This window comes from Peromyscus leucopus, chromosome 23 (assembly GCF_004664715.2).
Source record: "Peromyscus leucopus breed LL Stock chromosome 23, UCI_PerLeu_2.1, whole genome shotgun sequence".
Taxonomy (NCBI): domain Eukaryota; kingdom Metazoa; phylum Chordata; class Mammalia; order Rodentia; family Cricetidae; genus Peromyscus; species Peromyscus leucopus.
In genome coordinates, this window is record NC_051082.1 from 14956046 (window position 1) to 15217807 (window position 261762).

The 261762-nt window shown below is 45.0% G+C and overlaps 6 protein-coding genes and 1 non-coding gene across 15 annotated transcripts; 2 read left to right on the forward strand and 5 right to left on the reverse strand.

Annotated features, from left to right (window-relative positions):
- Window positions 1-26375: 26375 nt before the first annotated feature.
- On the reverse strand, window positions 26376-50676 carry Zcchc8 (zinc finger CCHC-type containing 8). 2 transcript variants are annotated; one of them, XM_028885839.2, is made up of 14 exons: window positions 50334-50676; window positions 49094-49136; window positions 45994-46068; window positions 44037-44142; window positions 42223-42300; window positions 37725-37828; window positions 37539-37604; window positions 36897-36957; window positions 36304-36446; window positions 35430-35572; window positions 34972-35090; window positions 33718-33804; window positions 33268-33385; window positions 26376-28231 (listed from the first exon to the last, which is right to left on the reverse strand). In XM_028885839.2, the coding sequence occupies exons 1-14, from the start codon at window positions 50539-50541 to the stop codon at window positions 27450-27452; spliced, it is 2133 nt and encodes a 710-aa protein (XP_028741672.1). In that variant the 5' UTR covers window positions 50542-50676; the 3' UTR covers window positions 26376-27449. The 2 variants fall into 2 exon arrangements, with proteins under 2 accessions (XP_028741672.1, XP_028741675.1); XM_028885842.2 differs by lacking the exons at window positions 37539-37604; window positions 37725-37828; window positions 49094-49136; window positions 50334-50676.
- A 4853-nt stretch (window positions 50677-55529) lies between these two features.
- Rsrc2 (arginine and serine rich coiled-coil 2) lies at window positions 55530-78986 on the reverse strand. 8 transcript variants are annotated; one of them, XR_003736280.2, is made up of 11 exons: window positions 78867-78983; window positions 74375-74531; window positions 72571-72614; window positions 71703-71780; window positions 69760-69950; window positions 66672-66875; window positions 64043-64165; window positions 60956-61035; window positions 58868-59100; window positions 58163-58252; window positions 55530-56467 (listed from the first exon to the last, which is right to left on the reverse strand). XR_003736280.2 is itself a non-coding variant. In XM_028885838.2 (11 exons), the coding sequence occupies exons 4-11, from the start codon at window positions 71708-71710 to the stop codon at window positions 56288-56290; spliced, it is 1128 nt and encodes a 375-aa protein (XP_028741671.1). In that variant the 5' UTR covers window positions 71711-71780; window positions 72571-72614; window positions 74375-74531; window positions 78867-78980; the 3' UTR covers window positions 55530-56287. The 8 variants fall into 8 exon arrangements, 7 of the variants coding, with proteins under 7 accessions (XP_028741671.1, XP_028741669.1, XP_037054626.1 ...); XM_028885838.2 differs by having other exon boundaries at window positions 58868-59097; window positions 69760-69972; window positions 78867-78980; XM_037198730.1 differs by lacking the exon at window positions 71703-71780 and adding an exon at window positions 74928-75020 and having other exon boundaries at window positions 55817-56467; window positions 69760-69972; window positions 78867-78981.
- A 93-nt stretch (window positions 78987-79079) lies between these two features.
- On the forward strand, window positions 79080-157369 carry Kntc1 (kinetochore associated 1). Its single transcript, XM_037198728.1, is given in 65 exon segments — window positions 79080-79378; window positions 80781-80949; window positions 84152-84272; window positions 85807-85922; window positions 86440-86518; window positions 87410-87487; window positions 88888-88922; window positions 89156-89266; window positions 91539-91632; window positions 92976-93028; window positions 93321-93436; window positions 93743-93797; window positions 94679-94777; window positions 96943-96986; window positions 97093-97158; window positions 97256-97331; window positions 100588-100713; window positions 100802-100891; window positions 102054-102107; window positions 103070-103131; window positions 105346-105457; window positions 106934-107077; window positions 107873-107929; window positions 108021-108122; window positions 109575-109694; window positions 109790-109933; window positions 110528-110626; window positions 111823-111926; window positions 112057-112156; window positions 112557-112691; window positions 113904-113961; window positions 113964-114022; window positions 115236-115308; window positions 116550-116617; window positions 116980-117260; window positions 117858-118030; window positions 118514-118611; window positions 119284-119422; window positions 120575-120631; window positions 121312-121475; window positions 122333-122437; window positions 125762-125890; window positions 128742-128858; window positions 130304-130413; window positions 132580-132784; window positions 135322-135411; window positions 136820-136991; window positions 137079-137137; window positions 137242-137458; window positions 137958-138031; window positions 138238-138448; window positions 138564-138673; window positions 142089-142135; window positions 144091-144169; window positions 145760-145878; window positions 146442-146577; window positions 147136-147231; window positions 147798-147854; window positions 150540-150594; window positions 150850-150913; window positions 152133-152262; window positions 153151-153240; window positions 153713-153858; window positions 155161-155251; window positions 157154-157369. Coding segments are annotated over 64 exon segments (6621 nt in total). The 5' UTR covers window positions 79080-79378; window positions 80781-80820; the 3' UTR covers window positions 157175-157369.
- Window positions 90306-90411, reverse strand: LOC114704576. Its single transcript, XR_003736292.1, has one exon. It is a non-coding gene; the product is annotated as a U6 spliceosomal RNA (small nuclear RNA).
- A 42297-nt stretch (window positions 157370-199666) lies between the features above and the next one.
- On the reverse strand, window positions 199667-201711 carry LOC114704501 (hydroxycarboxylic acid receptor 2). Its single transcript, XM_028885765.2, is given in 2 exon segments — window positions 199667-200700; window positions 200703-201711. Coding segments are annotated over 2 exon segments (1080 nt in total). The 5' UTR covers window positions 201589-201711; the 3' UTR covers window positions 199667-200506.
- A 14418-nt stretch (window positions 201712-216129) lies between these two features.
- Hcar1 (hydroxycarboxylic acid receptor 1) lies at window positions 216130-217702 on the reverse strand. The gene has a single exon (XM_028885767.2). It carries the CDS (start codon window positions 217270-217272, stop codon window positions 216229-216231), a length of 1044 nt encoding a protein of 347 aa, XP_028741600.1. The 5' UTR covers window positions 217273-217702; the 3' UTR covers window positions 216130-216228.
- Window positions 217703-240788: 23086 nt separating this feature from the next.
- On the forward strand, window positions 240789-259726 carry Denr (density regulated re-initiation and release factor). Its single transcript, XM_028885833.2, has 8 exons — window positions 240789-240916; window positions 241717-241831; window positions 246456-246475; window positions 248010-248094; window positions 253167-253250; window positions 256605-256721; window positions 259143-259282; window positions 259395-259726. Exons 1-8 carry the CDS (start codon window positions 240854-240856, stop codon window positions 259437-259439), a joined length of 669 nt encoding a protein of 222 aa, XP_028741666.1. The 5' UTR covers window positions 240789-240853; the 3' UTR covers window positions 259440-259726.
- The last annotated feature ends 2036 nt before the right edge of the window (window positions 259727-261762 follow it).

Below are 261762 nucleotides of genomic sequence, written 5' to 3' on the forward strand. Positions count from 1 at the left end.
GATTCATTTCTTTTCGCCTCCCCTGGCCGCCCCCGAGCAGGCTGAGAAATCCTTGTTGCCTCTAGTTGGAAGGGATGATGCCCCATGTGCCAGGCTAAGCTTGGGACGGACCGTGTCTCTCTCTGCTCTCCAGGAAAACACTGAGGGGTTAAAAAAAAAAAATAATCCTTTGAGCCCAGCCCAGGCTGGCTGCAGCCCGTTCGTTTTAAGAAAAGCCTCTTTTATTCGCCCTAGTCGTTTGGACGGAAGCCCAGGTTCATGTCCCGTCCCGGCTCCTCCCCAAGGAGGGATCCCCTTGAAAAGCTTTTGAAAGGGACTGGAGAGGACCCTGCAACAGCCCGCTCAGGGCTGCGGTACCAGAGGGCGGCCAGCATGTCGCTCCCATGGACCATGGCAACCCCGCAAGTTTCGCAGCTCCCCGGCAGAAATCTGCAGCTGTTGGGAGCCAGGGGTGGTGTTGCAGTGTTGGAAGGGGCCACCGGCTTCCTCTTCCTTCCCGGTAGGAGAAAACATTCCGGAGGGTGACCTCCCTTGTTGACCTCAATTCAAAACATCCTTGTGTCTGGATGAGCCGGCAAGCCACAGAGCTCAGGAAGGGAACTCCACTGGAAAGGCACGAAGTTCCGAACAAAAGTGAATTTACCTGCAGACCCTCCTGTCTATTTAAGCCTTAAATCACCATAAATAAAATGAATGAATGAATGAATGAATAATGAATGAATAAATAAATAATCCGTTACCTGATTCCACCTGGGCCTGATACACAAGCTCCAAGGTCAAGAGGTGATAGTACCCTTGGGATCCGGGATTCATTCCTACTCAGAAAAGCAGTCCTGACCCCCTCATCTGAATACCATAGATTGGGGCAAAAGCCCTGTTAATGGTGGAGTCAATATACACTTCCGGGTTTTGCTTTATGTTTTGTGTTGAGCCATCTTTTTAAAAATTATATATTTCCTTTTTTTGTTGTTGTTTTGTTTTTTTGAGACAGGGTTTTTCTGTGTAGTTTTGGTGCCTGTCCTGGATCTCCCTCTGTAGACCAGGCTGGCCTCGAACTCACAGAGATCTGCCTGACTCTGCCTCCCGAGATCTGCCTGACTCTGCCTCCCGAGTGCTGGGATTAAAGGCCTGCGCCACTGCGGCCCACCTTATTTACTTTTGATTCTGTCTTTCTATATAGTCCTGACTGTCCTGGAACTCACTAGAGTGACAATATTAAAGGTATGTCCTTCTGCACCTGACAAACCTATGATTTTGTTACTGTTGAGGTTTACTTTGTTTATTGAGACAGGGCCTCACTATGTAGCCCTGGCTGATCTGGAACTCATTATGTAGACCAGGATGGCCTCCAATTCAGAGATCTGCCTGCTTCTACCTGGTGAGTGCTTGCTTGGGTTAAAGGCATGTGCCACCATCCTTGGATGCTAAAGGTTTTTTGTTTTGTTTTGTTGTTTTGTTTTTTTTTTAATATTTACTATTATTGTGTGTGGTGTGGGTAGAGGAGAGACATGCAAGGCTTGTTCCACCTTTACCCAGACTGCAGGACTTGAACTCAGTTCTCCAGGCTTGCTAGGCAACACCTGGGAGCCATCTTGCTGGCCCCTGTAGAGCCTATCTTTATTTAAAATATATTAATTTGCATTTTTTGTTTTTTATTCTCTTTTTTGAAGAACTCATTAAACTGACCGCAGTGGTATATGTCTATTAATCCCAATATTTGGGAGGTGGAGGCAAGATCAGAAGTCCACTGTCATCCTCTGCGGCCAGCCAGAGCTACTGATACCCTCTCTAGAAAAGCAAAAAATCCAGTTTGGTGATACAAGCCTTTCTTCCCAACACTTGGGAGGCAGAGGCAGACAGATCTCTGAGTTTGAAGCCATTATAGTCTAGACCAGTACAATAAAGGTGCCTACCACCAAGCCAGGAAATGTAAGTTCAATCCCTGGGACCCGCATGGTGGAAAATGAGTACCAGCTTCCGTTAGCCGCCCTCCTCTGACTTCTACACAAACCCTATGCTACATGCCTTCCCCTCCCATACACCTCAACACACAAAATAAAATATCACTAAAAAATTATTTTCCAAGAAGTTACTTGTTAAGTCCCCCAAAATAAGCACTCATCAAGCCACTGTGCTTTATTCCTTTGTCTTCAGATGGGGTCTTTTACAGCTGAAGATAACTTTAAATTCCTGGTCCTGGTCCTCCTGCATCTCCTTCCCAAGTCCTAGGATTACCAGCATGTGTTATCACACCTGCTATATGATGCTGCAGATCCAACACAGCAGTCACTTGGGTGCTAGGCAATCACTCTACCGACTCTGGTACATCCCTGGGATTTGGTTTTTGGTTGTTGTTGTTTATTGTGTTTTGTTTTACAGGCTCTTTCTATGTAGACTCATCGGCATCAAACTCACAGAAATCCACCTGCCTCTGCCTCTGGAGTGCTGGGATTAAAGGCTTGTGCCAGCTGGCATGCCTGGGCAGTCCCTTGTTTGTTTTTGGAGACACAATCTCAAGTAGCCCAGGCTAGCCTCCAAATTTCTATGTAGCTAAGGATGATCTTAAATTCCTGGGCCTCCTGGCTAACCTACCAGGCCCTGGTATGACAGTCCTGTGCCACCAAGCCCAGATTTCAGTGTGTCTTTTAAAATGTGTGTCACCTGTAAAGGTATAAGAATAGGAGCTAGGGATGTAGTTCAGTTCATACAGTATTTGCCTTCCATGCATATAGCCCTGGGTTTAAGTCCCCAGCACCACAGAAAACTAGGCCTGGTGACCCTTATGTGTAATCTCAGGAAGTAGAGGAAAGAAGATCAGAAGTTTAAAATTATCTTTACCTACATAATGAGTTCAAAGCAAGTTTGGGCCATATGAGAACCCATGTTAAAAAATATATATACAGCCAGGCGGTGGTGGCGCACGCCTTTAATCCCAGCACTCGGGAGGCAGAGGCAGGCGGATCTCTGTGAGTCAGGCACCTGGCTACCAAGTGAGTTCCAGGAAAGGTGCAAAGCTACACAGAGAAACCCTGTATCGGAAAAAAAAAAAAAATTTATATATATACAGGGCTGGAGAGATGGCTTAGAGGTTAAGAACACTGGCTGTTCTTCCAGAGGTCATGAGTTCAATTCCCAGCAACCACATGGTGGCTCACAACCATCCATAATGAGATCTGGTGACCTCTTCTGACATGCAGGTGTATATGCAGACAGAACACTGTATACATAATAAATAAATAAATCTTTAAAATATATATATACATATATATATATAATATAAGCCTCGTGGTGGTGAATAACTTTAATCTCAGCACTGGGGAGGCAGAGGCAGGTGGAGTTTGAGGCCAGCCTGGGCTACAGAGCGAGTTCTAGGACAGCCAGGGCTACACAGAGAAACCCTGTATCTTAGTTAGGGTTTCTATCACTATGGAGAGACACCAGGACTATAGCAACCCTTAAAACGGAAAAACACTTAATTAAAAGGAGGGCCTACATTTTCCCATCACAGTCCATCATGGTGGAAGTCAGGACAGGAACTCAAGCAGGGCTGGAACCTGGAGGCAGGAGCTGACACAGAGGCCATGGAGGAGAGCTGCTTACTGGCTGCTTACAGTTCAGAGGTTCAGTCCATTATCATTATTGTAGGATATGGTAGTGAGTGTGCAGGCAGACATGGTGCTGGAGAGGTAGCTGAGAATTCTTACATCTTGACTCACAGGCAATAGGAAGTGGTCTGAGACACTGGGTATGGCTTGAGCATAGATGAGACCTCAAAGCCCGCCTCCACAGTGACACACTTCCTCCAACGAGGCCATATCTACTCCAACAAAGTCACACCTCCTGATAGTACCTAATAGTACCACTTTCTTTGGAGCCATTTTCTTACAAACCACCATACCCTATCTCAAAAAAAAAAAAAAAAAAAAAAAAAGAGAAGAGAAAGAAAAGAAAGCTGAGGATGAGACCCTAGATTCCATCAAGATTTATTTTCATTATTTCAGACCCTAGATTCCATCAAGATTTATTTTCATTATTTCAGTCTTTGCTTTCTTCCTAAGTATTTATTCATTTGATTTTGAATTTTTAGGACAACTTGAGGGATTATGTTATCGCCTTCTACCATGTGGGTTCTAGGGTTGAGGGAATCGGCTTTGGTAGAAAAGCACCTTTACCTACTGAGACATCCCACCCACTCTCATTTGATTTTTTTTCTTTTTCTCTTTTTTTTTTTAATATTTATTTATTATGTATACAGTGTTCTGTCTGCATGTGTGGCTGCAGGCCAGAAGAGGGCACCAGATCTCATTACAGATGGTTGTGAGCCACCATGTGGTTGCTGGGAATTGAACTCAGGACCTTTGGAAGAACAGTCTGTACTCTTAACCACTGAGCCATCTCTCCAGCCCCCCCTTTTTCTTTTTCTTTAGACAGGATTTTGCTTTGTAACTTTTAAGCTGTCCTGGAACATACTATGTAGCCCAGGCTGGCCTTCAAACTCGCAGAGATCCGCCTGCCTCTGTGTTGGGGGACTTTCTGTAGAGCTGCATCTGGTTTGATTCTGGAGTGTTGGCACCTAGCTTTGATCTGCCTTTTGTGACTGCTACCTTCTGTCTCTGGTACCTTCTGTTTGAAGTCTTATCTGAGAGTTTTCTAGGGGGTTCAAAGCTTAGGTAAACTGAGTTGAAGGACAACCCAGAAAACTGGTATTCCTTAACTGAGAATTTGCATTTGACATTGTCCCTTTGGGGGACTCAGAGAAGAGGTTTTGGTATACTGAGTTGACTTGCTAAAGGTGTGAATTGTTTAACAAGAAAAGGGCCCTTTGCAAAGCTACAGTGAGTCAGTCGGAGAGAGACTGGCCCCCAGGCAGCTGGAAAGGTTAATTTCATCTTGAGGTGCCTCTGTGTCTTGATTCCTCAGGCCTGCGTGAACCCACACCCGACATACAACAACTCAGCGTCCTCAGTGGTGTGATTAAAACGATGCACCCCGTGTCCAAGTCACGGGACTGTTTTGACTCAGGTTTTGACCCTATAACCAGACTGGAACCTGTGACCCGCCTGCCTCTGCCTCCTAAGATTAGAGTTCACATGTGTTCACTACTGTGCTGGACAGAGACAGTCCTCTGCTACAGAAAAAGGGAACACAAAGATGAGGTGAGAATGCTCTCTCTCTCTCTCTCTCTCTCTCTCTCTCTCTCTCTCTCTCTCTCTCTCTCTCTCTCTCTCTCGCTGTCCTGGAATTCACTCTGAAGATGCTCAAACTCAGAGATCCACCTGCTTCGGCCTCCCCAGTGTCGGGACTAAAGGCGTGCGCCACCACTACACATTGCAAATGCTATTTCTTTTCTTTTCTTTTTTGGTTTTTTTCGAGACAGGGTTTCTCTGTGTAGCTTTGCACCTTTCCTGGAACTCACTTTGTAGCCCAGGCTGGCCTTGAACTCACAGAGATCCGCCTGGCTCTGCCTCCCGAGTGCTGGGATTAAAGGCTGCGCTGCCACCGCCCGGCTAGAATGCTGTTTCTATAAGCCATGCTGACACTTCTGGTTTAATAGAACTTTTTTTCTTTAAAAGCGAAAATGGTGGAAGAATGACAGATGGGCTGGAGAGATGGCTCAGTGGTTAAGAGCACTGGCTGCTCTTCCAGAGGACCCAGGTTCAATTCCCAGCATTCACATAGCAGCTCACACTGTCTGTAACTCCAGTTCTAGAGAATCTGACACCCTCACACCAATGCACATAAAATGAAGTTAAATAAATTATTTAAAAAGAAGAAGAAGCCGGGTGGTGGTGGCGCACGCCTTTAATCCCAGCACTCGGGAGGCAGAGGCAGGCGGATCTCTGTGAGTTCGAGCCAGCCTGGCTACAAGTGAGTTCAGAAAAGGCGCAAAGCTACACAGAGAAACCCTGTCTCGAAAAAAACCAAAAAAAAAAAAAAAAAAAAAAAAGAAGAAGAAGAAGAAGAATGACAAACTGCTCTGTTTAGATTCCGAGGATCAGCTCTCAAAAGAAAACTGTCTCCTGACTACAGAAGCATGATTGTACACATTCAATTAACCAAGAGCAGCAGCAGGCACATCATCATGTAAACTGTACGTCAGGCCTTCTAAATAGACTAGGGCTTTCAGTACATGCTGCTCTATACTGCAGGGGTGGAACAAAATCACTTCTAAAGTTACCACCACATTTCTAAGATTCTGTGACTTCTTTGTTTTGTTTTTCGAGACAGTGTTTCTGTGTATAACAGTCCTGGCTGTCCTGGAACTCGCTTTGTAGACCAGAGGCTGGCCTCGAACTCACTGAGATCCACCTGCCTTTGCCTCCCAAATGTGGTAATGTAAAGGTATGTGCTGCCAGGATTAGAGCTGAAATTTCTTTTTTTTTTTTTTAACACGTTGTGACCATTTATCATTTACTTCCTATTGGGATGACACCAAGTTCTGTCCCTCTTTTAAACTGTAGCCAAAGTGAGTTTTTGTTTGTTTGTTTTTGGAAACAGGGTTTCTCTGTGTAGCCCTGGCTTTCCTGGAACTTGCTCTGTAGGCTAGGCTGGCCTCATACTCAGATCTGCCTGCCTCTGCTGCCTGAGTGCTGCTGGGGTTAAAGGTGTGTGTGTGTGTGTGTGTGTGTGTGTGTGTGTGTGTGTGTGTGTGTGTGTTTTAAGTCATTTGGACCTTTATATTATTTGCTGATGGTAAAAATCTCAACCAGGTCATACAATAGGCCTGACTGAGGTCCAAGATCAAAAAAAAGGGAGCCACTCAGCCTCTTAGGCTCTATATCAGGAAAAGGCTCAGAACCTTGTCGATGATTCCCCAGGTTGGGACCTTTTTTTGGATTCTAGGTGGCAAGAAGTGATAAGCAGCCAATTGCTGGTTTGTTTGTTAGTTTAAGATAGAGTGTCATTTATACCAGGCTGGCCTGGTACTCATCATGTAGCCAAAATGGACCTCGAATCTCTGAATCTCCTGCCTCTTCCTCTCAAATGCTAGGATTACAGGTGTGTACCATCAAGCCTAGCTTATTTTTCTACTTTTACTTTCTTAAAATTGTTTGTGTCAGTGTGTATGTGTGTGTGCATGGGTATGAGTGCATGTTAGCAGTGTGTGTTCTTACACATATGTGTAGTTCAAAAGGCAACCTCCAAGGTCCTGTCTTAGGAGCTACCTCGCCAATGGAGACTTCATGGGGTGCTGGGGTGTGACGGAAGTGTTCATGCTCACATGGGAAGCTTTTTGCCACCTCTCCAGCCTCTGGATCTCTACTTCGTAATTATCTGTGGGCAGTGGTGGTGGCGCACACTTTGAATCCCAGCGCTCAGGAGGCAGAGGCAGGTGGATCTCTGTGAGTTCATGGCCAGCCTGGTCTACAAAAGGAGTTCCAGGACAGCCAGGGTTACACAGAGAAACCCTGTCTTGAAAGAAAAAAAAAAAAGTATCACCCCTCTATCAACAAGTATAAATGAGTATTCTAAGCCATTACGTCATGTCCCTTGCTCTCTTGGTCTCCAGGCCCTGAGCCCCTTGTGTTCCCTTGGCATCTCAGATGAGCTCCCCCACAGGGCACCACACACTTTCTCACTCGGCAGCTACAGGAAAAGTGTAAAAGCACCAGCTGGCACCTTCGGTGAGGAAGTTAATTTTAGTTTAAGAAGCTCTTTTTGTTATTGTAAAATGTGGTTTCAGGCTGCTGAAGTTAACACTCCTTTTCTGATTTTTTTTTTTTTAAAGATTTATTTATTTATTATGTATACAGAAGAGAGCACCAGATCTCATCACAGATGGTTGTGAGCCGCCATGTGGTTGTTGGGAATTGAACTCAGGACCTCTGGAAGAGCAGGCCGGTGCTCTTAACCTCTGAGCCATCTCTCCAGCCCTCTCTGATTGTTTTAAGGAGTTTAGATCCAAAACAAAATTAGTTTGTATTTTCTTTCTTTCTTTTATTTTGTATTCTGTTATTTTATTTTTGGAAGTGTTGGATGTTGGATATTGGCCTTACATATGCTAAGGCTGCATAGTGAAACCCCGACTGAAAACTGGCAGAAAAGTGGACCCAGATGAATTTGTGTGTGTTAAAACAAAAACAAAACAAAACCAGGGTTTCATTATTTAGCCCTGGCTAGCCTGAACTAGCTATGAGGACCAGGCTGTCCTCAAACTCAAACAGAGGTCCACCTGTCTCTGCCTTCCACACCCCACTGAATTTGTTGATTTTTTGTTTTTGTTTGTTTTTGAGACAGGGTTCTTTCTCTGTGTCACAGTTATGGATGTTCTGCAACTTGGTTTGCTGACCAGGCTGGCCTCGAACTCACAGAGATCCTCCTGCCTCCTCCCGAGTGCTGGGATCAAAGGCGCACACCATTGTGCCCAGCTGGAATTTGTTACTTTTGCAGGGAATTTTGTGTGCTTGTCTTGCACACAGGAAGCCCTAGGTTTGATGCCCCGCCCCACACAACTGAGGGTGGTAGTGCATGCCTACAATTCCTGCAGGGACCTGTATTCTACCTCTTTCACACCACAAGCCTTCATCATGCCTTTTTTCTTTTTTTTTTTTTTTTTTTTTTTTTTTTAATCTGCATTGGTGTTTTGCCTACATATACGTCTGTTTAAGGGTGTCAGATCTTGGAGTTCCAGACAGTTGTGAGCTGCCATGTGCGTGCTGGGAATTGAACCCAGGTCCTTTGGAACAGCAGCCAGTGCTCTTAACTGCGCGAGTCATCTCTCCAGTCCCCATCATACTGGTTGTAGAGTGCTTTTGATTGAAATTAAAATAACAATTGAAGACTGGGTGGGGTAGCGCATGCCTTTAATCCTAGCACTAGGGAGGCAGAGGCAGTCGGATCTCTATGAACTCAACAAGAAGGCCAAGGTTGTGGCTTAACCAGTATATGTCAAGTTGACAAAGGGTCAGTTGTGTGGGCCAGTTTTATGTCAACTTAACACAAGCTAAAGTCATCTGAGAGGAGGGAATTTCAATTGAGAAAATGACTCTGTAAGATCAGGCTGTAGCAAAGCCTGTAGGGCATTTTCTTAATTAGTGATTGTTTCCATCCTTAAGCTGAGTTGTTTTTGCTCTTTTTTGGGGCCCCCACCACCCAGCTCCCAAATAAATCATACACAGAGGCTTATTCTTACTTATAAATGACTGGCCTTAGCTTGGCTTGTTTCTAGCCAAGCTTTTCTTATCTTAAATTATCTCATCTACCTTTTGTTTGCTTGGCTTTTCCCATTCTCTTACTTCCGTAAATCTTCCTCTTACTCCATAACTGGCTGTGTAGCTGGGTGGCTGGCCCCTGGAGTCGTCCTTCCTTGGCTCCTTCCTTCTCCTCCCAGATTTCTCCTTCTATTTATTCTCTCTACCTGCCAACCCTGCTTACCTCTCTCCCATGCCTTGTCATGCCTTGCTATTGCCATTCAGTTCTTTCTTTCTCTCTCTCTCTTTTTTTTTTTTTTTTTTTTTTTTTTTTTTTTGGTTTTTCGAGACAGGGTTTCTCTGTGTAGCTTTGTACCTTTCCTGGAACTCGTTTTTTGGAGACCAGGCTGGCCTCGAACCCACAGAGATCCGCCTGGCTCTGCCTCCTGAGTGCTGGGATTAAAGGCATGCGCCACTGCGGCCCGGCCAGTTGTTCAGTTCTTCATTACACCATCAGGTTATTTAGACAGGCAAAGTAACACAGCTTCACAGAGTTAAACAAATGCAACACACCTTAAAATAATATTCTACATTAAATAATAAAATAATATTCTACACTGGGTTCTATAGGAAAGCAGGCTGAGTAAGTCATGAAGAGCAAGCCAGTAAGCAGCACCCCTCCATGGCCTCTGTTTCAGCTCCTGCCTCTAGGTGCCTGCCCTTTTGAGGACCTGTCCTGACTTCCTTCAGTGATGAACTAAGATGTAGAAGTGTAAGCCAAATTAAACCCTTTTCCTCTCCAATTTGCTTTTGGTCATGGTGTTTCACCATAGCAATAGTAACCCTGACTAAGACAGAGATGAGGCTGCTTGATTGACATAGGGAGTTCCACACCAGTCAGGGTTACTTAGTGAGACTTAGTGTAAAAAAACAACAGACAACACACACATACACATTATATATATATAATGTGTGTATATATTTACATATGCAATATGTAATTTTACATATTGCATATTTACATATGCACACACACATATATAAACGTATAAATACATATGTTCTAAATCTATATGTACATCTGCAGATGTAGCTTAGTGGTAGACCACTTGCCTCACAAGTACAGTTCATGAATTCAACATTTAAAAAAACAAACAAAACAAAAACGGAGAAAATGGTTGAAAGGAAAACCAGTCATTTTCCATGTACTCAAGCCAAAAACACGTCCAGAACAATAAGCCACGGGGCACAGCTTCAGATCTCTGCTTCTGAATGTCAGGGACTAATTGTTACAAGTCATAACCCTGTGTCTTCGGGAGAAGAAGCAGAGGTAAAGTGTTGCTATCCCACGTCACAGATGAAAGAAGCAAGAGCAGGTAAATTAGCCACTCACAGCTCCAGAAATGAGCATCACACATAACCGTAGCTCATAGGCCTTTCCCCCGATGGACAGGTGTGCATCTCTGTATGCAATGTCTTGGTAAGTACTAAGTTAAGCCGTATAAAATTGCTGGTTTAAGCCGGGCACTGGTGGTGTACGCCTTTAATCCCAACACTCGGGAGGCAGAGGCAGGCTGATCTCTGTGAGTTCGAGGCCAGCCTGGGCTACAGAGTGAGTTCCAGGAAAGGCGCAAAGCCACACAGAAAAACATTGTCTGGGGGCAGGGGGGAATTGATGGTTTATATGGTTTATCTTTTTTTTTTTGGGGGGGGGTTATGACAGGGTTTCTCTGTGTAGCTTTGCGCCTTTCCTGGAACTGGCTTTGGAGACCAGGCTGGCCTCGAACTCACAGAGATCCGCCTGCCTCTGCCTCCCCAGTGCTGGGATTAAAGGCGTGCGCCACCACCGCCCGGCATGGTTTATCTTTTATGAACTTATTTATCTATTCTTTTCTACATTTATTTATTTATATATTATTTTCTATGGTTAAGGACTGGTTGATTGAGAGCGTGCTTGCGCATGCGTGACCCAGCAGCGCTTACGCAGAGGTCAGAGGACAACTTGTAGCGGAGTTGGCTCTTTCCATCCATCAGGTGGGTTCTACGGATCCACAGGCCCGGCTGCAAGAGCCTCTACCTACTGAGCTATTTCACTGGCCGGTATGGGTTTTTAGATATCTATTTAGTTTAGAAACAGGTGCCTCCTGGAGCCCAAGCCGTCCTCCAACTCACTCCCTAGCTGAGCGCTGACTGCTGGGATGACTTCTTCTCCTCACTCTTCGGCCACTGCTGGGTTGACGAACGTGGGCCACTGGCTCCAGTTTATGGGGTGCAGGGGATCCATCGCAGCCCTTCCTGTGTGCTTGGCAAACGCTCTACCCACGGAGCCACGCCGCCGGCACTTACTGTTTTTCTGTACAAATAACGCATTCGTCTGGGCATGGCGGCACATACCCGAGGCGGGTGGATCTCTGTGAGCTCCAGGCCCAATTAGTGTACATAGGGAGTTCTATGCAGGGTTACAAAGCGAGACCCTATCTGAAAAAACAAGAAACAAACGGGGGGAGCGCCAGAGGGGCGCTAGAGAAATGTCTCACCACCAGTTTAGAGCACTTGTTGCTTTTGCAAAGACCCTAGGTTCGATTTCTTTTGGTTGTTATTTTAAGTAGGGTTTCTCTGTGTATCCCTGGCTCTTCTGGAACTCGCTCTGTAGACCAGGCTGGCCTGGAACTCAGAGAGACACACCTGCCTCTGCCTCCCGAGTGCTGGGATTAAAGGTGCATGCACCACCACGCCCGGCTCTCATTCTCCAATCCTTATCTAGCAGGCAGGAGCCTGTTCGTTTAGATCCAGAGGCTGATAGTAAATGGCTACTGATAACCCCAAGATAACTTTTTGCTCTTGATCTACAACATACCTTCCCTCCGCATTCAAGGGAGGTCAAGCAAGCATCCAGGCAGGATCTTGGACTATCACCACACCAGCATCCTGACAGAGAGCTCTACTGTAGTTCAACGCAAAGCTACACAAGACCTTCTCAAAAAAAAAAAAAAAAAAAAAAAAAAAAATCATCACACACCCAAACCAAGACATTTTCAGAGCATTGCAAACTTCAGACATCCTAGCATATCAGTTATCACCACACCCAGTGCATACATATAAACTTGCTGTCTGGGTGAAAATGTAAAAAAAAAAAACTAATGGGCACTAGTGTTAGGATTCTGACCTGCCCTTTGGGGACCCACCCAGCATCCCGAGGCCATCCAACATTCCCTTTAAGAAAAAGCTCAGCTCAGCTCCTCTTGTCTGTCTCTCTGTCTCTCTTTCCCTTTTATGATAAAAATTGCCATGCAGATGTCACGTCTGCCATGTGAGTAACTTTCCACTACGTCACGCTGTCATCTGCATAGTTTGCAGTTTTTACCCCGTCCCCCAGACTTGTGCCAGGGACAGTCCACAGGGGGTCCTCCAGACACACTAGCCCCTGCACCAACTCCCAGGATGCCAACCAGGTGGATACTGACAGGTTAGCTTCGCCCACATGCCCATCATAAAAAAAAACTCCTAATTCATTGACACTTTTTAACCGGATGGATGGAGGCATTTCCACCTCCAGAGAAACAGCAGATGCGATGGCTCCTGTACCCCTGATTTGGCGTACCGTTCCCCCAAGTTCCTGGAACATCACTGCTTGCAACCTGCCTCCTCGGCTCCCTCAAGGAACAGACGCCCGAGATCTCCACACTGGAGAGCTCCACAATGACAGCTAACTGAATGCATCTTCTTCACTCACACCTCCCACCATGAGTGACCCCCAACTCCCCCCTCCCCACCTTCTCTTGAGAATTCAGCACCCTCATCCCCCCCACTTACTATCAATAACTCACCTTTTCATAATAAAGTGGAAGAATGTTAATATTCTGACCCACCCCTTGGGGATCCACCCAGCATCCTGATATCATCTTACATTCCCTTTTAAAAAAAATCTTCTTGAGGCTGGGAAAATGGCTCAGTGGTTAGGAGCACTGACTGCTCTTCCAGAGGACCCGGGTTCAATTCCCTGTACCCACATGGCAGCTCACAGCTATCTGACACCCTCATACCAATGCACATAAAATAAAAGTTCAATAAATTATTTTTAAAAAAACTCCTCTCTCTCTCTCTCTCTCTCTCTCTCTCTCTCTCTCTCTCTCACACACACACACACACACACACACACACACACACACACATTAGATAGATAGATAGATAGATAGATAGATAGATAGATACGAAATAAAAATTAACAACAGCAATCCCCCAAACTACTGACTTAACTAATCACATTCTCAAGACAGGGTGTCTTAGTTAGGGTTTCTATTGCTGTGAAGAGACACCATGACCACAACAACTCTTACAAGGGAAACATTTAATTGGGGTGGCTCTCTTATAGTTCAGTGGTTCAGTCCATTATCATCATGGTAGGGAGCATGGAGCTGGCAGCGTGCAGGCAGACATGGTGCTGGAGAAATAGCTGAGAGCCCTACATCATGCCAGTGACAGAAAGTTGACTGTCACACTGGATGGTATCTTGAGCATAGTGGAGAACTCAAAGCCTGCCCCCACAGGAACACACTTCCTCCAACAGGGCCACACCTACTTCAAAGCCACACCTCATAGCGCCACTCCCTTTGGGGGCCATTTTCTTTCAAACCACCACATTCCACTCCCTGGCTCCCAAAGGGTTGTAGCCATATCATAGTGCAAAAGTGAAATCCGCCCATCTTCAAAAATCCCCTTAGTCTATCACAGTCTCAAACTTGTTTCAAAGTCCAAAGTCTCCTCTGAGATTCATGGCAATCCCTTAACTGTAATCCCCTGTAAAATTAAAATCAAAAAGCAGATCACATACTTCTGACACCTACTGGCACAGGATATACATCACCAATCCAAAATGCATGGAAGAGAGCATAATGAGGAAATATTGGTGTGGGGGCCCCAAAACAGTTTAACCACATACCCAGACACAGTTGCCATGATAGACTTACTGGCAGGTACCACCTGGTCCCCAGAAAAAGCCATAAGCTGACTCTACCCAGGGAGGGGTCATACCTGACATTCCAAGCATTCCCAGCACACATCTATACCCCCAGACAAATGTCAGCCAACCAGGGTCCTGAACCCTGGAAATCCCCTCACCCCTAACCTTTACTATGATTAAAAAAAAAAACAAAAAAACAAAAAAACATCCTGCCCCACATGGACTCAGCACTCTGATCATACCACCTGCATGGGACACACAGATGGTCCTTGCTCGAGCTTGAAATAAAGGCTCTTTGCTTTTACATAAGGGATTTGATTTTTGTAGTGGTTTTTTTGGGGTCCCCACAATCTGGACATAACAATTGGACCAAAGCAAGACCAAAAACCAGCTGGGCAAACTCCAAACTCTGATCTCTATGTCTGAAGTCAAAATGCTCTTCAGATCTCCAACTCTGTTCAGCTCTGTTGACTGTAACACACTTCTCTCTCTTTTGCTGTTTACACTCCCTGTTAGTAGCTCTCCTTGGCAGGTATCCATGACTCTGGCATCTCTAACATTTTGGGTTCTTCAAGGCAATCCAGGCTTCAACTTCACAGCTTCATGCAATGGCCTCTCTAGGCCTCCATTCAGGGACACCCCTGATACATGCCTGGCCTCAGTAGGTCTCCTTCATTCCAGGGACAAATTCCACAATCCCTTTCTTCTATGCTTTTTTTTTTTTTTAATGTATACAGTGTTCTGTCCACATGTATACATGCAGGCCAGAAGAGGACACCACATCTCATTACAGATGGTTGTGAGCCACCATGTGGGTGCTGGGACCTGAACTCAGGACCTCTGGAAGAACAGCCGGTGCTCTTAACCTCTGAGCCACCTCTCCAGCCTCTCTTCTATCCTTAACTCTAAAGTCAGACCCATGTGGCTGAAGCTACCACGTTCTGCTGCTTGCTGGGGCTGGGACATGACCCCCTTGTTCAATTATATTTTCTCCACCTCTCTGCTTTCAATGGTTTCCTTTGCTGCCTAAGCTTGGCTGTTCTGGAACTTGCTCTGAAGATCAGGCTGGTCTCAAACTCAGAGATCTGCCAGTGCTGGGATTAAAGGCACGTACCACCACACCCTGCTCCAAACTTTTCTTCAGTTCCTTTTTTACAAGTTGGAAATTTAACCAGGTGGGATCTGGCCCTGAGGTCACCGCTCCCTTTATTCCATTTCTTAGTCCGTTTATCTCCTTGAATACAGGAGTTAGCTTCCTCCCACTTTCTGGTGCTCCTTTTCTCCTCAAATATTTTTCCTTGCTCAGCTTGCTCCTTTTCATTATAAATCTTCACCAGAGTCAACACTAATAACCACACAACACAGTCTGTACTAGGCTGTTTTGAGATTTCTTCTGCCAGTGGAATTAATCCAAAACTCTTCACTTTAGCCTCAGAGAGACTCTTTGGATAAGAGCAAAAAGCAGCCACATTCTTCACCAAAATATCACAAGACCAGTCTCTAGGCCACGTACTAAAATCCTTCTCCTCTGAAGCCTCTTGATCCCTACAGTTCAGATCATTCTCAGCTCCACTGGCTTCTGTGCTCCTACTAGCATGGCCCATTAAGCAACACGTAAAGCATTCCACTGCTTTCCTAACCCAAACTCCCAATTCCATATTACTCCAAACAAAAACACGGTCAGGCCTATCACACAACAATACCCCACTCCTGGTACCAACTTCGGTCTTAGAGTTTCTATTACCGTGAAGAGAGACCATGACCATGGGAACTCTTATGAGAAAAACCGCTTAAAGGCGTGGATTGCCTACAATTCAGAGGTTCAGTCCATTATCATCATGGAGGGGAGCATGGTGGCAGCATGTAGGCAGACATGGTGCTGGAGAAGCAGCTGAGATGCCTACATCTTGCAAGCAACAGGAAGTCGATTGTCACACTGGGTGGTATCCTGAGCACAGAAGAACTCAAAGCCTACCTCCATAATGACACACTTCCTCCATCAGGGTCATACCGACTCTGACAAAGCCACACCTCCTAATAGTGCCACTCCCTTGGAGGTCCATTTTCCTTTAAGCCCTGGCTGTCCTGGAACTGGCTCTGTAGACCAGGCTGGCCTCGAACTCAGAGATTTCCTTGCCTCTGTCTCCTGAGTGCTGGGATTAAAGGGTCCACCACCACTACCTGGCTAATAGCATTCTTTAAATACTAAAGAAAGGGCTGAGACTGTAGTTCATCATGTAGCCTAGGCTGGTCTTGAACATTTTTGTGTGTGTGTTTTGAGATAGGAGTCCCTCTATTTACTGGAATTTGCTGTGTAGAGTACACACTGGCCTCTTGCTGGGATAGAAGGTGTGTGCCACCACGCCCGGCATTGAAATAACCCTTTTAAAAAGTTTCTTCTTCATTTTTGTGGGTTACTTAAGATTTGTTTTGATGTTTAAGAGTGTTTAGTGTTCAGTGCCTGCAGAGGTCAGAAGAGGGTGCTGGATCCGATACTACTAGAGTTACAGGCAGTCGTGAACCACCAGGTGGGTGCTGGGAACCAATCCTGGAGCCTCTGGAAGAGCAGCCAGTGCTCTTACTTACTTTACTTATTAATCTCTCCAGCCAGCTCTTTTTTGTGATATTTAAAAGTAGGGTCTTGGGGCTGGAGAGATGGCTCAGAGGTTAAGAACACTGAGTGTGTTCCCAGCACCCACATGGTGGCTCACAACCATCTGTAATGAAGTCTAGTGCCCTCTTCTGGCCTGCAGGGGTTCATGCAGGCAGAACACTGTATACATAATAAATAAATAAATCTTAAAAAAAAAAAAAAAAAAAGTAGGGTCTTTATAGCCCTGACAGTTACTATTCAGACCAGGCTAGTCTTGAACTTGCTGTGAGCCTCCTGACTCTGCCTCCAACATACTGACATTACCAAGAATGAGAAACTGGGCCTGACTTCAGGAGTTTCTTCCCTTTATCAGCCCACAGTGAAAGGTCTCTTGTTAGGTGGCTGCATTCTCTCAGCCTGCCTGAGAGGTCTGTGTGGTGACGTGTTTGTTATGGTCTGCCTAGGTTGGGAGGTTTTATTCCTTTCTATATAAAGTGGATTAAACCTGTCAACTCTCGCTGACCAGTCATGTGACACAAACACGTACAGTCTGAATTTAAACATGATATTTCAGGCCAGTCATAAGACAAACACAATCTGAAAAGAACATTCTATTTTTGGAGGCCATGTGGCTAAGACTGGGGTGTTTGGAAATTCGGTGCACTCAAATGAGGGAGGATTGTTAACATTACTTTGACAGCCTTATCCCAGAAGCTGGCCAACATGAGCTAAGTAGGGTTTTTTTTTTTTTTTTTTTTTTTTGCTGCTGTTTGTTTGATTTTGTCTTAAAACAGGGTCTCACTATGCAGCTTTGGTTGGCCTGGAACTGTCTATATAGACCAGGCTGGCCTTTAATGAACAGAGCTCCTCCAGGGATTAAAGGCATGAGTCACCATGCCCAGCCTGAGCACACGTCTGTCATAGTGATGCTCTGCCCCACCGTGGGTCTAAAATCAAGGCAGCCGAGGACTGTGAAGCGATGTGCCTAAATAAAGCCTATCCCAATCAAGTTGTCTGTGATTAGGATTTTATTTTATTTATTTATTTTTGGTTTTTCGAGACAGGGTTTCTCTGTGTAGCTTTGGAGCCTGTCCTGGAACTCGCTCTGTAGACCAGGCTGGCCTCGAACTCACAGAGATCTGCCTGCCTCTGCCTCCCGAGTGCTGGGATTAAAGGTGTGTGCCACCACCGCCCAGCGAGGATTTTACTAAAGTAATGAAAAGCCTGTGTGGATAAGATGGCTCTATCTGTAAAGGTGCTGGGTGCCAAGTTTGAGGACCTGAGTTCAATCCCCAAGACTCACTCACATGATAGGAGAGAACCTACTCCCACAAGTGGTTCAGGACACACACACACACACACACACACACACACACACACACACACACGGACACACACACGGACACACACACACTACAATTAAAGAACGTTAAAAAAGAGAAAAGAAGAGGAAAAAGAGAAGTCAAACTGATACAGTAATCAGGGTCCTGCTACGTAGCCCTGGCTCACTTAGACATCACAATCCTTCTTAGAGCTGGGATTGCAGGTGTGCGCCTCCAAGCCAGCTAGGTAACACATTCTTCTGCTACCCGCCTGCTAAACCTGTCCTGATTTCTTACTACCACGAGACCATTTTCAACCATCCTAGTATATCAGGGCTCGTTAGTGCTCGGTGCACAGGAGTAGAAGCTGAGCTGGGGCGGTGAGCAGAACTGGGGTTGTTTGAAAGGCCCCGGCCAGGCCAGGCCCAGTCAGCGTGGGGAAGAGAAGGGAACTCCTTAGTCCGTCCGTGAGAAGTTTGCCTTGGGTCGGCTCCCACAGCCTGTCTGGATCCAGTTTCATTTGTCATTCTGTTATGACTAATGCCCAAGCCGCTGCCGCGACTGAAATTGAGAGCTCATTGTGTGATGAGGTCACCCTGCAGAGGAGTGGTGTCAGCTGAGAGCCCTGATAGAGCAGGATAAAGGCTGCAGCCTTATCGTTGCCGTCCCTCCTTGGGTTACAAAATTCCAAATATAACCAGGTCATTGGCAGTTTTGTCTTAACAAACGCCTTTCCCATTGCTTCAGATCTATAACAGGATTGGAATTACACATATATACATATATGTTAATATATTGGTCTTTTGAAAGACAGTCTCACTATGGCTATCCTGGAACTCGCTCTGTAGACCAGGCTGGCCCTGAACTCCCAGAGATCCACCTGCCTCTCCAGTGCTGGGATTGAAGGCGTGCGCCACCATGCTCAGCAGGTCCTCTTGTACTGTGTGGGTCCCGAGGATAGAACCCAGGTTGTCAGGCTTGGTGGTAAGCAAGTAAGTAACTACTGCGTCATCTCCCTGCCCCTCCCCCTTTCTTACATTGATTAATGAATTTATTTTTCAGACAGTCTCATGTACTCTGGGCTGGCTGTAAAGTTGCTACGTAGCTGAGGATGACTTTGATCTTCTAATTCACTGACTCCGCACCTTGAGTGCTGGGATTACAGGCATACATCACCATGCTGATTTATAACGTGCTGGGGTTGGAACCCAGGGCCTTGGTGCGTGCTGGGCTAGCATTCTACCACTAGCATTCCCAGACCTGAAAGGATTTTTACAGAATTACAAAACGTCATTCAGTTACCCAATAGAAAAAGTAAAAAAAAGAAAAAAGAAAAAAGAAAATAAAGTCTACAGAAAAAAACAAAAACATGCAATAACATGTTAGTTGATCCAGGACCATATCCTAAGCATGCATTTCTTTTTTTTTTTTATTATTTTTTTAATGTGCATTGGTATTTTGTCTACATTCATGTCTGTGTGAGGGTGTTCGGTCCCCTGGAATTGGGGTTACAGACAGTTGTAAGCTGCCATGTGGGTAGTGGGAATTGAATCCGGGTCCTCTGGAAGAGCGGCCAGTGCTCTTAACCACTGAGCCATCCCTCCAGCCCCACGTGTTTAAATCCCAAGGTGGGATTACAGGTGTGAACCACCAGTAAGCACTTTCCTTTACCCAAATCACTTCTTCCTAAACAGTCTGAAGTGATCTGCACTATGATAACAAAGGAACCTCAGAGACTGAGGGAAAAGGGATTCTCCTGAATCATGAAAACACAGGCTGTCGAAGGCATTGTAATCTCAGAGAACTGAGTCAGACCTTGGAAGCTACTTGGGCACTAAAAATTGTTACAACATTCTTGTTGGTTTTGTCTGCTCATGGCACTCTTTAAATTGCAAGACAGAAAAAAAAAAATTAAATGAGGGCCGGTGAAATGGTTCAGTGGGTAAAGCTGTTTGCTGCCAAAAATCACCGGGGTTCTATCCCCAGGACCCACATGGTTGGAGAGAACTGTCTCCCACAAGGTGTCTTCTGACTTTTATATGTGCACTGTGATAAATGCATGCACACGCACACACACACACACACACACATCTAAGATAAAAATGTAAAGTGAAAAGGCTGGAGAGATGGCTCAGAGGTTAAGAGCACTGACTGCTCTTCCAGAGGTCCTGAGTTCAATTCCCAGCAACCACATGGTGGCTCACAACCATCTGTAACGAGATCTGGTGCCCTCTTTTGGCCTGCAGTCATACATGCTGTATACATGATAAATAAATAAATAAATCTTTAAAAAAAAATGTAAAGTTTAAAAAAAAAAATAGGGAAAAACCCAGAACATTCTAGGAAAGAACTTGAAAATGCAGTCGCCCGGGAGGGCATCTGCGGTTATGGGAATGCAGAGGGCGCCGAGACTCAAGCCTTCTGATCGGCAGCTCTTTGGGTTTCAGTCAGGGTGGTGCCTTCTTTCCCCTTGCTCAAGAAAATGAGAGCCTTGTTGTAGCAACCTGTGGGACTTCACTTGACAAACAGATCCCCACCCCTGCCGAACGTCTGTCTTGAAGGTGTTTGCTTATTACCTCACTGGCCCACACCTGGAGACCTGTCACAGCACCGACAAGTCCAAACAACCCGTCCTCTCTCTGTTCCACATTCTCATCCTGACACCCAAACACACAGAGCACATTTGAAAAGAGGGCTGGTACCTCCAGGGAGCAACGTCATCCTATTCTTACACCCTCCTCTGTATGGATTTCTGTCTTTAAAAATAAGCTCCATGCTGGAGCTGGAGAGATAGCTGAGTGGTTAAGGCCCCGGTTCCATTCTCAGCACCCACATGGCAGCTCACAACTGTGCAATTCCAGTTCCAGGTGATCCGACACCCTCACACAGAGATACATTCGGGCAAAACACCAATGCACATAATACTACTAATGAAAACAAATAAATATTACAAACAAATAAATCGAAGTAAATTCCATTCATTCCGAATTCTGCTTCAAAATTAATCTTCCTAGCCGGGTGTGGTGGCACACACCTTTAATCCCAGCACTTGGGAGGCAGAGGCAGGTGGATCTCTCTCTGAGTTCGAGGCCAGCCTGGTCTACAGAGCAAGTTTCAGGACAGCCAGGGCCACAGAGAAACCCTGTCTTGAAAAACAAAACAACAACAAAAATTACTCTACTCTAAAGAATGGCTTAGGGGCTGGAGAGATGACTCAGTGGCTAAGAGCACATACTTCTCTTCCAGAGGACCTGAGTTAGATTCCAGGACTCATGTGAGGTGGCTCACAACAACCGGCCTGCAACTCTAGCCTCTAGCTCCAGGGGGACCTAGACCTCTACCCTCATCGGGCACGTGCCTAGACACACATACGTACAAATAATTAAAAATGAAAAAATGAAAAAAAAAAAAGAATGGTAGTGGGGGGGGGTGCGTGGGAGGGTGGCATACACCTTTAATCCCAGCACTAGCTAGGCCAAGGCAGGCAGATCTCTGTGAGTTCAAGGTCAGCCTGGTCTACCAAGCAAGTTCCAAGAGGGGAAAAAAAAAAAGAATGGCTTGAGGGGCCATTGGATGGATCAGCAAAGGCACCTGCTGACTTGAGTTCTGTCATCGAGTTCCACAAGGGGGGGGGGAGATGCTTAGATTAAGGCACTGCTGTTCTTCAGGTCCTGAGTTCATTCCAGCACCACATGGCTCACACCATCTATCATAGATCTGCCCCTCCTGCAGGTATATATGCAAAAACACTTAACATAATAAATAAATAAAAAAAAAAAAGTTCCACAAGGGGAGGGAGAGAACTGACTCCCACAGGTTGTCCTCTGATCTCCACCTGTACACTGTGACATGCACCTCCCTCGACCCCCATCACCATTCATGAAAAATAAATGTTTTTGTTGTTGTTTGAGACAGGGTTTCTGTGTAGCTTTCAAGCCTGTGCTAGAACTCGCTCTGCAGACCAGGCTGGCCTCGAACTCACAGAGATCTGCCTGCCTCTGACTCCCGAGTGCTGGGATTAAAGTCGTGCTCCGCCGCCGCCGCGCCGCCGCCGCCCCGCCGCCGCCGCCGCCGCCGCCGCCGCCGCCGCGGGCTGTATATGTGATTTTAAATATTGCCTAGAAGCAGGCTTGGTGATGAACATCTATAATCCCAGCACATGGGATGCTCAGACAGGAGGAATACAGTGGTTTTGAGGCCAGCCAGGGCTATACAGCAATGCCAGAGTAGCTTGGGCTATAGGAATTGATCTGATCTCAAGAAGGAAAATGAAGAACATTACTTAGATGAAGTCACGCCCCACTGAAGAATCTTACAGGTCCTTTCACTTCAAACACTGAAACACACAGCAAAGTAGTGAAGGGGTCTCAGCACTCATCGTTTTCAAGGTCTTTAAAAACACCATCCTTCACTGGGCAGTGGTGGCATAAGCCTTTAATCTCAACACTCAGGAGGCAGAGGTGGACGGTTCTCTGAGTTCAAGGCCAGCCTGGTCTACAGAGTGAGTTTTAGGACAGTCAGGACTACACAGAGAAACCAACACAACAACAACAAATAGTATCCTTCCCTGTAACTCCCTATATAGACCAGGCTGGTCTCAAATTCAGAGATCTGCCTGTTTCTGCCTCCTGCTTTTGGAAAAAAAAAAAAAAATTGGAGACAGGGTCTCATCAGCTCAAGCTGTCCCAAACTTGCTAGGTTGACAAGGCAGGTATGTGCCACCACATCTGGATCTATACTACATTAATTAATTAATTTTGTTTGTTTTGTTTTGTTTTTGAAGACAGGGTTTCTCTGTGTAGCTTTGGCTGTCCTGGATCTTGCTCTGTAAATGAGTCTGGCTTCAAACTCAAGAGATCCACCTGCCTCTGCGTGTGCCACTACACCTGGCTTTTCTTTTTCTTTTTCTTTTTTTTCTTATATTTCTCTCTTCTCATATGATATATCCTGACCATAGTTTCCACCCCCTCTCTTCCAGATCCACTTCTCCTCCCTTGCCCTTCAGAAAATAGTAGCCCTCGCAGGGATATCCACTGAACATGGCATAACAAGATGCAATAAGACTAGACACAAACCTTGCTATCAAGTCTGGGCAAGGCAATCCCGGAGGAAAAGGGTCCCACGAGCAGGCAGAAGAGTCAGACATCCCCACTCCCACTGTTAGGAGTTCCACAAAACCACCACCATGCTAACAACCATAACATATACACAGAGGACCTAGCTCTGTGGTTGGCGCTTCAGTCTGTGAGCCCCTATGAGCCCTGCTTTGTTGATTCTGTGGGCCGTGTTCTCCCAGTGTCCTCTCTGACTCATTTCACGTTTACTATTTCCTGAATATTTCTCTAATTGTGTGTGTGTGTGTGTGTGTGTGTGTGTGTGTGTGTGTGTGGTGTAGGCACCATGATGTACCTGTGGAGGTCAGAGACCAACTTGGTTCTCTCTTCCCATCGCGTGGACCCTGGGGATTGAACTCAGGTTTTCAACATTGGTGGCAACACCTTTTTCCACGGAGCCATCTTGCCGGCCCTTCTTGTATCTCCCAGTGTGCATTCGGCCTGTAACATGCTCCTGCCTACGCTTGAAGGACTGTTTCAGTTTTCTCTTGCTAGTTGAAGCCAATGGTCTCCTCTAGCCTTCTGTGCTCTCCCTCAACCGTATATTGCTTTATGCTGAGACCCATGAATCACAGAAGCTCCTTCAAAAGCAAGGGTGACCTCTAGCATTCCTTTTTTCTTACTGTGTAGCTCAGGATTGTGGGTGGATTCTTCTGTCCTGCCAGGTATCTCCCAAATAACCACACAGAGACTTGTTAATTATGAAAGCTCAGTCCATAGCTTACGCTTGTTTCTAACTAGCTCTTATAATTTAAATTAACCCATTTCTTTTCATTTATTGTTCTTTTTTATCATGACATGTCTACCTTTACTTTGTATTGCCCATGTGTCTGGCTGGCTGGTGACTCTGTATCTCTGCTCTTCTTCCCAGCATCCTCCATGCCCCAAAAATTCTGCCTGGCTATTGACCATTCAGGTTTTTATTTTTTATTTTATTTTTATTTATTTATTTACTTATTTTTTAAAAGATACTCTTTTTTTTTTTTAAAGATTTATTTATTTATTATGTATACAGAAGAGGGCGCCAAATCTCATTACAGATGGTTGTGAGCCACCATGTTTGCTGGAATTGACTCGGACTCTGAGAGTAGTCTGTTTAACTCTGACATCTCTCCAGCCTATTTATTTATTTTTTAAAATACATCTTTTTTTTTTTAAAGGTTTTTATTTATTATGTATACAGTGTTCTGCCTGCATGTATGCCTGCAAGCTGGAAGAGGGCGCCAGATCTCATTACGGATGGCTGTGAGCCACGATGTGGTTGCTGGGAATTGAACTCAGGACCTCTGGAAGAGCAGCCGATGCTCTTAACCACTGAGCCATCTCTCCAGCCCCATTTTTTATTAAACCAATCCAAGTAACAAATCTTCACAGTGTATAAAGAGATTATTCCACAACACAGGATAGCCCACGACTTACCTTCCTCCAGCCTCAATCTCCTGGTGCTGGGATTACAAACAGGAAACTTCCTTCCTAGCTCAGTACTTCCTTCTGTTTACTGCAAGTATGCCCCAGTGGGCAGCTGTCAATTCTTTTCTTCCTGGTACTGGGGAATCAAACCTAAGGCCTCATTCATGTCAGGGAAGCTCTCTATTACTCAGCTAAAATTCCAGCCCTAGTTGAAAAAAAGAAAGAAGAGCTAAGTTTTTGAGAAGCCAATACTTTTGTAGAGTTTCTCACAGGGAAGCAAGGCAGTGGGTAAAAGCCCAGATTCGGGGCTGGAGAGATGGCTGAGCTGTTAAATTCACTGCTCTTGGAAAGGACCCAGGTTTGGTTCCCAACACCCACATCTGCCCGTTAGCCCACAACCACCTGCATCCAACTCCCACTCCACAGGATCCATTGCCCTCTTCTGGGCTCCAAGGGCACCTGAACTCACACACGCACACATGTACACATAATTTAAAAAAAATAAAAATTAAAACAAGAACTTGGATACAGAGGTGAGAGATCTGAATTTATTTACAATTAGGTTGCTTACCATCTATGTCTTAGACATTTACTAAAAAAAAAAAAAATACCTACTCAATGAAGTGAAAATGGTATAATCTATACCTTAACAGGGTATTTATGTGCTGGAAATATTTGTTAAGCTATCTCAATATTCAGAGGATACCAGTAATACAACAGTTAAAGAAACACAACTTTTTTTTTGAGGCAGGATTTCATGTAGCTCAAGCTAACTGAACTTGCAATGTAACCAAGGCTGGTCCTGATCCTCCAGCCTTCTTCCCAAGTGCTAAGTATTCTAGGCACAAGCCAGTGCACCGGGCCAAACAGTTACTTCTGATTTAGAAACCAGCTAAGTCTTCCTTCCTTTAATCAGGAATTCGGAAGTGGGGGCAGGAAGATCAGAAAGTACAATGTCAGTCTCAGGCTGGCGAGCTGGCTCATCAGGTAAAGGTGCTTGTTGGCTAGATTGATGAAGATAGACAGTGGTGGGAAGAGAACATGGGCCCCACACATCGTCTTCTAACCTCCATATGCATGGCAAGGAATGTCCACCACCCACCACAATAAGTAAGTGTGTGTGTGTGTGTGTGTGTGTGTGTAAAGAATCATGTCCTCTTGCCTGTAAGTGTGTGTGTGTGTGTGTGTAAAGAATCATGTCCTCTTGCCTGTAAGTGTGTGTGTGTGTGTGTGTGTGTAAAGAATCATGTCCTCTTGCCTGTAAGAGTGGGTGTGTGTGTGTGTGTGATGTTCGTGCTGCTGTTGTGTGTGTGTGTGTGTGTGTGTGTGTGTAAAGAATCATGTCCTCTTGCCTGTAATCCCAGCAGTAAGGTAGTTAGTAGCAGGGAGATTGTGAATAAGGCCAGCCTGGGCTATACAGCAAGATGCTACAGAGAGAGAGAGAGAGAGAGAGAGAGAGAGAGAGAGAGAGAGAGAGAGAGAGAGAGAGAGAGAGAGAGAGAGAGAGAGAGAAGAGAGAGAGAGAAGAGAGAGAAGAAGAGAAGAGAGAAGAGAGAAGAGAGAAGAGAGAAGAGAGAAGAAAGAAGAGAGGGGAGAGAGGGGAGAGAGGGAGAGAGGGGAGGAGGGGAGAGAGGAGAGAGGGGAGAGAGAGGGGAGAGAGAGGAAGAGAGAGGAAGAGAGAAGAGAGAGGAGAGAGAGGAGAGAGAGACCCCTTATCTTCTCTATGCCTTCTTGACCTCCTTCCTCGAGGTAGGGCTGCTAGAGAGGCTAAGGTTCTCACACGTCACGTCACGTAAACCCTGTGAAGAGTTCATGTGAAACTCGGATGACAAAACCAGCTCCAAGTACGATGTAACATTTTATTTCAGCATGGCCTCCTTCGCCCTTTCTTGTGATCATCCTTCCCTTTACTGTATACAAACCAGTCAAGTGGACTATTCAAGTTCTCAGAAATGCAGACTAATCCAGAATGATTCCCTTTCTCGCCCTCTGTTGGCCTGGAAGCAGGGTAACACTACATGAGTAATTCAAGGTCTCCAAGTGTTCCTGAGCTTGACCAAGCAGAGACTAGCAGAGAATCAGCTTGCACAGTGAACAGTCACACTCGGTTTGTGTCTAACTATTACCTTACAGCTTGAATGCACAATATTATCTTGTACAAAGGCTAATTGACCTCCATTTTTTCCCAAAATATTAAACAATTTTATTATATGTGAGGCTGGGATCCAAACATGCAGTTTCTTTGCAACCACATCATTTTCACCCCAGTTTCAAAGAACAATTTAACTGTGAGTCACATCTACCCAGTCTTGGTTCACATGTAAGAAAACTAATTTATTAAACCTCTGTACACAAAGGTAAGCACACCTTTATTGGATTTGAATAATTAAATTACAAAAAGTAAGAGTGATATTAAAATTCATGCATGAAAATCTTACAAAAATACCCCAAGCAGGATAAAGCTGCTCATCCCTGATTTTTCTCATTTGGTTGTTGGAATTGAAATGTGAATTTAAAATTGTTAGAATTTCTTTTAAAAAGTGATATATTAAGCTTATATATACAGAATAGCAAAATGTAGAAAGGGAAAACAATTTACAAAAGACATTTAAAAACAACAAAAAAACAAAAAACCTTCACTCTTGACACATACTCACGATCCAAAAATAGTATAACCCGAACCAACCACGTCTGAACTGGCTCATGTACACACCTCCTTGGCTGTTGTCGTCAGTGAGAAAAAGAACAAATTCACATGCCCAGTCTTTCATTTTGTGAAACAGGCTGGAGCTGAGATCACAGACCGGGGGCAGACTCTGAAAGGTGGGGAGGACAAGGGGAAGCGGTTTCACCGCCGTCTAAGTCTGCTAGAACGACGCAGAGCTACAGGTCACCGTGCAGCCGGCGCTGCTCAGGCCTTCACTCAGAGGCCTTTTTGTTCTTCTGCAGATTTCGGGGTGAATTCTTTAACAGGTTTCTTATCCTGAGGTACATCCCAGTGGACTCGGCCATGTTCTCAAATTCGAAGGGTGTTATTCCAGTGGCAAACTTGCTCATGTCAGGTACCAGGCTATGGACTTTGGAGGCTGTTGAGGGCCGGGTGTCCTGATGGAGGAGCTTCTGGCTGCCTCCATTCCTCAGGTCACAGTTCGACACACTGCCATTGTCAAGAAGAGCCTCCTGGGTGTCCCCGTCTGCAGCTCCTTCCTCTTCTTTCTGAGAGAGCACTGCTGTCCCTGCTGCTGGGCTGGAGGGAGGCTCAGGCCCCGGCGGCGTCTCTGCGGAAGTGGTTGGGTCCTGGGGCTCAGCCAGCACTGGCTTTTCCAGGGCCTTTCCTTCTGGGACAGAGAGGTCAAACTCATTTGGACAAGGGGAGGAGGCTACTGAATTCCCAGTTAAAGGTGTGTCCACAGGCACATCAGAGTCGCTGTTGCCTCCCTCGGCCTGCTGGAGAGCTGCCCAGATTTGCCTCTGCTGTTCTTCCAGCTCCTCCAGTGTCAGGGCATCCTCGTCCATGGCTGCAGCCGTGGGTCGGGGCTGGGGTGAGTCACTGGGAGTCAGTGGTGGGGTGCCCTTCGGGAGTGGAGGAGTGAAGAGAGGTGGAGGTGTCCCCTGTGGCAGCGGAGGAGGTGTGCCAGGAGGCAAGGGTGGTTGAAACTGAAAGGCCTTGCTGCTCTGAGAGCCAGGTGGAACCTCCACATCTGAAATGGGAAGATGCATTTCATACAAATGTATTATTTGAACTTGGGGTACCTAGAGATAGAATGGCCCCAGATAACTGTCTTTGAGAAGGCAGAGAAGGATTAGACACGGTAGCACTTGCTGTCAATGCCAGCACTCAAACAGCCAGCCTGGCTACAGTCTCGAAAACCAGGAAAAGGGAAAACCAGTGACTTTCAGATGCCACTGACCATGCCTGGATGTCTGAAGTCCTGACCAAGTCCTGAGGAAGGCACATCAGGGCGAGTGAGTGCTCTGGATTTTGGTGCTAAGGAATGTGACTCAGACCTTGGAAGAGCGACCCCTGTGTACACGTGTACACACACACACACACACACACACACACACACACAGAGGTTCAGACAGACAGAGGACACACGAGACATGGAGAGAGGAGGAGTTCCCAGGAGGGTGCTGTCCCTGAGTGGGGACGGCTGCAGAAGCGAAGAGGAAGTCTCCCGGAGGGAAGGAAGTCTGCTGCTAACTGCAGTCTTCGCCTCTGCCCTAACCTCAGACACCAGGCTCCCTCAAGTCCACCCTTTCCTCTACCGCATCGCTCACCCCCTTATTCCAGATCCACTGACACTTGTCAGAAAGAGTCAACCACCCTCACCTCTGGATTCATCTTCCTTAGTCTATCCTCCAAGTCAGCTGGACACCCATTTCTAAAACACCCCTCCATCTTAGGAACATTCCACGTCAATGAAAGCCTTGAGTGCCATCCTTCCCTACAGAATGAAGCCCAGCACTGCTCCAGGCCTAGAAGTCTTTTCATGACCAGGAACTTCTCACAGCCTGGCCTGATGATGGTGCAGGCCTCTAATCCAGCTGAGGAGGCTGAGGCAGAAGGACTGCCATGTTCAAGTCCAGCCTAGACAGCTTACTGTGGTCGTTTCAGAACAGAAAGCAGAAGGAGCCCAGGATACAGCTCCGAGGCAGAGCGCTTGCTCGGCGTGTGCGACAGAGCTTGTTTGCTTCTCCTTAGTGACAGCTATTGTCCAGCTGCCTCTCTGCTGCTGCTGGACCAGTCCTACAGTCCACGCGCGCGTGCATCTCCTACCTCCTCAAATGCCTGGCCTGCCTTGCTAGGTTTCCTGCTCAGTCCTTGACTTCATTCCTCAATACAATTCTAAGCTGCTATCACTATGGTCTGTAATCAGCTCTGTGGCAGCGATATCACACTGCTGTTCTTTACCTACCATTCATTATATATCATATGTTTTCAAATACAGTGACAGTCTGCAATCCCTAAGTGATAGAGTAGTAACTAGGGTAATAGTGGAACTAAAAATATAGTATTATTATCTTTTGATTTTTCCTTTTTGAGACAGGGTCTCACTATATAGTCTGGGCTGGACTGGAACTTGCTATAGATCAAGCTAGCCTTGAACACATTAGAGATCCTCCTGCTTCTGCCTCCCAGTACTGGGATAAAAGCTATGTTACCATGCCTGACTAAAAATTTAGTACTTTTTGATAGAATATTTTTATAACTAGACTGGCCTGGAACTTGAGATTCTTTTGCCTCCACATCTGGAATGCAGGAGTTAAGGTATGTACTACCACACTTGGTTTTATGTGGTTCTAAGGAATGAAACCCAATGCTTCATGTATCCTAGGCAAGCACTCTACTCTATGAGCTACATATCCAGTCCTTCATTTGCTTTTAAGGATAAATTATATTAAAAACTAAAAAGATTTGCCAGGCATAGTGGTGCATGCCTTTAGTCCCAGCACTTGGGAGGCAGAGGCAGGTGGATCTATGTGAGTTTTAGGCCAGCCTGGTCTACACAGTGAGTTCCAGGATGGCCAGGACTACATAGAGAAAACCTGTTTTGAAATACCCCCTCCCTGAAAAGATTTATGTCCATTTGGGTATGGTGGCACATGCCTGTAATACCAGTACTTGACAGGTGAGGCAGGCAGGATTACCAGAGTTTGAAGCCAATTTGGGCTACACAGGGAGACCATGCACCCTATCTGTCTCTCACAGAAACACACACACACACACACACACACACACACACACACACACACACACACACACAGAGTCTCCAAACAAGAGTCAAGCATGGTGGTGCAGGCCTACAACCCTGGCATTTGTAAAGAGGAAGGAGACTAAGGCCAATCTGGGCTACATGGGACCCTGTTTCAAAACAAAAACCAAAAAACCCAACCACAGGCCAGTAAGATGATAAAGATGAGTGCCACCGAGCGGTGGTGGTGGTGCACGCCCTTAATCCCAGTGCTTGGGAGGCAGAGGCAGTTGGATCGATGTGAGTTCAAGGCCAGCCTGGTCTACAGAGTGAGCTCTAGGACAGGTACCAAAACTACACAGAGAAACCGTCTCAAAAAAAAAAAAAACAACAAAAAACAAAAAATCAAAAAGATGAGTGCCAAGCCTGATGACCTGATCACAATCCCTAGATCACACCTGGTAAAAAGACTAAAGAAAGCTGTCCTCCACGTAAGGGTGGTGATGGCACATGTGCAGACATGCACATATAAGTATACATAATAAAATAAACAAATGCTAGAGAATTAAGGGCACAGGAGACAACATCCATAAGAAGTTTCATTTGAATAAACTATCACACTAACACACACTAATATAACTGTCCACAGGTTTGGGACACAGCCTTACTTATTACATGCTCTACAACTGGCCTGGCTCAGTGAGTTACCTGTTCCTTCTCAAGGAAGAAGCTGGGAATGATGGGGTGCCTCAGTGGCTCATGAGTGTGTACCTGCCCCAAATGTGGGGCTACTGGCCTAGGCATTTAAGCCAGCCACGCTGAGTCACCACCAGGCTTATCATTTTATTACATTTATTTACTTACTGGGTGGGGGAATGACAGCACTTCATGTCTTGGTTGTGCATGGAGGTCAGAGGACAACTTGTGTGAGCCAATTCTCCCCTTCTACCACATTTCTGAGGATTTACCTCAAGTCACCAGGCTTGGTGGCAAGGTCCTTTACCCTACTGAGTCATTTCTGCTGTCCCCAAACTAAAGTCTTTCACCTAATCATAGGGGGTAATCAGTCACTGAATGCTCGTCATTGTTATTCAGAGTCTGGGGGCAGGTAACTTAGTACCAAGTGAGAGGACTGGGAGGTGACAAGAGATTCACAGGACTCCAGAAGATACCCAGAGAGGCTTGGTCTGGTCAGGATGTGGCTTCAGGGTCTGCAGCCATTTTCCTGTTCTGTGGTTGGGCAGGAGGGTTCCTGCCACATGACCTTTTGTACATGCTAAGATGATCTTTAAAAATTCATGGGGCTGGAGAGATGGCTCAGTAACAGTTAAGAACACTGGATGCTCTCCCAGAGGAGCCAGCATAATTCCCAGCACCCACACGGTGGCTCCCAACCGCCTGTAACTCCAGTTCCTGGGGAACAAACTCAAGTCATCAGGCTTGGCAGCCAGAGCCTGTACCCACTGAACCACCTTACCAGCCTTTGTTTTTAAACACTGCCTTTCCACTGGGGGGGGGGGGGGGAGGGAGAGGAGCAGTTGTGGTGCACATCTTTAATCCTAGAATTGGGGAGGAAGAGGCAGGTGGATCTCTGAGAGTTCATGGCCAGCCTGGTCTACAGAGCAATTTCCAGAACAACCGGCTACACAGAGAAACCCTGTCTTGAAAAACAAAACAAAACAAAACAAAAAGCTGGCCTAGAACTTGCTATGTAGACCAGGCCCTGAACTTGTGAGGCCCTCTTGCCTATGTCTCTTAAGTGCTAGGGTTACAGGAATCTACCATCATATCCAGCTTGTTTCAAATTTTCATGAGTCTCTTGCAAAGGCTAGAGAGCCAGGTGTAGTGGATCATTCCTGGCATCCCAGGACTTGGAAGGCTAACACAGGAGGATGGTGGGAACTTTAAGATCAGCTTGGGCTAGCTACATAGTAAGTTTGAAGCTAGTCTGAGCTACTGGAGCTCCCATCTCAAAAACAAGCAACCCAAAGATTAAGGCTTGGGGAGGGCAGTCAGACTGGACACTGAAGAAAGGCTGCAAAAGCTGGAGGCCAGGATCTGAAACCTCCTGGCAGGGTGCTCAGGAACTGTGCTGAGATGATGACACCACATGAAATGATCTGGCAGCTTAATTGGTTATCTTTTGGGGACAGGATCTTCCAATGTACACCAGGCTAGACTTGAACCCACAATCCTCCTGCCTGTTTCCCAAGGACTACAGGACACCAAGCCTAACAGATTATGAATTTCTGTAAAGTAATTAATTTTGGACTTCAATTCTTTTGAACTTCAAGGGAATTTAGTCCATGTTTAAATTTTCCCTGGGAATTTGAAAATGGAGAGTGTTCATTCACATTCAAGTTTGGAATAAAGTACACTATTTGTACCTCATTCAAAGTTTTTTTCCTTCAGTGCTGGTGTTCAAACCCAGGGCCTCACATAAGCTAAGTATGCACACCACCAGTTCTACCAATTACCACAGTATTTTTTATGCATCTTCTCGCCATGTTGCCATTTTACCCCATTTCAGAACACCTGTCTTGCTATATAGGACAAAACTAGCCAGGCCTACTTTGGTTAAGCACAGGTTCCATGGGAAGGATGGAGGAAGGAAGGCACAAGACCGAGCAAGAGATCGTGTCAGAGGCAAGGATTTGCCCTGTTTTGAGTTTTTAGGAGCACACGGTCCCTGGGAGACAACTAACTTATAGGACCAATATACCTACAAAGGCAACTGCCCAGTGGCTCAACTCTTCGGAAGCTGGAGCTGCCGGAGGTGTGCATGCCCTTTTGCTTTTTCCAGAGTGAAGCCCCATCTGAGGGGCCAGACTAGCTGTGGCACTGTGGGTGCCTGACCCTGACAATTTCAGGGACTTGGCTAGATATGGTCCCTCTGCCTCTCACATGTGGCTTCCAGTTCAGGTTACCAGCACCAATGTCAATGATCTGACATAAGGGGGTGGAGCTTTGCCCTCCTTACAGACCCAGGAGCATACAGACTGACCTTGCCTTCCCAAGACATCAAACCTAGAAAACTGTACCTGAGTCAAGCTCCATGTCAGCAGGGGAGGCTGCTGAGCTGCCTTCCTTTCTCTGCTTCTTTGGACTGCTAGGGCTGGACTGAGATGAAGACCGCTTGCTGCCAGACTTCATGCTCGGCTAACGGAGTAACCAAGAGGAACACAAGTCACACAAGGCAGACAGAGAACCTCTAACCCATACCTAAACCAGTCTCGACCCAAGCAACTGCTGAAAGGGCTCCTATTCAGCAGCTTCTTTATAAATCAGATACCAGTGTTTACAATATAAACCAAAAAGTAAGATACTAATGAGCCATAAAATCTCATGGTCACAAACGTTTACCAACTACACCCTTCAAATCTATATCCTGAGGCTAGGAATGTAGTTCAGTGGTAGAGTGCTTGCCTAGCACATCTGAGGTCCTAGGTTTAATTCCCAGTATCATACACACGCACACACAATCTGTTTACCGACTGGATGTTAGAAGTAAGGTAACTGGCGAACACATCCTTCTGTTGACATGCCTGCATTGGTATGGAACCAAACATTCTCCACTCCTAATATGGAAAAAACAGGATGAATGGATTTGGAAAACATCACCTTTTAGAGATTTTGCTCCTAGCACTCAAGAGGATGAGGCTAAGGGTCACTGCAAATCCCGTGCCAGATTGGGCCACACAGCAACTTCAAAGTTTTTCAGAGTTACTGTGAGATTCCATCTCAACAACCCCCCCCCAAAAAAAAGCTCTAAAACAGAAATATCAAATAAAATCCATTACTTTGCATGCAAACTAGAAAATAATAATAAAACTATAAAACTAGACTAAAGGGCACACTCTTGGATCCCAGGACATGGAAGAGGCAGAAGGAACATCACTACATCATTCAACACCTCAAACAAGACAGGTGGCACATGCCTTTAATCCTAGTAATCAGCAGGCAGAGGCAGGCGGTTATTTGTGAGTTCAAGGCCAGCCTGGTCTACAGAGTGAGCTCCAAGACAGCCAGGACTACACAAAAAAGCCCTGTCTCACAGATCCACCTTCCTCTACCTGTCAACGTGCTAGGATTAAAGGCATGTCATCATACAACACCACACTGCAGAAATGCTCTTCTGATGTGCAGACTCCAGCTGAGCTTGTTGTCGAGTTAGGATTATAGAGCTAACAACCGACTTTTGCTCCTCTGCTTAGATACAGTGAGAGAAAACCCCACAGCTTTCACATCTACAGTTTTACACTCAGTGTTCTAACTAGTAAGAGGATCCAAGGTTGGCATTAGCTCAGTGACAGTGTGGCACTGGCACATAAGAGGTTCTGAGTTCAATCTCCAGTACTGACAAATGTAAGTTAGAAAGCTCCGCACAGGATCTGGGAGAGTTAGCACATAAGGAGTTGCAGCACAGCCTGATAACCTGAGTCTGATTCCCAGACTGTCCATCAGAGCCAGATGCATGCACATCTGTAATCCTAGCTCATCTGGGAGTGGAGGAAGGACGATCAGGCCAGCCTGTAACACGAGACCTGTCTAACAAATTCAAGCACGTCAGTAAACTTCACTTTCCCTCCACTTCTCAAGTGCTATGATTACACATGTGCGCCATCAGGTCCAGCTACGAATTCACTCACTTCTAAAGTAACAAACTGCTACACACATTGGTATTTTGGAAAATTTTTAATATAACTATCATATTTCAGAAGAAAAATTTTAAAATGTATACTTACATCTGGAATACCTCTGGGAGTAGATATATTAAAACCTGGATAGTTTACCAATTTTGAGACATCATAAGTGACATTTTTACTTTGTATTTCGCCAGTTTCTGTTTCCCCATCAGCATCATCTATTAGAGACCAGAGAAAATGTTAATAAGGCTAGACACTAAACATGTCCTGCCTCCGTGCCCCCCAACATCAAACCACACAAGGAAAGTGCTGAGATACTGTATCAGAATTGTTCTTCCAGAAATCCTGAGTTCAATTACCAGCAACCACATGGTGGCTCACAACCATCTACAATGGGATCAGACACCTTCTTATCTCTGAGGCTCTCTTCTCTCATGCAGGTACTACACCCAAGTAGAGCACTCATATACATAAATGAATAAATCTTAAAAAAGAAAAAAAAAGGTGGGGTGAGTGGGGGACCTGTAAACTGACTTCTCTTTCCTAACATACCGTACCATTTCCATCATAGAGTGCGAGCCCTGAGTTCTCCAGTTCAGCCTCCTTGAGCCAGCCTGGAGGGTAGCCCAGCTGGCGCATCCGGTAGATGAAGGGGGGAAGACTCTTGTCCGTCACACCCAGTGCATCCTGAAGTTCCTCACTAAGCAAAACAGAGGAGGAAAGATGATGAATTCAGATTTGCACAAAACCACTATTTTGGCATCTTTCTTTTTTTTCAAGAATTATTATCATTTTTTTTCATGTGTGTGTTTGTGCCTATATGTGTGCCTGTGCACCATGTATCCGCCTGGTGCCCATGGAGGGCAGAAGAGAATGTCAGATCCCCAGGAATTGGAATTACAGATAGGGTTCTGAGCCATCCTATGAGTGCTAGGAATCAAACCTGGGTCCTCAGGAAGAACAGTCAGTGCTCTGAACCTCCAAGCCATCTCTCAAAACCTGTATTATTCTTAAGGGCTCTTACTCTGTAGCCAGGCTCACATAGAACTTAAGGGGATCGTCCTTCTTCAGCCACCCAAGTTCTGGGATCACAGGCATGAGCCACCATGCCTGGCTCAAACATTTCTGCCCTGTACTTCATAGTATGAAGTATGATACATACCAAGCACACAGTAAACCTTTGATAAGTGGGTTTGAATGAATGGATGCATTCTGTACAGACTTGTTATAGCTTGCTTACATTCTTTTCTATTTGTTTTTCGTTATTCGAGACAGGGTTTCTCTGTGTAGACCAGACCGGCCTCGAACTCACAGATCTGCACACCACCACCTGGTCACTCTTACATGCTTGTAATCCCCACAAGAAACACAGAAGGTTCTAAATACTAAGAAAATGAAAAGTGACACCACACGGTAAAACAACAGTGGTACCTGATAACTCCTGGCTTGAATCGTCCAAATCTCTCTTCTACTTCTTCTGCATGATATCGCTGCTGAAAACTCTGACTGTTTGCCTCACCACAGGCATCCATATACTCTTTCCTCTTTTCACTTATTCGAGCAGCATTCCGAGGCTAAATCATAATAATGTTCGAAAAGAATGGTATCGAGTAATTTAGAAATATCTGAGAAATTTACTGAGAATACTCATCACTTTTTAAAAGGTAAAGCATAGATTGCTCTAGTTTTAATGTAGATTAGATGCATAAAAGTGGGCAGACATTTTTGAAAATCAAGCAGACACTTTTGAAAATCAAACAAGAACAGTCACTTTAACTACTTATTATTTTAGTGTTATCAGAACCCAGAACTAACTTTTTAAAATAAACTGTCTAAAATTAACTCATACTTCATTCACCTCAACTAGAGTATTCTGTCACTGTCTTAAACATAAACAGGAGTTTGAAAAGACTGAAGTACAAATGAGTGCAGCACAGGAAGTTCATGCACATTACCCAGAGCCACCCACGCACAAAACCTCACCAGCTCCTGTTCAAAGACACTCTGCTTAGAGAGAGATTTACCATTGGGCACTCCTTCATCTGATGCTCTTCAGAACCACAATTGAAACAGTGAGGCTTTGGTCTATTGGGTCAGAACACAAAACAACAGAAATCCACGGGTTTTCATAATGTCAATGGAAATGGAGAAGCAAATCAATACATTCTAGATGCCAGCAGAGTGCCAGAGACAGCAGCAGGCGAGGCCTCGCACTGTATCTGCAATTGTTGAGCACAGCAATGTGTCTGTACTCAGTTACATAAACAGCACTGTGTATACAGTCTTTTAACCAAGAACCAGCCTGTTCCAGATTGGTATGTTACCTCTCAACTTTTTTCAGTGGCTACTAACAGAAGAACCAAAGCAAACAGAGCATCAGGTTTCCTTCAGGTAACACGGGAAGAAGGCGGATGGTTCTAAGACCGTAACTACACTGACAATAATAACGACTTGTTTCCACCCTCCCAGGCACTGGGCCTGAATTCCAAGAAATGGATGATCAATTTAAACAGTTAACACATATCTCCTGATATCAGGACTCTAGCTCAATGTGTAATTTGTATCAAGCCAGCGATAAAGAATATTAACTTTTAAGAGGTGACAAAGAGTTTATGGTTCTGGTATTGGAAAACAAAGAGTAAAACAAGACAAGGCCCCACACAAACCTTTTTGCCTTTACTTGCATTTCTTGCCCTTCTAGAGAAACAATGTGGCTGAAGACTTGCTGGTACCTTTAGTGAATTTTATTAAGGAATAGTTATCATGGTCTGCAAAATTTGGTAAGCTTTTTTTTTTAAAGGTGAACTTAGTGGCAAGATGCATAAAAGATCTTCATTCACTATGTAGGATACTTGGGTATTTCCCATCCTTCCGTAAGCTGAGGGTTTTCATTTAGTAGCGGTTGCCCCAATTTATCAAGGCAAAAATTAGTAAAATACAGGACACTTCCTACAACCTGCAGAAAACAAGTCAAAAAATATCGCTATTTAAGCAGAAAAAAAGACATTAAGTAATGTAAGTCTATGATAATGTAAGTCTATGATTACCCATTAACAGTTTGACTCTGGATGAAGCTATGAGAAATAAAGTCCTAAATGGGAGCTGGACCCTGGTGTGCAAATAAAGCGGCACCTGAGCTTTCTCTGCTATCATTAGTACTATAGACCGTTGGTTCTGTCTCGACCAGGTCCTGACTCTCACAGGTCCCTCCAGTACCTCATGTATTTGCGGCAAGACTCTCACAGGCTGCATTTACTGTTTCTAGTTCCTTGGTTAGCATTTACTTGGTCTCCTACTGAGTTCTTGCAGCCATTTCTTATAGACAGGTTGAAAACACAGTACAATGAATATTCATGCACCCTGTACCTAGACTGAATAAATAATGACTGAAATGTTTCTGTGCAAGACTCTCTTCAGGTATATACATACACACATACTCTTTACCTGACCATTTAAGTCAGTTGCAGACAGAGTAACACTTACCTTAAATGCTTCAGTATGAACTAAGAATATTTTCCTGCAAATCAACAGTAACTCTCCAGTATCACCTATATCAACTCAACATTCAAGTTTCTCTATCTCCGAAATGCGTTTTATAGTTTTTCTGCCCCAAGCCAGGACTGATGAAGGTTCCTATGTTGTATTGGGTTTTCTCTGGAGCATGCCCCTGCCAGTGTCTCTAGAACCCTCCCAGGAACGCTGCACCCCATCACACCGGCTGGAGGAGGGAGCTACGGACTGCTCTGCAGCCTCAGTCCTTTGGGCAACGGTCAAACTTCATCGCTCAACCTGTCAGCAAGGAGGAATCACAGCTGATTCCTCCTTCCTTCCAGAAACATCTTCCATCCTTGGAAGGCTTTTAGGATGCCACTCTCAGTTCTGCCCCCAGGTCTCTCTCATCTCCCCATGCTGCCGATCCTTAGACATCTCCTCCACTCTCACTTCTGAGGTGACTGACTCAGATGTAGGGTATGAGAAATAATTTCTGTGCTGATGACCCCCGCCAAGTACGTTCTGATCCCTTAGCTCCAGTTTTGGATATTCAAATGCCAACATGACACCTCTTTCTGGGCATGTAAGGTATCTCAAACTCACCTATTTAAAATGGCACTGGCAGCCGGGTAAGATGACACCTGCCTCCAATCCCAGCATTGGGAGGCTGAGACAGGAGGACCACAGTTCGAGGCCAGCCTGGGATACACAGTGAGACTGTCTTAAAAACAACAACAAAACCCAAATAAATAAGTTAAAAAAAAAAAAAAAAAGCAACCAATTCCCAGCCCCTCCAAACCTGCTCCTTTCCCATGCTTCCCACTTCCCGTGGCCAAGGCCTGAGGTCTTCTGACTGTTCTCTCAGGAGCTCTCTTATTCTACACCTACTCGTGAACACATTTGATTGGTTTCACGGCCAAGTATATCCAGATTTCAGCCAGGTATCATCATAACTACCACACTGGCCTCAGTTATGCTTTCTCTTGCTTGAGGTTAACACAACAGCTTTCTAACTGGCTGCAGACCCTAAGCAGACCAGGGGCCAACTACTTTCCACAAAGAACCTGATTCCTTCCATTAAGATGTAGCATGTCACTTTTTTACTTATGATCCTTAAATAGTTTCTTAGACTATAATCTGAAGTTTCCATTATGGCCTATAAAGGAATATAAGGATGCAGATCACTTGGCTCTGTCACCTGACTACTGGTGAGTCTCTTAGCTTTCCATGTGTTTCCTTTTTAATCAAATGGCAAGAATATTACCTCCACCAGTATCACCCTTAACTGGCTCCCAAGAGATATACCAGTACTGGCTGCTGGCATCTCCTTCCCTTTCCTATTTATTGAGCCCTCTTCATTCAGAATACAGCCTCAAATTCTCTGTCAACTCATCCAGATCTTGGCCCACACAGGCAGTCCCCAACAACTCACTATACAAACCACCCACTTCCAGGACTTGCATTACTCCGCTCCCTGCTATCCCACAACTGAATTCAGGGCCTTCCACATGCAAGGCAAGTAAGCGCCCCAAACTGCAGCCCCAGCCCCAGGCATTTCTTCACCTATTTTAAGGTAGAATTTCACTAAGCTACCTAGGCTGCCCATCAATCAATCTCAATCTCTCTCTCTCTCTCTCTCTCTCTCTCTCTCTCTCTCTCTTCTCTCTCTCTCTCTCTCTCACACACACACACACACACACACACACACACACACACACCCCTATATACTACTGGGGAATTGAACCCAGGGCCTCACAAGCTAGGCAAGTATATAACTACTGGCCTACGCCTCAATCTTACTTTTCTTAGGAATTTAACCTTCTCCCATTCACCTGCTCATTAAACCAGAGCTGGCCTAGACCCTTTCTTTTTATTGCTGTTTCTGAAACCTCTGTGCTCCTGGCACAGAGCAGCATTCAGTCATCACCAGTACTGTCTAAAGAAGTAAAGCAATAACTATAAAACTGCCATTCTAGACAAACATTACTTTAATTCCATAGCCTTTCAGTGTAAAGGAAAATGAAAGTTACCTAGCTGAGTTCAGAAATCCTTCTTGAAGCTAAATGTGGCTAACACCTGTAAATTCAGCACTTCAAAGGCTGAGGCAGGAGAACTGCTGTGAGTCTGAGGATAGCCTGGACTACAGAAAGAGTTCTTGTCTCATGAACAGTCTGTGCAGGTGAGATGGCTCCAACGCCAAGCCTGACAACTGGAGGTCCATATTCAGGACCCACAGGCGGATGGAGAAGAACCAACTCCAGAAAACAGTCCTCTGACTTCCACACATGCATGTTTGCATGCATACATACAAACACATAAATTTCATTTAAAAATTAAAAATAAAAACCAAACCATAAACAAAGAACAAGAAATAAAAAACTTGGAAATATTCTTGATAGGGCCAGGTGATGGTGGTGCATGCATTTAATCCTAGCACTCGGGAGGCAGAGGCAGGCGGATCTCTGAGTTCAGGGACAACCTGGTCTACAGATCAAGTTCCAGGACAGTCAGGGCTACAAAAGCCTGTCTCAAAATATAAATAAAATATTCTTGATAGCATCCCTTATTGTTATTTTACTCAAATAACCTAGATTTTCCCCTCTCTCTGATGCAAATTTCTGACTTTCCCCCATGTGGAAAGGGTTCATTATAATGAGAGAGAGAGAGAAGGGAGAGAGAGAGAGAAGAGAGGAGGGGAAGCGGAAGTGTGCACACCTGATGCGGGGAAGGGAGGAAGGGGAAGGGAGCAAGTTTCTTATTTTTTAAAGATTTACTTTATTTTTAATTATGTGTGTGCATGTGTTTGAGGGTTTGTGGCACAAATGCCAGTCCCTGGGTAGGCCAGAGGTGTTGGATCCCTGCAGCTGGAGTGAGTTAGCTGTGGTTGTGAGGCACCCAGGTTAAGTGCTGGGAATCAAACTCAGTTCTTCTACAAGAGTGGTACACGTCCTTATCTGCTCAGCTATCTCTCCAGGCTAAGAATAACAACAGCAATGATACCACCACCCAGCGACTCACACATCCTAAGTAAGTACTCTACCACTAAGCTACGTGCCCAGGCTAGCCTTTTTCCTTTTCCTTTCTGCCTTTGTCCTGGGTGCTGGGATTACAAGGATGAGCCGCCAAGTCCACACCTGTGTGAGTTCTCTAAAACTGAGCTGAAATGTACCTCTTGTTCTCAATTCCATCACTAACCCCATTCTATCAGGGATGCTATGAAGCGTGATATGTAACAACTACTATTGAATTTGCAGAGACACAATATTCCTTTCAAGTTTTTTCATGAGACTTGCGGCTCTTCATCATCTCAGCAGCCCCATGTCTTTAAAATTGGGGTATTATTGGGGGCATATCCCATAGCATGAAAACTAGTCATCCTTTGTGAGTATGCTACAAAATGGTTTGATACCAATGAATTCTGCAAAAGAACTAGAAGGCCTAAATACAGGTTCTCCCTGTTAAGCTTTTGCTTTTACAAACTAATTAAACCTACAGACATTTCAAATTTTAAAGATGCCATGTTACATCAGCGACTTCTTTCAGCTTCATCTGTGTGTAAGCCTTACAAGTCTGCTTTCTACTTCTTTGGTCAAAATTTTCAAGATAACATGAAGAGGCTGGTCAGGACCAATAAAAAAATCTTGTGAATAAAGTGTCCTCACAACAGCACGCAACAATCACTAAAGAACAAATGATATTTAGAGGATGACAATTACAATACTGTTTATTACAAGAAAACGCTGTGATCATATGTTTATGTGTATATGATAATGACTACACCATCTTATCATTAAGCCACCCAACTGATAAACAGGAATCACACATCTGCAGAATTAAAAATGAAGAGTCCAAACTTACACTGAAAGCTTCCTTGTTGTTTTTAATGGCACACGATTCTTCCACTTTATGGTCCTCTTCCAACATAACACTGGATGGCTGAGACCAAACAACAGGCATTACAAAGAGTCACAAGAGGAATACCTTTTGTGTTCCATTATTTATTGGTGCTCTGCTTGCACGTATGGTTGTATGAGAGTGTCGGATCCCCTGGAACTGGAGTTATAGACAGCAGTGAGCTGCCATGTGGGTGCTGAGAACTGAACCTAGATCCTCTGGAAAAGCAGCCAGTGCTCTTAATCACTGAGCCATCTCTCCAGCTGGAGGAATACTTTTTGACTTTCAAACTTTAGGAAGCTCAACACCCTTCTTTCACTTAATAATATACATAAATACAACATCATGTCACAATAGAATGGATTTAGAAGCTAAGGCAGGATTATTTATAAACTATACAATGTTTATATAGTAAGGCAGACTTGAGAAACCCTGTCTGGAAAAAACAAAACAAAAAAAACCGACTCCAAAACAAGCAAAAAACCATTAACAGTCAATATTGATAACCTCATAGACCTCAAACAATTACAAAATTCTGAAATGTTTACTGAATCAAAAGTAACATTTTTGGAGCGTGTGTGGTGGCAAACACCTTTAAACCCAGTACTTGGGAGGCAGAGGCAGGCGGATTTCTGAATTTGAGGCCAGCCTGGTCTACAAAGCGAGTTTCAGGATAGCCAAGGCTACACAGAGAAACCCTGCCTCAAACAAACAAACAAAAAAATCCAAACAAAAAAAAAATTTTCAGCTGAGTGTGGTGGTTCAAGAGGCAGAGGCAGGTGAATCTGAGTCTGAAGCCAGCCAGGGTTACACAGTTAAGATCCTGTCTCAAAACAACAAAATTTTCAAATAACAAAATACTTCCTTCTCCAATTCCTGAGGACAAAAAGTATCATTGCTTAATTGAAAGATTTTTTCCCCCCTTTTCCTGAGACAGGGCTTCTCTGTGTATGCCTGGCTGAGAGAGTCTACTTACCTTAATGTATATTAGAAAAAAAGGAAACAAACCACACTTTTGAATACACACACACACACACACACTGTAATTCCTCATATTTCTTTTTCTTTGAGACAGGGTCTCTCTACATAGTCCTAGTTATCCTGGAACTCACTACGTAGACCACAATGCTTGCCTCTGCCTCCTGAATGCTGGGATTAAAGTGTCCGAAGTGTATGTACTTGAGTTGCTGGGTGTGCCTGTCTGTGCACACACATGCAGAAGCCATAGCAGGACACAGTACAGACCAGTCCTCTCTACCCTTTACCTTATCTTCTTGGCGTAGGATCTCTCACTTACCTGGAAACTTGTCACTTGGCCACGCTTGTTGGCCAGTGAGCTCTTGGGATCTGTCTGTCTCTGCCCTTAAAATCCTGGCCACACATAAGGAGTGGGTATTGCTGATTCCAACTCAGGCTCTCACACTTGCACAGCAAGCCCTCTCACCACCCAATGAGCCACCTCCCTGGTCCCAAGAAGTCATCTTTTATAAACCTCAGATAAATAAACCCCTCCTTCAGCTAATTTTCTGCCCACGTTGGGAAATAGAGCACCGTAAATTTTAGGCATAGTCACTCACGCAACTATTCTGAGCAAAGGAGGCACATTCAGAGGAAAGCCATAGCAGCACTGGTCACTTTGCAGAAGGAACCCAGTGACAGGATACAAAGTAGCACACAATCTTCCTCATTTTGGTTTTGATTCAAGGGGATTTCTAGTGTAACAGCAGTTGGCAGCAAAAAGCATAACCACTTAGCATCGAGCCTCAAGGTTAAAATACCTGGGGTAAAAGGCTGAAAGAAGTCTTTTCCACATCAATTTTTTGCTGTTCCTCAAATTGTCTTACTAAATTTGATATAAACTCTTCTATTTCTTGGTGGTATTGCCTGTAGGAGGGAAAGACGGACAGATGGTTAGCACCTGGACAGAGTGACACATTAGCAGAGTGAAGTCCTTTGCAGTAGCTGAAGAAGTCCCATTTATTTGTTTTTCATGTTTGCCACATTAGGGGCTTTGTAACTCAGAATGCTACTCCTTAGAGACTCTATGTATGTATTGTTGCAGCATTGACAGCTTGATTCTGATCATCTATGGGTGTCTGGCACAGAACCTCAGTCAAACAGGTGGGAGAGTAAGTAGATTTTATTTATAAATTTCATATACTTAATCTTTAAGACGATACATGCAAATGGCTCAAAACCCGAGAGACAAGCCTGGCATGGTGCTGCGTGCCTGTACTGCCAGCCTTTCGCAGGCATGGTGCTGCATGCCTGTACTGCCAGCCTTTCACAGGCATGGTGCTGCGTGCCTGTACTGCCAGCCTTTCGCAGGCAGGCAGAGGCAGTAGGACAGCTGCAAATCTCAGGCCAGCCAGGGCCACAGAGAGAAGCCACTGGCCCCAAAACCAAACACAAACAAAATCCACCAAGGGAGTTACATAATGAAAAGCTTCCTTCCTCCTTTCTCCTATTTCTGCACATAGGGACATCCAACTTATTAATACTTTCCATATCCTCCTCAGACTTTCAATGCACATATAAGAAAATGTCCATTTCACATGAAAACTAAAAAAGACACAACCAAAATACACTAGCAAAAAAAAAAAAAAAAAAAAAAAAAAAAAAAGAAAGAAAGAAAGAAAGATGTCTAGGTGTCCAGGTCAAGAACCACACTGATCAAATATTCTGGAGTGATCCCTTCAGGTATCAAAGAAGTCCAGGTTTTGTTATGCTGGAACAAGGCAGCCAGGGACCTCAGGCAGACCTGACCTTTCATGTTTTTTCTAGCTCCAGCATCTAAGATTCTGAATGCAGAATACAGATGGATGGTACTGAAGTCAGACCTTCCTAATCTAGGCTCCACAGTAACCAAGCCCAGGTGTGCCGAGCACACATGCTGCTCACACACTCACCATCCAAGCTACTCCTAGCTCCCAATGTCTTGGGTTCCACTCGTGGACTACACGAGCAGGTGATGGGCCTGGACCTTACTCCTTTATCTTCTTGTCCATAGTCAGTGCATAAGACGATAATAGTGACTCAGGAAGGGCAGGCCACTGCAGGAGTGCACTGAGCCTTGCATTCAGGCATGCCAGAAGGCTTGCAGTAATCAAGTTCTGCTACTGACCAAAAATAACCATGTAGGATGTGGGTAGGCTTCGCAGACAGCCAATATGGAAAACTGTTATCCACATGAGAGTGGAGCAGCTAACCTTGTTATTATAGGGGTGGTGGCATTTTTATGAGATGGTACTTCCTGAGCTCTCATAGATTCCATTTAAGGACCCGAGGGGCATTTAGCATCAGCACACACTGTTTTCCAGTGAGAAAATTAACAGGTATTGAGAGCTGCACCAGTTCACGGATGTAGGAGTCCAGACTCAAATTCAGGTCCCATGACTCTCATACTCTCACTCAAAACAATGATCTCTTATACTTTAACCCTGAAACAATTTAAATAATAAAGACGAGGGCCCTCGAGATGGCTTAGCAGGTAAAGGTGCTTGCAGCCAAGCTTGACAACCTGAGTTCAAGCCCCTGGACCCACATGGCAGAGGAAGAACTGACTCCTACAAGTTGTCCTTTGACTACCACATTCCTGCACCATGGCACACACATAAAAACACACAATAAATAAAATGCAATTAAAAAAGAATAAAGATACAAATACAAACAGTTATTTACAGGATCCAGTTTCATATACACATAAACTTAGATGTAAGAAAAAAAACTACTTACTTTGAAATAGCATTGTTCATAAATAGAATTTGTAATAAGGGTCCGTCTATCTTAGTATTGCTCACCAGTATGCCACTAAAACAGAAGTTAAACATGGTCTTAGAAGACAGTAAAGTACATACATAGCACTTAGAATGAGTTTTGTGATTACAATTATTCTTCGCTGAGACAAGGCCTCCTCAGTTGCCCTACTCACCTCATGCTTGGGATCCTTCTACTTCAGCCTGCCCAGTCCTGGGATCACAGGTGTACACTACCACAGCCCGCTAACTTCTGTAACCTTAAGGACTAAAGATCATGTAATGTTCTGCAAACAAGACCAAGAGGGCTGGGGATGCAGCCTGTGCTGGACAGCTTGCTCAGCACACGAAAGGGCCTTGGCTTCCAAGTCCAGCCAAACAAGTAAGGTGAAGACAATAAGCATAAGAGCTCCAGCTTTCTTATGCAAAATCTATGTTTTCCCGTAGTCTACTATCTCTAGTGGTTTGAACAAAACATATCTCTTTTTTTATAATTTATTTTTATTTAATGTGTAAATTTATTTATTTTCATTTGCCTAAATGTCTGTCTGTGTGAGGGTGTCAGAAGCCCTGAAACTGGAGTTATAGACAGGTGTGAGCTGCCATGAGGGTGCTGAGAACTGAACCTGGGTCCCCTGGATGAGCAGCCAGGACTCTTAACCACTGAGCCATCTCTCCAGCCCTGAAACCTATCTCTTTATTGTGTTGTACTCAGTGTATGCACAATACAGTGTGTGGGTGCATGTCGTATGTGCACAGGGAGGGAGGCCAGAAGGGAAAGTCCAAGTGTCTGTCTGTTTTCTGAGATAGGGTGCTTAGATTCTAATTATACAGCAAACACCTTTTTTTTTTTTTTTTTTTTTTCGAGACAGGGTTTCTCTGTGTAGCTTTGGTGCCTGACCTGGATCTCACTCTAAACCAGGCTGGCCTCAAACTCACAGAGTTTGTGTCTGCCTGTGTGTCTCCCGAGGGCTGGGACTAAAGGTGTGCGCCACCAGTGCCCAGCTCCTCACAGGGATCATACTGACTCTGCTTCCCAAGAGGTCATTAACAGCCTGCACCTCCATGCCCAGCCTAGAAATTATCTCAACATTTAAAAAAAAAAAGTTCACACACTCCCCAAAGAACCATAGGTCAATCTTTTTAGTTTTTTAGTTTTTTGTTTTTCAAGACAGGGTTTCTCTGTGTAGTTTTGGTGCCTGTCCTGGATCTCACTCTGTAGACCAGGCTGGCCTCGAACTCACTGAGATCTGCCTGCCTCTGCCTCCTGAGTGCTGGGATTAAAGGTATATGCCACCACTGCCTGGTTTTAGTTTTTAACAAAGTTTTTTTTAACAAGAGGTTAGTTTCCTTACAAATCAGGGCAGCAAGGAAGAGGACAAGCAGGCAGGTTACAAGAATATACTTCCAAACATTTCCACATGAATTTGGAAGTATAAAGGAAAACGAAACACTTCATAAATAAATGAATTTTTATTTTATTATAGGCTCCTGGAGGCCCAAGCACATTGCTTTAACTACAATTCAAGACTCACACAACTTGGGAATCATAGGCAGCACCGCTCCCAGTTTAAGGCCGGTATGGGCCAGAGTGAAGTGGAGGTAGCCTGACCTGTACTGTATGAGGACCTAGTACCACGAGAGACCTCAGTTGACAAAGTGGCTCAGCTGATAGCTTGCCTACAATGCACACCTGTAATACCAAGACTCGGAAGGTCGAGACAGAGGATCAAAAGTTCAAGATCATCACAGCTACACAATGAGTCCTAGGACAGCTCGGGCTACGTGAGACCCTACCTGAAAATGTAGTCACAATCTAGCCAGTACACGAAGAAACAGTAACAAGTACAGGGTAACCTCCTCGTTCCAAAGCCTGAAACTATTTCAAATGGACAGACTCCTATCTGCAATGCCAGCACTTGGGAAGTTACGGCAGGAGGCATGCCGTGAGTTTGAGGGCAGCCTGGGCTATACAGACCCTGTTGAAAGAAAGAAAAAAAAAGAGAAGGAAGGGATAGGGAAGCAAAGGCAAAAAAGAGGAAGAACCAACCATTCCACATAAATTTGTATTTTAGGCAGAGTGGTACCACGTGTTTTTAATCCCAGCACCAGGAAAGAAGAGGCGGCTGGGTTAGAAACCAGCCTGGTATATATAAAGTGAACTCCAAGCCAGCCAAGACTACAAAGTGAGACCCTGACTCAAAAATAAAATGAAATAAAAATGAATTTAGTGACTTGTTAAATTCATATTGCAATGCCAGCATTTAGTATGTGTGCTATGACCATATATGTCTGAATACACGCCTACACGCTGTACTTCCTCAAAAGCACTTTGCCTTTTCTCCGTCCCTTCTGAAGTGCTATGCTTTGCCAGACCTGGTGCCACCCCAGCACTCAGGGGAGGCAGAGGGTCAGCAGTTCAAGGGCCCCCTCAGCTTCACTGTGAGCTGAGGCCAGTGTAGGCAACAACAGTGAGACTGTCTCAACAAGACACAGAACTGCTACACCATGCACTATCTGCATTAATCAAATATTTTACTTGTATAAATAATGCTAGTGTGGCGGCTTACATCTGTAATTCCAGCACTTTCAAGGCTGAGGAACAAGGACCAATCAATTTAAGGCCAGTCTAAGCAATACAGTGAATTCCAGGCTAGTTTGAGTTACAAGGTGAAACCCTGTCTCAGTAAGCCGACTCCAGCTCAAAATACAAAAACAACCAATAATAATAATCTGTGAAGAAATCATCAGCTAAAGTAACTGTAAACTTATTTCTTTTTTGTAAACTTAGTTATCTTCCTGGAAATGTGTGTTGAATATGAATAGCTGGGTTTGACTTGCTTTTCTGAACAACCAGGCAAAATTTTTTAGATTCAGAAAAGTGACCCATTAAGTCCCTTTAAATGTTTAACCCACTTACCAGAATTCCTGTATACCCATAAGTCAACAATAAAGAAGTTACTGAATTCTTCATCGTATTCTGAATAAATGGTAATACCAAAATCCCACCACCTCTTACTCCGTGATTAACGCGATGAACAGCAAGAGGCATCTCAGGTGTTAATATCAAGATCTCATACCTGGGTCTTGTCAGAATGTTCAACTTTCTTTTAAGTTCTTGATGTTATTACTGGTTAAGGAATATCAGTCATCGAAAAACACAATTATGCAGGTCATAAGATTCAACCACGATAACTCCCACTTTTGTTATCCAAATGTTAGAAATGTAACGGAAAGACCTGCAAGTATATCGAGGGAGACACACTGCGCTCCAGTTTTGGACCTAAACATTAAGTACAATTTTCGGCCCTCTGAACGTATATTCTAAGACATGATACTGAAGTTCAGAAACAGTCTAGGAGATTAACCCAAAATGTCAGTTAAGACAACGGTGTTCCTGGAACGAGCCAAAGCAGCCAATTAGGAAAATTTCCCATGTCAAAGCATCATGATAGATGACAAAGTAAAGGCAATAGAGCACAATGTTAACAAGAACGCGGGACTGTATCTATGGATATGAAATGCACAAATCTCTCAACTCGCTAGTGTTTTATAAATATTCATAATAAAGTGTCGGACTTGAACTTCAAAAGCTGACATTATCAACCGCTCTCGGGACTCATCATCAGTTTTAAAAGGGGAGTTGCCTGCACCAATACTACCTGTACATGGCAGATTTAAGTAACTTATGAATGAAAGTGAACGTACTAGCAAATCCAGAAACCCTGTAATCATGTCAATGAAGTCAAAGGGAAACTTGGCGCGTTTTTCCCCAGGGCCCTGTCAATGCAAGCTAACTCAGAGCGGAAGACCTCTAAAAAGCAAAACCATCGCGCGCCCATTAACCATTTCTCTTTGCAAGCTCATTCTTCAAGCCCCCCGCCCGCCCCCCGACACTGCATCCCCGTGGCCCCTGGAGCTCGGGCCCCACCCTAAGTATCCCATGCCCGGGTGGGGGGTTCCGATCCCCGCGTCTCCAAGCATCCATCACGACCGTGTCCACTGGAGCCCAGGAAAGAACCTAGCGTGGCCCCAAAGGGAGGGAGAGGAGGGTCGGGAGCCGTTTACAACGTGACTGCGAAGGTGCTGAAGTTAGGGGAGGGAGCAGCCCTGGGTGGGGGGCCCGGGGGGTCCACACTGAAGGGGTCCCCGCCCGCGGGAGGGGGAGCGCGCAGGCCGCAGCCCGAGACCGCCCGCCCGCACGCCGAGCCGCAGGAGCAGGGACTCCGAATGCTGACCCTCTTGGAATCTCCCCCGCGCCCGCCCCCGCCGCCCCCGGGACCCCAAGTCGCGGGTGACAGGGCCCAGCCGGAAGGATATTCTCGGCGCGGAGTTGCTGGATGGTTTCCTCACAGTGCCGGAGCTGCTCCTGGAGCTCCGCGTCCCCCGCCCCATTTGCCTCGTCGTCGTCCTCCTCCTCGTCGTCGTCGTCCTTGAAGCGGGTGTGAACGGGCTTCGGGGTCGACTCCTCTGGAGGGTCAAACGCCTCGAATAACTCTAGGTCGCCGAAATCCACACCGGCGGCCATTTTGGGTTGTGGGAAAGAGGCGAGGGCAGGGGGCGAAGGTTGTAGGGCAGCGCCGCTCTCCCCGGAGGCTTTTCTCCACACGCAGGCCTCCAAAGCCGCTCTAGAGGCGGGACTTGCGCGGAGACTACAACTCCCAGAATGCCACGGCCTCCCGCCTGCCTCCGGCCGACTGGGACCCGGAGCGTGGCATCCTGGGATGTGTGGTTTCTAAGCGACCGGGCTGATTGTTTGCATTGCACACTGGGATTGATCTTTTTTTTCAAACGATTCCGAATGAGTTAAAACAATATGGATCGTCGGCGTTAGGCGTCCGAAAGCTGAAGAATCAGAGCCAGATACATGGTTTATGACAAATTGTGGTACGTTTGCCCCACGTCAGAAAGAGAAAACAGGTACTCTAGCTTTGCTGCAGACAACATTTGTGCTCGTAGACACGAGCCACTTTATTGTGCTTGTTTTATTTTTTAAATGAATGTAAGCAAAATTAGGTCATTACATTGTTTTCGATTTCTCTCAGGAGGCTTTTTGTGGGTTCAGCATTCATTCATTCAATATATATTCACTGCCTGTAATGTGTCAGACACTTCTCTAGGACCAGAGTACTATGTCTGCTCTCCTGACCGCTTATCAGGGACCAAAAACCCCCCCCCAAAACAAAACCAGAAAACCCCGTAATTACGAATGTTTCTGCTTTCTTGTCGCGCGGGTTTTGAATGGCAATGCGTCACCACATGTTAAAAATACAGGAAATTATAGTGTGTAACAAAGAAACAATATAGTCAGGTCATGTGTGGCATAGTTACAATCGGGAATTCAAGGGCATCCTCAGAGAACGTTGAGGTGAGCCTGGGCTACATGAGATGGCCTGTCTATCCTCCCTTCTTAGAAAGAAAAAGAAGGAAGAAAAGAAAAAAAATACCCTGTTGGTTTCTGTCAGTGAAGGGAAGAACTCGAACCCAAATGGGAAAGATTAGGTGGGTAAATTGGTGGCCAGGGTAGAGAAAGAAAATGAAGATGAAAGCAAAATGGAGCACAATGAAATCTGGAACATTAGCCAAGTTCTCTTAGACTGCCTACCAACTAAATCCTAAAACATTTTAAACAGATGGTACATTCGTAATAGCAAACTTATCTTCTGATAAAATAGTCTTGATTAAAAGATAGAGCACAAACGAAATAAAACACTTCATTGAGGCTAGCAAACAGACGGATAGATTTTCATAGTAAAGTAGGAAACTGTAGCTTGTGGGGACTGGTTGATGGTGGGGTCCTAGAGATTGTATGATGCTGAGGGTTTGCACACCAGCACAGAAAAGGGGGTGGGGGAAGCAAGCTTGGATTATAGCAGCAATAGTGGTGGGGAAAATAGGTATGTAGAAATAGAAAATATTTAAAAGATAAGAGCTGGAGAGATGGCTCAGTGGTTAAGAGCACTGGCTGCTCTTCCAGAGGACCCAGATTCAATTCCCAGCACCCACATGGCAGCTCACAACTAACTCCTGTTCTAGGGGATCTGATCCCCTCAAACAGACATACATGCATATAAAACATCAATGTACATAAAATACAAATAAATTATATATATAAAAAAAGAGCAGAATGTGTGTTGGTTAAAGGTATTGAGAGAAAGGGAGTAGTATGTAGTTGCCAGTGTTGGGACTTAAACTGGTCAAATAAGTGGTCATTTGAAACAAATGGGATACTGAAACATTTTGGGGATGGAGATGGTTTTATTTTGATGTGATACCTTGAAGCGGCAATTCATCCTACAGACAATAGAGAAGAAACTAGACCGTGGAAGATCTATTTTTTCAAAGTCTTTTTTTAGTGGTGTTGGGTATTAAACTCAGGACCTCATATACACTAGTCAAAAGTTGACTTGGGCAGTTGTGGTGACGCCTTTAGTCCCAGCACTCGAGAGGTAGAGGCAGGTGGATCTCTATGAATTCTGGTCTACAGAGTGAGTTCCAGGACAGCAAGAGCTACTCAGGGAAACCCTCATAAAACCAACTAAATAAATAAATAAAAATAAAGTAAAATGGGGGGGATTACTTATTGGAACATGGATAAATTAAAAGTAAATAGGGGGCATTACTTATTGGAATATGGGTGACTTGCAGATAGCTCCAACACCAAAGTTTCACTTCTCAATGATTTTTTCCCTAAAGGTCTTGTTAGCGTACAAACAGATGACATGGTGGATCCATAGTATGGTTAAGTAGAAGGTCTTTATTGGGATAGGAAGGAGAGAAGTCAGTGGCATTAGAGAGAGTCCAGAGCAGAGAGAGTATAGTGAACAGAAAATGGCTAACAAGCCAGGTGGTGATGGCGCCTGCTTTTAATCCCAGCCCTCGGATAGGTAGAGACAGGCGGATCTCTGCGAGTTCGAGGCCAGCCTGTCTACAGAGCGAGTTCCAGAACAGCTAGGGCTGTTACATAGAGAAATCCTGTCTCAAAAAACCAACCAACCGACCAATAAAAAAAAAAAAAAAAGATGATAATGGCTAACAAACTTGACATCGCCAGGGCTGTCTGCAAAGAGAGGGAGAACAGCAGGAGCGGACACAGCAATAAGAGGGTTATAAGAATAAGGAGCTGGCAGGAGGGCAGAGCCCGTGAGCTGGAGGGAGTTTAAGGCAGGGGAGATGGAAGGGGCTGGGGTGGACTTTGAAATGTGTTGACAGGTACAGGCACTTGTGATTCCAGCATGTGCTTTGATGCTGATCGGTACCACGGATAGCCATATTGTCCCTTCTGTCAGAAGTAAGGAAAATGAGTTTCACAAATTCCCGAGGAATGCTGGCTTTTATCTAACTGCCAGAAATCCCACTTCTGGCTCTTTGGACTGCCTTTTGGGGTGTGGGGAACTGTTTGCTTTGGACCTGACAGATGGAGATTGATGAAGGTAACATGAAATTAAGAGGCCGATCTCTACAGAGGCATACTGTCTAATCAAAATGAACGAAGCAGTCTCTCCAGAGTAGAGATGTGCACTGGGGGCTTGGAGTTTTATGTGCCAGAGAAGGGAATTTGGGTGTAGGAATCAGTCTGCAGACCTATTTCTGTTTTCCCAAAGACAATTTTGATGGAGGTCCTCCTCATGTTGGCATCCTTCAGTTCTGATAGGGTCTACGGACTATTGATCCTCTAAGGAGCCTCCCTGCTATTGTTATCCTCTCAACTCTTCCTGCTGCAAGTTCTTCAGGCCACCTGAAGCTCCTAGGCTATTAATCCTTTAAGGTCTTAAAAGTTTATTTTTTACATACAGACTTGCATGATCTCTTCCCCTGGGTAGATGGGTCACGAATAATCCACTCTAACATCAAACATCACTTAGTCCAATTTAACAAAGTCTGCTCTTCCAGTGATGGAAACACCTTTAGCACATGCTCAGGATGTATTTCCAGATCAGTCTGTGGCTGTTGGAGCCAACTTGGTAAAAATAAGAACTCAAAGAATTTTAATGGGTGACGACCAATAGAGCTGGTGGTGACCCATCTTGCCATCAGTGGGCCAATCAATGAGTGGGGGAAAAAAAGCCAAGTGATTTAAAAAAAAAAAAAAATGTGCTGGGCAAGTGGATCTGAGTTTGAGGCCAGCCCCGAAATTCCAGGACAGCCAGGACGATATAGAGAAACCTTGTCATAATAGAGCTGGGGAATGGCTCTATTTGCAATGATGGTCTTAGGAGACTTTTGCGATCTCACATATCCCAGTTCATTTGGTGCTGGGGATCAAATCCATGGCTAGGCCAATGGAGCAACTGCACTATATTCCCCAGGCCCTTCTGAGTTGCCTAGGCAGGCCTGGGGCAATCTTCCTGTCTTAGCCTCCCTAGGGATAGGATCTAAACCTTTCTTCCCTTTCTCCGAGAGGCATAATTTATAGAAAGAAAACAAATGTTAGACTTTTGAGGAACTATGGGGGTTGGATTCATGATTAAAAACTACAGAAATGAGCGCTATTGGGATGAGCAGGAGAGTGAAAGGATTCCCATTTAAACTAAGCATGTTACCCTTTATCCTTTATATAAAAGAATTTTTCTGGTCCTGTTTTTTGCCTGGATCTATGTGTACCATACATGTGCACTGATCATGGAGGTTAGGTGTCAGAGCCCAGGTAACATGAATAAGAATTTGTGGGCTGTCATGTACTGGAAACTGAATCCAAGTTTTCCGGCCTTATTTATGAAAACATTTTTTTTGACTCTTGCTAGGTCAGCACATCTAGTTCAAAATTAATTCTCCTGCCAAGTATGCATAAAATAATTCTTGCCAAGTGGTGGTGGTGCACGCCTTTAGTCCCAGCACCCGGGAGGCAGAGCAAGGTGAGTTCAAGGCCAGCCTGGTCTACAAAGCAAGTTCTAAGACAGACTCTAAAGGTACACAGAGAAACACTGTCTCAAAAAATCAAACAAAAAATTTTAATTCGGCTGGAGAGATGGCTCAGAGGTTAAGAGCACTGGCTGTTCTTCCAGAGGTCCTGAGTTCAATTCCCAGCACCCACATGGTGGCTCACAACCATCTATAATGAGATCTGATAGCTTCTTCTGGCCTGTAGACATACATGCAGGCAGACCACTGTATACATATCGAATAAAAAAAATTTTAATTCTTGCCTGCAGCTCCTTCCTTTGATCTATATAAGTCATTCACCATCATTTTAGCTGGATGTTCCTTACATAAACACCCATCACACAAAACAAGATTCCAAAGCTTGAGCCTTCCAGGTGCTTGGGTTATTAACCAGACTCCCATACTCAGCTCCTCAAAGTTGTTTCTAGCCAAGTGGTGGTATTTATGCTTTTAATCCCAGCATTCGGGAGGAAGAGGCAGGTGGATCTCCAAGTTTGAGGCCAGCCTGGTCTACAAAGTGAGTTCCAGAGAAACCCTGTCTGCGTCCCCCTCCCCCCCAAAAAAAGTTGTTTCTAATGTCTCAGTTTCTGATAAGACTGCAAAGGGATAATGAGCAAGTAGCATACAACGGACTTGTTATAAGGCACTTTATTAATATAAAAGTGCTCACATCCCTTTAATGCATTAACCTATTTCCTGAATAACATGGACTAACAAATACTGCACATCAATTCTGCCTTATAATAGGAAAACTACTATTTTAATAAATTTGCTCCATTCACCTTCCCTTTACATTTCTGTGCACTGTAGTATTGCTTATACCCTAAAACAGCTGCTGTAAAAAAGCATTTATAGCTAGTGTTTTTTAATTGTAACATCAACGCTACATACAACAGACTCAAACAAGAACACCAGGTAACTTAAATTAACACCAGTTTTGAGAAAACCATTTTTATTATCACTGCCCAGCGTATGTGTGCAGATTATGTACCAAATGGCCAGATCTTCTAAAGAACATCTACTTAACATTTCTTTCATGTTTCAAGAGATGAAAATAACTGTACAAGGTTAAGTACAAAAGTACACAAGACAGCGGACACGAGAAAATCTATGTATGAGATTTTATCCCACCCGAAGCTTTAATAGATTTGAAAAGTAGAATTCATGAACTAAAAAATATTGTCCTTCTATAGTCCTGTCAAGTTTAATGGAAGTGGGTTTAACCTGATTACAACACTAACACCAGTATCACTGATCTGATATTTACAAAAAAATCGTATTTTTCAATAAATTAAAGTCAATGCAACACCCATGCAAGCTAGAATACTAGCTGTTTGGTGAACAAGGACCTGACATCAGAACAAGTCTATAAAGTCCCAAGTTGGTAGTTTTCAAACTGTATCCATTCCACGCATTGAAGATGTGAAACCCAAACCCATTCCTCTTTGTGTGTGGGTTTGTGATCTTGCCATTTCATACTGAGCATCAAGATTTCGAAAAACTTCTTCTTGTTGCTTCAAAGTCTTGTAACTTTCTTCGTCAACCGAGCTACAGCCAGCTTCATCTTCACTCTAAATACCATACAAACAATTGATTTTTAACTTTATTATTGTGTGCATAGTTGTACTACCTGCATGTAGGTTGGTACACCATGTGCGTGCAATGTTTGCAGAGACCAGAAAAGTGTTGGTTCCCTAGGACTCTCCAGTTGTGAACTGCCATGTGGGTGCTAAGAATCAAAATGGGTCCTCAGCTTTTAACAGCTGAGCCATCTCTCCAGCCCCAGATATAAAATAGTAACCCTGATAGTAAGTTATACATACAAAGACTTGTTCTATGTATGGAACACAGCACGATGACAAACAATAATTTCCTGTAAGTGGTGTGGTCAAGAATAGTGCAAAGACTTAAGCATATAAATGCCATATATAGAGTGAAATAGGGATACACATGTTTCAGGGACAGAGTGTTAACTATTTTATTGAATGTAACAGGAAAAAGCCATGCAGGCATTGGTGGGGTGGAGCGCATGGAGATTACTTCGTTAAAGTAAAAGCCAGCTGGGGTGGGAGAGATGGCTTTAAGAGCACTGGCTGCTCTTCCAGAGGCCCTGAGTTCAATTCCCAGGACCCACATGGTGGCTCACTACCATCTATAGTGGGATCTGGTGCCCTCTTTTAACATAAAGTTATACATGCAGATAGAGCACTCACATTCATTAAATAAATACCAAACAAACAAAAGCCAGCTTAAGTTAAATACAAACATCTCCTTCAACGAAGAAGAGCCCATTTCTTTATATCTTTCCAGGGCTTGCATCAAATTAATTCTCTATACGTAAATGGTTAAGCATTTCTTTGTGTAGCCTTGGCTGTCCTTGAACTCACAGACATCTGCTTGCCTCTCCTGAGTACTGGGATTAGGAATGCACCACCATACTCAGCTACTTTTCATCTAAAAGAACATTAGCATTTCCCCAGCAAATTCATTACTCCTCTTGAAACTTTCATCAAAAGACCAAGAAAGATTGGAAACAGGCTTCTATGTAGCCCAGGCTATCATCCAACTCTTTATGTAACCTAAGATGATACTTGGCCAGGTAGTGGTGGCACATGCCTTTAATCCCAGCACTCAGTTCTACAGAGACAGCCAGGTCAACACAGAGAAACCCTACTTCCAAAAACCAATGAACTTGACTCATGTAGATCATTAAGACTGCTAAACAAGGACTCTACCGATAGGGCCAGATGAGGATATACATCAAGATCCTATCTCAAAAAACAAAACAAAATGAAAAAACCCAAAACAACAACAAAAACCAAAAACAAAGGAACTACCAACTGAGCTACATTATCAGTCCTGCTTTAGATTTTTTTTATTTTGTTTTTCGAGACAAGGTTTCTCCGTGTAATTTTGGTGCCTGTCCTTGATCTCGTTCTGTAGACCATGCTGGCATCGAATTCACAGTGATCCGCCTGGCTCTGCTTCCCGAGTGCTGGGATTAAAGGCATGTGACAACCCTGCCCGGCCGCTTTAGATTTTTAAATATAGGGTCTCACTAAGTAGCCTCAGCAGGCATGATCAAAAGACATGTCAAAACAGTCTGTATTGTCTGTATTGCATAGTCATGTCTACGAGATTAACTTGGAGAACAGATATCCTCAACTAAGTGCTTGGAACTGACATATGACTGAAATACTTTGAAGTCAGAAATCAATGAAGCTGAGAAAATGGAACTTAGGATCAAACCTGAGGCATAAACTCACCTTAATTCCCATTAACTTCCTAAATTTGACATTTTGGTCCTTGTTTCCAAAATTCAATTTTTCCCATATTTCAGCAGATTGAGATTTGTCCTGTTAAAAAGTACTGAATTTTAGAATATGTAAAACTTAAAAGTTTATTATGTTATAAATTCCACAACATAGGCAAATCAAACAATTTAAAGAATCCCATTACTATAATTTATAACTATCTTAACACTTGTTAGAATTATGAAGGAATAAAACCTAAATGAACACCACCTCATAATATATCCCATGCCTACTGAGACAGCATTGTACTCTGTAACCCAGGTTGTCTAGGAACTCCTGATCCACCTGCCTCAGCCCCTCAAGAGCATGGACTAGAGGCATGAGCAACCACACCTGGCTCACAATGTAGCTTTTACCAAGCTGCTTAGTCCTCACTTCTTATAAATGTATGTAAACAATTGGTTTTCTTCAAAAGCTTGGTTCAAATGAATTCAACATTTGGATATTCCAACACAATATTATCACCCAAAAAAGGTCACAATTGAGAAGCATGCAAATGAATCATATTTTTTTTCTAAGTTGGACGGACACACGGACACACACACACAGTTTTAATCGTGGCAAACCTGACCATTATAAACCGCCTCTTGGAAACGACAGCTTTCATTCCAATCTGTTTCATGCAACCAGTAGCTAGTGGTGAACACAAGAACTTACGCCTTCTTTCTTGCCTTGCCAGAGCATTTTCCTCTTTTTCTCTTGCTCAGCAAATTTCATTGGATTCACAGCAGCTGGGTTATAGTAGCTGGGCACAGCTATGCCGGTCTCTGCCAAGGCTTTGGCTTGCAGGGCTGCCATCTGAGCTGCCATAGCTATCTGAGGAGTCACTTGTGTTCCTGACGCCAACAGTGCAGCAACATTGAGAACAGAGCCCCCAGTGGCTGCAGCTGCTGAAAAACATACAATGGATTTTAAAGACATAGCTAATTCACACAATAGTAGTGTTTCTATGTCTATAAAACCTTACCATTTATAAAAGGGAAAGGTAATTATCATCAAATAAGGAAATGTTAGCTAATACACATCAGTGTGTTCATCAACAGACATTTGCTTATTATCACCAAAGAAATGTACGCAAAATAAGGCAGCATGATTTCAGTAAAATGAACTAGGGTACGTGTGTGCTTTTTCAAGACAGGGTTTCTCTGTGTAACAATCCTGGCATCAACTTTATAGACCAGGCTGGTGTTGAACTCAGAGACCCGCTTCCCTTGGCCTCCCAAGTGCTGAGACTTAAAGGTGTGCACCACCACACCCAGCACCAGTAGCTTTTTTGTTTGTTTGTTTCCCTGTGTTGTTTTAGTACCTGTCCTGGAGCTCACTCTGTAGACCAGGCTGGCCTCGAACTCACAGAGATCCGCCTGGCTCTGCCTCCAGAGTGCTGGGATTAAAGGGGTGCACCACCCCCACCTGGCCCACCAGCAGCAATTTTAATAAAAGCATTTAGAACAATTTAGGCATTTTTCACACACAAGAGAGGGTATTGTCAAGTTCTAGAGACATGCCAGATTCTTCAAATAAGTTGTCAATCCAGAACATAGCCGCCACCTTCAAAGAAAAATATTCTTGGCTGGGTGGTGGTGGCAGCATATGCCTTTAAGTCTAGCAGGGGCAGATGGATTGAGGCTAGCCTGCTCTACAGAGTGAGTTCCAGGGTAGCAAAGGCTACACAGAGAAATCCTGTCTTTAAAAAAATGTTTGAGTGTTTGTTTTATGTATGTATGTGTACCACATAGATGTCTGGTGCCAGAAAGAACAAGAGAGCACTGGATTTTCTGGGATTTGAGTTACAGATGGCTCTGTGCTGCAATGTGGCATACTAGGAATCAAACCCAGGTCCTCTGGAAAAGCAGCCAGTGCTGATAACTGCTGAGCTGGCTCCTCAACCCCTCCTCTTCTTACATGACAGGGTCCTACTGTGTAACCTGACTGGCTTGGAACTTGCTATGTAGACTATGTTGGCAACAAACTCAGAGACTGCCTTTAGTCTGTCTCCTGAGTACTAGGATGAAAGGCCTGAAGCACCATCCCCTGCTAGAATACAGTCCTCTTAAAAAATTCTTTCTTCTACACCTTGTTTTTACAAACAGTTTTGCTATATAACAGCTTTGAATTTGCGGGGAGCTTCCTAAGTGGTTATCAGATACCATATTTATCTGGCTCTAAAAGTTTTGTTTTTGTTTTTTTTTTTTTTTTAATTTTCTGGAGCTGAGAACCAAACCCAGGGCCTTGTGCTTGCTAGGTTCTTAAGCTAACATAAGAAGTCAGCTATGGAGGTTTATTACCAGGAATAACCATCATTCACTCATCAAAAAATTATCTGTTCTTAAGACAATGAGACAGCTTGGTGGGTAAAAGGAAAACCTGACCACTACAGAACTTACAGAGGACGAGAGAACTGACTCCACAAGTTGTCCTCTGACCTAGACATGTCACCATGGACGGCATCTGAGTGCTCACTTCACATACTCAATATGGGCATGTGCGCGCCCGCACGCCCGCACACATGTTTTGTTGTTGCTATTGTTGAGACAGGGCCTCATTATTCAGACCAGGTTGGCCCTGAACTCTGAAATCCTCTTAGCTCTGTCTCTCCCAGTGCTGGGATTGAAGGAGTGTGACCACTCAGGGCCACAAAATGGTTTTTGAGAAGATGAAAACACTCTAAAGGTGATTGTTCCTATTCAATTTTCTGGATTTTTCAACTATTGTTTTTTACAAGCACGCAATGCCCAGTTAAGTTACCTGCAGCCATCTCTTGTTGCTTTTGCTTCTCAACCATTTCCTTTTCTCGTTGTTCTTGTAATTTCTTTGCCCTTTCCAACCTATCAAAGACAATTTAAAACAATTGATGTAAAACCAGTATATATCTTCATGTATGTACACAAACATTTCATACACAGAACTTTAAAATTAATGAATCATATCCTTCCTATTAAGATTAGGTACCAGACAGTTAATAAGTATATCAACACAAGTCTTAAAACAAAAGTCATTATTCATTTTAGAACGATGGGGGAGAGCTATGTTGTCTCTGTTGGCCTTGAACTGCAGGGCTGTAGCAGGCTATGAACCAGGGATGCAAACTTTGCCATATTCACCAAAGTAGCATATGCTATAACGTTTAGCAATTTCTGTGTGTCTGTTTTTTACAGACAGGGTCTCAAGTAGCTTTGGCTAGCCTGGAACTTGTGACACCCCTGTCTTTACCTAACAATGGGATTACAGATACATGCCACCATGACTACTCTTACATAATTGCTGAATTCATTAAAAGCAAAATTTTTATATATCCTCTAACTCTCACCCTAAATGCTTTAAAAAAAAAAAAAAAAAAAAAAAAAAAAGCAAAGATAAAATTAAAAGCCTGCAAACCATATACTGGTGCTACATATTAAACTATAGTATATGCTTAGGTGGTAAAACAATATTTATAATATACTGCACAGGGAAGAATGAACCTGAATAAAAATAGTCTATTTTATATCCATACAAATAAAGGATCCCTGCAATCTTTAGTTTATAAGATGATATGCAAACACCCTTCTTAACAATCTACTAAATCAAAAAATCTATGGTTAGCAAGGGAACTGGTAACATAAAATAAAAATTTCAATACAAAACAAAATTGAATTAACAAATTATACTTTACACTAAATTACCATGTTTTGTCAAATTCATTTTCCACAGAGCAGATAGTAAGTGGTTATCACTCAGTTCTTGAAAGAGAAACCTGTCACATGGTCTCATTAATTCAGTCCAAATCCACTATGATTGAGGAAATGGTTATGTTTTGGTGTTGAGACACACATGCTATTTTAGTGACAGTAAACAGGTATTTGTGGTTTTTTCTTTTCCAGAGAGTGTCTCATGTAGTCCTGGATGGCCTCAAACTCAGGTGGTGAGAATAACCTTAAACTTAAGACAATTCCTGCTTCTCCATCTATATGCTAGGATTAGGTATGTGCCACACTGATTTTAGGCAGGGTCAAGGAACTCAGGGCTTGTGCATACTGGGCGAGCACTGTATCAACTGAAGTACATCCTCAACAGATATTTGTTTTAAAAAGTACTTAAATTTACAAAAAGATGTTTTACAATCTATAATCCTTGAGAATAACTTTCTGATTATGTTATTCAGCAAAATAGGTCACAAACCGTTTATTTCCAAAATTGCTTTAAATTCTGACACTTAAAAACCAAAAAAAGAGCCGGGCGTGGTGGCGCACGCCTTTAATCCCAGCACTCGGGAGGCAGAGCCAGGCGGATCTCTGTGAGTTCGAGGCCAGCCTGGGCTACCAAGTGAGTTCCAGGAAAGGCGCAAAGCTACACAGAGAAACCCTGTCTTGAAAAAACCAAAAAAAAAAAAAAAAAAAAAAAAAAAAAAAAAAAAAAACCTACATGTGTCTCTTTCTGGGTTTTTTTGTTTGTTTGGGAGTCAGGGACTCTTCATGGACCTCTACTGTCCTAGACCCCCTGTCTCCATGTAGCCCAGAGTGGCCTCACACTCAGTGATCTGTCTGCCTCTGCCCCCTGAGCACTGGATTGAAGGCATGGACCAATACACTTCAAACGTTTCTTTTAGAGGGCTTCCTGTCTACCTGTAACAGCAAGATCACTGATAATCTAAATCAAGCAGCTTGATGGTAGTAACAACGGTTTTCTTTTTGGTTTTTAGAGACAGGGTCTCATGTAAGCCTAACACTGCCCTCAAAGTATCCACGTAACCAAGAACAACTCTGAACTCCTGATCTTCCTACCTCTCAATGCAAGGATTACAGATATGCACCAACATATCAACCCTATAACTTTACCTTAGTAACAATTAAAAAGAAAATATAATAGATGCCAGTATGTAAGAAAGAATACACTTCAATGCTTGGAAAATAGTGTTAAGTTAATAAACCATTATATATTAGGTTTTTTAACTCTGTTGCTTGAAACAAGACAACTATTGGTCTATCGGTTGCACTTGTAGGGCCAATGCAGGTCGGAACCAACTCCATTCACTGAGGTGAACGGATGAAGAAGGGGTGAGCTCACACCTTTGCTGCTGCTGTTCAGTGGAGTTTCTGCCAGGCTGGCTTCACAGGGCAGCAGCACATCAGGTTACACTGTGATAACTGTATTTTTATAATGAAAAAAAATACAAACTCAATTTTGTAAGGAAAAAAAAAAACACCCCAAATCCAAAAAATATAATTTTCAGAATATGCAAAAAATTGCAAACAGGTGCTTGGCTTTTGGCCTCCTCCTGAGGCAGCTCTTTGGCCCCTGCACATTTCTGTCACAGACCTGCTCTAATGTGGCCACATAACTGCCCAACAGTCAAACAGAAACTTTGGAACTGCAACGTTCTCTCTATACAACAAGATAATAAATTGGCTTGTGATGTATATCTACTAAAACTAAAATTTAGTGACAGAATTCTCTGTTCAGGTGTTTTGTTTTTAATAAAGAAAAAAAAGTAAAGGAAAAGACAACTCAGGTTCTTGAATGATTTAAAATTCAAAATTTTCAAAAGGAAAAGACTTTGAATCTTTGTTTTTTCATGCGGGTGGTGATGGTAAAAATATCAGTTCATCACAAAGGCAAAAACTTCTCAGCCTATCTGCACGTGCAAATTAAAAATAAATGACAACAAAATTCCCAAGTAAAAACCTACTTATGTAGTTCTGAATTACCAATGTGCAACAGCATTTATGGTTAGATTTTCTGGGGGTGGGTGGGATGGGGAAAGGATAATCCTCTGAGTTAAAAGCATTCATTTGCCTACACAATTGACAGCAATTCGAAAGGAAAAAAATGACTTAAATGGGAAAATACACATACCTCCTAGCTAAAGCCTCCTGGGCGTCCATTGCTGTGTTTCTGCCTCTGAAGGGAGGTGGACTAGGTGTCCGGCTTAGGCTTCTGCTAAATCTTCTTGGTTTTTCAATCCTCTTCTTTCTATCTCTGAAATAACCAGTATTTTGTGTCTCATTATGGCCATAATTATCTTCATAAAAACTAATTTTCTTTACATAGCTCAACAAGAATCAAAAAAATATATAGAGGCATAAAAAAAAAATCTGCATATATGCCTGTGTACTATTTACATGCTTGGTACAAAGGCCAGAAGAGGACATCAGGCCCACTGAACTGGGAGTTCCACATGGTTGTGAGCAACCACAAGTGCTGGGAATTTAACAAGAACGGACAGTGCTCTCAATCACTAAGCAACCTCTCCAGCCCCTATCAATACATCTTTCATAGTAATTCTAAATTTCTTACACATATGGCCAGTTAATATCCATGTTATAGCTGGAATCATACTGGCTATTTCCAACTTTCTGCCTACATACCCAGTGGTGCAAAGATTTGCTTCATAATCTTGCATGTTAGTCTGTACACAATGAGAATTCAAATATTCCTACTATTTTAAGCTGAATTAATGTCTCAGTGGTTAAGAGTGGTTAAGTTCAGGTTCCAGCATGAATGTTGGCTGGCTTGCAACTGCCTGTAATGTAACCCCAGATAAAGGCAATCTAGTGTCCTCTTCTGGCTTCCACTTGTAAGAAGTATATAGGTCCTTGTGCTCAAAGATAAACAGGAGGCAAACCAGGAATGCTAAACACACAGCATTAAATAGGATAGTACTGTCCTAAGAAAACACACCTGCTTTCTGCATAGAAGGCTGTGAATATACGTGGTTAATAGCCTGGTGACTTTCTGGGCCATGTGAATGGCCAGGCAACACCAGCTTCCACAGATCCTTATCTTGATCTATTATTTATCTCAGACAAGCACAGCACTATCCTCCTCCATACCCTTGAGTCTGCTTCCAAAGCAATCTTCATGGAAGATGTAACTTGTACAAGAGTTTCAACATAATCATTTCTTAAGCTTTGTTGTGTTAATTATCACCAGGAAACATTTTTCCAAATTGTGCTGTGCTTAAATATGCCTAAAATAAACCATTGGATGGCAGACTCTCAAGGTTTGAACTAACACCAGCTACTGAGCCAAGGTGAACTGGACTTCCTTCTTGCCTCTTGCAATGGACAATTTGCTGGCCATGGTATTTAAGGAGACCCAACATCCACTGATATCTTCATACAAGGGAAATACATAGCCATACACAGAACAAATCTTAAAAATAAGGGAGGGCGGGCCAATGACCTGGACCAATAAAAACATCCAAGTGAACTAACTGCTTGAAAGGCGATTAAAAATGAGTTACACCAGATTATATAGAGGAATACATATGTACATACAAATAACAGGTATTACGCACACAGTAACAACCGATGAAGAAGCCATGAATTTGAAGGAGAGAGAAGGAAGGGCATACAAGAGGACTTGGAGGGAGGAAAATGAAGACCTTCTTTCTAAGAAAAAACAATCAATCAAAGAGACGACAACCACCAAAAAACCCACAAAACAAATTTTTTTTAATCCTTTGAGTCTTTTTTTTTTCCCCAAAACAAATTTTGATCCCAGAAACCATGGGGAAGCAGCCAGCCCAGGGCTAAAGAGAGACTCCAACTTGAAGACCAAACCAAAACCAAAGCACAAAGGAATGTAAACTACGTCATAAAACAAGAGTAAATGACAATGATAAATAAATTAAAAAGGAAGAAAGCTGGCTCGGTGACAAATAGTACTTGCTGTGAAAGCAGGAGGACCCAATCCAAACCCCTACCATCCAGGAAAATAGCTGGGCATGGCTAGAACCCTAGTGTCTGAGACTGTGGGGACAGGAAGACCCCAGGAGGTTTAGGTCACCCTAGCTGAGTCCGCAAATCAACAAATAACTCGAAGATCAATAGAGGACAACAGCTGATAGCCCCTCTACAGGTACGCCACACACCCACACACCCACTCACCCCAGTAGCTAGAGATGACTCAGTGGATAAGAACACTTGCTGCTCTTGCAGAGGACCTGGCTTCAGTCCACAACCACCCTTAACTCTAGTTCCAAGGGATCTGATGGTCCTCTTTTGACCTCAGGCACCATGCATGCAGGCAAAACAATCAAACAAGTAAATTAGGAAAACAAAACCCAAATAGCCTGATAATATAGAGTATTATATTAGCTCTTGTGATTTAAAAAAAAAAAAAAAAAAAAAAAAGGAACGCAATTGCTGGGTGTGGTGGCAAATGCCTTTCAGGGCTACACAAAAAACCCCAAATCTCAAACCAAAACCAAACCAAACAGAAAGAACATAATAAATTTAGGTTACTAACACCTTCAAAAGAATGTGTATAGGAAATGTTTTCTGTGGTGCAGGGCACAGAACCCCTGGACAAAGCATAATAAGCATGCCCACTGAGACACACCGCTAGGCCCTAAGTTTGTTTTTACTGATGACGTAATGATTTAAAATATTTTAGATCAATCAGTAGATAATGTGCTGTACAACTGAGAAAAGGTGGATAGTGAAGAGCACGCTGTATTTTATTCAGGATGAACACTTACCGACTTCGACTTCTTGATCTGCTCCTGCTTCTAGTCCTATGCCTGTGTCTGGATCTCGATCGGGAACGTGTTCTAATCCTTCGTTTTCTATCCCGGCTTCTAGATCTTGACTTCTTCCTGTCTCTGCTTCTGGATCGAGACTTTTTCCGATCCCTACTCCTGGACCGAGACTTCTTCCTCTCCCTGCTTCTACTTCGATGGCGTCTGAAATTCAAGTGCATAAACTTTGAATTGCTTACAATTGCCTCCCTTTTTAAGGACAGGGTCTTACTATATATCCCAGGCAGACACTGAACTTCTGTCCTACTTAATTCCTGAACACTGAGATTGTAGGCATGTGTAACCACGCCAAGACCATAATTATCTTTTCCATTGTACACCTTATAAAGTAGTTAATAAAAAACCAAAACCAAAACCAAAACAAACCAACAAAAAAAAACCAAAAACTGCAAGACAGCAAAAAATAAAAACAAACAAACAAACAAACAAAACCCCCCCATAAAACTGCACTGTTTACAGATTAGGAAAAGGGGTTTTTTCACCCTCAGTCATCTCGGCAGCTACTCTTGGTTGGGCTCTATCCTGTACCATAGCTTTAAGGACCACCACCAGGACCACCAGATCTCTGTAGTTGGATTCACTTTCATGCCAATTTGTTATAAAAAGTACAAGTAGACTCTGACTCTGGAGCACAAATGGTCATTCTTACTAATCTCCCAGCTTTAGCTTAATTTAAAATAAAATGTTATGCTATGTTGGCCAAAACTAGCTTCCATCACTACAAAGGTAAAAATATTCAACTGGGCACATGAAAATTACAGAGCATATGCACTGGCTGTCACTGACCCAGCAGTATCTGTTACCATCAGAAACAACAGAACAGACTGGTGAAAGCAAACCACAACATTTTAAACACAAGTTTGTCAAAGTTTATTTTAAAAAACAAAATAGAAAGGAAATTGACCCTTATGTCAAAGTGTATCAAACATACAAATTATTGCCCAACAATTATTGCTCACTTGGGAGGCAGAGCCAGGCGGATCTCTGTGAGCTCAAGGCCAGCCTGGTCTACAGAGCGAGATCCAGGACAGGCACCAAAACTACACAGAGAAACATAGCAAAATATTTGACATCACACCTATTATTGCCCAATCTTCACTGAATGTAACTAAACACTGGTTTCTTTAAATAAATAAATAAATAAATAGATAGATAGATAGACAGATAGATAAGCAAACACCCAAACTAACAATCCCCCACTCTGGAGCCATAGAAATGGCTCAGTTCTCTTCCAGAAGATTCCCAACACCCACTATTCCTAACTCCAGTTCCAGGGAATTCAATGCTCTTCTGGCCTCCACAGGTGCCATTCACAACGTGGCACACACATACATGAAGGCAAAACACCCATGGACATTAAAACAACCAGCTACATATTTGAATAACAACTCCATTTTCCAAAAGTTGTTTTTTGTTTTTGGTTTTTTGAGACAGGGTTTCTCTGTATATTTGGAGCCTGTCCTGGAACTCACTGCATAGACCAAGCTGACTTCAAATTCACAGACCCACCTGTCTCTGCCTCCTGAGTGCTGGGATTAAAGGCGTGGGCCACCAGCCGGCCCAAAAGCCGTTTTATTGTGACTAAATATTATAATACAATGTTGTTTTATGCTACATTCAATTTCTTTTCTTTTCTTTTTTTCTTTTTTGGCCAATAGTAACAATAATCAAGTACATCAAAACAACTTAACTAGCTTAGTGTGGTGTTGCTTATATACCTACAATCACACTGTAAAGGAACACTGGGACAACTGCAAGCTTTAAGCCTGCCTAGTGGTAGAACATACTTTTAATGCTAGCTTGACTGAGCTAAGATGATAGCCAGAAGTTTGCAGCCAACCTAAGATTCATAATGAGTCCTGGGACAGTTACAGAATGAAAAACTAAGCCGGGCAGCGGTGGCGCACACCTATAATCCCAGCACCCGGGAGGCAGAGCCAGGTGGATCTCTGAGTTCGAGGCCAGCCTGGTCTACAGAGCGAGATCCAGAACAGGCACCAAAACTACACAGAAAAACTCTGTCTCGAAAAACCAAAAAAGTAACAGAATCAAAAAATAATAAACCTCCTTTTAAAAAATATACAACAGCTAGGCGGTGGCGGTGCACACCTCTAATCTCAGCATCTCTGTGAGTTTGAGATCATCCTGGTCTACAAAGCAGATGCCAGGACAGCCAAGGACTGTTACACAGAGAAAACCCGATCTGGACACCTCTAATCCCCCAAACCAAACCAAACCAAACACGAAAATGTAGAACAGAAGTTAAAGAGGTAACAAATTTTGCACCAATCCTAGAAAATAATAGTCTTTGGGTTAATAAAGTTTAACAATGCAACCGTTTGTTTCTTTCTTTTTTAAAAAAGACTTATTTGCCAGGCTGTGGTGGCGCACGCCTTTAATCCCAACACTTGGGAGGCAGAGGCAGGCGAATCTCTGTGAGTTCGAGGCCAGCCTGGGCTCCAAAGCGAGTTCCAGAAAAGGCACAAAGCTACACGGAGAAACCCTGTCTCAAAAAACAAAACAAAAAGATTTATTTAATATACATTCGGTTTTGCCTGCATGTATGCCTGTATGAGGGTGTCTGATCTCCTGGAACTGGAGTTACAGTTAAGAACTGCCATGAGGGTGCTGGGAATTGAACCCTGGTCCTTTGGAAGAGCAGCCAGTGCTCTTAACCGCTTGAGCCATCTCTCCAGTTCCCATAATGTAACCTTTTCAATACAAGTAAAAAAGGTTAAAGTTCATCTAGCCACTAATTAAATGTGGCTTTGAAGCCACTTTTGGATTTATGAGAAAGCCCCAAATGGATTTTCCTCCAGTGCTGCGGACTCAATAGCAGGACTCTGGACATGATAGTTCTCTGAAATATATTCTAAGATTCTAAAAGCCTTTAGATATAAGCTGGTAAAGAACTACATTAAGGTAGTGAGAAATGCCTAATATCCTAAGATTATGTGTGTAATGCTAGGAATACTCTACAAGTTAAAGGTACTGGAAGGCGCCAAGGTTCATCACCCAAACTAGTTACCTTTCACGAGACCTAGATCTTGAGTGACTTCTGCCTCGTGATGACTTCCTTTCTTTGCGTTTGTGTCTGTCCTCACCATTTTCAGATGAATTTAATCGCTCTCTTCCTTTGTCAGAAGAATGTTCTTTGTCATTGTGCTCCTCAGACTTATGTCTCTTAGAGGACTTATCTTTGGATTCATGTCTTCTTGCCTGTTTTAACAAGAAGTTGGTTCTTTCAGGAAAATAGTGCAACAAAAAGAGTTAGTATGGGTATCAGTAAACAAAAATGTTGTGATGCAACATTAGTAACCTTAGGAATGTGTGGCAAATAAAATCATCTAGTTTCATATCACCTAAATGTTGCATATATAATTATAATTTTCTGATTAAGATACAAAATTGCAGGAATGTGTGGCAAATAAAATCATCTAGTTTCATATCACCTAAATGTTGCATATGTAATTACAATTTTCTGATTAAGATACAAAATTACAGTTTGTTCCCTAAGTATTTTAAAAATAAACATTTAAAAAATAGATACTGAAAGCCATGGTTCAAGTGGAATCCTCATTCTTAAAAAATTAACAAAACCCACTCTAAATCCAAAGGACACACTACCAAGTTTAAAAAAATAGGGCCAGGTGTAGTGGCACACACCTTTAATCCCAGCACTAGGGAGACAGAGGCAGGGAAATACCTAAGTTTGAAGCCAGCCTGGTTCCAAGACAACCAGGGATACGGAGAAAAACCTTGTCTCAAAACAAAACAAAACAACCCCCCCAACCACAAAACAAACAAATAAAAATAATGGAACTGAGGGATGTACCTCAGCAGCAGTGTTTCACTAGCCTGCATAAAGTCCAAGGTTTAATCCCCAGTACCAGCAAAAAGAAACGAAAAAGGAGATAATAGGTAAAAACAAAGCAATGCTTCTTCACAAAATGCACTTCAAAAAAAGCAGCAAAGTCTACTTTAACAAAAAGTTAATACTTACTGCTATTTCAAATTATGCAGAGTAGCAATGTCCCCCTCAACCAACCTCCTTTCTGGCCCCATTCTCTCCAAAAGACCTTATCTTTCAATGTCTACAAACCATGGAGCAATCACTTATCAGCCTGCATCAATCCCAACAGGCTTACAGCTCTATTATATTTTCTGAACCTACGGTTGAAAATACCAACTACCATTTTTAATTGAGAAACAAAAAAAGTAAATAAACCAGGGGTAACAATTCCTATGTCATCATAAAATATATATTTTGAACTTAAGTGTATGATCAAATCTCAACCTTACCACTCAAATGTCAAATCTGGAATTATTATGTATTTCCCAAGCCAAACATGTGAAAGCCACCTTGTATTTAAAGCTTAAATCCCCCACAACTCAGGGTTGTTAAACTTAAATCTAAGAGAAATTCAGATCCTCTAAACTGTTCTTCCATTTCATATAAACAAGAGGTGAAAACACAGAGTGGCACAGTAACTCAACTGGGCCAGGGCCCCATCCTTTGCTGCTCAGGCTACCATTTCTCCACGGTAACGTAACACAACACAGGTATTTCCCAAAATAGGCCATAGCATATTGCTTTTGACTAGAGGTTAACTTTAAATACAGAGTCAAAAACCAAACAAACAAAAAAGTAGAGTCAATCATTTATGAACATGCACAATGATACATCAGAAAATGATCATAGTGATTTTTTATCTTGCAGATTAACAAGAGACCTGGAGACACGAGCTAAACCTTAGTTTCAAGACCAGTTCTCTATGACCTTACAATTTTCTCAACTCTGCCATATATTGGCAGACTAGAAATGCTTATAAACGGTTCAATTCCAGACACTTTAAGAGTTTAAGCCAGTTTTCAAACATAACATTACTATTAATTTTATAAAACATTAAAACCCTTAACTGATTTAAGATATATTTAAGGGAAATAGGAGTTTGAATGACTAATAGTTACCTTATCATGAAGTAGGCTTATTATTTTGCTATCTGAGTCTGCAGCGTCTTCAGTTCAGTCTCTTCGCGCATTAGCACGCTGAGTATGATTTATTATAGAAATGTTATCATGTGAGCTAAACAAAATAGTCATTTTCACAAAAACTCTCCTAAATTAAAAATTTAACAGAGCTTCCATTAGGGGGAGAGGTGAAGTCCCTGCCCATATTGGATTTCAGAGTCCCTTGCCCAGCCCCCTGAGGCTCTTTTCCCTTTCTCACTGCTGATTCTCTTCCTGGGTAGCTCAGTCCTCATCTTCTTAGGTGGGGGAGGCAAGTTAACTCCTATGCAGTACAGCTGCCGCCGCCTTTGTTTTTCCTAAGGCTCTACTGACATGTCACCTCTCCAACTGTCCCTCACATTTTTACTGCAATAGCGTAAGGCTGACTACTGGACTAGCTTCACTAAAGAAAAGAGAGGAAACTCAGTACTCAATGAAGAAAAAGTAGCCCACAAATAGGATAATGATAAAGATGACTGATACTTAAAAATCTTGAGCAGTTGTCAAGGATAAGGAGACCTGGGACCTCAGATTAATGGAAGCTCTGTATCACAGGCCTAAAAATCCAGCTTATTCTTCATATGATAGTTTTTATTGTGAATATTTTCACAATATAATAAAAGTTAATAGTTTTTGAAGGTACTTTTTATACACACAACTATCTTCTTGAAAAATGATGAATCCAAATCATGCTTATTTAAAAACCCAATTAACCTTTTAAATTTCAAGTTTTGGTACTTACCTTGACAATGGCAAATAGTCACACAAACATTTCTACCAGACACTTTACAAGAATTTTAAAGTACCTATTCACTAAAGTGTTAATTACCTCTTTGCTTCTGCTCCGGCTCCTGTGTTTTCTTCCTTCATTATCTGTGAACACACACAAAAGCCAAAAATAACATAAACATACAAACATCTTAAACATAAATTATAATTATGTAACAATAAAAAAGTCAGTAGTACAGGACTTTCATAACAAGGTCCAGGTTTGAATTAAAAAAAAAAAAATAGGAGGGGGGGGGGAAGCAATCAAAACCACTACTTTCAAAATTTCCAGTGAGGGCTGTGTCTTCCAAAGACTACATTTTCTTTTAGTCACTCCCCCTTCCCCTTCCCTTGAAACAGAATGACTTTTTGTTACCCTGGCTGGCCAGGGACTGGCACTCGCTATGCAGACCAGGCCTGGCTAGTTTATTACTGCTTATGTGTCCACGTGTCCAGGTCAGGAGCTGGTTCCCTCCTTTTACCTTTACGTGGGGTTCTGAGGGCTGAACTTAGGTTGTCAGGCTTACACATAAGCGCTCTCACCACACTAGGCCATCTCACTGGATGTCAACTCCTGGCCTTCACAGACCTCTCACACACAACATACCACACATACACATACTAAATAAACATCCATATATACATGGACATGTATGTGTGTACATGAAAACTCCCAAAACAAAAAAATTAAAACAGATTTGGGCTGAGCACACACAATCCCAGCACAAAGGAGGGTTAGTCTAGGTTAAATTTGACATGATTTATAGTTAAAAGGATGTTAGCTAGAAACTTCCTTTTTCTTCTTTTTTTTAGGCAGGGTTTTATGTATCCCAGGATGGATTTTAATTTCTGATCATCCCACAATGTCATATCAAGCTTGAAAATGTTCACTCTAAATGTGATCACAATGCCCAACAGATTTAAACATACTAAAAAAGATCTTGTTGAGAATTATCTATACACACAAGTAACAGTTGATAACTAAGCTCTAGTACAACCTTTAAACTAACCGCTCTTCTGTTTCTCACTCTATTCGTTTATTCTGCAATGTTAGGCTCTGCTGTGTATTATGCTCATTGTTAAAAGATGATTGGCCAATAGCAGGGCAGAAGAGATTGGGCAAGACAGCCTGACACAGTGAGAATGCTGAGAGAGAAGGGAGGTCAGGGTGGTCGTGAGGCGTGTGAAAAATGAGGTAAAAAGCCATGCAGTGGTGGTGCGTGCACTCCTTTAATCCCACAATGAGGGAGGCAGAGGCAGGCAGATTTCTTTGAGTTGGAGGTTAGCCCGGTCTACAGAGTGAGTTCCAGGACAGCTAAGCCTGTTATACAAAGAAACTTTGTCCCCAAAACCCAAACAAACAAAAAAGGCCACAAGCCATGAGTCACATGGTAAAGCATAAATAGAAACATGGGTTCATTTAAGAGCTATTGGCTGAGCATTTTTAAGCAGTAATAATCAGCCTGAGTTGGTCATCTGGGACCAGGAGATGGGGACAGGAAACATCTGATTACAATGCTCTTATGCAAGCCAGGCACTCCACACTCATGTCACCCCAGGCCTGCTTTCTCTCCATAGCAAAATGTTTGCCTTTAAGGGTAGTTACTTGAGACACTGTCTCACTATTCAGCCTAGGTTAGTCTGGAACTACTATGGAGTCCATTCTGTCCTTGGAGCACTGCAGGGCTTGGTGTGATGAAATGGTAGGGACTACTCAACAGAGTGCTGGGTTCTAGCCTTAGTGAAAACAAAACATTCCCATGTAGGTGCTACAACACAGTTAAAAAGTACCAAGTTAAAATGTGTTAAGTAAATTCAGAATACACCACTATCTAGGCAATGTTTCAGCACATTAAATTCCTTACCTGATTTTCGCTTTCTTTCTCTTGATCTTGACCGTGACCTTGAATAGTGATGTTTTGAGGTTCTAGGAGAAATAGACACATCTGACTGCTCTTTTTTCTTTTCTCTATCTGGGGATGTCTTTTCTGGGGCTAGTCCATCTCGTTCTGTATCAGTAGCCTAAAAGTTAAAAATAAAAATCAAAGTTTGTAATTGCATTTCCAATGTCTCTTGGTTTTTAAAAGGGCAAGGAATGAACACAGTTGAGTTTTACCAGAAAAGAAAAACAAAACCCATATATGGCTGATTTCCAAGTGGACGTATGTATAGCAAAGTAACAGGTATAAAAAGACTTGGCTCTTGGCATTTCCAATAAATATTTAAAGAAACTATAAAACTTCAGATGTGTGAATTAAATCTGCTGACTTGCCAGTAATCAAATCGCTGTTCATTATTATTAAAAAGCTATCTAGAATAAGCTGTTAAAAGGTTTATAGGTACTTAGAACTGTAAGATATTAAAGCAGCATAGGGAGCATTTCTAGATTATAAAAGAATAAGCAGAAAATTACCTTACCTGAGAACCTAATTAACCTTCTTTAATGAAAATATCCCCTTGGCACAGAGGTACAGCAAAACATGTTCTGCCTCTCCGTATTTATGCTCTGGGCTATGGAAACATCAAGCCGTTTCCACGTTAAAGCATTTTATAGGCAATATTACAATATAAATTTTATTTTACAGTGGTATGGATTAAACCCAGGGTTTCATGATTGTTAGAAAAGTTCTCCATCACTGAGGTAAGTCCCAGCACTTATAAAACCAAAACAAAAAATACAACAGCATACACATTTTCAGAGACCTGATTCACCTAAGGTTCAGTTTCTTGTCACTTTCTAGTTCACAGAAGGCCACCTATCTTCTGTACTCGTAACAGCAACCAGCACAAAAGCCCATGAATAAATGCTCGAGATGTGAATTTCAGTTGTATCCTCCTCACTAAAGCTATTTCTGGTATAAGATGTAGGTCAGTGGTAGAAGCGCTTGCTTCAAGTGTGAAGATCTGTCTTAAATCACCAGCACTGGAAAAAAATCTCCAACCACTACCAGCCCTGTTTCTGAGAACTGTGCAATCCAAACAATGTCTTACCATAGAACTACTACAGAGGGGTGCAAATGATGTATAACAGTACTCATGTATGAAATGCTACAATAGTCTAATTAAAAAGAAAAGTACTCTGGGAGGTGGTGGTCCACGCCTTTAATCCCTGCACTCGGGAGGCAGAGGCAGGCGCATCTCTGAGTTCAAGGCCAGCCTGGTCTACAAAGTTCCAGGAAAGGCGCAAAGCTACACAGAGAAACCCTGTCTCGTAAAAAAACAAAACAACAAAAAACCCAAAAAAAGAAAAGAAAAGTACTGCCTGGTGACGGTGTTGCATGCCTTTAATCCCAGCACTCGGGAGGCAGTGGCATGTGGACCTCTCCGAGTTTGAAACACAGAGCTAGTTCCAGGACAGCCAGGGCTATAGAGAGAAATCTTGGGGTGGGGGTGGTAGGATACAAACACAAAAATTACTAAAGAAACTGATGATCTGATTTAAGCTGGAATAATAGAAAGTATCTTATTTTCAAGTATATACTAAAACCTGAAAGTTCCCTTGAATTGAGTTTGAGATAACATTTCATAGGCAAGACAAGCCTGAAATGGCAATTACAGATACATACCACCAAACCCAACATTTGCTTGAATTTGGTAAGAGGCACTGGCAAACAAACAGATCTGAACCATATGTAGTGGAACCGTAGGTCTGACTGGAGAAGGAAAATAAACTTGTGGAGCTGGCAAACAACACTACTTTCCTGCAGAACTCTTGTGCTCTTTTCTTTCTTTCTGAGACAAAGTTTCTCTATGTAGCCCTGACTGGCCTGGAATTCATCATGCAGACGAGGCTGTCCTCAAACTCAGGTACCTAACTACCTGCCTCTGCTGGGATTAAAGACCCATGTCATTGAGCCCAGAAGAATAATTTTTTGTATTTAAAAAGCTTGGTAAAGCAAGCAAACAATGTGAAAGATTGCAGATTACCCATAAAACCCCAAGTATTCACCAGCTGCTCCTTTTCACCAAGTGTTTACCAATCTCTGACTTAGGACTTCAGGGGAAGATAACTACAGTCTTCATCAAGAATCATGACTGACTTTTTCCCTCGGGAAGAATAGTCCAGAAAACAAGTACCAAAATAAAGGAAGTGTTTTATTTTACTCGGGTATAAAAATGGGTCAAAACCAGTACCAGATTCCAATAATAATAAAACTACACTTTGAAAAAGGACAGATTTGGGGGCTGGAAAGATGGCTCAGGAATTAAGTACACATAATTAAAAGGACAAACTTATAATTGGAGGTGAAATGCATAAATTATGTGCTAAACTACCACCTGTACCTCAATAGGAATAGTAAGAAACAAAAAGGAAGCAACTAGCTACAGGGGAGGGTCTTAGTTCTTATTCCAGTAGCCATGCTTTTTTTTTTCCAGGATAGGAATAATTTGTGCTGAAAGGCATTCATCCGTCAGAATCAAGGTCAACCTTACTTTACAGCTGACAACCAGAAACACTAGCTGATGCCCCTAAAATACTGCAATATCTCTATCTTTGCTACCCACTAGTGATACATGTTGCTCTACTACACCATTAAGAGCCACAGTGATTTTCTTTCATTCTTGTTCTCCCTATCCTTAGAGATGATTTCAGATTGGCCTGAGAGATACTCCCTCAACCTAAAAAAGCACTTCAAACATAAACCACAGGCACCACCTCCCCATCGAAGCTTTAAGAGGATGCCTGCTATGTGTTCTCAGCTGCCCTCCAACTTTTCAAGCTTCTGCTGCAGCCTTCCAGTTGTTAGGATCATAGCCATGTAAATATGTTCATTTTCCTGAGAACCAACAGAGAACTGAAAACTACAGAAAAAGACAACATTTAGTCCACTAATGTTTATTCTGCAACAGAGGAACCACTATGTGACACAGGTCAGTAGTCGTCACTTTCACATGGAAAACACACTACAGAACAAAACCCACACCATTAAACACATGTACTATTAGATGGCCCCTGACAAAATACAACTCTTAGTTTTCTAAGGATATTTACAATACAAGGGAGATAGAAAGTCCTATTAGCAAAACTACTCAGCTTTACTTCAGTTTAGCAGAAATTCCTAAAGACAAACTGCCTTCTATGTAGTTGCTGGGTCTGTGAGAAAGCCACCCATTTCTTACAATTTACATCTTGAAAACCCTACCTGAAGCAGAGCACACAAATGCCTTCCCAGCGCAAAGGAAGGTAAGCAGCATACTTAATACTAGGCCAGTTCTCCGGGGGATTGCCTTTATAGTAGAGGACACTGCGGAAACCAAGTATTCGAGTTCATTTATGGAGCACAAAAACAATACTACTCTTGAAGTATATTAAGAGGTCCAAGACACAACTTAGAAGTATCAGTCCCACAATTTAAAAAAGCTTATCTACTCTTTGAAACCTCATAAAAATTATTTTAAATTCAACTAGACATAAAGAGTAGGGAGATGCAGAAAAAACCACTCTAATTTCAAATATTCCAATTATCAGGAAGAGCAGTCCTTGTCTACAATATGAAGTTAAAACCTTTTAGTCAGTAAAAAGTAATACATAATGCTCACAAAAAATATTTTCTCTCTATAACTAGAAACAAAACAATCACAGGATAATATGATTCATTAAAAACGGGCATAGAATATCCAGGGCAGGCTTCCTGTCCAAAGAGGTGACTTAGGTACGGTTTTAATATGGGTCAAGAAAGGGGTCTTCAAAGAAACAAGGCCCCGCGGTTCTCAAAGACTCAAAATGGAAACACGAGTCGCCCTGAAGCACAAGTACCAGGGAACGGAACTGGATAACTGGACAAATTTTTACTCTTTAAGACAATCCCAACTCCAACCGAGGAGGAGATCCCTACCGCCAAACGCTAAGCAGGAGGAGGCAAAGCACCCCTCTCACTAAGGGTTCGCTCAAAAGCCCGAGACTGCTTCCTCATCCATCGTCCCTTGAGCAGACCGCCTTTCTGACCCGATCCTTTCCAGAGACGCCTCCTGGTCTTTTTCCTTTCTCCCCTTCCCAGTCGCATTTCTCCAGCGGCAGCATAAACTCAGAAGCCCTATCAAACCGCGACACATAACCCCAGTCGGGGTCCACGAGAGGAACCCCACAGTTCGGGGGGCTTCTCAAGAAACACGGGGCGAGGGGAGCAAGGAGGAAAGTTCTGGAAAAAGGAGCCATTCCCTGCGGCTCCCCACCCCCATCCCCACCGCCTTACCTCCCCCTCCCTGCTGCAGGAAGCCATGATGGCGAGCGCAGAAAGCGACCGCGGCGCCATTTTGTCCACACACAAGCACGGACAACAGCTCCGGGAGCTGTTCACTCCGCGTAAAGAACCACACAAAACCCAGGCCTGGCCTCGAGCTCCAGTCAGGACCTACCGCCATCGTTTTCGAGTCCCGGCCGCTAAGGCGGCGCCTCCGCTGGACGCGCTCAACAGTCCCGGCCGCCCCGACGCTTCGCCACAGACTATATCCCTTGCGCGAGAGACCCGGATGGCACAAAAGGGATGAGGCCTGGCGCGGCGCGCAGCTTGCTGGGAGAAAAAAGGGGTGGCGATAAGAGTTTCTATAACAACGCGGTTCGAGATGGTGATTGGTTAGACTTTCGAAGGGCGTGGCCTGGGGCCTGTGAAGTGGGTGGGGCCGAGCATACGTCGTAGAAAGAACCCGCGGGAAGCGGGGATTGAGTTTGATCTAGGGCGGGGCGGTTTCCTAGTTCGAGGGTGAGAGAATTTTGGCCTCCTCCAGCCCCCGTAGGAGAGGTTGGGCTCGGTATTCTCCCGCCAATTCAAGTCTAGTGGCATGGAAGCTAAAATGAGTGGGAGCGGTTGTGTGAGTCAGGAAGAAGTGTGAAACACTTGAGAGGTCTCTTTTAGCGTCTTCAGCTGCAGGTGAGAAGGATCAACCGCGCTGCTGTAGGGAAGCGGGAGTCGGGCCAGGTGAAAACAGAAGCGGCTCCCGCCCATTTCGGGGCTTTTCGCCCTGTAGACGCTGGCGCGGGGGAAAGTTGGAGGTGACTCTAGACGGCTGGCCCTCTGAGCGTTCGTGAATAGCTTCACTGACTGTATTCTATCTCGTTCATGATATTGGGGTTTTTTTTTTGTTTGTTTGTTTGTTTTGGTTTTTCGAGACAGAGTTTCTCTGTGTAGCTTTGGAGCCTTTCCTGGAACTCACTCTGTAGTCCAGGCTGGCCTTGAACTCAGAGACCCACCTGCCTCTGCCTCCCGAAGGCTGGGATTAAAGGCGTGCGCCACCAACGCCCCAGCTCGTTCATGATACTGTATTGGCTCCTTTTTTTCCTCCCTCAGTCAGTGATGCCGAAAATCTGTGCTTATCACCCGTTTGCTTCCACTGCACCAAGTAGAAAATTCAGTCTTAAAGACTTAGCTCTTTCCCGCCGTCTTCCACTTTGTTTATTTATTTATTTTGAGATAGGGTTTCTCTGTGTAGTCCTGGCTGTCCTGGAACTCACTCTGTAGTACCAGGATGGCCTCATACTCACAGATCTGCCTGCCTCTGCCTCCAAGTGCTGGGATTAAAGACGTTTGCCACCACTGCCCTGCTCATAGACTTTAGAAAGTGAGAGAGAGAGAGAGAGAGAAAGAGAGAGAGAAAGATGTGTGTGTGTGTGTGTGTGTGTGTGTGTGTGTGTGTGAGTGTGCAGAAGAGGTCATCAGATCTCCTGGAGCTGGAGTTAACAAGTAGTTGTCAACCATCTGGTGTGAGTGCTGGGCACCGAGGTTTGGTCCTCTGGAGGAGCAGCAAGCACTTTGAACTGATAAGCCATCTGCAGCACCTTCCTTCCCTCAGATCTTCACAGCTAGGGACACTTTCTACCTTAATATTTCAGTTCCACTAGATCACAGGTGATAGTAATTGTGTTTGTTAACGAGAGTGTTAAAGTCTCGCCTGGGTTTCAGGTGTCGTTTTGGATGAAGGTAGAAACCAGAGGGTGTAGCCTGGCTGGAGCACTTGTCTGCCATGCACCTAACTTTCGGTTCCACCCCAGTGCCATATACAACCTGAAACCTAAATCCCTCTTTGTTTGTTTGTTTTTGTTTTTGGGACAGGGTTTCACTGTGTAACTGTCCTGGCTGTCCTGGATCTCGTTCTGTAGCCCTCAAACTCACAGAGATCCGCCTGCCTCTGCCTCCCGAGTGTCACTGTCCAGTTGGAAGTTAAGTTTTAATGTAGTGATACTAATTTTTGTTCTTTGATTAACACTTCATTACTCAAAGAACTGAATTCTATGAACAAAGATTATTTAGTCTGTAACTCTATGTGTTGTTCCAGGAAAGAGAGTGGTTCCTTCCTCACAGACAATCTCAAAAACATGTGGAACAACGTTGAGCTGCTGACAAGCGATGACACCGGAAGTGGACACGTCAATGTTGGTTCAAGAAAAGAAAACGTGACTGCATTGTACCAAGTAGACTTGCTTGGGAAGATCTCCTCTGAGAAGGTATCAGTTTCATAGTGACAGTGAGTCAAGGTTCAGTCTCAAACCATAGGAAATTGGCATCTGAGTTCCTCCTGTGTCATCCCAACACTTCCAACTCCTCTTGACATTTCATACATACAAGGTAGTTGTAACCTGAATTGGACATGGGGTTCAAGTCTATAATCCCAGTATCTGGAGGGGGAGGCAGGTGGGAGTCCAGCCCGAGTCATGTGAGTCCAGGCCAGTTAGGGCAACGTTAGCCAGGCACTGTCTCAAAACTAAAACAAAAACAACCCCTGGCGGGCATAGTGTATATAAATTGATATAAAGAATTATCTGGGGCTGGAGAGATGGCTCAGAGGTTAAGAACACTGGTTACCCTTCCAGAGGTCCTGAGTTCAATTCCCAGTAACCACATGGTGGCTCACAACCATCTATAATGAGATCTGGTGCCCTCTTCTGGTGTGCAGACATACATACAAACAGAACACTGTGTACATAATAAATAAATAAATCTTTAAAAAAAAAAAAGAATTATCTGCTGTTTGCTAAGGAAATAAGACATTCCTAATAGAGTTGAAGACGAGGGCTCCCTTCCTGACTCAGGTCTATCCCATTTGCTACCAAGTTAAGCACTCTCTTGTGACTGGTGGTCGGAGTCCAGTGTTTCTCCGTTTTCAGCCTATTTCCCCCAAAATTGAAAATAATAAATCACCCAGGTTCAGAAGTAGCAAAGAGATTTTATTCAAAGCAAAGCAATAGAAAAGACTAGAATGCCAGGCAGCAGTGGCACACGCCTTTAATCCCAGCACTCAGGAGGCAGAGACAGGCACCAAAACTACATGGAGGGAGAAACCCTGTCTGGAAAAACAAAAAGAAGAAAAGAGAAGACTAGAATGCCTTGAAGGAAAGCTGCAGTCCACCAGAGGGAGGGGACTAAGGCCTCTCTGATTTGTGGCTTCCTTTCATGATTGCTAACAGGTGTAGTATAGGCAGCTCTCTATTTTGATTGACAGATTATGTCATCATTTTTATGCTACACATACCCTTTCCAATAATTCATCTGATTTTAACCATATATATGCCCAAATTATGAATAGACATAATAAGGTCAGTAGGGGATTTTCCCTCAAAACTTCTTGATACAATTTTGCCTTTACTGCACATATGCTCAAAACCACTTGAAGTCAGACCACATTTCTATGCTTTGTACTAACTTAACTGCATCGGAAATACATTTGACTAGAAACTATCTAAATTTAATTTTTTTTTTTTTTTTTTGGTTTTTTGAGACAGGGTTTCTCTGTGTAGCTTTGCACCTTTCCTGGAACTCACTCTGTAGCCCAGGCTGACCTCGAACTCACAGAGATCTGCCTGCCTCTGCCTCCCTAGTGCTGGGATTAAAGGTGTGCGCCACCACCGCCCAGCCTCAATTTAATTGTTAAGGGCACAGGCATTTATCTTACTGTTCAGAGATTGGTGTATGAATAGCCTGATGCAGATGCCAGTCTGAGGGCATTTGGAGGTAGTTGGGTGCATTGTTCGGAGGTGTGTGCGTACATAGCATATACAGGTGAAAGGACTGGGTTGCTAAGTGCTTTACCATGAAGAGGGTCTGCATAACCCAAGCTGAATACAGTTACAGGCTAAATGAACCCTTGTGCTTGCCTGCTTCACTCTGAAGGGTGGAGGTTTATTCTTTTATGCACTTTTCCTGTATTTTGACTTTTTTTAGGCAGGGTCTTAACTGTAGCCCAGGCTACACTGAAGATTCCATTTAGCCAATATTTAATAAACCTGTACTGGTTCTTACCCAGCTTTCTCGATACGTTAGATGGTGAGGCTGAGGCAGAATTATTTTCACTGGGCTTTCAGTATCTGGTGTTAAGCATATCCTGCTTTATATGGACTTTTTTCATGGAGGTATATAATCTCTAGTTTACAATTCGCCAGGGTTCCCATCCCTAGTTTAGTATAATCCGGAGACTTTAAGTCAGGCTTGAGTCATGTATTCCTCTTAATGCCTGGTTCCTATAACATGATATCAGCACTTGGGAGACAAGGAGTTAAACAAGAGATACCTTTGCTCTTCTGTGTCCATCCTGGATTGTATCCCTACTTAGGATTCTGTATAAATTGAAGATATGCTGTACAATATACAAGCACTTGATGACTAATTAGGCAGACTAAAGAGGAAACTCTTGTCTGGAAATGCTATAAAGTAAGGTATATGACAATACTTTTGTTTGTTTATTGTTGTTTTCTGAGACGGTCTTCAGTATGTAGCCCTGGATATACTGGAATTTGATATATAGACCAGGCTAGTCTCCAACTCACAGAGATCTACCTGTCTCCGCCCACTTGAAGGGAGCAGACAAAAGCACCTTGGCCTAAGTACTACTGTTTTGACTTCAGGCTCCATTTTACCTGTAGGGTGAAACACAGTTCAAGTTCCTGGGCCTAGGGGAGCTGGGAACCTTCCAATAGCTGACGTACCTTTCCTTATACAGTAGGAGCAGTCTGTTATGCCTGTTAGTTTTCTAAGACATTATGGCTGTTCCCAACAACAGAAAGAACAAATGAATCCCATTGGTTGGATTGAAAGTCTTACATTTTGTGTCTGTTGACAGTGATGGAATACATGAGGAAAGTCCCTAATCTCTGACTTCTGATTGATGAAAAAATGCCTGTGGTTTTTGTGCTTATAAACCCTGTTTCTCCCCCTGCTTGGGGCTGCCAGGAGAAACAAGGCTCCCTTGTCCTGTAGCCCTGATCGATCAGCGCCCTGCTTATGTGGTGATTTATTAAAGACTTGGGAGCCGGGTGGTGGTGGTGGTGGTGGTGGTGGTGGTGGTGGTGGTGGTGGTGCAGGTGCACGCCTTTAATCCCAGCACTCAGGAGGCAGAGACAGGCGGATCTTTGTGAGTTCGAGGCCAGCCTGGTCTACAGATCGAGATCCAGGAAAGGCACAAAGCTATACAGAGAAACCCTGTCTCGAAAAATCAAAAAAAAAACAAACAAAAAAAAAAAAAAACTTTGGAACCCGTAAGTGTTGTCTCTCTCCTTCCTCTTGGCACACAATGGGCTAGGTGTAACGTACTGACTACCAGAATTTAAAAATAAAAGGGTGTGTGCTACCGCAGCTGGCCCTCTGACAATCCTATTAAGTTCCATGAAGCTTGTATGAAATGATTTTATTTTTGGTCATGTTTCCCTCCTACAGGGCTCACGGAATCCAAAGATACAAGCATGCAGCTTAAGTGATGGGTTTATCATCATTGCAGACCGCTCAGTGATACTGCTCGACAGTATATGCAGGTCACTTCAGTTGCGTCTCATATTTGGTAAGTCCCACGGAGTGAAGTACCCGAGAGTCAACGTGTATTGCTACTGATTTCCAATGGGCCGTGTTTTCTTTAATCCACTGTTAAAAGAATTAAAATAGATGAATTTCAAGAAAAATCTTCAGTACTTGTCGGGCCTTAGGTTCAAAAGACACTGACATAATACCTTGCCTCAGAATGTCTGAGGGGGCGCGTGCGTGTAAGCAAGTATTTGATTTTCTGTTGGCTTTTGTGGTATTTATTCAGATAACCCGTCCTCTCAGTTTTATATTTGAATCCTGTGTTTGAGCCGTTTGTGTTCAAGTTCCTGCTCTTGTATGTGTTTTAGGTTTGTGCAGGTGAAGGGGGTGGGTGGTCAACTTTATTACTTCTAGGATATATCACACTGTAATATCTTTTAGAATACATGTGTGAAATAATTCTTTGAGTTAAAGTACCAGTGAACATGGATTTAATAATGAATTAAGTTAGCTGGGCGGTGTTAGTGCACGCCTTTTGTCCCAGCACTTGGGAGGCAGAGGCAGGAGGATCTCTGAGTTCGAGGCTAGCCTGGTCTACAGTGTGAGTTCCAGGACAGCCAGGACTATTCAACAGAGAAACCCTGTTCTTGAAAAACCAAATGAAAACAAAACAAAACAAAAAAACAATAATGAATTAAGTTGTGGTATGATTTTGTAATCCCAGCGCTTTGGAGGCTGAGGCAAAAATCTTAAAAGAGTTGGGAGTTAGTTGAAACATTAAGATGCTGCTCTTGCAGAGGACCTGGGTTTGGTTCCCATTACCTGTATGGGGGCTTACAATTTTAGTTTAAAGGATCTGATGCGCTCTTCTGGCCCTTAACAGGCATAGACATAACATTAAGGCAAAACATACATAAAATAAAAACAAATACATCTTTTTAAAAAATTACTTTTTTTTGAGACATGGTTTCTCTGTGGTGTAGCCTTGGCTGTCCTAAAACTTGCTCTGTAGAGCAGACTGGCCTTAAACTCACCTGCATCTGGCTCCAGAGTGCTGGGACTAAAGGTGTACATCACCAGGCTGGATTCAAGTAACAATTTAAACATAAAGTTTTGAGAGCTTTTAAAGACTGGGTGATGGGTTAGTGATTATGGTAAAATTATTTTAAAAAGATTTTCCTGTCTTTCCTTTTTTGTTGTTGTTATTGTTGTGTTTCTGGTTTTAATTTTTGTTTTTTACTAGCTTTTTTTTTTTTTTAAACCTGGACTGTGTTTATACTTGTGATCCTCCTCACACCTTAATTTCAGCATTGAGGAGGCAGAGGCAGGTGGATCTGAGTTGAGGACAGCCTGGTCTACAAGAGCAAGTAAGTTCCAGGAATGCTGGGACTACACAGAGAAACCCTGTCGATCCACCTGTCTCAGCCTTTCATCTGTTGGGATTATAGGTGTGGGTCACCATGTTTGGCATAGATTGGTATAAATCATTGACTTTTTGATGTGAAAATTTGCATTTTCTATTTGAAATTCAGGACTATTGAAAGTTGCTTGTAACTTTGATTTGAAATTTTCAGATACTGATGTGGATGTGGTCGGCCTGTGTCAAGAAGGAAAGTTTCTTTTGGTTGGGGAGAGAAGTGGCAACTTACATCTCATCCATGTAACATCAAAGCAAACCTTATTCACCAAAGTAAGAGCCCTGTTGTCCATTTTTACCCCAACGCTCTCTTAGACCGCGTACTCTAGCAAGCCATTACTGAGTCTGCATTTTAGAGTAAAAACAAAAAGCTTATCTTCAATTCAAGAATCAGACTGCGGGAATGCGGGAAGTATACCCTAAAGTGATCAGTGAAGTTCTGAAGACCGAGTACGCTTGTGCACCGTTTTCCTTTCTTTTTTTTTTTTTTTTTTTTTTTTTTGGTTTTTCGAGACAGGGTTTCTCTGCATATCTTTGCGCCTTTCCTGGAGCTCACTTGGTAGCCCAGGCTGGCCTCGAGCTCACAGCGATCCGCCTGGCTCTGCCTCCCGAGTGCTGGGATTAAAGGCGTGCGCCACCACTGCCCGGCCCGTTTTCCTTTCAAGCTGCAGCATTTAGGGTGCAGTCTGTTATTGCTAATGTCTGCTGATGAGTAGGGTTTAAACCATATGCCCCTCATTCTTTATTCATCTCAGTTTACTCTTGCTATTTGAAATTCATTTACAATTAGGCTTTTGTGGAGAAAGCGAACGATGAGTATCAGCATACTTACCGGAATCTCATTATTGAGAAAGATGGTTCAAATGAAGGTAAGTTTCTTTGAATGTTTTGCATGTTTTTTGATGGAGACCCAATCAAGTATTCACGTTTATGTTTAATAAACATTGTTAGTTCATTGCTGTGCTACCTAAATCATGATACTTTTTATGTCAATACAATTAATAGAGACCATTTTTGTTTGTTTGGTTTTAGAGACAGGGTCTCTCTATGTAGCCTTGGCTGTCCTGGAACTCACTGTATAGTGAATAATCCCTCCTGCTGGGATTAAAGATTTGTGACACCACACCCAGCACAGCTTTTTTCTTTTTTGAGCAGAGTGAATGTAGATTTAGTAAGGAAAAGTAAGAGCTTCTGAGACTAGGAGGGAGGTGTTTTCTAGGTAGGAATCCTGCCATACAACAGTTTTTCATTGTGACATTACATTTCTTTAAAACATCTGTGTGGGTTTTAGCATGTAAAAACTTTTTTTTTTTTTTTTTTTTTTGACACAGGGTTTCTCTGTGTAGTTCTGGCTGTCCCAGAACTTGCTCTGTAGCCCAGGCTGGCCTCGAACTCACAGAGTTCTGCCTGCCTCTGCCTCCCGAGTGCTGGGATTAAAGATGTACGCCAGCAACACTCAGCTCATTTTTTTTCTTTTATTTTCCTTTTTTTAACATTTGTTTTGTGTGTATATGTGTGCTCAGGACCAAATTTCTGCTCACTATTGGAGGTCAGAGGAGATCTTGTGGGAGTTGGTTCTCTTATTACCATGTGGGTCTGAGGAATAAACTCAGGGCATCAAGCTTGGTGACAAGTATCTGTACCTGCTGAGATATATTACCAACCCCAGTTGGTAGATTTTAGAGCTAGTTTCCAGTGTTGCTTTGGATCTTCTATTCTCTTGCCTTTTAGAGAAACTGATTTTGATTTTATTTTACCAGGTACCTATTACATGTTGCTTCTAACGAACAATGGATTTTTTTATATTACAAACCTCCAGCTTTCACAAATTGAACAGGGTAATGTATTTTCTTGTTGATTTGTGACAGTGTTTATTAGTTTTCAAGTAATCCTTCAAGTATTTCCTTTAAGAATATTTTAATTTAGTTGCATCCTGTGATACTGGGTATACTTTGATGTATTCAGAGTACACATAACTCTTCTCTGCTGAAGCTGTGGTAGAATATGAAGAAATATTATTTGGTTACAGCCTTCAAACAGTTTATAGCTTAATTAGGAAGAAAAGACATATACAATTATGTGACTTTTTGTAATACTGAAGATCGGACCCAGGGTCTTGTGCATACTAGGCAAGTGCTCTACCACTGAACTGTATCTCAGCTGCTAAGGAGCTTTTTGAAAGAGGAAATGAACCCTTTCAGTGATGGAGATAACTAACTTTTAATATTGCAGAGTGAGCTGGTGAGGTGGCTGGGTGGGTAAGAGCACTTGCTTTGCAAGCATGAAGACCTGGATTTAAATTCCCATCACCTGTGAAAAGCTCTGCCTCTACCTCCAGCATTAGGAGTGGGGAATGGATATACGTGGATCCTCAGTGTTAGCTGGCCAGCGGCGCAGCTGAAACTGAGTTTCCTGTTCAGTGAGAGCCCCTGTCTCAAGGCAGTGAGACAGAGAGAAAACAGTAGTGGTAGACACCCAGAGTCCTGTTCTGTCCTCTGCATGTGCGTGCAAGGGTGCATGCACCCTTACACTATCGTGCATGTATCATATACAACCAACACACAAAATAATGCACAGTAACAGTGATCAAATGGTGTGGACTGTAAGTCTCACTGAGCTAGGTAAAACTGAAGACTTTGTTTTGACAAACTTTACTAACATCTACTGCAGGCTAGATAACATGTTAGGTCCCATGTATATGATTAGGTTTTAAGATGCATCGTTTTCAGTGTGTGTGTGGGGGTGGCTCACATCGTTAATCCCAGTTCTGAGAGGCCGGAATGTCTCTGAGTTCTAAGGTAGGCTGGTCTACATAGTTCCAGGACAGCCTGAACTACATAGAGAGATCTTGTCTCAAACAAACAGAAAAACATTTAAGATACATCATTTTTCATAGTTAATGCAGGATCAAGACGGGTTAAAGAGATGTTCTGAGCCAGATGGGCAATGGTGAATACTTTCCAGGTGAGACTCAGGCTTTAGTAGAAGCAGGGGTGGTGTAGAGGTACTTGGTAAGGCTCTGTGCAGGTTGATTGGCCGATCCCAAGAGTATACGATGTTCTCTCAGGGAATAGCCTTGGTCAGAGAGACTAATTTACTGATCCTGACCTGTGTCCTTTGGCCTAGGATGCATTAATTTCATCTTAACTCAAAAGGAGTTGTCTTGTTTTTAGTCTATATGAACCTGTGGATTGATACTATGTTTAGACAGCCTTTTGTTTTTGTTTTTTAAATGAAGCAATTGAAAACACAGACTTGGATTTGGCCAAGAAGGTAAGAAAAGAAATCATATTGCCTCTTTAAAACTTTTACTTACTATGAATGTACAAGCTATTTCTGTGATTAATCATTGTACTGGCTGTACTTTAGGAGTTGCTAAAATCTAACATTTCAGAAACATTTCTATTTAAAAACATAGATGATTGATTTGAGCAGATTTCTATGATTTTTATTTGGCATACATGTATCATGTTTTATTTTAATTTTTTTTTTTTTTAATTTTGCAGTTACAAGGACAATTCAAATGTAGTTTTATTTCTACTGAAAATTACCACAGTCTTGGTTGTCTTAATCTTGTGGCTGGAGAATTTGCAAGTGAAACTCCTGTGATAATTGGGGTAATTCTTTTTATAAATTTTGCTTTTTCATAAAACATTTCTTTTTACTTAAAGTACACATTAACTTGTAATGTGTGACAAGAACAGGGAAGTCAGGGCTGGAGGCTCCGTGGTTTACAGCCGTTGCTGCTCTTGAGGAAGACCAGAGACTGGTTCCCAGCACCAGGTTGTGAAGGTCACAATGCCTGTAACTCAGCTCCAGGATGGTCACTCCTCTATGTGTGGCCCTTGGGTACCTGCACACATGTGTGCATACACACTCACATAAAACATAAATAGGGGTTGGGAATTTAGCTTAGTGGTAGAGCACTTGCCTAGTAAGCTCAAGGCCCTGGGTTCGGTCCTCAGCTCCAAAATAATAATAATAATAATAATAATAATAATAATAATAATAATAATAGGTTATTTAGCTCAGTGGTAGAACGCTTGCCTTACAAGCGCAGGGCCCTGGGTTCGGTCCTCAGCCCTGAAATTTAAAAAATAAAATAAAAATAATAATAAATTAAAAAGTAAATCTTTATCAAAAGAAACAAGCTAGACATGGTGGCACACAGCTTTAATCCCATCACCCTGTCTCCAAAAAAATGGCTGGGGGCTTGAGGGGGAAGGAAATTATAAAATTATGGTCATAAAATTAACTAAATAAAATTTCTATGCTAGATCATCAGTGTTGATTTTCTCTAGTCTCTCCCTGAGATTTTTCTTTCCTTTTTTGAGTTGGAGTCTCACTGTGCATCCCTGACTGGCCTAGAACTCACTGAATAGACCAGGCTGGCCTTGAACTCAGAGATCCACCTGCCTCTTGCTTCTTTGGTACTGGCATTAAAGGTGAGCACAACCTTGCCGAAGTTTTCTTTTGATCAGGCAAGGTATTGTTTCTTCACCCAATCGTATTTCAGCATTTCTTTCAGCATAAAAACAACAGAAAAAGAAACAAAAGGCTCCTCAATGAGAGCAGCACCTGTGACCACGTCACTAAATGTTAATCTCGGGTTCAAAGCAGACCACTGTAGCCCCATCCCCACCCCCAGCTTGCTCTTTGTTTATGGACCTCGTCATAAATAAATGTGCATAAATTTTTGCACAGGAGCCATGCTAATCTTCTCTGTATCGTTCCAATTTTTGTATATGTGCTACCAAAGCAAGCATGTAGTTCTCTTAAATACTGTTCAAGTATTGCTATTTTAAAATTGGAGTGACCATAAAAGGTCTATCAGGAGATCCTCCTGCCTCTGCCTCCCCAGCACTGGGATTGATGGCATGCATTACCAGGCCCAACTGGGTTTTTTGTGTGTGTGTGGTTTTTTTTTTTTTTTTTTTTTTTTTTTTTTTTTTTTTTTTTTTTTTTTTTTTTTTTTTTTTTGGTTTTCGAGACAGGGTTTCTCTGTGTAGCTTTGGCACATATCCTGGAACTCACTCTGTAGCCCAGGCTGGCCTCGAACGAACTCACAGAGATCCGCCTGGCTCTGTCTTCTTAGTGCTGGGATTAAAGGTGTGTGCCACCATGCCCAGCTTTTTTGTTGTTGTTGTTGTTTTTAATAAACAAAAGCTATACTTATAATGTTGGAAGAGATTCTTTTTTCTTTGGGATGAAATGCTTGATATGTGTACTCAAATATTCAAGTGATAACAATGAATATGAACACCTCACTGCTCTTTCCAGTCTGTTCTTTTTTTTATTTATTTTTGTGTGTATCGTATGCATTTGGGTGCCTGCAAAAGCCCTAAGAGGGTGTCAGATCCCTTGGAGTTGAGACACAGGCAGTTGTGGACCACTGGATGCTGACAAACGAACTCAGGTCCTCAGTTAGAACAGCAAGCTCTCTTAACCACTGAGCATCTCTTCAGTCCCTCCAGTCTGTTCTGGAGCTCAGAGAAAAACTGAGATAAAAACTCCTTGGAGCAGGGTGTTAGCCTATGCCTGAAAACCTAGTCTACAGACCTGTCTGGTTAGGAGGCTCAGACAGGAGGATCTTAAGTTGGAGGCCAGCCTGGGCAACTTAGCAAGACACTGCCTGAAAATGAAATGCAAGTGGCTGGGGATACAGCATAGGAGGAGAGTGTTTGCTTAGCTTTAGTAAAGCTCTGGAGGTTCATGCTCCGGTGTTCTTCCCCACCCCCCAAACACACACACACACACACACACACACACACACACACACACACACACTTGAACTCAGAATGTGTACAGTTTATGTATATCTGCTTTGTGCAATTCCTGGAAGGTTTGGGTTTAAGATTTCTAGCTGATGTCCTGTTTTCTCTTTCCCAGGGAACTGGTAGTTGTGCATTCTCAAAATGGGAACCAGATTCTACCAAGAAAGAAATGTCCCTTAAGAACTTTGTGGATACAGAGATTATCAAAGGTAGAGATAAGCCACTAACACTACTTTCTGTTGCCACCCTTGGATGTGCTCAGGCTGGACTCATATTAGCTGGGTAGCTGAGGCTGAGCTTGAACTTCTGATCCTCCAGCCTTCTCTCCCTAAGAGTACTACGAGTGCCTGCTTGCCCTGCCATACATAATGTATGTGCTACTGGAGATTGAATTGTGTGTGTGTGTGTGTGTGTGTGTGTGTGTGGTCAGAGGATGACTCAGGCCCTGTTTTCTTTCCTCTGTGGGTTCTAGGGCTTGATCCTAGGCTGTCCAACTTGGTTCCAATAGCCCTTCCTGCTGACCACCTTCCAGGTCCTCTGGCCCATGTTTACTTGTTTTTCTTCATTTCATTTGTTTAGTTTGTACATTACATGTACAAATTTGATTACCTTATGTCCTTGGGATTGATCTCAGGTTTTCTGGCTTGGCAAGTGCTTTTATGCACGGAGCCATCTTGCCCACCTGGTTTTTGTCTTTGTTTTTGAGGTGGACTCTTAATGTAGTCTGTGCTGAACTGAAACTTGTGGTGATATATTGTATACCCGAATAAAGCTTGTTTGAGGATCAGAGGACAGAGCCAGCCACTAGATTAGACGTAGAAGCCAGACAGTTGTGGCACACACTCTTAATCCCAGTGCTGAGGATTTCATAGAAGTCAGAACTAGTGGCTGGCTGTTCTGCTGCTCTGATCTTTCAGCTTTCATCCTGATACCTGCCTCTGGGTTTTTCATTATAAGACGATTTAAGATTCAACAACAGAAACTCACCATGTAGCCCAGATTTGACTCAGATTTGAGTCAGTTCTCCTGTGTGAGTTTCCATGATGCTGGGAGTATAGATATTAGCCACTTTTCCAAGCATGGGCCATGTTGTTATGCTACAGTGAACCAGCCAGATTCATTTGGAGACTCCACACATGATCATGTTATATTCCAGTTGTTACTTTTGGAGAGACTTTGTGTTGTTGGTTTTTGTTTTTCCTTTTTTTTTGTGAGACAGGAGTTCGCTGTGTAACAGCCCTGGCTGTCCTGGAACTCGCTCTGTAGCCTAGGCTGGCCTCAAATTCCCAGAGATCCACCTGCCTCTGCCTCCTGAGTGCTGGGTTTAAAGGCGTGTGCCATCATGCCCAGCTCCAGGCTTTGTGTTTTATTGGTTGGTCACCTTGAGACAAAAGGAACGATAACAAAAGCCAAAACTGAGGCAGCAGTAGATGGAAATGGGAACTTCATTTAAAGTGGTTCTGCCTTTTCATGAAGACGGTAGTTCACAGCCGAAACAGGGTCCTGTGTGGTAGTGAAATGAAATCCTTAGACATCTCCCTTTCTCTTTCAGGTGCAAAGTCATTTCAGCTGATCGACAACCTGCTGTTTGTGCTCGATACTGATGTATGTTTCTGGTACTTCTTCAGTGTTTCCATTTACTGTGCCCACTCTTTTGTTACTTGGGCCTTTGCGCTAGGGAGTCAGCTCACAGCCTGCCTCATTAATGCCACGCAAGTGTTCCTCCAGCGAGCTCCATCCTCCCCCATCATATGTCTGTTTGAAGGATGTTAGACAAGGACGTGGGGGGGGGGATTAGTGTGTGTGCAGTGCTTCGCTTCAGTGTGTGCGTCAGAAACGGAGCCGAAAGGTTAGCTCTGTGGTCATCAAGATGGCTAACTAAGTGCTACCCCCACAGAATGTGCTGAGCTTGTGGGACGCTCACACCCTCACTCCTGTGTGGAATTGGCCTTCCCTTCCCGTGGAGCAGTTTCTCCTCACAACAGAAGCCGATTCTCCCTCGTCACTTACCTGGTATGTTGGAGTCTATAGTGATTTTCGTAGCACCAGGTTTCCTGTCCGGATTTATTCAGATCACTTAGATCTTGTGTTCGGAATCACATCTGCAACAGTCTGGCTGAGGAAGGGCCGATTCATTATCTGCCACTTTCTACTTGGCCCAAATAGGTAATGTAATAGGGACTTCTGCATAATTATGGTAGAAAGAGAATCCATGGTCTTCTGAGTGCATTTTAACATTTCTGTGAGAAGATCGCTTTGCCTTAACTTGTCTTAGCAGCCTGCAAAGCTTGTTTAACCTTGGCTTCTGTTCTCTTTCAGGCAAGGAATTGCAAACCTCAAATTAGTCACTCTGACAGCCACAACTACGGAGAAGGTACTGGAGACTTTACTTCAGACCTGTCCATTTGATGAGTGGGAAATCACAGTCACTGGCCAGTTCTGGTGGCTCAGGCTTGGATTCCCAGCTGCCCTGCAGGCTGAGGCAGCATGATCATAACTGAAGGTCTGCCTGGGTCACAGAGAAATGATGCCAACTAATGCTCACAGCATGCTAAGTTGACATGCACACAGACTGACAAACCAGAAATAATCCTGCAAAACCGGATTCCAGTTTTCAAAGAATAGATGAAATCTTGGCTCTTCATTTCAAACAACACTTTAGGAATCCAAAATATTTATACAAACTTATTTGAGCCAGGTATGTTATCTCACACCTGGAGTTGTAGGCTGCAGGAGGCTGAGAAAGTAAGGTCATGGGTTCAAGGCCAGTCTGGGATAACCCAAGCAAGTGCTTAGGTCAAAAGCCAAGAGCTATTGAGGAAAGAGTAGCTGCCTAGTGTATGCAGGGCCCTGAGTTTAGTTTCCAGTGCTGAAATGGGATGGCAGAGGAGGGGGAAGAGAAAAGGGAATAGAGAGGGAAGGACAGAGGAGGAAGCATTTCCTAGGGTTACTGTTGTGGACGTGTAGCAATGAGGACTAACTGTGAGGGGATTTATGTGCCTGTTTTTATTTGGGTGATGGGGAGATGGACCAGAGTGGTGGTCTCTGTCTTTTTTTTTTTTTTTCTTTTTTTAAAGATCACCTTTTGTGTGTAGCATTTAAAGAATAACAGTGGCAGGCCGACGTCAGTAGTAAGAGAGGGTTGTGGTTTTATGTAGCTTTGTACAGGATGTTCTAGTAGATGTCCTGACAGGAAGTGCTGACTTGTGCCGATAGCTTTGTATTAGCTCACTAAACTGTTTTCATTTCTCCTAGACGAGAAACCTCATCATTTATTCCTTACCTACGATGGAAGTACTGTATACTTTGGAAGTTTCTAGCGTTTCTTCTTTAGTTCAAACAGGAATTAGCACGGTATGTCTATGCGTGTGTTTAACTACTTTGCTGTAATTTTCTTTCTTAATTTTTATGAGTAAGAAAAGTATGAGTGGAACTTAGTTCGATATCTGGCTTGATCTCTGCTTTACACCTACATTCGTAATAACAGATACTTGGAGACCCAACCTAGTCTTCACAAGAATTACGATAAAACTTCATCTGCTGTTTCATTTTCTTATTTAAAAAATACATTTGTACTATTTTTAATTATGTGTGTGTCTGTGGGTGAGTATGTGTATTAGCAGTATCAGATCCCCTGGTGCTGGAGTGACAGGCAGTTATGAGCCGCCAGGTGTGGGTCTTCTGCAAGAGCGGTACACTGTCCATCTCTGAGCTGTCTCTAGCCTTTCTTCAACTTTTCAGCTGTCTCTTTTTTTTTTTTTTGGTTTTTCGAGACAGGGTTTCTCTGTGTAGCTTTGCGCCTTTCCTGGATCTCGCTCTGTAGACCAGACTGGCCTCGAACTCACAGAGATCCGCCTGCCTCTGCCTCCCAAGTGCTGGGATTAAAGGCGTATGCCACCACCGCCCGGCTAATATTTATATTTTTAAGTTGTGATTTTTGTTTTATTTTTATTTTTTGAGGCAAGGTCTTTCTGTGTAGCCCTAGCTGTCCTGGAATTTGATATGTAGACCAGACTAGCCTGGAAGTTGCATAGATTGACCTACCTCTGCCTCCTGGATGCTGGATGCTGGGATTAAAGGTGTGTGCAGTCATACCCAGTGATTGTGATCCTTTTCAAAAAACATTTTAGTATATTTACTCCATCTCTTTTACACACATATACAAATATGCTATATTTTTCTATACATTTTGGAACTTGTATACTTCTTGACTTTTCTCCCCTAAATTCTTTATTATCTTTTAAGACTAAGTTATAGGGTTGGAGAAGTGGCTCAGAGATTAATAGCAGTAGATTCTCTTCCAGAGGATTCATGTTTGAGTCCCAGCACCCACATGGTGACTCACAGCCACCTGTAACTCCATTTCATGTTCACCCAATATCTTTTTATGGCTTTTGTGTGTACCAGGTACACACATCTTGCACAGACATACATGCATGCAAAACACCCATATACATAAAATAATAATTTAAAAAGAATGTGTGTGTGTGTGTGTGTGTGTGTGTATATACACATACATACATACATAGAGAGAGATCGTGAGAGAGAGCTGGGCAGTGGTGGTGTATGCCTTTTAATCCCAGCACTCTAGAGGCAGAGCCAGGGTGATCTCTGTGAGTTTGAGGCCAGCCTCCAGGAGGCAGAGGAAATTCAGGCACTCAAGGTCATTCTCAGTTACACAGTGAATTCCAAACCATTGTGGGCTACATGTGACCCTGACTCAAAGAAAGAGGCAAAGGATCATTCTAGTACAGTAAAGTTGAGCTAAGAAATTTAACATTAACACAAAAGTATTAGGAAATAAGCCTTGGAAACTCATATTTTACCAATTATGCCAATTGCTCTAGAGCTTTTCCCATTTATTTATTTTGTGTGGGGAAGCGCACCTTTAGAGGCTAGAGGACAACCTGTGGACGTTATTCTCTCCTACAGCGTGGATTCTGGGGATCTAACAGGTCCTCGGTCTAGTCAGCCAGTGCCTTTATCCACTGAGCCATTTTGCCAGCCCCAGGAGGTTTTTTAGAACTCCTTTTTTCCTTATCCAGGATCCAATCCAGGCTCACTTACTGAATTGGGTTATCATGTCCTTTGGTCTTTGGAGACACCGGCAGGTTTGGAGTCCCAGCAGCATTTGCTTCTGGATTTGCCTGCTTGCCTCATTTTGATTCAACTCTTGTGAGGTCTTTTGACAAAATGCCGCACAGATCACGTGTCTCAATGCAACAGTTGAGGTCCTCATCCTACCTGTTTGTCCTGTGATGGTGACATTAGTACTGCCACTTGCTTAAGGCAGCCCCTCCAGGTCTCTTCCTGTGAGCAGCCTTTTCTGTTACCATTAGCAAGTTCTTATGTATGGCATGAGTTCCAGACCAGGAGAAAATCTTTTTCCTCAGTTTTTTTCCCAGTGATTAAGAGTCCGCCGATGTATAATTCTTGCCTGAACTATTTGTTTATTCTAATGAAGTGTCTGGTGTGCTTTACATTGGGGTTTTAATCATGTCTTTTTTTTTTTATTGTAGGATACTATATATCTTCTGGAAGGAATCCACAAAAATGATCCTAAGTAGGTCATGCTTTGTTTATCAGATAATCATTACATAGCGGTTAAATTAGAATTTACTCATGAATCCTGCATGGCAGGGGCACTCACACTGTAACGTATTTTTCAGCCTATCTGAAGACTCCGTCTCTGATTTAGTGCTTAGGTACCTCACAGAGGTGTTACCAGAAAACAGGTAACTTCTCATTTTTTAAAGCCTTATTTGCTTTTTAATGAGAAACTTAAACTCGCTGATGAATGGGCGTCTGGTGAAATTTCTTCCAACTCTTCAGACTGAGCCGGCTACTTCACAAGCACAGATTTGCTGAAGCTGAGACCTTTGCCATTCAGTTTGGACTGGATGTTGAGGTAAGCATTCATTTGTTGAGTTGTTCTTGGGCAGACGTCTTGGTTTGCTAGAGGCTCAGGAGATGCAGAAGGGTGAAACGTGGGCACTTAATAGTATCAGGTGTGCAGCTGAGACATGACCAACATACTCTTTTTTTTTTTTTTTTTTTTTTTTTTTTTTTTCGAGACAGGGTTTCTCTGTGTAGCTTTGCGCCTTTTCCTGGAACTCACTTGGTAGTCCAGGCTGGCCTCGAACTCACAGAGATCCGCCTGCCTCTGCCTCCCGAGTGCTGGGATTAAAGGCGTGCGCCACCACCGCCCGGCTGACCAACATACTCTTATTTTAATTAATTAAAATAAGAGCTCTAGGGGCTGGAGAGATGGCTCAGTGGTTAAAAGAACTCGTTCTTGCAGAGGTCCAGGATTCAATTCCCAGTACCCATACAGTAGCTAACAACCATCTGTAACTCCAGTCATAGGGGATCTGTGTAGGCTGGGTTGGTGGGTGCCATAGCACAAGGCTTTAATGTCAGCACTTGGAGAGGCAGAGTCAGGCAGGTCTCTGAGTTTCAGGCCAGCCTGGTCTACATAGTGAGACAAAGATATCACTGAAGAGAGACTATATCAAAACAAAAAATAGTGATAAAATACAGCTATTCTTGTAGCAATTTGAAATACACATTTTTAATGCCAATCATCACATGGCTCAGTAGATCTCTAAAACTTACTCCTTCCGTGTTTACTGGAAGACCCCCTTTGGTATGCCCCCCTCCCTTCTAACCTTTCTACTCGTAAGCAGCATCTTAGCTTTGCTCCTGTGAGTTCTATTGCTTTGGGCTGTGCATCTGTGAGATCGTGCATCATCCTTCTGTGCCTGGCTTGTGTCACTCAGCATGATGTCCTCCAGTTTGGTCTATGTTGTCAGTGACAAGATTGGCTTCTTTTTTAAGGCTCAGTAGTCCTCAATGGTGTATAGACCATGTTTTGCTGATTTGCTTATCCACCAATGGACACTTAGATTGGATTCATGTCTCAGCTTGAATAAAACTCTTTGAACACTTCTTGACATGTTTAAGGATTCAATAATGCTTCTGGAAGGACCAGCCTTCAGCAACTCAGAAATTGACGGGAGCCACTTAACTCACTCTCTCTCTCTCTCTCTCTCTCTCTCTCTCTCTCTCTCTCTCTCTCTCTCCACACACACACACACCTCCAACATGTCAGGATCTTACCTCGGGTGCTGATGAAGGGCAGGCCTTCAGCAGGTCAGAGGAACTGAAGAGATGTAAAGTAGGCAAACTACATGTGAGGACATGTGAGGACTTCCTCTGATGGCCAAAGCTTAGTTCTTCATTTTATTCTTTCTGTTGCTTCTTCTACTCTAATTATTTTCTTCTACGCCAATGATTCCCTTCTTTCTTGATGACTTCCTTCTCACTACTTCCTGATGACTTCCTTCTCACTACTTCCTGATGACTTCCTTCTCACTACTTCCTGTTTTTCTCACTACTTCCTGATGACTTCCTTCTCACTACTTCCTGATGACTTCCTTCTCACTACTTCCTGATGTCTTCCTTCTCACTACTTCCTGATGACTTCCTTCTCACTACTTCCTGATGTCTTCCTTCTCACTACTTTTGATTTTTTTTTTTTTTTTTTTTTTTTTTTTTTTTTTTTTTTTTTTTTTTTTTTTTTTTTTTTTTTTTTTTTTTTTTTTTTTTTTTTTTTTTTTTTTTTTTTTTTTCATACTTCCTGATGACTTCCTTCTCACTACTTCCTGATGTCTTCCTTCTCACTACTTCCTGATGACTTCCTTCTCACTACTTCCTGATGATTTCTTCATACTTCTGTGTTTCTTCACTACTTCTGATGTCTTCCTTCTCACTACTTCCTGATGTTCCTTACCTTCTCATTTCTGATGTTTTTTCATTTCTTGATTTTGTTCCCTTAAAGCTTATATACTCCAGCAATATTTTCAAGCAATAGAAAAATTACAGTGTGCTTACCTTCTAGTTTTTAAGTGAATGACTACAATGAATACAAGTAAAATCGTGTTTCTGATTTCCCTAACATGATGAACCATTTTATGCATTACAGGTGAAAAACAAATTATCCTCAAGAACCCACATACAGTCAAACATTTATCTTTTAGACTTCTCATAGATCAGGAACCTTTCAGCCATAACCGTTTATATAGGTTACTAGTTTCCCTTTCCATGTTTTAGAGTTCTGTCCACTTATTTTCACTAACCATCCAGTTCTTTGTTTCCTAGTTACATTAAGTCGATTGTCTAAAGCTTTGTTTTAGCTGTGATGAACACCAAAGCCCGTGAACACATTTCCCAATATCAAAAAGAACTCGAGCTAACTTCTGGGTCAAGTTTTTCCTTACGCATGACCCTCCTTTGGTCCTGTTTTCTACTCTCTGCAGCCCTTACTCTATCAGGGAGCAATACTATATCCTACCTTTACCTATATTAGTTTTCCCACCAAACTAACCTCTTTTACAATCCTTTACTACATTTGTTAACAAGCCTTAGTCATCAAAATTCTATTTAAACCAACACTATTATTGTATAAAATCATTACTTCAGTTAAATAGTACAGCTTAAGAGGAAATCATCTTAATAATCCTCAGGTAAAAATGTGATTTTTATTTCCATGAGATAATCACACAACATAGAAGGCAGCAGGGATCCCCTCACACCCATTCACACCATGTCAGAAAAAGAACAGCTGCAAACGTGTAAAGACACAGCAGTAGCAAGAGACATTCTTGAGCAGAAGCCCTCTGGGCCTTGCCTAGCCGAGATTCACCCATCACTGCCTTGCATTCGGCTGGGCCAGACTCTTCAAAGTCCAGGTGCTACCTGCTGCTCCTCTGAGGACATGGCCACAGGCACCATAAAAAATAGTTTCCATAATTCCTAATAATCTGGTTTACTACCTTCCAGATAGGTAAAAGTTAACTTTTTCTCTTCTCTTTCCTTCCTTCCTTCTTTCCTTCCTATTTTTTTGAGACAAGGTCTTGCTGTCCAGCCCTGGCTAGCATGGTGCTCAACTGGCAGTGTATTTCCTGAGATCTCCCTGCTCTGCCTCCTAAGTACTGGGACTAAGGCATGTGCCACTGTGACCACTAAAGGTCCTTGTTTAAGCCTGTGCCTGAGCCGAGGGAGGAGTCCTCCTCTCGGTAGTTGGTTTTCCTCACCTTCCCGAGACAAAGTCATGTTCACATTCTGTGCTTCACGTCAATAGATGTGGCATGTTTGCGTTACAGCTTGTCTACAAGGTCAAGTCAAATGATATATTGGAGAAACTGGCTTTGATTTCCCCGGACACCAGTGAGCAGACCGAATGGCAGCAACTTGTTGAAGAGGCTAAAGAAAATCTCTGCAAAATCCAGGTGCGTCTTCGCAGTCACCAGCTGGGGATTTCGGGCTGTTGTGCTGGTCGGCGTTATTAAGGTGCCTTCCTCTGGCGTGTTTGAACAGGATGATGACTTCGTGGTCAATTTCTGCCTCAAGGCCCAGTGGATGACCTATGAGACCACCCAGGAAATGCTCACTTATGCCAAAGCCAGGGTAAGTTGGTTTCTTTTAGAAGTTTGCTTTAATCACTTGTGATATAATTCTATCAGCTCAGATATATTTTCTTGTCCTTCAGTTTTTGTTTTTTTTTCTTTAAATGTCTTTTTTTTCCCTTTTTTCTTTTTTTTCCCCGTCCAGCTTTGAGACAGTTTACATAAGGCACAGTTTACCTATCTCAAGTTCAGGGTTCCTAGTGTACACCCCCCCCCCAGCTGTGTGCATCCATCAACACCGACATTCTAGAATGAGACCTGTGTGGTTCTTTCTGGCCCTTCCCGCTGATAACTACTCATTTACTTCCTTTTTCTTCTTGGTGTGTAAATTCTGGACATTTCTTTTTTATTTATCTACTGATTTAGGTTTTTCATGTTGGTTTTTTTCAATGTAGCCCTGGCTGTCCTAGAACTTACTATGTAGACCAGGCTGCCCTTGAACTCAAATATCTGCCTACCTCTTCCTCCCAAGTGCAGGGATTAAAGGTGCGAGTGTGCCACCACTCCCCAGCTTGGACAGTTTTCATATGCATTATTTTTAGCAAAATCTATTTAAGATTTATTTTTATTTTATTTTGAGACAGGATCTCACTTTCGATCCCTGGCTAGCCTGGGATTTGCTCTGTAGACCAGGCTGACCTTGAACTCATGGAGGCCTGCCTGCCTCTACATCCCAGTATGAGGATTAAAGGTGTGAGTCAGCACACCCAGCTACTTTTATTATTTTTCATTATGTGTGTATCTGTGCATGTGAATGCAGGTTCCTTCTGAGGCACGAAAAGGGCATCTGATCCCCCTGTGCTGAGCCCCCACAAATCATTTCTTTACTCTTTTTTTTTTTTTCAGAGCTGAGGACCGAACCCAGGGCCTTGTGCTTGCTAGGCAAGCACTCTACCACTGAGCTAAATCCCCAACCCCTCTTTACTGTTTAATACCATTGCATATAACAGATTCCTCTTATTTTGGGCTTAAATACAATTTGCTTCCAAAGATAATGTTTTCTGTCAAGTCCCAGAAAGTTCACCCTCTTATAAAGAGCAACCTGTCTCTCTGTGTTCTTTCCCTTTCTTTTTTTGCACATATATACAGTGTGTTTTGAATAGGCCCATCTCCAGCGCATTTCTGTCCTAACATGTCCTCTCTGTCTCACCATCCATGCTTAGCTCCTCAAGAAAGAAGACAAAACTCTGCTGGCCTATTCTGATAGCTACATGGAGGTAATGGCATTGCATCGGTATTTAATTTGTGGGTGAAGGTGTTGTTTTTCAAGGCAGATTGATATTGAGTGTTTAGTACCTCAGCTTCCTTAGCAACAAAATGGGACTCCAGGTAGTGTTGGTCTTGTGGTGGTTTTGGAGTCAAAGCATTTCTGTCTAGTCCCTGGTAGCTGCTAAAGGCTCAGTAAACGGACTGCAGTGTGTCAGTATGGGCATGCATCCGAGCATGTGTGTATTTAAATCCCCACGATGGCTCAGTGGGTCCAAGTGTTGTGACAAGCTTGAAGACCCATGTTCATTCCTTGAGACCCACATGCTAGAAGGACAGAACCAACTCCTGCAGATTGTCCTCTGTCTCCCGCTTGCCATGGTACATTTACCCACCTCCCCCTCCACACACGTAGACAGCATAATAAATGTTAAAAACTATTCAATTCTCAAAATAAATACTTGATATAATCCAGCTAAGTTAGGCCTTAAATGTAAATGATTGTGAAACCCCATACTTCGTTTGCATTTGCCTCTATAATAAAATGTGACTAGAAATGTTTTTATTATTTTGTTTGTGATATGTTAAATAATGAAAGTTGTGTGGATGAGAATTGAGCCATAACACTTGAGTTAAAATGAGAATGTACACAAGGCTTCTGTAGTAGAATGACCCTTAATTTTAGCATTTAAAACTTTTAATTTCAGCCTGTGGAGTTTAATCAGACTGATTCTTGTGAGTGCTGTTAAAGCGAGTCAGAGACTGGTGTTGTTTTTGTTTTGCGTGGATGCAAATGCCATAACATGTATATGGAGGTCAGAGGCCAACGTTGTGGAATCAGTTATCTGCTACATTAAGGGGGTTCCAGGGATTGACCTCAGGTCACCAGGCTTCCATAGCAAAGTGCCTTTTGGTGAGCCATCTTACCAGCCCACATACATTATTAAAGTTAACAAATTATTTTTTTCTTTAGGTGCTAAAGGCTAATGCAAAGTTAACTACATTTTATGGAGCATTTGGACCAGAGAAATTCAGGTGTGTGCATTCTATTTTTAATTTTTAGGTTATGAATTAAATATGTTTGGGATATCATGAAAAAGATAGTATTCCTTTGAGTGAATTGTATCCAAGGGAAGGAGGAGCCTGTGTGTTCAAATGATAGGAAATGCTATCTTTCCAGCAAGATTGGCTTAAGAACTCTGTCATCATTTCTGTCTTGCTCTTGGTCCTTGCCTGTGTTTTTAATGGCTCGGCTTCCCATTGCTGTTGACTGTGTCTTGTGTTTGTCAGTAATTATGTTCTTGCTGTGTATATGTGAGTGTGTCTGTTTGAATTGAGTTTCTGGTGCCACAGTTGCCAAGGCAAAATTTGTACACATGTCCTCCAGATACATTTGTTCTGGTAGATGATGGCCTGGAGAGTGCCCGTTTTCCATTCCCTCACCTCACCAGAAAACTCTCGTGTTTTGCTCATCTCGTTTGTAAAACGGATTACAAAACCATAACTGGCTTGATTTGCTTTGACTCTTCATTTTTTTAATGACTTTTGTTATTTAGGGTTATTTGTCTTACTGGGATTTTTTTTTGTTTGCTTTACATAAGAAATCCTTTTTTTTTTTTTTAACTTTTTTTTTTTTTGGTGAGAGTTATTTAATTTTGAAAGTATTATAATGTAACAAAAGAAAACAGCAAGACACTCAAATTGCTTGGCCTTTTCAAATCATGGAAAAAGCCTGAAATTTTTGTCTTGGATCTTATATAAAACTGTTTCTACTTCATGAAACAAAAATAGAAGGAATAAAAACAAAATAAAGCATATTAAAAGAACAAAAATCTAGCTTGTTGATTGTGTTATAGCAAACTTGCACATCATTATCTATTATATCAGAGTATACTCATCAAATTATGTATATATATATTATATATATATATTAAGAATATCACCAGGTGGTGGTGGCACACACCTTTAATCCCAGCACTCGGGAGGCAGAGGCAGGTGGATCTCTGTGAGTTCGAGGCCAGCCTGGGCTACAGAGTGAGTTCCAGGACAGGCACCAAAACTACACAGAGAAAACCTGTCTTGGAAAACCAAAAATATATATATATATTTAATTTTGAAAGTATTATAATGTAACAAAAGGAAACAACAAGACACTCAAATTGCTTGGACTTTTTTGATATATATATTTTGATATATATATCAAATTTTCCTTATACTATAGATATTGAAAAAACATTTTTAAGACAGCAGTTTTATGGTTATCATAACCTTTATCTGCTTTCAAAGACTTATTAGAAAACAGAACACAGGTAAATCCTGAATTGTTAAGTCATATTTTAAATTTTATTTTTTTTTTTTTAAGACAGGATCTCCTATAACCTAGGCTGGCCTAAAACTTGCTCTGTAGCTAAGGCTGGCTGAATTCTCCTTAACTCCCCCACTTTAAAAAAAAATTTATGTGCACTGATTTTTTTTCCCTGCATGTATGTCTGTGTGAGGGCATTAGATCCCCTGGAACTGGAGTTAAAGCCAGTTGTGAGCTGCCATGTGGGTGCTTGGAATTGAACCTGGGTCCTCTGGAAGAGCAGCCAGTGCTCTTAACCACTGAGCCATCTCTCCAGGTTGTTTATGTTGTGATTATCTGATCTGGATTCCTACATGGAGAGTCACTGCCATTAGTGAAGATGACAGTTCTCTACATTTGGGAAAGCAGACTTGCTTTGCACTGTGGAATTTTTAGATCTGTTTTATTTTTTACTTCATTTAAAAAAAAAAAAAAAAACAGGTGGAGAGATGACTCATCAATAAAGTACACTTGTTCTTGTAGAGAACCCGTGTTTGGTTCCTAACACCCACATAATGTCTTACAATAATTCATAACTCCAGTTCCAGGAAATCAGACTCCTTTCTCTGTCCTCTGAGAGCACTACACATGTTAGTGGTATGAATACATATATGTAGGCAAAACATTCATAATACATGAAATAAAATTAAAATTATAAAAGGGAAGTAGTTGGAGCCAGCAAGATGTTCAAGGTGCTTGCCATCAAGTGTGACTGCCTGAGTTCAATCCCTGAGGCCCACTTGATGGGGAGAGAATCAGTTCCTGCAAGTTGTCCTCTGACCTCTATATGCATGCCTCCACTAAATAAATGAATGTTCAAAAAAAGTGGTTAAGATGTATAATGATACCTATTTGGAAAGTATTTTTTTCCATGCCTAACTTGTGTCTTCCCTCTGATTTCTCAGTGGTAGCTCTTGGATTGAATTCCTGAATAATGAAGATGATCTCAGAGATATTTTTATGCAGCTAAGAGAAGGAAACCTTGTTTGTGCTCAGTATCTTTGGCTTAGACATCGGGTAATATATTCTGCATTTTAATTTCTTGATTGCTTTCTAGCTTCTGGAATGAGTGGTTGAGTACTGGAAACTAACAGGCTGTCAAGTGTGACTGGGTGGTAGAGTGTTTCTACATTGATAGGCTGTGCCTGTCCCAGGGGATGTTATCCTCAGATAATAGTAGATCAGAGGAAGTACTATGGTTTGCAGATAGTGCCTTATTTTATCTATCTTCAGAGATCAATTAGCTCTGAATTGTTTCTCAGTAGGCAATAATTTTATTAAGTGATTTATTAATATCAATGCTTCTGCCGATGGTGGAGAGAATGTTCCTACAATTTGGATTGTGGTAAAAGAATACTTATTAAAGGTATTTATCTGAAGACCGTGTTCAGTGGCACATTCCTGTAGTCACAGATCTTCTGGAATCTGAGGCAGGAGGATTGGTTAGTCTAGGAGTTCAGGCTAGACTCAGCAATATAGACCTCATCTCATACACAGATAAATAGACTGTTTATCCAAATCTCCTTCTTTAGGCTGATATTGACATATAACATTTAGATTTAAGAAGTGTTGTGTTATTCCACTAATGGACATTCTTATTTGTAGCCGGAAGTTTTTCTGTGTCCTGCAGCTGCTCAGTCCCAAATAAACACACAGAAGCTTAATATTAATTACAGACTGTTTGGTCTATGGCTCAGGCTTCTTGCTAGCTCTTTCATCTTAAATTAACCTATTTCTATTAATCTATATCTTGCCACGTGGCGGTGGTGTTACCAGTCTGTTGACATCTTGTTCCTCCTTGGGCAGGTGGGTCATGTCTGTCTGACCACGCCCTCTTATCCCTGTATCTCTCTTGGCTTTGCCACCTGGCTCTTATACTGTATTAACATAGACCAAAACAGCTTCTTTACTAACCAAAGGTAGCAACATACATTCACAACATAAAGAAAGACCATCCCACCGCACTTATTAGTATTTGTACTATCATCTCCAGTTGTATTTTCCTTAGGATACAATCTCTTCTGGTTCCTGTGTGTGTGTGTTTATTATCTACTACTCAATAATATGATATTTAAAGAGTTGTGACCCCCCCCATTTGAATTCTTTGTATAAAATACCTTTCTCATTCATTATTAAATCAGTAACCTCGATGAGCAGTGGTAGGGCACTCACGCCTTTATCTCAGCACTCAAGAGGCAGAGGCAGGTGGATCTCTAAGTTCCAGGACAGCCAGGCCTACGCAGAGAAACCCTGTCTCAAAAAAACAAACAACAAAATTTAGTAACATATTCTTTGAAATGGCTTTAAATTTTTGTTTAAGAAGGTCGTTTGCTTCAGTTAGCCTGGGTTTGATCAAAGCATTTTCTTGCATCCCAGTCATTGTACTTGGTTTGTATTTATCCTCTTCCCAAGGATCCAGCAGGTCTTTGCCCTTTGAGGGATTGTTAGTTTCATTTTGTCAGGCAGGTTTTAATTTCTGGTTCTGTAATTCAGGCTGACTTTGAAAGCAAGTTTGATGTGAAAATGCTGGAGAACCTGCTGAACTCAATTTCTACACAAGTCTCCTTGGAAAGACTTTGTTCATGGCTTAAAAATGATGTCATCCCGTTCGTGAGGAGGGTTGTGCCTGAAGGACAAGTGAGTTTCTTCTAGTATTTCCACTCCTACAGGTTTAACTTCATTTAATGCTTCAGATTCAATTAGTGAGGAAGCCCTTTCAAAAGGTGACAGAGCTGGATGCAGTGGTGCACCGTCTAATCTCAGCACTCAAGAGGCTACGGTGGAAGGCGGCTAGGAATCAGTCCAGTCTACATAGCAGCTGCATAGCGAGTTCCAGGCCAGCGTGGGCTACAGAGTGTGGCCCTGTCTCAAAAGAAAACAAAAAACATCAAAAAAACCCAAAGGTGGTGGTGGTGGTAGAGTACTGACTAGCATGCTAGCATGTTGGGTTCAGTGTCCAGCAGTGTAACTGATAGATAAATAACTTCTAAGGTGGCTATAGGGCTGGAGAGATGGCTCAGTGATTACGAACACATTCTCCTCTCTCAGAAGATCTGGGTTTAGTTCCCAGCACACACAGTATGTGCCTCACAACCTATCTGCAGGTCCAGCTCCAGGAGATCTGATGCCTCCCATCCTGGCCACGTGCACTCACATACAATTTTTAAAAATTCTTAAAAACTGATTGTAGGCCGGGCGTTGGTGGCGCACGCCTTTAGTCCCAGCACTCGGAAGGCAGAGGCAGGCGGATCTCTGTGAGTTCGAGGCAGCTGGCTACCAAGTGAGCTCCAGGAAAGGCACAAAGCTACACAGAGAAACCCTGTCTCAAAAAAAAAAAAAAAAAAAAAAAAAAAAAAAAAAAAAAACTGATTGTAGAAATTTTTTGTGGGGGATTATTGAGAATTTCATTTTTAAATGGTGTATCTATTTCAGAACATTCTTGCAAAGTGGCTGGAACAAGCATCCAGGAACCTAGAGTTAACTGATAAGGTAAGATCTGTGTATTAAATACAAAAATGGCATTTGCTCCCTCACAGCAGCTTCAAACTTGATTTTTAATGGTCTTTCATATTTTTAAAAGGCAAACTGGCCAGAAAATGGACTTCAGCTAGCAGAGGTGTTCTTCACAGCAGAAAAAACAGAGAAGTTTGGATTTGCATCCTCTTGGCACTGGATTGCCTTGGTATGATGTCTAGACAAATTTTATGATGAACTCATCACATCACGGCACAGACTTGGCCTGTGTGTAGAGACGGCATGCCATTGTCTCAGGACCCAGAAAGGAAAAGTCCTTTCTTCCTGTTGTATCTATTACAACCTCGACCTGTTTCCATGCAGTCTGTCGATATGAACCAGCCAAAATGAAGATATAGAAAGACATTCTAAGTGATAACAGTTTTGTTTTTTGTTTTTTGTTTTTTGCAACAACAGCATTTCAGAATCCATTAAACAACTAAAAATGATGTATAAGAGTCAGTCTGCAGCAGTCGTCTGCTTCTTTTACAGTGGTGATGTATTGTGTACCCTTAAACATGCCTGAGGATCAGAGGACAGAGCCACCCACCAGATTAGACATAGAGGTCAGGCAGTGGTGGCACACTCCTTTAATCCCAACACATGAGATCTTATGCCTTTGCTTGGGATGCACACACGTCTTTAATCCCAGGAAGTAATATGGCCTGGGCAGAGAAAGGTAGATAAGGCGTGAGGAAACAGGAACTCACTCTCTTTAGGCTGAGGATTTCATAGAGGTCAGAACTAGTGGCCAGCTGCTCTGCTTCTCTGGTCTTTTAGCATTTATCCCAATATCTGGCTCTGGATTTTTTATTAAAAGACCATCTAAGATTTGAACAACATTTTACTTAAACCAGAGACCTTCTGTCAAGCTGAAGGAGTAGCAGTGGGTTGTAGATATGACTCAATACAGAGCATTTGTTTCTCCTGTGAGCCCCTCGGTTTCATCCTAGCATCAAGAAACAGAAAAAACACTGTTAGTAGGGGAGTCACAGTCAGAAAAATAGTTTGGAGGGAGCCAGTTATCATTTGGCTGCTTTCTTCTAAATTTCTTCAAGTTAATCTCTTTCTTTTGAGGTTTCTCAAAAAATAAAGCATGAATTATACTAGGAAAAGTGTGCAATTTTATATTCTTAAAAATTATGTTGGGAGTGCTAGAATTAAGTTGATAAATTACACGGTATAATAAAAATCTCTCTTGTGAAGTACTCAGTACTTTAGCCCCAGACAAATGTGACCTTTAAAAATGTGTATTGTGATGGCTGTCATGTAGCTTGATTGGCACAGTGCTTGTTGAATATGCATGAAGCCCTGGGTGGGTCCCCAGCACCCCATAAACTGAGTATGTTGGTGAATGCCTGTAATCTCAGGCTGTGGGAGGTAACAGCAGAAGGATCAGAAATTCAAGGATATCCTTGGCTATGTATCATGTTCATGGCCAGCCTGGGCTACATGAGAGCCTTTCTCTCAGAGACAGAGAGAAAGTTTATATTTGGGTTTTAGATTCTGGTTTTCTCCTCTGTGTAATTTTGGCCTGTACTTATTTCTTTAAGATAAGCTTGACTGTTTCCCTAACACACTTTTCTTTTGTGTCCTTAATGATGTTAATGCTTTGGTTTAGAAGGATTATCAAAACACAGAGGAAGTCCAACAGTTACAGACACTGGTGAACAAGTTGCAGGAGCTGATCACCCTGCATAAGAAATACAACTGTAAACTGGCCCTCTCTGAGTTTGAGAAGGTAAAGTTCCAGCCCCAGGAGCACTGGTTTGTGTTTTGTATCCAGCTGTGGCCAAACTCTGCCTCATTTACCCCGTCTTCCCGTCTCATCTCCAGGAAAATAGTACCACCATAGTGTTCCGGATGTTTGACAGGGTCTCTGCACCAGAGCTGATCCCCTCTGTCTTAGAGAAGTCCGTGAGAGTTTACATGCGGGAGCAGAATTTGCAAGAGGAGGACCTTCTTTTGCTCTATATAGAGGTAATATTTTCTTCCACTTTTTGAGTTTTCATTTCTATTGTGTGACTGTGTGTGTGTGCTCACAGACATGGTGCATGTGTGAAGGTCAAGAACAGCTTAGGAGTCTCAGTTTTCTCCTTCCTCCGCATGGGTCCTGGGCATCTGACTCAGGTCACAAATACCTCTACCCGCTGAGCCTTCAGTCCCAACTGAGATCTGTGCAGTGCGTCATCGTGTTAAACGCTTGACTCTGTAAGGAATGCCGGGCTTTACCACTAACTAGTACCTGTGAGGCATTTGAATGGTCAAGAATGTAAATTAATCGTGCTGTTAACTGTCGGAGAACCTCCTGGCTATTAGAGAGGTTGAAATGGGAGGATCACTGAAGGCCACAAGTTCAAAACCAGCTAGGCAACATGAGATCCCACCTCAAGAAGAAAAAGAGAACAACAGGACTTTCCCCGAGGGACTCCTGTGAGATATTAGGGGTTTTGGACAGGAGACGGTGCTAAGGATCAGGCCTCAGGCCTCGGGAGTCCAGGTTTGATCCGCTTCATTAAAGGTGCACCACCACATCCAGCCTGAGAGTTTCTGATGTATGTTTTCTCTTTCTAGGATTTACTGAAGAGGTGCAGCTCAAAGTCAGCGACACTCTTTGACACAGCCTGGGAGGCGAAGGCCATGGCGGTGATAGGATGCTTGTCTGACACAGATGTGAGCAAACCCTGACTGGTGGGGCTTCCTGTTTGCAGTAACGAGTTCCTTTTGGACACTGGCTCTCACAGCTAGTTTCTGGTCATAAAAATGACATGTATTTGTAGAATGTAAAAAAAAAAAAAAAAAGATAAAACCATACATAATTTTATTTCCTTTGATTATGGAAAATAAGATAAAAATGCACCCATTCCTACTACCAAAAGATTTTCCATGGTCAGTTGGATGCCTCTCTGTTGAATGCCTCTCTGTTCCAGAGCTGGAATTACTCAGAAATGAAACTCTTAACTGGTTGGTGCTGGGCTTTCCAGTGATTTCCACTATTAATTAGTTCTCATCAAGGCAGGAGCACAGGTGCTCACGGTCACTGCATGTAGGATGGTGAGTCATATACAAAGCCTTGTCTAGGGAAAACAAGAAAGGTTAGGTGAATAATTCAATATTTAAAATATAAGGGCAGCCCCGATTGACTATGGGTTAGAAAGAGAGAGACAAAGAGGGCATGAGTTAGGAGGAGCTGGTTGAGTCTGGGTGGGGGGAGGTTGGAGGAGGTAAATAGGGATGGACCTGACCAAAATACATTGTATACATGTATGAAATTCTCAGAAGATGAATTGAAAGATTATATTTAAATTATGGAAACTACTTTTAAGTATGGAGACAGCTGAGCATCTAGGAAGAGTTCCGCAGCCGCTGACTGACAATATCCTAGGTTCTTTTCTGAATAACAGAACTGCTCAGGTTTGTTTTGTTGGAGATAGGTTATCAATTATCCCAGGCTGACCTCAAATTCACTCAGTAGCAGAGGGTACTCTTGACCTTTTTTTATTTTATGTTTTGTGTATTAATGTTTTGCTTTCATATGTGTTTGTGCACTATATGTGTGCCTGGTATCCAATGAAGTCAGAAGAGGGTGTCGATCTCCGGGAACTGGAGTTAACAGGTGTTGTGAGCCACCTGATTTGGGTTCTGGGAACTGAACTCAGGTCCTCTGCAGGGCAGCAAGTGCTCTTAACCACCAAGCCATCTCTCCAGCCCCTGAAATTGTTCTTTGTGTGTAGCAGTTGGAGGAAATATATACTTTTGCAGGCCGGAGAGGCTCTCACTCTCCCTGCACCTGATGTTCGCAGTGCCACTCACTCCCATGAGAGGTGCTGCGGAGGGCTGGTCATTGTCCCTGTGTGATCTCTTTGTAGCTCATCTTTGATGCTGTGCTGAAGATAATGTACAAGGCGGTGGTTCCCTGGAGTACAGCTGTGGAGCAGCTGGTGAAACAGCATCTGGAAATGGACCACCCCAAGTAAGTTTGCATATAGATACTCAGTGATGTGTCTGTGCCCTGTGCCAGCTTCCTGCTTTGAGTTGACAGCAGTCAGGTTTTCCATCGACCGTTTTACATAGTCAAGTTAATACCAGCACATTTTGTTTAGGGTCAAGTTATTGCAGGAAAGTTACAAACTGATGGAGATGAAGAAACTTTTGCGAGGCTATGGAATAAGAGAGGTGAATCTCTTGAACAAGGAAATAATGGTAAGTGCTAGTTGGATTGGTTCCTGTAGGTTCTTGTAATTCTAGAGCAGCGTGGGAAATGGACTGAAGCTCTTCATATCCGAAAGTTCACCGAGCTAGATTTACTGTATGGGAGTGGGTCACCCAGGCGCCGTGACAAACATGAGTGTAGAAGGAGAGCTCAGCTGCTTCTCCCCTTCCACCTGCAGCTTGAATGGAATGAACTCGGGTTGTCTGGCCCGGCAGCAAGCACCTTTACCCACTGAACCATCTCACTGGCCCCATAAGTCATGTTTCAATCTTAGGTCCAGTTTAGGTTTTTTGCTACATTTTTAAAATACTGAAGGCATTTTGCCTTCTTTAGCAAATGATTTCTGGGCTCTGAGTCTTCGTGTTAAGACATGTATGTTGTCTCTTTCAGAGGGTGGTCCGATACATTCTCAAGCAAGACATCCCGTCCTCTTTAGAAGATGCTCTGAAGGTGGCCCAAGGCTACAGGCTGTCTAATGACGAAATCTACAGTCTAAGAATTATTGATCTGATTGACAGAGAACAGGTGTGGACATTTTCGATTGTCTAAATCTCTAAAGAAACCAAATTGTACAAACTAGTTTCACAAAATGAAATAAATAGCTATGTCAATGTGAAAACAGTATATTAAAATAGTTACTTTAAAAAGTGATTAGCTACTGGGCTTTTGCACTCTAGTTGGTACAGCTCAAACCCAGGTCTTACACATGCCATAGGTCTCTTAGATTCTAAATTACCGTGTGTGGGTTTTGTGGGTTTTTTTTTTTCCATCTGAAGTTTTTAGATGTTAGGAGTTGAAACCATGGCCTCATGAGTGCTAATCACACATTCCAGCACTGACTTGTCACTCTCTTTTCTGAAACTTTAAATGTCTTTATTGCTTCATATCCAGCAGCCATAGGCATGCCCACGCTATAAGGACATCTTCACTGCTCTGGGCCGATTGTAAATTTAGCTTACGTCATTCAAAATGGGATTTTCAGATATTGTTTGTTTTTTTAAGACAGGGTCTCATTCTACAGCCCAAACCATCTTAGAATGCTATGTATCCCAAGCTGGGATTCAAACTCCCTGCCAAGTGTTAAGATTGTAGGTGTGTGCCACTATACCTTCTTCAGATTATCAGATTTATATTTGTATTTTTTCAAAGATCTATTTATTTATGTATATGGGTATTTTGTCTGCTTGTATGTCTGCACACGAGAAGAGGGCATGATTCCATGGGACTACAGTTATACGAGGTTGTGAGCTGCCTTGTAGGTACCGGGAATTGAACTCAGGGCCTTTGGAAGAACAGTCAGTGCTCTTAACTGCTGCACCATCTCTCCAGCCTTCAGTGTTTTTTTGTTTGCTTTGATTTGGTTTTCTTTTTCTTTTTCAAGACAGGATTTCTCCTATAACCCTGGCTATCCTGGAACTCACTCTGTAGACCAGGCTATCCTCGAACTCAGAGATGCACCTACCTCTGCCTCCCAAATTCTGGGATTAAAGGTGTGCACCACCACTGTCCAGCTCCAGCCCTCAGATTTCTAAAAATATTAAACTATAGTCTTTTTTTTCAAAGTATCTTTTCATCTTCTTTCCCATTCTGCTATTTGAGCCCAGGTCTTCACACTGGACAGTGTAGATTAGAAATTTTTTTCTTCTTCTCACTTTGAAGTAGAAAAGGAACAGCTAAGTTCAAACTATTCCTTGTAAGGACCCGATGTTTTTTTCCTTTCTTTCTAACACTTCACAGGGGGATGACTGTCTCCTGCTCCTGAGGTCTCTGCCTCCTGTTGAAGCAGAGAAAACTGCAGAAGAGTCATCATTTGGGCCCGGTTGGCATTGCAAGAAGAACCAGACAGTTCTGAAGAGGTGAGGGTTTCATTAACTGAGATGTGTGCTAGTGCACACCTGGAAATCTGCGGAGGTGGTGGGGTGGTGGGGGGCAACAGGACCTTGAACTCCAGGCCAGCCTGGCTCCATTATAAGTCCTTGTTTCACAAGAAAGCATTGAAGCTGAACATGCCCACAGTAGAACCAGTCACTCCTTTAGAGATAAGAGACCGAGTATCACAGGGAGTGTGGCATACGACTTCAATGTCAGGCAGAGCCTGCCAGCCTGCTGGTCTACGTAGTGAGTTCCAAACCAGCCTTGGCTACACAGGAAGACCCTGCCCTGCCCCCACCCCCACAAAAATTTACCAGAATAGTTAGATTTTTATGCCTTAAGAAATGCCTCCCAGCTTTAAATAGTCTACTTTTTCACATAAAGTTGGGAAGTAGGTTCCATTGTAGATTAACTGCAGAAAATGAGATTTTAAGTGACTTTCTGGTTTATTAGAAAGTAGCAGAGCCTCATTTCACACCTTTTTTGGTCCTGCCACTGGTGCTGTGTGCGTGTGGTGCCGGCGACGAAATGCCGTGTCTCCAATGTCCTCCGCTGCTGAATTACCTCCGCCCCACAGCCCTTTTGTGGCTCCTTCTGTGTTTTCCTTCTCTCTGTTGTTCAATCTTCAACAATGTAATTTAGTTTAAACGGTCTGTCAATTATAGTGTAGTTGAAAGGCTGTAGGTTAGCCCATCTTTCCTGGTTTGTTTTTTTAATGTATTTATTATGTATAGTGTTTTGCCTGCATACCAGCAGAGGGCACCAGATCTCATTACAGATGTTTGTGAGCCACCATGTGGGTGCTGGGAATTGAACTCAGGTCCCCTGGAAGAGCAGCCAGTGCTCTTCGAGCCATCTCTCCAGCCCCTTTCCTGGTATTTCTAAAGTCCATCTTGGTGCGGCTCCCATGTTTAGCCTTGTGATGCTCCTGTCGCCTTGCGGCTGCCTGACCAGAGCTGCACATCATCCTCTGTCACCTGTTTGATTGTTTTCTGATTCCTTGCTTGGTTTTTTCTTTGCTTCCTTTGTGTTCTTTCTTTCTGTTCTTTGGTGGTACTGAGGATGGAACTCATGCCTGACGGATGCTCGGCAATCCTCTCCCACTATTCCCCACCACGATTCCACGGTTCTTATGTGTTTGTCTCTGTCCAGCTGAGGTGAGCAGTTAAGAAGTAGATTTCACTTTGCATATTTTAGGACAAGGCCTGGAGAATGTCTGTGGCGAAGACATCTGTGGATATTCTCAAAATCCTGTGCGATATTCAGAGAGGTATTTTCCCTAGCCTCTGTTCTTCTTGTTTTTTGTCCCAAAGCTCACCAAGGCTCTAGTTGTCTAACTTTACCCATTTTTCCATAAGAAAAATGTAATCTTTTTGTTTTTAATTAGTCTTATTAGACCACAGCATATAAAGTGGACTTATTTTCTGTTTCCGTGTATGTTTTAGTAATCTTTTCATTGTTGGACTAGATACTTGATGTATCTGTTGGTGATGATAAGGGGAGAAAACCTATTTGGACATAAAACAGTTGAGAAAGTAACTCTCTTGGAAAGGGTTGGGTGGTATAATTGTTTCAGAAGATTTGCCATTCTTTTTATTTTATTATTTTTAATTATGTGTACATGTGTCTTTTGTGTGGGAATGTGCATGCAGGCCAGAGAAGTTGGACCCCTGGAGTCGGAGTTACAGGTGGTTGTGAGCTACCTGATGTGTGTGCTGGGAATTGAATTGGTCCTCTGGAAGATCAGGGCATGCTCTTAACTACTGATTCATCTCTCCAGCCCCTGCCATTTTATTATAACCCTTAAACTTCCCTTTTCTACCTCCAGAAAGAAGTTTCTTTTTTCAGATTTCCTCTTTTTTTGCACTTCAGTTATGTCGTGCCAGGGGCAGTGAGATGGCTCATCAGGTAAGGGCGCTTAACAGGCAAGCCTGGAACCTGAGTTCAGTCCCTGGAACCTGTGTCCTTGACCTCAACATGTATGCTGTGCTCTGTGTGTGCTTGTGCTCATACACATGCACACGCGCGCGCGCGCGCGCGCGCGCACACACACACACACACAAAGTATAAGTAAAAATCATTACATTGGCAACTGAAAAGCAACACAGAAGACTTACAAGAGAACCAAGGTTATTTAATATGTTAGCTTTTAAAAAATCCTGATAATATAGTATGCTATTGTATATTTTATTGCTGTTACAATAAACCCAAGGTTGGGTAATTTATAAGAATAGTGATTTATTTAGCTCATACTCTGGAGACTGAGAAGTCCAAGGACATGATGCCACCATCTGCTCAGGGCCTGCCAGGGGCCTTGCTGTGTCGTCACCTGACAGAAGGCATCATGCATTCAGAACGACCAAGCTAGAGCCATGAATAACCTATTGACTAGATCAAGCGGTTCATGACTTTGCAGTTCTGCCTCTTGTTATCATGACATTCTAGGGGAATTCAAATTATAGCATATGGGAATTTATCCATCTGCTGTAACTTTTAAAAATGTAATTACAGACAATCTGCAGAAGAAGGATGAATCTGAAGAGTTCTTGAAGCAATTTAAAGTGGTTGCTAGTTTACAGGTAAAGACACTATGCGCCCAGTCAGTGCACCATGAACATCTGTACCCATAAGGCAACAGAACTCTCCAGAGTAGAATTACCCCAAACTAATGGTTAAGCCTCTCCCCTCTTTTGCAAGGCTCCCTACAGCACAAAATTATCTGGACCCAAATGTTAAAAGTGCTAAAATTGAGAAGGACTTCTCCATAATTATGTTTTCTTATTTTCCTAGCTTTTAGTGTCGGTATTTTATTACTTTTGAGCCATCAAAATCTTAAATTCCTAATTTATAAGTGAGTAATTTCCCAAGGAGAGGGTAAGAGTCAAGGCGGAGTTGACTCTAACACTGAGTAAACTTGGGTCTTCGTCTCGCTTTGCTGCAGGAGAACTTTGAGGTCTTCCTCCCGTTTGAAGACTATAGCAACAGTGCCTTGGTAGCCGGTCTTCGAGAACAGTATATTAAGGCCCATGAAGATGCACAGGCTGAGCACAAACTCAGGGGATGCCCAGGGCCCACCCTGACTGGGGGGACAGACCTGAGCGTCATGTCTAAGCTGCACAGACAGGCCCTGGCCCTGCAGGTGTCTACACAAGAGCTGGAGGCAGAGCTGGTCTTGAGGGCCTTGAAGGACGGGAAGGTGGGAGCCGCACTGAGCAAATGCAGGTGACACTGGGACCCCACCTGGCACAGCTTGTCAGAAATGACCTTGGCTCTCTCCGTCCCATCACTGATAAGCCTCAGGCCAGGGCCACTTTCATTGTCACAGAGGTGATTCTTGGTTTCCTGAGAGCCTGTTTGGGGGCCTCTTCATCTAAAAATAGTAGTATGGAAGGAAAGAGACCCTGCTCAGCTGGTCACATGACTGTTGAATGTTGGCTCTGGGCCTTGATCCTTAAGGGTAACTAAAATACTTTGAAAATGGATCACACTTTGTACCATGAAAAAGTTTTTTCTGGTGGTGTTGTAATGATTTCATGAGTATGAGTGTTTTGGCCTGCGTGTATGTATGTATGTGTGTGCACCATGTGCATGTTTAGTGCCCCTAGAGGTCAGATTGCCTACAACTGGAGTTATAGATGGATGTGAGCCACTGTGCATGTGGGCGCTGGGAGTGGAACCCGGGTCCTCTGCAAGAGCAGTGAGTCTCTCCGCCCCCTGAGAAAGCTTTAAAGACTCTGGGTTAATGCTAGATACGAATGCAAGCAGGACATGGAGGTGCGTTCGCTCTGAATCCTGACTGCCCACCCCTGTCCTCTGCAGAGACTTACTCAGGTATTACTGCGATGCTGACACAGGGAGATTGCTGTTTCTGGTGGGTCAGAAGCTCTGTCATATGCTGGCGAACAACGTCCCCATGATAGCACCAGTAGGACTAAATCTTCCTTCTGAGATACATGATCTCGCATGCCAAGCTGCCACCATCTGCAGTCCAGGTGACAAGATGTATAAATCTTCGTATTCTGTGCTTTATTGTAGCCAACCCTCCCACACACTGTCTGTGATAACTGCATTCTGGAAACCACACAACAGACAGCTGCTCCTTACAGGAAGATGCCATAGCTTTAAAACATTAACAGCCAAGTTATCCCCTGTAGTGCTTGAGTTAGGTGTCTGAGAGATCATCAGCCCAAGGCTAGCCTGGGCTACTTCGCTAGACCTTGACAATCAGTCAACCAGTCAGTCACTAAATCCCCAAACCCATTCATCCTGTCATTTCTTCCTATTGATGACATTTGCTTTTGTATGATCCTGGAGTTCCTGACCTCCCCATATTGATCTCTTTTATGCAAGCTTAAGCGAGCCAGCTATCTATGCGTTGGCCTTCCTGGGTATTTGAAGTGGTCGTTATCAGAAGGTTGTTTTCATTGTTCTAAAGGAGTAAAATGGGATTGATGATCCTGTCCACTTCCTTTCAGATATTTTGCTGGACGCTTTAGAACTAAGTAAATACACTTTAACCGCTGTGGAGCTTTCCAAGCAATGCCAGCTGGATGACTGTGGAATTCTGATGAGGGTAAGTCACCTCTGAGTTTATCTCCATAAACAAAACTGCTGCTGCCCCCCCTGTGGTCTTCACATCACTTGCACAGTTCACAGAAATACCAATCTACCTTTTTTTCCTTAGCTCTCCTCTAAAAAGCCACAGAGCCAGTTGTTTACCCAGGCACAGCTGTTTATTTTGATTTTAACTGCTTTTTTAAATATAGGGCCTTAACTGAGGCCTCTCTGGATATTGACCTTCTCTTTAGGGTTTATCCGAAGTGATATTTTACAAGTTGCTGACAAGAAAGAGATACTAAAATATAACTTTCCCTCAGTATGCACAGAAGAAATTGGTTCCAGGACCGCCCCTCCCCTCAGAGACACCAGAATCTGTGGATACTAAAATCCCTTATCCAAGGCTGTGTATCATTTATATATAAGCCACACTCATTTCTCAGGCTTTTAGTTCTGCATACCCACATCAGGCAGCTCACGGTGGTCTATAATTCTTGCTCCAGATGATCCAACATGGCTTCCACATGCACGCATACAGACCTACATATAATTAAAATTAATGAAAACAAGTCTTTTTTTTTTTTTAAGCTGTTGGGCTCTTACACCTGACTCCTGGATTCAGCTTGGTGATGGTGGTCTGGGTCACAGTGTACCTACTGCTGTCTTTTCTGTGTGGTTTACTCTTTAGGCCGCTTTTGGAGCTCACAAGGATCCATATGAAGAGTGGTCCTACAGCGACTTCTTCAGTGAAGATGGAATCGTTCTGGAGTCCCAGGTGGTGCTGCCAGTCATCTATGAGCTGATTTCCTCAGTGGTGCCCCTTGCCGGTAATCTCGCTTGTATCATTATTTCCTATTTTTGCTTTGTGCACGCTGGAGCTATAGATTCCCGGAACCAGAACTGCATTCAGCAAGATACAATTATATGCTTAAGGACCCAAGCACAACGGAATGCATGCTGCAAATGATTTCATTTATTCAAGGAAAAAATGGGCTCATGGTATTTGAAGTCAGGGTAGTGGTTAGCTTTGGGATGGTGGATAAGTCACTTTTCTTTTGCTGTGATAAAACACCGTGACCAGCCGGGCGGTGGTGGCGCAGGCCTTTAATCCCAGCACTCGAGAGGCAGAGCCAGGAGGATAGCTATGAGTTCAAGGCCGGTCTGGTCTACGAGCAAGATCCAGGACAGGCTCCAAAGCTACACAGAGAAACCCTGTCTGGAAAAACCAAAACTAAAACAAAAAAACAGAAACCCACCCTGACCATAAGCAGCTTCTGGAGGAAGGGGTTTGTTTTGGCTCACGGTTCCAGAGCGCAGAGTCCGGCACAGCAGCCAGTGGCAGGCGTGGGAGCGAAAAGGCAGCTAAGAACTCACTCTCCAAAAGCAGCCCTGGGGCATAGCAAACTGGAAATGGTGCTGGGCTCTCAACACTCAAAGCCGCCTCCAGTGGCTGACCTCCTCCAGCAAGGCTGCACCTGCTGAACCTCCCCAACAGCACCATCGACTGAGGACCAAGTCTGTGGGGGACTTTTCTCACTCAAACCACCGTCCCTGGGTCATGACTGTAGAAGGGTGTGAGGGCTTCTGGGTGTAAAGTTCTGGTTCCTGATCGTGGTGCAGCCATATGCAGCTGGGCTTCTTAGTAGATTGTATGTTTATCTGGGCATTCTGGATGTGTAGGTTAAAGCTTCTTGTTAGTTTGGTTGGTTGGTTTTAGATTTTTGGGTTTGTTTTGAGAAAGAGCATCACTGTGTAGTCCAGGCTTACCTCAAACTTGCAGCCTTCCTGCTACCTAAGCGCTGGGGTTTCAGGCATGTGTCACCATGCTCAGCTTGGAGTTTTGTCGTCTATTTTGCTTCTTAAAGCAATTGCTGCTTTACGGCATTGTTGATAATAACATGATTTCAGTGAGAGCTGAGTCCAGTGCTTTGTAAGAGTTGTGTTACTTAGTCTTAGTTCCTTTCTTTTATCTTTTATAGAAAGCAAAAGACATCCTTTGGATTCTATAAGTTTGCCATACTGTTCCACTAGCAAAGGTATTTATAATTAGAAATATATACTATAATTTTACAAATACGCAAATGCCAAGATAATTTAAAGCATAAAATCATACATACTGAAATTCTGATTATGAATTTGTCATACAATCTTTGATGTAATGTTTAACAATCTCATTGTTACATTTTCAGAAGTCAGACATTTATGTGATTTGTCTAATTGTATTCATAAATTTCAGTTTTCTGTATAGAGAAAATGTCTTTACCTGCCAATAATTTGAGCATCTAAACTTTAAAAAAATTATGGATATTATAACCAACCAGACAGTTATTTTCTTATTTAAGTGTTAACTCTTGTTAACACTCATGTGTTAAGACTTTGGGAACCAACTCTGTGGCTATTACCTCTTTGAGGAAGTAGGCCATCCCTGAAAGCAATTTCCCGAAGCAGTGATATTTATTTAAATAAGTTTTAAAAAAAAAGAGGGGATGTCTTCTACGGAGGACCCTGGTTCAGTTCCCAGCACTCATACAGAGGCTCACAACTCCCTGTAACTCCAGTTCCCTCTGACACCCTCTTCTGACCCCAAAGGCTTCTGCACACCCACAGTGCACACACACATACTTTGACACACACATACACATTAAATAAATAAGTAAATATTTGTATGAGTTTGTTAAAAAAGACAGCTGTTGAAAGTCATCTTCTCACTTGGCAGGAGACAACCTTATTCTCCCCATTGTGAGCTCCATCTCTGCTCTGCTCCGGAACCTTCAAGAATCTAGTCAGTGGGAGCTGGCCCTGAGGTTCGTGGTCGGTTCCTTCGGTACCTGCCTGCAGCACTCCATGTCAAATATCATGAGTGTCAGTTTGAGTGAAAAGGTATGGCATCACCATAAATACTTGACTTTGGAAATTAAAGTGTCAAAAGCTCTAGCAAGCCAATCTCCTGTTGGCCCCATAGTAAAGACACTGATGCTTATTTGTTTTCTGTTTGTTTTTTTCGAGACATGGTTTCTCTGTGTAGTTTTGGAGCCTGTCCTGGATCTCACTCTGTAGCCCAGGCTGTCCTCGAACTCACAGAGATCCACCTGGCTCTGCCTCTTAAGTGCTGGGATTAGAGGTGTGCGCCACCACTGCCCAGTGATGCTTATTTGTTAAATACAGGATATATTTGTTGAGCATCTAAGATTCCAGGACATTTACACACATTTTTATTAATAGCACTTGAAAGTCTCCAGTTTGCAAATGCAGAAATTCAGAACTGGGCTTGTAAAAACTACTTAATCCAAGTAGGTTTTTTTTTTGGTGTTTTTTTTTTTTTTTTTTTTTTTTTTTTTTTTTTTTTTTTGGTTTTTTTGAGACAGGGTTTCTCTGTGTAGCTTTGCGCCTTTCCTGGAGCTCACTTGGTAGCCCAGGCTGGCCTCGAACTCACAGAGATCCGCCTGCCTCTGCCTCCTGAGTGCTGGGATTAAAGGCGTGTGTCAAGGAGTTTTTAAGTTTTAAGTTGGACTGGTAATTCCTCGCTCTAATCTCAGCACAGCATTTGTCTGCTGGTGGGTTTGCTTTTTTGTTGTAGGCATTTATTGCTGTTGTTTGTTGAGAATTTTTTTCACAGAGTATCTTGCAGCCCAGGCTGGCCTTGAACACAGAGATCTCCCTGCCTCTGTCTCCCAAATGCAATTTTCAGAACAGTACATCAAAGTGGACTTAATGATTCTTCTGTTCTTTTCTGAAAGTTACTTGGTGAGACCACATTGGCAAACTCAAAGCAAATCGTTATGGAATTGAAAGAAAAGTCCATCATGTTTATCAAAGGGAATGCCACAACACTCCTGCATAAAGTGAGTATTTGTGGTTGGCTTGTTTGTTTTGAGCCAGTCACGTGCTGTTTGATAGTGTTCTATCATTTAGAAGCTGCAAGAGCCAGTGTGACGTCCAAACGTTGTGTTGTTTTGTAGTTTATGTAAATGATATATTTTTTTTTAATATGTATTTTATTTTACAATACCATTCAGTTCTACATATCAGCCATGGGTTCCCCTATTCTCCGCCCTCCCACCCCCTCCCCTTACTCCCAGCCTACCCCCCATTCCTACCTCCTCCAGGACAAGTCCTCCCCCGAGGACTACGATCAACCTGGTAGACTCAGTCCAGGCAGGTCCAGTCCCTTCCTCCCAGACTGAGCCAAGTGTCCCTGCATAAGCTCCTGGTTTCAAACAGCCATCTCATGCAATGAGCACAGGACTTGGTCCCACTGCCTAGTTGCCTCCCAAACTGATCAAGCCAATCAACTGTCTCACCTATTCATAGGGCCTGATCCAGCTGGGGGCCCCTCAGCCTTTGGTTCATAGTTCATGTGTTTCCATTCATTTGGCTATTTTTTTTCAATAATTGAGTAAAACTGAAATTTATTATAAGCCACAGTCGTCCTAGGGACCTCCATGCTATATATATAGCCTCTATGGTTCTATGGGTTGTGGTCTGATTGTTCTTTATTTTATATCTAGAATCCACTTATGAGTGAGTACATACCATGACTGTCTTTCTGAGATTTTCACAGGAATTCTAATTTATTAGTCTTAAAAAAAAAAATTCCCAAGGCTGGAGAGATGGCTCAGCAGTTAAGAGCACTGGGTGCTCTTCCAGAGGACCTGGGTTCAATTCCCAGTACCCATGTGGCAGCTCAAGACTGTCTGTAATTCCAGTTCCAGGGATTCTGACTCCCTCACACAGACATCCATGCAAGCAAAACATCATTGCACAGAAAATAAAAAAATAAAATACAAATAAAAATAAAAAATTCCCCTTTGAAAAAGGGTCCTGTGTAGCATACGCTAGTCTTACGTTTGAATTCAGTGTGCCAGACAGTGGTGGCGCATGCCTTTAATCCCAGCACTTGGGAGGCAAAGACAGTGGGACCTCTGTAAGTTCGAGGCCACCCTGGTCTACAGAGAGAGTGCTCCAAAAGCTACACAAGGAAACGCTGTCTCGAAAAACCAAAAAAACAAAACAAAAAATTGAATTCAACGTATAACCAAAGGTGACATTGATTCCTGATTCTCCTGCCTCCAAGGGCTGCCATCATAGGCATGTGCAAATCTTCTAAGAGACTTTTGGAGGGGAAGAATTATTTTTGTATTGGGCACTTGGGTCTATTTATTTGTCAGATTAAGTAGTAAGGTCCCAGAGGAGACTGAACCTCAGTGTTGCCCAAGCTATACACAAGCCCGAAACCTTGTGCCTCGCCCTCTTGGCACTGGACTCTTAGGGGTCCCTTACCCTGCCCAGCTCTGTCGGATTGCTTTACAAAGAAACCCTGGCAGAGCAGCGCAGTGGGTAAAGGTGATGGCCATGCAGACGTGACAACCTGCATTTGAACGTGGGACCCACATAACGGTAGAAGGGAAGAACCAATTCCACGTGTGACTCGTGGTCACGTGTCCCCTCCCCTCAGAGCAGCAATGGCTCCCTGGCTGGCCAGCCTGTCTGAATCAGTGAGTTGAAGGCCATTGAGAGACCCTGTTTGAGATAGAAAAACAGGGTATGACACCTAAGGAATGACATTCTCAGGTTGTCTCTGGCCTTCACATGCAAACACATGTACATGATGAGTACACATACTTCCAAATTCGGTGATACTTTCAAAGTTTTAGAAAAAGTTTAATGATAGTACAAGGAGCTGCAGCATACCCTCCACTGATATGTTCTTTAATGGCAAGCTCTCTTCTTTTTTTCTGTTATCTGTAATAGAAGTTTTTTGAGGTAGACTCTCTCTCCATAGCCTTGGTTGTACTAGAACTTCACTCTGTAGCCCAGGCTGGCCTCGAACTCACAGAGATCCGCCTGCCTCTGCCTCCCAAGTGCTGGGATTAAAGTCATGCGTCACCGCAGCCCAGCATATAAGGCTCCTTACCCTTAGATATCCAATGTTTGTCTCCTCTGGGTAAAGATGTTCTCTTGTTTCGTGGCAGTACAGATTTCTCCATCACTAAATTTAACAGTGGTATAAAAACTTGGGTTAATTTAATGCCCACATTCTATTTTAATTTTGTCTCTTTTGTCAATCATGTATTTTGGTCCAAGATCTAGATTAATTCGTATACTTTATGAACCAGCAGACTACAGCCTGCAAACTCCCAGCTGTTAGCTTTTGTAAATGAAGTTTTTCTAGAACATGGCCATACTCCTTGTGTATTATCTGTGGCTGCTGAGATTGCTTTCCTGCCACTAGAGATGCGATGAGCTGTTGCCACAGAGGCTGACACATTGACTGTGTGGACATTTTTTTAAAAGGGCACCCATACATAAAATGATAATGTAATTTTTTTAAAGGACCACATCCTGGGGTTGCCTTTCATAATCATCTTTTATCCAGCTTTGTTCTTGGAGCCTGCACTTGAAGGTGCAGAGTGGTGTTGTGGAAATAGCACCGCACCTTTCTCTTTAGAGTTCTCCAGAGCCTGGCGTTGATTTTGGTTTGTTTTTAGACAGAAGAGAGAATATTGAGTCACCAGAGGAAGAGAGTAATAATTGTAAGATAGAGGACTAGCAAGAGCAAGCCCTTACGTAGACGAGGAGGCTGGAGATGGGACCCAGTGACTTGGAAGAGGAAGGGACAGTCTGTTAGGTAGTAGTGGTGATGGATGTGTGCAGACACAGCAGTGCAGACTGCATGGAGTATCCCCACATGAGCTAAGACGGCTGCAACAGCAGCATGGCCCTATGGGAGCACTGTTGTACATGCAGTCTGTCAGGGACTGCACAGCTTTGTCACAGACAGCTCACAGCTGTATTTGGGGTCAGATCAGGGGCGGGGGTGGATTTGCTGGTGGGAAGATGTGGTAGATCTCTTCTGGTGCCTTCTGATTTCTTGGCTTGCTAAAATGTGGAGTCAATAACTAAGGAGACAAAGGAGGGTTCATGGGAGATTTCAGAGACTGAAGTCAGCTGTAGGGAGAAGGAAGACTTCTGTGCCCTGCAGAGTTCACTGAGACTGCTCCCCTTCCATTTCTAGTCCTGGAAAAGGTGCCTAAGCAGACTTCTTAGAGCTGTTCCTCTGAATCACCTCCTGAAAGGCATGTTCTTTCTGGAGGGGAAGTGACCCGAAGGTCCTTCCTTCTGTTTTGCTTATGGAGACTTGGCTCATGATGCTTTTCTTCCCACAGGTGTTTAACTGTCGCCTGGTGGATCTGGACTTGGCCTTGGCTTACTGCACTCTCTTACCTCAAAAGGACGTGTTTGAAAACCTCTGGAAGCTCGTCGATAAAGCGTGGCAGAACTATGACAAAATTCTGGTATGCCCTGAGCGAGGAAGCCTGCTCCTGTTGACGGTTAAAGGTTTGGGGGACAGAGTGAAGGACTTTGTTAGCAGGTCTCAACTGTAGCAGAAACGGTGATCTGTCTCATGTGGTCTCTAGCCACTGTTGCTTGACTGGTGACAAGCATTGCTTAAAGAATGAAGATAGCTCTCCTTCCTTCCTTCCTCCTTCCTTCCTTCCTTCCTTCCTTCCTTCCTTCCTTCCTTCCTTCCTTCCTTCCTTCCCTCCTTCCCTTTCCTTCCTCCCTCCCTTCTTCCCTTTCTTTCTTTTTTTTTCTGAGACAAGGTTTCTCTGTGTAGCCGTAGCTGTCCTAGAACTCAATTTATAGACCATGCCATCACCCCAAACTTAAGAGATCTGCCTTTCTCTGCCCCTCGTGTGCTAGAATTAAAGGAATGTACCACCACTGCCTGGTGATACCTCTTATTTCTTAAAAAATGAAAACAAACTAACAACAAAAATTAACCATAGCTGGTGTGGTGACATATGCCTTTAATCTTAGCACCTGGGAGGCAGAGACTAGTGAATTTCTAAGTTAGAGGCCAGCCTGGTCTACAGAGCAAGTTCAGGATAGCCAAGGATACACAGAGAAATCCTGTCTCAAAAACAAAACAAAATATTTAAACCTCTATGTGTGGTCAAGCATGTTGCTTACACACCTTTGATTCCAGTACTTGTGGACAGCAGAGGCACACAGAGCTGGAAGAGAAATGGGGGCTGGAGAGATGGCCGAGCAGTTCAGAGCACTGTCTGCTCTTCCACTGTACCTGATGCTATGTTCCCAGCATCCTCATGGCAGCTCACAAGTGTCTGTAATGTCAGTCTCGGAATCTAAGCACCTTGGGCACAGCATATATGTGGCACAGACATGCAGGCGAAACACTCCTACACATAAAATACAGTAAATAAATAAATTCATATGGTCTGGGAAAATAGCTGTTGGTGAAGCTTGCTGCACAAGTGGAAGAATCCGAGTTTGATCCTCAGCACACACATAAAAAAACAAAACAAGTGTGATGGTGAGCACTTGTGATCCCAGTGCTGGGGGTGGGGGCAGATTTGCGTGGGTCCATGGAGCTTGCTGGCCAGCTAGCTCACTTGGCAAGTTCTAGGTTAGTGAGAGAACTATCTCAAGATTTTTGAGGTATTTTTGAGGTGGGTGGCATTTGAAGAATGAAAGCCGAGGTTGTCCTCTGGCTCAACACACAGAATGAAAGCTGGGCTTGTCCTCTGGCTCTACACACAGAAGAATGAAAGCTGGGCTTGTCCTCTGGCTCCACACACAGAAGAATGAAAGCTGGGCTTGTCCTCTGGCTGCACATACAAATCTCTGTGCAGCCTTAGAATTTCACTCCTTTTCTCTGAAACCCTGAACCCCAGAGCAAGGCTTTTCTGTAGGATGAGTTTAGAGGCTACATAACTTATCTTGGAGTTGTTCTGATTGGTTAGTTTGTTTCAGTTGTTTTTATTTGGAAATTTTGTGGGTATCCCAGGTTGGCCTGAAATTGTTCTCTTATTGTGTAGGAAAACTAGATTAAACTTACGGTATCATACAAAAAGCTGAATTCTCCAGGTGCTATGTAAAAGTAATGAGTGAGGGCAAGGCATGTCCCTCAGCTGGGAGAGTGCTGGCCTAGCATGTAGGAGGCTTGGGTGTGAATCCCCAGCATTGCATAACAAAGTGTGGGAGCATGCCTGTGATCGCAGCTCTTGGGAAGTAGAGATAAGAGGATCAGAAGTTCAGAGTCCTCAGGTTCATAGTAAACTTGAGGCTAGTTTCGGCTACCTGAGACTGTCTCAGAAAAAGTCCGTGTATGGTATGTGTGGGGGTGTTGCTGGAGAGAGGACTCAGCAGTTAAGAGCAGTTGCTGCTTTTTCAGAGGACTCAAGTTCAGTTCCCAGCACCAATGCCAGGCTGCTCATGGCTGCCTTAACTCTAGCTCCAGGAGATCTGACATCCTCTTCTGGCTTCTGCAGGCACCTGCACACTTGTGGCATACACTCACATAGACATACACACAAATAAATGAAAGCAGAGGTTGAAGAGATGGCTCAGGAGTCAAGAGTGCATACTGCTCTTGCAGAGGACTGGAATTTGGTTTCCAGTATCCACAATGAGCAACTCCCAACCCCCTGTAACGCCAGCTCCAGGGGAATCTGATGCCTATGCCATCCTTGACCACCAGTGCACAGGTGCACATACATAGAGAAAGACATATAATTTAAAATAATCTTTAAAATCAAGAAAATAATCTTGCTGGGCAGTGGTAGCGCACGCCTTTAATCCCAGCACTCGGTGGGCAGAGCCAGGCAGATCTCTGTGAGTTCGAGGCCAGCCTGGTCTACAAAGCGAGATCCAGGACAGCACCAAAACACCACAGAGAAACCCTGTCTCGGAAAACCAAAAAAAAAAAAAATACTACTAATAATAATCTTTAAAAAAGAAGTAGTGACATACAAACCAATATGTAGCCATTTACACTCCTGTCACAAAAAGGTTTATAGGGTTTAGGGAATAAGGACTCAGGATTGAATGCAGGCCTGCACACACGTTACGCCATGCTTTAGCACTGGGCCATATCCTCAGCCCAAGGATATGAGTTTTCTGTTCTCAAACAGGGTCTTGTGTGCAGCTTGGCTGCCTGATGCTCTCCAGCCCAGGCTGTCCTTAACTTCTCAGCAGTCCTCCCCACTGCTGGGAGTCCTCCCCAGGGTTGGGATCACAAAGACGCTGCTGCACCTGGCTTTGATTTTTTCCCCTTCCTTTCTGAGTTTCATCTAAAATGTATTAGAACTAATACTGTTTGATCTTGTTTTTACTTTTTAGGCATTATCTTTGGTGGGCTCTCAACTGGCAAATCTCTATCAGGATATTGAAACAGAACTTCGGTTCCATGAAATCAGTATTGATGCTCAGTGGGGTATTCGTCTTGGTAAACTTGGTGTGAGTATTCATAGTACTTTGATATTTAATCTGTCTTGAGAGTTATCTGGTCTGAGAATATAAGACAAAGATCTTGTCAACTGTTACTTTGGGGTATATAAAGAAATAAGGGAGCCGGGCAGCGGTGGCACACATCTTTAATCCCAGCACTCCGGAGGCAGAGCTAGGCGGATCTCTGTGAGTTTGGGGCCAGCCTGGCCTACAGCGTGAGATCTAGGACAGACACCAAAACTACACAGAGAAACCCTGTCTCGAAAAACCAAAAAAGAAAAGAAATAGAGGTCTTTTGTGTTATTTCTTTTTTTTTTTTTTTTTTTTTTTTTTTTGGTTTTTCGAGACAGGGTTTCTATGTGTAGCTTTGCGCCTTTTCCTGGAACTCACTTGGTAGCCCAGGCTGGCCTCGAACTCACAGAGATCCGCCTGCCTCTGCCTCCCAAGTGCTGGGATTAAAGGAGTGCGCCACCACCGCCCGGCTCTTTTTTGATATTTATCTTAATAATGTTAGAAGGAGCCTGGCACTTTTCACCTGTTCAGGTGTCTCATTTATAGGTGTATGTCTAGGACCAACCGACATTATACTCTTTCAGACTTAACTCTTAGCCTTATACCATCTGCTATTTAGTTACTAGTTTTTGTTGTTTTCTTTTGGAGATAGGATTTTGCTATGCTGCTCAAGTCTTGGACTTGGTTTAAACAGATTCTCCTGTTCAGCCTCTGGAGTAGCAGGGATTACAAATACATGTTACTGTTCCTTCTTGTCTAAAAATAATATTAAGGAGTAACAGTTATACATACCTGTTACCCCGGTACTTGGGAAGCCGAAGCAGGAGGATGGTGAGTTTGAGACCATTTTGGGTTACAAAATGAGACATAAAACATTTTGTTTGCAAATAGATTGTTTATCAGGAAAGTAACCATTGCCAAAATGCTGTGTGTTTTGAAACTTGATTCCTATGCAGTGGTGGGACCGGTTCCGCCAACAGTAACAATCAGGCTTCCCCGATGGATGAAGCAGCAAGAGGTTATGATGGCAAAGATTCCTCAGGTTTCACAGCGATGGTTGGGTTGAACGGCATGATAAAAAAAATTTAGGGCCAGCCAGATGGCTCAGTTGGAAAAGATGCTTGCCAGCAAGCCAGAGGAACTGAGTTTCTAGAACCTGCATTGTAAGAGAGAACTGACTCCCACAAGTTATCCTCTGACCTTCATACACTGGCTGCAGTAGGCACGAGCACACACACACACACACACACACACACGCATGCATGCATGCACACAATAAATAGGTAAATAAATTTAAAAATATAATTTGGAGGAGCTGTAAAAAAATAATAGTAAAGTAAAAAGGTGTGTTGTAATGTTGCTCTATTTCTGATACTTTTCAGTTTAGAAGTTCAGGTTTTTTGTTTGTTTCAGGTTTTTTATTTTGTATTCTTTGTTTCTAGATTTCTTTTCAGCGTGCTTTCAGACAAAATTTCCTCACCAAGAAAGACCTCCTTAAAGCTCTTGTTAATAACATAGATATGGACACAAACCTCATTCTGGAATATTGCAGGTAATCTTTAAATGTTAATGTATCTGTGCTGTTGGCATAGGCAGCTTCTGTCGGATTCCCCTCAGGTGCCTGCCCTGAGGAGATTTCTCTAATAGTCCTGGGACAGATGCAGCAAGTGGCCAGGATACTAATCTGAGGGGTATCAAATGAATCTACCTGCCTTGATTGTATTGGGAGAAACTTTCCAAAGAATGATCAATCCACACTGTTAGAGCACACATGAAATTCATAGCAGGAAATAACTGATATAGGCAAAAACCATATAAGACCAGTACTCCTTGAGCCTTGGCTTCCCCTAGAAAAAAAACTTGACTCTTCCAGGTAATAGCTTTGCCATAGTTAGCTGAATTCCTACTTCATAGTTCTGCGGCTCGTAGTGATACACAGCATGGACACTGGACAAAGTAAGGAGACAAGGAGGGAAAGAAGAGGTTCGGGATGGAGGGGACTGTGATATGGTCATGGTCAGCCAAATAATAAGTGACTGCCTCTCTAATAGTAAAGGCTCTCACCCCTTCTGACTTGCAATAGATAAGTGGATTCTGGGGGTTTATTTTTGAGTTAGGATCCCATGTAACCCACAAAAGCTTCAAAGTTGCTATGTAGCTGAGGCTGGTCTTGAACTCCTGATCATCTTGCCTTCATCTCCAGGTGCTAGGATCATAGGTGCATATCATTATGCCGGCTGAGATCCAAGTCTTTTTGCTTTTGTTTTGGTGGTAGGGATCAAATTCATCTCCTCAAGCACATTGACTGCACCACACCCCATCCATCCCCAGTGCCTAAGATACTGATAACATCTGCCTGGAGTATTCTTATTGGCTGTACCACACCCCATCCATCCCCAGTGCCTAAGATACTGATAACATCTGCCTGGAGTATTCTTATTGGCTGTACCACACCCCATCCATCCCCAGTGCCTAAGATACTGATAACATCTGCCTGGAGTATTCTTTCAGCAGCCAAGCATCTAGTCAGTCTCTCCTCCCCTTGGGGCCAAGAGTAATAATGACTCCATGCTGAGGCTGCAGTCAAGGACTAGAAGCTGCCCAGAGCTCTGAGTAGCACTGACTCAGAGCATGGGAATGAAACTGTCCAGTCTTCAGTTTTGAGAACTTCAAACACAGGTGGCGTGTGTCTGCCATGCTTGACAAAGTTGAACCCTGGTGGACTTCTGAGTGCTGCTTTCTAACTGCTCCCTTTCCTGCAGTTTAAGTAGCCATGACAATAAGTTTGTTTCAGTCATTCAGCAGAGGCCTTGGTTGTTTGTACTGATAGTGACACTTTGCCTGAGGTGATCCTTGTGAACTAAGTCAGATGGCTTTTAAGATTTTGCATTTGGTTTTGGTTTTATGGTCCAGGCTGGCCTGCAACTCTTTATGTCACTCGAGCTGGCCTCCAACTTGTGGTCCTGCTGATTCAGCCTCCTAAACACAGGGACTACAGATGTGAACCACCCCAGCACTGTGCCCAGCTAGATGGCTTTTAGAATGTCAGGGGACTTGACTGTGATGGCTGTAAAGCATTGCTTCATATCTCAGTTATTATGCATGGCAGACTGAGGATCGCTGTCGCATTCTAAAGGCCTGAGGAGTTGTTTCAGTTGCTACCTTGTCTATACTGACTAAGGCCTTATTTTTTTTTAAACCTCAGAGCTGAGGACCGAACCCAGGCCCTAGCACTTGCTAGGCAAGCATTCTACCACTGAGTTAAATCCCCAAACCCCTTTTTAAAAATTATATAACTTATTACTTATTTTTGTGTGAAATAGGGTCTCATGTAGTCTAGACTAGCCATGAACTTACTGTATGGCTGAAGATGACCTTGAACTCTTGATCTAGTTGACTACCTCCCAGTGGCATTACCAGCATGTACTGCCTAGCCCAGCTAGACTATCTGGTTTGAAAAGATAATAATTAAACCAGACATTGTGGTATAGGCCCCACTATTGTCTGAGGCAGGAGGATTACCTCAAGCTGCTGATCAAGACCCCTTTTAAAAAAAGAATGGCAGTATTCAGCTTTGATGATGCACACTTTTTCTGATTATGAGCTAGACAATCGCAAGGTTAAAGACTTGAGTGATAGGAGCGCGCACCTGAGTTGTCTATCAGAGCCCTTGCTGAGAAACATTGGACATCAGCCTGTAACTTCCTGCTCCTTTCAGCACCTTTCAGCTGGACTCTGACGAAGCCCTTCAGTTGTTCATTGAAACCCTGCTCCACAACACTAACAACCAGAACCAGGGAGACGCCAGCCCGGAGTCCGCAAAGGAGCAGTATTCCAGACTCCTGGCCAAAGCCACTGAGATGGTTCCTTTACTGACAAGCACGAAGGACTTGGTGATCAGTCTTAATGAGATCCTCTATAAGGTAGGTGAGTGGGGAGGGGATCAGTCTTAATGAGATCCTCTATAAGGTAGGGGAGTGGGGAGGGGATCTGTCTTAGTGAGATCCTCTATAAGGTAGGTGAGTGGGGAGGCGATCAGTCTTAGTGAGATCCTCTGTAAGGTAGGTGAGTGGGGAGGGAATCTGTCTTAGTGAGATCCTCCGTAAGGTAGGGGAGTGGGGAGGGGATCAGTCTTAGTGAGATCCTCCATAAGGTAGGTGAGTGGGGAGGGGATCTGTCTTAGTGAGATCCTCCGTAAGGTAGGTGAGTGGGGAGGGGATCAGTCTTAGTGAGATCCTCTGTAAGGTAGGGGAGTGGGGAAGGGATCAGTCTTAGTGAGATCCTCTGTAAGGTAGGTGAGTGGGAAGTGGAGACCCCTGGTCACCCACTCCTCATCCTTAATTAATTAGCTACATATACTAACAACTGGATATAGTAAGTCCTGAAGTCTTCATTTTTGTTTTGTTTTAAGATAGGGTCCTACATAGCCCAGGCTAGACTGAAGCTCAGAATGTAGCTAAGGATGGTTTTAAACTCCTGAGCCTTCTGGTTCTACCTCTCAAGTGCTGGGATTATAGGTGTGTGCCACCACAGTTTGCTAAATTCTGTGTGTCTGTGGGGGGGTGGGGGTACTGCTGCCCCAGAGGCCATAGGTTCACCAGGAGCTGGAGTTAGTACTGCCAGTAACTAGTTTAAGCTGCCTGACACGGGGGAGGGAAACCTCAGATCCTCGGCAAGAGCACGGAGTGGCTGCTAACCACTGCGCCCGCCATCTCTCTAGCCCTAAATTCTTTATTTTCACACAGCCGTCTATTAAACACAGCATTTCCCTCCTGTCCTACCTTCTTTTCTCCCCTCAAAATAGGGCAATGTTCACCCCCAGACTTGTTTGTTTGTTTGCCCTCAATATATGGCTTTTTGAGATGGCCTTAAGTAGTCCAGGCTGTCCTGGAACTTGCTGTGTAGCCAAGGGTGACTTTGAACTCTTTTCTCTATTTCCTAATTGTTGGGATTACAGGTGTGTGCCACCAGGCTTGGTCTCTCGGTTTTGTTTGTTTTCCTCTTACATTTATTTATTTTGCATCTGTTGTGGGATATGCTCATCACAGCATGTGTGAGGAGGTCAGAAGACAGGTGGTACAGGACTCTGTTTCTATCATGTGGGACCCAGGGGTTGACTTCAGGTTGTCAGGCTTGGCAGCAAATGAGAAACCAGCTCCATTCAGATTTTTTTAAATAGCAACATTCTTTGTCAAAGAATCAAATGAGAAAGAAAGTATAAATCCTAAAGAGAAATTTCCTGTGGGTCCTACTCTCTGGAGTGGGATAAATGTGAACAGCTTAGTGTAGTGCCATTCCACAGGAAGTATGTGGCCCAGTGCCTGTCCTGAGTAATACCCCGCTGCTGGGGGAGGGGGGACGGGGACAGATGGACGGAGGACAGACAGACGGACAGACACCACATTGGACCAGCCTTTCATGAGTAGAACTTTAAACCATACATTCCAGTATTATAAACAGTTACATTGAATGAATGTGTTTTCCTATTCTGTTTTTTTGTTTTTATGAAAATGTCTGCAAATTGGTATTTTTAAGTTAAGAGGTAGTGTGATTGGGGGGTTGGAAGGTAGGTACCAGGAGAAATGAGTTTATCAGACTGTAAGATGGATTTCAGTTTTACATTTTGCCTGTAAGTCATCCAGGAATTATAGACTTGCTCCTGGGTCTGATGGCCCATCTTCCCACTTCGATAATATGTACTTTTAGTCAGCATTTAAAACATGGAAATGCTGTGTGAGCAGAGAGGAAGAGCAAAGAGAACACATCTCTTTGTAAGCCTGTACAGATACCATTCAGTTAATCCTTGCGTTAGGAAGACGGTTAAGGCGGAGTCCCTCAAGAGCCTCGAACACGAACCTCAACACCCACGTTGTGGTTAAGTCATTTCTGAGGGAGTCTTCTTCCTATTCTAATTTCCATTATAAGTAGAGCAAATGAAACTTCAGTTTCAAACTCTTAAAAAAGCTGAAAATTTAACCATGTTTATTCTTTCTGTGTATTAGCACCCTAGAGGCATCTGCCATCACTAAAAAAGTATTGCCTTGTACAGCTTTTTAAGATTTATTTATTTATTATGTATACAGTGTTCTGCCTGCATGTACGCCTGCAGGCCAGAAGAGGGCACCAGATCTCATTGTAGATGGTTGTGAGCCACCATGTGGTTGCTGGGAATTGAACTCAGGACCTCTGGAAGAGCAGCCAGTGCTTTTAACCTCTGAGCCATCTCTCCAGCCCCCTACTTGTACAGCTTTTTAAACTACACTTCAAGACATTTTAAACATGGCTACTTAGCCTGGTAGAGGTAGTTTTAGGGTGAGAGTTGAGCTATGAAGGGCAGCCTGGGCTTCGGTGCCTGCTGAGCTTATGTTTGCTGTTTGAACCAATGAACATTACCAAATAAAGCACATGTGAGCATGACAGTGTCTTCTCATGTTTTGACATATTTCTGCTTTTTGTGCAGCTGGACCCGTATGATTATGAAATGATTGAAGTTGTCCTGAAAGTTATAGAACAAGCCAATGAAAAGATAACCAGTGTGAACATTAATCAGGTATAAAAGAATGTTAAAGACTGAAACTCATCTCTGTGCTTTGGTTTATTATGATATTATAATATATATTACAATTATTATAATATTAAGAATATTATCTGGGTTCTTTCTGGGTTGTTCTTTGATCTCCCTTTAGATTCTGAACTTAATTCTAAATAATTTTCTTTTTTTGTTGTTTGTTGTTGTTTTTTGGGTTTTGTTTTGTTTTTTATTTTTTGTTTTTTGTTTTGTTTTGAGACAGGGTTTCTCTGTGTAGCTTTGGTGCCTTTCCTGGAACTCGCTCTCTAGCCCAGGCTGGCCTCGAACTCACAGAGATCTGCCTGCCTCTGCCTCCCGAGTGCTGGGATCAAAGGCGTGCGCCACCACCGCCACCCAGCTAATTGTCTTTTTTAAAAATGTAATATTTTTAATTCTTGAAGAATTCAGCCAAGTTGTTTATTTAGTGATTTTTGCATTTTCTATTTTTAAAAAACATTAGTGTGTGTGTGTGTGTGTGTGTGCGTGTGCACGAGCGTGTGTGTGTGCCAATACCATGCACACCACCTGGGAGTTAAAGGTGAGTGGGAACTCACCGCTCTCTTCCACCTTTACGGGGTTTGGGGGATTCAGCTCGGGTTGTCAGGCTTGTACAGCAAGCACTGCTGAGACATCTTACCTGCTCGTGGTTTTGGTTTTTTGAAGCAGGGTCGTAGCTCAATCTGCCTTTTCTTTCTTTCTCTTCTCTTTTCTTTTTCCTTTTTTGAGACAGAGTTTCTCTGTGTAGCCCTGGGTGTCCTGGAACTTACTCTCTAGACCAGGCTGGCCTCGAACTCACAGAGATCCGCCTGCCTCTGCCTCCAGAGTGCTGGGGTTAAAGGCGTGCGCCACCACCTTCCTGGCTTGCTGTTTTCAAACTGGTTGTGTAGCCAAGCTGGACCTTGAATTTCTTGATCTTCCATCTCTACCTCCCCAGTACTGGGATTACTGGTCACTTTCTGTCTACTATATGGGTGGAAGATTTTAGAGTTAGCTTGGGAAACATAATAAGATCCCACCTCAAAAATAAGTTGAGTAATTAAAAATGAAAATGTCCAACTTCAGTGTTTTTTGATTTCTGTCCCAAACTCTTTGAAGAGTTTGTCCGGGACTGCCCAAGTCTTATTCTGTGAGCCAGACAGTGCCCTCCTCTGTTCCTCTGAATGTGATGTCTCTAGTGTTCATATAGCATGCTTTAGGAGCCAGCCATACAGGGAAAAGTAGACATGGACTTGGTTTTGATAGCGTGTGTGTACAGGCATGTACATGTGCCACCACGTGCACATGGGGTCAGGTTGGCAGGTACAGTGGCAGGGGCCACTGACAAGTGCACGTGGTGCAGATGTTCCAGGACAGGGTGACCCTCACAGGTCTCTTGCTCGTTCCTACACAGGCTCTGAATCTTCTGAGACACTTGAAGTCGTACAGAAGAATCTCGCCCCCAGTGGACCTCGAATACCAGTACATGCTGGAACACGTGATAACTCTGCCGCCGGCTGCCCAGACTAGACTGCCTTTCCACCTCATATTATTTGGCACAGCACAGAACTTCTGGAAAATTCTCTGTATGTTCATTAACTTCTTAGGAATTTTACTAAATAGCCAACTAATTTTTTTTCTCACGGGTCATGTCCTTCTACTTCCCTTTGCAGCCTCAGAGCTCAGTGAAGAGTCGCTTCCAACCCTGCTCTTAATTTCTAAGCTAATGAAGGTAGTGGGCGGGGCGTGCTAAGGAGATTCTTGTCTGGGGTCCCTGAGCCTGGCCCAGGGAGCTTACACCACCTCCCCTCACCGTCACTCTCCTCCCCTCCGAAGTTCTCCCTAGATACTCTCTACGTGTCTACAGCCAAACACGTTTTTGAAAAAAGCCTGAAGCCAAAGCTGCTGAAGCTAGCACAAGCCAAGTCGTCAGCCCTGATGAGCAAGGAAGTGGATAAGCTCACGAAGACCCTCGAGTCCTACCTCCTGTCCATAGTCAACCCGGAGTGGGCCGTGGCCATCGCCATCAGCCTCACCCAGGAGATCCCAGAAGGTACGCAGCACTCCGCTCCTGGGACTTGCATTGCTGGCTGATGGGTTGGTCTCAGCTGTGTCCCTTTTCTGCAGTGACGGGATTGATCCCAGGTCTTGTACAATGCCGGGCAGGTGTTCTGTCCGGTCATCGGTTTCAGTTCCCAGTGCTCATCAGCAGGAGCAGGCTGGAAGCTCCTGCTCGATCCTGGTGTGTGAAGGGTTTGTCAAAAGCTGCCCAAGTCTATTCCATCGGGCCCATTCAGAGCTTGTTTGAAAACATTCGAAAAGGCCATGTGGATGGTATTATGCTGTCTGCCACCACATCCATGAAAACCTAGTAAGGAACCAGGAATGACTGGAAGCTGTGAAGGATCTCTGTGCTGTTTGGTTTTCTGTCTCATTTCCCTCATCTTTGATTTTTACTGGGTGTTCATGTATAATTTTAGAGGTTTTGCTGCTTTGGTAACATGTGTTGTCTCAGAGGATTTAGATTTGCTCACAGACCTTTGTCCTTCCAGGCCCCTTCAAGATGGCTAGCTTGAAGTTCTGCCTGTATTTAGCTGAAAGGTGGCTACAAAACATCCCATCTCAGGTGAGTCTGATCCATGCTTGCTGAGCGACGATCTCCTCCCCCACTTATCCCAGTGCCCCGAGAGGAGAAGAAAGCCCACAGTTGCCATGACGGGTGTTTTAGGGTGCAGATAAAGCAGTGAGGGCCCATGAAGGCTAACGATGGAGTGTCATCCTCCCTCGAGATTTTTACAGGAAGGCTTTCTCTCCATCTGGAATTTTTTTAAGGATGAGACATGTGAAAAGGCCCAGGCCTTGCTGAAGAAGCTTTATCTCCAGTTCCGGCGCTCGGGTACCGAAGCCGTGCTCATAGCCCACAAGCTGAATGTCCCGGAATATTTAAGAGCAGTAGGAAAGCCAGCACATCTCATCGTGAGCCTCTATGAACATCCCAGCATAAGCGAGAGACTCCGTACCTCGTCTGGCAAAGATTATCCCGGTGGGAACAAAGCTTCGTGGTTTCGGGTGGGAAGAGCTGCTGTTTGGATTCCCAGTCGTCGAGTGCCGAAAGCCTGAGTTCTCACTTTGGTGCTTTTTTGTCTTGACTGTCTTAGATATTCACGCAGCAGCTAAAGAAATAGCCGAAGTCAATGAAATTAATTTGGAAAAAATTTGGGACATGTTGTTGGAGAAATGGTTGTGCCCCTCAACGATGCCCGGTGAGGTGAGTGAATGCTCACAGCCCCAGTGTGTGGTTAGATGGGAGCTGAGTTTGTGTTCCACACGACAGACACAGCCCTCCAAAGAGGACACAGACTGCCTCCCTCCCTCTTTCCCTCCCTCCCTCCCTCCCAGACGTTCTGGCTTTATAGCTCAGGCTGGCCTTGCATTGTTATTCAAATACCTCAGCCCCTCGGGCACTGAGATTATAGGCCGCACCACCACACCTGACTCTGACTGACTCCTCAGAGGTCACAGGTCACCTGATGAGTTTTAATGAGGTGGTTTGTTTTTCCTTTCCGTTATTCTGTAGCTATTCAAACATTCAGCTCATGACTTCACCCATTCTTATATATAAGAAGAGGCCTGTTTTTTGACTTGGATTCATGTGATTAACTTTTTATTTTTGAAATGATTTAAAATGGAATAGGAATGTTTAAAGAACAGTGCAGAAATATTGCTATACATTGTTTACCCAGATTCATTAGTTTCTTATATCTCTCTGCATATACTTCATCCTCTAGTTCTCTCTATTGTCCTTTGTATTCATTTCTCTCCATTGGAGAGTATATTGCATGTGCCATGTCCCTTGGCCCCTTAATATTGAAGTGCATATTCCCTAAAAGCAGGGATTTGCTTAAACGACTACAGTTTTAGTTGGAAAAAAATCAGAAATATCACAGCACTTGGGAGGTAAAGGTGGAAAGATCATTGCAAGTGTAAGGCCAGCCTTGTCTACAGAGCAAAGTTAGACCAACCAGAGCTACCTACTCAAGACTCGGTTTCAAAAGTAAAAGCTAGAGGATTAAATACTGAGACAATACTGCATAAATGATGTTGGCATATGATATTTGGGAGAATATGTCTGTTTGGCTCTTCTAGGGGGTATTAATTTACTGTGTTATTTGTGTGCGCATGTGCTCTTGTGTACACATGGAGGTCAAGGGACGACTTTGTGGAGTCAGTTCTGTCCTCTCCTTACAGGTTATGTTAGTTTAGGTGCACGTCTTGGCTAAGTTGTCCCTTTCTCTAATATATTCTGTTCTTCCCTTTGTAGTTATTAGGGGAAATGTTTTGAGATAATACAGCATAAAATTCTCTACAAATTCTTCCCCTTACCTCATCTGCCCACCCCCACATGTTAGCTTAGCAACATTGATGATTTTTAACATGTTTTAGCTGTGGTGGCGCATTAACAGTTTGGAAAGGTGCAGGCCAATTGCTTTATAAATGTCATCTTTGCTCTGCTCACATTTTTCTGTGATTTAACGTAGCTTATGCGCTTTAGTCACACTGTATAGGTGATGTGTTCTTTCAGCGGAACACAGTAGGCGGCACATGATGCTGATTCTTTAGAAATAGTATCATTAGCATCTAACATTTGTGGAAGAAATTAGCAGTCTCAATCCAGATTTTTCACTAGTTTCTCTGAGTTTTCAGGTAGAACTTAATAAGTAGATTCTATAATTCCTGTGCTTATGTAGGAAGATAATATTCTTGAAATATGGTTGTAAAATATGGTATAACTAATACGAAATTAAGTATTATATGTAGTGAGTTTTTCATGCTAATATTTTGCCCAAACTATTTCCAGCTCCCAGTGGAAAGCAGTTCTGCCGCAGCCTCCCAAGGAGCTGAGACTAACTGTAGCTGGGCAGTTTCTATTTGTTTATCTTACTGAGCTGATTGATTGACTTCTCTGCTGGATACTGAACCCGTTGAGTGCCACGCCTGTGCTCTACCGCTGAGATACATCCCCAGCCCTTGGCTCTTATTTTCACTTATTTTTTTTTTTTTTTTTTACACTTATTTTTTAATTTCATCCAAATTGTTCGAGGGAATCGGCTCTCTCCTTCTGCCAAGTAGGTCCTGTGGATTGAACTCAGACTTCAGGCTTGGCAACAAGTGCCTTTACCTATGAGTTAATTTCTCAGTGGCCCTATTGACTTTTAATTAGTAGCTTTTATATAATTTTTCATTCTGCTCCACAATGTGCTGCTGTTTTGTTTTTTTTTAAAGATTTATTTATTTACATATTTTATGCATATGAGTGTTCTATTTGCATGTATGTTTGCATGACAGAAGAGGGCATCAGATTCCATTACAGATGGTAGTAAGCCACCATGTGGTTGCTGGGAATTGAACTCAGGACCTCTGGAAGAGCAGCCAGTGCTCTTAACCGCTGAGCCAGCTCTCCAGCTCCATGCTGCTACTGTTTTAACATTAGGTCTTGAGTACCCCAGGCTGGACTATAGCTCACCACGTAGCTGAGGATGGCCACCCAAGTGCTGGGATTGGAGGTGTGTGCTCCCGCAGCTGGTCTGTGCTGTGCTGGGGATTGAACCCAGTGCTCCATGCCACTGTGTAAACACTGCATGCCTGAGTCCAGTGCTAGCCTACCCTACCAAGAGCAATGACTGCTTCTGTGGGACATAGTGTAAGCTCATGTCTACACCGAGCATTTCTGTGAGCCAAGCTCCACATTAGCTCAGATAGTCAACTGAAAGGTTCTGGCACCTAAGAACCATGTCTCACACAGTTCAAACTTGGCACAGTGCTTTGGGAGCCCTGATGAATGCATGTTAATTTGGTGAGTGACTGACTCACTTAAATTCTGTGAGTAGCTCAGTGTATGACTGAGGCCCTGGGCACTGGGGAGGCTGAGGCATGGGAGGAGCCAGCCTCAGCGACATAGTGAGACTCTGTACAAAAACAAAAACCCCACATAAATCTTGGGACCCTTTTTGTTTGTTTTATAGCGCAGTCAGGCCTGGAACTTGAACTTGGTATATAGACCAGTCTTCCCTTGAACTCACAGAGATTCCCCTGCCTCTGCTCCTCAGTGTTAGGACTAAAGACATGCTTTACCATGCTTGGCTCCATTCCTTTTAAAATTTATCCAATAAATGTCACCTCCACAAGGACCCAAATGTTTGTTTACTTAAGGCCATGTGTGTGCTTAGAATTAGACTTTCACCTAAAAAGTACCCAGAATGTATTTATTGTGTGAATGAATGAGCGTGGAACCTTCATTTAGGCAAAAGTCATCATTAGGCAATCACAGTATTTCCTCCACATAAACATAGTTTTGGTTTTGGTTAATCATTTTATTATTTTGTGTATATGAGTGTTTTGCTTGCATGTATGTCCATGCACCACATGCATGCCTGATGCCTGCTAAGGTCAGAAGAAGGTGTCAGGTGCCCTGGACTGGAGTTACAGGCAATTGTAAGCCACCGTGTGGGTGCTGGGAATCGAACCCAGCCTTCTGCAAGCGCAACAGGTGCACTCTTAGCTCTCCAGCCCTATAAACACAGTTTTGTACCTCGGGTTTTTTTGTCATGTATATTGCACTAAGAGGAAAGTTTGTGTATCCACACCCTACAGTCTTTAACTTTCGCTCTTCTCTGTTTTCAAAGAAAGCATCAGAATTCTTTAAACTTGAAGAGGATGAAGTGCTGCACAGGTATGCTTTCCTTCACTGTGGCCTCCCCCTTGACACCCAGTAGGGATCTTATTAGGAAACAGATTTAGACGTTAGATTTGAAAAGACTCCTTGATGTGACTTGGGTCAGAGTCTCAGAGAAGAATCATTCATCTCTGTGGCAGAGTCTCCACGGGCTGGGAGGCAGTCAATAGCTGAAACTGAGGATTTGAACCCCTGTGAATGTTCTAGGACTTCTGTAACAGAGAATGTCCCAAGCATTTTTTTTTTAACTTTTCTATCAGATAGCACCTTGGCCCCAGGGCCCTGTATACACTTGTGTTCTAGAACATGTCATGGCTCAGATACAAGACAGATTGCTTCATCTGTGACCAAGATCTTAGGAGTTGTGTGCTTACGTCAAATGTGATCACCGCTTGTTGTATTGAGAAGACTAGGCTTGTATCAGAAGGAATGTGGTAGCCTATTACTGATGCTTGGCCCCAGCATGGGAAGAGGGTGTGGCCGTAAGCTGCCTGCTCTGTGCCATTTCTGCCCTAGACCACAAGTAGCTAAGAGTTCTGGGAGGCCTCCTCTCCAAAAATCAAAGAGTGAAGGTGGACTTGCAAAACCCTGACAAAAAGATAATTGTGCCTAGTTTTAAGCAGAGCCAGTCACCTACCAACCCTCTGGCTCCTTCCTTCTGAACCTACCTCAGAAGCAGTTTGGGAGAGGGCATTGTTACTTTTACGTATTTTTTTAGTCCGGATCTAACTGTGTGGGCAGTTACACTGATCCTAAACTTGGTATCCTCCTGCCTCAGCCTCCCAAGTACTGAGATGACAGATGTGCAGTTCCAGGCCTGGCTGTCTCTTGCTTAGCCTCCACACCCCAAAGACAGGCTTTCTCTTCGTGGCTCCAGCTGTCCTAGAACTCACTCTGTAGCCCAGGCTGGCCTCGAACTCACAGAGATCCACCTGCCTCTGCCTCCCAAGTGCTGGGATTAAAGGTGTGTGCCACGCCTGGCTTCTTGCTTAGTCTTTTAAGGGTATGTGTACCTTTGTCCAACTCAGATACAGCTCCTGGCCTGTCTAATGCACCAGTTATGTGGAAAGCCTTAGAAGCATTTGAAACCATAACAGAAGGAATCCCCAAAGCGTATCTGCAAATGTCTTTTCCGCCTGAGAGCTCCCTCTCCGTCAGCCTGTCTAATCCCTCTGGACCTTCCTAGGAGTGGCCTGCCAGCCCTGGAGCCAGAGTCGGGATTGTATCCCTTACCAGGTCCTCCTGGGTCCCGTGGACACAGTCTCCCGTGTGTGACACTCCCTGTGCCATAGGCTGTAGTGTCAGTCTCAACAGTGGTACTCGAAGGCCGGTGGGCCGTGTTACAGAGAACTCGGAGAGCCGCCTTTGTTCCAGACGTTGTCTTCTTTAGCTGTGAAGGAACTCAAGACAGAGCGACCATCCAGACTAGAGGCGTGACTCGTCGATTAATAGCACTAGTGGGGTTTCTTCCCAGCACCCACGTGGCAGCTCTCAACCGTCTGTACCTCCAATTCCAGGGCATCTGACCCCCTCTTCTGGGCTCTGCAGGCACCAGGCACACACACGGTGCACAGACACACATGCAGGCAAAGCACTCTCTCACACACACAAAAGAAGTAAACAACGTTTAAAATAAAAAAGTTTAAACGCCTTTGAAAGGGAAAACAAGCCAGGCGGTGGTGGCGCACGCCTTTAATCCCAGCACTCGGGAGGCAGAGCCAGGCGGATCTCTGTGAGTTCGAGGCCAGCCTGGGCTACCAAGTGAGTCCCAGGAAAGGTGCAAAGCTGCATAGAGAAACCCTGTCTTGGAAAACCAAAAAAAGGGAAAACAAAAGTGCCATTGGCCCGTGTCCTTCTGGCCGATATTTAGGATGTTGCCCTTTGCTGTGGACAGAAGCACAGCTCTGTTGTGTTGTATCTCTAAGTTTAAAATGTCTCTCTTTTCCCCCCAGAGTCGTGTACCTCCTGCAGTCTCGTCCGATTGATTACAGTTCAAGAATGCTGTTTGTGTTTGCCACCTCAGCCACAAGTGTAAGCTCCAGAAACTCAACCGAACACGTGGGCATCTCGGCTTGACAGTTCCCCTGTGTATTTTTTCACACTTGGTTTCACAAGCACAATCCAGATAGTGATGTTATTTGATAAGCAGGGGTCACTGCACACACCACCCTCCATTTAGTACCGTGACTGCAGCATCTGCTTAGCAGGCCGCATGATGGTCCTGTTGGTAACTCCCAGAGGTGCACTTGGTTCATGGATACTAACTCCCTGGTCAGCCAGCATTCCTGGTACCAGGGCACTGCACACACTGGCCCTGGGAAGACGCTCCGCTTGTCTCCATGCCCCGTAAGACCTGCCCTGGCTCTAGTCGCCCGCCAGCCTCTCCCCGTGATAAACTTCAGTCTCCCCGAGGGGACACACGAACTCTTCAGTCTTCATGATTTTTAATATAGCAGTTTTGTTGGTAGTTTGGTGATGAGGGGGGGAGTTTTGTTTTGTTTTTTATTTTATTTTTACTTTGTTTTTTGTTGTTGTTTTTTTTTTTGTTTTTTTTTTTTCTTTTTAAATTTTCTGTGTATCTTTGGTTTTAACTTTGACTACGGTCTGTCTGTAGTGTGTTGCGTCCCCCCGCTTTGTTTTGTTTTTTGAGACACAGTCTGGCTTAGACTGTGTGGCCTAGACTGATCTCAGACTCCTGGCAAACCTCCTGCCTCAGTCTCCTTAGTGCTGAAGTAGCAAGTATGAGCTACTGCACCAGCTAACACTATCTTGTGAGGCAGCTGGAGTAGGCAGAGGGAGGGTGAGGACCACGGCACATGGTCCTGAGAGGGACAGGAGGAGAATCTGCGGTCCCCGATGTCAGCTCATGACAGCTCTACAAGGGAGTCTGTCCTCTAGTCATTCTTGAAGTGCAGCCTGTGTGCATGGGCCAGTTAGCTCAGGCTCAGCACGGGTGCTTTCCTCCTGGTGCCCTTTCTGCCAAGAAGAATACCAACGAATGCACCATCATTAATTAATGTTAACGTCTATTCAGAGGTGCATTCGTTGATGCATAGATATAAGAGTTGACTGATTCAGAAATTTTTTATTGTTTCATCAAAAACATTTCAAGGGCTGGGTGGTGGTGGCACACACCTTTAATCCCAGCACTTGGGAGGCAGGGGCAGATCCCAGAGTTCGAGGCCAGCCTGTTCTACAGAGCAAATTCCAGGCCAGCCAGGCTTCCATCATTTCAAGGGAAGGCCTCTTTGGTTTTCCGTGCTGGCAGTGGCTGTGAGCAGCTGGGGGTCACTGTCTTGATTCTGCACGACGTCTCACCACTGCTGCATTCGTTAGCACCAGCAGGACAAACACCATCATCTTGTAAAAGGCAGAAAACAAAGAGCCTTCTTAATATTTTGGCCCTTTGCCTCCTGAAAGAGTCTTGGGAGTTCTCTCCAGGGGTCATGTTGAAGTACTCTGTTCTCTGCTCTGCACTGGTTAAAGGTGGAGAAAACTGAGTTCAAGAGAAGTGGAAAAATAACCAGGGGAAGGGATGTTCTCCTTACCCAGGCTGAAGTCATTTGCTTGACCTCGGCTGCATGTGTGCCGCTTGACTCTCCAAACCTCTTGGTCTTGCAGACACTGGGCATGCGCCAGTTAACCTTCGCCCACAAAGCACGAGCTCTTCAGTGTCTCTTTTATTTGGCTGACAAGGAAATGATAGAATCTCTCTTCAAAAAGCCCACTGAAGAAATGAAGTGAGTAGAACTTGATGTACTGTATCAGAAAGAAGCAAACAGATTTTATTTTTTCTACTTATTTCTGAGTCATAACTTCTGAGCCCTTGGTGGAATGATGACTGCCTCCTAGTTGCTGTGTAATGCCATCCCATTACCTTGATTTTTGATGTTTCAGCAAAGGGGAAACGGGCCTATGGGAACTGCTTGTCTCCATCGTTTCTTAGCAACATTCAGAGACCGATGTTTTCTTGTTAAATAGATTTCTATCTATACCATATGTGAAGGTATCTGAAAGCCTAAATGGACACGAAACAAGATTGCCTCCTGTCCCCTGCGGTAGCTTTGGTTTTAGACATAAATGTGAACCATAAGAATGGTCCTTATGCCAGGTGGTGGTGGCACATGCCTATAATCCCAGCACTCGGGAGGCAGAGCCAGGTGGATCTCTGTGAGTTTAAGGCCAGCCTGGTCTACAGAGCTAGTCCCGTACAGGCTCCAAAGCTACCAAGAAACCCTGTCTCGAAAAACAAAAAAACAAACAAACAAAAAGAATAGTCCTTACAAACATGTCTGTTTTCCAGATCCTATCTGAAGTGTATAACCTTCCTGGCTTCATTTGAGACATTGAATATTCCCATCACATATGAGTTATTTTGCAACAGTCCCAAAGAAGGGATGATTAAGGGCCTGTGGAAGAACCACAGCCACGAACCTATGGTACGTACGTACTCCGCGAGCATGGCCAAGCAAGGCACGCCTTTTCCTTACAGTCACCTGCCACCCCTCAGCTGACCAGAGACCCTTTGCCCCCAGTAGGTCCAGTGCCCCAGACCTTTCCTGTGTCTGCAGCCTGCCGTATAGGATGACAGGACAATTTGGAAGGTCCTTTCCACTCTTCTTAGAGTACATGGGCTAGTGATGCTGTAACAAGAAGAGCACTTGTGCCTCCTTCCAAGGCCCCCCCTATAGGGAGGGGTGCCATTCTCTTCCGCCTAGTCACCTTTGGGAAACTAGTCACTGATGCAGTTGGAGCTGGGACAGGAATGAGGCCAGAAGGCGGGTTGTTCTTGATTAGAAACAGGAAAGAAGAACCTCTTTTTCTCATTTATTATGAAATGGAGACCTTCGCTGAGACTGGGCATTAGACATTTGTGGGTTATGTCCATGTGTTTTATGAAGGTACTCTTACCTTTTCAAAAGGCTGTTGGACTGGCTTACTGGTGTCTTAAAGCAATGTTATTTTGTTGTTTTCTTGTTTGGTGTTTTGACTTTTAGGCAGTACGATTGGTGACAGAGCTTTGCTTAGAATACAGAATCTATGACCTGCAGCTTTGGAACGGGCTCCTGCAGAAGCTTCTTGGCTTCAACATGGTAAGACAGACTTGGGGTTCCTGAAGCACGACATCCCCAACACATGTTGAATCAGCACCAGTTACTGTCGTATGCTGCCCTTAGACTCCTGCCCGACTAAAGACCGCTAGAGAAAGTCACACTCAAAATGACCCTGAGGGGCTGGGAACACGGCTCAGGTGACTGCTTGACAAGCAGCAGGAACGTCCTGGGTCTCATACCCAGCGTTGCAAGAAACCCAGCATGGTGCCCTGTCTGCAGTCGCAGCACTCAGGCGGCAGAGGCAGGAGAACCAGAGGTGTGAAGTCATGCTCCTTTGCATATCGAGTTTGAAGCCATCCAGTGCTCCATGTGACCCTGTCTCCAGAAGAAAAAGAAGGGACAAATGTGCACTATTGCTAGATGTGGTGTGCCCTGCGATCCCAGCACTGTTGTGGTTCCCAGGAATTGAAGGCCAGCCTGGGCTGTGGAGTGAGGCCTATCTCAAATGCAGTTTTTTAAAACAAAGTCCAACATTGTGTGTTGAGGTGTGGAAATTTAGCATTTTGGTCATCCTTCACATCTTTCAATTTTCTCTCCTGTTACAGATTCCTTACCTGAGGAAAGTCTTATCCTCCATTTCTAGCGTCCATTCACTGTGGCAGGTATGTGCGTCTCCTTGAAGGTCATTTCACTAAGTTCAGTCTCTGTGCTGTGTTTTCTGGGCGCCTTGTGCTGAGCTATCAGCTTCTTAGTAAGGAGCAGAAGAGGTCAGCGGAGGACGGCGTCCCAGCACCCTCAGCTGGCATTTGCCCTGGGTTCCCTAGGCTTCGGGAGTCATTCGGGACTACTCTAGCCCTTGTCACAGAATGATTTATTTTAATTACACATTGGACTGCCCCCTCGTAGACCTTGAAGATCTTTAAAGTTGGAGCCTTTATCTGCTCTCTCTTCTCCAGTCTCATGAGTTGTGCGCCTACATAATCATTAGACAGAAGTAGATCATTTAGGGGGCCAGTGAGAGATGGCTCAGTAGTAAAGGCACTTGCCAGCAAGCCTGACAACTTGAGTTCGAATCCTGGGTCCCACATGGTAAAAAGAGAAACAACACCCACAAGTTGTCCTCCGACTGTGGTGCATCACTTGCTCACAATAAATAAAATCCTAATTTTTTTTTTTCTTTTCTTTCGAGACAGGGTTTCTCAGTGTAGTTTTGGTGCCTGTCCTGGATCTTGCTCTGTAGCCCAGGCTAGCCTTGAACTCAGAGATCCGCCTGGCTCTGCCTCCCAAGAGCTGGGATCAAAGGCGTGCACCACCACCGCCTGGGCTAAAATCATAATTTTTTAAAAAGTTTTAAAAATAGCTGGGCGGTGGTGACACAGGTCTTTAATCCTAGCACTCGGGAGGCAGAGGCAGGCGGATCTCTGTGAGTTCGAGGCCAGCCTGGTCTACAGAGCAAGATCCAGGAAAGACACAAAGCTACATAGAAACCCTGTCTCAAAAAAAAAAACAAAAATAAAAAAATAAGTAGGTAATTTAGTCTTAGTTCATTAGAATTGTAGAATATACTAAGGAAAACATTAAAACTCTCCTGTACTGAGCGAGATGTGGTGGTGCACGCCTTTAAGCCCAGCACTTGGGAGGCAGAGGCAGGTGGATATCTGTGAGTTCAAGGCCAGCCTGGTCTATGTAATGAGTTCCAGGTCAGCCAGGGCTGTTACACAGAGAAACCCTGTCTCAAAAAACAAAAACAATGAGATTCTCCTTTACTAATCTTTCTGGAGGTACTTTCCTGTTATACAAGCATTCTGGTGTCTGTGTGCATATGTGTACAGACATAAACGCAGGCATGATTTTTTGTTTTGTTTTGTTTTGTTTTTTTCCGAGACAGGGTTTCTCTGTGTAGCTTTGCGCCTTTCCTGGAACTCCCTCTGTAGCCCAGGCTGGCCTCGAACTCACAGAGATCCGGCTGCCTCTGCCTCCCAGTGCTGGGATTAAAGGTATGCGCCACCACCGCCCGGCAGCAGGCATGTTTTAAGGTGCTATTATTCTTTAAGTGTGTGTGTGTGTGTGTGCGTGTGCGTGTGCGTGCATGAGTGAAGTGCCTGAGGAGACCAGAAACTGGAGTTACAGGCAGTTGTGAGCCACCTGACATGGGTGCTGGGAACTGAGGTTCTGTCATCTGCGTGAGCAGCCAAACCCTTAACCACTGAGTTGTCACTCCAGCCCTTGAGGTGGTGTTTCCGTGTAACGGAGTGTCTGGGGGATTGTTCAGTCTCGGGACAGTAGGTCTGTCTTTGTTTATGACGGTAAGATTCACCCTTTTCAAAGGCGTATCCTTAAGTGGCTTTTACCGTATTTACGGAGTTGAACAGCCATCACTATTAGCTAATATTAGAATGTTTTCCCCACTTCAGAAAGAAACCTCAGCGCTGGGACTATAGCTTGGGGTAGCATACATGAGGCCCTAGGTTTAGTCCCCAGTACTGCCAAGAAAAGATAAAGAGCCCCATATCTGATAGCCATCCTTCCCCTCATCCAGCCCCTGTGACTCCTGATCTCTGTCTGGATTTGTTTGTTTTAGACATTTCACATCACATGGCTCACACAATATGTGATTTTCCATGTCTGGCTTCTTTCCTATAACTAAACACTACATTGTAGCATTTTCATCCTTCATTTCTTTTATTACTAAGTAATATATGTGAATATAGCAGACCCTTGATTTCTGTGAGAGTTAGTTCTAGGACACCACCACCCTGCAGATTCCATAGTCTTTGCCTGAGTCCCATATGTGGAAAAAGCATACTATTTGCATGTATCATACCCACTTTCTTCTATAAATCTATTTTTTATTCCATTTTACTTAGTTATTTTGTGTGGGTGCGTGTGTATCACACTGTGAGTGGCAGTCAGATGATAACTTGTGGGGGTCAGTTCCCACTTTTTTTTTTTTTTTTTTTTTTTTTTTTTTTGGGTTTTTTTTTTTGGTTTTTTCGAGACAGGGTTTCTCTGTGTAGCTTTGCACCTTTCCTGGAACTCACTCTGTGGCCCAGGCTGGCCTCGAACTCCCAGAGATCTGCCTGCCTCTGCCTCCCGAGTGCTGGGATAAAAGGTGTGTGCCACCGCTGCCCGGCTCAGTTCTCACTTTCTACCATCTGGGTCTCTGGCTCAAACTCAGGTCATCTAGCTTGGCAGCAGGCACCTGTATCCACTGAGCCACCTCACCAGGGTATATGTTTAAGAAAAATGTCATCTCTACATTATACTGAACACTGTACAAATTGCTGTATAAAGAAAAGAGTTTCTAGTGTTCTGAACATGGGTCCTCAGTGCCCATATTTCCACAGGTTCCTTACTTCAGCAAGGCTTGGCAGCGTGTGATCCAGATTCCTCTGCTGTCAGGTGAGCTGCGGCCTCTGAACACTCACAGTAAGCGTTTTGGGGTTGTTTTGTGGTAAGACAGGGTTTTTTGCACTATAGCCCAGTGTTTGCACTATAGCCCAGTGTTTGCACTATAGCCCAGTGTTTGCACTATAGCTTTAAGCGGTGTTCCTGCCTCAGCCTTCCAGGGGCTGGGATCACAGGGTGAGCCGCCCTGCCTGGCTGACCAGAGCGTTGATGTCTGAGTGCCTTGTGTTTGTGTCCTGTTCTCTTCAGCCTCCTGTCCTTTGAGACCCAGTCAGGTGTCAGATTGCTGCGAGAGCCTCGTCGCCATCCTAGAGTGAGTAGACGTGCGTCCTCTTATAAGAAAGTAAGGCCTCTTGCTTTGAAGCTCCTTCCCGGCCAGCATCTCTGAACACAGTGCCCAGCTGCTTCCCGGTGTCACTTATCTGTCACCACCGTTCTTCATGTCCTCCTTCTGTTTTGTTTTGACACAGGGTCTCAGGTAGCCCTGGCTGGCCTTTAACTTGCCTTGTGCTCAGACCCTTGATCCTCCTGCCTCCACCTCTAAAGAGCTGGAATTAAAGGTGTGTGCCACCACAAGTCACTTCAGGAACTTTTCGTTTTGTTTTGTTTTAATAAAAGGTCTCGTGGAGCTCAAGCTGGCCTGACTCTCTGTGCGCTGACTTTTAATTCTTGCTGCCTCCACCTCTCAAGTGCTGGGATGACAGGCTGTGCCACAGTGCCCAGTTTTATCAAATGCTAGGGATTGATCTCAAGGCTTAATACATGCTAGGCGAGCACTATACAAATAAGGAGGGGGGCTACTGTTACTCCTTTTCTTGAGGAAGTTAAGCTACTTTTACTTTCATAAAATGCATCTTTTATTTTGCAATGCCTCTTTTCCACGTGTGCTGAAAGTTTTCCCTGAAGCTGATGGGCACAACACTCTGAGATTAGTGCCTGATGGAACTGCAGGGTCACAGAACCTCTTCCTGCTGAGTCCTGCGGTGCTGGCAGGTGGATCCTGGGCGTCTAAAAGTTCTGCTTGTTTGTTTTTGTTACCCCACCGCCCCCCAGACAGGGGGTCTCTCTTTGTAGCCCTGGCTGTCCTGGAACCCACTCTGTAGACCAGGCTGGCCTGATCCTCCTGCCTCTGCCTCCTGGGTGCTGGGACTGCTCTCAAAGGCTCATTCCTTATGAGTGAGAATATGCTATGTACTGGCACTTAGGCATGTAGAGGAAGAATGTGCTGTGTGCTGGCACTTAGGCATGTAGAGGAAGAATGTGTGTGGCACTTAGGTGTAGAGTAAGAATGTGCTGTGTGCTGGCACTTAGGGGTGTAGAGTAAGAATGTGCTGTGTACCGGCACTTAGGGATGTAGAGTAAGAATGTGCTGTGTACCGGCACTTAGGCATGTAGAGGAAGAATGTGCTGTGTACCGGCACTTAGGCATGTAGAGTGGTTGACAGTGGACCAGAAGCTCTATGGAAAGTGAGAAAGGCTAATGTGGTCTAGGAACCCGTCAAGCTGCTAACTAATTACTGCCTCTCTCCAAGATGCCCAGTTTCCGATGACCTCGACATGATGGGAGTCGCCAAGCAGTATGTCCAGTTAGAGCTTCCGGCCTTCGCACTGGCTTGTCTGATGCTCATGCCCCACTCCGAAAGAAGACACCAGCAGATTAAGGTATCTTGTATGTTGTTCCTCTCAGGTTGCCAGGACTCACTGCCTGTCCTTCAAAAGAGTGCATTGCCTTTCACCAAGCCTGTAAAGCATGCATACTCGGTATGGGTGAGGCAGGCTCATGGGAACTAACGGGATTGATTGACGTGCAGCTGAAGGATATCGTAAAATGAGTTTGGACATTATTCCGTTATCTGTGGAAACTGATCTTCTTGGCTGAGCAGAGTGAAGCAAGAAAAGCAGAGTTTTAGTGGGACTGCCCTCAGGTCAGGGGTGGCACAGGCATCTTATTTTTTCAAATTTTTTGTTGTTATTGTTTTCTTTTCTTTTTCAACACAGGGTTTCTCCATGTACCCGTGGCTGTCCTGGAACTGTAGACCAGGCTGGCCTCAAACTCAGGCCTGGCTCTGCCTCCCAAGTGCTGGGATTAAAGGCGTGCGCCATCATTTTTTTTTTCAATTTTGAATAGAACTGATGAATGTCTAGTTTAAGGGAAAGTGTGAATAGAAGAGAGTCAAGAGCTCCAGTGAACACCGCTCCCCTTCCTTTTGGTCTAGTTGTGTTCTTCCTTCCTCTTCCCCACCCCTCCCCCACCTCTTTCTTGAGACCGTGGTCTCCTGGGTCCCGGGCTGGCCTCCAGTTCACTGGTGGCCAACGACGACCTTCCTCCCCCCGAGTGCTGTGACTACAGGCCCACACCACTGTGCCCAGTTTCTTAAGTCTGGGGCTAGAACCTGGGGCTTGGTGCCCGCTGGGCAGACACTCTACCAACTGGGTTCGTGCCCAGCTCCCAAATTAAAGAATCCTAAAGAGTTTTTTAAAACCTTCCAGACTTGACAGCAATTAGTAGTAATAATCCTTTTTAATTATGCTCTAATTTTTTTTGCCTAGAATTTCCTGGAATCGTGTGATGCTCAGATCATTTTACAGCAATTAGAAGAGCATATGAACACTGGCCAGCTGGCAGGATTTTCACATCAAGTAAGGATTTCATTTCATTTTTCTATGTCTGATCAGAGAAAACAATTCTTATCCCCCAAATAATATTCTTTCACTCTTATTAAAAGCTTAGGTTTTAATAGTCAGGTCCCTGGCTGGGAATGTGACTTAGTGGTAGATCACTTGCCTAGCATACTCAGAGCCTGGATTCAATCCTCAGCAGTACATTTAAAAAAAAAAAAAAACAAGTGTCATGGTTGTTTACTGCTGTGCCCACTGGAGAAATTGTATCCATAAATACTTGTAATTAGATCCTCTTCCTCACTTAAACAAAAAAATCCCCAAGTGAGTAACAACAATAGCTTTCTATTTGAGTACTGCACTGAGCCCCATGGTCTCCTCCCAGAGGCTTAATCCCAAAGAACTGATAATTCAGCTCTGCCAGAAATTTGTCATTGACGAAAGACTTAGAATTAAACACATTTCTGATATAATGATGACTTTCATCCCATAGATTAGAAGTCTGATTCTGAATCATGTCGTAAATAAGAAGGAATTTGGAATTTTGGCAAAGACGAAATATTTTCAACTATTGAAATGGCATATGATAGATGCCAACAATATCACTGATTTGGTAAACTATTTGGCAAATGACTTGAGGTAAGTCAACATGGGGGGACTCCAATTTACCATAGCATTTCCTTACAATGTGTCTTGATTCTGGAGGAAAACGGCCATTATAAAGCTGTGTGGTCGTAACTGAAAGCTGCAGTGTTAACCTGCAGCATGCCTACACATTCCCAGGACTGCGTTTTCCTGCAGCTTGGAACCTCGAGACATGAATCTGTCATCCGGTAATTAAAGGAGCTGTCTGGACCCTCAAAATAGGTTTCTCACAGTCCTGCTCGGAACCCTAAATTACACCTTTATTCTTAAGGCTTGCTTGGCATGCTGCTGGCCTTATGTAACACACCAATCTTACTAAGCTCGGTTAGCTTTCTACACCCACAAGTTTAGAAACGGTGAGCTGCTTGAGCGGAGCCAGGGTTCTTACGGAAAGTAAGAAGGAAGTAGCAGCTGACACTCTAGAAGGGAAAGCAGCCACGGCAGGTCACAGCTCCGTCCTCCAGCTGGCCACTCAGGTGTCCTGGGTAAGCATCGCAGCTCGGATGGAAGGGACCGTGGCAGTCAGGAGCCAAGGAACACCACAGGGTCGCAGTAAGCATAGCCGCTTCCAGCCCTGCTCCAGAGGAAGGTTCCCAGTGTAATGACTGCTCCGGCAGGCAGGGGAGGTGTCCCCAGCCAGGTGGTGACAGTTCTGCTCAGGTCCGCTCCACAACTGCTGCTAAGGGAAGGTGTCCCCAGCCAAAGTGGTTACAGTTCTGCTCTGCTCCACACCGCTCCAGCCGAAGAAGGTCTCACCCAAACCTCACTCAGGAGATTCATTGGGAGGGGAGACTCCAGGAGGGCGGCTGCCTCTGCCAGGGTGGAAAAGGCAGCAGAGAACTGAACAGGGACAAGGCTTGTGTAGGGCTTCCTTGTGTAGGGGCGGAGTCTTTTCAGGGTGGGAGTTGGTCGGATTTCAATCCATGAGCTTGCGCAAGCTCAGACATTGGCTGGATTTTGTATTCAAGGATTGGTTGTTTTTTTGTAGGGAGTTGGTCAGGGGCAGAGTGTGCTCTCTTTGGCTCTGGTTTCAGGGCCAGAATAGGTGTCTTTGGCTGGCCATTTTACCCTACACCCTGTCTCCTCCACATCTCATGATTCTAGCTGCCTGTTCATCCTTGGGATCCAGTCATGGTTACCTTGTCGTATGTGGATGAATGTTATTTTTTGAGTTAAAATTGATCTGTATAATAAACTATGTATGTGAAGAATACAGCTTGATACATTTAACATCTCTATTGTTGAGGTCATCACCACAGGAATCACCCCCAACTGCCTTGTTCTTTCTGGTTCCAGTTTAGATGAAGCATCAGCTTTGATAACTGAGTATTCAAAGCATTGTGGGAAGCCTATGCCACCAGATGCCGCTCCTTGTGAAATCTTGAAGGTAAAGCTAGCTAATTATTGCCTCAATTCAAATCTGAGACCATTTATATTTTTTTTAAATTAAATTAATTATTGTGTGTGTGGTTGTGTGTATGCACACTCGTGCTCATATGCACACACACACATGTAGAGGTCAGTCCTTCCACTGGATTCTGGGGTCAGATCCCGGTTGCTGAGTTTACATGACAAGCACTTACATGTGCTGAGCACCTTGCCGCCCCACCGTCTCGGTTTCTAGTCTTGCAGCAGACTTCATTTTCTAGCAATAATCGTGTTTTAATGTGCGTGCACATTCATTTATCATATATAACTGTGGTTTCCTTCCGAGCACTGTGTTATGCCACCATCACAGTGTATGTGCACAACCCCAGATGGTCTCGGTGTGTCCCCCAGTGTTCCAGTGTGTCCTCTGGATGGGGTGGAAGACACGGAAGCCTGGGTCTGCTGTCGGTCAGTACTGCAGACTCTTCTCCACACACAAGTGTGTTCTCGAGACGGGAGTACAAGCTGAAGCAATGGTTCTCAACCTTCCTAACACTCCGACCCTTAACAGCACAGCAGTTCCTCATGGTGTGGTGACCCCCAGCCATAAAATTATTTTTGTTGCTACTTCATAACTGTAACTTTGCTACTGTCATGGATCCATATGATTACCGGGGGGTCATGACCCACAGGTTGAGAACCACTGCAATAAACAAGTGATTAAAAAGTGTGTGTGGTGAGTATGCCAGCAATATCATTTATGATCATTAGCCCTTTTGTTGTTGTTCTGAGACAGGGTTTCTCTGTGTAGCTCTGGGTGTCCTGGAACTCCCTCTGTAGACCAGGCCGGCCTCAAATTCACGGAGATCTGCTTGCCTCTGCCTGTGGAGTACTGGGATTAAAGGCGAGCGCTACTACACCCAGCTTCATTATCAACTATTTTGTTATCTATTATGTTATCTGTGCTACATCTGGTTTGTTGTTGATACCAGTATCGACATAAACAAGAGCAGTGCATTGTGCTGGGATACGACAGCAACCATGATGTCACTAAAGCCCCACAGGCTCAGTGACCTGCCCGAGTCATTAGCTGCCTAATGGTCCAGCTGTGAATGGAGCCCCAAGGCCTCTTGACACGCTCCAGTGCACCGGAACTTTGTTAACTCCATAGAGAACTAGCTGTGTTCATGTCCAGTCAGTTGTGCTCTGTGGATGTGTTGGTTAGACACTGTTGTGGCAATGCCAAGGAGAAAGAGTTCAAAGGAGCAAAGATTGCAGTCCACAGCCGTGGCGCATCTTCATCCTGGGGCCAGACAAAACTGCTCATCCAAGATAGAAAGAGACAGACAGGGAGTGGCGGGGGCAGGAAACACCTGTCGGGGCACAGCCTAGTGCACTGAGTCCTCTAACCCAGCCCATCTCCAGGTGCCACCACCTCCAGTGAGGCCAGCAAACTGACACACAGTGAATGCCACCGGGTAGACACCAGTGACACCCAGTGCTGACACCATGGCAGCACAGTATTAACCAAGAAAATGAGGACATTGATTGAGACAACTTTGTCGCCCCTAAAGTTCGTTTCTCTCTAGTCACACCTGTCTTCCAACTCGAGATGCTTTCGCGTGTGTGTGTGTGTGTGTGTGTGTGTGTGTGTGTGTGTGTGTGTGTTTTCACACTGGCCATAGGTTCTGTAGCTTATCTAACAATTTTCTATTTAAAGTCTGAAGCTAGGGCTGGCCAGATGGCTTAGCAGGGAAGAGCAGCCGCTGCCAGGCCTGATGATGTGAGCTTAATCCCCAAGACCCACAGAGCTGTCCTCTGACGCCCATGCGCGCGCGCGCGCGCGCACACACACTGTAGTAATAATGATAATGAGGCCCTGACACTCATGAGTTATGCTTCTGTTTTTTCCCCCATTTAGATATTTCTTGGTGGATCATAGTAAATCGCGATTTTTTTCAAAAACAAAGAAGTTTGGAGTCTGCTGTTAACCATATTTATTGCAGTATATAAATTGTGCAATCTATACTTCATTATCCTGAAAAGAATAACTAAGACATTCAACATTAACATAACTATCACTTAAGTATTTCACATGCTGAAATAATAAATATTTTAATATTGATTCCTTGTGTAATTTGGAGTCTCAGTTTTTTGTTTTGTACATGAAAAAATAAGATGTAAAAATAGTTCGCTCTCAGGCTAGAGAGGTGTCTCAGCAATTAAGAGCACTGACTGCATTTCCAGAGGACTTAGTTCAGTTCTCAGCACCCAAACAGCAGCTCAGAACCATTTAAATCTAGTTCCCAGGAATCTGATGCCCTCTTCTGGCCTCCATGGGCAACAGGCGCACATGGTGCACATACATGTGCCTGTGCAGCCGAAATGCTTATACAGATAGAATAAAGATAAATAGTTCACCCTTCTCTTGATAAAGAGTCCTATACTTAGCAGGACGGTGGTGACGCACGCCTTTAAGACATGTCTTTGTGAACATGCATGCACACAGTATACATGGCTGTAAATATTGCCCTGAGGGTATTCTCGGTCAGTGTTTATATAATTTTAGTCTTGGAGCGTGTCAGTCAATTGTCATACAAAAAGATGGAAACCACCCTGCTGTGCTAGGCAGAAAAAGGCTTGAATGCCAGGGATTGCCTACAGAGGTATGGAAGGAACTGAAGGGTGCCAGGCACGGGCTGGAGACGGCTCTGGCTAGGAGGCCCTCCCAGACGAGGGGTCTGTACCAGCGCCCGGGAAGGTGGTGTTTGGTAAGATGCCTGGCAATCTAGAGGTTAGATCAAGCCTCCTGACACAGGGAAAGCCCGGGACTGCCTGTGAGAGACAGGAAAAGCGACGACACACATCTGTTCCCACCCTGTGGTGTCTCCGACACCTGGCATTTCTCCTTTTCAAGACACAACCGCTTGCATGCTTGCATGCTGGTTCGCTGTCACTCTCCCTGGACTACTCGTCAGCCCCAGCATTATACCCGAAGTGAGTTCATTCTTCCCCTTTGGGGATCTTAGGCCTATGCCGTGAGGTATATTCCTGTCAAATTAAGAGAAATTGACTAAGCAGCTTAGTGATAACTTTCAGGAAAACTAAATTAAAAGACTTGTTTAAAGTATTTGAAAATGCATACAGAAAAATAAAGTAATTGTTGGATTTTTGTCCCTTTTTAAAAGGTTACCTAAGGGGCTGGAGAGGTTAAGAACACTGGCTGTTCTTCGAGAGGTCCTGAGTTCAATTCCCAGCACCCACATGGTGGCTCACAACCATTTGTATTGAGATACGGCGCCCCTTCTGGCCTGCAGGCATATATGCAGACAGAACATTATAAACATAATAAATAAATAAATCTTAAAAAAAAAAAAAAAAAAAAAAAAAAAAGGTTACCTAAGGCTAGGCTGGAAAGAGTCTCACTGTGACACCCTGGCTGCCTGGAACTCACTGTTTGGACCCTGTTGCCCTCAAACTCACAAAGATCTGCCTGCCTCTGCCTCCATAATGCCGAGAGTAAAGGTGTGTACCACCACACCACACCAACAAAGTTACTTTTAAAAAATGGACTATTAGCCGGCCGGTGGTGGCGCACGCCTTTAATCCCAGCACTCGGGAGGCAGAGCCAGGCGGATCTCTGTGAGTTCGAGGCCAGCCTGGGCTACCAAGTGAGCTCCAGGAAAGGCGCAAAGCTACACAGAGAAACCCTGTCTCGAAAAACCAAAATAAAAAAAAAAAAAAAAAAATGGACTATTACCGTTCTTGTTTTCCTTGTCCTTAGTCATGTGGCCTGGCTGACCTAACTGTGTAGCTCAATATGGCTTCAACCTTTACAGTTTCCTGCCTCTGCCTCCCATGCCCACCTTAAAGTTGCTTTTAAATCATTGGGATAGAGGTGGTGAGTTTGCTGAGCAGAAGTCACCCGCCACTAAACCTGATAACCTGCAGGACCCACATGAAAGAAGTTTCCCAATCATCTTTGACTGGGATACATGAGACTGTCTAAAAAGGAAAATAAAAATTGTTTCTTAGCTGAGCATGGTGTTATGTGCCTTTAATTCACATATCTGGGAGGATCTTTAAACAGAAAAAAGAAAAAGAAAACAATGTAGACCAGCCAAGAATATAGCCCTGTGATGAGAACTACCTACATGTTCCACACTCTAAAGTCAATCTCTGATATTGTTGGAGTCAGGTTTGTATTATTTGCCCTCTAAATTCACCTCAGCTTCCCGAAGATAGAATATACATGTTTTGTGCTTTTCCTCTTAAGTACAAGTACAAGCTCTACACACGAGACTGAAAAGTGGGGAAATACAGGTGGCCAGGGACCTCAGAGCCCAGTGCACCACACGTTTGTTGGTGGCACCTTGCTACGTGGCCCCAGGTTCTCTGGATGAATGCTGCTGGAAAACAGTAGCCAGGGGACCAGGGCAGAAGCAGCCTGATGAGGGCGTCTGTGCTCATCCGGGCACAGACTGAAGCACAGCGCCATCCCAGCATGACGTCCAGCAGTATGCTTCAACCCGGTGAGTTACTGCAGCCAGTTACATGTCAGTAAAGCTGGTACAGGTAACCTGTGAGTGAAGCTGACTGCAAGGCTACAGGAGAATCTACTGTTTGGGGACGGAGGTTTGGTCTGGGAGAGAAATGTTCTGGTATGTGCCGTGATAGTATTAACTTCCTGTTAAGAATACTCATTTAGGCTGGGCGATGGTGGCGCACGCCTTTGATCCCAGCACTCGGGAGGCAGAGGCAGGCGGATCTCTGTGAGTTCGAGGCCAACCTGGGCTACCAAGTGAGCTCCAGGAAAGGCGCAAAGCTACACAGAGAAACCCTGTCTCGAAAAAACAAAAAAAAAAAAAAGAATACTCATTTAGGGATGGAACTAGAAAAAATCATCCTGAGTGAGGTAACCCAAACCCAGAAAGACAGTCATGGTATGTACTCACTCATAGGTGGATTCTAGATATAAAATAAAGAACAATCAGACCACAACCCATAGAACCATAGAGGCTATATATATAGCATGGAGGTCCCTAGGACGACTGTGGCTTATAATAAATTTCAGTTTTACTCAATTATTGAAAAAAAATAGCCAAATGAATGGAAACACATGAACTATGAACCAAAGGCTGAGGAGCCCCCAGCTGGATCAGTTGAGACAGTTGGATCAGTGAGACAGTTGATTGGCTTGATCAGTTTGGGAGGCAACTAGGCAGTGGGACCAAGTCCTGTGCTCATTGCATGAGTTGGCTGTTTGAAACCTGGAGCTTATGCAGGGACACTTGGCTCAGTCTGGGAGGAAGGGACTGGACCTGCCTGGACTGAGTCTACCAGGTTGATCGCAGTCCTCGGGGAGGCTTTGCCCTGGAGGAAGTGGGAATAGGGGGTGGGCTGGGGGTAAGGAGAGGGGTGGAAGGGGGAGAATAGGGGAACCATGGCTGATATGTAGAACTGAATGGTATTGTAAAATAATATTATATATATATATATATATATATATATATATATATATGTAACTCATTTAGGCGGGCAGCAGAGGCAGGTGGATCTCTGTGAGTTCGAGACCAGCCTGGGCTACAGAGTGAGTTCCAGATTCTAGGAAAGGCTCAAAGCTACACAGAGAAACCCTGTCTTGGGGGGGGGGGGACGACTTTAGGGTTGGGGATTTAGCTCAGTGGTAGAGCGCTTCCCTACCAAGCACAAGGCCCTGGGTTCTGTCCTCAGCTCTGAAAAAAAAAAAAAAAAGAAAAAAAAAAGTAATTACACTAGTCAAACTTTTTTAAAGATTTTATTTTTAATTATGTGTGTGCATGTGTTCATGTGTATGTGAGTGTAGGTGTTCTTGGCAACCAGAGGAGGGTGTTGGATACCCTAGAGTTAAAAGTGGTTGTGAGCCACTTGAATGGCTGCTGGGAATTGAAGTTTTTTTTTTTTTGTTTTTGTTTTTTTTGGTTTTTCGAGACAGGGTTTCTCTGTGTAGTTTTGCGCCTTTCCTGGAACTCGCTTTGGAGACCAGGCTGGCCTCGAACTCACAGAGATCCGCCTGCCTCTGCCTCCCGAGTGCTGGGATTAAAGGCGTGAGCCACCACTGCCCGGCAAGGGAATTGAAGTTTTAATCCCTGCACGTGCTCTTAATCTGCTGAGCCATCTCTCTAACCCCTACTGTAAGCCATTTTGTTTTGTTGGAGGCAGGGTTTCTCTGTGTAGCCCTGGCTGTCCTGGAATTCTCTTTGTGAACCAGGCTGTCCTTGAAATCAGAGATCTTCCTGCCTCTGCCTCCTGAGAGCGGGGATCCTGACAAACTGTAACTCTTTAAAAATATGAGTTTTTAATCTTTCTAATTCTTGTTATGTTGTTTAGTCTGGCCTCGAACTTCCTGTGGTTTCCAGGAATGACCCTTAGCTTCCCATGTGTTGGGATGACAGGCAGGTGCCACTGTGCCCAGGTAAAAGTATTGTTTTTAATGTTGCATGTTCTGTCGTTGGTATTGTAAAAAGACCACAGGCTGGAGAGCCAGGCACGCTCAGGTTACAAAACTGCTTGTAAACTATAGGTTTATTAGCTAGACTAGATTGTTTAGTGTTCCTGAGTAAATTTTCATATCCATAATGTGGGAATAATATACCTCCTGCATGGTCTGTGAGGAAAATTGTAGGATATAACACATTCTCAATATCCCTGTATCATCCACTGTTGAATGTCCTCTAGACATTTAGATGGAGGGTGAGATAGTCCCATTAGTCTAACCTGGCCCCACAGTTGCTATGTAGCAAATGACAACCTCCAACTCCTCCTGTTCCTACCTGTACTCCCAAATCTTGGGATTGCAGACGTGTCCCACCATGTCCAACTATTTAGATTGCACTAATAGTGTTTTGTTTTGTTTTAAATATTAGCTGGGCATGGTGGTGCAAATTTTTAATCCTAGCACCCTGTTGGAGCCCACTTAGGCTTTACCCAGCAGGTCTGCATAAAGAGGATGATTGGACCACGGGCTCTAGTACCAGGTGTCTGAGATGGTCTGCACTTGGCCGTGCTGGGGGGAGGTCTTTTGCTCCAGCCCTTGGCATTCCTTTTAAAACCCTAGGGCAGAGACAGTCAGGGCCCGATGGATTATATCCAGGCCCTCTCGAGGCTGTCCTGTTTTCTGTTTCTCTCCCCTCTATCCTAATATTTCCTGTTGCTTCTACTCAAGAGTTCTGTGGGGAAATGTGAGGGTGGGATGGTTCCCCGCTGCACCCAGGGGGCAAACAGGTAGATCTCTGTGACTTCTAGGCCATCCAAGGTTACATACTGAGACCCTGTCTTAACCCACCCCCTCCAAAAATATATTTAATTGTGCATGTGCCTGTGCCCACACACATGCGTGAGATATCGGCAGAAGACAGCACCAAATCCCCTGGATGGACCTGGAATCCCAGGCAGTCCTAAGCTGCCGTATGTAGGTGCTGGGAATCCATCTCTGGTCCTCTGAATACACGAGGGCTCTTTTAGGTGGAGCCTGACTAATGGGTTTCTACCGGTTCTCATATTTGGAGTCGTTGCCATAGATACTTTCTCAGGGCTGGTGATATGGCTTAGAGGGGAGAGGTGCTTGTTGAAAAATGTGGGTCACCCGAAATTGATTCCCAGGACCTACATGGTGGGAGAGGACCCACTCTTACCAGTTGTCCTCTGACCTCTACACATGTGCTGTGACACACATGTGCTCCCCTACACCCATACCCCCCACACACATACACAAAGGGTTTTTTTTTAATTATTTATTTAGATTTATTTTATGTATGTTGGTGTGAAGGTGTCAGATCCCTGGAGTCGCAGACAGTGGTGAGCTGCCATTTGGTTGCTGGGAATTGAACCCAGGTCCTCCGGAAGAGCAGCCAGTGCTCTTAACCACTGAGCCATCTCTCCAGCACCCCACAAAGGGTTTTTTAAAGATACATTCCTAGGAACAGACTAGATACTTTCTACCTGTACTGCACATTGCTGAACTACATGTATGCATTTCAAAAGGTCTTCATGTCCTTTCCTGCTAGTAATGCAATAGTCTTTATTATCTCCAACACACTGAGCAATCTTGTCTTTCAAAAAAACCTGTTAATCTCAGCCGGGCGGTGGTGGCGCACGCCTTTAATCCCAGCACTCGGGAGGCAGAGGCAGGTGGATCTCTGTGAGTTCGAGGCAGCTGGGCTACAGTGAGTTCAGGAAAGGCGCAAAGCTACACGGAGAAACCCTGTCTCAAAAAAACCAAAAAAAAAAAAAAAAAAAAACTGTTAATCTCATAGGTGAACATGATGTCTCATTATATACATTTATATTTGTATTTCTTTAATATTCATAATCTGTCTAGTAGCTCAGATGCTAAAGTACCTTCCAGCATGTGCAAAACCCTGAGTTCAATCCCCAGCCTTGCATAAACTGGGCTTGTTGGCCCATGCCTGTAATCCTAGCTCTTGGGCAGTGGAGGCAGGAGGATGGGAGTTCCAGATCATCCTCTACTGTACAGTGAGTTTAAAAGGCTTTCGTGGACTACATGAGACCCTGCCTCAAATACACACACACACACACACACACACACACACACACACATGGTGAGAAGGCTCAGCAGATAAAGACACTTGCCACCAAGCCTAGTGACCTGAATTGGAACCCCAGGTCCTACACATGGGGGAAAGAGAGAATCAACTCCCATAAACTGGCCTCTGACCTCCGCACATGTCCCTCCTCCCAAATAAATGAATGAATTTAATTTTAAAATACATATTTATTTATTTGTTTGCTTGTTTATTTGTTTACTTATTTGTGATGGCATCTTAACCCAACAGAAGGCTGAATTCACAAGTGTGCCGTTGTGCACTTGCTTACAAATGTGCAAACACCAGAAGGGATCACATGGTGGCACTAGAATGTAACAATTGGAAATGAGTCTGCAGGTTTGGCTAAGGAGCCCTTTCCCAGTCTTCCCTTTGGTTTCCTTGGCAGAATAAGATTCTGACAGGGTAGAGGGTTTGCCGGAGAGGTCGTGTCTGAGAACATAAGTACACACACAAATACACAGTTTGAGGATCTTTATTGTGACGTTGATTATAACTTGACTGTGTGATTGTTTCTCTTGTTCCGTGTGTTTCCTATGCAGTCATTGCTCTACTATTTCCTGTGGCTACTGTAACATAAGCCAGATCCTGTCACAGCCTACCTCAGGCTGTTCACCGCCTCCCCAGTTCCTTCACCATAAAACCCACGGGGCTAGCTGAGGCACACCAACATCTGTCCAACGTGGGAACGGGTGATCTCCAGGAAGGTGAATGCAGAAAGCCTCTTGTTTCATAGAGCTACTACAGAAAATGCGCCCCTCACCTGAAGGTGGTAGTGCACGCCTGCAATCCTAGTTCTGAGATGGCAGCAAAGGCAGAAAGATCTTGAGTTCAAGGCCAGCCTGGGCAAGTTTCAGATAAGTCTTAGGGTTTCTATTGCCGTGAAGAGACCCCATGACCACTGCAACTCTTCCAAGGGAAAACATTTAATTGAGGTGGTGGCTTACAGTTCCGGAGGTTCAGTCCATTATCATCATATCATGGTGGGGAGCATGGCAGCATGCGGGCAGACGTGCTGCTGGCTACATCTTGATCAGAGGGCAACAGGACGTGGACTGAGTATCGTGCTGAGTACATAGGAGACCTCAAAGCCCACCTCCACAGTGACACACTTCCTCCAACAAGGCCACAACTCCCGATACTGCCACTCCCTTTGAGGGACATTTTCTTTCAAACCACCACACCAAGACTCCATAGTGAGACTCTCTCAGGAATCCAAAGTAAGGACAGCGAGATGGCTCAGTGAGTAAAAGCTCTTTCCTCCATGCCTGGTGACCTGAGTTCAATCCTCAGGCCCCCCATGGTGGAAGGGAAGAACTAACTCCCACAAGTTGTCCTCTGACCTCCACATTACACTACTGTGTGCACACACACACATACACACTAAATGTACTTTTAAAGCCCTAAATAATAATATATAAATAAAAGCACACCTTAACCAAAGGTCACACTTTTTTTTTTAAATCATTTATTTATTATGTATACAGTGCTCTGCCTACATGCATGCTTGCAGGCCAGAAGAGGGCACCAGATCTCATTACAGATGGTTGTGAGCTACCATGTGGTTGCTGGGAATTGAACTCAAGACTTCTGGAAGAACAGCCAGTGCTCTTAACCTCTGAGCCATCTCTCCAGCCCAGGTCACACTTTTTTTTCTTCATAGTTATCAAGAATAAAAACAATTTACCGGGCGGTGGTGGCGCATGCCTTTAATCCCAGCACTCGGGAGGCAGAGCCAGGTGGATCTCTGTGAGTTCAGGGCCAGCCTGGGCTACCAAGTGAGCTCCAGGAAAGGCGCAAAGCTACGCAGAGAAACCCTGTCTCGAAAAACCAAAAAAAATCCAAATACTTCGGAGACACCCACCGCCCAAAATAACACAGGCTATTGCTGCCCACCGCCCAGAATAACACGGGCTATTGCCACCATTATTGGTTGTCCTCCAGAGCTTGGTGGTGAAACACTATTGCTAAAGACACCACACACTTTGGTCACAGTACGTGGAGAAATCAAGCTGGTACTAAATAGAAAGCTTCCTCCCTGTTGGCAACCTTTCACAGGACTAGAAGGTGCTCTACAGGCTGTTGGGGGTGGGAGGGGGTCATCAGTCGTCTTACCCAGCTATGAACCCTGTAAGCTACTGTAATGACCTACATGTCAAGACATATGTCAAGATAGTCCATGTGTGTAAGAGTGGCTTGGTTATTATGGGGGCAACCAACCACTTTCTGCCTGGATTTAAGGCCTGGTCCACAGGAGGAAATGCATGCCTATGACTCTAATTCTGATCAAGAACCCATGGTTGGTAAACATGCCAGGCGTGAACTTACTCATATTATTCCTCTAAATGGACACAGTATCAATCCCTCTAAATTTGTGTACTGATTGATTAGTACAGCTCTTAGGCCTCATTAGTTTCTTTGTTGGTTAATTCAAATTTCACAACTGACCAAAGTGCAAATACTAAGTGTCGGTGGCATGCTCTGCCTCAAACAGGACATTTATATCACCCCAGCCAAGGCTCAGGAAACATGATGGAAGGGGGATGGAGAGACTGTAAGTCCCAGAGGGCAGGAAAGACTGAAGCAGAGCGCTGTCTTCCAGCCAGGACTGCTGCACTCAGGAAGTCTACCTGGCTGAGGTTGCCTCAACAAGATCAAGCCAGTTGCCGGGGCATGGTGGCCCACGCCTTTAATTCCAACACTGGGAGGCAGAGGCAGGCGGATCTCAGTGAGTTCAAGGCCAGCCTGGTCTACAGATCAAGTTCCAGGACAGTCAGGGCTACACAGAGAAATCCTGTCTCAGAAAACAAACAAACAAAAAAACAAACAAATAAACAAAAAACAAGCCAGTCAATATTCCTTTAAATATTTATGAAATTACTGAATTTTTGGCTACTCTTTCTCAAGATAAAATTAACCTTGAATGTTTCATAGTCACATGGACAAATGACATAGGACAAAAAGGGGGAAGTTAGCACTGACTGACTTCGGGGAACATGTTGAGTGTTTGAGACTTACGTGTACCCTTCCATCCTCTAAAGTGGAATGAGGCATCTAAGGTTTCATTCCCTTGACTGCTTGGAGTGAAGCATTAGTTTCCGAACTATCCTTTCACTCTTAGGGACAGAAAGCATGGCCTGATAAGAATAAGATCTCACTACTCTTTCTCCTCAATGGAATCCAGTGTCTGCGCTTCATAGATTACCTTCATGTGTTATTCTCTGCTCTTACATTTTGTGCGTGCGTGCGTGCGTGCGTGCGTGCGTGCGTGCGTGTGTGTGTGTGTGTGTTGCGTTGGGGATGGAACCAGGACTTCCAACATACTAAACACACTCTATGACATCAAGTAGCACGGCCCCATGTGTATGGTTTACTTTCTAAAATTATTTTTATTTCCAAACTTATTTATTTTTATTCTGTCTGTGAGTGTTTCACCTGTGTGTAGTATCCACTGAGATAAGAAAAGGGCATCGGGGCCTGGTGAGATGGCTCAGAGGTTAAGAGCACTGACTGCTCTCCTAGAGGTCCTGAGTTCAATTCCCAGCAACCACATGGTGGCTCACAACCATCTATAATGAGATCTGGTGCCCTCTTCTGGTGTGCAGGTACACATGGAGGCAGAACACTGTATACATAATAAAGAAATAAATCTTTAAAAAAAAGAAAGAAAGAAAGAAAAAGAAAAGGGCATCGGATTCCCTGGGGCTGGCATTATACACAATTGTGAGTTCTCATGAGGGGACTGGGAACTGAATTCAGGTCCTCTACAAGAACAGCAAGTGATCTTCTAACCCCTGAGGCACCTCTCCCTTCATTACTTTTATGACTATGTGTGCATATCTGTGCGAATGTGTGCAGGTGCCCATAGGGGCCAGGAGAAGGCATCAGATCCCTTGTTGTGAGGCACCAACCATGAGCGCTAGGAACTGACCTTGGGTCCTCTGCAAGAGCTGTGTGCACTCTTCAAGGCCGAGCTACCTGTCCAGCCCCTCGTGGATGGTTTTTGATGGATGATTATATTTTTTTAATCTTTGAAAATTATGTGTATGTTTTGCCTGTATGTACGTTGATATGCCACATCTGTGCCTGGTGTCTGTGGAAGCTAGAGAAGGCATTGTGTTAAAACATGGTCCAAGAATGGAGTCGTGTGAAGAGAATTCTGAGTGTTGGTGAGAAAAATCCAAGAAAACAAGAGTCTTGGGGCCTCAGTGTCTTCAAAACACAGAATTGTTCTTGGAACGTGTTTTTGTGCTTCTCCCAGGTGTCGTGGACAGAAGTGAGTTTATTCAGATTACTCACTATTACTTGATGGTGTTAATTTTAATTCAATTAAAAATTTAAACTACCCCTTATATGCCTCTATGGAAAAATATGTTTTGCCATTTGCGGCTTGTCATTGTGATTGTGTACAGTTTGAACTCATGAGAGCTTTATTCGTATGATTTCTCTTAACCCTTGGAGTATTGTCTGAAGCCCTGAATCAGGTTAACTGTTGCATGAGACTTTCTTTAGTCAGCCTCATTTACCGGCTCCGTTCTCCCAGGTTCCACCACCTCTGGAGGGGTGACAGCATTGGATCCTCTGGAACTTTAGTTAGGGATGTCAGTTTTCAGGGGGTGCTGGAAATAGAACCCAGGTCCTCAGCAAGAGCAACAGGTGTTCTTGACCACCGAGCCATCTCTCCAGCCCCGTGATGAATTGCCCGAGTAAAAGACATGGCCTATTTGAAAGCCCACAGAGAGTGGCCTCTCTGGCCCAAGACACTGACATCATCCAGGAGTTTGCACGGGTTTAGTAACCTGTGAAGATTGAGACCCTCTCTCTTGAGGAGCCAATACACACACTCGGGTATGTCTTCCTTTCTGTGACTCTCTTCGAGAAACCTCACCCATGCTTCTCTCCTCTCAGTGCCTCTCTATCTGGGCGCTTGAGCTTGAGCTGAAATTAGAATATCTTGGGCTGGTGAGGTGGCTCAGTGGGTAAAGGCGGTAGGGTTGATGATCTGAATTCAAACCTGAGACCCACATGATAGAAGGAGATAACCGACCCCCGAGAGTTGTCCTCTGACCCTCACATGCATGTCAAGAAATGCATGCACACACACACACACACACACACACACACTCACACACTCTCTCAAAGTAAGTAAATAAATGTACTAGAAACAATTGTAGAGCTAGGTATGAGAAGGATATGCACTGTGTAGGAAGAAATAGGATGTTTGTTGTATTGGAAGAGTTGATGTGGAGAAAGAGAAAGAAGGAAGAGCTATTCAAAAACAAAACTAACTGTTGACTCATTTTTCCAAGGGTTCTTTATATAGGCTTCATCATCATTTTAAGTCAGAAATGGTCACATGACACATACACAGTCCATACTATCTTTCAGGCCTCAAAAAAGAGAAGTGGTGATTTACAAAATTTCTGCCTCTGCTTCCTGCCCCATGACGTCACATGCCTGCACTTCTTGGTGCCGTGGTCACATGGGGTCATATGTCTAGGAAACTTTCATCATCAAACCCTGGGAACCTGCACCATCATGTGTCTTTGTCTGTTTTAGTGACTCGTGGCCATCCGTGATATCCAAATGGCAGTTCTAGGGTTATAAATTTACTATGTAAAAAATAGAAACTGGCTGGGTAGTGGTGGCGAATGCCTTTAATCCCAGCTCTCAGGAGACAGAGGCAGGCGGATCTTTGAGAGTTTGAGGCCAACCTGGTCTACAGAGGTAATTCCAGGACATCCAGGACTACACAGAGAAACCTTGTCTCGAAACACCCCCCCCACACACACACACACAAAAATACAAACTGTGTATACTGGGCTGGTATGTCTCCATGGTAACCTATTTGCGTAGCATGCATGAGGCCAGGGGTTCAATCCCCAGCACTGCCGACAACAAAATAATTCTGCAATGTAGTATTTTACTAGGAGGCCTTTTTTTAGGAAGTTACTTTGTTGTGCCTCAATTGAGGTTCATGGTGATATTTTTCCGTTTTAATTTTCACCCATGAGTCTGCAGGGAACAGGGAGTGCGTCTGATAGGAGAAAAAAATTAAAAATATGTATGATAAAGGTGGTAAAATAGTGAAAAAGAGGCCAGGCACATGGTGGCGCACCCCTTCAATCCCAGCAGTTGGGAGGCAGAGGCAGGCGGATCTCTGTGAGTTGAAGGCCAGCCTGGTCTACAAAGAGAGCTCCAGGCCAGCCTGGGATACATAGTGAGACCCTGTGTGGTGGTTTAATGAGGAATTTCCCGCATGGGTTCGGGTATTTGAACACTTGGCTCCCAGGAGCCGTTAGGGGAGGTGGTGCAGCCTTGTTGGAGGAAGTACGTCCTGAGGTTGGGCTTTGAGTGTCTGTGGCTTGTCCCACTTCAGTGTCTGCCTTACGTTTGCCTTTGAAGATATCCCTCCTTGGCTTCCTGCTCCTGCTGCCATGCCCATCTCCTGCTACTGTGCCCTCCCACCAGGATGGACTCGCACTCTTCTGGAGCTGTAAGTCAAAATGAACTTCCTTTCATATGTTGCTTTTATTCACGGTGTCTTATTACAGCAGCAAAAAGTAACTCATACATCCTGTCTCAAACGAAACAAAAAACCTACACGGGAAATGGAGAAGAAGGGTGTCATGGTTGTGTGTTTGTTGGGGGAGGCGGAGTACCTGTTGATGTTTGTGGAGGGGTCCTTCGTTTTATTTTGTTTCCGTTCTAAAGATGGAACCCAGGAGCCTTTGACATTCCAGGCAAGCACTCTACCACTGAGCTACATCCCCAGCCCAAGGGAAGAGAACTTGGGAGTAAAATGAGAAGGACCTGACAGAAACTTGGTGGCTGTGTAGTGTCGGCAGGGCCTCTTCCAACAGCCTCCTTGGCTGGGTCTCTAGAGAGGAGGCAGGGGACCACTCAGTGTCTCTCCCTGTGCTTGCTCCAAACAGCTCGGTCTTCCTTTCCTGGGGCTGCCAACCGTTGACTGCCATGAATACCACCGCCATGCCTTCCCTGTACAGGGGACTCAAAGCCTTCTAATACCGTGAGCCAGAGCAAATCTGGGCTGGCTAATTTGACATCAGTGTGGCACAAGCTGGAATCACCTGAGAGGAGGGAACCCCAGCTGAGACATTCGCCTCCACAAGCTCAAGCTGTAGGCAAGCCCATAGTGATAGAATTCTGCCCTCACTCCAGCTGCAGGGCCGCACATGCGCAGTTCAGGGGTTAAGCAAAAGGTCTCGCGTTTTAGGTCATCGGTGTGTGATGGTGACTATGTGCTCGCTGTGTGGTCACTCAATCAGTGCATGTGTGGTGTAGCTCTGTAGGCCCACCTGCGCCTTAAAGAGCCGTGACCCAGAACCCACCCTCTCTCTCTCTCTGTTTTGTTCCCTCTTCCCCCCACCATCTTTCCCTCTCTCTGCGCATGCTCCTTTTCCAGGCCTGGTTCTTCTTCCCCCATCCCTCTTCCTCCTAATAAAGCTCTGCTACTAGGTAGTTGTGGCTGTGACTCGTGACCTTTTCGTGTGGTAAGCAGCACCGTTTATCATTCTTATCATGTAGGGAATTTTCTTTTTTTTTTTTTTTTTTTTTTTTGGTTTTTCGAGACAGGGTTTCTCTGTGTAGCTTTGCGCCTTTCCTGGGACTCACTTGGTAGTCCAGGCTGGCCTCGAACTCACAGAGATCCGCCTGCCTCTGCCTCCCGAGTGCTGGGATTAAAGGCGTGCGCCACCACCGCCCGGCTTGGGAATTTTCATAATTAGTGATTGGTGGAAGAGAGCCCAGCCTGTGGTGGGTGGTGCCCTCCCTGGGCTGGTGGTCCTGGGTTCTATAAGAAAGCAGGCTGAGCAAGCCATGAGGAACAAGCCAGTGAGCAGCACCCCTCCATGGCCTCTGCATCAGCTCCTGCCTCCAGGTTCCCGCCCTGACTTCCTTCGAGGATGAACAGTGATGTGGAAGCATAAGTTTTTTTAAAAAATGCCTTTGGTCATGTTTTTATCACAACAAAATAATAACCCTAACTTAGACTAAATCTTTGCTTCCTTTGGTCCGTTGGAAGCTCCGCCTCAACCCCGCTCCTCCCTCTCCAGACCCTGCCCGTTTGAGAAAGCCGTACAAGCATCGGCTCCTCCCCCAAGCTGTTCAAGACCACGCCTACAGAGTATTTAAGTTACTGCTGCATAGACCAGCTACGTGATTTCTCCTCCTTCCTCCAACAACCCCCTCCACCCCACCCCCCTCCACCCCACCCCCTCCACCCCACCCCCCTCCACCCACCCCCCTCCACCCCACTGAGTTCGGCTAGGAATGCTTTGCTCAGATTAAACCTGGTCCTTTACTTTTAATTTGACTCGATCTGGCTTACTGCGTCTGCAGACAATACTACCAGAGATTCAAAATACTTTCCACCCTTAAGTTGTTTTGATTAGGCATTTGATCACCCCATTTCCCAAATCCAGGTCCTTGGTCTCTGCAGAACTGTTCTCCCTCCTGTTACGTCCTCAAAAATCAGCCTGGGGCTGGAGACGGGGTTGAGTTGATAAGGTGTCTGCCATGTAAGCGAGAAGGCGTGAGTGCACATCTCTAGCACCCACATCAAAAAGGCAGTGCTTCGAAGCTGTCATCTCAGCCCACAGAAGGTGGAGACAGGCCGGTCCCTTGAACTTGCTGGCCGGCCATTGCAGCCTGATCAGCGGTGAAGGGTCAGTGGGAAGGCTCAGTTCATAAAGCCATTGCTGTGTAAGCCTGATGACCTGAGCGCCATCCTCAGAGCCCACGGTGAAGGAGAGAAGCAGCTCCCAACAGTTTTCTTCCGCCCTCTGCAGGCATGCCGTGGTTTATAGACGCCTGCACTCACACACACAACAGCAAAGAAGGGCTGGCCAAGGTGGCACACAAGGTAAAGGTGTCTATCCCCAAGCCTGAGTTCGATCCCTGGGGCCCACGTGGCGGAAGAAAAAACCCAAATCCTGCAAGTTGTCCTCTGACTTCCACACTTGTGCTATCACACACACACACACACACACACACACACACACACACACAAGCAAGTACACACAGGCACAAGTCCATCTACCGGGCAGTTTCCCCGATTTAACTCAGCCTGATGCTGGCAGCTGTCTGGAAGTCAGCAGGATTTCGTGTTTTGTTTCCTTTTATTTCAGGTCGCTCACCCATTGTTTCGGAAATATCTTGCATTCCAGGCGATTCAAGTCTCTAAATAAGCAGCTCACCTCTGCATGGTGCAGACAAGACTCATTGAACACAGAAATTCCCAGCTAAGTGCTGAAGAAGAAAGAGAGAGAGAGAGACCCCCAAATGAGAGACAGATAGGAACATCCTATCTGATCCCGGAGCAGAGCTGGAGAGGTGACCGTGTGCATGCTTCCTTCCTGAGCATCGGTTCTCAGCCTGTGGGTCGTGACCCCTTTGGGGTTGCATAACAGATAGCCTGCATATCAGATATTTACATTATGATTCACAACACTAGCAACACTAGCAAAATTACAGTTATGAAGTAACAACTAAATAATTTTATGGTTGGGGTCACTACAACATGAGGAACTGTATTAAAGGGTCACAGCATTAGGAAGGTTGAGAACCACTGTTCTAGAGGACCAGAGCTCCATTCCCAGTGTTCAGCAGCTCACATGCCAGGCAGGATCCAATGCCCTCTTCTGACCCCCAGAGGCACACATACATGTGGCATACATTCACACACACACACACACACACACACACACACCACTTCCCAGAGGGATAAATCTTGATGCAGCACCATCACGGCTAATCTCCTGCCACCTCCAAACTATAAATTATAAAGGAGTTGCTGAATCATCTGGATTGGCTGAGGGGACATGAAAATCAAAGAGAGGACTGACCTCCGCAGAAGCAGATCTCTCTTTAATCAGAACAGTGAAGGGCTGCAGTCTCTCTCGGGAGTGGAGACTGTGCACCCAGGTGAAGGGGACTTGGGGCTTTCTAGGGCAGAGAAGAGAACTTTGGGATGGAAGATCCCATATGCACATGTGTTCGCCTGGAGCATCCAAGTTGTAAATGCCGGTGGGAGGAAGCAGGGTTGGTCAGGGCCTTCCTGGATCCTTACAGCCTGCAGAAGCTGTTACCAGCATGCCAGTCTACTTGCCCAGACTTTCTCAGTCCTCTGGAGGTTTCTGGGTTATTAACCCTTTAGTAGAACAGCTTGGTGAACTTCAGCTCAGGACCTGTTTCTCTTAATCCAAGCGAGCAGATTTTACTGTAGGTGACTTGGGACGTTTATTTTCAAAGTTGATGTGTTATGCAATGGCTTGAGTGTCTGTGCTAAAAAATATAGGAAGATCCGGTCCGACAGCACGTACAGGCATTAAACCCTAGATCAGCCTTCACACGCCCCACTCCGAAACCTGGCCAGTACTCTAAAGCTTCCTCCCATGTTGAGCAGCAGGAGCCTGATAGGGAGCTGCCAGAATGTTCCAGAACTGTGGAAGTGTGAGCGAGCCGGGTGAAGCTGTGGGAAGAACTGCTCGTTTTTCTCCACTCTACTAGTCACACCCTAAAGAAACAGAAAGAACCCGAGGGCTGGGGGTGTGTTTCTGAGGCAGCGCATCACCGAGTATGTGTGAGACCCTGCCTTTGGTCCTCCATCGAACCAATCTGACAGCCGGGCGGTGGTGGAACATGCCTTTAATCCCAGCACTCAGGAGGCAGAGCCAGGCCTCTGTGGTTCGAGGCCAGCCTGGTCTACAGAGTGAGATCCAGGACAGGCACCAGAACTATACAGAGAAACCCTGTCTCGAAAAACCAAAACAAACAAACAAAACCAAGCTGACTTTGAACAGGGACATGCTCACCTCTCTGGAAGAGTGAGCTTTCTAGAGGTGGTGAGTCATGGAGGGTATGGCTAATCTGTCCAGCCTGTGTGTTCAACGCTGGCATCTCTGCGATTATTTAAACATTGTACCCAAAGCTAGTCCATCCTGTTTTCTGAAATGCCAAGACTAGCTGGAGATAACCAGAAGAATGGGACCTGGTTCATCTCAATCATCTCAAGCCTCTCTCCCTCCCTTTCTCTCTCTCTCTCTCTCTCTCTCTCTCTCTCTCTCTCTCTCTCTCTCTCTCTCTCACACACACACACACACACACACACACACACACACACTGCTGCCCTACCCCTGAAAAATAAATCTGGGGATTTGTGTGTGTGTGTGTGTGTGTGTGTGTGTGTGTGTGTGTGTGTGGACAGGGCCTCACTATGTAGCCTGACTGTTGCTTGGGACTAAAGGCGTAGGGACCCACGCCCAGCTGGGATTGTTTTTAATTATCATTTTTAGGCCTTGATGCCGAAAAGCTGTACTTCTTCTACCTAAGCTGTAGCCACACACGGGATTGTCTTTTTTTCTGCAAGGAGAGAGCCACTAGGTTACGAGTGGACAGCAGCGGTTCACTTGTGAGTCTTGCTCCCCTTTAGATAAAACTACTCTTTGTCTCCTGTTCCAGAAGCACAGTATTGCAAAGGGTATCTTTTGTCGGATGGAATTTGGGGGGAGAGCTTAATGGCTAGACAGGGGAAATCAGGGTTTCCTCTTAGTGTTCTTGGTCTCACTAATAAGAGTGGACTCAGACAGGAGCCCAAAAAAACCCACATGGAGGTCAGACCCGGGGCAGACAAGCAGCCACAGGGCAGGAGAAAGAGAAAAGAAGCCCAAAATTGTGCGGGAAAAGACCAAAGTGTTAAGGAAAGCATGCTTAGGAAAGTTAGATTTTTCTGAGTAATTCAGAAAAGTGGGTGGGCCCTGTGTGGTTGCATCCCATAATCTACTATAGTAGGTAAACTACAGTATTTCATTAAATGATTCAATTACTGTGTCCTCCCCCATCCCCTCTTTTTGGCTTTTCAAGGCTTTTCTGTGTAGCTATGGTTGTCCTAGAACTCATTATGTAGAGCAGGCAGGCCTCGAACTCACAGTGGTCCGCCTGCCTCTGCCTCCCGAGTGCTGGGATTAAAGGCGGTTGCCCGGCTGCAGTGCCTAGGGCAAGCCCACCTTCCTAGTGTGGTTTCTGGCTAAGTGAATGACAGGGCCCACAGGAATATTAGGTCTCCACCCAGGCCAGAGATTCTGTTCTATTCTCTTGGCCAGGAGGTGATTTCGTTTTGTGTATTCTAATACTTTCTGCACATGACAGATATTCAAGTAGAAAGGGCAGCATGCAGACAGCCCCTGGGATCCTGTTGATAGACCCCAACATCTAGGGTCTCAAGTGGGTGCCCCAAGAACCCAGACTCTGGTCCAGTTGATGCAATAGCACGAGGTTTATTGAAGCGACTGTACAGATGGGCTAACTCAGCTCCTAAGAGCAAGAGTCGCATCTTATTGTAGCCACATAGGTGCTTTTAAAGGAAAACCCCACAAAAACCACAAGATTACAATTCCCATACAATTTCGTTTCGATTGATTTATGTCTAGAGGCTAATTTCATAAGATCATGGCCTGATCACAGGGTGGGTACAGTCACGTCTGCATGCACATTTTCCCCTAAACCTCAAGGGGGGTATCAGGGCGGGAGTGGAGTTTACACAAAGGTCACAGTGGTCCTTCCTGGAACACTTGCAATTATCCCAGTCACAGTTGAGCGCATCTCTTAACAGAGATCTCTTTACATTGTTACATTGTGGCAGGATTGTTTGAATAATGATTGAGTCAGCTTGCCCTTGGAACTAGATTTTTAGTTTCTCATTTCCTGGGGCTTGGGGGTGTAAGCCTGAAGGGTTAGGGTCTTTCACTGTGTAATCGAGAGTTCTGGAAGAGGCCAGTGACAGAGTCGAGAACCTGTTGTATTTTTTTCTGGTGCTGGGAACTGAACCTAGGACATCATGCAGGTTACTCAAGCATTCCACCCCTGAGCTTCACCCCAGAATGTTGTGGTTGTTTACTATTTGTCTCTGCTGTCATTTAGGGTCCTGGTTTGTCCTGACTTTGTCTCCTCAAGATACAAAAAAGACTGGGGTGTGATGGCGCACGCCTTTAATCCCAGCCCTGGGAGGCAGAGGTATGGGTTTCTCTGAGTTCAAGGTCAGCCTGGTCTACAGAGCGAGTTCTAGGACAGGCACCAAAACTACACAGAGAAACCCTGTCTCACACACACATACACACAAAGGTCAAGTTCATGGGCTGGAGAGATGACTCAGAGGTTAAGAGCACTGACCGCTCCTTCAGAGGTCCTGAGTTAATTCCCAGCACCCACATGGTGGCTCACAACCATCTATAGTGAGATCTGGTGCCCTCTTCTGGCCTGCAGGCATTCATGCAGGCAGAACACTGTGTACATAATAAAGTAAGTAAGTAAGTAAGTAAGTAAGTAAGTAAGTAAATAAATAAATAAATAAGATAAAAAAAAAAAAAAAAAAAAAAAAAAGACTTGGCTGGGCCAGGGAGGTGAGGACTGAGGACCCGAGTTTGACCCCTGGGACCACATGGTAGAGGGACAGGACAGACTCCCGGGAGTTGTCACCCGACTCTCATCTATGCCCTACGGTGTTCTTGCACACATACACATATACATATGTATGTATACGGATACATATAAGTCAAAAGTGATAAAAAAATAAACAGTGTAAAAAAGAGGTTTGCCTACTGTAAAAAACCATATCCTTGCAAGGTTCTATTTATTATTATCATTGTTATTATTGTTGACAACGAAATTCACACACTGTATAACTGCCCATTTTAAAAGGGGAAAGTCTTTAATACCTTCTCCTGTGCTCTGTCCCATGATCTCTGCCTAGCTTCAAAACCTTTTCCTCATCCCCCAAAGACATTCAGTAACCGCCAAACAGTCCCACCCTCCCCTCTCTGAGGCCCCGGCATCTGTCTCTCAGTCTGTCTCTAGATTTGTCTCTTCTGGACATCTCGTGAATGAGCTCCTGCAATATTTGACTGTTTGCAGCTGACTTCTTCCTTTGCTCGAGTTTCTGGGGTTCTTTGTGTGGCTGAACCACGTTCCACTGGATGAAGAGACCACATTTTGTTTATTGTTTATCTGCCCATGGGGGCTATTTCCACCTTTTTGGTCACTGCTAAAAGTCATATAGTGCTTTTATGTTCACACTGTACATATATTGCTTTGGATGACCCGTTTTTAATTCTTCGGGCTTTTAACTTAGGAGAGGAACTGCTGGATCATATGAGTGTTGTTGGTTGTTTTTGCTCTTTTGGGGGGCCCGCCACCTAGCTCCCAAATAAATCACACACAGAGGCTTATTCTTAATTATAAATGCTCAGCTTAGCTTGGCTTATTTCTTGCCAGTTTTTCTTAACTTATCCTGTCTACCTTTGCCTCTGGGATTTTCTCGTTCTCATACTTCTGCATCTTACTCTTACTCCATGTCTGGCTGGGTGGCTGGCCCCTGAAGTCCTCCTTTTTCCTTTTTCATTCCTTGACCATTTTTTTCTCCCAAATTTCTCCTTCTATATATTCTCCTGCTCTAGCCTGCCTATCCTTTCTCCTGTCTTGTTATTGGCCATTCAGTTCTTTATGAGACCATCAGGTGTTTTAGACAGGCAAAGTAACACAGTTTCACAGAGTTAAACAAATGCAACATAAACAAAAGTAATAAACCTTAAAATAATATTCTACAATACATGAGAAGGCCATGATTCACTCTCTGAGGAGTTGCCAAATTCAAAGCTCCTGAGACAGGGTCCATGTAGCCCAGGCTGGCCTCTGACTCACCAGTAGCTGAGCATGGCCTTGAATTGTGCGGTCCTGCTCCACCTTCCAAATGCCGGGGTTACAGGCATATGCCAGCATGTTTTATGTAGTGCTGATAATGAACCCAGGGCTTTCAGGCATGCTAGGCAGACACTCCGTGAACTGAGCTACATCCTGGATCCCAAAAGCCCTTTAGAAAAATCAGGGAACTCTCGGAGAGCAGCCCTGACTGGCACATCTCCATGTCCACAGCATGGTCTAGGCAACTGACAAAGCTAATCACACCCCACTCTATACTTGGTTGGGATCAGTCACCTCCCAAGGGCGCAGTTGCTTGGAGGAGCGTCATTTTTCAGACGGTGGAGGCAGGGACAGTGATGACTGTGACAGACAGGTTCAGTGCCAGCCCCCCCCCGCCACTCCCCTACAGCAATCTGCATTTCATTCCAGTAGCCATGTGCCAGCTCCTCTGGGATTGTTCGCTCCTCTCCCTGGCTGTTCTGTAAACGTCCTGCGCTCCCCTGTCGTCTCCTCAGATACAAGACGGGGGTGATGGTGCACGCCTTAACCCAGCCCGGCCAGAGGTATGGGTTTCTCTGAGTCAAGGTCAGCCTGGTCTACAGAGCAGTTCAGACACACAAAACTACACAAGAAACCCTGTCTCACACACACATACACACAAAGGTCAAGTTCATGGGCTGGAGAGATGGCTCGAGGTTAAGAGCACTGACGCTCCTTCAGAGGTCCTGAGTTCAATTCCCAGCACCCACATGGTGGCTCACAACCATCTATAGTGAGATCTGGTGCCCTCTTCTGGCCTGCAGGGATTCATGCAGGCAGAACACTGTGTACATAATAAATAAATAAGTAAGTAAGTAAGTAAGTAAGTAAATAAATAAATAAATAAGATACAAAAAAAAAAAAAAAAAAAAAAAAAAAAGACTTGGCTGGGCCAGGGAGGTGAGGACTGAGGACCCGAGTTTGACCCCTGGGACCCACATGGTAGAGGGACAGGACAGACTCCCGGGAGTTGTCACCCGACTCTCATCTATGCCCTACGGTGTTCTTGCACACATACACATATACATATGTATGTATACGGATACATATAAGTCAAAAGTGATAAAAAAATAAACAGTGTAAAAAAGAGGTTTGCCTACTGTAAAAACCATATCCTTGCAAGGTTCTATTTATTATTATCATTGTTATTATTGTTGACACGAAATTCACACACTGTATAACTGCCCATTTTAAAAGGGGAAAGTCTTTAATACCTTCTCCTGTGCTCTGTCCCCATGATCTCTGCCTAGCTTCAAAACCTTTTCCTCATCCCCCAAAGACATTCAGTAACCGCCAAACAGTCCCCACCCTCCCCCTCTCTGAGGCCCCCGGCATCTGTCTCTCAGTCTGTCTCTAGATTTGTCTCTTCTGGACATCTCGTGAATGAGCTCCTGCAATATTTGACTGTTTGCAGCTGACTTCTTCCCTTTGCCTCGAGTTTCTGGGGTTCCTTTGTGTGGCTGAACCACGTTCCACTGGATGAAGAGACCACATTTTGTTTATTTGTTTATCTGCCCCATGGGGGCTATTTCCACCTTTTGGTCACTGCTAAAAGTCATATAGTGCTTTTATGTTCACACCTGTACATATATTGCTTTGGATGACCCGTTTTTAATTCTCCGGGCTTTTAACTTAGGAGAGGAACTGCTGGATCATATGAGTGTTGTTGGTTGTTTTTGCTCTTTTGGGGGGCCCGCCACCTAGCTCCCAAATAAATCACACACAGAGGCTTATTCTTAATTATAAATGCTCAGCCTTAGCTTGGCTTATTTCTTGCCAGTTTTTCTTAACTTATCCTGTCTACCTTTGCGTCTGGGCTTTTCTCATTCTCATACTTCTGCATCTTACTCTTACTCCATGGCTGGCTGTATAGCTGGGTGGCTGGCCCCTGAAGTCCTCCTTCTTCCTTTTTCATTCCTTGACCATTTTTTTCTCCCAAATTTCTCCTTCTATATATTCTCCCTGCCTCCTAGCCCTGCCTATCCTTTCTCCTGTCTTGTTATTGGCCATTCAGTTCTTTATGAGACCATCAGGTGTTTTAGACAGGCAAAGTAACACAGTTTCACAGAGTTAAACAAATGCAACATAAACAAAAGTAATAAACCTTAAAATAATATTCTACAATACATGAGAAGGCCATGATTCACTCTCTGAGGAGTTGCCAAATTCAAAGCTCCTGAGACAGGGTCCCATGTAGCCCAGGCTGGCCTCTGACTCACCAGGTAGCTGAGCATGGCCTTGAACTTGTGCCGGTCCTGCCTCCACCTTCCAAATGCCGGGGTTACAGGCATGTGCCAGCATGTTTTATGTAGTGCTGATAATTGAACCCAGGGCTTCAGGCATGCTAGGCAGACACTCCGTGAACTGAGCTACATCCCTGGATCCCAAAAGCCCTTTAGAAAAATCAGGGAACTCTCGGGAGAGCAGCCCTGACTGGCACATCTCCATGTCCACAGCATGGTCTAGGCAACTGACCAAAGCTAATCACACCCCACTCTATAGCTTGGTTGGGATCCAGTCACCTCCCAAGGGCGCAGTTGCTTGGAGGAGCGTCATTTTTCAGACGGTGGAGGCAGGGACAGTGATGACTGTGACAGACAGGTTCAGTGCCAGCCCCCCCCCCCCACTCCCTACAGCAATCTGCATTTCATTCCAGGTGAGCCATGTGCCAGCTCCTCTGGGTATTGTGTCGCTCTCTCTGTTCACTCGTGTGCTTGTTCTGTAAACGTGTGTGACTGGGGGAAGTGTGGGAGGGAGAGTCACGGCAAACAGCAAGCCTGAGGATCGAGGCTCCCTCGATGCTTCCCTTAGAGCCCGGGTCCAGCCAGTGGCTGTGGCCCCCACCTCCCCTCCAGAATGTAAAACCATATTGGCCTACTTCCCCCTTGGCCCTGGTACATGTGTGTGCAGGCTCCTATCTCTCCAGCAACAAGTACCTTGTTTTCATTTTGGACAGGGTCGCTAGGTAGCCCCGACTGGCAGGGAACTCTCTAGGTAGACCATGGTGTTCTCGAACTCACAGAGATCTATCCACCTGCCTCTGCCTCCCAAATGCTGGAGTTAAAAGTGTGTGCCACCACGCTGGCTGGTTGTGCAAACTGTATTCTGTACTGTAAGTGCTTGGGGCTCATGGGTCACACCACCTCCGTCTCATACTCAGCCCTGCCTTCGATTGTCAAAGCGTAGAGATGGCCCATGAGTGACGCAGTAGGGAGAGCCTAGGTACCCGCGGGAGGAGCGACACCCCTGATTGCAAACAGTAGGAAGGCACGCCCTCTCAACTCACAACCGGGCAGAGACAGTCCTAAAAAGTAGCGAGCACTTCTGCATTTTATGCTGCGGCCCCATGCACTAGACTGACCCCCCAGCCCCAGCCCTGTGAACAGCCACGTTCCAGTTCAGTGTTATTCATGAAAATGCAGGCAGCAAGGTGGTTTGACACTTGTCTGTCCTCAGCCCCTTCCTCACACAAGTCCCCCAACTTCCCCAGCAGCCAGTGTGTGTTCTTTATGCTTCTCTGGCTTAACCTGAGGTCTTCCACAGGTATTTCTTCCCCCCTGTTTTAGAAAAACAGGAGCCGGGTGGCGGCGGCGGCGGCGGCGGCGGCGGCGCACGCCTTTAATCCCAGCACTCAGGAGGCAGAGGCAGGCGGATCTCTGTGAGTTCGAGGCCAGCCTGGGCTACCAAGTGAGTTCCAGGAAAGGCGCAAAGCTACACAGAGAAACCCTGTCTCGAAAAACCAAAAAACCAAAAACCAAAAAACAAACAAACAAACAAACAAAAAAACCACACACAAAAAAAAACAGGAGACAACATGCATTTTTTTTTTTTAAGCATCATGTTTTTCACACTTCCCAATAATTTGTGGACACACTAAAAATCAGAGGTGGTCATTGTTGTTGTATTTTAAAAGTGGCAGCACGAAGGAGTCAAACCATACAACAGGCCCACATGGGGGGGGGGTTTACTGAGGAGAGGGGAGAAAGGGGGCAGAGACGGGTCCCTGGGACGAGAGTGAAGGAAGAGAAAGAGATGGGAGGTAGGCAAAGTCCACCTTTTGGAAGAAACGTAGCGAATGTGCACAGGGGTGCTCTTAGCTGCTGCAGCTGAAGATAAAGCCTGTCAGAACCCTAAGGGCAGGCCAGTACAGATGCCTAAATGCTAACAATTATTTTTCAATATTAATTAAATATCCCAGAGGAAGGACATAGCATAACTCATTCAATCATTGCCCAGTTTCTTTGGATGCGCATTCACTCTGTGGCCAGTTTTCTGACCCCATCTACCACCAAGACAACAACAACAAAGACCTCCCGTAAATATCTTTAAAAAAAAAAATACTTGAATACTTGCTGTCTTTTTAATTTTTTTTTTTTTGGGGGACAGCTTCCCAGGAATGGGATTAGCATGTCAAAGGGGACATTCAGTTTCAATTTAACGGACATTGCCAGATTGCTTTCCCCAATGGCCACAGAGTGTGAGAATGCCCTTTTCTCCACATTTCTGCTGGTGGCGTTGACACCGCTTGCCCATCTCAGTGGGACGCATGGAGTAATGGCTCCTTGCTGCTTTCCTTTATTTGTTAAATTTATTTTCATTGTCAGGGGGAGGGGGGCTGTCAGATCCCCTGGCGCTGGAGTTACAGGTGGTTGGTGAGGTGACCCACATGGGTGCTGGCAGCCAGACTCAGGTCCTCTCTAAGAACAAGTGCTCTCATCCCCGAGCCGTTTCTTCAGCCCCTCATTCGCCCCCCCCCCCTACCCGCGTTGAATTTGAGTGTCTTTTCCAAAGTCCATTAGCCATTTGGGTTTGCTCTTGTGTAAATAGTCCATTTGCCTGTGGCTTGGCTTGGTCAGGTCAATTTGTAAAAGTTCTTTAAATAGTGTGCAATTTGGCTTTCTTGGCTTCCGTCTGAGGGGTGACCCAGAGTGCTGCCAAGGGTCACATCTTGAGTCTGCCCTGCCTGCCCACGTGACCTCAGCAACTTATGAGACCTTGTCGTGCCTCAGTTTCTGCATCTGCGGGATAGCCATTGCCAGCGTCAACCATGATTCCTACTTGGAGGCGTTCCCGGAGGCAAATGCATGTGGAGGAGGCAGGCTGTTGCCTGGCACACGGTAACAGGCAGCAGATGCTGGCTGCTGTTATTTAGATTGCAAACATTTTTTTTTTCAGCTCCGCCATTTGAATGGGTTTTATTTATGGTGTCCTTTGTCACACAAAACAGCTGAATGTTTATGCAGTCAAATATATCCGTCTTGGTCTTCGTGGCCTCCAAGTTCCCAGGCTCTCGTAAAGCCTCTCCCATGTCCTTTGTGACAAATCTCCCTCTTGGAGAAATCAGAAGTATACGATGATTTCCTACGCTGGCGTACACCATTGTCTGACCTCCTCGGTCTGTTTCCCATAGGTTGATAGTTTCTTGTGCGTTCACAGTGGTTCCCATACCATCTCTGTGGGCTTTCCACACCGACTGAGTCTCTTTGGACACTGTTATGATTTGAATCTGAAATGTCCCCCACAGGTTCCCATTTTGAAATGTTTCCTCCTCAGCCAGTGGAGCTGTGAAACCTAGGTGAACCCGGGTGTGTGGGTGCAGGCCTTTGATGGTTACCCCTGGCCACGGTCCTGTCACACTCCTGGTCCACTCTAATGTGAATAGCTTCCGTCACACACTCCCGCCGCTGAGGACTGAGCTGCTCTATGACGTCATGGACCGAAGCCCTGAAGCAAAATAAAAGTCCTTCCTTCAATTTGTGTATCATTTACTTTTCTCACTCTGTAGACCAGGCTGGCCTCGAACTCACAGAGATCCACCTGGCTCTGCCTCCCGAGTGCTGGGATTAAAGGTGTGCGCCACCACCACCCGGCCAGATATCCTTCTCTTTTATGAGAGTCTGATAGGAAACTGTTAAGATTTAAACTGTCTGGAGTACGTGTGTCCTAAACACCTTTCTCTCCTTTTTTTGAGTATTCGTCTTGATTTACTAAGAGAGGGTTTTCCTATGCAGCCCAGATGGGATAACTTAGGACTTTTCACCCTCAGCCCGCTAGGTGCTGGGATCATAGGTACTCACCACCACACTCAACCTTCTTGGGTTTCCTTTTTAGGTTCATAGTGGCTTGATAGTCAGTACTTTTTTCAAGTACAGATGGTGCCCTGGGAGCTACTGCCAAATTCTTTTTTTTTTTCCAGAGCTGAGGACCGAACCCAGGGCCTTGTGCTTGCTAGACGAGCACTCTACCACTGAGCTAAATCCCCAACCCCCTTTTTTTTGTTTTTTTAAGACAGGATTTCTCTTGACTGTCCTGGAACTCACTCTGTAGACCAGGCTGGCCTCGAACTCACGGAGATCTGAGCGCTAGGATCAAAGGCTTGCCCAACCATGCCTGACTCTTCTTGAGTCTACGGCTGACAAAGATTTTAAAACTACATAGAAGACGCTTGGTTGCAGTATGAGCACGTTTTGTCCTCCAAATTCTCCTTCCCTAATTGTCCTTTCTGTTTGTTTATTTGTTTGTTTTTGGAGCTAGAGTCTCTCTATGCAGCTCTGACTGCTCTGAACTCACTCTGCGGTCCAGGCTATCTAATTCCACCTGCCTTTGCCTCGTTAGCGCTGGGATTAAAGGGGTGCCCCACCACACCTGGCTGTTTCGTGTGTTGAGACAGCCCATCCTGGGGAGGAGCTTGCTAACTTTTTTTTTTTTAACTTTAAACTCAATTTTATGCACATGGATGTGTTTTGTCTGCATATATGTCTGTGCACCGTGTGCATGCCTGCTTCCCTGGGAGGCCAGAGAGAAGATCATGTAGGGTCTGAGGAAACGCAAAAGGAAGACCCCCAGACTCAAACAAAGGGCGTTTATTACACCACATGCATGTGGGGGCGTTCACCTGTACAAAATGGCGACCACCCCAGAAGTGGTTGTGGGGTCTCCTTTTAAGCACAGCTAAGAAGAGCTTCAGGGTCAGTTACATAACAGGTTAAGCAGGCAGCAGTCAGATTAGTGTATTTCTAATAGGCTGAGGTTTAGTCGTATCGTTTTTGGACATATCTGCACAAGCTTAGACGTGACTCAGAAGGGGCTGCTGGGTTTGTCCTTGAGATACTGTGAGGCTGACTTAGACCCTCTGGGTTCGTCCTCTCCCCAGATCCTGAAGGTAAGGGTCTTGTAGAGAAATGGCCCTTTGTTGGAAAAGACGCCGGTTTGCCCTTCTCAGAGAACTGGGACCTAAATTCAGTTGTGAAAGTGGGAGAGTTCAACCCCTTCAGGCAGATCCCCTGGAACTGAAATTCCACATGGTTGTGAGCCACAGTCTGGGGTGCCGGAGATCAAACTCGGATCCTCTGGTAGAGTAATCAGTGCTCTTAACCAGTGAGTCATCTCTCAGGGCCCAGGCTTGCTAACTCCAGGCTTTACCCACGGGCTGGGACTGAAGGAGCCGCCATCAAGCTTGGCTGCTTATCGCTAATTTTTATTAGCGTATTGTATCATTTCTTTCTCTCTCTCTCTCTCTCTCTCTCTCTCTCTCTCTCTCTCTCACACACACACACACACACACACACACACACACACACACACACACGTCACACGTGAATATAGCACATACCTTTAATCCCAGCACTCCGGAGGCAGAGGCAGGCAGATCTCTGAGTTTGAGATCAGCCTGGTCTACAGAGTGAGTTCCAGGACAGCCAGGGCTACACAGAGAAAACCTGTCTTGAAAAACAAAAACAAACAGACAAAAATCACCATTTATTTGAGTGTGTTCTTATGTGGAGGTCAGAGGACAAGTTGCCCGAGGTCCATTCTCTCCGTCTACCATGTGAGTTTAGGGATCCAACTCAGGTCACCAGGCATGACAGCAAGTACCTTTGTGCACTGAGCATTCCTGATGGTGCTGTGTGCGTGCGTGTTGTGTGTGTGTGTGTTGTGTGTGGTGTGTTTAGAAATTGTTTTAATTTCGCAATTTATCCAGCATGGGAGGGGAGGATTGTGATTTCGACATCAAAAAAAAAAAAAAAAAAAACAAAAAAAAAAAAAAAAAAAAAAAAAAAAAAAAAAAAAAACAAAAAAAAAAAAAAAAATTGTGTTTTAATCGATTTCTGTCATTGATTTCCATCATCAAACAAGGCAGATGGGGAGATGGAGGAAACAGTGGGCTGTGTTTGCCTGTGAGAGGTCAATGTGTTCCTAATGCGATTCTGCTTTTTCTAATGTTGAATTTCTCTGTAGCGCAGTGTAGCCGGCCTTTGGTCAAGCTCTAGTCAGGGTTATAGCTGATAAATCGTTTTTTTAAGCAAACACATATGGAACCACTGGCCAGTCTCCACAGAAGGCTGATAATCAGATTTCATCTCCGTCTGCCAGGGCTTCCGTGGCCGAGCAGTCCAGTCTAGGTAGCTTCAACAACAGACATTTATATTCTCACAGCTCAGAGTGTGACAGCTGGAATCTGAACTGGATCCCACTGGCGCAAGCATTGAGTGCTTGTTTCCAGCGGGTGACACTCTTTTGGGAGGCTGTGACACCTTTAGGAGGTGGGGCCCCCATTGGCAGAAGTCAGTCAGACACTTGGGAGAATGTTATGTCTGCCCTCTTCCTGCCTGGCTCTCTGCTTCCTGACACCATGGTAAAAAACCCACAACAGCCACCCCTACAGTCTCACCGTCTCAGTGGATGGACGTACTCCACCACAATAAATGAGACTCTTTGAAGTCATGAGCCAAGAAAAAAGTCTCTCCTCTCCAGGGTTGTTTCCGTCAATATTGACCACAGTAACCCGAAAGCAAGGCAGGGTCCAGCATGGTGGTCCACACTTAGAATCCCAGAAAGTGTTCGAGTGGCAGAGGCAGGGGGATGGCTGAGAGTTTGAGGACAGTGGTGCTCCATAGCAAAACCGTTCCAGGTAGGTAGGTAGGCGCAGCGCGAATCTTAAAGGTTCTTATTGATAAAAGCAAACCCAGAGCCAGGTATTGGGGTGAACGCTGGAAGATCAGAGAAGCAGAACAAGCCACAGCCACCTCACCTCGTCAGTTCCTCAGCCGATCCTGTTTCCTCAGACTGGAAGCCTCTGTGTCCTCATCCGAATGCGTCTCAGCTGAACTGTGCTGCTCAAAAGCCTAAAAGCTTAACCAGCTCTAGTCCCTGGTCCTCAGCCTTAAATACCTTTCTGCTTCCTGCCACCACTTCCTGAGATTACCATGCCTGGCTGTTTTTAGTGTGGCTTTAAACTCACAGAGATCCAGATGGATCTTTGCCTCTGGGATGTTAGGATTAAAGGCGTGTGTGCTACCACTGCCTATCCTCTATGTTTAATATTATGGCCATTCTGTTCTCTGACCCCCAGATAAGTTTATTGGGGTGCATAATATATCAACCACAGGTAGGTAGGTAGGTAGGTAGGTAGGTAGGTAGGTAGGTAGGTGGATGGATGGATGGATGGATGGATGGATGGATGAATGAATGGATGAATGGATGAATGGATAGATAGGTAGGTAGGTAGATGAATGGATGGATGGGTGGATGGATAAGTAGGTAGGTAGGTAGCTAACACACACACACACACACACACACACACACACACACACACACACACACACAGAGGAACTGAAGTTATAAATGGTTGTGAGCCACTATGTGGGTGCTGGGCACCGAACCCAGGTCCTCTACAATAGCAACAAGTGCTCTAAATGCTGGTCCACCTCTCCACCTCTACCAATCCACCACCATATGGATGCAGGGTTGTGTCTTTATGTGTTTGTTTTAAACTTTTTTTGAAAGCAGAGTTTCATGTAGCCCAGGCTATCCTCAAATGGGCTATATAGCTGAGGATAGCCTTGTGCTCCTGTTTTTCACTTCAGGTATACTCAGATTATAAGTGTGTGTGCTGCCGTCCTGTGTATGGGGTGCTAGGAGTCAAACCCATAGTGCTAGGCGGGCACTCTACCAACTAGGCTATATCCTTAGCCTTGTTTTCTGTTTGTTTTTTTTTAATATTTATTTATTTATTATGTATACAGTGTTCTGCCTACATGTATGTCTGCGTGCCAGAATATGGCACCAGATCTCATTCAGGACCTCTGAAAGAGCAGCCAGTGCTCTTAACCACTGAGCCATCTCTCCAGCCCTGGTTTTTGTTTTTTTGTTTTTTTTTGTTTTTTTTTTTTAAGACTTATTTACTTTTTGATTTGTTTTTGTTTTGTTTGAGACAGGTTTCTCTATGTAGTCCTGGCTGTCCTGGAGCCTCATAAGTCACCCTGGCTAGCCTTGAACTCCCAGAGATCCTCTCACCTCTGTCTCTCGAGAGTTGGGATTAAAGGACATGTGACACCACACCCAGCCCTAAAATTTATTTATTTATTTATTTATTTATTTTTTGCTTTTTGTTTTTGTTCGAGACAGGGTTTCTCTGTGCAGTTTTGGTGCCTGTCCTGGATCTCACTCTGTAGACCAGGCTGGCCTCGAACTCACAGAGGTCCACCTGTCACTGCCTCTCAAGTGCTGGGATTAAAGGCGTGCGCCACTGTTGCCTGGCTTAAGATTTATTTTTTATTATATTTGTGTGTGTGTGTGTGTGTGTGTGTGTGTGTGTGTGTGTGTCTGCGCGCGCACGCGCACCTGCAGAGATCAGAGACATTGAATCTCCTGCATCCAGAATCATAGGCAGGTGTGAAATGACGGATGTCTGTGCTGGCCCCAAACTGAGGCCCTCTGAAAGAGCAGTAAGTTAGACACCGAGCCATCTCTCCAGCTCCTGTTAGTTTTTGAGGCAAGAGTCTCAGGTAGCTCAGGCTGGCCTCTCACCTACTAAGTAGCCTAGGCTGATCTTCAGTCCCAATCCTTCCTCTTCCAGCTCCTCAATGCTGGGATTATAGGCTTTTCCCATCTCGTCTCTCCGGGCTGTGTTTTGTGAGGTCTCTCCCATGGCCTCTGGATGGCCACATTTTCCCAGGATTTTCCCTGGGTGTGTCCATTTCTTATTTCTCCTTTTTCCGGCAGGTCACCAGTCAGCTGGTGAGTCAGATCCACTAATAGCCTCCCTTTTTGTGCTCAACCACCTCCTTCAAAGCCCTGCTCCAAATATAACCCCGTTCTCAGACAGCCTTTTGTCGTTCCGTAGTTATAATAACGTTATACAGTGTGCTCGCCTAACGTGTTCAGCAGTGAATAAATAGATAAATAAACACTGCATAAAAATATAGTGTAGTCAGGTGGTGGTGGCGGCGGCGGTGCGGCGGCGGCGGCGGCGGCGGCGGCGCACACCTTTAATCCCAGCACTTGGGAAGCAGAGGCAGGTGGATCTCTGTGAGTTCAAGACCAGCCTGGTCTACAGAGTGAGATCCAGGACAGGCCCCAAAACTACACAGAGAAACCCTGTCTCAAAAAAAAAAATTATAGTGTGTAATGTTCTCAGATTGGCCCTTTTGTGAGATATATCTATATTATATATACTACCATATATAATGTATACATATCCTACATTTATGAATATACACATACACAAATAGAATAACAAGAAGATATGGCATGATGGCACATGTCTGTGATCCCAGCACCCAAGAGACTGAAACTCAAGAGATATGATACAGGGCTGGAGAGATGGCTCAGTGGCTAAGAGCACAGGCTGCTCTTCCAGAGGTCCTGAGTTCAATTCCCAGCAACCACATGGTGGCTCACAGCCATCTGTAATGAGATCTGGTGCCCTTTGCTGACAGACAGAGCACTTATGCCTTAAAAAAATACATAAAAGAAATTTTAAGAAATGTAATATAAGTCCCAGGCTAGCCTGAGCTACATGGTGAGACCCTGTTGGTAAAGTGATTGAACAGGTAAAGTGATTGTCTAGCACGCAGGAGGCCCCGGGGTTCAGTCCTCTGAACTGCGTAAACGGGGTGCGGTAGTTCATGCCTGTGACCTTGCCCTTGGAAGGCAGACAGAGAAGGATCAGAAGTTCAAGGTCATCCTCAGCTACATAGTGAATTAGTAGCAGCCTGCAGGAGGAGGGGGAAGAGGGAGGAGAAGAGGGAGAATAGGAACGAGAGGAAGGAAGGGCAGGAAAGAGGGAGGGAGGAAGGGAGAGGCCAGCAAGATGGCTCATCAGGTAAAGGGTTATCAGCCTTCTGCAAGGCTGAGGACCTGACTTCAATCTCCAGAACTCACACAGAGGAAGAAGAGGAAGGACGCCACAAGTTGTTAGCCTCTGACCGCCATATAGATGTGTGTATCCACAGTCTCTCTCTCTCTCTGTCTCTCTCTGTCTCTCTCTGTCTCTCTCTCTCTCTCTCTCTGTCTCTCTCTCTCTCTCTCTCTCACACACACACACACACACACACACACACACACACACACATACACACAAATGTAGAAAAAATTTTTTGATGTAGAGTCTCACTAAGTAGCCCTGCCTGGTCTGGAACTCTGTAGACCAGACTGGCCTTGAACTCATAGAGATCCACCTGCCTTTGCCTCCTAGTGCTGGGATTGAAGATATATGCCACCAGGCTCTACAAACTTTTTTTTTTTTTAATATTTATTTACTTTCTGTGCGTGAGTATTTTGCCTGCATGTATATATGTACACCACGTGCAGGCCGGGGACCCACAGAGACCACAAGAGGGTGTCAGATCCCCTGAAACTGCAGTTAGGAGTTGTCGTGAGCCACCACGTGGGTGCTGGGACTCAAACTGGAGTCCTCTATAAGCGCAAGAACTGCTTTAAACCCCCGAGCCATCCCTCTACCCCCAATTTTCTAAGGATTTATTTTAATAACGTGTCAGTCTGTGTGTGGGTATGTACACGAGTGCGGTTGTTCTTGGAGGCCAGAAGAGGGCATCAGAGATTGTGGGCCACCACGTGGGCGCTGGGAACCCAACTCCAGCCCTCTGCAAAGACAGTTTGCACCTCTAACCTCTGAGCCATCTCTCCAGCCCAGGGGAGAAACAAACTTTTTTTTTTTTTTTTAAGATTAATTTATTTATTATGTATGCAGCATGTATGTCTGCAGGCCAGAAGAGGGCACCAGATCTCATTACAGATGGTTGTGAGCCACCATGTGGTTGCTGGGAATTGAACTCAGGACCTCTGGAAGAACAGCCAGTGCTCTTAACCTCTGAGCCATCTCTCCAGCCCCCAAACAATTTTTTTTTTTAAACTGGTTTTTTAGACAGTTTCTTTGTGTAGCTCTAGCTGTCCTGGATCTCGCTCTGTAGACCAGGCTGGCTTCGAACTCACAGAGATCTGCCTGGCACTGCCTCCCGAGTGCTGGGATTAAAGGCAAGAGCCACCACCGCCTGGCTAAGAAACATTTTAAGAAAAGAAAAAGAAACAAATGCACTAAGAAAGAGGAGCAAGGTCATCCAAGAGCCAGGCTTGGGGAAGGGAACCAGCCGTTCTAGAACATCCTCTAAGTTCTAGGAACTGTGCCAGGCATCCTGGGAGGGGCCTGAGGTCCTAATGGTTGGGAACCTCGGAAGTTCTAAAAAAAAATGGAAATCCCCCCCCCCCCCCGTGTGGGTCAATGTTTCAACCTATGTTTTCCAGTTCCTGTTGTCTGCCCATCTCCCATTTCCTATGTGCTCAGAGCCTTGAAAACAAAGCCCGTGGAGTGAGATGCTTGCGTTTGCTCTCCTGGTTTATCATGGGCCAGATGTATGGCTTTGGATGAGTTACTCAAACTCCCCGGGCCTCAGTGGACTTCTCTGTGAAACAGGAAGCTGCACCTTCCCCATAATGTCATCATTTTAGGAAATCACCAAGCTAGGGTCAAACAGAAGCGTTTCTCTGAGCTGAGCACGGTGGGGGGCCCACCAGATACCAGAAAGCAAATCTCCGCTGTGATGATGACCCTGGGTGACCAAATGATGGCGATACTGAGCAGGACTCCTCTCCTGTCACTCCATCAAAACCCTTTTCCCACCCGCAAAGTATGTATTTTGCAAATGCCAAGAAGGAACCAACTGCTTTCCAACCCGATGACATCAACAGAGTTCACTCTCTCTTCTTTGCCGACCTGCCTTGAGAATGTCAGGTGCTGTTTCCAGTGTAAACCCACATCTGGGTGTGGTCAGGGCTCCGCGGGTATCAATATTTGCTGAGAGCTCAGGAGGACCTTCCTTTCCTGACCCAGGGCCGTGGGACTGCGGACCTTAGGTCAGGCCCCGAGGTTTGCAATGCCCCAAGCCAGCTCCTTTTCCCTGAAGAGACAGAGTACAGCCAAATGTTACATACAGTTGGGCCCGAAGAGAATCCAGCGCCGGTTATGAAATAGTCATGTTCTTTTGGTCATCGAAGACAAGGAAGGGACAGAACTTTCTGTCTGTCTGTCTGTCTGTCTTTGTGTGTATAGGAGTGGTTGCATGTGTGGGTACTGATGTATGAGTGTGTGCTGATGTATGTGTGGGTACTGATGTATGTGTGTGCACTGATGTATGAGTGTGCACTGATGTGTGAGTGTGCATGCACATGTGGAAGTCAGAGTTTAAACTCAGGTGTCTCTCCTCAGGAGCCGTCCATCTTGTTTTGTTTTATTTTTAATTTTTCTTACATTTAGTTATGTACTTGTGTGTGTGTGTGTGTGTGTGTGTGTGTGTGTGTGTGTGTGCGTGTATGTGCACATGAGTGGATATGAGTGCCACTGAGCACCCGTACAGGTCACAGGACCTGTTGGTCCTAGGTAGCGGTTGGTTCTCCCCTTCTAGAGCAGGTTCTAGAGACTGAACTTGGACCTCCCAGCTCAGGGGCCAGCACCTTCACCTGCTGAGCCGTCTTCCCAGTCTCCCTCTTGTTTCCAGAGACAGGGTCTCTTCCTCAGCCTGGAACTGGACGAGTAGGCAAGTCTAGCGGACCAGCAAGGCCCACGGATCTGCCTGTCTTCACCTCCCCAGGGCTGTGCTTACAAGTGGGGGTCACCATACTTAGCTTTTTAGGTGAGTTCTGGTAACCAAAGTTGGGTGCTCATGTTTGCCTGGCAAGCAGTTTACCAACCACCCTTCTTTGTTCCAAGTTTATGAAGCAGCACATAACACCACAAAGACCTTCATCCTCCCGGAAGGTCCTCTCCGGGCTTGTGACCACGTGTCTAGAAGCTCATGGGTGAACGGTTTGAGCAGGTTCAATGTGCGTTACTCCCAAAGATGGGTGGGTGTAACTTTGCTTTGCAGTGTGGCTGACATGGCAGAGTTTTTGCAGAAAATTGAGATGGTGAGGTGGAGAGTTCCCTTTCACCTGACCCGAGGAACACCTGGCAGAGAGCATGTCTTTGTACAAACTCGTTTTTTGTTTGTTTGTTTGTTTGTTTTTGTTTTTCTCTCGAGACAGGGTTTCCCTGTGTAACTTTGCGCCTTTCCTGGATCTTGCTCTGTAGACCAGGCTGGCCACAAAGATCTGCCTGCCTCTGCCTCCAGAGTGCTGAGATTAAAGGCGCAAACTCGTTTTAAAATGCTGTTTATGCTGTAGCTGAAACCAAGATGGCCTGGAGACCCCTTCGCTCTTCTAAGAATGCTGGGCCAGTGGGTGAAGGCTGGTTGTGTCCTTTAGTATCTGGGACCTCCCTAGTGTTCTGTCACCACTCAGCCTCTATAGTAGGAACACCCGGGGGGGGGCGACCTGGGGGGGCCACTAGGTCGACCCACCACTGCCAGTGCCCCTTCCAGATTGTAGGTGGTAAGAATCATATAAATATCATATAAACCTTGCCCGGCAGGCCCAGCACCTATCACGGCCCCCAGGACCCCAACTTGGAGTAACTGAAGCTGTGACTACCTCTGTTTTCTGGGAGGAGGTGTCTCCCCTATAGTCCCTGATGAAAATGTAAAACTCAGGTCTAGGAATGTAGCTCAGTGGTAGACCACTTGCCCTGTACTCCTGAACCCCTAGGACAGAACTTCTGAATTACAACAAATAAGCATATAAACTAAAACACACACACACACACACACAACACACACACACACACACACACACACACACACACACACACACACCTGTGCATGAGCAGTGCTACTGTCTTGGTAATAACTTTTTAAAGTAATTATTGTTTTGTGTGGTATGAGAATGTGCATGCGGGTGTGTGGGTGTGATGGAGCCCGTTTATGCTTAGGGAGTCAGTTCTCTCCTTCCACTGTGTTGAAGAAGTCTCTCTCGTGGTTCTGACGTGCTTCTTGCTCCGGGCTAACTGGCCCATGAGCTTCCCTGCCTCCCATTTCACTGCAGGAGTTGCTATGACAGATGCACACCACCATAGCCAGCTCTTTTTTTTTTTTTTTTTTTTTGAGGGGGCGATGTTGAGACAGGGTTTCTCCATGTAGTTTTGGTGCCTGTCCTGGATCTTGCTCTGTAGACCAGGCTGGTCTCGAACTCACAGAGATCCATCTGCCTCTGCCCTTCAAGTGCTGGGATTAAAGGTGTGCACCACCGCCACCCAGCTCATAGCCGGCTCTTTTATGTGGGTCCTAGCGGTTGAGCTCAGGCCATCAGGCTGGCCCAGCAAGCCTTCTTACGTGCTGAACCATCTCACTGGCCCCTTATAATATTTTCTAAACAGTGATTAGGAATCAATGGTTTCTCCTGTTCGAAAATCTGACTTGACTGATATGTGCATTGATAGGTTGAGTCTCATTCATGGCTAAGAGTTAGGTGAAGGACCTGGTCCTGGCTCTTTGCTGCCCAAGCCTGGTTTATACTTCTTTAGATAGAGACTCACCATGTGGCCCTAAACACACCGGGTAGTCCAGGCAGATCTTGAACTCATGATCCTCTTCCTGACCCTTCCAAGTGCTGGAACTATGCATTCCCTGCTCCCACCTCCTGCCTGGTTTAGTATTCTCAGTTTTCTCTCAAGCATCCTTCCTCTCTACTTTTAATGTCTTGGGCAACCTAATCTGAAGTTGCATGAATTTCCTGAGAGCATAGAGAGAAATGTCCGCTTACCTCAGCTAAGACACTGTGGACGGACACCAAGGCAATTCTGATTCTGCTCAAGTCCAGCTCAGTGAAAGAGTGGGTTTCTAGAGATCACTCTCAGGAACAGAGCAGAGTAAAAGGCAGCTGTATCACTGCAAAGTCTGCCTCAGCGTGGTACATACAGCTCACAAAAATTCCCTCTGGAGCTCCAAGCCCAACCTGCAGGCAGTTCCACTGAAGAGTCTCCCCTCCACAGCAAGTATTTACTGTTTATATAGAGATCCCCAGAGATGGACATCTAGAGCTTGCCGTTTTCTTGTGCATTCAGTGGGCATCTCCCATAACCCCTCAAGGTCATGTTTCAAGCTGGAAGACACAGTTGCACAGCAGAAAAATGCTGCAGCTTTTTGCAGCATAAGGACCCTTACATTAAATTATTGTAACAAACACTACTTTCCTAATACTATAAGAAGAAACAAAAGTAATTTCTTCTTAGGAAGTCTGCCTGTTTAACATGAACAGCTCCAGACTCAGTCACCAAAGAATTTCACCAAAAAAAAAAAAAAAAAAAAAAAAAAAAAGTCTGAGCTGGGCAGTGGTGGTGCACGCCTTTAATCCCAGGGAGGCAGAGGCAGGTGGATCTCTGTGAGTTCCAGGCCAGCCTGGTCTATAGAGAGAGTTCCAGGACAGCCAAGGCTACACAGAGAAACCGTGTCTCCAAACAACAACAACAACAACAAAACAAAACCCCAACAACAAAAGTCTGTTCCAGGGCAGGAAGATGGCTCAGGGAAGGACACTTGCTACCAAGCCTGACGACCCAAGTTTGATCCCTGGAACCTACATAGTGGAAGGAGAGAGGGAGAGAATCAACTCCTTAGAGCTGTCCTAGGACCTATACACGCACACACAATGAAAGCCATAAGCATAAACTTTTGCACTGCTCGTTCCAGTTTGTAGGGGCTTTTATGTGTGTGTGTGTGTGTGTGTGTGTGTGTGTGTGTGTGTGTGTGTGTATGGGTGAGTCCACATGTTCGGGTGCATGCTGAGGGCAGGGGTTGATGGAGAGCATCCTTCCTCAATAGCCTTCTTATTTTTGACACAAAATCTTTCACTGAACCTGGAGCTCTCAGTGCCGCTCGCTTGAGGGGTGGGGGCAGTCAACTCCAGTGATCTGTGTGTTTCCGCTGTCTCAGCCCGAGGATTACGGATGAGTGCTGCTGTGCCTAGCTTCTTCTTTTTTTTTTTTTGTTTTATTTAGTTTGATTTCGATTTGAGTTGTTTTTTTTTTTTGTTGTTTTGTTTTTTTGTTTTTTGTTTCTTGTTTTTTGTTTTTTGTTTTTTGTTTTGTTTTGTTTTGTTTTGTTTTTTGAGACAGGGTCTCACTAATGTGCCGAGTTGGCTGGCCTGGAACTCGCTTATGTAGCCCAGGCTGGCCTCAGACTCCTCGAGAGCCACCTGCCTCTGCCTCCCAAGTGCTGACATTAAAGAGGTGTACCACCACACGTAGCTCTCTCTCTCAGGCATCTTACCAACTGATCCCTCTGTGTGTGTGTGTGTGTGTGTGTGTGTGTGTGTGTGTGTGTGTGTGTTTTGAGACAAGGTCTTCTCGTATGTTGATCAGCTTGGCCCCAAATTCCCGAGCTCAAGACATCCTCCTATCTCAGCCTCCTGAGTAGACCTCAGGCCTAGTCTAGAGGTACAGCCTTATTCTGATGTGAAGACATCACTGATTGAACCAAAAGATGGGCAAGCCGGAGATGACCTTGCTGCTGGTAAATGGTACATTTCTGTGACTTTGCCAAACGTTTTTTGCTGTCTGAAGCACCTGGAAGAACTGTTCCCTTAGCTGTATCACTGATAACAGAAGCCAAGTCAAGGGCAGGGGATGAGGTCAGAGGCCCCTGGACAGGTCATCTGTGTGGACAGCTGAGACGTGTCAACAGCAACCAGCACAGGTCCAGACCACGTTCAGGAAGTGTTTTGAATATTAAACTGAGCCCCAGTTGAAGGGCCAGGATGTGTTATCATTAGAATACTGGATGCTGTTCAGAGTCCCCTACGCCAAGCGCGGCCCCAGAGCGAGGCAGGGGAGTGTCTAGTGCAATAAATCTGGAAGGGAGGAGAGTTCCTGACATCAGAAACAGGCATGGTCTTGAACCCCTGGTTTCTGGTTCTAAATTTAGGGGGTGACCTGTCCATGTTTGGAAGAGGTTGTTGGGCTAAAAGGAAGTCTCAGAGTAATTGGAATGTGGGGTGGGGGGGGGCTAGAACTGCCACACCCCCAAAGTCAAGAAAGCAATTGCAAGACAGATTTAGAGAGGGCGTAAAAGAAAATACACACATAAATTTTTGTGACTGGGGTAACGGGCGGTGGCGGGGCGGGGGGGGGGGGGAGTGAGGCGCAGCTCAGAGGAGCACAGGGCTGCAAGCTGAGCTGAGCTTGATCCCTAGAACCTGAGCTAAGACAGAAAGGAGGGAGCTGGTTCCACGAAGTTGTTCTCAGAGGCACAATACACACATCCTATACACAACAACAACAACACATAAAAACTCAACAGTTATTATAACTGCCCTTTCCAGTCAGCAGCTACGCGTCCATGCGTTCATACACTGGGTTCCAGGACACCCATGGTGCCAAACCCAAGGATGCTCAAATCCCTTGTAGAAACAGCCTAATGTTTGCATGGATGGCCTCAGTGGGTAGAGAGTGCTTTTCTAGCATAGATGAAGATCTGATCCCTAGCACCACCTAAGCTGGGCGTGGAGGCACATACCTGCCTGTGATCTCAGCAAGCAGGGATCAGACTATTGTTTCTACAGCCAAGCAGCAGAAGATTTGCTGGCAGCCACAGAGGTTGGAGTGAGGCGACGCTCCTGCAGAGCCGATGCAAGGGGCCAAACCCAACCCAGCCAACATCCTTGATTTTGGATTTCTGTCCTCCAAAAAACGGACAGAATAAATTTGTATTGTCTTAAGGCACTCAGCTTGTGATTCTTGGTTAGGGCGGCCTCCGGGAGACTAATTCGTGCTCATCAAACTCACGGTCACCTCAGGACCTTTGCACACACTTACTCACCTCGCCTCCTAAGCCCATATATATATTTTTTTTCATGGTTTGCTCCCTCTTGCTAATCCTGGCTCAACTTGATGTCACTTCCTCCTGGAGGCCTTCCTAGCCATCCCCACCCCAGTCATCCTCACTGTTCTCATCGTCATGCTTGGCTGTTTTTACAACACCACTAAGCTTCGCATTTACATCTTTCCTTCATCGCCGTCTGCCTGTTCCCTGTCTGGAATTTGAGTTCAATGGGAAGAAGACCATCATCTATCCACCTTGCTCCTGGCTGCATTGCCACCACCTAGAACAGTGTCTGGCACCCTTGTTGTTTACCCCGTGAGAACCAGATGAATGAATGTAAGCTATTGACTTCCACCGCTGAAGGACTGGGAGTTTCACCACCGGCTTCCCTGTGACTCACGCTCTGAGTCGGGGAAATCCCTGCTCAGCTCTGAGCTCTGGTCTGCCACCTTCGTAAAGAAGGCGACCCCCCACTTTTAAATCCCTACCTGGAGGAGCGGAAGGTAGCAGAGACAGTAACCTGCAAGCACGGGCTTGAACCCGCGACTGTCCATCTGCCCCTTGTTTCCCGCCATCCACCCCGGGCTGAGACATCATCTGCATCCGACTCGGGAGGGAAAAGTGAAGTCTCATCTTGCCAAAGGATCAAGGAAGGACGGAGACTGGAAATGAAATTACAACAGAAACTTGGACCCATGGCAGACTCAAACCAGTACATCTCCTTTCCATCTCCGAACTGGGAACCGAAACCATTCCATAGGAAGCTCTCCCTTCCTCTTCCTGGGGGCGGGGGGGAAAAAATCACACTGTGGTCTGATTCTTTTTTTAATGTGCAGCTATTCATAGCAACACTCACCAAACTGTAAAGGGGGAAACTCCATTTGCGAACTCTTCTATACAGCCTCCCCAAATGCAACGACCTTATGTTCCCCCCACCCCACCCATTCAGCTGTCTCAGGACTGAGCTCTGTGCCCTTCTGTGCTTTGCAGCGCACCGGATTTTTCTGCTAGGATATAGTTCATAGCCCACATAGGTCTTAAGTAGTAAACCCATTTCTGTGAACTCTAACCCAGACAAATGCCGCCGCAGACCGTCTCCTGTTGAAATTTATTGAAACGGTAGATGTAAATACAGAAACACAAGCAAATGAACCCAGGCGGAATTCCACCCGCTCCCTTTTAACCACGGACACTTTTAAACCCCTTTGAAAAGGAAAACAAACAGAGAAGGGAAGCAGCTGTCTTCCCCGAAGCCTTTGAACTGCGCGGCTGAATTTCTTGCTGATTGTTCAATTCCCTCCAACACGGTTAGTCCGGTCCCTCCTGGGGCTATCCTAACCCCTTCTTACCACCATTGGAGACTCTGAGAATAATCAAAGCTTTTGAATCTCCGTCCCCTCCTCCATTTCTGCTAAAGTCTGGCTGAACAGTGAACTGGTTCCACAGAACCCAGGTGACCTACTGGCTTGTTCAATGACACCTGGGTAGAGGTCCCCTCCAGCTTCTTGGCTCTCTTTGTCCCCACTGGAGCCCACAGACAGGCTAGGTAGGACCCTAGGGACTGAAGGACCATCCGAGGCTTTGAGCAGACAAGAAGGAAGCCAAGAAGCCATAGGTACGGATGGGTGTGTCTGGGGCTCAAAATTCCACAGGACTCTGTCCTCTTCAGCCCTGCAGGCTTGGGAGACTAAGAAGTTTCCGCCACCTGGAAACTTTACTTTCTGATCCTCGGAGATTTCTATGGCAGCACCTTGCAACCAAGCCGCTCACTCCACCACGGCATTTCTCTAGATCAGATTCTCTGAATCTCGAAGTTGCAATAAAGTGCGAGCCAAGTCTCATGATGTTACTCTGTGCAACGGCCAAACCGATCTCTCCGGAGAGCTCAGGCCTGAGTGGCAACCTCCCTTTTTTTTTGGCGTAGTGGCTTTAACGAGATGTTGTGGCCAGATAAGAGGGGCTGCATGGCTCACTGGGGTCAGTCATTAACGCCTCTGGGACACTTCGGACCGTGCTGTGGTCCCCCGTGAGCTCCACGCTTGTACTCCGGTTATTCTCTGTTTCGCCCAATGATTTCTTCCGCAGGCAGCGGTTGATACACGTAGAGAAGAAGTTGGGAAAGATGGACTGGAGAAATAGTAGACCACCGGGTCCAGCATGCTGTTCATGTAGGTGAAGCTGAGCGTGGTGAAGAATGCCAGGTCCGCCGAGGAGTAGATATCACAGTCCCGCACGTTGTTTTTGTAGAGAAGCCAGAAGATGCGGATCCGCACAGCCACGCTGGGCAGGAAGCAGATGATGAAGACGATAGCCACCACCATGATGAAGTTGATAGCCCTCTTGATCTTGGTGTGTCGGTCCATCTGTCTCTGCCGGAGGCTCCAGATGATCCTGGCCGAGCAGAACAGGATGATGCCTAGGGGCAAGAAGAACTCCAGGAGGAACATGGCATCATGCCACCTGAAGGTGTAACAGATGCTGAAGCTGCTGCACAGATTTGCTTCGCCATTGCGGGTCATCATGTTCGTGTAGAGGAGATGGACGGTCAGGCCAATGGTGATACCCCACAAGAAGCAAGAGATGATGGTCGCCATCCGGTTGGAGAGCTTGTTCAGGGAGTGGTGGGGATGGACCACCCGGAAGTACCGGTCCACAGCCACCACGGTGAGGAAGATGATGCTGCCTTGCCGGTTCATGGCCAGCATGAAGAGCATCAGACGGCAGGGGATGTCTCCAAACCTCCAGTCCCACCTTTTGACATAGTTGTCCATCAGGAAGGGCAAGCAGATGATGAGGAGAAAGTCAGCCACCGCCAAGTTGAACAGGAAAATCCGGCTGGATTTCCAGGACTTGAGATGGAAACAGAAAATCCACAGGGCAAGGCCATTGCCCAGGAGCCCGAACACAAACTCCAGCCCCAACACCGGCGGCAAGACTTTGGCAATGTTTTCATCTCGGAACACACAGCAGTTCTTGCCATTTATCACCAGAAAGTGGTTCTGTTTGCTCATGAGTGGAGCTGCCCGGTCGGCCCCAGAGCACCTCACCTAGCAAAGGCTCAAGGCGAGTGTGTGTGTCTGTGTGGTGAACGTGTGGTTCAGCCCTCAGCTTTATGTCATGTCAGGGTGTTGAAAGAGATGACTGCATGGTTACCAGGAAACTACGAAATCACTTAAGGAAAAAAAAAAAGCTAGCAAGGCTCTTATGCAACTTGCTGTTTGCATAAACAAGTAATAAAAAAAAATCCCTCAGGCAGACGGGAACCCACAAATTTTTCTAAATGTAAAGGATAAGTTTAGGCAAGCAGACTGTCCATTGCGAATGAGTAAAATCTGGGGGCATTCCTTCTGAAGGCTGCATTCATGCACGCTGGTTAGTTAATTGGCCTTGGAGGTTTCATTCACTGCCATTTGCTTGGTTTACCTAATTGACAAATTAACAATGGCAGTAATCTTGCACTGTGCCAAATGAACAGCAAGGCTTTCAGAAACCTAAGAATTCACGTGACATTTGGTAATATATTACATTAGTAATGCATTCATTAGTAATGTGTAGACAGTTTCTTCTCTCTTTTCTTTCTAGGATTTGCTTTTGTTTTTAATTATATGTAGGCATGTGCGTCGGGGTGGGTACATACATGTAACTGCAGGTGCCCAGAGGCTCCTGGAGACCCTGGAGCTGGAGTTCTAGGCAGTTGCGAGCCCCCTAATGTGGGTGCAGGGAGCTGAACTCAGGTTTTCTGCAGGGGCAAGGTGCTGTTAACCGCTGACTCAGCCCTTTAGCACCACCCTCTTCTCTCTCTCTCTCTCTCTCTCTCTCTCTCTCTCTCTCTCTCTCTCTCTCTCTCTCTCTCTGAGGGAATCTTGCTATGTCGCCCCAGCTGGCTTTAAACTCCATCTTCCTGCTTCTGCTTCCCAAGTTCTGGGATTGTAGGCATGGAACACTGTACCTGGCTGTGTGGTATTTGCCAAATTAGATTTGGATTTCAAGCCCCAAGAGCATGTGAGCCCTGCCTTGCAGAAAGACAGCATTTCCTTTTCTCCCCCCCCCTTTTTTTTAAAGTGTGGTTGCTATCCTATAGAGGATCTCCAATGAGTATTTTGGCATACACACACACATACATGCATGCATGCATAAGGTTTTTAAATTTTTTGTTGCTCTACTTTGAGTTAGAAATTGGAAATTTATCCCTTTAGTTGCATACCCAGAACTCACTAGTGGCATTTGATAGACCTTTATAGACTAGACCCAGGGTGACCTAATCTTGGGTTCCTATAGGGTTAGCGATACTTACAGAAACACTGACCATGTAGATGGGAGTTTTGAGGTCAGTGGCGCCCACATTGCAGTTTCCAGTGTGCCAGGCTCCATACCTTAAAGAGTCATTTGTTTTTGAATGTGAGCGAGTGTTGGTTTGTGTCAGAACATAATGTACACCACATGGTATGTGGTATGGCCAAGGAGGCCATAAGAGGGCATCATATCCCCAGGGACTAGAGTTATAGACCGTTGAGTCACCAGGTGGGTGCTGGGAACAGAACCTGGGTCCTCTGCAAGAGCAGCCAGTGCTTTTAACAGCAGAGCCACCGTCTCTCCAGCCACGCTTTAAATATGTCATCTTGTTTTATCCTCTGTAGTCCAGGGGCCAAAAACTCTTGTTGATTATGACTTCCAAACAAGGCAAGTGAAGTTCAAAGAGGTAACATGCCCAGGATAACCCAGCGGAAGTTGGGTTTGAATCTGGCAGACCTCCAAGCCTCTCCCCTCACCCTTGTGGTATACTACTTTTCATTTATTGGAAAATTGTAATTACATTCATTTATTTGGAAAGAGAGGGGATAAATGCCATGGCACATGTGTAGAGGTCAGAGGAGAACCTAAAATAATCAGTTCCTTCCTGCCCAGGTATTGAACTCAGGCCGTCCAGCTTGGCAGCCAGCACCCTTACTCAATACACCATTTTGCCAAGCAATACTGTATTTTTAAAAAGATTTTTTGAAACATTTACTTTTTAAAGAGGTGTGTGTGTGTGTGTGTGTGTGTGTGTGTGTTTCTTTGTGTAGGTGTGTGCGTGTGAGTGTTGGTGCCCTCAGAGGCCAGAAGCAGGCGTCAGGCTCCCTGAAGCAGCAGTCACAGGTGGATACGAGGCACCTGATTTGGGTGCTGGCAATTGAATTCAAGTCCTCTGCAGGAGCAAGTGCTCTTAACTGAGCCATCTCCCCAGCCCCTTAAGCAAGTTTTGAGACAACATCTCCCTTTGTAGCCCAGGCTGGCCTCGAGCACCAGGCCTGACCACTGCCTCTTAGGCGATTGCCTTGAGCCTTTTTTTTTTTTTTTTTTTTTTTTTTTTTTTTTGGTTTTTCGAGACAGGGTTTCTCTGTGTAGCTTTGCGCCTTTCCTGGAACTTACTCTGTAGCCCAGGCTGGCCTCGAACTCACAGAGATCCGCCTGCCTCTGCCTCCCGAGTGCTGGGATTAAAGGCGTGCACCACCACCGCCTTGAGCCTTAGCTGGCATTAACACTTGCCTTTCTGCCTGTGTATGCGGGTGGTGCTTCCTCCCTGGATAAATGTGGACTTATGGATGACATGTGTTGTGGTTTGAATGTAAAGGGTCCCTCTGCAGACTCCCAGGTTTGAACACTTGGTCCCCAGCTGCTGATGCTGTTTTGGGGAGCCTGGAGACCTTTGGGAATGGCAGCTGGTAGAGACTGATCACTCAGGACAGGACCTGGAAGGTTATATCCACTTTTGGTTATGAGGCCTGCACGCCTCTCCTCCTGGTCTGGCCACCACGTGAGGAGCGAGCTCCGCCCCGTGTTCCTGCCTCCCTGTGCCCCGCGTTCCTGCCGCCCTATGCCCCGCGTTCCTGCCGCCCCGCATTCCTGCCGCCCCGCGTCCTGCCGCCCTATGCCCCGCGTCCCTGCCGCCCCGCGTCCTGCCGCCCCGCGTCCCTGCCGCCCCGCGTCCCCCCCCCCCCCCCCCCCCCCCCCCCCCCCCCCCCGCGTCCTGCCGCCATGGACTGAGCTGCTCCTGACATCACACTCCTCCATGTCACCAGGGACCTCTCTGCTCTAAGTTGTTACTGTCACATATTTGGTCACAAGGACATGAAAGTAACTCGTACAACATCCATAAAGTAATTTTACGGGGTTTGTGGACTAAGAGTCAGAGAAATTACTAATATTAAATATTAATATTATTTATTAATTATTTCCGGCATCCAGAGTCTGCAAGGGAGACTCCTTCCTAAGTTAGAATTTTATGCATACATGTCCGCGCAGGCGCGCTTGCCTATGTGTGCGCGTGTGGTGACTGAAGGCTGACTTTGAATGGCTTCTTGAGCTGCTGTCTACTTTATTTTTTTGAGCCAGGGTCTCTTATTAAATCCAGAACTCGCCGGGCGGTGGTGGCGCACGCCTTTAATCCCAGCACTCGGGAGGCAGAGGCAGGCGAATCTCTGTGAGTTCGAGGCCAGCCTGGGCTACCAAGTGAGTTCCAGGAAAGGCGCAAAGCTACACAGGGAAACCCTGTCTCGAAAAACCAAAAAAAAAAAAAAAAAAAAAAAAAAAAATCCAGAACTCACTGTCTAGCCCACAAATCCCTCCCCCCAGCCACCTATCTTGACCCCACTGGGGTGACAGGCATGTGTCGCCATGCCTACCTTCACATATGGGTGCTGCAGATCTGAACTCAGATCCCCATGTTCACACAGCAAGGGCGTTACCCACCGGGCCCACCTTGCCAGCCCCCTTCCTCTTTCTAAAATAAAATTTTAAACAATAAAGCTGGGCATCCAGTAATAATCCCAGTATTTGGAAGATAGAGGCAGAAAGATCGGGAATTCAAGGCTAGCTTGAGCTACTTGAGACACTGTCTCAAGACAGACGAAGCAAAAAAAGAAAAAAAAGGAAAAAGGAGGAGAAGAAAAGGAGAAGAAGGAGGAGGAGGAGGAGGAGGAGGAGGAGGAGAAGAAGAAGAAGAAGAAGAAGAAGAAGAAGAAGAAGAAGAAGAAGAAGAAGAAGAAGAAAAGCCATTATAATGGTTAACTTTAATTGTCAACTTCACACAACCCGGAATCATTTGGAAAGAGAGTTTCAATAAGGGATTGTCTATAAATTGGTTTGCCTGTGAGTGTATCTGTAAGGGATTATCCTAATTAAGTTAACTGATGTAGGAAGACCCAGCCCACTGTGGGCAGCACCATTCCCTGGGCAGGGGGTCCCGAGCTGTGTAAGAGCAGAGAAGCTGAGCTGAGCATTAAGGCCAGCAAGCAAGCAAGGCTGCACGCACTCATCTCTCTCCCCTCTAGAGGGTGGATGCCATGTAACCAGCCGCCTGCCTCGACTTCCCAGCTTCACTTCCCCACAAAGGGGACCCACAGTGACAAACTGAAATAAACCCCTTTTCCCCTTACGCTGCTTTTGGCCAGGGCATTTTCTCACAGCAAACAGAAATGAAACCAGACAGTCATGAATAAATCTTTTTTTGGGGGGGTGTGGGGTTTCTTTTTTAGAGACAAGGTTTCTCTAGGTAGCCCTGGCTGTCCTGGAACCCAATCTGTAAACCAGCTGGCCTGGAACTCAGAGGTCAACCTGCCTCTGCTGGGTTTAAAGGCGCGCACCACCACCCCCCTCCCAGTATATCACGGATAAGAGGAGGGGGAAAACAAATAGCTGAGTTCGGGAAAGGAGAAAAGCTGGTAGCTGATTCTGGCTCCTTAGTGGGCTGTGAAGCCCCTCACCTCCCCCCTCAGCTTCATCTTGTGGAAACTGAGGAACTAAGGGACGCCTCCCCTCCCCCGACTCCCCACCCCCCCAGCCTCCCTACAATGCTCACATTCAAAGCTTCTAAACAGGAAACTGGGAGCTACTCAGAGGGAATGTAAATTGAGGCCTCTGGGTGCCAGGGCCTGGTACGGAATTTCCAGTCTTCCCACCTCTGGAGGGCACGCCCTGTCTTGTGCTGGGCTTTCTTTTCTGTATTTTTTTTTTTTTTTTTCCTTACCGGTGCATGAGCTGTACAGAAACTTGTTAGAACGAATCATTACAGAGTCAGGCCATGATCCTCCAGTCTGGTGGAAAGGAAATGACCCTCACAAGCATGACTCTCAAAACCAACATGAGCCCCGACACTGGGTGGGACACCTTGGCAATGTGCCATGACACTCAGAAGTTATCAGAAGTTATTATTAAATAATTAATTTTTTTTTTTTTTTTGAGACAAGGTTTCTCTGTGTAGCCCTAGCTGTCCTGGAACTCACCCTGTAGCCCAGGCTGTCCTGGAACTCACAGAGGTCCTCCTGCCTCTGCCTCCTGAGTGCTGGGATTAAAGGCATGCGCCACCATGCCTGGCTTAAATAATTACTTTTTCCAATGTGGAGGGTCTCAATATGTTTCCTGGCTAACTTTGAGCTTCCGGGTCAAGGGACTCTCCTTCCTCAGCCCCCTGGGTAACTGGAGCTATACATGTTTACCATTGCACCCAGCAAACAGTTTTTAGAAGTTCAATACAGCGTAGTGGTAGTCTGCCTGTGAGCCCAGAACTCAGGAAGAAATCAGAGGCAGGAGGATCACTACAAGTTCATGGCCAGCCTGGTCTACTTGGTGAATTGCAGGCCAGCCAGGAGGACTACATAGACCCTGTCCCAAAAACAAACAACAGTGTGTGGGGGGGTGAAAGTCGGTGGAAGCAAATCCCAGCACTGGGGAGGCAGAGGCAGGAGGATCTCTGTGGGTTTGAGGCCAGCCTGGGCTACAGAGCCAGTTCCAAGACAGCCAGGTTGTTATATAGAGAAACTTTGTCTCAGAAAACAAAAACAAACAAAACCAAAAAAACAACAACAGCAAAAATTAACTAATTAAAAATAAATAAATAAAGCCAAGAGGTGCTATCACATGCTTTAAATCCCAGCATTGGGAAGACAGAGGCAGGCAGATCTCTTTGAGTTTGAGGCCGACCTTGTCTACATGTTGAGTTCTGGGTCAGTTATGGCTGTATATGGAGACCTTGTCTCAGAAGCAAACAGAACAAAATAATTGAGCAAATGAACATAATCGGGCCAGGGCTATGGTTCAGTGACAGACTGAGCTTGGTCCCCAACACTACAGAAGTAAACTCAGAATACCAGCTGTCCCTTGTCAACCCTCTCTGTGCATCAGGCTTTGAACTGGGATTTCTGAAGGAGACCCCCCCCCCCAACACTGGGAGCTTCCTCCTGGACCCCAGATTAGGCACAAACCACACCCAAACACCTGTTTTCACAGAGAGCTCCTTTATTAATCGGGGGAAGAAAAGTTAAAAGAGGCAGCTTTCTGACTCAGACAGAAAAACAGCAGCCAATGACCTTGCAGGTGGGATTTTAAGAAGAGGAAAAGGGCCGGGCGGTGGTGGCGCACGCCTTTAATCCCAGCACTCGGGAGGCAGAGGCAGGAGGATCTCTGTGAGTTCGAGGCCAGCCTGAGCTACCAAGTGAGTTCCAGGAAAGGCGCAAAGCTACACAGAGAAACCCTGTCTCGAAAAACCAAAAAAAAAAAAAGAAGAGGAAAAGGGAGGTCTGTGTTAGAGTGGGCTCAGATGCAGTGGTAGAGGGGACGGGGGATGAGGGGGGGAGGGGGCAGGGGACAAGGGAGAGGAGGAAGGGGTATTTGTCCCCGAGAGACAAAGGACTGCCTCTGGATAGAGAGGAGACAGACATGGGACATGAGCCTATGGTGGTTTATAAAGGTAAAGGGGGACCCCGTGTTAGGGTGAGGTGTTTAATTTTAAGTGGGCATGTTAACTAGGTGAGCCAAAGGGGGCTTTTTTTCCCCTCCTGGAGCTGAGGACCCAACCCAGGGCCTTGTGCTTGCTAGGCAAGGCTCTACCACTGAGCTAAATGCCCAACTCCAAAGGGGGCTTTTGATAGCTGGACCTTGGTAGTCAGCCTCAGAAGGAGGGAGTAGCCCAATAAGGGAATTGCCCTTGGTGGCTAGCTTTAAGAATGTAATCTAATGATTTCCAGTAAGGCAGAGGAAATGGGGAGAAGGGCAAGGCCTGCCCGAGCCACACGCTGGAGTGGGTTAGCGTCCCATCAATTTCCATGTGTGGCCTCAGTTTATCTTCGCATAAGCCGAGTGAGGTGTTGTTATTATCCCTGTCTCAAGACTGGAAAAGCAGGGCTCAGACCAGTGGTTCCCGGTCTTCCTAATGCTGCGACCCTTGAATACAGTCCCTCATGTCGTGGTGACCCCCAATCATAAAGTCATTGTTATTGCTACTTCACAGCTGTAATTGTGCTCCTGTTAGGAATCATCATGTAAATATCTGATGTGCAGGATATCTGACACGTGACCCCAGTGAAAGGGTCGTCTGACCCGCCGCCCCCCCAAGGGGTCACAACCCGCTGGTTGAGAACCACTGGCTTAGAGACTTTAAGTAGGTAACTGTCTCAGTTTGCTCCTAACCTGGGTTTCTGTTCTAGCTATCTATTAACGAGTCCCCACCAAACCCAGTAGCTGAAATTACCACTGTCATGCTCCTTCACGGGTCTCTGGGTTGACTGCACTCAGCTGGACTGGTCTCCTTGGGGGTTCCTCAGTTGGAGCCTAGGCTAGAGTTAGATACCTAAGGTACAACTTAAATTTTCTTCTTGCTGGGCCAACATACACGACATAAAGCAACCAAAAGGTTTGGTTTGGTTTTGGCTCACAGTTTGAGGGGATACATACAGCCCAGCATAGTGGGCATGGGCGGCCCCTGTGAGCGTGAGGCAGGAAGTCACCGCATGTCTGCAGTCGGGAGGGAAGTAGAGGGAGATGGATTTGAGGTTGTTTTCTCCTTGTTATCAGCATGAGACTGCAGCCTACAGAATGGAGCTGCCCACACTCAGGCTGGGTCTTCCCCTCCTCAGTTTACCCTCTCTGAGAACATTCCCCCAGATGCACCCAGAAGTGCGGTCCCTGTAGATGACTGTAAGTGCAGTCAGGTTGACAATGAATCCTGACAGATGGCCAAGGACGACACGGAGCGAGACGCATGGGTCCATCACCCTCTTCCTATGGGTGTGTGCTCAGTGTGGCTTCTTCCTGGGGACCCTGTCATGTGTTTTCTATCCATGGCATAGGCTGGCCTGCATGTGGGCTTCTCTGGGTTTCCAGAAGTCCACGGGCAGACCTTCTTAATGCTGGGCTTGGGAATCTCAGACCACCGCTCTTACCTACCAACCACATCACAGCGAGGTTTCATGTTCCACCGAGACAGGAGACACTCATGGGATCAAGCGGCGGGAAGCGCAGATTCACGGGGGGACATTTTGGAAGATCTCCCGCGGCAGACTGTAATTGACGTTGAAGGCACCTGTGGCTAGTAGGAGACCCGACAGCCCTGGGGCTCTAATAAAGGAGACTTTTAACAGAAGTGGGGAAGTGAAGGGGCAGACAGGGCGTTAGTTATGCTGACCAGGGTGTATATATAAACATAGCTATGGTATGAAGCAATGTACATGCATATACATATATGTGTATAATGAACGCAGTGAGGCAGGGGAGTGAGAGAAAAAGGGATTTTTCCTTTCTGTTTTCATTTTCTGAGACAGGATCTCGGTGGAATTTCAGACGTGCACTGCCATTTCCAGTTTTATGTGCGGCTGGGGATCTAATCCAGAATTCGGTGCTTAGTTCTGCTCTCCAGCACCGGGGTCGTAAGCATGTGCCACTGTGCCTGATACCATCTTGAGATTGTTCAATGCTGTTTAAAAGGGGGGCCCAGGCCGGCCAGTGGTAGCGAACAGCTTTGATCCCAGCACTCGGGAGGCAGGCTGATCTCTGTGAGTTCGAGGCCAGCCTGGTCTACAAAGGGAGTTCCAGGACAGGCACCGAAACTACACAGAGAAACCCAGTCTCAAAAAATTAAAATAAAATAAATAAATAAAATTTAAAAAGTGGGGGTAAGGGCCTGACAATTTCCATTTTGCACTATGCTCTGCAGACTGTCGAGTCTGCTCTGCAACCATGGATACAACCCATTGTGAGACTGGGGTCTTGCTGAGTCCACTCTGCAGCCATGGATGCATTGTGAGACTGGGGTCTTGCATCATTCTGGAACCGGATCTGGAGATGAAGGCCCAGAAAGCCAGCAAGGCCAGACCTTGCAACACACTCTGGTTCTCTTACAAAAGCTTCAACAACTGGTTTAACTCCTCACGTGCCAGAGATCTAATCCCTGCAAACAGTATGCACACATGACTTCAAACCTCACCATAACCATTTTTCCTTTCTAATTTATTTGTTTTTATTGTTTTTTTTTTGTGTGTGTGTTTTGAGGTTTTTTTTTTTTTTTTTTTTTTTTTTCCAAGACAGGGTTTTCTGTGTAGTTTTGGTGCCTGTCCTAGATCTCACTCTGTAGACCAGGCTGGCCTCGAACTCACAGATCTGCCTGGCTCTGCCTCCCCAGTGCTGGGATTAAAGGCGTGCACCACCACCGCCTGGCTCTTCAATTTGTTTGTGTGTTGTGTATTGGGGTTTTGCCTTCATTTAAGAGTACCATATTCAGCCAGGCGGTGGTGGTGTATGCCTTTAATCCCAGCACTCGGGAGGCAGAGCCAGGCGGATCTCTGTGAGTTCGAGGCCAGCCTGGTCTCCAAAGCCAGTTCCAGGAAAGGCACAAAGCTACATAGAGAAACCCTGTCTTGAAAAACCAAAAAAAAAAAAAAAAAGAGTACCATATTCATGTAGTCCTTGTGGAGGAAGGGGAAGGAGGTTGGATCCCCCAGAGCTAGAGTTATAGGCTGTTGAGAGCCATCATGTGGGTGCTGGGAACTGAACCTAGATCCTCTGCAAATGGAGCAGGTGTTTTTAACCACAGAACTGTCTCTCAGCCCCAGCAAACACCTTTAATCCCCGCACTCAAGAGGCAAAGGCAAGTGATCTCTGTGAGTTCAAGACCAGCCTGGTCTATATAAGGAGTTCCAGCCCAGCCAGTCTACATAGTGACACCCTGTCTCAAAAATAGAATAAAATAGGTTAAGAACATCTATTCTGAGGATATTCCAGAACTCACATTTTTCCGTTGTCATCATCAATTAAGGACAATTGTCATTTCCTCCATATTATCCTTATAGGCTATTGACTTTCCCGGGAGAGGGAAATCATTTCCTCTGAACACATTGTTTTTTATTCCAGACAGCAACCCACACCATCACCCGCCCCCACTCCCCCACCCCCAATTCTCACCAGTTCTAAAGAATGCTTTCTGGTAAGACACACTTTTGTCACAGTCCGCCAGCTTGAAAAGGGAAGTGTATGTAAAGTATGTCAAGGCTAGGCTTGAGGTCTTGTTTGATTTTCCTGGCTTCTGGTTTGCTCTGGCTGTTTTGTGGTGAGAACCTCTGTCCACAGGCCTGCCACGGGCTTCTGAGTATAGGGCCCTCAGTTCCTTCTCTTGGAGGCCAGCATCAGAGAAGGTTTCCGAGCAAGAGTCACACTTAAGAGACAGACACACTTTCTTTCAAAATCCGTTTTTATTAGGGTCAAGCAACAAAAGAGTGAAAAATCACGCCCCAGGGTAGAGTTAAACGCAGGATTTTTCACAGATTTCTAGTGGTTTTTTTTTGTTGTTTTGTTTTGTTTTGTTTTGTTTTTCCCGTGTAGGATGAGCGTGTACTCCACTGTGAGTGTATGTGGAGAGCAGATCAACACCTGGTGTCATTCCTCAGGAGTGACTTTTAAAAAAATGGTTTGTTTGTTTATTTTTTTATTTTTATTTTTTTAAAGATTTATTTATTATGTATACAGCATGTATGACTGCAGGCCAAAAGAGGGCACCAGATCTCATTACAGATGGTTGTGAGCCACCATGTGGTTGCTGGGAATTGAACTCAGGACCTCTGGAAGAGCAGCAGTCAGTGCTCTTAACCACTGAGCCATCTCTCCAGCCCCTGTTTATTTTTTATTTTTTGGTTTTTTCGAGACGGGGTTTCTCTGTGTAGCTTTGCGCCTTTCCTGGAACTCACTTGGTAGCCCAGGCTGGCCTTGAACTCACAGAGATCCGCCTGCCTCTGTCTCCCGAGTGCTGGGATTAAAGGCGTGCACCACCATCGCCCGGCCTGTTTATTTATTTATTTACTTACTTATTGTGTGTGTGTGTGTGTGTGTGTGTGTGTGTGTGTGTGCATGCGTGCATGCGCGCACACAGTCATGTGTGAACATGTAAGTGCAGGACAGAGACACACTTGTAGGAGTTAGTTCTCTCTTTCCCCGGCATAGGTCCCTGGGTGGATCAAGCTCAGGGCGTCAGCCTTGGTGTCCAGCGCCTTTACCCACGGAGCCGTCCTGTCAGCCCCTGCCTTGTTTACTTTGGTTGTTGTTTTGTTTTTAAGACAGAGACCTAGGGCTCACCCATTCAGCTAGTCTGGCCAGTGAGCCCCTCCCCTCCCGTCCCCGCCTCCCCAGCTCTGGGATTACCAATTTGTGCTGATATATGAGTTCTACAGACTAAGCTCAGGTCTTGTGACGGGCTGGTAGCCTCTTTACTTATGGAAGTAGCTCCCTAGCCACTTTCCACAGATTTCTATCATATGGCAGAGGCTGGACGATCTCAAGTTCAAGACCAGCAAGTTAGCCAGGTGATGGTGGTGCACACCTTTAATCCCAGTACTCAGGAGGCAGAGGCAGGCAGATCTCTGAGTTCAAGGCCAGCCTGGTCTACAGAGTGAGTTGCAAGACAGTCAGGATTACACAAATAAAATTTGTCTCAGAAAAACAAAATAAAAAAAAGACCAGCAAGTTCCAGGTCAGGGCTATGCAGTGAAGCCTTGTCTCAAAAACAAAATAATAATAATAATAATAATAATAATAATAATAATAATACATGAAAAAAAGAGGATATGTGATCCTTGATGCTGGTAAGAATTCTTGGCGGGACTCCTTCTTAGGAAGCAGAAGGCAGGTTATGGCAATGGAGCGGCTGCTTAGGGGATCTTGACTCCCGTGTCTGCTTCTTTATACATATTTTAGATGTACCACACGCTAATGTGTCAGTCACTACAGAGTCACCATGAGATTCTCAGTCCTGGCTCACAAAGGCATACATTCCCCTTTTCCTTTTCTTCCTTCCTTTTTTTTTTTTTCTTTTTTGGTTTTTCGAGTCAGGGTTTCTCTGTGTAGCTTTGTGCCTGTCCTGGAACTCACTCTGTAGACCAGGCTGGCCTCGAACTCACAGAGATCCACCTGGCTCTGCCTCCCGAGTGCTGGGATTAAAGGCGTGCGCCACCACCGCCCGGATTTCCCCCTTTCCTTTTCTGTCTCTTTCTTTCGACCTGGCCAGAGCCTAAGCATCCTGTCACTGGGCGCCTTTCCACTCTTCTGAAGCCCTCTCCCTGCTGTATGGCTGCCCATCCACGCTGCAGCTGTTGAGAAAAGCCATGGCTTTCCTCCTCCTCCTCCATCTGCTGAGATTCACAGCTTGCCTGCCCTGGAATTTTTCTTTTAAACTTTAATAAAATTATCCTCGAGCTTAACAACAAACCCCATGTAAGGTCGTAAGTCATTATTGAAAACTTGGAGCCAGATGTAGGGTCTCATACTTCACGTGCGCCTAGTCATTCAACAGGTATTTATTTATCATCTACTGTAAGCAGGTAGTCTCCTTCTAGGCACCTGGGACAAAACAGTAACAAAGTCCTGGTGCTTCAAGATTATACCTTCACTGAATCTGCCCCTGGACCCTGTGGAGTCAGTATTATCCCTGTTGGACAAATCAAAACTGAACATGGTGATATAAAAATCTTCCCTAAGAGCACACATAGATGTATTTAAACTAGGATAAGTATTTAAACTAGGAATCAAGCTGAGATCCACTTGATTGTGCAGCCAATACAATTGTTATTAAATTAATTGTGTGTGTGTGTGTGTGTGTGTGTGTGTGTGTGTGTGTGTGTGTACACGTACACAGAGGCCAGAGAAAACCTTTGGGGGCCGATCCTCTCCTTCCACCGAGTGGGTCTCAGGGATGCTCAGGTTGTCAGCGTGGCAGCGGGGCCCCTTTACACCCTGAGCCATCTCCCCAGCCCTGGAGCCAGGCCGTAGTTTTGGCTACCGGGCTGTACAAACACCTCGGGCCAGGGAAGCCATAGGGACAGCCTAGAGGAGTGTCTCAGGCCTGGGGGAGAGCACCCTGGGAGTTGGAGAAAGTGCAAATGGAAGAGTGACAGTCACCACTTCGGAAGTGGAGCTAAGGTTGACACGGGACCTATTTTTCCTTCCTCCAGGACAGGAGCAGCCTGTAGTTCACAAAAGTCATTCAGCTGTGGGAGTTTCCGGGTGGTGTTTGGAGAACGTGTGTGCATGAGGGAGGCCCACAATAGGGGGAAATCCTGATAATTGATTAGACCCTGTTCAATAAAGGGGAGAGGAGCTGAAATGTCTCTGCTCGCCCCGCCACCCCCCGAACTTTTTTTTTTTTTCCCCAGTATTGGCTAACAGCGCTCCAGCTCAAAGAAGCCTCAAGGGGTTGGGAATGGAGCTTTGTGGAAGTTGCCTAGCTCATGGAAGGCCCCAAGTCCAATGCCCAGCAGCACCAAAGACAAAGCAGATGAGGATGCAGGGTGGTGCTGAACAACGCAATATGTATTCAATAAGGACTTGAGAATGAATGAATGAATCAATGAATAAATGATGTTTTTTTGAGACAGGGTTTCTCTGTTTAGTTGTGTGTGTGTGTGTGTGTATGTGTGTATTTGCGCCTGTCCTGGATCTTGCTCTATAGACCAGGCTGGCCTCAAACTCACAGAGATACACCTGCCTCTGCATCCCGAGTGCTGGGATTATCGGCGTGCGCCGCCGCCGCCGCCGCCGCCGCCGCCGCCGCCGCCGCCACCCAGCAAATGATTTCAATGCATACACAAGCAGTCAGAAACAACCATGCTTGAACTGGCGCATCCCAATAAGGACTCCTGGCTTCAGGGCCCAGGATCTCAGCTTCCTCTGGAGAAGTTAGAGCAGTTAGATATGTCCCTCAGCATCTTTGAAATGCAAACAAAGCAAAACCAAACCACCTAAAATCAGAAAAATGCAGAGTTGGAAGGTTGGAGTAGAGTCTTTTTGCTGTCTTCCTGGGCTACCTAGAAGTCCAAACATTGTAAAGGAAATTTTTGGTGACTCCCCAGGGGAGATAAAAAACCGGCCAGAACCAAGCATCCTGATGTAAAGAGTCTGCTCAGCTGGAAAAAAGTGTATTGACTTAGTCCAGTTTCTATTTTTTTTTTCTTCCAGTCCAGGAAATACTGACAAGTTATCAAGTTCATTAACTCTCTCAGAGCGAGAACAAGACCCAGCAACACTCATACCTATTTTCTCAGCCAAGTAAAATGATACAGGCTCTGAACAGTTCCTAACCCAACACACGTTTTCCTTCACACACACACACACACACACACACACACACACACACACACACACACCCTGTCCCCTCACCATAGCAATCAGAGTTCTTGCACACAACCAACTCACTTCAAGCACCTTCTAGAAAAGGTGGAATGATGTGGATTTCATTTCCATCTCAGTGACGGACAGACAGACACAGCTGAGACAGGGTGGTGACATTGTTGAAGTTCCCCACCCCCAACCATTTAACTCACAGTTGCCCATCCTTCTGCCTTGCTCTTGGGCTGTTTGTCTTAGTGCCGTTGAACACACTTGGAGGTCCCACTGTCTGTCTGATGGCCCTTTGGGGAACTGTTTGCCCCATCCATGGAACACTTACGACAGAGGGTAGAAATTGGCATCTCTTCTGGCCTCTGTGTCTTCGAGCGCCCTGGGCGTTTGGGTCCCAGACCGCAGATTTGGAGCTTGGTATAGAATCTGGAGTATGAGGGGCTTGAGAAATAATAGACGAGAGGATCCAGCATGCTGTTCAGGTAGGTGAAACTGAGGGTGACGTGGAGGGCTGTGTGGACAGAGGGGTCACAGGCGCTGGAGGGCACCGTCCAGAGGAAGTAGAGCCTGGCCAGCACGCTGGGCAGGTAACACGTGATGAACACGGCAGCCACCACCATGATGAACCGGGTGGCCCTCTTGATTCGAGCCTGTCCGGCCAGCTGCTGCCTCTGCCTCAGGCTCCAGACGACTTGGAAGGAGCAGAACAAGATGACGGCTAGCGGCAGGAAGAACTCCAGCTGGAACATGATGTCATGCCATCCGTTGGCGGACTCCATGATGAAACTCTCACAAGACGACCCCGCCTCGTGCGCACACAGGTGACTCTCCATGAGAAGATACACAGTCCCCAGGATGACCAAGGTCCAGAGCACACAGGCGGCGGCAGCCGCTGTCCGACTGGATATGGCGTTCATCGTATGGTGGGGGTGGACCACTTTGAAATACCTGTCCGCAGCCACCACCGTGAGGAAGACAATGCTCCCGGCCCTATTCATGGCCAGCATGAAGAGGACCAGGCGACAGGGAATATCCCCAAAAATCCAGTGTCTGTGTCTGAGGTAATAGTCGGTCCGTAAGGGCAGGCTGATCATGAGGAGAAAATCAGCCACGGCCAAGTTGAAAAGGTAAATAGTACTTGGCTTCCAGGCCTTCACGTGAATGCAGAAACCACACAGCGCTATCCCGTTGCCCAGGGCACCAAGCACGAAGGCCAGGATGAGTAGCGGCGGCATCACCTGGGAGATGGGGTCCCCCTCGATGAGACAGCATGACCCGTTGTCCATGGCAGTCGGAGAGCGGAAGCGTGTCCTCAGGTGGCCAGCACAGAGGCACAGACGCCTATCTGAACACTACCACTCCCCCAGCGGCTGGGCCTCCAACCTCATCGCCCTGGGATGCAGACGCTAACCCCCACAAGAGAAACTTCAGCCAGGAAATGAAAGCCTGGAGCAGGTCCTTTCTCTTCCTCAGCAGCCTGGATCACAAGCTCCATGTCCCCGGCAGGGGTGAAGACTGCGGCTGGTCCAGGCTCTGAGGTGCAAGCCGTTTTCCGTAAGTGGGCATTTCTGGGATGCAGCTCTGGGGCCCGATGGGATGCATGCTGCAGAGGAATGGCGGGACCCAGCCCTGGGGATGATTTTTCTTTTCTGCTTTTGTCTTGTCCCCAAAGCCTGCTGCAGAGTGCTCAGAGCTGCCCAGAAAGCTTGAGGGAGAAAAAAAAAAAAAAAGCTTGTTTGCCCTCCCTCCTGGTGGAGAAATCTAAACATTTCCTGGAGTCATTCTGGGCCTCTGCCTAACTCTTTTCCTCCCTAACCTTTGCCTGACTGCCCCGTCCTTCCCAATCCCCTGGGACACTCCCCTGCAGTGCCAGAGAGGGGAGACTGTGCTCTGCAACCTCTCAGGGCCCTGCGTCCTGTGCCCACACCCAGAAATACAGCTTGCAACACTCGGGAGGGTCTGCAGAGACACGAAGTACTAAAACATGACATCCTTCAGGAATCAGAAACATTCTTCCTGGGCTGAAGGTGTAGCTCAGAGAGGGTATGCAAAACTCTGGGCTCTATTTCTATTGCCAATCCTTCTAAAGAGATGCTCAGATTGTACGAAGGGTACCACCTTTCCCCTCCTGTCTCCATGAGGCAGCCCCTTCCGAAGGAGCCGGTCCCTGCTCTGCTGGGAAGCAGAGCTTAGTTACTTTTGCAAACATTTGGCTCTGTTTCCCAAGGGTGGCTCAGAAGAACTAAACATCACGGTCTAGTGTGTTAGTGGGGGTGAGCGAGGCATGAAGTGGTTGCTTAAGGAGTTGATTTCTAAAATAATCACGGGCAAAATGAGACTGCTTGAAAAACTGCTAAAATGTCCTTCCGGTCCTTTGGCTTGAGAGAGTGTCCATCTGCCCTGCGCCTTTCCCAATTTAGGAAGGGTCGGGAGGGGAGTGAATTGAAAGAATGCACAAGTTCATTCTTCTACTTGCTGATGAAAGCTAGATTTGAGCGGGATGTGGTGGTGCAGGCCGGGAAAACACACACACACACACACACAACACACACACACACACACAACACACACACACACACACACACACATTTTTAAATAAAGATTTATTTGATTATTTTACTTATGTGTCAGTGCTCATGGAAGCCTGAAGAGGGTGTTGGATCCGCTGAGCTGGAATCACAGGTGGTTGTGATGAACCTGGGTCCTCTGGAAGGAAGGGCAGGAGATGCTCTTAACCATTGAGCCATGTCCATACCACCACCCTTTTTCTTTCTTTCTTTCTTTCTTTCTTTCTTTCTTTCTTTCTTTCTTTCTTTCTTTCTTTCTTTCTTCCTTCCTTCCTTCCTTCCTTCCTTCCTTTCTTTCTCTTGCTCTTTCTTTTTCTTTCTTCCTTCCTTCCTTCCTTCCTTCCCTCTTTCTCTCTCTTTCTTTTTTTCTTCCTTCCTTCCTTCCTTCCTTCCTTTCTTTCTCTTGCTCTTTCTTTTTCTTTCTTCCTTCCTTCCTTCCTTCCCTCCCTCTTTCTCTCTCTTTCTTTCTTTTTTCCTTCCTTCCTTCCTTCCTTCCTTCCTTCCTTCCTTTCTTTCTCTTGCTCTTTCTTTTTCTTTCTTCTTCTTCCTTCCTTCCTCCCTCTTTCTCTCTCTCTTTCTTTTTTCCTTCCTTCCTTCCTTCCTTCCTTCCTTCCTTTCTTTCTTTCTTTCTTAGAACCAGTCTCAAGTGGCCCAGGTTGGTTTTGAACTTGCTCTGTAGCTGAAGAGGTCCTTGAATTCCATGTCTTCCACCTCCCAAGTACTGAGATTAAAGGGTGGAGTCACTAACCGGCTGGAATCTCCTTTCTTATCTCTACCTCCTCTTTTTCTTCCCCTCTCCTCCACCCCTCCTTTCCCTAGTCTTTCCTCCCTCTCTCCCTCTTTCTCTTCCTCACTCCATCCCTCCTCAACTCTTCCAGGCAGGATCCCTGTAGAGCCCTGGCTTCCCCTGAACTCTTCATCCTTGAGTGTCACCGTGCCAGGTGCTTACATTTTCCCAACTCCAAACCAGCCCCATGGACCCCCCCACTGCAGCTCCATCACAAACTCCATCACCTTCCATGGATCTCCTACTGCAGCTCCATCACAGACTCCATCACCCTCCATGTATCCACTGCAGCTCCATCACAGACTCCATCACCCTCCATGGATCCCCCACTGCAGCTCCATCACAGAGTCCATCAACTTCCATGGATCTCCTACTGCAGCTCCATCACAAACTCCATCACCTTCCATGGATCTCCTACTTCAGTTCTATCACAGACTCCATCACCTTGCATGTATCCACTGCAGCTCCATCACAGACACCATCACCCTCCATGGATCCCCCACTGCAGCTCTATCACAGACTCCATCACCTTCCATGTATCCACTGCAGCTCCATCACAGACTCCATCACCCTCCATGGATCCCCCACTGCAGCTCCATCACAGACACCATCACCTTCCATGGACCCCCCACTGCAGCTCCATCACAGACACCAGCACCCTCCATGGATCCCCCAATGCAGCTCCATCACAGAGTCCATCACCTTCCATGTATCCACTGCAACTCCATCACAGACACCATCACCTTCCATGGATCTCCTACTGCAGCTCTATCACAGACTCCATCACCTTCCATGTATCCACTGCAGCTCCATCACAGGCACCATCACCTTCCATGGATCCCCCACTGCAGCTCCATCACAGACTCCATCACCTTACATGTATCCACTGCAGCTCCATCACAGACACCATCACCTTCCATGGATCTCCCACTGCAGCTCCATCACAGACACCATCACCCTCCATGGATCCCCCACTGCAGCTCCATCACAGACTCCATCACCCTCCATGTATCCACTGCAGCTCCATCACAGACTCCATCACCCTCCATGGATCCCCCACTGCAGCTCCATCACAGAGTCCATCAACTTCCATGGATCTCCTACTGCAGCTCCATCACAAACTCCATCACCTTCCATGGATCTCCTACTTCAGTTCTATCACAGACTCCATCACCTTGCATGTATCCACTGCAGCTCCATCACAGACACCATCACCCTCCATGGATCCCCCACTGCAGCTCTATCACAGACTCCATCACCTTCCATGTATCCACTGCAGCTCCATCACTGACTCCATCACCTGATCAAATGAAAAGCATTTTTGTTAGTCTTATAAGTTAGTTTAGATTGAAAGGCTAACTGTTTGATGAACTATCACCTCTCCTAATCAAGAGGTCTCTCCTGTTCAAATCTGATCTTTATCAATTTTGATGGTGTCCAGAGCTTTTCTTCTCTTGTGGAAACAAAAACAAAAATCTCTTCCCCAGTGTAACACATCTCCTGGTTTCCATTCTGAGGTCAACACATCCTTAAAGTATGCAGGCTGATTTAATTTAGCAGGTTTTTTTTTTTTTTTCCTATTATCCATTGTCTTTCTGCAGCTGTTGTTCCTTTCTCATTAGCATTTAAAAAATTTAAAGGTAATAAAGCATTGTGTAATCTGTCTCTGGGGGTCTTTATTACCCCTTCCTGTTTATCATGCATATCTTTTAAAGTACGATTATATCTTTCTATAAATGCTTGTCCTGTAGGATTGTATGGTATACCTGTAATATGCTTTACATGGTAATACACAAGAAGTATAAAATGGAAAAAACTGTTTCATTTTGCTAGAGACATATGCTGGAGTATTGTCAGTCTTAATTTGTATAGGTAGACTCATAATGGCCATAACTTCTATAAATGTGTGATTACACAATCGGCCTTTTCAGAACTCAAGCAGTTGCCTATTGAAATCCTGAATATATATTTATAGTATGGTGCACATACTTTAATTTTCCAATCTCTGCAAAATGAAACATATCCATTTGCCAAATGTCATTTCTTTGAGTACTCTTTGGGTTACTTCCTACAGATAATGGAGTCTGTTTATGCAAAGTACAAGTAGGACATTTCCTTATAATTACCTTGACTTGTTGCCAAGTGATAGAAAAATCTTTCTTCAAACCTTTACTGTTAACATGTTTCTTATAAAAACTTTCTTGGGAAAATCTAATAATACCATGAGAATAGCATATAATTCTGACTTTTGAACAGAATTATAAGGGTTTTGAGCCATTTTACTTAAATTTCCTGACTTATAACCTGTTTTTCCTGATTTATCTTCATGAGTATAAAATGTAGGGGCTCCAGAAATTGGTTTTTCCCATACAATATGAGGAAGAATCCAATTTAATTCTTTCCACAAACTGAAGTCTCTTGCTTTTGGGATTTTTGTTCCTAATCTCTCCCAAGAAATTACTGCAAGCTCTTTGCCAATATTCATTTTCTGCCCATAATGATGCAATTTCTTCATAAGCAAAAGGTACCACAGTTTTGGTTGGGTCTATTCCTGATATTTGACAAAGTCTCAGTTTTCCTTTCAGAATCAATTCAGAAACCTTTTCTACATAGGCCTTTAATTTTTTACTCAGCTTGTGTGGTAAAATTATCCATTCTAAGATATTATCTTCTCTCTGTATAAGAGTTCCTGTAAGAGAATGAGTAGAAAGTAGTATGACCAGGATACAATCAAGTTCTGGATCCAAACAATTCACATGTGCACCCTTTAATTTCTCTTTTACTAAAGCCAATTTTCTCTCAGTCTCAGCTGATAAATTTCTTAGACTATTTAAATCCTTATCACTTGGTAAAGTTTAAAATAAATTACTTAACTCTTGAGTTGTCAATCCAATTGTGTGCTGTAGTCAGTTGCTATCTCCCAGCAATTTTTGAAAATCATTAAAAGTTTGTAATTGATTTCTCCTGATTTGTACTTTCTGTGGTTGAAATTTTTGTAAACCTATCTTATATCCTGGGTAATTAATAGAATCTCTTTGTATTTTTTCAGGGGCAATTTGTAATCCCCAACAAGGCAACATTTTCTTTACCTCTTCAAACATTTTTTTAAGGTATCTGAGTCTGAATCAGCTTAGTAAGATATCATCCATATAATGGTAAATTATAGATTGAGGAAACTGTTTATTAATTATTTCCAGTGGCTGTTGAACAAAATATTTACACAAGGTGGGACTGTTTAACATCTCTTGTGGAAGAACTTTCCACTGGTCCCTTTTTTTTTTTTTTTTTTTTTGGTTTTTCGAGACAGGGTTTCTCTGTGTAGCTTTGCGCCTTTCCTGGAACTCACTTGGTAGCCCAGGCTGGCCTCGAACTCACAGAGATCCGCCTGGCTCTGCCTCCCGAGTGCTGGGATTAAAGGCATGCGCCACCACCGCCCGGCTCCACTGGTCCCTTTTAAGAGGCTGGGAAGGCAAATTTTTCTCTATCCTGTTCTTGTAAAGGTATAGTAATGTTGCTGGATACTAATGGTTCCCTTGGGGGAGAGGGTGTAGTGTCAACAACACAGACACCAGGAGTCAGTTGAAGGCAAACAGCAAACTTGTTTATTCAACAACGGGGAAGGCCTTATATACCCTCCTCCCAGCACCCAAGCTGTGTCTCAATCTGGTGACATTTTGTGGTCATCCCTCCTCAATGGTTGAGCACCATCTGGAACTCTGACAGTGGCTAGGAACTCTGACAGCACCTGTTGCTAGGCCCTCAGGCAGACTCCAGGTTGGCTATAAGGAAGTATGTTATGTTCATGCCTTAGCAACTGGTTTGAGCCAATTTCCTTTACCCTATGGGCCTGTCCTACTACATAGTAAGAAAGCATTTTGTTTAAATCAATCATTATAATAGACCATCATTTAGGTAATAGAGAAGGCAAGGGAATTCCATGGTTGTAAAAAACCCATTGGCTGGATCACCTTATGAATAGCTCTTAGATCTGTTACCATTTTCCCTTTTCCAGATTTCTTTTTAATGACAAATACAGGAGAATCCAAGGTCTGGTTGATTCTTTAATATGTTGAGAATTTAGCTGCTCCTGTATCAGCTGTTCCAGTGCCTGTAATTTTTCTGATGTCATAGGTCATTATTCCACCTACACACATTCGTCAGTTAACCATTTTAAAGGTAGGACTGTTGGTACCTTTGAAAGACCAACAGCTGTTGTGCCCTGCTTATGTACAACCTGAATGGTCAGTGACTGTTCTTGATAATACCTTTTAATATTTCCCTCAGAAGTGTACATTAGTTTATGGTTTGTTTCTGAGATTGGAGGAATGTTAATTTGTGTTTTCCATTGTTGTAATAAATCATGTCCCCATAAATTCATTGCTATCTTATGGCTTTAATTTTCCTACCTGTCCTTCTGGCCATATATACTCAACCCATCTTGCACTGTTTTTATCTGAGATAAAGTTCCAGTCCCTAGAAGCTGAATATTTACCTCCTGAATCTGGATGCCAAGATTTTGGTGAAAGCATTGTTACACCTGCACCTGTATCTAGTAAACCTTCAACCACAATGACATTTATTTGTATTTTTAGCTTTGCTCTTTGATGATTTATAGAAGTTTGCTAAAATTGCTGTTTTATGGTCTATCCTGAAATTTTTGTTTTATCTACTGAAGCTGTTCTGTCATCCAGAGCAGTATGGTTTTTCACAACAGGCATTAAGTCTTTGAATTCCTCTGTGGAGGAGTTTCCCCAGTGCTGATAGGGAACAGTTGAACCAAATTTGATGTGGGAGCCAGCAAGAGGCCCCCTAAGGCGTTCCCAATAGCAAAGGGTTATCTTGCCTGTCCCATGTTGATCTGCATTCATTAGTCCAATGCCAGCCTTTGCCATAACTTCTACATATTCTGGGGCCTTCTGTTTGGATTATCTCTAGAAAAAAACATTGCTTCTAGGAATGCCTTGCCTACATCCATTTTCAGATGACCTGGTTTGCCACAATTAAAACATCTAACCTTTTGATTTTTCTTAAAATTTTTAGGAATCACTTCTCTTATCCAAGTATCATAAGTGTGAGATCCAATATCAGCTGTATTTCTAATCCATTCATCTATGGGTGTTTTTCTTCCCTTTAAAGGCCTGATCCTCCTTTTGCATTCTGAATTAGCATTTTCAAAAGCCAAAGATTCAATTAATATTTGTCTATATTCTGGATCTGATATCATTCTACTTGCAGCTGAAGTCAATCTTTATTAAAAAAAATCAGTGAAGGCTTGTTTTGGGTCTTGTATCATTTTAGTAAATGACTCAGTCCTCTTTCCTAATTCTTCAACGCTGACCCAAGCATTCAAAGCTGCTGTATGGCACAGAGCCAAGGTGTGATCATAACATGTAATTTGTCTTTGCAAATTGGCATACTCACCTTCACTGAGAAGCTGTTCTTGGGAAATTTCTGTACCTCTAGCCCTACTTCATGGTTCTGTGACCCTAGCTTCCTCTCTCCACCTTGTTTTCCATTGTAACTGAGGACCAGCTTCCAATACTGCTGTAGCTAAATCTTTCCAGTCTTGTGGAATAATTCTGTTCTGAGTTTCTCATGAATTTAACATTAATTTAACATCTACTTCACAAAGGGTAAATGCATACCATATGAAACTACTGCTTCCTTAAATCTCTTCAAATCTAACATTTCTCCAGGATTCCAGTTAAGTTCTGCATAGCCTTGGGGGTGTCTATCATCTGGTGGTTGTTCTTGTATGATAACTGGATAAATTAAGGTTGGTTTTCTGATAACCTTGGGCTGCTCCTCTTCGGTTTCATAATGCAATGGTGTGGTAGGTTCTGCTCTAATCTCTTCTGTCTGTGTTTCATTAGTAGGTCTTTCTAAAGATTGCATCTTATACATTTTTTTTTTGTATTTGGCATCGATATCAAACCACTTTTTAAAGGATAGAACGTGAAATAACCAAACTGATAATGATTATAATCGACATTATGTCAATCCCAGCTAAGCTGATAATCCATTCATTTAATTTTCAAAGTATCCATTGTTGAAGCATACAGAGACCTAACTCCATGCATCTTTTTTTTCATGCATCTTAATATTGTTCCCCATTCTTAACATGGGGAAAATGTTTTTGTTTGTTTTTTTAAATTAATTTCCCCTTTAAGATTTCCCAGGCGAGCCGGCGGTGGTTGCACATGCCTTTACTCCCAGCACTCAGGAGGCAGAGCCAGGCGGATCTCTGTGAGTTCGAGGCTAGCCTGGGCTACAGAGCGAGATCCAGGAAAGGTACCAAAGCTACACAGAGAAACCCTGTCTCCGAAAAAAACAAAAACTCGAAAAGACAAAAGAACCCACAACAGGTTTTTTTCACCATCTTTTTTTTTTTTTTTTTTTCAAGACAGGGTTTCTTTGTGTAGCTTTGCGCCTTTCCTGGAACTCGCTTTGGAGACCAGGCTGGCCTTGAACTCACAGAGATCCGCCTGCCTCTGCCTCCCCAGTGCTGGGATTAAAGGCGTGCGCCACCACCGCCCGGCGGACACCATCTTTTTTGATAGTTAAAACTGACCTGGACTCCACTGTACCTCAAACTCATGGCAATCTTCTTCCTGCCCCAGACTCCTAAGCTCCAGGGTTGCAAGCATGAGCCGCTGCACCGTGTCTACCTTCTCAGAAAATTGGAAGATCCGCCTCACTGGATCAGTATTCCCACACAGCAACAGCCCACCGGAGCCGAGAGCAGCCATCAGCCCGCCCGACCCGGGACCTGAGTTCTGGGGTTTGCCACAGTCCCCACCTTATAATATAACTGGTTGGTCTACGTCCTTTATGTCCCTGGTCTCTGTGGGCTTTTGTCCTCTCTGCTCTAGGCTACAGTTCACATTGCTTGGGTTAATCAGAAGGTTCTTCTTCCTGGGCAGTTCTGCCTGCCTCTCTTTTTCAGTGTCAATCTTCTGCTACTTTTCTAGCATCCCACCCCTGGTTAGTCCCATCATTTCTAATAGATAAATGAAGCCACCAAAGACTTAAATCTAGTTTCCACGCTCCCCCGGAAGCTCTTTAAAGGTAAATTCTATGTGCTTGGCAGATGAGGCATAAAATAAGGACCTTATAAGTAAATTTTTTTTTTTTTTTTTTTTTTTTTTTTTTTTTTTTTTTTTTTTTTTTTTTGGTTTTTTGAGACAGGGTTTCTCTGTGTAGCTTTGGAGCCTGTCCTGGATCTCTCTCTGTAGACCAGGCTGGCCTCAAACTCACAAAGATCTGCCTGCCTCTGTCTCCTGAGTGCTGGGATTAATGGCATGTGCCACCACCGCCTAGCTAGTAATTTTTTTGAAGGATTTGTTAAGTTTTATTTATTGTATGTGTATGAGTGTGTGCCTGAGTGTATGTATGTACATCACATTTGTGCAGGAGCCGACAGAGATCAGAAACAAGTACTGAAGTTAGTGCAGAGGATCCAGGTTCAGTTCCCAGCACACCACTTGGTGGCTTCATGACCTCCTCCGACTCCGGCTTTGGGGGTTCCAACACCTCTGACCTTCCCCTGCAGTTACATGCACACACCCACATACAGACACACACAGGCACAGACACACACAATTAAAAAGAAATTTTAAAATGAATATTTAGAACAGGACATTGTGGCACACTCCTTCAATTTTAGTCTTCAGGAGGCAGATGCATATGATCTCTGGGAGTTCCAGATCAGCCTGGGCTACATAATGAAACTGTGTCAAACTTTTTTCATTTCCACTATTTTGAAGTGTGTGTGTGTGTGTGTGTGTGTGTGTGTGTGTGTGTGTGTCTGGATATGCGCACATGAGTGCAAGTGCCCATGGAGGCCAGCAGAGGGCATCTGATCCCCTGCAGCTGAACCTCTGAATCATCTTTCAACCCCCCAGCTTCTTTTAATGTTAGGTAAGAATTCCAGTGCTGGGACAAAATAGAAGCTTCAAAACTGCTTAGTTGTGGAGACCCACGGAGGCTATGTAGGGAGACCTTACTCAGAGTCAGAGAATCTGAGCTTGCTTTACTCAGCAGGGCTGCATAAGGGGATGATTTGACCACAGGCATGGTTACCAGGTGTTTTCAAGGGTCTACACTTGGCTGTACAGTGTGCTTTGATCTTGCAAGGGAGAGGTTTTTTGCTTCTCTCCTCAGCATATTATAAAAAGCCCTTTTGACTAAACCTCTGGGCGACTGGTTATCGACCCAGGCCCTCCCGAAGCTATCTTGGGTCTCTGTCTTTCTCTTCGTTGTTGAGGTGTATCTTTCTACCTAATATTTCCTCATTTCTCTCTCCTCCACCCAAAAACCCTTCGAAAGGTAGGAGCAGGTCGAAGATGGACTCCCACAGACTCTCACATTTAGTGAATGAGCTGGGCTTGGTGGTATGGCCCTTTAACTCCAGGGTTCAGGAAGCTTAGGCAAGAGAATCTCTGTGAGTTCAAGGCCAGCCAGGTCTATATAGTTAGTTCTAGGACAGCTAGGACTACACAGCCAGACCCTGTCTAAAACAAAACAAAACAAAACAAAACAAAACAAAACAAAACAAAAAAAAACACCAAAATACTTAGTGAATGCATCCCTGAGATATTTTTCTTGGTGCTTTGGGACATCTCAATAGACACACAATGTCTGGAGGAGAATGTAGCGGGGAAATAGTCCATGAGCATACCTAACAATAATAAAAAGCAACAGGAGCTGTGCATGCTAGCTCATGCCTCTAGTTCCAGCACTTGGAGGGCTGAGGCAGAAGGATTACTATAAATTCAAATCCAGCGTAGGCTTTTCAGTGGGGTGAGTAGTTAGTTGTCTTAGTTATGATTCTATTACTGTGAAGAGACGCCATGACTGAGGCAACTTATGGAAGAAATCATTTAGTTGGGTGTTTGCCTACAGTTTCTGAGAGTGAGTCTGTGATCCTCAAGGCAGAGAAGGTAGCAGTGGGCAGGTGAGCAGGATGCGGGAGAAGCAGCTGAGAGCTCACGTCTGATCTGCAAGTTACAGGCCGAGAGAGAGTCATGGGCCTAGCATGAGTTTGAAACCTCAAAGCCTCACCTCCCAGCGACACACCTCCTCCAACAAGGCCACACCTCCTAATCCTTCCCAAACAGTTCAGCCAACTAGGAACCAAGCATTTTAACATATTAGCCATTCTCCTTCAAACCACCACTACAGCAGTCTAAGATAATATTTCCTAAGTGTGGTAGATCCACCAGAGATAATAGGAAAAATGAGCCAAGGAGTCATAGGACAAATTATTTTATTAGGTATGAACTCAATGGGAGTTAGGAAATTGAAGTTGATACCTTGGATTACATGAAGAGCTTAGGAGGACGGAGAGAACTGTTAGAATCTCCAGCGGAAGAAAAGAAGGAACTAGTTTTTGAATGTTTGTTTTTTGAGGCAGGGTCTCATTATGTAGCTCTGGCTGGACTTGAACTCACAGAGACTGCCCACCACCTCAGCCTCCCAAGGGCTGGTATTAAAAGCATGTGCCACCATGTCTGACTGAGAAAAGTTTAAGAAGCCTTCCTGTCCAGGGCGCTTAGGAGGTATCACATCCCTCAACTCCAGAGTCTTCCAGGAATCGCCTTTAGGCTGTGCCTCTTCCACGAACAATTCTACCGCCCCCACGTACACTCACACGCCCACACGCGTGTGCACACCACGCAGGGATGTAATGGTGCTTTTCTTATGTGACTTACCAGAACCTCCAGAGCCCAACATGTGGAATGCAGAAAACACACAGCCAATATATCTTCAGTGACTGAGGAAGCCAATGATGGCAGACCTGGCCAGTCCACTTGTTGCCCTGGCTGAGAGGACACCGTACTGAGCAGGAAGAAAGCATAGAAAGGTCTTGAAACCTGCCAGGCTGGTCTAGGGTCATCTCGGGGGCTCTCACATCCTTTGGCGCCGCCTACACTGGCGCTTGCATAAGTTGGCGTTCCATTTTATCAGTGACCAGGGCAGGAAGTGTGATTCCCAGTGGGGCTACCTAGTAATGGGTGGTGGGAGGAGATGTGTGAATTCAGGGACCCTGCTTCCCTAAAACTCCTTCCCCAGCTGTGGGTGGGAGTGTGTGCTGTCTGCGTTCCCTATTCTGATGTAACTGCTCATCACATCTTGGAGACTGAAGTTAGGCTTTCCCAGCTCTGGAGGCCAGAAGGCTGAGAGCCAGGTGTCTGCCTTGGATACAAGCTGAATCAAATTCAGCTTGGATTCTGGAAGAGCAGTTTATACTCTTAACCACTAAGTCATCTCTCCAGCCGAATGTTTCTAAGAGAGAGAGAGAGAGAGAGAGACTCCCTATGTAGCCAAGGCTGGCTCAGCCTCCCATGTGGTGGGTAGTCTTTAAGTATAACTACCAAGACTCTTCCAGATAAAGTCATATTCACTAGAAATCAGGTTTCTAGAAATCAGCACAGGGGGCTGGAGAGATGACTCAATGGTTAAGAGCACTGGCTGTTCTTCCAGAGAACCCAGGTTCAATTCCCAGCACCCACATGGCAGCTCACAACTGTCCATGACTCCAGTTCTAGGGGGGCCCAATGCTTCCATGTGGCCTCCACCCAGGACCACACAAGCACATTATGTATGTCTAGGCAAAATACCAAAAGTAAAAATAAAATAAATAAATAAATAAATAAATAAATAATTTTTAAAAAATAAAAAAATAATCAATCAGTCAATCAGGGTGTGGATGTACATTTTAAGAAACTATTATAGTGTAGTGTCTTTTCAATGTCAGTGTTTGAATACTGGGTTTCCTTTATACCCAAGTATTTCAAAATATCTCTTTGGGAGGGAAGAAGAATTACTGACTGAAATTAAGGCTTAAGTGTTTCATCATATATTTTTTTTTTAATTTGCTTGTTTCTTCTGCAGGTGACTTTGGCCCCGAGCTTAAAGCTGGGAGAAAGTTCTCCTAAGGTGAAAAGCAGGATTGCTTCACAGTGTGACTATGTGTCACCCTGATCTGTCACAGGTTCTGAAGGAAGTTCCCCGCCATTTCAAAATAAACTCTGAAAACTACAAAAGCAAACAGAAAAAAAAAAAAACTACAATTGATGGATTCTTTGTACATATGAAACGTAAAAAAAGTTTAAAAGAGGAGAGAAACTCTAGACTTAAGGAGATTGAAGAAACAGATTGATTGAAATCTGATTCCAAGTCCCAAGTTGAAAGGCAAAGACACTGGGCTGGAGAGATGGCTCAGGGGTTAAGAGCACTGGCTGCCCTTCCAGAGAACCTGGGTTCGATTCCCAGCACCCACATGGCAGCTCACAGTGACCTGTAACTCTAGTTCCAGGGGATCATACACCCTCACACCAATGTACATAAAATAAAATTAAATAAATTATCCTTTTAAAAAAAAGTCAAAGACATTAACAGAAGTATGGTTATTGATTGACAAGTTGAGAATATTAAGGAATTATTACTAGTTATGGGTAATAATGATACTTTGGTTACATTTAAAGAAAAAAAAAAAAAGAAACCTCAAAGGCCACTGCCAGGGACAGACTTCCTCCAACAAGGCCACACCCACTCCAACAAGGCCACACCCACTCCAACAAGGCCACACCCACTCCAACAAGGCCACACCTCCCAATCCTTCTCAAGTAGTGCCGTTCACTGATAATGAGCCTACGGGAACATTCTTACTCAAACCACAACACAGGGGCTCATTAAGTTGTCCAGGCTGTTTGAGCCTACTCTCTGTAGTCCAAGCAAACACTGAATTTGCAAATCCTGCTGCCTCAACCCCCAGGTAGCTAGAATTACAGGCTGACACTACCAGGTCACCCAAATGCTCACTTAAAAAAAAAATCGCATGTTTGTTTTGAGACAGGGTCTTGCTAAGTTGTGATGGGTGGCCTGGAACGTGCTATGTCGACCAGGCTGTCCTCTAACTTGTGGTAAAACTCAGCCTTTGCCTCCCAGTCATGAGCCACCATACATGGCTCAACACTCACTGGATATTTCAACTCAATGTCAAATTATGGATTTGGTGTCTAAGGCTGTATTACAGTTGATAGAATACTTGTCCAGCACATAGAAAGCCCTGGGTTCGATCTCTAATACCACATAAGCCACATGTGGCTGTCGATGTTTGTAATTCTAGCACTTGGGAGGTAGAGGCAGAAAGATCAGGGAGTTAGTTCAAGGTCATCCTAGTCTACATAGTGAGTTTGAAGCCAGTCTTTGAAACATGAGATCTTGCCTCAAAAATAATGTATATGGGACTGGAGAGCTGGCTCAGCAGTTAAGAGCATTTGTTGCTTTTGCAGAGGACCTGGGTTCAGTCCCCAGCACCCACATGATAGATAACTCACAGCCCCAGAGGATCTGATATCCTGACCTCCAAGGGTACTTACTAGGCATGCATATGGTGCACAGACACACATGACGAATGAATCTGACTTGTAAAAATTGTATATGTTTCACATACATACGCCATTGAAAATCTGAGATACTAGAATATGAATTCTGGTTTGGAGCTCAGTGGTAGAGGACCTGCTAATCATAAGGTGGGGGTGGAGCAGGGGGCGGGGAAGACACTCTGAATTCTGTCACACGGGTTTAAAGTTAATTCTCTCACAGTTTTGGCTCAGCCTGTTATGGACTGAGAGTACAGGGATGTACTAACACACCCAGCTGGCTGTGAGTCTTTAAGCAAGCCAGGTCACCTCTTTCAGGTCCTCCACAACAAGAGCAGCCAGTGCTCTGTCCAGTCCCACTCCTTTTTTTTTTTTTTTTTTAAGAAATGATTTGACTGTGTAGCCCAGGCTGGCCTCAAACTCAAGATAACTCTCTTGCCTCAGACTCTCAAATGCTAGAATTATAATAATTCAACACCTTATTCCTAAGTATGTCTTTCTTTCTTGCTGTGTCGTGGATCAAACCTGGGGAGATGACAGGTGTTCTGCCCCTCAGCTATCCCACCAGCCTTCGCTCAGATTGTTTTATTATTGCTGTGTGTGTGTGTGTGTGTGTGTTGTGTGTGTGTGTGTGTGTATGCGCGTGCGCGCGCGGCACCACAGCGTTTCTATGGAGGTAAGAAGTCTCTTTGGTCCTTGCACTATAGATCTGGGGAATCCAGCCCCTATTATTAGACTTGTAGGCAGGCTTTACCTCCTGAACCATCATCTCACTGGCCCTCCAGCCTTCAAAACCCCCCCTTTTTTTTAAACATGTAGCATGTGACATTTTTATAAGATCATAATGGGAGGCTTTTATGAGTTGTAGAAGGAATTTCAATAAAGATTCTCCTCACATTAACCGACTTCGTGTGCCTCAGACCCAGAGATCTCCTGCCCCGACTAAGGGAAAATGGTTTCCTGGCCCACCTTCTCCTGATAACACGGTATTATCTTTCTAAATTGATCTTCTGCATTGAATATGCATGGGCCTCTTGTGGGAGAACCGGTTGAGTCCTGGGTCGGTCCTGTTTTGCTAGAATGGCAGATGACCTGATTAGACATCTAGGTTTTGGAGGAACCAGACTGGTTGGTTTTCATTAACCGCTGAGGGACTCACTCCTTCCCTCCCTTTCCAGTGCCTCATCCTGCTCGCTCCGCTCAGGGTTCTGGGATCAGGAGCCTGGGAGATGGCGGTCTGTATGCTGCGCTAGTCACCTCAGCATCCTGCACCCTTCTTCTGGTATTTACATCCTAATGGTTTTTGGCGACCTGTCTCTCCTCCCTCTTTTCATTTGTCTGGCGTTTTCAAAGATGGGACTCCAGGGGTTGAGGATAGCCTGGTCTACATAGTGAATTCTAGGCCAGCCAGAGCTACAAAGTGAGACCCTGTCTCAAAACAATAACAACAAAAACTGTTCAAATAAAAGGACCTCTTGAGAGGGGGTGGATGGTCAAAAGGCAACCAACCAAAATTCAGGCCCACAAAATGGCTCCACAGGTGGACGTGCCTGCCACCCACCCTGATAACTCTGAGTTTGGTCCCTGGTGGAACCCACACGGGGGAAGGAGAGAGAACTGACTTCTGCAAAATTCTCCTCTGACCTCCCCACGTGTACCCTGACTTGTATGCCCACCCCCACTCCCCCACACAAACGAAAAAAGAAATGTAACAAACACATTTTTCAAACGACATATCCACTTCACCATAGTTGCTCATTTTGAAAACCTTAAGAAAGATCCAGGCAACGGGAAATGTGTGACTCATGCCGACAGCGACCCCAGAAGGGAAGGCGAAAGCCTGTGATTTCTGGAGAATCTTGGACCCTGTGAGGCAGCATCACGTGTCAGTCACAAAGCCCAGCGCGAACGTTCTGATTCTCCTCAGTAGGAGACTTCTCAGAAAGGGATGTCAACACGGCCCCTTCCTGCAGGCTTCGGCTTCAATGGCTCCCCTTGCCACACCACTTCCCCCTTGTTCTCCAGCCTGGCCTTTAGCTCCTGACTTTGGACATGCTCAGTATGACCACAGATTTCCCCCGCTGCCCCATTTCTGGGACAGGGTTTCTCTGTGTAGCCCTGGCTGTCCTTAAATCCCTCTGTAGACCAGGCTGGCCTCAAACTCACAGAGATCTGCCTGCCTCTGCCTCCTGAGTGCTGGGATTCAAGGCGTGAGCCACACCACCCAGTTCAGATTTCCCTCTTGTGGTAAAGGAAATATCTGGTTTCCTGGTGGTGTCAGCCCGGTATGCATTCTATAGTGCAAGAGAAAAACCCTGCTGTGATGGTGCCATGGTCTTGATACACTATGTGGTGGGCTAGAGGGGGATCATTATAGATGGTTGTGAGCCATGTAGTGTGGAATGACTTAGACCTGGAAGAGCAGCAGTGCTCTTACGTGAGCATCTCTCTAGACCCTGTATTTTTCTTTATGTGTGTAGAGGACAACCTTAGGTGTCACGCCGCCACCCGCCTTTTTTTTTTTTTTTTTTTTTTTTTTTTTTTTTTATTTATAAATGTTACTAGAAAACCAGACAGGTTTGTGACCTGTGTTGCTTTGTCCTGAAATTCATCAAGTTGTCTAGGCTACAGGGCTGTGAGCGCAGGGAACCCGCCTGTTTCTGCCTCTGCATCCCTGGTATTCCAAGTGTACCTGGGCCCAGCTTAGTTCTGGGAAACAAACCCAGGCCCTGAGGCTTGTCCACAAGTACTTTATCAACTGAGATGTCTTTCCAGCCTCTGAGTGTTTGTCTTTCAAAATAAGAAGCCCAGAAAGAAGAAAGGCGAGAGCCCATAGGCCATCATTAGCATAATGATTAGCATAGACATCATGAATATAAGAACCTCTATTCTTAGGCATGGTCCTTGTGGTCACAAGGTGCTAGTTCTGTTTTCTGCCTTATGTATACGATCCAGTTAAAAAGAACGGAGGAGCAGGGCAGTGGTGGCGGCACACGTCCTTTAATCCCAGCACTCAGGAGGCAGAGGCAGGCAGATCTCTGTGAGTTCGAGGCCAGCCTGGTCTACAGAGTGAGTTCCAGGACAGTCAGGAAGATTACACAGAGAAACTCTGTCTTAAAAAACTGAAAGAGGAGGGGGAGGGCAGGAGGAGGAGGAAGAAGAGGATACAGGTGAAGCTTTTTATGTGGTCCTGCCATTTTATCTGGGAAGTGTTACATTATAAAAAATTTGAGGGGGGTTGGGGATTTAGCTCAGTGGCAGAGCGCTTGCCTAGCAAACACAAGGCCCTGGGTTCGGTCCTCAGCTCTGAAAAAAAACATTGAGGGCTGGAGAGATGGTAAAGACACTTGTCACCAAGCCTGATGACCTTCTTCCAATCCTCTGTACCCACGTGGTAGGAGAGTCCCAACACCTGCAAGCTGTCCTCTGACCTCCACATGTACCCTGTGGTGTGCAGATGTGTGTGCGTGGGCAAACACACACACACACACACACACACACACACACACACACAAATAAATGCAATTTTAAAATTATGGTTTTTTTTTTTTTTTTTTTTTTTTTTGTTTTGTTTGGGACAGAGTTTCTCTGTGTAGCCCTGGCTGTCCTGGAACTCACTCTGTAGACCAGGCTGGCCTTGAACTCAGAGAACTGCCTGCCTCCAGAGTGCTGAGATTAAAGGCATGCGCCACCATGCCTAGCCAAAAAATTAGGCATTATTTTAAAAGATAAAAACATGATTCACCCAAGTATAAAATGTAGGTGACAAGAATTTTATTTCTCTCCTTTTTTTTTGTAACAAGGGAAGATGCTAAGGAGCAGTTCAAAGAGAATTCAAGACAAAGCAAGGCCTGGAGCTGGCTGCGGCTCAGTGGACCAGTGCTTGCCTGGAAGCCTGGCTTTGGCCTGCAGCACCCAAATAAAAAAAGCTCGAGGCTTATCTTAGTTAGGGTGACTATTGCTGTGATGAAACACCACCATCAAAAGCAACTTGGGGAGGAAAGAGTTTGTTTGGCTTATGCTTCCACATCACTGTTCATCACTAAAGGAAGTCAGGACAGGAACTCAAAACAGGCCGGGACTCTGGAGGCAGAGGCCATGGAGGGGTGCTGCTTACTGGCTTGCTCCACCTACTTTCTTATAACCCAGGACCACCAGCCCAGGAATGGCACCACCAACACGATCTATCCACACTGCTGGAGGAGAAAAGAAACGATCAATCCCACTCAGCTACGAACATTGCAAGCTGCAACACTGACCTGCCTCACAAGGTCCATGTGCTAGTGTAATAGTGGCATGAACGTTATGGGTGTAACTAATCACTTTCGGATTGGATTTAAGGCCGGTTCAGTGAAATGGAACCCATACCTGATACTGTCACTGAGGCCAAGAACCTGTGCTAGATATATCATAGCCCTTAGGGGAACCCCTACTATTGTTATCTTGCCAAATGGACAGAGCAATTAAACGACTTCTAATGACTTGATTCAATCCCCATAGATCAGAGCGTCATTGAACCCTCATCTGAGAAGTCGTTTCCTGCAGGAGATGGTAATTGACGGAGACCCACAACGGGAGAATGTGCAGGAAATAAGAGACTTCAGAACGCTCAGCCCTAAGTGGGGTGTTTCTCATCACACCCCTCCCCTCCAGGCTCAGGGATCTATGCATAAGAGGTAGTGGAAAGATTTCTAAGAGCCAGAGGTGGAGGTTAACTTCAAGGAAACAGTTTTCCAGATGCATGTATAAACTAACACAGAGTGTGACAGCATGCATAAGCTCCCTGCAGACATTCCACCATGGAGGAGGGGAGGCAGGCATAAGTCCACCCCTGGCTGAGAAGCGATCGGCATTTAATTGCTCCTGGGAGAGGGAAAGTTGGTTTTCTTTGATGGAGAGATAGCTGGCATTTCATCATACTTCAGGGCAGGTCTGAAGTCCTGGAGTAGTCAGTTAACACAGCCGGACTTGCTGTTTTGTTTTGTGGTTTTGTTTTAGAGAGGAGAGGAGAGTGCAAATTAGGGTGGAGTTGGGGTAAGGGGACTTCCCAATAGCTAAGATATTATTAAAAAGCATGGACTGTGGTGGGTGGGGGGGGGGCGGCGGGGGGGGGGGGCGGCTGGGGCGGGCGCAGCGGCGCAGCCTTTAATCCCAGCACTTGGGAGGCAGAGGCAGGCGGATCTCTGTGAGTTCGAAGCCAGCCTGGTCTACTGAGCGAGATCCAGGACAGCCAGGCTACACAGAGAAACTCTGTCTCAGAAAACAAACAAATAAAAAAACAGAAACACAACAAAACACAAACCAATAAAAAACAAAACCTGTGTGTGTGTGTGTGTGTGTGTGTGTGTGTGTGTGTGTGTGTGTAACTATGTTTACATCCCTACATACACAGGCCATCAAAAAGGCTGAGCTGAGTTTCAATAGAAATGAGAAACTACCTGATATCCCCAGAGGATTAAACACAGCTCTTTGGAGTGAGCTCCATTTGCAGATCTGTGGACCGGAGCCGGCCTTGTTAGCAGCAATAATAGTATGCAATTGGGAAACACCAAACACAGAGCAAGATGGAAGTGGGAAGGGCGAGAACAGTAGGACCAGATCATCCAGGATTCTTTTTTTTTTGAGACTGTGTCTCACTATGCAGCCTTGGCTGTCCTGGAGCTCACAGAGCTTTGCCTGTCTCTGCCTCCCAGGTGCTGGGATTAAAGTCCCAGGCTCTTTAATTGTTTTTGGTTTTTTTTAGCATATATGTGATAGGTATTTTGAATCCCTGGTACTAGGTTTTCCTCCGCCGACACAGTAAGCCAAATCAAACGGAATTACAAGGTAAAGGACCAGGTTTAATCTGAGCAAAACACTCCCGATGATCTGGGGGAAGGAAGCAGGAGAAATCACATGATCACGTGGCAGGTCTATGGACTGGAGCTCTGTAGGCTCTGTCTTGAGCAGCTCCGGGGGAGGAGCCGCCCCTTGGCTGGCTTTCTGAGGGGCAGGGTTTGGAGTGGGAGAAAGGGGGACTGAGGCAGAGTTTCCAACAATACACAATGAACACCAGGATGCCTGTAGTAGACAGCTGTTATTTTTCTTTAAAGGTTTATTGTTAATTACGTGTGTGTATCTGTGTAGGGGTTTCTGCACCTGAGTGCAGAAGCCCGAGTTCCAAAGAGGGTGCTGGGGGTTATGGACATTTGTAAGTTGCCCATCATGGGTGCTAGCCACAGTCCAGTCTTCAGGAAGAGCCGTAAGCACTCTTGAGTACTTGAGCCAATTCTCTAGCCAGGCCTTGAATTTCTGATCTTCTTTGCCTCTACCTCTCAAATGCTGCACCTACGGGCGTGTGCCGCCACGCCTGGTCTACGCAGAGCTGGAAACTGCACCCCAGCTGGAGAGTGTTCTGCATGCTAGGCAATGGCTAGTGCCACTCAGCTACATCCCAGACCCCCGAGGAGAAGGGCTGCATGTGAGAAGACCACACCTCTGAGGAAGACTCCACCAGCAGCTCAGTGGCATTGACCATACCTACGAGCTTAGACTGTGTGTTAGGATCGAAAAAAAACGCCAACTTGGGTTCCGATGTCAAGCGTCCAGCTAAAAACAGAACCACCATGTAAGAGTGCAAAGCAAAAGAGAATTGAATTCTGGACATTGTTTTCACGTGGGATGAAACTGTGGCAACGGAGCAGGGAGATCACAGGGTTGTGAGCTTGGGCTAGACCCAGAGTGGGTGCAACATCACAGAATCCCAGGCAGTGGGGTCTTCTAACAGAGAAGAAGGGGGCAAAGAGTAGGAATGGGGTGAAGGGACACAGGACCCCAATTACTGACAGGTATGCTGCTCTGGGTGAGAGAAGGCTGCTCCCAAGGCTGCCTCCCACTGGCTGAACACGAGCTAGAACCCAGGTACCAGGAAGCCGGAACAACAGCCTACACAGCACCCCCTTCTGGACAAAGCTGAGTAGGACAAAAGGGAGAATAAAAACTCGAGGACGTTGGCATTTCAGGCACAAAGACTGGGCAAGTACTCATTCCCATGTCATCCTATCCACATCTAAAAGCCATTGATTGCCACATGCACAATTATTTTATGTACCTTTAAATTTTGCCGAGTAAACTGACTACTGCTAACAATCCATGGCCATTTGACATTCTGTTTTAGTGGGTATATGCATGTTCTGATGTGTGCATATGTGTGTGTGAGTAGGTAAGGGGCGACATTGAGTGCCATCCCAAGGAATTGTCCACTTCCTTTGACACAAAGTCTCTTCATTGGCCTGGGCCTCACCAACTAGTGTAGGCTGGATGTCGAGTGAGTCTCAGGGATCTCCCTGTCTCCAGTTCCTCAGCACAGGGATTATACACATGGAGTACAACATCTGGCTTTAAATATTTGTTTGTTTATTGTGTTTTTATATGAATAGGAGTGCCATGGAAGACATGTGTGTGTGTGGGGGTCAGAGGACAACTTTGTGGAAGTGGTTTTTTCCTTTCCACAAACTTTATGTGTGTTCTAAGAATTTTAAACTCTCAGGTTGCTAGGCCTGGGTGGCAGGTCCCTCCCCTCTGTCCACCAAGCCAGCTCACTGGTCTCCATGCCTCGCTTTGGACATGAATTCTGGGAATCTAATCCAGGTTTTTATGCTAGCCAATTGGGCCACGCCCTCAGCCCTGAATCTTGGTGTTGATTTTTAAAATGTGCTTTTCTTTTTTCTTTCTTTTAAACACTGGTCTTACTGTGTAGCCTTGGATGACCTCAAACTCACAGCAATTCTGTCTTAGCTGTCTGAGTGCTGGGACTACAGGCATATGCCACCAGGTCTGGCTAAAAGTGCGCTTTGTTTGTTTGTTTGTTTTGAGACAGAATTTCTCTATGTGGTCCTGGCTGTCCTGGAACTCACCCTGTAGACCAGGCTGGCCTCAAACTCAGAGATCCACCGGCCTCTGCAGGAATTAAAGGCATGCACCACCCCACCCATCTTAATTTTATTTTTAAAAACAGGGTCCTATGAGGTAGCCTTGCCTGGTCTGCCTCCTTGGTGCTAGGGTTAAAGATATGCATCATGAAATGCTGGAATGCTTTTTTTTTTTTTATTTTTAAGACTATTATTAGAGGGCAGGGGCTGTAACTTAGTGGCAGAGCACTTGTCTAGCATTCACAAAAACCCTGGTTTCAATTCCCAGTATCCGAAGAACGCTGTGGGAGGCCACGCTGGAGGACTCTCTGGTGAAGAGTGTTTTGGACAGCTTAGTCCACGCCAACTAAGTTGTAAACAGAAAAGGAAAGGGATGGTGGCTGTGAATGAAGTTGTCTCTGGAATGGCCCCTTTCTTTCTGAGCTCTGAAAGTGTCCTAGCGTTATTCCCGTTTCACAAGTGGGACTTGGGCTGGGTATGCAGATGAAGGGGTTTCCCCCAAAATAAAAACTAGGAAGCGAAACCGAGGCACGGGCCGTGTGTGGTTAAAACCAGAAACCCCGAGACGGGACGCATCATCAATTCCGGTAGAGAACACGCAGAAGGTGAGACAGGCACCAATCACATGGGAAGAGTTGTTAACCCCGGGGGAAGCCAATTTAAAACACTAGTTGATAGGAGGATCCCTGCCAGAATAATTCCAATTTGGGGAAGAGTCACGAAAAGCAACCCAGGGTCTGATCCAGCCGCAGTCTCTCCGCGGAGGGGCTGACTTCTCCATCAGGCTGGTGGGTAGCTGGGACTCGCGGATGCAGCCCAGACGCTGGGGCAAGGCTGCCCACCTCACCCACGGAGTCACCTGTGACTCAAGCCTCTGCGCCAGTCCAGTCCACGCCCCACCGCGCAGGAACCCCGGGAGCCGCCGGCTCGTCCCCGCCAATAGGTAGCGCGCGCCCCCTACCGGCCGCCCGCCCCTACGCCACTCGGCTCCCCCGCGCTCCCCTCCACCCCGGCGCAGGGCGCATGTGCGGAGCCCTCCCTCTTCGCCCCGCCCACCCACTCACGGTCCCCGTCCCCGCCCCCGCCGGGCCTCTCGCGACATCCGCCTAGCGGCCGCGCCGGGATCTCGCGATAGAGGCCTATTGTCTCGCGCGAGCGTGCGCGCCTCCGGCCGGCGGGTCGGGCTGCGGTGTGGCCGGGGCCGGGGCAGTTGCATGTGTCGCTTCGGCTGGCGGCGGCGGCGGCAGCGGAGGCGGCGGGGCCGTGCGCCGGGCTGGGTAACGAGCGCTCGCGCCCCGAGGCGGCTTCTAGGGGGGAGCTGGCGGCGCGCGCGCGCGTGTGTGTGGCGGGGCGGGCCGCCGGGGCGCTGCCTCGGAGGAAAGGGGGCCGGGCCGAGCGTCGCCACGCCCGCGCACATGGGGGGGGGGTCCTCCCGTGGCGGCCCCCGGGGTCGCCCCTTGGCGTCAGCCCCGCCCGAGGGCTGCCTGTCCCTGCCTGTCCTTTCCCGGGTCCTTCTGCGCCCACCCCCCATCCCCACCCCCCCACCCACGGTGTTGTCACCCCAGGCCGTGTGGCACGTTCCAGCCTCGTCCCTGGCTCGGTCTCCCTGCCTGGGCGTTTTGCTGTCGCCGCCGCACCTTGCATCCTGGTCGCCCCGAGGGACGCGTGTGCATCCCTCACCCGTGTCAGCCCCCGACCTGCCCCGTCTCGGTTGAAGTCCACCCACCCCATCTGTGGTTCCCCCCCCAAACCCCCCACTGCTTCCTCTTTTTCTCCGGTGCCCCCCTTTTTGCCCTCGCCCCAACACTCAGCCTTCATGGCCCCATTGCTTCTGGCTTCCCTTGTGAATCCGTGGGGGCCAGGTAGCCGAGCCTACCACACGACACACGGATCGTGATGTTGTGGATCCAGTGAAACGCGTGCCCTTTTTAGTAGAATCGAAACAGCTTTGGGGTGCAGGGGTTACCATCGTGAAAGCTGAGACTGCGCCCACATGCTGCTTGTCCGGGGTGGGGTGGGGTGGGGGTGGGGGTGGTCGAACTCCAGAGCGGTGAAGTTGTGCGACTTTTGCTTACAGGTTTGTGAGATGGCTGCTGACATTTCTGAATCCAGCGGGGCTGACTGTAAAGGCGACACGAGAAACAGTGCCAAGTTGGATTCGGACTACCCCCTTCGAGTCCTGTATTGTGGAGGCAAGTGTTGGAAGGGAAAAGAAATGCCGTTTGCTCACTGTTTTTATGCCTGATGTCACATTTGGTCTTGTTAACTCTGGCATCTGGCTTTGTGGTTTGGTGGATTCTTTCTGGGTTTTTTTTTTTTCAAGACGGGGTTCCTCTGTGTAGTTTTAGTGCCTGTCCTGGCTCTCGCTCTGTAGACCAGGCTGGCCTCGAACTCACAGAGATCCTCCTGCCTCTGCCTCCCGAGTGCTGGGATTAAAGGCGTGCGCCACCACCGCCGCCCAATGTTTGGTTTTTTGTTTTTTTAATTTTAATTCATTTGTGTGTGTGCACTGTGTCCCGATCCGTGTGTGGATGTCGAGGGCCGCTTGTGGACCTTAGTTAGATCCTGGGGATTGAACTCAGGTCCTCAGGAGGTTTGGCATCATGTGCCCCATGAGCACCTTGAGCATCTTTGAATTATTATAGTACAGAGAGGGTGTTTGAGGAGAGAGGAGATGAGGTCGGGGTGATGTGTAGTAGAGCAGTCGTGGGAAAGTCTGGTTTGGATCATTAAGGCTTTTTGTGTGTAGATGTGTGTGTGTACGCATGTGGTGCCAGAGATTCAAAACTTGGGTGACTTCCTCAGTCACACTGCACCATGTTTTTTGGAAAAGGGTCTCTCACCGAATCTGACACTCTGATGAGCTAGACTGGCTGGCTGGCTAACAAGCACCAGGGACCCTCCCCCTCCCAGTGTTGGAACTGTGGTCCTGTGCCCATGCTGGCTTTTACATGGATGCCGAGGTTGCTGGCCATCCTGAGGAGTCTTTAGGCTTATGTGGCGAGGACTTACTGAATAAGACTGAGGCATCTGCCCGGCTCCAGACTGTGTGCAAGACGGGGTCTCACTGTAGCCCTGGCTGTCCTGGAATTTTACGGTAGGTCAGGCTGGCTTTGAACTCAGAGATCTGCCTGCCTCTGCTTCTGAGCGCAGGGATTAGAGGCGAGTGACATCATGCCCAGCTCTGCCTGGACTTTTTAACAAAACAAAGTTAAGTTTAATAAAAAACAGGTTTTGTTTTGTTTTGTCGTCCCCCCCACCCTATCACCAAGGAAAGCCTAAGACGTTTATTTCCAGTCATCTTCCACTTGTTCTTTTTATTATTTAGTTACTTATTTATTTTTGAGATAGTTTCACTTTGTAGCCTTGGCTAGCCTGGAACTTAGAGATCAACCTGCCTCTGCCCAGACTGCTAGGATTAAAGATGTGTGCCACCATGCCTAACTACTTTTTTTAAATGGGTTGTATATGTGCCTGAGTGTATGTATGTGCACCACAGGTGTGCAGGATCCCATAGAGGTCAGAAGAGGGCATTGGATCCCTGGGAACTGGAGTTACAGGTAGTCCTGAGCCACCAGGTGGGTGCTGGGATTCAAACCTGGGTCTTCTGGAAGAGTAGTAAGCTGTCTTAACCACTGAGCTATCAGCCCCCAACCTTTGTTTATTTCTGTCTCTCTCTCTCTGTCTTTCTCTTTCTTTCTAAATAAGCTGGATTAACTTGTAGAGAAACTGTGGTAGCCATGGTTGAATCCTGGGTCCTGTGCATGGAGATTCTGGTCTGAGTTTTCACAAGATAGTCTGTAAGTTCCTGCGAGGGAGATTTTAATGGACAGAGTCTCTTTCCAGAGGGTCAGGTAGCTGAAGGTCTTGGAGATGGTGTCAGAGGTGGCCTTGGTGAAGTTGCCCAGTGGCTCTGCAGTCCCTGCCTGAAGTACAGTGGTCATCAGTACTGGCCATGGGTCCCAGCGTCCTGACACAGACGCCGGTGTCCCTGCAGTGGAGATGAGATACACCAGTGCAGAGCTCCAGCAGCCTGTCACTTTGTGCGGTTCTGTGCCCTCTGCACAGGCTGCTGGAAAGAAAGCTGGCCTCCTTGGATGGCAGCAGCTACTTCCTTGGAGCACTTAGGCTCCAGACTGATGTGACTGTTGGGTCCCCAGTGGCAGTAAATGCCTTGACTCTGGTCTGCGGGCCAGTGTGAGTGTGCCTCTACCTCAGCAGTCTTCAGAACCCGTCTCCTTAGGGGATGTCCCCAGGAGAAAGTCGATGTTCTGATTCCTTAAAGGAGAATGGTCACATCCTTGACCAGGTGGCTCAGCTTGGTGATAGGGGCCCCCTTCTTGACTTTGGTCTTCACTCCGTGAGTAAAAGTACTCCTTGTGGCCTCAGTCCTGGTCCCCATCATGACCCCAGAGACTGCTGCAGAGCTTCTGAAGTTACTATGGCCGCTTAAGCCTGGGCCCCAGAGCCTCTGGGCCCTCCCCTGTATCAGCATCAACTCCCCTTAGGTGTTTTCCCAGGGAAGATGTTGAGAGGCAAGGAAACAGTTCTACTGTAAATCCTAAGCCCGAGCTTTAAGGGAGGTGGGAGGTGCTTAGGGAAAGGCAGTACACAGCCATGTTTGCAGGTTTCCTGAGAGGGCCATCGGGAATCCACATGTAATCCCTGCACTCAACAAAGGTTAGTCCGGGGGATTTCAAAGTTCCAGGTCAGCCTGGGCTGCGTAGAACCTGTCTTAAAACTTGAAGGGACAGAGTGAAAAAGGACGAAATTACATAGGGTTAATTGTGTTTTGTTACAGTACTGGTCATGAGAGTCTGGGGCCAGAGTGTGCTTTCTGACTTCACTTCTTCCTAGGTTTGTGGCCCTGGGCAAGTTACCTGGTTTCTGTGAGATTTGGAGATTTGTGTTTTAATGTGTGTAAGCTGAGAAAAAAGATGACATATTAAGGCAGAGAAGCACATGTCTAATCCCAGTACTCAGCAGACAGACGCAAACTGGCCTGGTCTACATAGCAAGTACTTACATAATAAATAAAGATGAAGCAGGGCCTGGTGGCTCAGGCCTGTAGTTCCCGCGCTGGGGAGGTGGAGAAAGGAAGGTCGTTGAAAGATTCAACCCTGTCTCAAACTGCCCCCCTCCCCCCCAAAAAAAGGAAAACCCCCAAACCAAAGTGCTAATCATGGCACATACCAAGGAGGCAGAGGCAAGAGGGTCACCAGGAATTCAAGGCCAGCCTGATTTACATAGTGAGTTCCAAGCCAGCACAGGCAAGTGGATCTCTGAGTTTGAGGCCAGCCTGGTCTACCGAGTAAGTTCTGGGACAGCCAGGGCTACACAGAGAAACCCTGTCTTGAAATAACAACAACAACAACAACCAAAAAAAAGGTGTTCTGTTGTTTTTTGAGACCAGGTTTCCTATGTAACCTTGTTTGGCCAAGAAATCACAGTGTACACTAGGCTGGCCTCTGCTTCCCAACTGCTGGGGTTAAAAGTATAACTATCACTCCCTGCTAGGTCTTAAAAAAACAAAAACAGGATTGCCTGTATCCTGGGCTGACTTTGACTTGCTATGAGAGGAGGATGACCTTGAATTTCTGATTATCCTACTCTTCCTACTGAGTGCTGGTTTCGGCTGTGTACCACAGTGCCCAGTTTATGGGGGTCCTAGAGATTGAGCCCAGGGATTCATGAGTGAGAGAAGCAATAAATTGATCTACAATCCTAGACACACCCCCCCCCATGTATGTCACTTCTAAAGTGGCTTTTGAAAGGCTGACACTATTCAATCTGTGCCAGTGGTGAACAGTTACTAATCTTTGGTTTAATTGAATTATTGTGTGTGAGAGAGCAGAGCTCAGATCAGAGGACAGCTTTGAGAGTTAATTCTCCCTCTCTTGAGGATTCCAGTACTTGAACCCAGGGGATCAGGCTTAGACTGACTGCAAGTGTCTTTACCTGAGAGATCATTCTGTTGTAGTCCTTAACGTTTTTGAGAAAAGTTAACTTTCTTCAGTTGCTGTCCTACTTTTGTACTGACATTACAGATACTAAAGGAAGGGGTGCGTCTAACCCCCAGGGAGTTTAAGATCCACATGTATAAGAAACACTTGGAGCAGTGGGCTCAGTAAAGGATCTTGCTACCAGGCCTGATGATGACCTGAGTTCAGTCCTTGGAACCCACATGGTAGAGAATTGCTTAGGGAGTAGAAACATTGAGTTCATAGTACTAATACAACTATAAATTAGGAGTTGAGGAAGGGGAGGGTCTGTGAAGTAAGGAAGTAGACAAGGAAATTGGTCGTTGTAAGACTTAGGTGATAGGTAGTCTATGATGGTTTTCTGTGAAGCACCATTTTTTGTTGAGTGCTTGTGTGTGAGTCAAAGATAAGGCTGGACTCTAAATGCACCTTTTGGTAGCCTCTGCCTTACACACCTGGTTTACTAAGCCTTTTACCCAGAAATCTCTGCACAGTAGTATTTGAAAAGTGAGTGGTACAGAAAAGTCTGAAGGCAGACGAGGTGGTGCGCACTTGTAATCTCTGCACCCAAGAGGCCAGGGCAGCAAGATCATGAAGTTTGAAGCCAGTGTGTGCTTCCTGGCTGATACTCAGTATTCTTGGGGTCTTAAGAAAGGGAAAACTCTCGAGTAGAATATTCAATTGAAAAGTAGTAGTGATGACACATAGGTGTCTTTAAAAAGGAGAAAGAAATGAAAAATGGAAGGGAAAAATTGAAGTACAGGTAGAAAGTATGAGGCTCCTGTGTTGTCATGGTTTTAACATTTCACATCTTTTTTTCTCTCCATTTCTCTAGTCTGTTCATTACCAACAGAGGTAAGTCCTACTTGTTAGGTTTTTTTGTTCTCTTATTTTCTGCATGTGAGATCACTCTTGATTTTAGAGTTATCTAAGAGTTCTTCTATTTTTCATTTCCTATCAGTTGATAATGTTTCAATCTTTTGTAGAGAACTTTGAATCAGAATACTTACAATTTTTTAAGTGAGAGAGAGAGAGAGAGAGAGTGTGTGTGTGTGTGAGAGAGAGAGAGAGAGAGAGGGAGAAAGTGACATGTTCCACAGTGCACTTGTAGAGGTCAGAGGACAACTTACAGGAGTCAGTTCTCTGCTATCATGTGGGTTCCTGGAATCAAATTCAAGTTCTCAGGCTTGGTAGCAAGCACATGGACTCACTGAGCCGTCTTGTTGGCCCTGGATCAGAATACTTTTTAATCTTAGAAATTAGACATTTGTTGTACATGCACTTTATTACCTTACTGGCCTTTTTTTTAAAAAGTAGGGTTTTAGACAGGTGTGATGGTGCATGCCTTTAGTCCCAGCATTCAGGGGGTAGAGGTAGGCAGGTCTCAGTTCAAGGATGCCAGGCTACACAGAGAAACCCTGTTCAGATAACCAAAAATGAGCCAGGCAGTGGTTATGCATGCCTTTAATCCTAGAAGTCCAGAGGCAGAGGCTGAAGTATCTCTGGTGAGTTCAAGGCCAGCCTGTCTACAAATTGAGTTCCAAGACAGCAAAGAGTACACAGAGAAACCCTGTCTCAAAAGAAAAAAAAAGAATGAATGAATGAATGTAGGGTCTTGCTATGTTGTCCAGATTAGCCTTGAACTCAGCTGTGCTCAAACAAACCTTCCTTAATCCTCCTGAGTATCTGTGATTATAGATGTCTTTTTTCTTAAAAATACTTATGTATTTTTATTTATGTGTATTGTGTGCATCATATGTATGTATGTACTGTGTGCATACAGTGCCTTCTGGTCAAAGAAGGCATTGGATCCATTGGAACTGGAGTTGGAGGTGGTTGTGAGCCAGCATGTGGATGCTGGGACCTGAATTAGGGCCCTCTGCAAGAGCAGTAAGCCCTCTTAACCGATGAGCATCTCTGCAGCCCCGTGTGTACATCTTTTTGTACTTGGCTGTATGCTTTAGATTTGTATGGAATTCATGAGTAGTCGGATGGTGGAAGCAAAGGTAAACTGAAAGCCAAGACTTAACGTGCCTGAGCAGAGGAAGAATGACGAGTAAAAATTGTGTTTAAGACTTTCCTCAGTCAAGCTTTGTGGACAAGTCAGGAAAATAATGAAGGCCCTTTGTGACCAAAGCAGGGAACATCTTAAAGGATGTTTCCTACTGGAATTACAGATTTCCTATGGATGATCAGGTGAGGCTGAGCATGGAGACCTGTAATTCCAGTACCCTGATTTAGATTTAGACTTCCCTGGCTACATAGTGAGATAGTGAGTGTATGTGTGTAGTTTATCATTCTTTGTGTATCGAGTATATGGGGATGTTTTAATTATATTGGTTGAAATGCATGTTTTCTCACTCAATTTGTTCTTTTCCTTCCCTTCCAGTACTGTGAATATATGCCTGATGTTGCTAAATGTAGACAATGGCTAGAGAAGAATTTTCCAAATGAGTTTGCAAAACTGACTGTAGGTATGGACTTTTTCCTTTTTTGAACATAGGTTTTTATTTTATTAAAACTGTACTAACGAAACAAATACATGTGTGGCATTTTAAACAGGGAAGGTTAGCCGAACCTGGTGAAAGGCCTACCGCCCGGTTCTGTGGCCGACTGAGGCTGAACAGTGATGTCCAGGCCAGCCTGGGCAGCTTAGGAGACCTTGTTTCTTAAAGAGAGTTGTGGGTGTAGCTCAGGGGTAGGATGCTTACTTAGCATGTGCAGGGTCCTAGTCCTAACAGAACAAGATAGGAAAGTCCTTTTCAGGATGTTGTACAATTTCACCAGTTTTGATTAACTTTAAAATTACTTAAATTCAGAGAGAAGATAGATCTTTGGGTCAACTGACCTAAAAGTGAATGATTTAGGGGCAAATATACATTCACAGTTTTCTTGTGAACAACTTGACTAAGAATGGCGATTGTGGGTGGAGGGTGCTAAGAACTGGGTAGAGAGTGAGGCTGTTTGGAACAGTGTTGGATGTGAGGTGTGAGGACAAGCGGCGTGTGGGGCTAAGGTTTATGCATCTCAGTGGAATTGATGGTTGCTGGGGTGTCACAGACAGGAACGGATCTCGCAGCTCTTATTGATGGCTTCTCTTACAAGGTCAGTAAAAGGCAGCAGGAACAAGGAAAAGTAGGCTTCAGACGGGCTTATTTCACTGCAGTGCATCCCATGGTGCCCTCTCTGCTGCTCAGTTTTCGTATTATATACATGAGGCAGACACTCTTGTCCTTGCTTAAGGCCTTTGGAGATAATAGCTGCTTACCTAGTCACTCTTTGTGGAAGAGAACACTTAAAGGCTGCTCTTGTAATTAGCTCCTGCATTTTGGCCCTGAGCATGACCTGCCTAGACATGCTTATGACTTGGAGAGGGACGTAGAAGCGTCTCATCCAGGACCAGATGTTAACAGGATCAGTGTGTGAAGACTCTAAACTGACAATGAGATAAGTAGGATTGACTGGTTCTGTGAGTGCCCTCTTGTCTGCAGAGTAAATAAAGAGAGTTTTACACAGAGTGCTTTCCTCCAAGGAGCAGGAGAATGCCCCCAGTGTGAGGGAGGAGGATGGCTCACAGCAGGCCGGCCGGCCGGCCGGGCCCTGACCCCTCCACCAGCTGTCACGTTAATGACAGGTTGTTTGTATTGTACTTTGGTTTCTGTCTTAAAGATACATGTTCTATTTTGTTTAGTTTTTTAGACAATCACACCCTTTAACTCTGGCTGGCCAGAACTTGATGAATGTAAAAAAAAATAAAAAAAGATTAAAGTTTCTTTTTTCCCTTTTATTATTATTTTTTAGATTTTATTTTTATTTTGTGTGTGTGGGTGTTTTGCCCGCATATATGTCTGTGCACCACATGCGTGTCTGATGGAGGCAGAAAGAGGGTGTAAGATCCCCTGTAGCTGGATCTTTGTGAGCTGTCAAGTGGATACTGGGAATCGAACCTAAGTCCTCTGCAAGAATAACAAGTGCCCTTGCCTGCTAAGCCATCTCTCCAGCCCCATAAGAGATTTTCTTGACCTGCATCTTTTACTTCCTTTTCACATGGGTCAAAAAGAGTCATCATTTGTGAGTTGGGCATAGTGACGCATCCTATAATCCTACTATCTGGATGGCTGAGGCAGAGGTTTGTGGGGTGTTTGTTTTGTGTTTTGATTTTTTGAGATAAGGTTTCATTATGTAGCTCTGGCTGTCCTGGAACTCAGAAATCTGCCTGCCTCTGAGTGCTGGGATTAAAGGCATGCACTACAACACCTGACTTCTCTTTCTGTTTTTGTTTTTAGCTATTACTATTTTTAAAGTAGGTGTGTGTATACTTGTGTGCAGGTGTCTAAGGAAGCTGGAGGTGTCACATCTCCTTGGAGCTGGAATTAACAGTTATAAGCCACCTGGTGTGGATGTTGGGAACCAAACTCAGTTACTTTGCAAGGGCAGCAAGTGCTCTTAACCTCTGAGCCATCTCTCTCTAGCCTGTTTTGTTTTGAGATGGGGTTTCCCTATGTAGCCCAAGCTGGCCTGATCCTCCTGCCAAAATGCTGTTTTAAAAAACAAAATCCTCGGCAGTCGGTAGTGGCTCATGCCTTTAATCCCAGCACTCAGGAGGCAGAGGCAGGTGGATCTCTTTGAGTTCCAGGACAGCTAGGGCTGTTACACAGAGAAACCCTGTCCTGGGGGGTGGAGGGGTGGATCCTCAACCAGGCGAAGTGGTGCTCACATTTAATTCCAGCACTCAGAGGCAGATGGTCTCTGAGTTTGAGACCAAAATAAATAAATAAATAAATAAATAAATAAATAAATTCTGGGCATTTTGTTCTCTATTAACCATCTCTATAGTAGATATCTAAAATAATAAACTTACAAAGAGAAAAGGCTAATTTGGCCTATGGTTCTGTTTAAAGATCTTAGTCCAGTCGGGCAGTGATAGCTTAGGTTTTTAATCCTGGCACTCGGGAGGCAGAGGCAGATGGATCTCTGTGAGTTTGAAGCCAGCCTGGTCCAGGACAGCTAGGATGACACAAAGAAATCTGTCTCAAAAAACCAAAAGATCTCAGTCCATCACTGTGGTCCTCTTGGTCTGGGCCTATACTAAGGCAGTAGGAGTTACTTCATGACTGGGAAGTGAAAAAGGAAAGAACTGGGTCCCATTGTCTCCAAGTTGAAGTCCGCAGTGACTGTCTCCTTCTAGACCACTCTTCACTTGAAACCACCCCTTAAAACAGGGACACCTTCTTGGGGGACTAAGTCTTGAACACCTGAGCCTTTGGAGGATACATAGCCAGACTGCAGCAGCACTTACTGTAATACTTTGAGAGTTCAGTTTCATTAGAGTGTAGTATAGTCATTTGCTTTGTAGATGCTATATTCAGCTAGTGTGGGATGCTTTATTTACTTAGGTTGCTCAGAGGTAAACTTTAAAAAACGCTCTGTGTGTGTTGTGTGTGTGTGTGTGTGTGTGTGTGTGTGTCTGTCTGTCTGTCTGTCTGTCTGTCTGTCTGTCGGTGTGTATTGGTGTGTGTCTGTGGGAGCTGTGCTCTCCATGCCACAAACTCAGGTTGTTAAGGTTTAAAGCACAAGTGCCTTAGCCACTGAGCCTTCTCTACAGCCCTGTTTTGTGTTGAGACAGATCTCATGCAGCCCAGGCTGGCCTCAAACTTGCTCTGCAACTGAGGATGACCTTGAACTCCCACCCCCCTTTTTTTTTTTAGCAGTTGAAGAAAGGGGTCATTAGAGGGGTGAGGAAACACACAGATGCAGTAGACACACGGGGAAAAAAAAGACCTCAGCAAAGCAGGGAAGGGGGAGGGGGGGATGGAGAGAGAGACAGAGACACACTTTTTTGTGTTTTAAAGCCTCTAAAGAATTTTCCTCCCCTAATTTAGCTTGAAGAAAGCTAGGATGGTTGGTCAGCTCAGAACTGTTGTGTGGCATATCTTGAGCAGGCTTTGAACTTGTTGAGCTAGTCTATTAGCAGGGGGCCTGTTGGTGGGAGACCAAGGCCTACAAAGGCGGCTTACAGAGCCTTTTAAGCTGCTGGGCTTTTGTCTCAAGTCTGGAGGGTAAGGAGGAAGCTGGCCATTTTAGGAATTCGCCACCTTTATTACCCAGCAGTCTCTTTGCTGTCTGTCTGCCTAACTTGTAATTTCCCTCCTCTCAGAGGTCACCCTAACTGCTCGTAGGGGACTCGAGGAGGACGATGGGGGCGGCAGTCACAGTGCCTCAGAAGAGAGTCTGTCTAAGGGGCCACAAAACTTAACCACTGGCAGAGATCTAGAGCATAAGACAGCCGTTTGGTGATGGTGTGTATCTTTGGAGCTTGTCATACTAGTCGGGTAGCATCCGTTAGTACACTGTAATTCCTACTGAGAGTGTAGTGGGAAAAACAGCTGGGACAGTTTTATTCTTATTAGAGGAAGAGAAAAGATAAAACCATCTAAGGAATCCTTGGCAGGCTGTGTCATGGGTATTGATTGATGAGACTGATGATTTCTCTGCCACCATTGTCTACTGTATGTACACTTTGGAGAAGGCCATTTACCAGGTTTAAGAGTTCAAGGAGCCGGGCAGTGGTGGCGCACACCTTTAATCCCGACACTTGGGAGGCAGAGACAAGCAGATCTCTATGAGTTCGAGGCCAGCCTGGTTTACAGAGCGAGATCCAGGACAGGCACCAAAACTACACAGAGAAACCCTGTCTCGAAAAATCAAAAAAAAAAAGGAGTTCAAGGAGTAAGCTGGGCATGATGACGCACACCTTTATGCTAGCTGTCCAGAGGCAGAAGCAAGTGGATCCCTGAGTTCGAGGCCAGCCTGGTCTACATTGTGACTTGCAGGACAGTCAGGGCTACACAGAGAAACCCTGCCTCCAAAGACCAAAACAAACAAGCCAGTTTAAGCTTATAAGTTGGCCTTTGAGTTTCTTTTATTGTAACCTCATGGGGAACATTAAGACACAGGTTATCACAGGAAGGAATTTTGGCATCATGGTTAACATAAGTTTTGTTTAAGAAGACAAGGCATAATTTTGTAGCTAGCTGGACCGTGTACCAGAAACAATAGAATACTGTAGCAGGCCTATTGGCAGTGTCTTTCCAGTAAGAAATACCACTGTCAGTGGTCCTCAAAAGAAATCTGAGACAACCCCCCCCAAAATGATGCAGTCTAGGAGTTTTGATCAGGTCTTTTCTCTGTCAGTTGAATAATTAAAAGATAGGAAAAATCTGATAGCAGCAGAGAAATCTCAAGCACTGCAGACAATCAGCGGTTGAAGAATGGTGTTTATTGGGGGTGAGGAAACACATCAGTAGACACAGAATAAAAGACCCTCTGCAGAGCGGTAGGGGACTCAGAAAGTGGAAATCCTGGCCTTGCATTCCTGATGCCTTTACCTCAGTGCTGGAATGAAAGTGGGAACAGAACCCAGGGCTTTATGCACTCAAGCAGCACTTTTTAGCCTGAGCCGCATCCTCATCAGGTGATTTCTTTTTTTAATATTAGTATTAAAATGATGTTCACACTCTTGTATTTTTTTTTTCTTCCTATCCAGAAAATTCACCGAAACCAGAAGCTGGAATTAGTGAAGGTCAAGGAACAGTAGGGGAAGAGGAGGAGAAGAAAAAACAAAAGAGAGGTAAGAGCTGATTTGATTTTAACCCGTGTGATTTATACAAACATCCCTCCTGCAGAGGATAGGGGAGTGGTGAGGGCTCCAAGGTGAAGAGCTGCTGCCTGTTCACGCGAGCTGGGCATGCTGGCTCATGCTTGTGATCTTAGCATTTGAGAGATTCAGGCCAGAGAACTGTGGGTATTCGAGGCCAGCCGGAGCTACGTAATGAGACTCTTGTCTCAAAAAGCGAAAACCGGGCTGGAGAGATGGCTCAGAGGTTAAGAGCACTGACTGCTCTTCCAGAGGTTCTGAGTTCAATTCCCAGCAACCACATGGTGGCTCACAACCTTGTACAGTGAGATCTGGTGCCCTCTTCTGGCCTGCAGGCATACATGCAGGCAGAACACTGTGTACATAATAAATACATTTAAAAACAAAACAAACAAAACAAAAACCAGCTGATCACCTTTAATCTCAGCACTTGGGAGGCAGCGGCAGGCAGATCTCTTGAGTTCCAGGACAGCCAGAGTACGTAGACAAACCCTGTCTGAAAAGGAATAACAAAACAAAACAAATTCAAAATAAAAGCGTGTTTTTGTGCATTTAAAACGCAGCCAGCCTGCTGAAGTTTCCTTCTGTTGAAGTGGAATGAGCTGTTAGTACACTTAGCTCTCTCCTCTCTAAAACAAGTTTTTTTTATGTTTTTTTTTTAAATTAATTTATTTATGTGCATTGGTGTTTTGCCTGTGTTTGTGTGAGGGTGTCAGATCCTCTGGAACTAGAGTTACAGACAGTTGTGGGCTGCCATGTGGATGCTAGGAATTGAACTCAGGACCTCTGGAAGAGTAGCCAATGCTCTTAACCTCTGAGCCACCTCTTCATCCCCTGTTGTTTTGTTTTTTGAGACAGGGTTTCTCAGTGTAGCAGCTCTGGTTGTCCTGGAACTTCCCTTGTAGACCAGGCTGGCCTTGAATTCACAGAAATCCACCTGCCTCTGCCTCCCAAGTGCTGGGATTACAGGCGTACGTCACAACCCCCTAGCTAAAACAGATTCTTTATGTTATGGCACCTAGTCCCTACCCATCTCTTCCTCATTGTTTTGTGAGTAAAATTAGCTTATTTATTTTTACTTTATACATATAGGTGTTTTGCCTGTATGTATTCTGTGTGCATACATTGTCCATGGAAGATAGACAGTAGGGTCAGATCTCTGAAACTGGAGTTACAGGTGGCTATTCGCAGTCATGTGGGTGCTGGGAACAAAACTAAGGTCATCTTTAAAAACAGTGAGTGTGCTTAACTGCTGAGCCATTTTTCCAGCCGCAGCTTATACATATTTTAAAGATTTTTGCCATACACACACCCTATTTTCCCCCAGTGCTGGACATTGAACCCAAGGCCTTACCCACGCTACTTAAGAGAAAGGTCTCTGCTAAGAGTCTGTTGCTAGCTGGGCGGTGGTGGCGCACGGGAGGCAGAGCCAGGTGGATCTCTGTGAGTTCGAGGCCAGCCTGGGCTACCAAGTGAGTTCCAGGAAAGGCACAAAGCTACACAGAGAAACCCTGTCTCGAAAAACCAAAAAAAAAAAAAAAAAAAAAAAAAGACAAAAAAGCACCTGAACCTTTCTGAAGTGTGGATTTCCCTGGTTTGTCTATTTGAATAGATCTCTTTTCTTCCTGTGCCCTTCAGAGTAACTTCCCATGTCCTGTCCTAGGTCCTCTTTCCTTCTCATTCCTTTCATTCTCCTAGGATGTTTCTATTGTATCTCTAACTTCTGCTACACTATGTACCTGTAATACCTGGCCCATGTCAGGCTGGAAATGTGCATGGTCCCCACAGATACCACAAATGAAGACTCCCTAAGCTAAATTGACTGAGTCCTGAATCGATCTTTTATTTCCCCCATTTTGGCAGATGTAGCTCAATTATCCTGTCACTTGATCTGGAAACCTGAGAACTGTGTTAGGCTTTGCTCCCATTAACAGTCCTAGAATCTGACCTTTCTCTTCCTCCTGCTCTTTACAGCTGATAGCTGTTACCGATGCCATATTTGGTTTATAGTTTGATTAGTTTTTGCTGGAGTGAATGCAGGAACTGCATTTGCTTCTTTTTCTACAATTCACACTAGAGCTGACCTGATCTTCATAACCATGAGTCCATTCTTTCATTCTTTCTGTCTTGAATGGCTTCTCTTTGTCCAGTGTAGTCATCGCTGAGCATGGCTCGAGTTCTTACTGACTTCTGACCTCCTGTACTCTTATCCATAAGCATGCTTCAGTAAGACAGGCATGCTTCCCAGATTCAGTTTCTCGTGGACTGAATGTCTGTCTGTCTGTACCTTCCCAGCCATTTGACCTGAATACTCCTCAGGTCTTTAACACTCACTTCCATAGGAAACATTTTCTGTCCTTTTCTTTTTATTTTCATATATATATTTATTGTGCCAGGCAGTGGTGGCCCACACTTATTCCTAGCACTCAGGAAGAAGAGACAGGTAGAGCTTTGAGTTTTATGACAGCCAGGCCACACAGAGAAACCCCGTCTTGAAAAAAACAAAAACAAAAAATATTCATTGCATGTGGAAAGTGGTATACACTTGAGGAGGTCAGAGGACAGTTTGCTGGAGCCAGTTCTTTCCTTGCATCTGTGGGTTCTGGAGATTGAACTCGGGTTGTTAGGCTTGGCACCAAGCACTTTTATTTGATGACACATCCATGGGCCCCTAAGACTTGGTCTTACTAAGTAGACCAGGCTGGACTTGTGTAACTTCCTGATAAAATGATTACCTAATTTATTCTAGTATAATAAAAACTCCAGAGTCAGAAGTTGAGATAAAGACTTGAAGAATCTAAGGAAAGCGGAGTGATTAGCCGACTCTCTCCCCATATTCTCTGGAACCTCCAGCCCCAGAAATTCCACCCCCAAAGTCCTCCAAGATCTATGTCTAATCCGGGTCAGCCAATTGCTGACTCTGTCCTAGATTCAAGGTTGCTTTATTGGCACAGTGGAACAGCTGTAGTGACAGTTAGTTCTCCTGTGACAGACCTGAACTTAGTGTCTTCCCTCACTGTACTGAGGGTTGGCACTATAGGCCTGCACCACCGTGTTTGGTTTAACTCCCCCACCCCACTCATTCTAATAGAGCGTGAGTTCCTGGAGGATGGGAACTGTGTCCTTCCTGCTTATCTTTGCATCCTCAGTCCTTAGTGCCGTGCTGGGCACATAGTAAGTACTAATTGATAAATGTTTATTGAGTAAGTGGCCTGTATGATTTTGTAAATTAGAAAAGGAGCTTGAACACAAAGTTAAAGACTCAGTATTGTGTGTTTTACAATTGTGAAAAAGGAAGCAATTGATGTGAACTCTTTCTTAATGAAGGTGGAAGAGGTCAGATAAAACAGAAGAAGAAGACCGTACCACAGAAGGTCACAATAGCCAAAATTCCCAGAGCAAAGAAGAAATATGTGACGAGAGTGTGTGGCCTTGCAACTTTTGGTGAGTTGAGGTTTTAGTTTGTTTCTTTGTTTACAGCCTGGAATATATCTGCTTAGATGTATAAACTGGAGTCTTAGCTGTATCATGAATATCATAGTTCTGCTGTTTGCTCGTTTTTGTGACGCTGGGGAAGCTGCATCACTGCTTCCATATATCTGTTTATGCCAAGAATAGACTAGAAGAGGTTTTGCCTTTCTGTTTGTTGTTGTTTTTGAAACAGGGTTTCTCTGTAGCTTTGGTGCCTGTCCTGGATCTTGCTCTGTAGACCAGGCTGGCCTCCAACTCACAGAGATCCTCCTGGCTCTGCCTCCCGAGTGCTGGGATTAAAGGCGTGCGCCACCACTGCCCGGCTTTCTTTGTGTTTTTATTTGTTTTATTTTATTACGTGTATAGGTGTTTCACCTGCATGTATGTATGTCTGTATACCATGTGCCCACGAGGGTGCCGGAGCCCAAGGACTGGAGTTAGAGATGGTTGTGAGCCACCATGTGAGTGCTGGGAATGGGACCCAGAGAAACTGTAAGAGCAGCCAGGTATTCTTCTGACCCCCTGTTCTGGACTTTTTTGGAGGGGGCGGGCCGCACGCGCGTGGCAACAAGATCTTGCTTTGTAGCCCAGGTTATCCTGGAGCTTGCTGTGAAGTTCAGGCAGGCCACCCACCTTACTTCCTAGGTGTTGAGATTACAGGCATGTGCATGTTCAGCACAAGACTCTTTCTTTTTCCTTTCTGTTGTTGTTTTCCTTAAAGGCAGGGTTTCCAGGTGTGATTTAATTCCAGCACTCCACCTTTAATTCCAGCACTCAGGGGGCAGAAGCAGGCATATGCCAGTCTGGTCTACATAGGTAGTTCTAGGTCAGCCAGGGTTATATAATGAACCCTTGTCTCAAGGGGAAAAAAAGACTGGGTGGGGCTTCTGTATCTCAGGCTGACTCTGCTAGTAATGAAGGGTAAGGATGACCTTGAGCTTCTGATCCTCCTGCTTCCACCTCCCAAGTACTGGTTTATAGGAGTGTACCACCTGCCTAGTTTAAGTGGTCCCCTGCTGGAGATTAAAAGGGCCTCCCAGATGCTAGGCAAGGACTTTTCCTATTCAGCTAATTCTCAACCCTAGGTTTTATATTTCTAACTATAGTTTCAGAATTAACATTTAAAATCTTTCATAGAAGACACTAGCACACCTTCACCCCTGCCCCCAATCTGGTGATTTTGCTTGGTTTTATTTGCTTGCTTTTTGTTTTTGAAAGCTATGTTGCTATGTTGCCTTGGCTGGGCTCAAACTACTGCTTAGCCTCCTAAGTACCTGGGGTTGCAGGTGTGTACCACTGCCCAGCTCTTAAGGGATTGCTGCTTGAATGTATTTGCACAGGATCAGGAGTGCTAGCTAGGTAAGACTTGACTGCTGGAGAGAGGCAGTCCTTTTTGAGAGAGGTTTAAAAAATAGCCTATCTCTGGTAATGACTGTAGAGATGAGAATGAGGGGAGGTGGGTAGTGGCACGGAGTTCTGTTCAGAGCCCTTCAGTTGCTGGAGCATGTGTAAAAATGTAAACTAAGGTCTCTGTGTGTGACAATACAAAATGTACAGATTGAAAAATACATCACTAAACTGCATTTTAAATATTAAGGTTATCTTGTTGAGGTGGCACATTCCTATAATCCTGCCACTTGGGAAATGTCTTAGGGTTTCTATTGCAGTGAAGAGACACCATGACCACAGCAACTCTTATAAAAGGAAAACATTTAATTGGGGCTGCCTTGCAGTTTCAGAGGTTTAGTCCGTGATCATCATGGTGAGAAGCATGGCAGTGTTCAGGCAGACGTGTTGCTGAAGAGGTAGCTGAGAGTTCTACATCTTGATCCACAGGCCGCAGGAGACTCTGTGTGTCACACTGGGCATGGCTTGAGCATATAAGACCTCAAAGCTCCCTTCCACAGTGACACACTTCCTCCAACAAGGCCACACCTCCTAATAGTGCCACTCCCTATGGGCCAAGCATTTAAACAGGTGATCTAAGAGAGCCATTCCCATTCAAACCACCACAGAAACTAAGGCAAAAGTTCAAGGTCAGCGGGGCTCTGTAAACAAAACAGACTTAGGCATAGAGGTTTGGTTCTCTGTTGTCGGTTTTCTATTATAAAGAGCTAAAGCATGTATGAACGTGATGCTTGGAAGTAATGTGTTCCTGGATTCATTCTGTTTCTTTTTTTTCTAGACAGGGTTGGTCTCAGTGTCTCTGTCTCTGTCTCTCTCTCTTGTCTCGCCATTTTTGTCTTACTGTGTTATAGAGTACTGTGGAGGATGCTGTTTTATGTACTAAGACTACATGACCTTGAAAATGTATGTTAAAATTGAAATATCTTTGTTGTACAATTCCAATTATAGTCTTGCCCTTTCTTTTTCTAAAAAAACGAACCAAAACAGAAATTGATCTCAAAGAAGCACAAAGATTTTTTGCTCAAAAATTCTCCTGTGGTGCCTCAGTAACAGGAGAGGATGAGATCATCATTCAGGGAGACTTCACGGATGACATAATCGATGTCATTCAGGAAAAGTGGCCAGAGGTAAGTGCACCGGATGCATGCTCCCGTAGAAACAAGTTTTTAAAGCAAGTCACTTCATTTCTTTGTTAATTTTTGCCTCAGTTCCTGAACTTCTTTTACCTGTGTCTGTCAGGTGGATGATGACAGCATCGAAGACCTTGGAGAAGTGAAGAAGTGATTTTGGAGTCCTGTGTTTCTGAGCTGACCCGAGAGTTGACGGGGCCAACAGAGGAGAGGCCTTTCAGAGATATATACATATGTATATATGTGTGTGTATATATATCCTACAGTAAAGCTGTGGACTCCTCATCCTTGGCGTTCTCACTGTTCTGTACAAGGCTGCTTGGTTTGTTTGTTTGTTTTTTTAATTGCCAAAGTCTGATAAACAGAGAGAGAGAGAGACTGTCATGCTCATGCATGAATCTGAATTTAGTCAAATAAAACATTTTGGTCATTTGGTACTGATTTTTTTTTTAATTTTTTAAAATTTTTATTTTAGAAAAAAACTGTAGTGGCGCCCCCCCCCCCCCAAACTTGGTGCTGTCAATGGGACCCAGGGCCATGTGCTGGGCGTACATTGCCACTGAGCTGGACTCTTGGCACCAAAACCTTCTTCTTTTGGGAAGTGGTTCTGATGGTTATCTTACTGGGAGAAAGCTGAGCGACTTTTCAAAAGAATTTGTATTTTCTTTTCTTAGTAGAAGTGTGTCCTTGGTTGGTGAGAATCTAATGGGGTTTTGGTTGGATTAGGTTCTTCATTAAAGCAAAAGTCCACTTCATTGATGTAACAAACAACGGAATGGGTAGGTTTGCTTAAGTCATTCTGGAGATTACTTGATAAGTACATTAAAAGCCTTAAAACCATGTGCACTGTGACCCGGTAAGTCCCTTTGACACTGTCCTAAGATAAGAACAAGTCTTGCATGCAGCTCATGGATGAGGGTGCTATTCACAATGTTACTGATTATGTTAGAGCTCATAAATAATACAGAACAGTTATAGAAATGCTGGTGTGTCTTGTGGGTAGGACACTGTATATTTGAAAAAGCTTTCCCCAAGAATATTAGAAACCTGCTTGGTAATGTTGAGTAGGGTCAGACCTCAAATTTGTTTTAGACATTTGTTCTTACTGTTACAAGTGGACGGATGCTCAGAGAGGCTGAGAATTCTTGTTCTAGCTATATATACCATGTGGGTAAAATTTTAACCAATTAAAAATGGCATGTATCTGTTCTCATCTACAGTTTTAGAAGTAGTAATTAAACTAACTTATGGAGAAACTGATCATTTTAATGAATGCACTGGGTGAAATTAAACTGAAAATCAGGTGTTACATGTGAAAAGGCTTTTATTTTTTAATTTGCTGTAGGTGTGGGAGTCTATATAGCTGAGCAGCACAAGTACTTGGCTAGCATGCACAGGGCCCTTCCATTCAACCCAGTGTCACAAACAAAAGTTGTATAGAAGATACCTTTAAGAATTTAGAATCCCTGAAATCATTAATTATACAAATATATTCTTTCTTGAATGAAAGGGTGTTCCCCCCCTTTTTTTCTTTTATTTATGTGCATTGGTGTTTTCCCTGCATGTATATCTGTATGAGGGTGTCTGGTACTCTGGAACCAGAGTTAAAGACAGTTGTCTGCTCCCTTTGGGTGCTAGGAATTGAACTCGGGACCTCTGGAAGAACAGCCAGTGCTCTTAACTGCTGAGCCATCTCTCCAGCCCTGAAAGGGTGTTTAGGAGGGGGGGAAGTTAGGGAAAAAAATGTGTAATAAAGATGGAAGGGTAAAAACGAAATTTTTCACTAACTGAAATTTGCCAAATATTTGGCAAAGCAAATGCACCAGTCATGGCTATTTGGCAAGTGTTCTTTTGGTGTTTTCTTGGTGCTCTGAGATCTCCGTGTATGTATACATGTTCATGGAAAAGGCACTTGAATGTCTACAGTTCTAAGTTTTATAAAAAGGGAATATTGCCCACAGAGGCCAGAAGAACCTGTGCGCCCCCCCCCCCCCAGGTGAGCTCCCATTTGCATGCTGGGAATGAACTTGGGTCCTCTGCTAGGGGGAACAGCACTCTTAACCTCTGAGTCATCCCTCCAGCCCCACACAATTCTTGAAAAGTGCATTTTCGGCTCTTATATAGCTATTAGAGCATGTTACTGTCGGAAAATGAAGGATTAAAATGCCTTTATTGATAAAATGAATGTTTTCCTTTGACTTGAAATTTGATGTGCCCCACGTTCAAAGGATGACTTTAATTCTAATTGGCACAATCTTTGTTGTTGTTACATTGTTTGGTGTGTACGGATGTAATAGAGCTTTTGTTTCACAGTGATGAGGACAGGAATTTGATCCTCAGCACACATGTAATCGCTTTCAGTGTCCAGGGCCATTCTGCTTGTCCTTCCCCGACCCCCAACACCCTTGCGCTCGCCAGCGGACATCTGTCACGTGTGCATTTGTAATCCTAGAGCAGGGAACCAGGTCGGAAGGATG

Bases quoted from the DNA above. Each gene is read 5' to 3' on its own strand.
- Zcchc8 (XM_028885839.2), bottom strand. From the start codon at position 50,541: ATGGCCGCCGGTGTGGATTTCGGCGACCTAGAGTTATTCGAGGCGTTT. The intron at 33,386-33,717 runs GTAAACAGATTG...TTACTCCGTTAG, and splicing joins TTACTTCTAACATCCAGTCG to CCGAGCATGAAGTCTGGCAG. The intron at 28,232-33,267 runs GTACAGTTTTCT...TTCCCATTTCAG, and splicing joins TGACATGGAGCTTGACTCAG to ATGTGGAGGTTCCACCTGGC.
- Rsrc2 (XM_028885835.2), bottom strand. The intron at 72,615-74,374 runs GTAAGGAATTTA...GTGTGTTCACAG, and splicing joins AGAAAGAAAGCGAAAATCAG to ATAATGAAGGAAGAAAACAC. The intron at 66,876-69,759 runs GTAACTAGTTTG...CTTGAATTTCAG, and splicing joins AGATCTAGGTCTCGTGAAAG to ACGCCATCGAAGTAGAAGCA.
- Hcar1 (XM_028885767.2), bottom strand. From the start codon at position 217,272: ATGGACAACGGGTCATGCTGTCTCATCGAGGGGGACCCCATCTCCCAG.
- Denr (XM_028885833.2), top strand. From the start codon at position 240,854: ATGTGTCGCTTCGGCTGGCGGCGGCGGCGGCAGCGGAGGCGGCGGGGC. The intron at 241,832-246,455 runs GCAAGTGTTGGA...CCATTTCTCTAG, and splicing joins TCGAGTCCTGTATTGTGGAG to TCTGTTCATTACCAACAGAG. The intron at 246,476-248,009 runs GTAAGTCCTACT...CTTCCCTTCCAG, and splicing joins TCTGTTCATTACCAACAGAG to TACTGTGAATATATGCCTGA.